Genomic DNA, 288358 nt, shown 5'->3' on the forward strand with positions numbered 1-288358 from the left:
ATGCAGAACTCCATGGCCGATATATGACAATAAGTTATCTATGCGTGACACACCTACAAAACTTTGCCGTGGCGCTGATTTTTGATCGGTATTCAAGCATGCGAAGGCACAGAGACGCAGCGCTTTGGCGTGCCAAGAAAGCTTTTATCATGCCGCGAGACAGGCGAAAGTTGCTTTCGACGAGTTGTGCCTTTACATATGGCTTCACATACATTGCACCCGCAAAACACATCCATACGGTGTCCATTCTTGATCGTTATCCAGCCATGCAAACACACAGAGACGCAGCACTTTGGCGTGCCAAGGAAGCTTTGATCATGCCGCGAGACCGGCGAGACTTGCCTTCGAGGAGTTGTGGCTTTTTCCTGCGGCACTGCGCTTTTGTAAAAATTTGCTTGTGCTCTCAACGGCAAGCCTCACTGCTTACACAGGGTTTTAAAAAAAACTTATTCGGTGAATGACGACGAGCGAGTAAAAACGTGTCTTCAGCACGCTGCCACCGACCTCTGCAACGCTAGCAAAAACACAATTGTGCTGCGAGATGGACGTCCGGTGGCTGCACTCGCGCTGCAGCGACCAAGCGGGGATGCGCGGTACAGCTATTGTCGTAGAGATCAGTGGTTAGGAGCATCTCCATTTTCGTTTCTTACTCTAACAGAAACAAGATTTTTATCATGTGCCAAATGGTTATCAGTAATCAAAAGTGTGTCTCTAATTAGTTTACTTTGCCATTTGGAAGAATAATTAGAAAATTAAAGACCAAATTTGTTTTTGTTTTTTTTCTTTTTTGTAGTGAGCCGCCTTACACTGCCACCACTTAGCGGCGTGAACCAGTAGACCGTATGCGTTAGCACGCGTCCCAGTGATACACACGGGACTAAACAAGCCAAACCGCAGAGGTTCATACATCTGCAGCTCGGAATTAGATTCTTTTTCTAACAAGCCGCCTCAGACTGCCGCCGCAAAGCAACGTGAACAGGTGAACCGAATGGGTTAAAACGTGTCCAGGGTTGTCCCTAATGCAAAAAGCCTTTCCCTAGCGCGGTCCGTTTGGAAGCCACGGGACATGCAGCCATAACTAAAAAGTCGCGACCCGACTTTGCATCGTTTGCTCACCCATCATCAGCTTATGTAATATTGTAACTGCGAGAGAGGTGGAAAAGGAGCAGCAGGGAAACTAGAAGAAAAGGAAGACGAGGGGCACAGGACAAGGACGAAAACGTTAGGGAGACCTGGAATAAACTGTCACAATATAGACCCAGCATCAGCTATTTAGTTACAAACAAGCTTCCTTTAAGTGGGGCAGCTGAAATTTTGCAAGTTTCTTCAGGACCGCCGCTGTGACGTCAAGGTTCCATTCTGATACCAGGAGTGCGAAGTAGAGGCCTCGCATCCCGAGTGTGTTTTTCCCAAATAAATATTTGGGGTGTCCCTCATAAATAAGGCAACTTTTGCATTCCCTCAGGGCAAAGGGTTTTAGCGAATGCCACTGGCATCCAAGGTTTACGGGAGGCCCTTCTTGGAGTTCACCCACCAGATTCGTCCATTTAATAATTTGAGCGAACTTCTGCTTTGTAGCATATTACTTTCGTGGCAAAATGCAGCAGTGTAATTATACACAAAGCCATACTCATGTTTGCTGAGTAGCCACTAAAGAAAAAGATAATAATTGATTTCATACTAATCTGCACCAAAGCATATCGGACACTTGTGGAAAGGATACAGACCAGCAGGTGATGACTAAACGACTTCATTTTCGCGCGGACTTAAATTTCACAATTTCTGCGAATCGCCTACAATTTGCAAATAAGTCCCTTGGACAATTCTGGTAAAATATAAACACACTTGAAGCTACATTGATATCCCACTGCCTCGCGAAAGTTAGAACCCGCGAATAATTTCAAACTTCAGCTTTGACCTAAATCACAAAATATTGAGCCAGTGAAAAATAAGTCGTTTACAGTACTTACCTTCGTCAAATGGTTCAATCAGTACAGGCTTAACTTCTAGAGATGAAACTAGATATGTATGGTTTATTTGGATGCTGGTGCTTGCAGTATGTTTCTGCAATGCATGTCATACTAACAGTTGCAGCATCATTGGCAGAGATGTATATTAGTTGTGTCCACTGCTTAGGAACATCAGTATTACGGACTGCTGCCCCATGGAGCAGTTGACGCGTGCAGAGGTCATTACAAGTTGTCGCTGTTGGAGTTGGATATTATATATGCGATAAGATTTGCGTGCAGATAATACTACCACAGGAATTATATGTAACTAAAGGCAGAATACCTTTAGTTACATATGTAACTAAAGGCAGAATTGGAGGTCTTTATTTCTTGCTTTTTATAAATCTCCATTCCACAGCTCTCTACTCAACACCGCCCACTATGCACTATGCTAGTTTAACAATCGCACTGCACTTCCAAATATGCTGCGTGGAAGCCTCCTGTTCCAAAGGCTGCGGAGGCTGGTACAGGGGCACTCCTATGTGCTGTATGGAGACCCTGCCTACCCTATGGGGCCCCTCCTTCTCAAGCCCTACAGAACGCCGGGAGCCACTGCAGCTCAGCTGCACTCCAACAAAGAAATGAGCACCGTCCGACAAGCTGTCGAATGGGGGTTTGGGAAGGTTGTGGCAGAATTTGCTTTCGTGGACTTAAAAAAAACCAAAAGATCCTTAAGCAGCGAGTGGCTCTCATGTATAAAGCGGCTACACTGCTCACTAATTGCCACACTTGTCTGTACGGCAGCCAGGTCACAAGCTTTCTTGACCTGGACCCTCCTACGCTGCAGGAGTATTTAAAGAATGCTCCAACTGTTTAAGTCGTAGGACTTTGATTGCGCCACAGCTCTGGCACGGTAAATATTTTTTTTTTGATGCGAGGTGTTTCAATGGGGTACCACGAGGGAGGGCTACCTGGTCGTTTCTCCAATCAGTTGTCTGCGTTGCGTGACCTGACCCCACTGTGTCCAATAAATTTCCTGTTTCATCACTTGACTACAAATGAAAAGCCAGTCTTTGTTCTCTGGAGCCCATATATTTCACTTCCAGCTTAAAGGAGCTGTGCAACGATTCCTGGACTTTGCATAAACAATTGTGGGAGTGAATTTCTGACACTTCTTAAGTAAATAACAGAAAACCAATTTCCTCCGTTTGTCCGAGCGTTTAGCCTTTGGCCTTTTTTAGCTCATGCTCCTACTTCCGAGTCACGTGCCCATGATGTAAAAGGACACTCGTACTCTCTCTTGGTTGTCCCTGGTCCTAGCATTGGTCTAACCTAGTTTTGCGTCTAGAAATTGTATACAATGATGTCTTAATACCCCAGCTGTGACGTTTTGTCTTTGTAAAACAACTTTGCAATAGAAAACCTTTTTAGTATTTGGGTGTCCCCCCCAGTACTGCCATCTTTGTGGGGTTGGCAAGTCTAAGAATTATGGCAGTGTAGTGCACTAGGTATTAATAAAATGCTGCGGTACTTTGAGAAATTAGCAGCACAAAACAAAAGATAGAAGAGTGAGACAGGATAGAGCACTACTGACAACTGATACTTAATGCAACACAAAGAGAAAGACAAAAGAGAAGCTAAGGATCTTACCAGAAAAACATAAAATGAAGCCCACACCCCCTCCCCTCAAAAAAAAAAAGTATGCTATACCTACTCGCCCAACTGTCAACATTACTATAGGTTAATCCCATTTTCATATTAAAAAAATTGTATTTCCGCATTTCGTCTCTGTACCTTTGTTTCGTCTTCCTCTTTGCAAAGAGATGATCTTGATGTTGTGGCACTCCTGTTTTATTGCATATACTCAATTCTTGAGTTTCCTTGAAAGCATCTCGAGAAGCAGGCGCTTCCCCTCTACTTGCAAACGCCGTTCCTCTGCCTTGTCTTCTGCCTCCTCTTCGTGCTTTCGCTGCTCTAGCGCAAAGCGGTTCTCATCAAGGGCCATCTTCCTTTCGTCAAGGTTGAGCTGACGCTCTTTCAGTACTCTTTCACTTTGGTCACACCTCTCTAGAAATGCCACCACCTCGGACCGTCGCGTCTTTCCTGCAAAAAAATTCCAAAAAGTCAAAACTAAAAAAAAAGGAAAGAAAATTAGCTTTATTTCATTATTAAATGGAATGTTACCTTAAATAGTTTGTGATGAATAAACAGTGCATCAGAGTAGCTTGGTTATGCGGCCTGCAAGTTTGTGACATCACAGACTGCAGGTTGCAAACTACTGTAAACGCAGTAATTTTCGTGGGATAAATTTTTGCGAATCGGGCCAGTTTCAGAATTGGAATTATTTGCAGGCCAACATCTTTTTTCTTTGAAAAAGAACTAAGATTTTTATCACATATCTTAAAGAGAAAGCACAAATAATGATGTCACTTCTGAATTCGCTGCCCGGCTCCTTCATGAGGCATGGAGGCTGCTGTAGCATTGTGGCTGTTGCACTGCAAACATGTGCTCTCTCACTCGAGCTTTATTGCCCTGCCCGTACGCTCTTTCCCAAACGCAGTTTGATGTATTACTACTCAAGGAAACAGGCACATCTGTAATTCATGTCTCAGATCTGTTCAGCCGTACTGTGGGAGCGAGGAAAACTCTTTCCAAAAGTCCAAGTGTGGGCAACGAATACCTATACGGTTTAGATTAATGTCCAAATGCAAGTTCCTAACACAGATGAAAGGACAGCAAACTTGTAAGCAGCTTACTAAAACTGTCTCTCATTCCTACACAAAAAAGGTCGGGTGATTTAGCAGCAGACTCCTTTCTAACACACAGCACCAGGATCAAGCAGACAATTAAGGAGAGCCAGTTAGCAGGGGTTACTGAGGTACTCACCACTTGCAGCTGGCCGCCTCTTCCTGGGCGGTGACGCAGAGATGTTGGCGTCTCGGGGGGGCGGCGACACTGCATAGGTCGTATCGCGGCTGCCACATGCCCCATCATTTGCAGCATTGCCCAGGGTGGCATCTCTGTCGGATGTAGTTGGTGGTGGTGGTCTGAAATTCATGTTATTGCTATTACAGCTAGTTTGCTACAAAAATATGCAGTTGCAATTAGGAGCACAAAAAAAAATCACAATTATGTGTTACTTTAGAAGACCCCCTAGATATAGACTCGTACATTCATTTTTCCACAAAGCTTACACAGAGCCAATTATTGTGAAGTACTGCGGCAGCCTGGCAAATGACAGCCAAGCAGCAGCTTTGGCCAAAAAGCAGGCGTGTACCATTGATTTGAGCATAGCATGGCACCTGACACGCCATGCTTAGTGTGAAGGCACAGAAATCATTTTCTTTAACTAGGACAGCTTCTGAGCTGTGATTTGCCGAGCCCTCTCAGCAGATCGCAATTGATTTCAGTAGATTGCAATTTACAGTGCAGTATTTAACACCCAGTGCAACGAGGTGAGGGGCTTAGAGTGATAAACTGGTATCCCATTCACCAGGCAAAAGTCCCCCCAATTGGCTGCCGCCAAGTTGTACAATTTTGACCACTAGACACAGGACCGTACCAAATTGTGAGCCTTTTACGCAAAACTAAGCTGAGATTTGTATTGCGATCGCTGCATAAAAACATGATAAACTATTTTTACAATACAGTTGGCCCCAGAGATTTCTGTCTAGCTTCCCGAAGGAAAAATCCATCAATGTAACCCTGTTTGGCAGTCAATGTTTTCTAGTGGACCGCTGACTGTGCCTGACTGTACGTCAAGCATGTCTGATTGGCCAACAAGTTACTCTGACCGACAGTCAAACTCCAGTCAGACCCCGCTTGTCGGCTTTCTGATGGTTTCCTGGTGGCAGTCGGCCGCCGCAAAATGCCATCAGGATGTCTTGGTGGTGATTCTGACTGTACATCGATTGTCTCTTACTGTACGTCAGAAAACTTTGACGTGCAGACAGACGTACGGTCAAAGGACGTGAAGTTCGTTCGGATACCACTATTTCGTCAAATCTATGAATACGAAAGTAATCTGTTCACGAGAAAACGATTTCGGGACGTGAGCCCATAAAACCGCTGACGTTAGAGATATGACACGCAACCGACCGACAACCTTGATGAGAAGCCCGCCGAAGCGCCGAACACGACACTTCGCACTTCGCTTCGCCCATAGAGGCTTCGCCGAGCTTTCATGAACGATCGCTCTCGACTCGTTTTGTTTGCCCGCTTGCTCCAACCTGTCGATCCTGCCCGGGCTCTAGAATGTCTTATGTTTTAGTAGAATTTCTACTCTACAAGACCCAGCCTGTTGGGAGTTCCGACGATGTAAGGCACTTTAGCGGTGTAGTTGAATAAGACAAGGTGTACCAGGTCTACTGGGCAGGTGACGCGCGAAAAAAAGCATCGTTCTACGACGCGAAAGTACTCTACATGGGAGGTGAGTAGAACGGAAGTACGGCGAGTGATGTACGAGTGCTTTGCATAACATGCTGACGGCTTAACTGCATTTGCAGCCGAAGCATCTCGTATAAAACGAATAGTCAAATCCCGTTTCTGTAGTGGTGGCGTAGCATAGGGGTGAAGGTGTCCGATTTGTACGCATGTGGTCGCGACTTCGATACGCGGTGGTCCTGCTTTTTTTCTTCTTTTTTTTTTCTCGAACATTTTGTTTTATCGACGCATTTGGCGATATTTATGAGTGTGTATAGCTTTACCCTTGCATAAATGCTGCACTTGTTGATGAAATTCCCTCGGCAGTGGCAGTCAGACGTCATCTGATAGACCATCAGATGACGTCTGATGGTTCATCACGTTCCACCAAGGCTGCTGACTGGCAGTCAGTGTCCCAAATTACGTATCTTGATGGAATTTTCAATAGGCTTTGATAAAAACTCCGAGGAAAGCACCGTGGCTGACGGCACCTGGCAGAGGCATTGCGAAGCTGAATGAGTTTTTGTTGCAACCCGAAGGAAAAATCCATCAATGTAACCCTGTTTGGCAGTCAATGTTTTCTAGTGGACCGCTGACTGTGCCTGACTGTACGTCAAGCATGTCTGATTGGCCAACAAGTTACTCTGACCGACAGTCAAACTGCAGTCAGACTCCGCTTGTCGGCTTTCTGATGGTTTCCTGGTGGCAGTCGGCCGCCGCGAAATGCCATCAGGATGTCTTGGTGGCGATTCTGATTGTACATCGACTGTCTCTGACTGTACGTCAAAACGCTTTGACGTGCAGACAGACGTACGGTCAAAGGACGTAAAGTTCGTTCGGATACCACTATTTCGTCAAACCTATGAATACGAAAAGTAATCTATGCACGAGAAAACAATTTCGGGACGTGAGCCCATAAAACCGCTGACGTTAGAGATATGACACGCAACCGACCGACAACCTTGATCAGAAGTCCGCCGAAGCGCTGAAGACGACACTTCGCTTTTCCCTTCGCCGAGCTTTCATAATAATTGCTCTCGACTCGTTTTGTTTGCCCGCTTGCTCCAACCTGTTGATCCTGCCCGGACTCTAGAATGTCTTACGTTTTAGTAGAATTTCTACTCGACAAGACCCAGCCTGTTGTGAGTTCCGACGATGTAAGGGACTTTAGTGGTGTAGTTGAAGACGACAAGGTGTACCAGGTCTACTGGGCCGGAGACGCGCGAACAAAAGGATCGTTCTACGACGCGAAAGTACTCTACATGGCAGGTGAGTAGAACTGAAGTACGGCGAGTGATGTACAAGTGCTTGCATAACATGCTGACAGCTTAACTGCATTTGCAGCCGAAGCATCTCGTATAAAGCGAATAGTCAAATCGAGCTTCCCAAGCGGTGGCATGGCATAGGGGTTAAGATGTCCGATTTGTACGCTAGTGGTCGCGCGTTCGATCCGCGGTGGTCCTGCTTTTTTTTTTCTTTTTTTTTTATCGAACATTTTGTTTTATCGAGGCATTTGGCGATATTTAAGAGTGTGTATACCTTTACTCATATATAAATGCTGCCCTTGTTGCTGAAATTCCCTTGGCAGTGGCAGTCAGACGTCACCTGATGGACCATCAGATGACGTCTGATGGTCCATCACGTTCCACCAAGGCTGCTGACTGGCAGTCAGTGTCCCAAATTACGTACCTTGATGGAATTTTCAATAGGGAAAAGCGCATTTTGGGCTTAAAACAAAAGAAATGTAACTTACCTTGTTGGTACTGTTATTAAAAATCAACAAGTAACTATTTCTGCGTGGTACTTCATTAAAATCTAGATGTAAAACTGTAAGGTCACGTGTCTAGTGGTCAGAAATGTGCAACATGGATAGCAGCGGCCTATTGGGGGTCACTTTCAGCTGCGAGTATGTCGCTGTAAGGCCCTCTACCTTGTTCATTCAGTGGTACAGTGCTGGACCTATGAGCCATAGGTACTTCAGTGAACACCGACCAGAGCTGGGGAAATCCTGCATGGGATGCTTCAAAAATTGTCACGCTTTGGGAGCTGGGCTATTGGAACCGGCTGATTTCACGTTATCAAAAGGGGCAGACGCAGGGGTTTTATTGACATTCTAGATTTCAAAAAATGATCCAGCAGCACAGCTGACTGCAACCACGCCTTCGGTTGTCTGTATCAATATCAGAAGGCTGAGTTAAAATGTTTGTTGTATATCTATGAAATGTTTTTTTTTTTTTATCCGGAAAAAAAAGTTATCTATATTTAGAGGTTTACACTAATTCTTCACTCCAGGTTTCTGAGATGCTTCCTTAAAGCCAGATTAGACAATGACAAGCATTGTCCATGGTGTTCACAAGCTGCTGCTACACCTGTTAGGTCGCACAAATCTTTATATGAATGACATTTCCCACAGTTGTGTTCTTGAGAGCCACTCCTCATTTGCCCAGGGGAATGCTTCCATGCATATTAGACAGTTTTAGTATAGCGTTGCTGGCTCTTGCGTACGCAATACGCAATAGTATAGCGTACGCTAAAAATGACCTGCTCGAACCGAATTTAGTTGTGCGTTACGTTTTCGAGTGAACACCGCGCATGATCTTGGTTAGTGCACACCAGCTCGGAGCACGTGGAGCGAAAGCTCGCGCTGCAGAACCCAGGGATCCTGGGTTCAATCCCCACCCCTGCCCGTTTCGATCTGGATGAGCATCGTACCGGCGTGCGGTCGTGTATCACTACTGCGTGGTGCACGTTAAAGACCCCAGGCTAGCGGTTGTACTGCACTGGCTAAATTGCTCATCTACAGCTGGGAGACTCGTCGCCCCTGTGAGGCAGATCAAGTTCTAGGCTGTATAAACATACACACAACCCAATATTTTTTTTTTTTTTTTAGATTTGCTAGAGATGCGGAATTTCGCGTGCTTATAGCCCAACCATGCTCCTGGAAAGAAATATTGAAAATGAAAACGTGTCCAATCATTTTATTTCAAATTAAACCAAGCTGCAGCTGCCTCGTCAAGCGTGCTTTTCTGCGGGGTACAGAGGCTACGAGTAAAGGCCGGTTCAGACACTTGCGTTTGAGTGCGTTTGACTGCGTTGCATTGAGAACCGAAAGCGAGTCACCGGCACATCTGTGCTTCGTATGAAGCGTGCAATCCAATTCAAAGAATCATCTTAGCAGACGATATAAGTAGCAGGGATGTCCTGGGTTCTCGCTGCCGCAACGCAGTCAAACGCAACTGTCTGAACCAGGCTTAAGAGTGCGTAGCCAAATTCGAACACGGAGCCTCCGACAATCGTCCCGTTGAAACGGCACCTTCTATCAATGCTATCGGGGAATGAAATTCATGACCCTGATGTCCAGTGCATAGCGAGATCTTCGGCGATTTCTTTTAGAGTCGCTCGTCCGTCGGCGATGAACTGTGCGAATAGGCTTAGCGTTGAGCAGATCGCAGCGTTGTAGCATATTCTGAGCGGCGAACATTTTCACTGTGCACTCCTTCAGCTGCACGGCGATCTGATTTGACCGCGGTAGGTCCCAGAAAGAATTGCCGAGCTGAACACCACGCAATTTCACGTAACACAGAACTTCGAAAACACCACGTCGCCCTTGCTGCGCCAGTCGAGGTAACCGCCATCTTGAAACTGGCTCTCTCGTTGGGTCCGAGATCTCTCGAGAGCGTCCCGCAAAGCCCGCTAGCCCGCCTCGCAAAATTCCCAGCGTTGCGTGCGTACGCAATACGCTAGCCCTTCTATTGCGTTCTGCGCAAGCGCACTCACGACCCGCAATTTTATTGCGTACGCAAGGCTTTAGCGTACGATCCACTAAAACTGTCTATTATTCAAACATATCGGTTTCGTTCCTTGTGAACAGCTGATTTATTTAAGTCGACGAAAAGTCGCGGAATTACTTTTGTGCAATAGTTTAGGCAGAGCAGGGGCTTGTTTCAAACACCTCGCAAAAGGTTTCCTAGACCATTCTCCCCCACCTACGCAGTCACAATCACCAATGGCTGTCATCCCGCATCTGAAATCAACTCACACGCTGTGACGAGCAACATAGTCGAAGGCTATGAATAATAACCATCGACTCTTTCGAAGATGGTCCCAAAGCAGGAAACATGAATTCGAATAATTCCTATACCCTAGTACTGAATGAATGCACGCTCGTTTACCATCTCCGGGCAGCCTCAGGCTGTAACGGCAGGTGAGGAAGACCCTGACAACACCCCGACACAGTTGACCGCACCAAGACTAACAAGTTGCTGCAAGAGATGCAAAACATGTGCAATACACATTTTAAGAAAAACAATGCAGTGTTTTAGAATAATGCACGCAATTTTAGCCCATGCAAGCGCTAAATTTAGCGCTTCCATTAGCGCACGCAGTGCTAGAGTGTTTTAGAATAGCGTTTCTCCGCCGCAACGGAAAAGCCTAAGCATCTTGTTCTTGCAACATCATAAGGATACATCAACTTTTTTTACTTTGCACACGAAATGCTGTAACTTGAGAAAAAAACAAGTTTCTTGGTTCAGAGTAACATTTTAGATTTGTTTAAATATGAAGATGCAACGGAAGCGGTCAACTGGTAATATTCACTTGCTTCGCCTAGGCAAGAGAGGTCACGTGTACCGACCTCCGCACACCGTACCTTCGCCGAGAAATGTTCGCTCGTCGCAAGCAGCAAGTTGCCGGTAATCGTTGCCCACCTTTCTGGGTCCTCTTAAACGTTTCTGACGTGCGCTTTTGTTGGAAAAATACCGATTCAATCTCTCAACATCCGACGTAGGGATCGCAGCACACCATAAAATACTCGCCGCCGAGCATCGCGTACGTGCTTCAATGTTCATACTTAAATGCGTTTCTCCCTTAGACTTGCGTGTATTGCATGGTGTCAATCAATGGCCGCCAGTGGCGATACCGACGGGCTCCCGATCCGTGATCCAGCCTATACAATAGAGATCAGTGGGGACAACAATGAAAACCGTACAAGTAACTGATTTGGATGATTTGCGAAACAGATCACAGTTAAAAAGTGAGACACCTCCGCAAGATATAAATTTAAAAAAAAGTTTCTTACGCGACTTGAACCGGAACTATCACACCACGACAAGTTCGGGCTCTCTTACCCCTCGACTATAGCAAAAGTTTTTTTTTTCTCGGTATTGCACGACTATAGCAGAAGGCACAGAACTTCGACGCTGGCGCAGGTAAATAAATATACTGCCACTGTTTCATCTCGCGTGATTTTGTTTTATTTTGATTCCTTCTACCTTTCCTGGCCGTAACTCTACCTGGCGCTCCTAAACTATAAAGGGGCCGTTAATTGGACTTTAGTAGATGCTCGCGACTGCCCGAAAGGCCTGAAAAAAGCTGGATTGTCGTCTGCATACATATGGTAACCTCAACTTTTGGGAATTCGTCATATTGAGCGAAAATTTCGCATTTTGTGATTGGTCTTCGCTGGTGTTCGCCGGCGTCGGGTTTTGGGACAGAAAACGAGTCCGAAAACGCTTTGGATTCTTTATGACGGCCCCTCCCATGACGGAAAACCCGTTGGCGCCAGAGCCGGGACTGGGCGAGACGGAGGAAATGCCGGCTGCGTCGATGGCGGCCGATCTCCCGGAGACGGGTGGACGGATGGGCGTATTTTTCAGCTCCCACTTCGTCTGGCGGAGTGTTGACAGCAAAAGGACTCCAGTTTAAAACGGGAGTAAAATCAAAAGATGTCGCCTTTATACCTCGTCCCTTGGCGACCGGAGTAAAGTGGTTGTTAAGTAACGAAGGATTTTGTTAGAAAGAAGTAAGATTTGTTTTAGAAAAGTCTGTCTTTCTACAGTTGCGTCGGCATTGCATTTTTTTGTATCTGTCTATGTTTGTGTCTGCATATTTGGGCGTCTTCCGCCCCCACGCGCGGGGGTCTTCGAGCAGCCGCGGGGCTCGGTGGAGAAGAGTCAGACCCCGGTCGTTAAGAAACGTCTCAGGTTTCGAGAGGCGGTGCGAGGAGAACACGTGCTTGGAGCTGCTTGCGGCTTTTAACCGAGGGTGCCTGTATACAGAGGGCTTCGCCGCCTAGTGTAAAACTGTCGCTTTTGCGCGATCTAATAATTTAGCTGTTGGCGCCAGCCAGACTGAGAAAATTGAAGAGACCGACTCTACAAGGAATTTGGATTTGGCGGTTGGAGCGTCAGGCTGACAGCTCGCTGACCATTGGGCGACAGTGTACCACGTGGAAGTGGTGAAATTTGAAGTGATTGGTCCGTCTTTGGAGGAAAAGGAGGCCCCTACGAGTCTAGAAAAGGGCTGCCGAGAGGATTCTCGGGAATTCGGCTTTTGGGATCAGGCAGATTCGGCTCTTGAGACTGGGCGACTAAAGTATGGGTTTTCATTTTGGGCGTTTTGTAGTGTAAATTACTGTTGACCTGTTGTCGTTTTGTCTTGAAATAAATGTGGCCACACTGGCCATCATAAACCAACCAACGTCGTAATGTGTCCAGCGGGATCGAACAACTTTTAGTTGTTTTCTTCTTCTTATTCGACTTCCCGGGGGACTTGCATCGGGTGAACATCATCATCGGTCGTCACGATGACTGGCCGGACCCCTCTCCCTCGGAAAGTTGACTGTGGAGGTTTCTGGTTTATTTACTACCATGTGCGGGAGTGAATGCTTTAGGCTTAAGAATTTAATCGGCATTTCAGCCTTCCAAACTCCAATCCGGGTAACTTTTGTTTACAGTGTAAGATGATGCAAAAAGCAGCCATGAAAACGCGGACTACAAAAAAAACAATTACGACAGTATTTTCTAGTCTTGTCTAAACCTTTTCGTATTCCGCACTTTTTGAGTGTTTTCCCCGACAAATATAACGTCTACCAATTTCTCAGTTCACCACCTTTTTGTCGCTATTATGTGAATGGTAGCTTGATTTACGCACGGGGCACTCGATATGACGTAATGTAAAATACTCTATTTGTGGGCTTGGCATTTCAGGAATATTAGGATGGCCCGGGGAAAAGGAACAAATGGTACCGGAACATGTAGTCCCGGAATAAATGGTCTCGGAACATATGCCCCTGTTACGAATGGTCCCAAGTAAAGCTATGAAAAAATGGTTCAAAATAAATGTCGCCACTCTGGCTTCTGCATTTTCGGATAAATTCCATAATACCCAATCACCCTCGTCAAATTTCGGAGCCGCCGGTTCCACGAACTCGACCGCATTTGTATATATATATATATATATTTTTTTTTTTGTGGAGCTCAGAAATTATTTGCGCTATAAAAACCTAATGCACCTATAGAGGCATCAAGCTCCGCTCGCTATGTGTGCCACCACTACGCGTCATGACGAGATGACAGTAATTCGAGTTTCATTGCTTACACAGTGTGAGTAGGAGTGCTCAGTTTTCATGTTAAAATAATACAGATATGATAAATATTCTAATATTCTTTATAGGAAAATAACAAGACCTCCTATAATATCGCATAAGGTCATTAAATTAACAGTTAGGAGGTAACTCTTGGACGGTATTCATTTTGAAAATATTCTGATCATATTAAATAAAATTACGTTCAATACCCGACTACAATCTACGAAGTAAGCCGGCTTCAAGATATAGACAGATATTTTATTCCACCTGAAAATCACTGATTGCATAAAAGATGAAGTATATTATATGGCATATCTTAGTTTCAGAACAATCTTCTAGCGGGACCGTTTTCTCCTACCTTGGACTTGGGGCCATTGGTTCCCTGACCATTTGTTCCAACCCCCGATGGCACGAAATTTCGCGATGCGTTGATGGTTTATTTCCCACCCTGAAGGAAGAACTGCGTCTGCCATTTATTTTGCTTTTTCCAGACTACAAAAAAAGAAGTAAATCATTATGGAGTACCTGAATGGATTCAGCTGACAAAAAGAACATTAAAAGAAGATTGAGTCCTGTTTCATTTTTCAAGCAAGCAGAATTTCTAGAATGTCAGTAATAGCTCGCTCTTATTCTGCTTATAAATGTTATTTTGACACTTTTTATATGAAAATTTACATTTATTGCTCTTTGAATAAATACGGAACATCTACAGCCGACCGATAAGCAGAAAAAGCTCACTGAGTGAACACACATAACAACCTACTCAGGACGCTGACTCAGAGCTTTCTTCTTTCGTTTGTTGTTATTCTCTCGAATGCATAAATGTTCGTTTTTCAGTGAAAACAATATTTATGACAGACAAGTCCCTCCCTTCCATCCTCGCTGCCTTTACGACCTTAAAAAAACGATCAGCGGGCCATCAACGAACGCAGTTTTTCACGCTCGGTGTCGCGTGACATCGAAAAAGTCGACTGCGAAAACCCGCGGAAATACGTAGGACGGTAACACCGACAGACCTCCCCCCCGACTCCTCCCCCCCCTTCCTGTCAATCGTAGCACATTCCGAGAAGTCCCCCGGTCACGTCCTCTTGCGGCGCCGGGGAGGGGGGGGGGGGGGGGAGGAGTCATCACTAAATAAATCTGTTCTTCCCTAGTAAAGTATTTCGGGGGTCCTTCTCTCTCTATACTCCAGCCCGTGAAGCATGTAGGTAGAACTCACAGGCACAGTAAAAAGGGACGAGGGAACGTCTCCTCAATCTATAAGGCTCTTTTGGGCCGACCGATAAAAGTTGATTTGTCGGTTTTTGCGACGTAAATATAAGAGATAAGTCTATTTGACTTCAGAAAAACTCTCATACGACCCTGCCAGCTGCAGCGCAGGTACGCTTGTATGCGGGATATGGCTCTAAATATGTTTTCATCCTATGGACACGAAACCCTGAAGGTCACATGATATTTCTTACATATCCGCTAAAACCACTTTGATGGCACAGTACTTTCACGGAGAGCAATGGAAGGGACAGGTCTCTCAGATAACAATGACGGGACTCTTACGAGCGGTAGGAATTGTTGAAGGGTAGGTCTGCGCGCTTCAATTATTGATCCATTGAGCTGTCTTTTGCCGTTTTTTGTTATGACAGGCCACGGGATATCGGTTATAACCTTGGCGTCGAAAAAAAAAAATACACCTCTTTTACAACCTTGGCGTCGGAACAAATTTGGCTTAGGTCGAGCAATAATAGCCATTTTTGTAACCGCTGATTTGTTGTCTTTTAACCTATATTTGACGCGTGTTTTCTTTTATTGCTCCTAGTACTCATAAACGCATGGCAGCCATACGGTAATCTGCGTTGAATTATATTTCAAATATGGCTGTAAAACATTTTTAAAACAAATGGAAAATTACACCTTAGCATTTGGAAACCGTGATTTGTACGATTTGTTGGTATTTTCCAATGCTCCCCTCACGAACGTCATATGCTCGGATTTGTGGTGTTAGGTTTGAAATATGTCCAAGGAAAAGCTCGTTAGAACGGAGGGCTGATCTAAATCGTGTTAGTAGAGTATACTCATATAGGTGAAGGACAGTTATTAGACGTAGCTCTTTAAATAATGGAGGTGTATGTGTATCTAAAGCAACATTGAGTACTGTGCGAACAGCCTTTTTTTTCAAGAAGGTGTAATTTGTTAGCATTTGACGGAGATGTGGTACACCACACTAAATTACAGTAGTTCAGATGGGGTAAAAAAGGGCCCTGTATAGAAGCATTTTTATGTGACGAGGCAATAAATTTCTGAATTGACATAATTTCCCAAGCACCCTTGATAGTTTTTTAACAATGTTATTAACGTGATAATCCCAAGACATCTGTTCATTAAAATAGATTCCGAGCATTTTGACGTCCGGCACAATTTCTATGACAGAGGGGCCCAAGACAATATTAAAAGAGAAAGAAACATTTCTGGCTCTTAGGTTTAAAAAGGACGGCCTCGCTTTTGTTCGTGTTGATTATTAATGAGTTAACTTCACTCCAATCATACAGCTTCTCTAGTGAGGCATTCGTTTCTTTAACAAGGTCTTCTATCTCTGTACCTAAGGAACAAATAGACTGGTATCATCGGCATAATGATGAAGGATCGGGCTTTGCTGATATTAACAATATCGTTTATCTAAAGATTAATAACAACGGACCTAAAATGCTACCTTGCGGTACTCCAGCTCTAATGGGTTGGACAGAAGAACTATGTCCATTTATTACGACAGTTCTGAAGAAATTTAAAGTACGATTGTAAAAGATTTAAAGGTACACCGCGAATTCCATAGCTTTCGAGCTTTTTTATTAAGGTAGTATGCTCAATACGGTCAAACTCCTTCGAAAAATCAATGAAGACGCCAAATGTTAACTGTTTTCCTTCGAACGACTTTAAAATTAACTCCTTCTGCTCAAGCAAGGCGAACTCCGTTGATTGACCTCTGCGAATGCCGTACTGCGAGTCAGAAATTAATGAAAATTTAGTGCAGAAACTTGTTACTGTATTGTGAATAATCTTTTCAAGACATTTCGAAAACACCGGTAATATTGATATTGGCCTATAATTCGAAAATTTGTATTTGCTCGCTCCTTTAAACAACTTTAGTTACAAACTTTGAGCTCTTTCTTAAAGGAGCATTGCGACAATTTTGAGACTTCGGTCAAACTGAGGACCTTGTTCTTTTTAAACGATTTACAAACACATTGAACAATGCTCTGCGTCGGGCAAAACAAACCTACCTTAATGATTTATTCAACGAGTCATGCATGAATAGAGCGGATGCGGAATGGAAACGGCTAAATGAAATATTAAAAGGGTGTCCCTCTAAACCAGCTATACACGTAATACAACGAGATGGGGTAACATTGCAAGAAAAACTTATCGCTGAAGCTTTCAATAGTTATTTGACTAACCTTGTTAGTAGCATACATATACCTTCATCAATGGCCTATATGAAGCCTAGAAACGAACACAGCGCAGTTTTCTTTCCAACTGATCAAAATGAGACAACTTTAATTATGTCATCTCATAAAAATAGCAACTCCTCTGATATATACGATTGCAGATAAAACCAATTAAGCACGTTTTGGACGTTCTATCACCTGTATTAACACACATTATCAACTTATCGTTGTCCATTGGTATTTTTCCTAAAAAGATGAAAACTGCAAAAGTCATTGCTGTGAGAAAACACAGATTCGATGGCTAGGCACACAGCTTTATTGAGTTATCACTTTTTACAGCTGGCGATTGGTACAACATGAGGACATATTTCACAAACCATATTCGCACTAGTCGATCGTGCCAATTCATTTAAGCTGGTAGTCCACTAATCTATGTTATTAAAGACGTAGCAGTAAATTGACGCTCCTTAAGAATGTATTATGTCGGTCGTCATTTCTGGCTGTATATTTAGGGTTCTGTGTTTCCTGAGTTTTTTTTTTTAGAAGTTGGAATATTTTTATCGAGGTTTATCGTTTGCAAGAAGTTGAGCATTTATAACAATATTTTTTTTATCTCGATTTTCTGAACTTCAGATCTTATGCAGTTTTTTTTTTATATGTAATATATATTAATCTGGTGTAAACATGGGTAGATTGAAAAGAACGAGCTTGCCACAATTAATACTTCTAGCCCTATTGAAAAAGGCCAATATGAACTCGGCTTATTGGAAATATTGTATTCCAATGAAGATGATGGAAACCAATAAAAACTTATTGTTATCCGATTAACCCAATACGCACGATGGGAATTCATATCGGAGCACAATATCCCGATATAGTATGCGGTTATTGGTATACAACAAGATATTGGAGCACAATATCCCGATATAACTTGCGGTTATTGGTATACAACACGATATCGGAGCACAATACCCCTATATACTACACGGTTATTGGAATAGAATACGACATCGCGTCCATATTTGTGACCGACATGGACATACTGTATGGCCACACGATATACAAATATTGGTCGTCGATCATGGGACCAAAGGAGAATACAATATGATATCGCGCGCATATATCTCAGAACGCGGGTACCAAGTTACCAACATGCATTACGTTGGCATATCCACACGGCAATACGCGAAAAATATATTGGGTGTGGATACACACATAACATAAACGTTCTGCGTTGCGAACACATTAACATTGATCGACAGTGCAAGTATGTACAGCTGTTAGTACGGCACACAGTACACACAGCCTCTCGCGCTTGAAACTAGACAACCACCAAACCATTCAGAATAACTAGCCGGAACACCCGCCGCGACCTACCTTTTAATGAGAAAGCCCAATAACGACGTGCTCATTGGAGTGATCGTTTTCCAACAAATGTTTATTGCAGTTGTAATGCAACAAAAGTTGATCGCCAAACGATAAACCCAACGTACCGGGATACAATTCGATGTTGCAACACACCATCGCAATACAACAAGAAACTATCGGTGTTGGGACACGACCACCACATCGAATACGATATCAATACGAAGGTACCGACGGTGAGAAATACATCATGACACGATATACTAGTTACCAGTGTTGGGACCGAAATCGAACGCGATACGTGACAATGTCGGTTCGCATGATAAAATAATGAGGGTGAATAGTTTGACAGGTCACGTGCATGTAGTTGCTTCTTACGCGTACATTTATCGATATTGACCCACCTTTCTGGGTAATCCTACGTGGTACACAAAATCCACGACGACATGCGAGCACATTTCACCCACCACTTTTCGTCGCCTGTTTCGCGAGATTCACACACTGTCCAAAAAACGACGTGAAAAATACGTGCACTTGCGCCATCAAACGATACGTTACAGCCTCGTTTCTCGAGAAGACAATTTCCATCGCCAACACGCGCGCGCGCGCGCGCGCAAGCAATTTGGATTACAATTTGGACTTCGAACTGTTCGAACTTCGAAGGGAGCGAGCCCGGCTGGCCCGGCGCGATGCCGGCGTCGCCGGCGTGCTGGCGAGCCGCCAAGACGAGCATGCGCAGTGCGCAGCGCGCAGCGGACGGGCGTCGGTTGCGCCGCTGGCGCCGCTGTCACCACTGTGTCTGTGTCAACGACTGTGTGTTGCGCGACCCGGCCAGCCTGGCCAGCCGGCGTGATTGGCGTTCGCCGCACTCTGTACTCGTGGGCATCGGGCGAAACCTACACACTTTCAATTGCTTCGAAAGGTACGTATACACGACTCTATTACTTGCAGCATTGAGTGCTTTGGCGTACGCGGATCAAAGTAAACACCGAAGGACAGAAAGGAGACGTGAAGTTTTTAAATCGAGGCCTTTTTGAACGCCTGTGTCCCCTGTTGAAAGCACCTAGCTGTGCTCTGTTGCAGGCGTCATTTCGACTGCGTGTGCTCCAATGTAACGTCAGTCACTGTTCACACTCGGCTAGCTTTGACAGTTTGTTATCTCATGTGCGAAATAGACATAGAAACTAGGGATGTCGCGAACCACCCTAGGTTCGATTTCGAAAGGTTTCGATATTTGCGAAGCGAACTGAGGTTCGATTTCGAAAACTTTCGATATTTTCGTACCGACCGAGGTTCGATTTCGAAAAATTCGCAACTTTTGTCCACAGCGGAGTTTCGAATTCGAAAATTTCGAAGCTTTCACGGTTTCTAAAATTTCGAATTCGAATATTTCGAATATTTTTTTACTTCAGGTTCGATAAATTCGAAGATTTCGAAATTCTTTGTAAAAAAAATTCGAAAACTTCGAACGCTTCGAATTTTTATAGACATGAAGTTCGAACAATTCGAAGATTTCGAATTTCTTTTGGCATAAAGTTCGAAAAGTTCGAAAGTTTCGATTCTCTTTTAACGCTAAATTCAAAAAAAAAAAAAAAAAAAAACTTTGAAGATTTTGAATTTTTTTTAATCCAAGTTTTCAAAGTTTGAAGTCCGATTTTCAAGTTTTTCTACAGTTTCAGTTTCAAATAACGTTTTCACGACTCACTTGTTTTTTTAACAAAATCAAGTTTAGAAAAGTTAGGGTGTGATATCTAGATTCTGCGAAGTTGGTAAGGCAATTAAATGAGACGACGAGTGTCCCGGACGTGCTAGAATATTTGCCAGTGAAGAATTGTGACCGCCAGCCCCCGGGGGGGGGGGGGGGGGGGGTCTTTATCACGCAGTAGTGATTGCACGGACACACTGTTTTACGAGACTCATCCAGTTCGAAACGGCCAGGGGCGAGCAGGAGGTTGAGGCTCAGAGAAACCTTGAAGCGACCTGGCAAACTAGCTCGCCACCCCTTGCACGCTGGTAGTAATCCGATCCGGTGAAGTTTATAATTGTACTGGAGGTTTATTTTCTGGGACGGAGGAATCGCCTCGCAAAAAGCACAAAAGCCGACACAACTCGAAGTCGAGGAGCGTTCTAGCATACAAGTGGCGTCGGAAGAGGAAAAACGGGGGGAAAGAGGGTAGCGGGGGGGGGGGGGGGCTTCAGCCTTTTTCTCCCCCTTGCAGGTATTTCGGACTGTTAAAGAAAACAATACGGGGAAAGAGGGCGTGGTCGAGCTTATTTTAATCTGAAATTATTTATGCATATGTATAGCTACTATCGCTCTTCACTGCATAAGAGGTTGCTCAGATGGTCATTGTTAGAAACTCGTTGTCAGAAGGCACTGCTCGTCACATGCTTAGTGGTTCGGAAGTTCAAAGCTGTCTTTTCGACCTAAACACCTGTGCCGATAGTAACAAAAAAAAAAAAAAAAGAATAAATGCAAGAATAAAAAGCAGGAGAAAAAAAAACTATCAAGAATTCGTCGGAAGTGTTCTATTCTTGCATATTCAGAGGTTCAGAACTTCGAAACAAGTTTCTTTTACCAAAATGTGTACAGGCTAAAAGAAACACGTCCCAGGAACGTGAAGCGAAAAAAAAAAAAAAAGTTTTCTTTTAATGACGTGCTGAACTTGAACACTACTAGAAATCTTCTGCCATGAGTTAATTTATTCCTTAACGTGAAAAAACAATAAATATATTATTTTGTATTCTGCAGATGGCAATGATATGTACTGTCTGTGGTGTTAATTTAAATGCGATACCTCAAACAACTTAGACGAAAATAAATATCAAGTTTAGGTCATAATTGCATGCAGATACATGTTTGGACATTTCTTCGAAACTCACGTTGAATAACAATAATCACATGTTAAGACGGCACTTACCTACGCTATACATAGATCATTCTTAAAAAAAAGTATAACATATCTACCATAAATAGCTCCGGCTGCAGCGTGCTTCAAATCTGGCACAAACGATAATCATCAAAAACCCGTCGTCCGTCCTCGCCCCTTCGGGGATTTATTTCTTTAAACCTAAGCATGCCAGAACATTGAATTAAATGACATTGTCTTTCGTAAGAAACGCAGCACCGCGTGTAAAAGTTCGAGAAAAAAAAAATACGAATGTACCCCACTACTTGAAATCAAATGAAACCGTCCGCCGGTCTTTCGAAGTTCGACGAACGTCGAACTTTTACCCTATAAGTTCGAAGTTCGTCGAACTTCTGACTTTTCAGAATTCGAAAGTTCGAAACTTTTCGAATTTTCTTGATAAATAAGTTCGAAAGTTCGAAATCTATCGAATTTTTTGGTCAGTCAAGTTCGAAAGTTCGACAAGCATCGAACCTTGCAGCGCAATAAGTTCAAAAGTTCGAAAAAGATCGAATTTTTTAGCGTAATAAGTTCGACGGTTCGAAAAGCGTCGAACTTTTTAGCTTAACAAGTTCGAAAATTCGACCTCCGTCGAATTTTACGATATAGACAATTCGAAAAATCGAAATCTTTCGAACCTTTCAAACCGCTTGATTCGATCATCGAAACTTCGATTCGAAAAAAGTTCGCGGCATCCCTAATAGAAACCAGCGCCGCGTCTCTTTCGGATACTCAGCCTCCAGCCCCCTTCCTTCCGGCGTGCTTTCTGCCGCGCCCGTTCGGCGCATTGGATTCGCGGGCGCGTCAGGCTCGTTCGAAGAGGCGTCTGAAGCTGACGAGTCGCCGAAGTGTACCGGAGCTTCTCTTTAGGAAAGTCGCAATCGACGCTCGGCGGCTCGGCTCTGAGCTCGTACTTTTCTCCTCCCGGGTATACCATGAGTGCCGATGAACGAATTTGAAAAAGCGCTAGCGAGTGACTTTGTGACGCCGCCCAACTGTCCTTCTATCAACGGCGCAGAGCAAATAATGTACAGAAAAAAAAAAAACAAAAAAAACGCGTTTTTTATATTTTGTTGGCCATGTTTCACCTCAACACAAAGTGAATCGCGGCTGTACGTCGGTTGACTCATTATTGTGCCTAGATTGTAACGGAACCTTTTTGGTGTGATCTTATTCTGATATCGTTATATCTCGCCTTTTCATCTTGGCTGCACACCTCTAGACGACATTCTACACATTGCACTCCTTGTCGACATGTCGCTGGTGCTTGAGACTAATTGGAAGTCACTGTTTGCTCACTCCTTGGTGCACACTTTTTATGTTCAACATCAGTTATCTGAACGAGGCTCCATGAAACCCTGGAATTTGTTTAGAGGTACCTCTACATACTGTGTTAGAGTGCTGTTTTGTGCGTTGTAGGTTCGCACAAAACCAAATTGCACCTTGTAATATACCCTTTGACTGTTTACTGCAATTAAAGTTGCAATGAAACATTGGCCACGAGAGGTGACTCGGCCAAAGTGGCCAACAAATTCCTCACATAGTTTTCTCCATGGGTCATTTTGGATGTTGACAAATTTTCTTGTGAATACTGAGTGTTATGCACATATGTTTCTTCTAGTTTTCAGACAGGTACTTCAGTTAGATAAACCCAGCAAAAGCAGCAAGAGAGTCTCGTAGGGTCACACCAAGGATAATGGCATTCCTGCTCGAGTCCCGGGTCTTCTCACCGAACTTCACTGAGCATAATGGTACATTCCCTTTCCTTAACTTTGTGGGAGCCAAGGGTGAAAGACGACGCAGAGGGCACGTGACAGGCGGTCGGCGGAGAAAGAAGTCACGAGCTGGCGCGAGACAGTGCGTGCTGAGCGAGGCTGGAGCTGGGCAGGAACATCGGAGCCGGGCTGCCTGGCTTGGAGCGGTCCACCAGCGAGGTTCAAACCGGACCGGTAGAAGCGGCGAGTCCTGGCCATCTAGCCTAGGCCACGACGATCCCGGGGTGGTTCCGCAGCAAAAATCGGGCAGTGATAGCCCGGGACAGCCAGCCTACGCAGCGCTGGCATGGGAAGGACGATCCGCAGGCCTGGACACTGACTCTGACTGTGAGCTCTGATCGACGGACGACAACAAGGGTCGGCGTGCCTGGACTGCTGGCTCTGAACGACGGGCAACCGTGAGGTAGTAAACTTATTCGCTGTCTTCTCGGTGCTGTATGTCACTCCCTGGGTGACGGGCGGAGCGCATACCGATTGGGCGGTGATTATTAGTAGCTAAGCGAACTCCATTAAGAAACCAGTATTAAAATGGCACATCCAACGTGAGGCTCATTCGGTATGCCTCTGCTTCTAGTTTTCCCCAGGGAGTCATACGGATTCGTTGAGCGGGTTGTTCACTAACGCTAACAATGCCCGTTGAGACAAATATGTTGGAAGTTTGGCGACTTGTCTCACGGCAGACCTCAGCAGGTGTCTCCTCGAATCAAGCACCTAAAGGGCTCGAAGAACGAGGTTGAACACGCGCTTTCTCGGGTACCCTAGAATGGTGGTTGGCAGGAGACGGGGAGCGCGATTAAGATGTAAGAATGTCGTCTCGAGAGGGAGAGGAGAGTCACGGCATGTTCGCTGGAAGGCAGGATAACGGGTGGCAGGAGGGGAAACAGCCAGGACTCATTGCAGATTTAGGATTTAGGCTTGGGGTGATGCGGTTGGCAAGTAAGCGCTTGTCGAGGCCTGGAGTGCAGATGGGTTTTTGACAGGGGGTGTTGGAAAGATTGCGGAAATGGCAGTTGACACCGGGAACACTGGCAGACGAGATTGTCAGCGGGTGTCGGGTAAACTGGCGGAAATTGCGGTTGGCACCTGGAACGCTGGCAGGCGAGTTAATGAGCACTATGATTTGTAACTGCTGGGCCATGACGGCTAGTTTCTTCGCGTCAGTCCAACAGTCGACAAAAGGCGGAGGGACGACTCTCCCTTGAGGGGGTCGTTCCAAGAAAGCTATGAATTGATTTAGATGATTCTTTCTCGACTTCACTCTGGCCGGTCGTGGCACTGACAGCAAGACTTTTAATAAGTTATGTCGCGTCACGGCCTGGCCGGGGATGCGGCGGTAGACCTTTAGGTGGCTTGTAGCTGTCCAGCTTGCCTTGAGGTGTGAACGGTTGAAGCGGGCTTGCTCGCTGAGCGTGAACGGTGGAAGCAAGCCTAAGGCCCACTTCAGACGGGGCAATTTCCCCCAGCAACTTATTGTCGCAACACCAGCAACACAGGCGGCCTTCGTTCAGACGCTGCAACCAAATTGCTACGACTTGCCATCATCATCATGAAATTTGATTTTTCTTGCACTATATAGACGCACAACTACGTGCTAAAAACATGTTTTTATATCTTTGACTGGCATTAATATTCACTCATGTTTCTGAAAAAGTTTTTTTCCAAAAACGATCCATTTGAAATCAGGACCAAGTCTTCAGCTGTCATCCTCACCACCACAGGGGTGTCACGTGAAAATATTGCGTCCCTGATTGGCTGCTGCCGCTTCAAACTTTTCCAGTTTGTTCGAGTTGCGTGTCTGTTTTAAGCCGAACCTGATCTCAGAAATTCGTGCTGATCTGGGAAAACCTAGGGAATTACCCGCCAGCAACCTCAAAATTGCTAGAAAAGTTGCCCCATCTGAAGCGGGTTTTAGGGAACTGAAATCAAGGGCAGTGGAGCTCTGGGTTCAAACCCACCTGGAGACGTTTCTTTTTTTTTTTTTGCCTTTTTTTTAGTATACAGTATATATATATTTATATTTATAAATAATACTTTTTTTTTTAGTTTTAACGTATAGACGCATAATTTACACACTAATTCACATTCAGAAGTGCTTTTATTCGCACACTGTGGCTCCCTAGTGCTTGCAATAGCTTCTTGCTAAGCTATTGCAAGCTCTGCAAAGGGAGGGGCATCTTCCCACCCTTTGCAGGCTGTAAAGCTGTGGCTTGCACAGCTCTAGCAGGTCGCACCTCGCACACTGGCTCCATCATCAAGCATAGGGGCTGCATGAGTCGCGCCACACCGTAAGGCTATATACGGTCGGGTCACAGCACCTGGGACCATTCGTCGCTGCATTCAGCATGTGGTATGGTGGCATGGCCAGGCCATGAAGCAGGGGTACAACTTGGAAATGCTCATCTTCATCACATTTGAAGCACATTTTTTTATTACTTTTGTGTCGAGTTGTCAGCATTTTAAGGGTGAGGAAGCAAGCAGCAGCGAGAGCAAGAAAAAAAAATTGAAAGCCGCTCTTATTGAGAATTTATTACAAGCACTAGGAAGCCGTGGAGTATTCTTAAAACGCTTCTAAAGCTGAATTAGCGTATAAATTATGTGCTAGTGCCTCAAAAATAAAAAAAAAACAATTTAAGTATAATTAATAACGATAAACATATACACCAGGAGGACTTCAACCAGAACAACACAGTCTGTAAATTTGAAATTTGACACCATAAACCGCTTGGCCACCACCCAATTTTATTTTTAGGTCGTTTATCGAGGTATATGAATTTCGTTTGCAGCTGTGGGCTCCAAGAGAGATAGCCTTATTTTCATTTACTTTACTATTCCCACCAAATATGGCAAGTGACCAAGAATAGAACGTCATTTGTCGGCCGAGGCACTGTGCTTGCATCAAGGCAAACTAGCTTGCTCTTGGTAGGCTTATATTTTGTTTCATCACCCGTTTAGGATTCTGTTGTCGCTCATCAAAAGAAAAAAAAAACTAAGTCTGACTTATTCTGGTGTGCAGGTACCCTTGGCACTAAACTCTGCTAAATGGGGCAAAATATATATTATACATTTTTTTAGCAAATATGCATTGTTTTAGCAAAATGAGCTACACTATTTGACTCAGGTGAAACAGAACGAGCCTTTCCACCTGGGTCTGTTTCCATCTTTCGCAGACACTATTTCCTGGTTTTTGTGGTTTGTATCTGCTTTTGTGCCTCTGACCGGCCAAAGCATCTGTGTTAGACTCAGACTGGTTTCTTTAGGATATGTGCAGGTATTCTTCGCAGCAAATGGCTGCCAATCATGAACACGAGTTTGTTCTCGGCCACCAAGAGCAAGTATTTTCAAGGTGAGCTATTGGCTGCCTATATTTTATTTATTTATTTATTTGGTGATACTGCCAGCATTCTGTGGAATGCCCAGGCAGGAGGTGTACAAAAACAATATTCAAAGACAAGCGGAAGTAGTACAAACAAGCAGACAGCGCCACTACTCGACAAAGTGCGAGAGTAGTGCTTCAATAAAAGCATCTAATGATCTCAAATCAAAACACTTTCAAGAAGCTTATTCCACTCACACGTGGTTCTAGGAAAAAAGGATGCTTTGAACAAAGTGGTTCCACACAATGGTTCGACAAGTGTTAATTGGTGTTTGCCTCTCATGGGCCTTGTTTCGTTAAATGAAGTGTAATCACAGAGACGCGGTCGCAAATTACCTTGTATTATATTATAAAGAAACTTCAGCCGTCCTGTTTTTCTCTGGGTTGCCAAATCACTCAATCCCGATCTTGGGTACAAATCTGAAACTGATGACATAAAACCATAATGGTTGTACACAAACTGCAATGGTTTTCTTTTTTTGCACAGTCTGTAACATATCGATTGACAGCTTTGTATGAGGGTCCCATACAATACATGCATATTCTAGCATTGTTCTTATGATGGTTTTATAAGCAGTCAGTTTAGTTTCAGGTGAACACAGGTTAATATTTCGTCTTAAAAACCAGAGCTTCCACATTGCTCTACGAGCTATAAACTCAATGTGTGCACTCCATGACAAATCAGAGGTAATTAAAGCTCCGAGGTATTGATATTGGTTAACAGTATCGAGTGGTACTCATTTGATAGAATATGTGAAAAAACAAAGGGTTGTTCTTCCGCGTCAAGGCCATTTGAACACACTTTTTACAGTTTAGAATCATATTCCATTTTATGCACAATGCATGAACCAAAGATAGACATTCATTTAATTCTTCTTGATCAGACGGGTTGTTTACCTTAGCAAATAAAACACAATCGTCAGCAAAAAATCGGCTTTGTACATTGGGGTGGTGTATCTTTAAATCGTTAATAAAAATTAAAAACAAAAGTGGCCCAAGGACCGAGCCCAGGGGCTCGCCCGAGAAAACGGGCGACTTGGGGGGAAAAAACAGTCAACACTAACACACTGCGTTTAGTGTTTCATTTCCCTTGGATGCCATTTCCTATGTGTAGTGGTCTTGCATTAGTATTTTTTGTCTCCCTTCTGCAAAAACACCCAAGTTTAATTAAGACCGGGTTCTTTCTTATACATGCAGGTCTTGGTGGCAAGAACCAGCCAATCAAGGCCAGAAGTTTGCTCTTTGCCGCTCATCGCAAGTGTTTTCAAAGTGAGTGATTGATGCCTATCTGAGTTGTGTGTTTTATTCCTCACAAACACTCTATTTCCGGTCTTTATAGTGGTCTTGTGTTTCAAGGTTTTGTGTCTCTGTCTGGCCAAAGCATCTGTATTAGACTAAGACTGGGTTCTTTAGGATATGTGCAGGTATCCTTCGCAGCAAATGGCTGCCAATCAGAAACACGAGTTTGTTCTCGGCCACCAAGAGCAAGTATTTTCAAGGCGAGCTATTGCCCGCCTATATCAGTGATGTGATGGCTGCGCCAATTGCGCCAAACTGCAACAAGGGGCTAACCCTGCTACATTTTGTCAAAATATGGGTAATCTGCGCCGAGCCTGCGCCAAAGGGCCAATTTTGGTCGCCTTTCAAAACCGAAACTAAACTAAGTACCGTAACTGAGCATGCATGAGCTAGGCGGCACAAAAGGCCGCCCGACACAAAATATCCTGCATCAATCGTCCATGGTTTTTTTTAATGGTCTTTTCCCGCCATGCCGTCTCTTCTTTCACGCTCTCGTCGTCTCGTAAACAATAATCTCGTCTCGCGATTTTTTTTTTTAAACGATAGATGTTGGCGTGTGTGTGTGCTGCAACGCTAGCGTGCTGGGTAGCAGCCATGACGAGGCGCTGTGAAACGAAACTATGTTTTGGCGCGGCGGGAGTTGGTTTTTGAGCTGAAGCTCTCGCTCCTGAAATCAACGGCCACACGACATTGCAGATATGGAGCTGCCTAAACTGAAACATAAGGACCGCCGCATGTTCATCAACATTCATGTTCTTGTTTAAAACATACGCTGCTACAAAAATCCCTCTCTAACTCAAAGACTGCTGTGTCGAAGTATTGATTACCTAGGTTTCTCTTGGTGGGCTTTCTTTCGAGAGGGACCCCGGTACGTGCAAAATGTGTTCTGAAGAAAAGTTGAAGTGAGCTAAAGCAAAGAAGGGAATGTCCGCACGCTGGACCCGCAGAGAACGCTTGTTTGTCTCGAGTTCAGTCGTTGCACAAAGCGACCCTGGCTCGCGATGTCTTGCATCAATGCGCTCAGGTTCTTTTTTTCTGTGTTTAGCTCGTACCTCGCCTGCCGGCCTTGCAAGCACGCGGCGCTGGACTCTTTTTTGTCGCATGCTGGGCAGTTACATTTCGCATAGATTTTTGGCAACCAGTTGGGACCGAGCGGAGAGGCATGCTTTCGGTTTCGATTAAACAGCCGTTTCGCAAGCGCGACAAAGCACATGCACCTGCAAGCCTGCCGGAGTTGCCGGCAGGCTTGTTTAGTGTTTTACATTTAGTGTTTTACATTTCATTACTTTTGACGAAAATCTGGCACGTCGGCAATCAGTAAAACGGTGGCAAGCGGTTTTTCGGAATTGCTTGGCAATGCCTACAGCGCTGTACACTTGTGGGATGTCGCAATGTCTCTTTGGAGACATTAAAATTGGACAATCAATACTACCCTAAGCTAAAGCAAAGCTTGCTCCAGCTTTGCAGAATGTTTCGAAAACCAAAAAGAAATGTGTCATGTCATTGGCATTTCAGTTACATCTTGAAAGACTCCCAGGTGGCCAAACTTGACCATAATTGGTTTATTTCGGCGAGCAAGATTCCCTTCGCGTGTCCAGCATTTAAAACAAATATTTTTATTTTTATTTGAATATATGCTTTAAGAGCTACTTTTGCTGCTCCAAAACACTGTTTTGGCTGCTCCGAAAGGTGCTCCAAAACGGCTTAGGCCAATCACATCACTGCTATATGAGTTTCAGCATTTGTCAAGGAGCGCAAAAATCAAAGCCCGGGGGTTGGCCATTGCAAAAATGTTGACTCGGAAGCGCATAGGGAGGAAGCTTTACAAGAGTATCCACCTGCCTCTACAAGTGAAACCGAAACTAAGAATGTGGGTTCCATTTGAAAAAAAAATTGTCAGCCCGAATTAACTCAAGGCGGCACGGAGCAAACAAGCCACGGTACGAGTAGGCTTGGTTCAGGCTTTTGTAGGGGTGGTCGATGACTCGGTGTTTTCTAAAAAGTTATCTTTTTCTAAAAGTGTGGTGGTCAAATATTCGGGGATGGGCATTGAGTCAGGATCTTAAGGTAAAAATTTCATCCACATGCCGGAATTCATGTGCCTTGTCCCCCTAGCGAGGGGGACAAGGCCTTCAAAATTTTAGGTTCGCAAAATTGGTGCGTCAGTATTGACGTCTCATTTTACATCAGGCCTCTCATTTTAAAACTCACTATAAATGACATGTCTAAAATTCGTTTGGGTGTACTTCCTTCCAGCAAGTATATGGTTCTGTCTCAAAAGGTCTAATCTGATGTTGACTGCACCTCAGGTCTCAACCGACAATTCATCAGGACGAGACCCAACCGGGACATTAGGGATGAGTGGCTTAAGCAAGGAAGGCTACATATACGACAGCTTCTTGCGGACAAGAACCGAAAATAGATAGACGGTGGATGTTTCATTTGCTATGCCTTTTGGCATGCACATTCTGTTTGTTATGATTGAAAATTCCTGCAGAGTTCAATTTCAACTATTGTAAAAAACCGAGCATGCGCTCAGATCGCAGAAGCGCCTACCCTCTGATTCGAAACGATTCGCAAATAAGCAAAGGGCATACCAGACACCCATACACCTGTTTTGAGCCATGCTCAAAATATTAAAAGAGCACATAAGCGTCAGGTGCTTTGGCGTCTTTGCCACAATGGCGCCGGTTGCAGAGCTGACGGACCTGTGACTGGCACAAGCCATGGCATGGCCTTTGGGAACCAGGGAATCGAGATTTAAAAAGTAGCGCAGAAATTGGAGGCGGGTGGTGAAGGTGGGCAGAGTTAACAGAAAACAAGGATGAAGGAAGTTCATCGCATGAGGCATCTATGTCCCGTGCATATAATTTTGAGTGTGCTGTAGTTGGCTACTCAAAAAAATTGTTACTTAAACGTAACTAATCGCAAATCTCTTGCAGTTTCCACGGCCCACAAGCCAGCAGGCGCCAGTTCATTCTTGTTCAAAGGTGAGGATTCTAGATTTTCTAGATTGCTCTGAAGCAGCAATACTGAAGCCAGACAAGCGGTACGGCATATTTAATTGACGGAGCCCAAAACGACTGGGGACGCTTTCACTGAAGCTTGTTTTGCTGCAATACACGCTTGTATTGCAGCAAAACAAGCTTCAGTGAAAGCGTCCCCAGTCGTTCTGAGCTCCGTCAATTAAATATGCCGTATCGCTTGTCTGTCTGGCTTCAGTGTTGCTGTAGGCGACAAAACATGTGCCAAGTTTTGTCACAAGAGGCATATTATGTCACGCACATGTAATTTTGATTTTATCCGGCTTGGTGTGCTGTAGGTGGCTGGTCAAAGAAATTGGTACTTGGACGCAACTAATCGCAAATCTTTCTGGCAGTTTCTAAGGCCTAAGAGCCAGCAGGTCCCAGTTTGCTTTTCCTCAGAGGTGAGAATCCCAGATTCCCGAAGCAGGAATACTGAAGCCAGACGACCGGTACAGCATTTTTAATTGACGAAGCTCAGAACGACTGGGGGCTCCTTCATTGAAGGTTATTTTTCTGTAATACACGCGAGCGCAATTGACGTATGCCTAGTTACGTCGCAAGAGGTTATCTATGTCCCGCGCATGTAATTTTTTTAATCTTTCCGACTTAGTGTACTTGAAGGTGACAGCGCAGGAAAAATCGAACTCACACCAGACACTCAGGAAGACAAGCACACGCGCTGAACTTACAACTCTTGTGTATTCGACTGCTTCATTTTTCTCTTCAGCGTCTGGGTTGACTTTTCAGAACGTGATAAGTAGAAGAAGTAGCACGAAATACAAAGGAAAATTCTAAAGACAAGGCAAAAGAACAGTAAAAGAGTAGACAAATAAAGAAACGGAAAAAATATCTATACGAAACACATTTACAAATTGTCCCTCTCCCTCATCGCTATCATTTAGATAGAAATTGCAGCTCTTTGGTCGACAGCGCTATAGAAGGACTACTTACACACTTGTCCTTCAGCTGTGCTATCCTTTTTGCTTCCATTATTTCTCTAGTCAATGCGTCTCTACTCCTACTTATTACAGAACAATTTTCAAAATGTGCTATACAGCCACAATCGCGACAATGGATTCCCAAATGTCCAGCTACGACTCGGTGGGTGTTATAAAAATGCTCTCTCAAACGATCAGTCAAACACGTTCCAGTCTGGCCTACATACTCTCTACCACATGAGAGTGGGTCAGAATATACAACTCCTTCAGTACAATTTACAAAGCTCTTTTGGTGCTTTTTCGAACAACCAACTTCCCGGTGTGCCGATCCGTTTACCTTCCGGCACATGCTTAGAAGCTTATTTGGTGCTGAAAAAGCAACATGTTAATGCAGTTACTTATCTTTCTTAGACCGTGCGAAACTTTATGTATATATGGAACAACGGCCGTCCTTTTCTTTTCTGTATTGCGTTTAGGGCGTTCACCCCATCTTATTCTCTTTAATAAATCCTCTGCCACGGCTGTAAGTAATGCACAAGGATATCCTGTTCACTTTAACCTGGCGATTTGAGCATCAAAGCTAACCTTAATTGAATGAATACATGACTTATTGCTTTTCAGACCGCGTCAGGATTTTTGCAAGGTGGTTTCCTTGAACTGCTCACCGTATATTTTAAATCTATGTTTGCATGTTGGGAGGGTAACACCTTTCTCCATAAAGCAGGGGTATGCATTGGTTCATGCATAGTACCAGTTTTGAGTAACCTTTACCTCGCGCATCGGGGCCGGATCCTTTCACGTAGCTTAGATGCTTCTTCTGTTGTGAAGGTGTTTCGCTTTGTAGATGATTTTTTGATTGTGCTAGATTGTGCAGCTAAGGACTTTCAAATATTAGTCTCTAATGTTCTTTCCTGTTTTAAATCCTGTATAGATCCACCAGAAATCACTCATGAGCTCTCCACAGAAGCTTCCTTACGGTTCTTGGACATCAGATTAATTTTTTCGGAGCATCATGTATGTTGGTCATACAAACCGAGAGGGAAGAAACCTCTTAATTTTCAGTCAGCACACTCCAAGCTTGTTAAGCGAGGCATTGTTAAATTATGTCTCACGAGTGTGCTTAATAAGTCTTGTATTCATTCACTTAAGGTTAGCTTTGATGCTCAAATCGCCAGGTTAAAGTCAACAGGATATCCTAGTGCATTACTTACAGCCGTTGCAGAAGATTTATTAAAGATAATAAGATGGGGTGAACGACCTAAGCGCAATACAGAAAAGAAAAGGATGGCCATTGTTCCATATATACATAAAGTTTCGCACGGTCTAAAAAAGATAGGTAACTGCATTAACATTAATGTTGCTTTTTCAGCACCAAATAAGCTTCTAAGCCTGTGCACGAAGGTAAATGAGGGCACAGCGGGAAGTTGGTTGTTTGAAAAAGCACCAAAAGAGCTTTGTAAATTGTACTGAAGGAGTCGTATATTCTGTCCCACTCTCATGTGGTAGAGAGTATGTACGCTAGACTGGAAGGTGTTTGAATGATCGTTTAAGAGAGCATTTTTATAACACCCACCGAGTCGTAGCTGGACACTTGGGAATCCATTGTCGCGATTGTGGCTGTATAGCACATTTTGAAAATTGTTCTGTAATAGGTAGGAGTAGAGACGCATTGGCTAGAGAAATAATGGAAGCGGAAAGGATAGCACAGCTGAAGGACAAGTCTGTAAGTAGTCCTTCTATAGCGCTGTCGACCAAAGAGCTCCAATTTCTATCTAAATGATAGCGATGAGGGAGAGGGACAATTTGGAAAAGTGTTTCGTTTAGATATTTTTTCGGTTTCTTCATTTGTCTTCTCTTTTACTGTTTTTTTGCCTTCTCTTTAGATTTTTCCTTTGTATTTCGTGCTACTTCTTCTACTTATCACGTTCTGAAAAGTCAACCCAGACGTTGAAGAGAAAAATGAAGCAGTCGAATACAAAAGAATTGTAAGTTCAGCGCGTGTGCTTGTCTTCCTGAGTGTCTGGTGTGAGATTAATTTTGCTGCGCTGTCACCGCCAAGTATGGTTCACCAACTCGCCCAAGCTTCCATCCTATCGACTTAGTGTACTTTACGGGGCTACTCAATGTAATTGCTACTTGAACGCAACTAATCGCAAATCTCTCTCCCAGTTTGTCCCAGTTTCCACGGCCTACAAGCAAGCAAGCACCAGATCGTTTTTCCTCAAAGGTGAGCATTCCGGATACTTTAATTAGGTGCACGGTGTAAGATAATACTCTTCAGGTGAGGACAGCGCGCTCTTGGCCACAACCCGATGAAGTTCGCTCTTCACACTCTCTCACTTTGGTTTCAAGCAACGCCAGCAGGTGACTCATCGACCCGTGGGCACGTTCAAGACGGCTCGTGCCGCCTAATGTACCACATGCGCAGAGCTCCAGCGAGGTTCTCACACAAGCAGAAAGACCATGGTGTACCCGGGTGTCATGACAACGAGATAATGTTTTTTTGCTGTCACACAGTTCCGCCGTTTGGCCGCCGGTGACACTGTCAGTCGCGGGCACGGTGGCAGCCGAATGATGCAGTCTTTCGGATGCCCGTCGAACGAACACTATTTGATTCCTCGCGCCGCGCGTTCAGCCCCGGCGTGTCCTCAGCTAAAGAGTGTATCTTTCACCGTGGTTAGGTGCAAAGCAGGAACTGTAAAGCCAGACGAGCCGATAGGTTTATTTAATTGACGGAGCTCAGAATGATCCGTGGCAGTGGAATGGAAGCTTATTTTTCCACAATCAAACGCAGACATAATTTTGAATCTATCCGGCTTAGTGAAGGATTGCTACTTGTTGCGAACTAATCACAAATTTTTATTTTGCAGTTTCTACATGGCTACAGCTAGCAGGTGCTGCTTTCATTAAAAGGTGAGGATTTCACATTCTGTTTCCAAACAGCAAGTTTTTGAATGAGGGTCCTAAACAATTAACTTTCTTTTGCAGTAAATGCCAGATCCTCCAGTTCAGGAATATGTTAAATATATTTGGTATGGATAAGCCCAGTGTTTTGCTTCTTTATTCATAATTTGACAACAACAACACTTTTTATTTTATCACTCAGAAATACACACAAGAAGAGACTGCGTTGCAAAGAAATGTCGTGCTGAACGTGATATTCCAACTCGCATATAGTTTTATCGGCAGCCGATATAATATATTGGATTCCAATATCCATAATACGCTGAGTATATTGGAATCGTAAACCCTTATTGGATCCCCATACGACACATGGGGATCCAATAAGGGTTTATACGGTATTGGATTCCAATATTTTCAGCGTATTATGGATATTGGAATCCCATAACAAATCCTTATTGTAATACAATACAATAAATGTAATGTTTTCCAATACACTGTCTATATTGTATTGCAATACAATAAGAAGATATTGTTTACCAATATCCATAATACGCTGTTTATATTGGGGTTTTCCAATAGGGACGGCTGGATTTGTCATTGGCGTCATTGCCATTGACAATACTAAATTGTGAAACGACAAAGGTTGAAAACAAGTCGGGGTTCCGCAAACACCGAAACCTCAAAATCAATACACAGCCAGACGTAGTCGGTAGAGGCTGGTATTCATCCCGTCATATCCATCTGCATACCCTGCGGCAGCGTTGCGTGCAATGGTAAGGGGTAAAATATAGAGGCTTCAACTGCCCGCTGCCTTTTCATCTTCTATGAAATCTCTATAATTCACGGCATTCACTCTTACAAACAACACAGCCCCTCTTTACTCTAAGAAGCACAAATAGTAAGGCACAAACTGGAAACCGGAACAGCGGCTTTTGCCGTGTCCCGAACGACCTGTTCGCCTTATGAAACTTTGAGGAGATAAGTGGTAAGATTCCTTGTGCCAATGGTCCAAAATATGAGAAAAAAAACTGGGGTGGCATTGTTTGTCAAGACCATTTACCCTGTACGATGTCGAAGCTTAACAGTAAAATACGGCCGTTAAAACCTGATAAAAGGTTTTAACGGCCGATGTTTTTCGTTCATTTTTTATTAATTTGGAAACATATAACCCCAGGGTGAGTCTGCAAAGTTTTTTAAACATTCCTAAAATAGGGTGCCTGAGAAAGTGTCCTTTTTTTTTAGTGAACTAAATGTCAGAGACGGCGCACGTCAGGGACATAATAGAATTAGCAAATTATATAGATTAAGTTCTATCTTAATAAAATCGGAACTAGTAGAAATAAACGTGCGGTTCTAATTATGAGTTTGCTGAGTTCAATAAAAAAACTAATTATTCATTTTCCATCAACTAGAAGCACGTGCAAAGTACGGGGGTGCGCTAAAATAAATGCACCGCTCGTGCAGCAGGTTCAAAGCCGGCGAAAACGCTAAGAAGACTAAAATCCGCGGTTTCACAGCGCCTTCCTCCCGCCTACTGCACAATGGGTAACTTAAGCGAACCACTGCGCTTAATACGTACATGAAGTCGTCCTAAAATTGAGGGATTTAGATGATGGCCAGAAAATTCATAATTAGAACCATATGCTTTGTTTTTACTGAATACATGTTATTTAGTAAAGCCCAGGTAAATCTTTCTGATGTGTACGCTTTTTCTAATTCCTGACATCAGCCGTGACTGGCAGTTTGTTCCCACAGAAAGTGTCCCTAATTTTATAAATTTGTTATTCTTTTTAGAATAACAAATTTAGTATAACGATACATTAATTGGGTACAAACGTGAATATATTCAAGATTGATGCACACAAAGGAAACGGGTCACAGACAAAAAGGAGCACATACACAAACGTGGGAACAAGGATTGCGTACACATAATGAGCGTATTCAAAATTTAGTCGAAACACAAAAAGATAAGGAAAAATACATTTCTATACTTCAATACGAATCTCTAATCTCATATCAAAAAACAACGTCATCTGAAACTGACATTAGCACTTCTGTATCGAATAAACATACGAGCCTTGAGGTAGCGATTGAAGAAAAAAGGATCAAGTTTAATGGTTGGTCCCTTTAAATAGGCCAGCCGTGACGCTGCCCGTGGTGCAGCAGGTTGCCAGAGTAGCAGCACCGTTACATCTTCCTTTTTTTGTGAGGGATGGCGAGAGCAGTGAAGTTACGGGTGCTGCTGAAAACGGACCGCCATACCACAACCTAGCGGGTGGTTGTCCAACACGTATTTGTTTCGCGGCAGTTCCATGATCTGTGGAAAGCTGCCCTGTCTCCACTGGCGTGTCTACCACAAAGTTGCTCCGCGCAGGCGCTTGAAGATAAGTTTCACCACTGTCTGCCGAGGGGCAGGAAGAGTAAGCACGTTCTGTGGCACGGGCCTCGGGGTGGTCTGCATCTAGGACAAAGTCTTCGTAGGTAGGTTTGAGGTGAACCCTGTTCCTTCTTTATTCTTGTCTATCTTCCATGCTTACTATATATGAACGTGGAGCTACACCTCGTTGTACCTGAGCCTTTCTGTTCCACCCCCGATCGTCCCGGATTCGCACATTTTGACCCACAGCAAGAGGAAGCTGTGTAGATTCCCGATTTCGATGCTGAGAGCGCTTCTGTCCTGGTGATGGGTCCCGTGGCGCAAAGTCGGGAATCGGAGACCGCTATCTCCGTCCCATGAGCAGCTGGCTCGGGTTCCGGCCATCGTCTAGGGGGGTTGATCTGTAATTCAACAGTCCAAGCCAAAAATCTTCGTTGGCGTGAATCTTTTTTTTTTTTCTTTTTTTTTAATTTTTTCAACTTTCTGGACTCCTTTTTTGGCGAGCCCATTTGGTCAAGGAAAACGAGGGCTTTCTGTTGTGTGTACGAAGTCGTACCCGTGAGCGAACTACTGAAACTCGTGTGAGGAAAACTGTGGGCCATTATCCGAGCATTGTTCCAGTGGTATTCTATGTATTGAGAATAAACTGCTCAACTTCTCAACGTCAAGAATTCGCAGCGGTTTCTTGACTTGATTAAATTGTATCGCCAATTCATCCCTTCCTGCGCAGAGATCACTCACTCCCTGACTTTGCTCTTGCGCAAGGGCGATAAATGGCGATGGGGGGGAGGAGCAGCGCGACGCCATTCTTCGCCTCTCGAAAGCAATGTTCCGTCCTCTCTCTGTTTTATACTTTCTGTTATGTAGTCATCACGGACGTCGCCTCTTTGCAGTTGCCGGATCTCAATCGCCCATTTGTTGTTCAAACAGATGCCAGCAAATTCGACCTCGCCGCCGTCCTGCTTCACGAACTCAACAACGTCCTTCGCCCAGTCGCCTTCGCCAGCCGCGCGCTGACAGCGGCCGAGCGGAACCATTGCGTGACGGGAAAGGAATGTCTCGCCATCATCTTCGCCCTCAAGAAGTTTAACATGTATCTCGATGGTGCTCCCTTTCAGATCCAGACTGATCACCAATCGCTCTCCTGGCTGAAGAACCCTGCAAAACCCAGCCGGACGTCTTGCACGATGGGCTTTGACACTACAAGCGTACGACTACTCCATCGCGTACAGGAAAGGAGCGACTAAAGTCGTGGCAGACACATTGTCACCGGCTCCTTTGCAGTTCTCTCCCACTCAGACAGAACCAAAGTTCGTGAGATTAACTCACATCGTGGCCAACACTTCGGGGTCGCGGTGGGGGACGTTGCTGAGCCGAGCAGACCTCCGCAAGGCTCAGCAGGAAGACGGACTTTGCCGACGCGTGTGCGAAGGGCTTGCAGTACAGAGAGCAGGCAGCACCGGACGCGACGGCGAGTACGACTCATACCTGCTCAGCAAGGACGGAGTTCTTCTCCGCTACATCCCGCAGGCAGACGATGACACCGATGGATCGCCTTTCCGGATCGTGATACCTCGTAAGCTGCGCAAGTCATTTATCATGTATTTCCGTGATTCAGCATTAGCGGGTAGTAAGACTTACGATAAGTTATGTCGTGTTGCGACTTGGCCAGGAATCAGGCAGGATGTACTGAAGTATATTCGCAGTTGCCCGGTGTGCCAGAAGGGGCAACCGCGCGGACGCCATCCACCAGGATTATTGCAGCTAGCCGTAAGCCAGTCGCCTTGGCAGATTGTTACTTGTGAAATCATGGGACCGTTTCCGCGTAGTCCTCGCGGAAGTCAGTATCTACTGGTTGTGACCGACCACTTCACCAAGTGGGTCGAACTGTTTCCCTTGCGGAAGCTTCTTTCGCAGCGGATCTGGGAAGATTTCCTGTCCGTCTTCACCAGATTCAGCTTCCTGGCAGAGCTCCTCACGGACGGTGCTTCGTACTTTCGGAGCAAGATCTTCGTCAACACCTGCGCAGCGCTTGGAATGCAGCAGAAGCTAACGTCGCCATATCACTCGCCGGCCATCATCACGGAGAGGGTCAACCACAACCTCAAAATGATGTTGATCTTCCACACACTCCGTCACAAAGACTAGGTTGCCAAACTCGACGAGATGGCACTCGCAACGCGCACAACAATCAACCGGTTTCACACCTGCGCTCCTCAACTTTGGTAAGGAGACGACCTTCCCAATAGAAAACTCATTTTCATACACAGGTTTCACGCAGAATGGACGCCCGTATGCGCAGTTCGCTCAAGATGTCTATCGCCGACTCTCGTCGGCCGTTCACGAAGCACGAGAGAACCTCCACGTCGCTCGTCTTGCCGCCCAGTACAAGAAGGGCCGCCGCGACGTTCAATTTCAGGTTGTAGAGCTGGTACTTCGCCGGACACATCCCCACAGTGACTCGTCAAAAGGCTTCACAGCATCCCTCGCGAACGGCTGGGGGGGGGGGGGGGGGGGGGGAGGGTCCATCTTCTTCCCGCGGGTCTGCCCTTTTTTTTCGCAAAGGGGCAATTTTGTTCGCGAGTGGCTCCGAACCTGTTTGGCATATTGCAACCAGACCCGTTAATTCGCGTTATTTTTTCTATCTGTGTGTGCGTTCCGTATCGTTCTCGCAAGATCGCCACTACCACCAGGACCTGGTCCGCCGCGCCCATCATTTCAGGCGGTTGGCGGCGCGTTACCCGCCACGCCATGAGCAAGCCAGTGTCGCGACCTTGACGGTGTTGGCCCAGGACCGTCCGGTGGTCTGGGCTTCGAGGCTGCGTTGTAGGGAGCAGCCTTGGCCCGAGCGCGGCACGCCCCCGGACACCATCCCCGAGCCCTTCCGGGGCAACACCGTGGAAGCCCGCCACCCACAGGGGCCCGTGGCCGTTTACAACGTGGCGGAGCGCCGCCTGCTGTGCCCCGTTTCGGGTGCCGGAGCTCCACCGCCCCACTCACCTGGCGGATGCCCTGCACCAGGCCCACGTGGCCGCGGACTGGGCGCGCCGTGCTGCGCCACCTCCTGCGGCTCCTCCAGTGGCCCCCCGCCTGTTGGAGGTGGCCGAGGTCGTCCGGGTCCTCCGCCTTGCGCGCCCGGACCTGCTCCGCGATCCGGACAATGAAGAGGCCATCCTGGACCTTGCCCTCTATTGGGGGAAGGGGGGGGGGGGGGCGCTCGGCCCGCCACGCAGCGGCGAATGCCGTTAGCAACGGCGAGAGGCTATTCCCACGCCCGCCTAGAAATTAGACGGCCGAGCCCGGTCAGGGGCGATAGACCATTTACGAAAGTCAGTCAAGCAACTATGAGATACCGAAACCGCCGCCATTACTGCGTCGTCGTTTCGGGAGCCAGCGATGGCAGGTGCTTGTTGCAGTACTCCCGGTACCTTTGGCTACGTTCCTTAGGAACGAGTGACTTTGCCTTCGCCGTGGGGCACTGACCTCACAGCAGTTCCGCGTAGCTTTAACAAGTGTAAGATAGAGGCGTACCGCGCCTCGACACTCGCTTCGAGCCGCCAGGTTGCCCTAAGCAACAAGTTCATCACCGAGGCCTACGTTGACCCGGCGTCGGTTCAAGTGTTGAGGTAAGCACTGTTCTTTCTCGTCACCCGTTCAGACCTAAGCGTGAGCCAACCGAAAGCTACAACCGCCCGCATCACGCGCTTGAACGTGTCTTTTAGTTGCAGGGGGACTTGTGCCGTCTGCCGCAGCGTTGTGCACATGGAAACGCGGAAAGAGGCCTAAGATACTCGCCCATCCTCGACCTCTTTTGCATGATGAAATGAAATGTAATATTTTCTGGCTCGGTGCCTTATCACAGCTTGAGATAATGGTGCGAAGCTCAATGGCGTACGGACTAAAGAGTACGATGCGGGGGGTGAGAGGTAAACAGAATCGTTCTTGCGGCGTGCCGGTGAACTTCGCCTCTGTAGGCCGTGCTTCATAGGTTTTTCTTCTTTTTTTAGCAAAGGCGCTTGTTTTGATTAATTGCTTTCTGTGCTGGTCAGTTTCACGTTCTCGGTTTGATAGGTGTCAACTATCAGCACGAGCATGCTAGCTCAAAAGTTACGACAAACCTGTCCTAACTTTCGGTGCAGTAAAAGCTTCCGGCCTTTAGTAAATGAATAATCGCATATATGACGCGTCCTTTTTCACACATAGTGAGCACTGCTAAGATTATGCCTCTTACTTATTTGAAAAACAATGTGGGTGAACACATAGTATGTTTGTTCACTGTACAATCTATGCAGTAAACATAAGTAAACAAGAACGAAACTTTATTTCAGATCCACCACCGGAGTGTTCATCAAAGCAAGTTGCTTCAGAAGCCAGAGGAAAGCCAAAGTAGGAAACCTGGGAGTATAAATAATAAAAATGTGGTTGTATAACTTAAACGATGCAGACGGAGCTTTCCGATATAAACTTCTATCTGTTGGGCTGTTCGAGTGGTTGTTTTTAAAGAGCCTTCTGTCAAGACTCAGGTGTGTCTCTTTGTCCCTATTTGTTTCGTTACAAGCTCTTCAAACGACCTTAATAAAGTCAACTCTCCTATGCATTCCTTGAGCACGTCTGTTTTACTCTTCAGTGTTATTCTCAACAACAAATTGTTCATTCATTCATTACATACTTTATGTTGTGGCAGACAAATATGCTGTGTGATGTATTCTATGGCATGCTGTGCCTTTTGCGGTTGTGATCGGGTGAGTTCTATTCTCAGAGAGAAAGTTACGAGGTGATGTGGTCGAAGCACTTGAAAAGCAGCTCTAGCAGAACGTTGCGGGGACGAGCAAAGCAAATCGTTCTCGGAGGCCCGATACCGCCCCGGGCGCGCGCATGAAAACATGTTTAGAAGTAGCAGCACGAGCTCCCGATAGAGGAATTAAAGAGACGAAGTACACCTCTCCGTGCTAGCAAGAGCAACCATGCAATGCCGATGTCGTGAACGTAAAACAGTGTTCTATCGAATTCCATGTAATGTTGTGACGTGCGAGCACTCCTTGCGCTCGCACGCAAGGAGTGCTGTTTTTGTTGGTTTTCTTTTTAGCGCGATTGCTTGTGCGGACGAGGTATTATCCGAAGCTGCGTGCCCCTACCTACGTGCCCATACCTACAAGGAAACTTCACACAACTTGTGATCGGACACTAAAACGCAACGTTGTCAGAACTCTGAATACTGGTCAGGAGCCGCTCGCAGCTATGGGATCCATCGCACGATTACTCGTGCAGTTCAGACGCATTTCGAAACGATGTCGCGTGGAAAGGGATTATCCTCTAAAAATTATTTTTATTGGTGCTAACTTTACACTCCGAAGCGGTGAACACGCGCTCGAAGCTTCGAAAAGCGTTGAGGCAGCAGCGAACAGGCCAAATGTGATCGTAGCTCACTCCGCGCGGATCTGCATGACCCGATTTCTTCAAATACTAATGCCTTTAATGTAAAAAAAATACCCACCTTTGTTTTTGCTTTTTTTTGTCTTTTGAACCTCTTTGGGTGCATTGAGGGACGCAGCAATGGGTTGGCATGTCAAGCGCTGTCACCACTGCCGATCGCAGCGGAATGGTTCAGGTTGAACCCCCTCGATGCTTTACGACGCAGTAATGGCGGATTGTGTCAAGTTCGCGCAGCCGACACTAGAGGCGCTGACTTTCGTAAGGGGTCAATTGACTGCTTGGTTTCGACCGGGCTCCTGTCTGAGTTATGGTAATAGACAGTTTTAGTATAGCGTTGCTGGCTCTTACGTACGCAATACGCAATAGTATAGCGTACGCTAAAAATGACCTGCTCGGACCGAATTTAGTTGTGCGTTACGTTTTCAAGTGAACACCGCGTATGATCTTGGTTAAATTTGCTAGAACCGTAGAATTCCGCGTGCTTATAGCGCAACCATGCTCCTGGAAAGAAATATTGAAAATGAAAACGTGTCCAATAATTTTACTTCAAATTAAACCAAGCCGCTGCTGCCTCGTCAAGCGCGCTTTTCTGCGAGGTAGAGAGGCAACGAGTACGAGTGCGTAGCCCAATTCGATCACAGAGCCTCCGTCAGTCGTCCCGTGAAACGGAACCTTTTATCAATGCTATCGCGGAATGAAATTCATGACCCTGATGTCCAGTGCATAGCGAGACCTTCGGCGATTTCTTCTAGAGTCGTTTGTCGGTCCCTGTTGAACTGTGGGAATAGGCTTAGCGTTGAGCAGATCCCAGCTTTGAGGCACATTCCGAGCGGCGAACATTTTAACTGTGCACTCCTTCAGCTGCGCGGCGATCTGACTCGACCGCGGTAGGTCCCAGAAAGAATTGCCGAGCTGAACACCACGCGATTTCACGTAACACAGAACTTCGAAAACACCACGTCGTCCTTGCTACACCAGTCGAGGTAACCGCCGTCTTGAAACTGGCGCTCTCGTTGGGTCTGAGATCTCTCGAGAGCGTCCCACAAAGCCCGCTAGCCCGCCAAGCAAAATCCCCAGTGTTGCGTGCGTACGCAATACGCTATTCCTTCTATTGCGTTCTGCGCATGCGCACTCACGCCCCGCAATTTTCTCGCCTACGCAAAGCTATAGCGTGCGGTCCACTAAAACTGTCCTAATAAACCTTCCCTAAGCCCACGGAACGAGTCGTCTGGTCGATCAACTACGGCGGGCGTCGGAATTCGAACGCCACAAGTTGTGTTCGCTAGCGCTCTGTGTCGCGGTGTGACCAGTGGGATTCGACGACGTTTTGTATACATGCGTCGCCATGGCTTATGGATATTGTGGAGAGGTTTGTCGCAACTCCTTTTGTTGAATTCAAGGTCATAAAGAGGACGCAAACAACATTACAAGCGAAATTGGGGGCTGATTTACCCGACTAGCCATCGATGAAGGGATGTGTCTGCGATTTAATCCTTGAGAAGAGAACTTGAGGGTTATAGACGGCAAATGAGGCGCTCATTATACACGGCAAATGAGGCGCTCAATACGCAACTGCGAGAAACCGCGTCCGTGCTGGAAGAAACAGAAAATCAATCGCACCAAAAACAACCTCCTTATCCACGGGTTGCCAGACGTGGCAACTGAAATCTGGGAGGTGTAAATATCAAAGAATTGTCCTTTTGTTTTCAAATTTCGGCGCACACCTCGAGCCCACCAGCATTGTGCGAGTAAGCAGACTTGGCTGTTTTTCCGTTATCAAACCTCTTAATTTAATTTTTCAAGGCTAAGCAAAACGTATTGTCTAAAGCTTGTAAACTAAAGAGAAGGTTTTTTTTTTTAATTTGGGTGTGCATGATTCACATTTGTTAGAGTTCAGCACACAAAGGTTTTCGTTTACGCCTGGAATCTGATAGAACAAATTATGTATACGCTGTAAAACGTGCCAATAAAACTGGGAATTGACAATGTATTAAAATCTTTCAATGAAATTAAGAGAACTCAAAACTTAGCTGGTCAAAATATTGTCTTTGTAGCTGTCAGCTGCAGGAGCACTCAAAACAAAACAGTTTTTGTTTTAAATTTCTTCTTACTTTATTTATTTATTTATGTATATATGGTACCTCAAAGGCCCAATTACGGGCATTACATGAGGGGAGGGGGGGGGGTACATTCAGGGTAAGTATGAATCAGAACAAGAAAAAAGAAACAAATAAATAAAATAAAATATAAACACACACACACACACACAAACACACGCGCTCCGAAAAAAAAAATCTTGGATTACGGTCAAAGAAAGCAAATGCAAAGGGAAAGTATTTAGATAACAAAAAATTGATGTGAAAAAAAGTTACAATGCTAGCATGCGCAACAAGAACCCAAAAAGCAATGCTCCAAACTAAATGATTACAAATAATATCAATGATGCTACAAAAAATCAGACTTGTACGTAGTTCAAAAACTCTACTCAAGTTGCTGCAGTTTAACTACTTTTCTGAGTAGTTTCTTAACTTTTAATTACATTTGTATTTCGGTAATTAGTAGTTTACATGAATTACTTTTTCTAAGTAACTTCTACTCAAATTAAAAATTACTTTCGAATTTTAGTGTATGCTTTGCCTATCAGCAATCATTCCTGCACAAAAGGGATAACATATTGGAAGATCAGCTGATATTTGCAAAGAGGGGGAAGCATGTGGCGTAGGAAAGGGGGGGGGGGGCAGAGAATGGTTTGCAGAGTCCGAAACCCCCTAAAATTTTGAGAGACTCCCACTGCAACAACACTGCTACGAGGCGTGGGGACGAAACAGACACGACGAAAGAGAGGCCGACTGACTGCGGGATTAGCACCGAAGACTTGCGTTTCTTTGTGTCCCGACACTCAAGGAGACTTGACCCATTTGAGGAAAGGGCTGGTCTTCTCCCGAACGTAGAAACTCTCGCCCACAACAGGAGGTGCACACACTGCATCCTTACTCAAAGCAGGCAACAAAATTCAGCACCTGCTCTGAAGCTCATCTTGTGCTCCCGTAGTTGTTGCTGTACTCGAACAATTGCGTGCTATAGGTCAATGCAGAGGGGACCTTTTTGCGTTGCCTTTCCTCCCAAAACTCAAAATATGCAGATCTTAAAAGATTCGAAGATCGTTCGCGAAACCTTAGAAATTCTCCCGACATTTTTATATGAAAATAAAAAAACAAGCAGTGTTCGGATGTCCACTAAGTACATGGTGCTTAAAGTGCTACTGTTTAGAAAACTAGTACTTTACTTGAAGTGCATTCTCTGCGCATGTACAGGGTGTCACAAAAGAAAATTTACACTGTCTTTTTTACCGCAAAAATAAACTAGGCATCGCCGAACTCTAATTCTCCGCCCAAAGATCGAGCTAGAGGTCACAACCAGATGCCAAAGTTTCAGCCCGATCCGATAACTCAATCAAAAGTTATAGGTGATTTTCTGAAAATTTCAATGGGAAAATGGAGCCCATTTTTGCCCGTTTTCGGTTTCTAGTGCCATAGAGCCCCGTGTGTTTGAAAAGTCCGTCGGCCGCCATTTTCCCATTGAAATTTTCAGAAAATCACTTGTAACTTTTGATTAAGTTATCAGATCGGGATGAAACTTTAGCATCTGGTTGTGACCTCTAGCTCTACCCTTGGGCGGAGAATTAGCGTTCGGCGATGCCTAGTTTATTTTTGCGGTTAAAAAGATTGTGTAAATTTTCTTTTGTGACACCCTGCATTTGTACTTTGCGTGTAAGCTCCCGACTTCAATGTACATTCCCTGAGTTTGAAAGCAAAAAAAAAAAAATAAAAAAAATGGCGTATTGGAGTCTGAAAACGCGCTCTTTCGAGATGTCATCTGGTCATTTCTCCGAGTGAAGTAATGGCGACTATAAGACCGACGCATGTAAGTGCGCTATATCTTGATTGTGTCAAAGAGCTCGTCAGGTAGAGAAGAACAACTACTCTGCGGCGACCTGACTTTCTACAATAGTTGCTCCCATTTCCGTAATCAAGTGATGCACCTCCGATTACCCCTGGAGCAATGCATACCAGTTAAAAGAACACTGTATAGGGAATAAAACGGCACCATGAAAGATTGTGTAAAAGTACGTGTACGTTACCTCCATATATTGTATTTATAGTACGTTACTTTAAGTACATTGCACCCGATGTACCTACTACTTTACTTGAAGTACATAACCTCTCATTTTCTTTGTACTTTACTTCATGTACTTTTTAGATGTACTTTACGCAGCACTGCAGACAAGCAAACGCTATAAAAAAATCATGCTCGGGCGGTGCTAAGCCTCAAATGTAGAAATGACGCATTTGCAGTACATCGTTGACCAAACAAACAAGAAAGTACAAAACAATTAGTCACGCAGAAGCAGAACCAGCTAAGATTGTAAATGGTATAATTGATTCCCCAGAGCCACCCAGTCACATCTACTTGCACGTTCCTCGTAAGTCTTGTAGACCTTATACTTTGATTTACCCTACCGATTTTTACCACGTTGCACCCATGACACGCCTACAACTGACTTAAGCGCCGTTCACACTCTTGCGACCGAGTAAAACCGAGAGAGACCAGACTTCTTAGGACCGGATGCGCTGCAGGGGAGCTGGTCCTAAGAGATCGCAAGAGGCTTGAAAACCGGTATGGTCTCTCTCAGTCTCACTCGGTCGCAAGAGTGGGAACGGGCCTTTATAACCATTTAGAACAGATTTGTGGGAATGCTAGTCTTGATATTTTTTATGAAGAGCGTAAATTTCGAAAGTGTGATGAGGCTACTGTTTTTTCCTAACGTTTCGCTTTTATCCTGTTTACCATTTTGCTAATAATTGACTCATTGATAAGCGCACCACTAGGGAGGCGTTAGGCTGTTGGTGGGTCACTAAAAATAAGAATAAATAAAAACATTTTTGTGAAAACAAAACAACCCGATACATGTTTGGCTAGCACAATTTCGCTAACGGATCAAAAGCTATATAATTTCTTTTTACCATAAAAAAGACATTAAAAAGTAACTTCAAAAAACTTTAAAAGAAATTCACTACTTTTTACGGTAATTAGTAATTTTCTCAATTACTATATTTTGAGTAATTTCTACTCTACTCAAATTACTTTTGAGGTCAATACAGAGTAACTTAACTTAATTACTTTTTTTGAGTAACTTGAACATGTCTGCAAAAAATGCACTTTGACGCAAAAATAACAGAGTAAAAAAGGCAACAGAACAACAAAACACCAAAATTCCGGATGCAGCGGTGGATCATTGGGTTACTGCGGACATGTCAATATAGCAGTTTCTGCGCACATGTCGATATATCTTTAATTGTTCATTGTGATGGGTTTCTTCCACGATTTCATGCGATTCAAGGTTGTTTAAACAAGCTTTGTATTATCCTGTCACTATAGATGATGGCAAGACGTGGGGAAGTGTATTTTTTTATACATTTACCTACCATCGAGATCGTTGGACATCACAAAGGCGAGTTTTGAACAAAACAAAATGTTAAAAAAGACAATTTTGAAGGAACCTTGGTCATGGAAGGTTAAATCTTGGCATAAATATTTACGAAACTCGTGTGACACACACACACACAAAAACACACACAGATATATATATATATATTTATATATTATGGTTTGTGGTAGATGAAGAAAATAATGGCGCGCCGTAAGGTGATCAAGCTCAGAAAGGGGTCGCCAAAGGTCAACTCATATGTTTATTGGATGACGTTTCAAGCAGACCCCGCTCGGAATGTCGTCTAATAAACTTATGAGTCCAACCTAGGCAATCCCTTTCTGATATATATATATATATATAGACATATAGAGAGAGGGGGCATGTTGGCTTGGAGGCCAAAGGCATAGAAGACACAGATGCAGGATAACGGTGGAAACCAAACCAGGAGGATAATATTCGACGTGTCGACCTGAGGCAGGTCTTCGTCAGGCGTAGGGTTACAAGAAAAAGGTTCTATTTATACAGTTATTCAAGGGGACTGAGTTTGCATACAAAGAAACTGCGTAGGGAGAACAGATAAGGGTACACCACCCAGAGTCTCGCACAAAAGATGGGATGAACTCTAAGTCGGGGGAACCGCACACGGAGGTCGCAAATGACATAAATGAGACTTTAAAAAAAAGGGGGAGGGGGAGAGGGCGAGGAGGAGAATAAGTGACGAACCGAATGACGCACTTCGCATAAAAAGAAACTGCGTTCAGAGAACACCAAGTAAGGGATCAGCTCTGAGTCGAGGGAAGCCGCCCACGGAGGTCGCCAAATTCACAGGTGACACATCAAAGGTAGTATAAAGTGCCGAAACACAGGATGTACGGTGACTAAATAAACAACGCAATAAAGGAACGAAAACTCGCTGTCCAGTTCTAGCTCCAAACTCAGTACCAGGAAATTTTAGGTTCAAAAAGTTTATTATTTAAGGTCGTTATCAAACTATTAATCCGATAAGCGCCTCAATCGGGGCAAGTGTTCCCGGGCTTCTGTTTATTCCATATTTTATTGTGTTAAATCGGTATATAAGATATGACTCGCGCTCTTCGCGTTCCCCATTTGGTTTGAATCCAGACTCTAAAAGTGTAACAGACAATTTTTTGAATGTGTGGTTCGGGAAACTGAGATGTTTTGAAATTGGCGGACTGTGCAGGGATTTTCCGTGCGATCTCTGATTGATGAAACGCAGTCTAAACGTGCTCTCAGTCTAATCTATACACTGTTTTTTGCACACCTCACACTGTAGCAGATAAATTACATTTGGAGGGTCGCATAAAGGCTGCCCCTGGATTTTTATTGAGAACTGTGAATGTGTGCTATTGACCGTGTTTGTTTCACGCATATGTTTGCAGACTAGGCATACTGCTTCCATGCACGGTCGGCATCCGTTATTTGGTTGGGACGAATTCAGTCGGGAGTTACTTAGGTCGCGTCTAAGGTTACGTGATCGCCTGTAACTTATCCCGGGAACTGATACGAATGCACGTTTGAGGCGTTCTCTTTGTTCTCAAAGGTTATAATTTCGAATTAATTATTATTTACGTTGGGAATATGCATACTATAGGTTAGACATAAATTCGTGCGCTGCGCGTTGCACTAAGGAGGACGGTCCTCCAAGGGTCAGCGTGGTTTAGTTGGGCGGCGTTTTTAATTGCGTCGTTAATAACTGGCCGAGGATATTTTTGTTTTTCCAGTGCGTTCTTTAGATGATGGGAGCGTGATTCGAAGTCCCCTTGCCGTGATCATACACGTTTGAAGTGGAGGGCATGGCTATAGGGTATACCATTCTTATAATGACATGCACGGTTGCTTTCCTATTGAAGGTATTTCTGCCGATTTGTCGGCTTGCGAAAAAGATTCGTTTTAAGCTTCCTTTTCTTTCTGATATTACAGTGGTATCCAAGAAGTTAATACTGGTCTGAGAATAAGCTTGAGTGAAGCATATGGTTGGATGTACAGTGCTGTACTGAATTATAAACTCTAGCATATTCTTTTCTGTGTGCGGCCAAATAAGAAAAATGTCATCTTGTAGATCAGTGGTTGAAAAAACAGTCAGAGAGGAATTTTGTCTCCCGTTTATTCGTAAATATGTTAACATAACTAGGTGCCATCTTAGTACCCATTGCAGAGGCCTTAACCTTAAGCAACGATTATTATAGGCGGGTTAATGGAAGGTTAATGCAATGTAATGTTCGGATCAAACGTTTCTGGACCACTGGACTGGTGGCCAATATGCTTAGCTGTGCCCTCTGCTGTAGACACCGGTGCTTAACGGATGTGCATCCTTCCATGCTCGCAGATATGACGATTCTTTAGTTTCCGGCAGCCGCGCTGCGATTCTGAATAGCCTGCCATGTGGCACCATTTCGGAAGTATCCGTGCCTAGCTCCGCCAAAGATTCGCGCTAAGAAGCGCTGGCCTGGCAGGCGGCGCCTGTCAATCAGCGGGGCAGGAGGATTAGCCGATCTTGCAAGCTTACAAGCCGGTAACATTCTTCGCCCGACTTCGACCTTAAGATTAATTTCTTCATTCACATTAATCATACATAAGCATTTGCTCCTGCTAGCTGACTTCTCCAAACGAATGGTAAAATTACCGTTCATTGCAATTATTTGTTCCATGCGTCTCTGCATACTCGAAGAGGGATGCCGCCAACTCAAATCATACATGAAGTCTCCACCTTATCTTTTATGCTAAATTTTACACTGGCGTTCAAATCAAAAGCGCAAAGCGGGTACGCTCGTTTTTCTCATCAAGTCCACGTGAACTGCCTCGCAAATACGGTTCAACCACCTATGTGAATGGGGCATTATTGCCACGCTTACAGCTTCAGTCGTACTACCAGTCTTTTGTGCTCTAGACTGCATTTTAACAACCGGCACACCAATTTGTGTTTATTTGGCATAATACCCAACCCTTGCACTTTCGAAAAGGTCAATGTAAAAGATTTTTTTCAGATCTGAATGCTTCAATAACTCGGCTCCTGGTATTTTACAATATTCAGCAATATTTTCGGCGCGACATGCCTTTAATGTGTTTGAGTCTTTTATATTCGAGTGCACCTCATGGTAACATTGTCGCAAGGGCCAAGAGTGTTCTGCGATAATCGGTCATCACATCGTTCGTTCTCGGGTAAAGAAATGTACCACTAAGAGCGGCGTGTGCCTCCGCTTCCGAGACCGGCGAATATTTCTTTCTCCCTACGGCTGCGGCCAGCCAGGCCAGCCGGCGTAGCTTCTTAGCTTGGATTCCGGGCGCAGCTGGGCGTGGATGCTTTCGAAGCGGAAATATGCGGCACACTATGGAGAATCGCGCCGCAGTTGCCGAAAACAAAAGAATCGGCATCCCTGCGAGTATTGAAGGACAAGCATGCGCCAAGCGCCGGTCTCGACAGGTGCCGCGCCATTAGTGGGCGGAGCAGTGCATATCGGCTACAGCTCCCGTGGTTCAGAACATCTTTTCCCCGACTGTACCACGGCCGGACTGGAAGCGCGCGCTCACTTTCTCTTCTTACGGCCTTTGCAATCGCCCGGGAGTCAATCGCATTCTTTCTCCGTATGTAGTTCACTTGTTTGCCGCGAGGGGCGCAACCACCTCACCCCACTTCACTTCAGTCGGAGAGTCCCTTCGAGCTGCTTGGCGCTGGTGTTCGAGCTTCGTAGGTTGTTGTTTCGGCAACGGTTCCTTAGAATACTTCTGATTAACCATGCAAAGACGTTCACGGAAAGAAACAAAAAAAACAGCTGGGAATGTGCACAAGCCCTCGAGGAAGCACTTTAGGCTGTAATATGCACTGTGCGAAAATTGTACAGAGTACTACATCCTCGTCTAGAGCAGCTCACCGACTTCATGTGCGGCCTATGAAATGCCGATGCAGACCACGGCAAAAGATAGGATGGGTTTGTTTACATTTCACGGGAGTGTACGAATTATTTATCATTTAAAGTTCCTCCACGTAGAAGGGGTCCGTCTCCTCCTGTTCTTGAGTTGCAACAGAATTCCTGAAGGTAAAAATGAGTATAGTTTTTCCGCAATTGCGTTCGCTGTCTCTACCTACTACTTTTTACTCCCGAATCTCTCGAAGATGTGCGTCAAATATTCACCGTTTTGCGCTCATCAGAAGCGCTTTAGATAATGGCTAAAGGTTCAAACGTGAGGATCAGGTGTCAAAGGCTATAAAAATATTGGCCGCAAGTTGCGACAGCGCTGAGATACACTGTCAGACGCGCTCTGTCCAAACGGCAAACGGTAGCCCAGGTGCGAGGCGACAGCGCCCCCCGCGAATTGCGGCGGGAGGTGGCGATTGCCCCCACTGCAAAGGCCGTAAGAAGAGAAAGAGAGCGCGCGCTTCCAGTACGGCCGTGACTGTACATAAATGAAGTGTTTACTCTTGAACGGATCATGCTTGCATTCGTGACATTCAACTGATGGGATTGGAATATAACAGGATATAAATGCTTGTTCACCCTGATGTCAAATTATTAGGCTGATTTTTTTTTTTTTTGCGAGAGAAGCAAACTTTGTGCACTACACATTTCAAGCAAAACAATGGGGTGTTTTAGAATAATGCGCGCAATTTTAGCCCACGCAAGGGCTAAATCTAGCGCTTGCATTAGCGCACGCAGTGCTAGAGTGTTTTAGAATAGCGTTTCTCCGCCGCAACGGAAAAGCCTTAGTATCTTGTACTCGAAGCACCACAAAGATAGAGCAACTCTTTTTACTATGCACAGGAAATGCTGTAACTTGAGAAAAAAACTAGTTTCTTGGTTCAGAGTAACATTTGAGATTTGTGTAAATATGAGAATGCAACGGAAGCGGTCAACTGTTAATATTCACTTGCTTCGCCTAGGCAAGAGAGGTCACGTGTACTGACCTTCGCACACCGTACGTTCGCCGAGAAATGGTCGCGCGTCGCAAGCAGCAAGTGGCCGGTAATCGTTGCCCACCTTTCTGGGTCCTCTTAAACGTTTCTGACGCGCATTTTTTTTTGACAAAAAACAGATTCAATCTCCCAACACCCGACATAAGGATCGCAGCACACCATAAAATACTCGCCGCCGAGGATAGCGTACGTGCTTGCATATTCTTACTTACGTGCGTTTCTCCCATAGACTTGCGTGTATTGCCTGGTGTCAATCAATGGCCACCGGTGGCGACACCGACGGGCTCCCGATCCGCGATCCAGCCTATAAAATAGAAATCAGTGGGGACAACAATAAAAAAACGTGCAAGTAAATGATTTGGATGATTTGTGAAACAGATCACAGTTAAAAAGTAAGACAACTCCGCATGATATAAATTAAAAAAAACAAATTCTTGCGCGACTTGAACCGGAACTATCACGCCACAACGACATGTTCCGGCTCTCTTACCCCTCGACTATAGCAGAAGTTTTTTTTTCCTTATCTTGATTGTACGACAATAGCAGAAGGCGCAGAACTGCGGTGCAAGCGTAGGTATGTAAATATTCTGCCACCGTTTTATCTCGCGTGAATTCTTTTATTTTGACTCATTTTACCTTCCCTGGCTGCAACTCTATCAGGCGCTCCTAAAGTATAAAGGGGACGTTAATTGGATTTTAGTAGAAAGCCTCTTCGGTCAGCTTCTGCGGTCGGAATAAGATTTTTGTACTCGAAGCGACACGGATTTCTCTGCCGTTAGGCAGGGATGCTGGGTACTTGCTTGTCCCTAGGGAGCTGGTCACGTGACGTACAGATCCCTCTTGACCGCAGCCGCGGCCGCGGCCTCGAGATGAGCTAACCGCCCCTGGCTACGCCACTGTCTGCTTTACCAGCGCGGCCAGCGCGCCCCGTCGAGCTGCCACTTTGCGCATGCGTGTCTTCGTTCAACCGCGTCGTTTCTACACGTACCGTATGTCGGCTTCCCAGTCGATAACTTTTCGTTCTCGGGGCTTAGTCACGCTTCAAAACAACGATTCAGGGCCATGGTTGTCAGTTCGAAAACAAACAACTCTTTGGAGATGAGTGCAGACCAGCATTTATTTTTTTTTTCAAAATGTCACACAAATGTCGCACTTTATTTTTCAAATTACACTATTCCGTTTATCAAAGCTAGCTGCTTGTCAGATTTTCCTGAGTCATGTTATCCGACTTTGGCGATTCCGTCGGAATGCTTTGATGAAATCTATTTTCCACTGCGACCTCTTTCTAATGGATGGCCGGTCTATTATAATCAAAGCAGACTTTAACGCCGACCCAACGACACCGAAGAGAGTGATGCCAAATAACGCTAATTACGCGTTTGAAATTGTATCGCAATTCACAAAACATTGCAGGACTCAGCCACACTTTTATAGCGTACCGGTACTATCGTTTATCTAGCCGAGACACCTTCGGAGAAAAAACGAGGCCGAAAGCGCTTTGGATCCTTTATGACGGCCTCCCCCATGACGGAAAACCCGTTGGTGCCAGAGCCGGGACTGGGCGGGACGGAGGAAACACCGGCTGCGTTGATGGCGGGCAATCTCCCGCAGAAGGGTGGACGGATGGGCGTATTTTTCAGCTCCCAGTTCGTCTGGCGGAGTGTTGTCCATAGAAGACCTCCAGTTTAAAACTGGAGTAAAATCAGGTGATATCGCCTTTGGCGACCGGAGTAAAGTTTTGGTTTCTGGTTTATTTACTCCCATGGGCGGGATTGAATGCTTTAGGATTAGGAATCTAATCGGGTATCTTAGCCTTTAAAACTGCCATTTGGGTAATTTTTTTTTTACAGTGTAAGATAATGGAACAAACAGCCATGAAAACGCGGACTACGAAAGAGAACAAACACGACAGCATTGTCCTGTCTTTTCTCAACCTTTTCGTAGTCCCCTCTTTCTGAGTCTTTCCCAAACATATATAACGTCTACCAATTGCTCAGTTCACCAGCTTTTTGTCGCTATTCGGTGAATGGTAGCTTGACTAACGTAGAGGCACTTGATAGGACATTATGTAAAATACTGTATTTGTGAGCTTGGCATTTCAGGAATATTGGGATGATTCGAAGAAAAGAAACAAATGGTACCGGAAGAAGTAGTCCCGGAATAAATGGTCTCGGAACATATGGCCCTGGTACAAATGGTCCCAAGCAGAAGCTATGAAAAAATGGTCCAAGATAAATATCGCCAACGTGGCTTTTGCATTTTCGGGTACATCCGACAATATCCGATCACCCTCGCCAAATTTCGAGGCCGCCGGTTCCTTAAACTCAACCGGATTTTTTTTTGTGAAGCTCAGAAATTATTTGTGCTATAAAAACCTAATGTAGCTAGCTATAAACGCATCGAGCTCCGCTCTCCATGTGTCCTACCACTACGCGTCGTGACGAGATGAGAGTAATTTGAGTTTCATTGCTTATACAGTGAGTAGGAGTACTCATTTTTTCATGTTAAAAGAATACTGATACGATAAATATTCTAATATTCCTTATAGCAAAATAACAATACCTCCTATAATATCGCATATGGTCATTAAATTAACAGTTAGGACGTCACTCTTGGACAGTATTCATTTTGAAAATATTCTGACGATATTAAATAAAATTAGGTCCTATTCAGGTCTACATTCTACGAGGTAAGCCGACCTCAATATATAGACCAGATCTTTTATTCCGCCTGTAAATCACTGATTGCATAACGGATGAAGTACATTACATGGCACCATATTAGTTTCAAAACAATCTTCTAACGGGACCATTTTCTCCTACCTTGGGCTTGGGGCCATTCGTTCCGTGACCACTTGTTCCTACCCCCGATGGCACGGAACTTCGCGATGCGTTGATGGTTTATTTCCCACCCTGACGGAAGAACTGTGTCTGCCATTTATTTTGCTTTTTCGAGACCAGAGAAAAAAAAGTAAGTCATTATGCAGTACCTGAATGGATACAGCTGACAAAAAGAACATTATCGGAAGATTGACTTCCGTTTCATTTTTCAAGCAAGCAGCATTTCTGCAGTGTCAGTAATAGCTTGCTCTTATTCTGTTTATAAATGTTATTTTGACAATTTTTACTTGAAAATATATATTTATTTCTCATTGAATAAATGCGGAACATCTACAGCCGACCAATAGCAGAAAAAGCTCACTGAGTGAACACACAACAACCTACTAAAGAAGCTCATTCAAAGCTTTCTTCTTTCGTTTGTTGTTATTCTCAAGAATACATAAACGTTTTTTTTAGTGAAAACAATATTTATGACAGACAAGTCTCCCCCTTCCATCCTCGCTGCTTTCACAACCTCAAAAAAAAAAAAAAAAAAAAAACGATCGCGCCGTCAACGACCGCGGTCCTTTACGCTCGGTGTCGCGCGACATCGAAAAAGTCGACAGCGAAAACCCGCGGAAATTTGTGTGACGGTAACACCGATAGACCTCTTCCCCCCCCCTTGGGGTCAAACGTAGCTCATTCCGAGAAGTCACCCGGTCACGTCCTCTTGTGGCGCCGGGGGGGGGGGGGGGGGGGGAGGGGGGAGTCATCACTAAATAAATCTGTTGTCCCCTAGTAAAGTATTTCGGGGGTCCTTGGACGACGCAAAAACGTCATCTCTCTCTATACTCCAGCCCGTGAAGCATGTAGGTAGAACTCACAGGCACAGTAAAAAGGGACGAGGGAACGTCTCCTCAATCTATAAGGCTCTTTTCGGCCGACCGATAAAAGTTGATTCGTCGGTTTTCGCGACTTAAGTATAAGATAAGTTTATTTGACTTCAGAAAAACAAAAAACAAAACTCTCATACAATCCTGCCAGCTTACGCGCAGGTAGTCTTGTATGCGAGATATGGCTGTAAATATGTTTTCATCATATAGACATGAATCCCTGAAGGTCACATGATATTTCCTACATATCCGCTAAAACCACTTTCATGACGCATTTGAGAGGCATTTCCCTCGAATGGGAGGGAAATGCCTCTCAAATAACAATGACGCGACTCTTACGAGCTTTAGGAATTGTTGAAGGGTAGGTTTGCGCGCTTTAATTATTGATCCATTGAGCTGTCTTTTGCCGCTGTTTGTTATGACAGGCCACGGGATATCAGTTATAACCTTGGCGTCCCAAAAAAAGGTTTCGTCGCTCTTACAACCTTGTCGTCGGAACAAATTTGGCTTAGGTGAAGCAATGATAGCCATTTCAGAGCGCAGCTCTTAGGCGCCCGTTTCCGGCTTCAGCGGCGTCGGCGTCGCCGTCGGCGTAACCGCGCGGTGCATTATGGGTAAATTTTCCCGAAGGAACCCGAGGTCCTCCCGGGAGGACCTCGGGTTCCTTCAGGAGGACCTCGGAAGGACCTCGGGTTCCTTCGGGAGGGCCTCGGGAGCACCTCGGGAGGACCTCGGGTTCCTTTGGTAGGACCTAGGGGGGGGGGGGTCACGTGATGATGACGTCATCAGTGACGATGACGACGGCGATGCGGATGCCAATGACTTCATCGGCATCCGCATCGTCATCGTCATCATCACTGATGACGTCATCGTCACGTGACCCCCCCAGGACCTCGGGTTCCTTTGGGAGGACCTCGGAAGCACCTCGGGTTTCTTCGGGAGGACCTCGGAAGGACCTCGGGTTCCTTCGGGAGGACCTCGGAAGGACCTCGGGTTCCTTCGGGAGGACCTCGGGAGGACCTCGGGTTATTTCGGGAGGACCTAGGGGGGGGGGTTACGTGACCTGGGGGGTCACGTGACGATGACGTCATCAGTGATGATGACGATGACGATGCGGATGCCGATTACGTCATTGGCATCCGCATCGCCATCGTCATTATGACTGATGACGTCACGTGACGTCACGGGGGGTCACGTGACCCCCAGGTCACGTGACCCCCCCCCCCCTAGGTCCTCCCGAAGGAGCCCGAGGTCCTCCCGAGGTCCTCCCGAAGGAACCCGAGGTCCTTCGGAGGTCCTCCCGAAGAAACCCGAGGTCCTCCCGAAGGAACCCGAGGTCCTGGGGGCGTCACGTGACGATGACGATGCGGATGCCGATGAAGTCATTGGCATCCGCATCGCCACCGTCATCTCTGATGACGTCATCGTCACATGACCCCTCCCCCCGAGGTCACGTAATCTCCCAGATCACGTGACCCCCGAGGTCACGTGACCCCCCCCCCTTCCGAGGTCAAGTGATTCCCCCAGTACCCTTCCCTCCTCTTCCTCAAGAGCTGCGCTCAAGTTCGGCGTTACAGGGAGTTGTAAACGGCTTTCATTTTTTAAATAAGACATGATGACTTAGGCAGTCAAATGCTTCCGTGAAATCTAAAAATAACCCTAGCACTATTTTTTTTTGTTTTCAAAATTTTTCAAAATGAATTCTTTTTGGGTAAGTAACGCTTTTTCAGTAGAACAGTGCTTCCGGAAACCAAATTGAGAAGAGGTAATGAGATTATATTTGTTTGAAAAGTTTACTAAACGATGATACATTAATTTCTCTAAAGCTTTAGAAAAGAAGTGAAAGCCGCTTAAAACTCCCTGTAACGCCGAGTTAGAGTGCAGCTCTTTAGGAGGAGGAGGGAAGGGCACTGGGGGGGGTTAAACTAGCCAAGGGGGGGTCACGTGACCATGGGGGGTCACGTGACCCCCAGTGCCGATGATGTCATCACTGACGTCACTGATGACGTCATCAGTGACGATGACGATGCGGGTACCGATGACGTCATAAGTGACGTCACTGATGACTTTACCAGTGATGATGACGATGACGATGCGAATGTCGGTGACGTCATAAGTGACGTCGCTGATGACATCATCAGTGATGATGACGATGACGATGCGGATGCCGGTGACGACATCAGTGACGTCACTGACGACGTCATCAGTGATGATGACGATGACAATGCGGATGTCGGTAACGTCATCAGTGATGATGACGATGACGATGCGGATGCCGGTGACGTCATCAGTGATGATGACGATGACGATGTGGATGCCGGTGACGTCATCAGTGATGATGACGATGTGGATGCCGGTGACGTCATCAGTGATGATGACGATGACGATGTGGATGCCGGTGACGTCATCAGTGATGATGACGATGACGATATGGATGCCGGTGACGACATCAGTGATGACGACGATGACGATGTGGATGCCGGTGACGTCATCAGTGATGATGACGTCATCAGTGATGATGACGATGACAATGCGGATGCCGGTGACGGCATCAGTGACGTCACTGATGACGTCATCAGTGATGATGACGATGACGATGCGGATGTCGGTAACGTCATCAGTGATGATGACGATGACGATGTGGATGCCAGTGACGTCATCAGTGATGATGACGTCATCAGTGATAATGACGATGACAATGCGGATGCCGGTGACGACATCAGTGACGTCACTGATGACGTCATCAGTGATGATGACAATGACGATGCGGATGTCGGTAACGTCATCAGTGATGATGACGATGGCGATGCGGATGCGGGTGACGTCATCAGTGATGATGACGATGACGATGTGGATGCCGGTGACGTCATCAGTGATGATGACGATGACGATGTGGATGCCGGTGACGTCATCAGTGATGATGACGTCATCAGTGATGATGACGATGACGATGTGGATGCCGGTGACGTCATCAGTGACGATGACGTCATCGGGGGGTCACGCGACATCGGCGGGGGGCACGTGACCTCGGGGGGTCACGTGCCCCCCACGAGGTCACGTGACCCCGGTGGGGGGCTCGCGCGGTGCATTATGGGACATTTATCATGATGCACAGCGCGGTTACGCCGACGGCGACGGCGACGGCGACGCCGACGGCGACGCCGCTCAAGCCGGAAACGGGCCCCTAAGAGCTGCGCTCTAAAACGGGCAATATAGAAATGGGCCTATAATTGCCTAGCTCATTTTAGAGCGCAGCTCTTAGGGGCCCGTTCCCGGCTTGAGCGGCGTCGGCGTCGGCGTCGGCGTAGCCAAGGTCATCCCAAGGTCACGTGGCCCCCAAGGTCACCCCAAGGTTACGTGACCCCCAGAGGTCACGTGACCCATCCCCCAGGGTCACGTGACCCCCCGAGATCACGTGACCCCCCCCCCCCCGAGGTCACGTGACCACCCCCAGGGTCACGTGACCCCCCCCGCCGAGGTCACGTGCACTGATGACGTCACCGGCATCCGCATCGTCATCGTCATCATCACTGATGACGTCATCAGTGACGTCACTGATGACCTCACCGGCATCCGCATCGTCATCGTCATCATCACTGATGACGTCATCAGTGACGTCACTGATGACCTCACCTGCATCCGCATCGTCATCATCACTGATGACGTCACCGGCATCCGCATCGTCATCGTCGTCATCACGGATTACGTCATCAGTGACGTCACTGATGACTTCACCGACATCCGCATCGTCATCGTCATCATCGCTGATGAGGTCATCGGAGTCCGCATCGTCATCTTCACTTATGACGTCATCAGTGACGTCACTGATGACCTCACCGCATCCGTATCGTCATCGTCATCATCACTGATGCCGTCATCAGTGACGTCACTGATGACGTCACCGGCGTCCGCATCGTCATCGTCATCATCACGGATGACGTCATCAGTGATGTCACTGATGACATCATCGGCATCGTCACGTGACCCCCCAAGGTCATGTGACCCCCCCCAGGTCACTTCACCCCCCCAGTACCCTTCCCTCCTCCTCCTCAAGAGCTGCGCTCTAATTCGGTGTTACAGGGAGTTGTAAACGGCTTTCACTTTTTAGAGCGCAGCTCTTAGGGGCCCGTTCCCGGCTTGAGCGGCGTACCCGTCGGCGTCGGCGTCGCCGTCGCCGTCGCCGTCGCCGTCGGCGTCGGCGTAACCGCAACCCTCGTAACCCTCGTGAGGGTTACGAGGGTTACGAGGGTTAATCTCATGAGGGTTACCCTCACGAGGATCACGAGGGCCACGAGGGTTACTTACCCTCGTAACCCTCACGAGGGTTACGAGGGTTAGTTACCCTCAAAAGGGTTACCTTCACGAGGGTTACCCTCACGAGGGTTACTTACCCTTGTAACCCTCACGAGGGTTACGAGGGTTAGTAACCCTCGTGAGGGTAACCCTCGTGAAGGTAACCCTTTTGAGGGTTACGAGGGTTAGTAACCCTCGTGAGGGTAACCTTCACGAGGGTTACCCTCACGAGGGTCACGAGGGTTATGAGAGTTACCCTCACGAGGGTTACTCACCCTCGTAACCCTCACGAGGGTTACGAGGGTTAGTTACCCTCACGAGGGTCACGAGGGTTATGAGAGTTACCCTTACGAGGGTCACGAGAGTTACCCTCACGAGGGTCACGAGAGTTGCCCTCACAAGGGTTACTAGGGTTACCCTCACGAGGGTCACGATGGTTACCCTGGTCGTGACCCCCCCTGGGGTCACGTGACCTGGGGATACCCCCCGAGGTCACGTGACCCCCCGTTGACGTCATAGGCACTGATGACGTCGTCAGTGACGTCACTGATGACGTCACCGGCATCCGCATCGTCATCGTCATCATCACTGATGACGTCATTAGTGACGTCACTGATGACGTCACCGGCATCCGCATCGTCATCATCATCACTGATGGCGTCATCAGTGACGCTACTGATGACGTCATCGGTATCGTCACGTGGCCCCAGGTCACGTGACCCCCCGACGTCACGTGACGCCCCAAGGTCACGTGACTTCCACAAGGTCACGTGACCCCCCCCCCGCCCCCCGAGGTCACTTGACCCACCCCCCAGTACCCTTCCCTCCTCCTCCTCAAGAGCTGCGCTCTAATTCGGCGTTACAGGGAGTTGTAAACGGCTTTCATTTTTTATCACCTTATATAAAACAGACTCCTTTGCTATCTGCATTCATGTAGGAAATACACCAGTTTCAAAAGAAAGATTGAATATATACGTTAGCACGAGAGCAATTATATCAAAGACATATTTAATTGGACGAATTTGCATTTCATCAACATCACAACTTGCACTATTTTTAGCTGCATTATCACATTTCTATCTTCTCTGCTGGTAATTGGCTCTAAAAATAGAATTGCAGTTCCTTTGCTGAATATATTTGCAGGAGTCGGAACCATCAACAGTGCTACCTAGATTTACAAAATGATCATTAAATACATTTGCTATGTCTTTACCGGTTACATAAACACCTTTGTACAGTAACGTTTCAATGGTGTTTGACACAGGAGTACCTTTTACCAAAGAACCCAAATGCTTCCACATAACATCGGTGCGACCACTTGATGCTGAAAAAAGGGAAGAGTAATAACGTTTTTTTTTTTTGCATACTTAAGTTCTTATTTAGGTTGTTTTGATAAGTCTTGAAAACATGAAGAGCGTCTGGATCGCGGTTTTTAATAAATCGACTATATAGAGCATCTTTTCTGCGAATCATTTTGAACATGGCGCAGGTTATCCACGGCTTTCGAATCTTTTTGGATTGTCTTATGTATTTAAAAGGAAAGTGATGTCTATACAATTGAAGAACCAGTTCTAGAAATGTGTTATAAGCATCATTAGCAGCACTTTGCTCAAGCACGGCGTCCCAATTTATAGCTGCTACGTCCCGTCTAAAGGCGTCGAGGCTGTGGATTTCTACATTTTGAATAAATATGGACTGTTTTTTTTTATTGTAGATTTTATTGTACCTCTGTAGATTATATTGCACCTGTAAAAATATTGGAAGATGGTCACTCAGGTCACAGCTAATTACTCCACTTTTTACTCTATCTAGGTGATAATTTGTTATAAATAAGTCTAAAACAGTTGTTGAGTGCAAAGTAATTCTGGTGGGATTAGTGATTGTAATAATACACCCGTGGACGCCAACCAGGCTCTCCATCTCCTTTTTCGTGGCACTGTCAGAACACATATTTATATTGAAGTCACCACCACAAATGACGTTATAATGACCCTCGTTTATAAAACTCAAAAATGATTAAAAAAATTTAAAAAATGCCGAAATGCTACCATCTGGTGGGCGGTAAACAACAGCAAAAATGTTCTGGTTTTTTCGCGGACACAATACTTCCACATCCTTTGTGATAAAAGAGTAGTCACTCAGGAGATCACAGTTTATGTCTTCTTTTATTCGGAGAGCTAATCCTCCGCCGTGTTTGAAAGTACGATTTAAAATATAAGTTTTATACGATGGTAAACAAAATATATCAAAGTTATCGGTGTACCAAGTCTCGGTAAACATAATAACATCATATAGACCACTAAACTGATCGAGAAGAAGTTCAAGGTTAGTTTTCTTATTTACTGCTGATTGTATATTTAAATGAAAACAAGTCAAATAGGAACCACTTTCTTGCTCAAGGTGACCTATAAGGTCCTTAGGAAGCAAAGGAGTTTGGTTCGCCATTGAGGAGAAAAAACCTGTTTTGAAACATGAAGGAAAGGATACCCGGTTTACCTACTACAACGAAGCAAGTCATCCTCGCTCCTTACAACAATCGGTCTGTCACCGTCCTTTTTTCTTGCGAAGATACTTCCGCTGCGGTGTTACACGTGCCGAAAACCAGCCCCTGTAGCCCACTCCTTTGCCTTCCACAGTAGTTTCCTGTTTTTCTTAGTCATTTTCTCGACAGTAAATACATCGGGCTTGGTTCCGAACAGCTTTTTTTGTTTTGCAGCCACTGTTCTTTCGTGGTTTGTCTGGTGAAGCGGATGATGATATGCGGCACCTTATCGGGCTTAGCGGGTAATCTGTGCATAGCAACTACATCGTTCGTTGTTAGGGGTGGAAGCTGTAATCTGTACGCTACTTCATTGACTTTATCAAGCAAGTTCTTGTTTTCAGTTTTGATGACACCGTGAACCTCGAGTTTTAGTTTCCTTGATTGCCACTCAAGATCTCTAATCTCGCTCTGCAGGCGCTCGATCTCATTTGCAGGGTTCGCTTTTTCGGCAGCGTCCATGCGTTTTTTCAGCTCTTTAATCTCTTTGTCCTGCCGAACTTGTTTTTTTAGGACATCATCATATTGTTTAGACACCTCTTGAATTTTTTTTTCGATGTTGTCAACGGTCACTTTCAAGGGTTCCAGGCTGTGAAGCTTACGGTTTATATCCGATAGTAAGCGTGCAACATCAAGTTCCGGTTTATTTTTTCCTGCCTGATCCCCCGTACATTTTCCTGGTTTGCAGCTTGGGCATCGCCAAGCCTTTTTGTAACCGTCTTTTTTAGATTTATACGTTGACTCACATACTCCGATACACCAGAGCATTCGCCCAAGTGAAAGGAACGGTCACAATCCGAACATTTCAAGGCATTTACATCGCTCCCGATTAGGAAGCGACATCTTGAACAAACAACATCATCTTCATCCGACGACGACGGCATCAAAACTATGCAAAGCGAGAAACAATTCAAAATAGACAGATGTTTGGCAGCAGCAGCACCAGCAGCAACCAATTATTTTTTCTATAAAATCAGGGGAAAGACTAACCTGGAAGTGGCAAAGGCGAGATATTATCCGACTGTGCACTACTGGCGCCGCTGCTGCTGCCAAAGTGATGGCCCGTGCCTCCCAGCAGCTCCTTTAACCCAGAAGAAGGTGTCGCTGATGTCGCTTCAAACGGTGATTGGCTGGTGGCGCAGGGCGATGACGGTGATTGAGCCGTGCGGATGACTTGCCACGTTCAGTGTCAGGATCAGATCCGAGTCTTGCGGTTTCCCGGTAGCAGCCACCAGCACTCAGCAGAACGGGGAAAAACTGGAAGTGGCAAAGGCGAGATGTTATCCGACTGTGCACTCCTGACGCCGCTGCTGCTGCCAAAGTCAGCAGCAGCGGCGGCTGACTTTGGCACAAGTTCCAGTGGTATTCTATGTCTTGAGAATAAGCTGCTAATCTTCTCCACCACAGCCGCTGGCGTGACCTCTCGAAGTTTTTCGAGTTCCGGAAAGTTAGAGAAAGCGTCATAGGCTTCGAGGTAAAAGGAACCACTATACTCGAAAAGATCAAACCCAATTCGATTCCACGGGGGGTCCGGAACTGACCGCATAAGAAAAGGCTCACTTGGCAACCTATACGCACACTTTTGACAAACCCGACATCTCTGAACAAGAGAATGGATGTCTTCATTGATACCAGGACAGAGAACCAGTTATCTTGCTCTAGCCTTACACTTGGTAATTCCGAGATGTCCAGCGTGAATTCTTTCAAGAATTATTTTTCTCATGCTGTGAGGAATGATAACTTTCGTTTCCGTGAAAATAATTCCATCAACTACTGTTAACTCCCCTTCAAACGCCCTGTATAGTCCTTGAATAGGTCTCTGGTGTTCAAGGCTATTGATTATTTGAGCAAGATTTTCCTCACTAGCTGTCTCAGCTATTAACTGTGTCCTTGTTTTTGGACTGACCATACTGTATTCAATCCCTACAGCATGTAGCTCAAGGTCAGATTCCGATTGTTGTTCCTTCTTACTGTTTAAAAATGCTCTGGAGAGGGCATCAGGAACTACTAGACCTTTTCCACGAATAAACTTTAACTGAAAGTCGTACTTCATTAATCGTAGAAAGAACCTTTGCAATCGTTGGGGCATGTCACCCACAGATTTTTTCTTGCTACGGCGATAAGAGGTTTGTGGTCTGTTTCAACTAAAACCTTCCCCCCGTACACAAAGTCATGAAACCTCTCGAGCCCGTAAGAGACTCCCAGGGTCTCCTTCTCATTCTGGGAGAATATGGTTTCTGTATCCAACGGAGCTCGCGAGGCGTACGCCACTGGCTGCCACCCAGTTTCGTACAGTTGCATTAATGCAGCCCCTAATCCGTATTGTGACGCATCTGTCGATACTCTCACTGGTTTCGCAGGGTCAAAGAGCGCAGGTGACGGAGCGGTCGCTAGGAGTGTCTTCAGGCCCTCCCACTCTGTTTGATGCGCACCAGTCTATTCAAATACAGTTTTATATTTAATAATGTCACGTAATAAGTTTGTTTTGGACGACAAATTAGGTATATATTTATCAAATTGGTTTATAAATCCCAACAAACGCTGCGCATATTTTTTTGTTTTATCTGGCGTCGGAAAGTTGTGAAAACCCTGGAATAGGTTTGCGCTCGGTTTGATTACGTTCTCACTTATCGCGTCTTCTAGGAATGTGACTTCTTTCCGTGATAACTTGAGTTTTCTAAATTGAGTGTGAGACCTTATCGCGTTGCTTGGCTTAAGACTGCCGTAGACGTTCATAATGTTCGGCCTCGGTTGATCCCCAGGCAAGTATGTCCAGAGGTCGGCATTTAGGTCGCCCTGACACACCCTCACCCTCACAGCCACACTCACGTAAGCCCCTCACTCACCGTCACCCTCACTGCTACACTCACCTTTAGCACCTCACTCACCCTCATCCTCACAGTCACAGTCACCTTCAGCCCTTCACTCACCCTCACTGAACCTCACGGCCCTCACGCCCCTCACGCACTCATCCGCCCTGACGGCCTTCACGCACTCAAGGCCCTCACGCCCCTCACCGCCCTCACGGCCCTCAAGCACTCATATCCTCACGCCCCTCACGCACTCATGGCCTTGACGCCACTCACCGCCCTAACGCCCCTCACTCACTCATGGCCCTCACGCCCCTCACGCACTCACCGCCCTCACGCCACTCAGCGCCCTAACGCACTCGTAACCCTCACGCCCCTCACGCACCCGTAGCCCTCACGCCCCTCACACACTCACCGCCCTCACGGCCTTCTCGCACTCATACCCCTCACAACCCTCACGCACTCATGGCCCTCAAGCCACTCAGGTCCGCTTCATTTGGGGCAATTTCGCCCAGGAACTAGACGTCGCAACACAACGCAGCAACACGGGCCGCAAACGTTCACACGCAGCAACCACTTGCTAAATTTTGCCATCATCATGAAATTTTAGTTTTCTTGCACTATTAAGACCAAGGAGGATAGAGGGTTAGGAGAGGGGATGACGCCAGCCGCATAGCCTCCACAAGCCATGCTCCCTTCACGTCTCGCTTCTTTCTCCTTTTCCTCCTTACACTCGTCAATTATCAGCCCAACGTGACCACATCATGTGACCGTAGCTAGCGTTCGTCAAGCTATGGGGTATTAGAATACACCACAGTCTAGCTTTTGATCTGATAAAACCTACCGGAGGGAGCGCGCGCAAGCCTGCAAGGAGTCCTTCTACAATCAACCATCCATCTCACACGTGACATGTCACGCGCACCAAGTGTCAGTGAGACCTACGGTCACGTTGGCCCCAAGATCGTTTAAACTTTTTATGACTAGGTTTTACCAATATTGCAACGTGCTCCCTCGTAGTACTGGTAACCTCCTTGATTTAAATACACAATTACGCGCTCTAAACATGTTTTTACGCATTTAAATCTCGTTGAGAATACTAATGCATCTTTCTGAAACAGTTTCTATCCAAAACCGATCAATTTCAAACCAGACCCTTGTTTTTGTAGTCATTATCATCGGCACGAAGTATCAGGTGAAAATATTGCGTCTCTGATTGGATGCAGCCGCTTCAAACGTCTTCGAATTGCTCCGAGTTGCTCGCTTTTTTCGAGCCGGACCCGATCTCAGAAATTCGTGTTGATCTAGGGAAAGCTAGGGAACAACCCGCCGGCAACACCGAAATTTCTGAGAAAGTTGCTCCGCCTGAAGGGGGCCTCACGTACTCACGCATCTCACGCACTCATGGCCCTCACATCCCTCACGCCCCTCACGCAGTCATGCCACTCACAAACTCACCGCCCTCACGCCTCCCCCCAACCCCCCCCCCCCCATCCCCTCACCCCCCCCCCCCCCCCTGATCCCCCTATGAATTGATGATGATCGATTTCACGAACCGAGTTCAAATGCATGGTGTGTGTGTGTCGATGACCGTGGAATGTAGTGCTTGAGGTGGCTACGATGTGCTGTGAATATTGCATAGGTATGATGGGGACTGCCAGTAAAATCATAAACTCAAAATGTTATGGGACCCAGCTTACGAAGAGCCTCACAGGGACCTCTGTAGCGTGGAAGGAACTTTTCAGCCCGGCCTTTCTCCCGAAGGAGTCATCGTACCGAAACCCAGTCTCCACACCGTAAATAAGGTGTGGGAGGAGGGGCGGGGGATGATGAATCAGTGCGTTACTGAGTGCGTACCTAAGCACGCAACATGGAATTGCGAGCTTTATTTCTCAATGCATGGAAACGGCATTGCGAGCTATTTGTAAATTTCTCTGCTCTTAGCTTCCAAACGGGATTGTCACCGATTTCGCAGGGCAGAGCTGGTGCACGTCCATACTCTACTCGGAAAGGGGCGAACTTGGTTGTTGATTGTTCAGCATTGTTCATTGCAAAGACTGCGTATGACACAAGTTTTTCCCAGTTTTTGTGTTGTTCGTTCACGTAGCTCGTGAGTATGCCACTGATGGTGCGGTTGGCCCGTTCAACAAGACCATTAGTTTGTAGATGGTATGGCGCTGCTTAAGCATGTTTGATACCATGAGCTTCCATTTCTCTCCTGAACGGAATGGAAATAAAAAACGAGGCGCGATCACTCACGCTAACGCGAGGTACACCATGCCGAAGTATAACTTGTTCTCGTAAGAACTTTACATAACAATCAAACGCGTCAAGAAGATACTTGCTGCCGCTTGGAGTATGGGTAAAACGGGCCGAGTTGTTCGATGCCGAGAATTTTGAAAGGTGATTTAGGCAGTGGTACAGGCTGGACGCCTTAGTTGATGGTGGGGTTCGCAATTTTCCGTGACCTATATTTAATGCACGACGCTACGTAATCGGCAACGCTTCTGCGAACACGTGGCCACCAGTAGCGCTCCAAGATCTCCTTTGTAGTTTCGTCTCTTTCTAAATGTCCAGCGGTTAGGTTGTCGTGACAGAGATGGAGCGCGGCGATACGTAACTGCGTGGGGTACAAAGGGCTACCAACCTCGCATTCCGCGGTAGCAGCGGAGCCTATGACAGGCACGAAAGTCGCGGCGCAGGCGTCGTTCTGCTGTATCAGAATAAAATGTCAGTCGGGACATAATATCTTAAACTTTTAGGAACTGAAGTTTGAGATTCAGCAAGGTTAAACACAGAGTTTCAAAGCTGAACCTCTTCTTTGTTCAGTTCTTCAGCTGAGGCTATCGGATTGTTAGAAAGAAAATCTGCGTCCGTGTGATATTTGCAAACTCGATGAAAGATATTCAACTGATACGCTTGAAGTAGTAACCCTGCGAGCAAGCTTCGAAAAAGGACTCGTTTCGAGTGTAGCCAAAGTAACGCAGAGTTCTCAGCAACGGCTGTGAAACGATGACCATACAACTAAGGCCGACAGCGTTAAATAGCCCAGATGAGAGCTAGGCATTCCAGCTGCGATGAATGGTAGTTTTGTTCCGCATTGGTGAGGCGCCGGCTGTCGTAAACGATTACTCGTTGAGAATTTTTGAGGTGTTCTTGGAGTAATACAGCTCCCCAGCTAATTCCACTGGCGTCGGTGGGAACAAAATATGGGGATTCCAAGTAAAACGGGGCTAAAATTGGCACCCGGTGAAGGCTTTCCTTAATGTCGTTCAACGCACGTTTCTCGTGGAAAAACCACGACGACGAGGCGATGTGGAATATGTAGCCCATGTCAAGTTCCCGATTCAAGGTCGAATATTCCCAGTTCGTGCCCGCGGAATCTACAGAAAAGCAGCTGGGAGGAGAGTGGAGATCATCGACAACCTAGAAACTGAAACTTCTGACCCAACAATCACTTTCGGGTGAGCAATCAGCCCTCGATCACTGGCCACACCGGCCCACCAAGCTAAGCCTGGCAGCTGCACAGCTGTACAGCGAGGCCTAACGCCAACAGAGCTTCGCCCGGGACTGCGCAGGGCGCCCCCCGCACACCTATAACAGCCCGCACCGCCGATAGCGCTCACCTATTCATCATGAACATGCAGGATTCTTCAACTTCTCAAACAACGGAGTGGAAACTCGCCACTCCGGCACCAAGACAAATCAAGGCGACGACGGTCGTCCTGAAGCTGACAAACAACGAACACCTCGCCTCGGTAGGCCTCGCCGCACTAATCAACGACCTCAAAATGGCGGCAGCCCTCACCAAACAAGAGTGTGCAGACACCTACTTCAAACTCCGAGCGCCGCAGAATATCCTCATCGTGGACAGTTACAGAGCCACGGTAGTACAAAAAATCCTGACAACGCAACAAATTCAAGTAGTGGGCACTACACACTCCATCTGTGGATACGTGGCGAACGCGGCAGAAAACGCGAGAGGAGTAATTCACGGCATCCCGCTGGACGCAACTGATGACTTCATTAAGAAGAACCTCAGAGTACAAAACCGAACGGTCTTGGGATTCAGGCGACTCGGTACGATGAAAACCATTCTCATCACCGTGGAGGGCCCGTCGCTTCCAAGGTACGCCATATACGACTCGGGAGTGTACCGCATGTACCCACCGCGACAACGAAATAGGCAGTGTGCGCACTGCCTCAGCCTCCAACACAGCTCGGACGTATGTCCGTGCAAACACGAGTACATACACTGCACAGCATGCGGAAAACAATTCCCGCCGCAACAAAATCCAAGCGAGACGCCGCACGATTCCGAGCTGCGATGCGCCAACTGCAAAGGTGATCACGCCGCCAAAAAAACCCGCAATGCCCAGCCAAGCAGGCGGTAGCGGAAGCTGTAGAGGAACGCTTCGAAGCACGTCAAGCACGTCAAGCAAGAGCCCACCAACTAAGCACGAAACCATCACCAGACACAAACCCGAAGCAGAACCCGCAGGAATGGCCGGACCTCCCAATAAGCAACAGGTTTGAGCTACTAGATACCCCATCACGCAGCCTCAGCAGAGGAAGGGGCCGCAGCCGAAGCTACAGCAGGGGTAGGGGATCCAACACTGCCAAGCAAAATGTGACCCTCGACAAACGAGCCCGAAGGCGCAGTAGGGCAAATCAAAGAAGACCCCCAACAGCTACAACACGACCAATAAAAACGGACCAGGTTCCAAGAACCCTTACACAACCCGTGGTTCCAGAAACAGGCATCCAGAACACATGGCCAAGGAGGACAAGCAACAGGAGCCCACCAGGAAAATAACAGTAAAAGTTACCCACGGGTAATCCCGAACATGCAGGGAGTGGCACAACCCATGGACACCCAGTTGAGTGGCACGGCCTCACAACCCTCTCCCTCCTCACTAACGGTTCTAAAACCCGCCACAATACAAGCACCAAGCCCACCGCCCTCGCAAAAGTACCAGCAAACCAATACAAATGACTACACCGAACTACGCCAAAAGGTATCCACTAAAATAGCAGAGTCCATACCCTCCATCTTAACCGCGCTTGCCCCGATGCTCCAACAAATGATCCAACTGGCACTAGCACCAATACAAGCAGACCTAGCGGCCCACCAGGAGCAACTCAGACCACACAAGCGCGCCGCTATGCCCGCACCCGTGAACGCGAATGTGGAACAGCATGACAATGAATAACACAAACGCGGGACAACAATCAAACCCGCCACACAGCTTCACACCAATGACGTACCAAGCAAAAACAAACTCAAGAGACAAAAACGACGAAATAATCATATGGCAATGGAATTGCAGAGGGTTCCGACGAAAGAGGAGCCACCTCTTGCAACAGATGCAAATAATTGGAACACAACCGGACATAATAGTCCTGCAGGAAACAAACGGAGCTCACGCCATACATGGGTACGACATGTACACGCAACCGAGTATCCAATACAATCAACGGGTTACCGGGCAGAACGTGATGAAAACCCCTACTATGGTAGCCACGTACATCAGGAGACGAAATGCCGACCTTCCCTCTATACAGTATGATACAACGGCAATCAACACACCCACAATGGAGCATGTGGCAACCAGCACGCTTCTGGGAGACCAAAGGCTCCATATAATCAACAGCTACTGGCTACCTAACCAACCTACTGCACGCCTCCCACCCCTGGACATGAAACTAGAACCCAATAGTGATAGGGACACGGTGGTAACGCTGGGAAATTTCAATTGTCAACACCCACCTTGGGGATACGCGGTCACGTCGCCACTAGGAAGAAAGTTACAGAACTTCTCCGCCAATCAAGGTATGACCCTCCTAAATGACAGGACGCAGCCAACGAGCACTGCTGGACCGCACAAAACGGACACCTCTCCGGACTTAACGTGGATTCAGGGACAACTCAGGGCGACGTGGGAGAACACAGGAGACGCGCTCGGCAGCGATCACCAAATAATAGAAATGAAAATCACTCCAAGGAAAAGGGGACGGAAAGAACGGCTCAGAACGACGAAGCTGACGGCATGGCACAAGGTCAGTGAGGAACTCCAAGGGGTGGATTGGAAGCACCTCGGATGCAAAGATTGGACAGAAGCGATCCAAGAAACGGTTAACCGTCACACCAAACACATTGCGAACACAGAAGACCACCCAACGGTCGATCAACACCTAATGACTCTATGGACGAAGCGACGAAATCTAACAAAACGCCTCAAAAAGGGAAAGAACAACAGAACCCTCAAGGCGAGAATGCTGGCCTTAACTCAGGAGAGCCAGGAATACGCGGAAAAATTGGCCAGCCAAAACTGGGTGCAACTCTACGATGACGTGAACGGTCAATTACACACGGTCAGAACCTGGCACATATTACGCGCGATCATGGGGCACCGTAAACCCAGGAACACGCTCAAGAAACTCATGCTGAGTACAGGAGCCACCGTGAAGAACCTCATAGGAGAAATCAGGGACACATTCTACGCAGACGAAACGCAGACAATGGCACAGCAAATATCAACGGCAGAAACCCAGCTAGATCGAGAAGTCCAAACCGCGCAAGAAAGCGAAGAGGTCAAAGGGATAGACTCGGACTTCACCAATGCAGAACTACAAACGGCCTTATTCCAGCTGAAGCGCAACACGGCGCCGGAGCCGGACAAAATAACATACGGAATGCTCAGAAACATCCCTGACAACAAGCTCGACGAGCTCCTGCGACACACCAACGAGGTGTGGGCGATGGAAGAGTTACCAGAAGAATGGAAAGAAGCGCACGTAATCATGCTTCCCAAACCAGGCAAACTTCCCAACAAACCAGCAAACCTCCGACCCATATCCAAGACGTCATGCATGGGGAAACTAATGGAAACAATGGCATTAAACAGGCTAGATTGGCACTTGGAAGCCACGAATCAGCTGGCGCACACCCTAGTGGGTTTCAGAAAGCACGTCACTACGCAAGACGTAGCAAAAATTATCAAAGACCAGGTGTACGACAACCCCAACACGGTTCAACAGCGCATCGTAGTTGCAGTTGACCTAAAAAGAGCATTCGATAACGTCACGAACGAGGCTATCCTCAGAAACCTTCGCGAAACGAACCCTGGAATTAGAATGTACAGATACGTAAAGAACTTCCTCAAGGACAGAACGGTGAGAATACTGGACCCTGGGGGTCAACCCTCTCAAACGTATCTCCTATGTAGAGGAACACCACAAGGCTTCATACTATCGCCGATGCTCGTTAATATAACAATGAAGAACCTCCCGACTAAACTCAATGCCGTCCCAAATCTCCACCACGCTATATACGCGGATGACATTTCCATCTGGTGTACGACAGGCAACCCGGGACAACAAGAAGAAACGATACAAACGGGGCTAAACATCATCCACGAACACGCAAACGCCATAGGGCTCCAGTGCTCGCCAGACAAATCGGAATATGTCGTAGTCATAAACCACCCACGACAGAAAATGGCAGAGAAACAGCGTAAACTTATGAGCCTCCACATAGGAGGCACGTTAATACCCCGTCGGCCAGCTATAAAAATACTAGGATTTGTCTGGCAACAGGACGGCAAAAGCACGGAGTGGACCGCAAAGACGGTAATCAACTCAATCAGATCTACAACATGATAGCACGTATCACGCGCTACAATCGCGGAATGAAAGAGCACGAACTCAGGAAAATAGTTGAAGCGACGGCGTACTCCAGAGTCATGTACTCTTATCCATACACACAACTAACCCAAACGCAAAAGAGGAAGATTAAAGCAGTGCTGCGGAAATGTCACCGTCTAGAACTAGGAGCGCCCAAGTACGCAGCAACTGCGCTAGTGAACGCCACAGCTATCCACAACGCCCTTGAAGAAAAATCCGAAATCCAACAAGAGGCGCAGAGGCACAGACTGACCACATCCCAACAAGGGCGGAAAATCTTGAGCAGTCTTGGATACTCAACTTAGCGACTCCCAGAGATCCCCACCCCGCCACCACCGTGGGAGTCCATCCCACATCTTACACTACGCCCCATCCCCAAACATATGCACCCAGAAGAGCAGAGCGACGCATCTAAAAGACCCTTGCCATGACATCTACTCCACGGACGCAAGCTTCACAAACAGTAATGCCACTACCGCATCGGTGGGTCCCAAAGGCCACGTCGTCAGGCGTCTTGCCAACGTCCCATCTGTGACAGCAGCCGAAATACAGGCGATCGACGAAGCCGCAACCCTCCACTCACACACAACGAATGAACTCACGATTAGAACGGACAGCCAGGACGCGCTCAGGGCTTATGCTAAAAACGACTTACCTGAACGCATATTAGGACTCCTCACTCAATACATGATGAATCACCCGCACTTGCGCATCTACCTCGAGTGGGTACCAGGCCACCAGGCAATCGAAGGGAACGAAAGGGCGCACGCCCTGTCTCGAGATAACACAGAACCGAGCGTACCAATCGGATGGCCGCAGGCCCACGACCCAAGAGAAGACAGAGGAGAGCAGAGAAAAAACGAAGGACCGTTCTCAAGGAGATGAGGAAGGAGCAACGCAAAGTCCCCACTCCACTACAGAGTACACCGCGCAGACAAGCCACGTTCATAGGACAAGCACAAACAAACTCACTCCGGTGTGACATGACGCTACACTACATACACAACCTCGCAGGACTGCCCAGATGTCAAGTGTGCGGAGCACAACCTCCCCATAACAGGCATACATACTGGGAATGCCCGAAGGCACAGAACTCGCCATACATTCTTGAAGAAACTCAGCTACCACTCCACATCCCCCACACGTGGGAGAGCTGGGCTGCACCGCCACAGCTACCTTATGGAAACAACCGCAGAACCATGTCGAACATGTCCTCGGATTAACACCATGCAACAACAACGAAAATGCAAGCTAGGACGGACACTTCTCGTAACCTGACTACAAACACCATATAGAAGTGGTAAAACCCAAAAACGTGCCTCGGTCAATGAGCTGCTGTAAATAAAGTATGTTCCTTCCTCGTTTATCGTCTATCGCCAAGGATTGTTTTTACGAAGTAGGAGTGTGAGGGGTGTTGCACGACTGGCGAATTGTGATATAAACCCGCGAAAATAGGATGCAAATCCAAGAAAGCTTGTGACCTCTGAAAGGCGGCTTGGTCTTGGATATTTTGACACAGCTTCCAGCTTTGCAGGGTCGGGATTGTTGCCATTCCTGTTGATAACATGACCAAGATAGAGAAATTCTTCAAAACTAAAACGGCATTTTTGATTTTTTTTTCGTAATTTTGCTCGTTGTAGTACGTTAAGAACAAGCTCCAGTCTTAGTTTGTGCTTTTCGAACATCGTCCCGTATGCAATAATGTCGTCAAGATACACCAGTGCCCTAGTCCACTTGAGGTGGTCTAGAACTCCATCCATAAGGCGTTGAGGGGTAGCTGGCGCGTTACAAAGGACGAATGGTAATCGCGTAAATTGGTAAGGCCCGACAGGAATTATGAACTCGAATTTTTCGGCATCGTACGGTTTCAGAGGAACTTGCTAATATCCTCACACAAATTTAAGGGTTGTGAAGCAGCAGGTGCATCGTAGTCTCTAAAGCGAATTATCAAGGCGAGGTAGTGGGTATTTGTCCTGTTTGGTGATGCTGTTGACCTTCCTGTAAACAACACAAAAACATACACTCCCATCTTCCTTGCGTATCAAGACGCCCGGTGACGACCATGGGCTGTTGGATCCTGTGACAATTCCCCTTTTAAGAATATCGTCAGCCTGTGTTCGGATGACGGTATGCTTTAATGAAGCAAGGCGACGTAAAGGTCGGTGAATGGGGGCATGATCGCCTGTATCAATACTGTGTTCCGCGAGATATGTGTATCCGAGTTCGTTCGGAGTTAGCGCTACACCTGCCTGGAAGGTTTTTATTAGTTTCTTGAAGGATTCATTCTGATGATTGGCGAGGTTTGGATCAAACTGGAACAGAACCCGTGGTATTTGTGCGCACTTTTTTGAGGGGTGTTCTGACTATCCTGGTTGATCGAAAGCCGCTCTTAGACGTTCTGTTGGAGTGAGAGGAAACGACTTGCGGACATAGTGTCCTTGCTGCAGAATGACTGAGTTATGCCCGAGATTCTTCATCAGGATGCTGAAGTGGCCTGCTCCATTTGTAGCCAGCGTTCGCGGTTCTGTCACTTCGTAGCCAGGTTTTGAAATCCGGGAAGCCTCACAGACAATGTCACCGTTAAGATGGGGTGGGTTTAACCGCACTTTGATTTAAACGGCTCTCTCTGGTTGTAGCACCGTTGTAGTCGCAATATGAATGTTCCACGTTTCTTTTTTTTTTAACTGAGGATGATCGAAAAAACTTGTGTAGTAGAGTTTCTAATACACTTGCTCCATAAGGTGCAGACGATGCCAAGAGAAGTTCGAAGTTACACCAAAAGAGTCGAAGCAGGAAGGAAAACGCGTAAGATCCACAGTAACTCGTAATAAACCACCAAATGAGTCAAAGTAGCGCATAATCATTACATGCACTTTCTTCTGATGGCAGAGTTTCTTGACAAAGAGTAGAAGGTTTCGAGGAAAATAAGACCGTATTGGCACACTAGCTGTATCCAAGAATCAAAGGACACACGCAGTTTTGAATTACAACAATGTCTTCAATTGATGTACGACCGAATACTGTGATTTTCATTTCCCCTTTTTTTACTCGTTGGTACAATTTTCCCATGAGGGGCTAGTAGAACTGGGCAGTCAGGGAACACTTTGATGTCCGAGGAAAGAAAGGACATATAAATAGCATTCAAAGCTGCTCCAGTGTCAAAAAGTGCACCCAGAACTCCCACGTTTTCAACCAGTACAGGATGGCGGGGAACCGACGTTAACTTGTCAGTAACTGATACGAGGGGTCTTTGAAGGGTTATACCCAGTTCCGCCTCCAGGGACCGGGAGTAGTGTTTCCCGATGTAGCAGGAGCAGCTGAGCCTTCGGACGCAAATTGACCATGACGGCCACATCGATAGCACGACCCAGCGGTATTGTTCCGTGAACGAGCGGACGCAGGCTGAAACCGCGTGTGCTGTGGAATTGTCGACGGTTGCATTGTAACTCCAGGAGGTGTTGCAGGTTGCATGCCGTTGGCAGCGGAGAGCTGATTTACCGACCAGGCCATCGGTGAAAGTGAGGTGTCGGCGATTCAACACAAAAGAAGATGACTTGAGAAACTAAAGATTGGAAATGAGGAGGTCAAATCGCAACTGCGTGCAACCGCTCCCGGTAATGAAGAAATAAAAAGACAATCACATAAAAAAAAACTCATTATCCACGGTTTAACAGGCGCGGCGAATGAAATCTGGGAGGTATAACATGAAAAGAAATTTCAACTTGCTTTTTTATCTCGCCGTACAATTCGCGCCCACCTTCATTGAGCGAGTACACAGACTGTGCCGTTTTTCTCACAACAAACACCCTCTTAATAATGTGATGTAATTTAGCCATGTCGTTTTATTATGTTCTATTATACTATTTCGCTAAGCCCAGCTGGACGGATTGCAGTAAACCAACCTCTAATTTTTACGTTTTTTAAGGCTAAGGAAAACGTATTGTCTAAAGCTTATAAACTAAAGAGGAGGGGTTTTTCTTTGGGTGTGCATATCTTACCAAAGGTAGAGTTTGGAAGAAAACGGCTTTTGTTTCCGCCAGAGTGCGGAATGTGCATTTTGAACTGCGGTACAACACATTAGTTATACGCGGTAAAACGTACCAGTACAAGTGGGAAATCGAGACTGTGTTAAAACGGCAGGTAACAATAGCAGAACTCAAATGCTAGCTGTCAAAATCTTCTCTTTGTACAAGTCAACTGCAAAAGCATTAAATAAAACAGTTATTTTTTTATTTATTTTTAATTCAGTCAAAACTTATGTGCCTATTGGTACAGGGCCTTGATTCGACTGCCCATCAAATGTTCCGAAATATTTTCATCTAATTTTGAGATCTACTGTAAATATAAAAATTTAAGTGAACGAAGTGTTTTTTATTACTTAATTCTCCGGTTATACCTATGAACCGGTATTTTGCGATATAAAATTGCGAGACGGCAAATTAAAAAAACGGTTTATTTTATAAATTGCAAAGTAATAATGCTATTAATCCCCTTTTGCGCTTCTTTTGTACTTGGACGTCAATAACATCCGACGATATCTTACACTGTTGGGTTTTCACCTTTCGGACATAAAATGGTTTGACAATATGCCACTTTTGCACAATTCAGTATCTTTTTAGAACACATTCGAGAATCCTATAACAAACATTAGTTAAAACAGGCAGTGTCCCTTCCAAGAAGAAATACATCAGGTGAAACTATTCTTAGCTTTGTTTAATGAATCTTCGTTATATTGCTTGTTCGGTGATGATTTGTTTTATCAGTGATTGTGAAGTAGTTGTAGCGCATGTAACATGTAAACACGCTGCAACCGCTAAACCCCGCTCCCCAAAAGTTTGTTTTTAATCAGGGTGACTCTGGCAGCCTATCCTTTTACCTTTTTGGTTTATTTTCCCGATGTTGAATGGTCCTGCACAAATATTTGCCAAAAATTTCAGTTGAAATTGTTTTACGAGTGCACTGTTTCCACTTATCGTATGTTTATTCCATTTAAAATGTGATCAAGTAGGCGTATAAATCACAAAACATGGATGAACAAGAACCTGCGGTTTTTTTCTCCGCAAGAATTGGCGTTTACTTCAAATATTTAAACAAATGTAAAACCCTGTAACAGATATCCAGCTGAGATAACACGATTACGCTTAAAAAAGTTCAAGAATCAAATTTCTTTTATTTTATTTTAGGTTCTAGGTTGGCTAAGAAGCCAAACTAAACATGAAAACTTGCTAAAAATCGTGCCGTTATAAAAAAAGACGTAGGTATACCAGCCATTCTTAACCATGAACTGATTTCAGATAGCCTTAAAAACGAAATTTTCAACAACTAATTTCCGTTTCTTTTCTTCAGTACAGCTGAGGACATTGCCTGCACACTTCGGAGCCTATAATTAATAAAATGCTGGAATTTGATATTGATAATAATAAAGCATCTATTCTCCTCTGTAATTTGAAATGCCATTCAGTCACAAGACTCGATGGAATTCCGAACCATCTGCTTGGGGATTAAACGCTCCCCTAGTTGCTTAATTAAAAAATGAAAGCCGCTTACAACTCCCTGTAACGCCGAATTAGAGCGCAGCTCTTGAGGAGGAGGAGGGAAGGGCACTGGGGGGGGGGGTTAAACTAACCAGGGGGGGGGGGTCACGTTACCTTGGGGGTCACGTGACCCCCAATGCCGATGATGTCATCACTGACGTCACTGATGACGTCATCAGTGATGATGACGATGCGGGTACCGATGACGTCATTAGTGACGTCACTGATGACTTCACCAGTGATGATGACGATGACGATGCGAATGTCGGTGACGTCATCAGTGACGTCGCTGATGACGTCATCAGTGATGATGACGATGACGATGCGGATGCCGGTGACGACATCAGTGACGTCACTGATGACGTCATCAGTGATGATGACGATGACAATGTGGATGTCGGTGACGTCATCAGTGATGATGACGATGACGATGTGGATACCGGTGACGTCATCAGTGATGATGACGATGACGATGTGGATGCCGGTGACGTCATCAGTGATGATGACGATGACGATGCGGATTCCGGTGACGTCATCAGTGATGATGACGATGACGATGTGGATGCCGGTGACGTCATCAGTGATGATGACGATGACGATGTGGATGCCGGTGACGTCATCAGTGAAGATGACGATGACGATGCGGATGCCGGTGACGTCATCAGTGATGACGATGACGATGTGGATGCCGGTGACGTCATCAGTGATGATGACGATGACGATGTGGATGCCGGTGACGTCATCAGTGATGATGACGATGACGATGTGGATGCCGGTGACGTCATCAGTGACGATGACGTCATCGGGGGGGTCACGTGACCTCGAGGAGGGGGCCACGTGACCTCAGGGGAGTCACGTGACTTCGGGGGGGTCACGTGACCCCCCACGAGGTCACGTGACCTTGGTGGGGGGCTCGCGCGGTGCATTATGGGACATTTCCCATGATGCACCGCGCGGTTACGCCGACGCCGACGGCGACGGCGACGGCGACGGCGACGCCGACGGCGACGCCGCTCATGCCGGAAACGGGCCCCTAAGAGCTGCGCTCTAAAAAAAAAAAACTATCCTTAAACTGCCTTTCATCTGAGTACAAGGCAGCCAATGGTGTATCCGGCATATGGAAGGGCTTAACGCGATGTTTCTAACCCCAGGCTAATGTCTCTAAACAGATTTTTAGAGCGCAGCTCTTAGGGGTTCGTTTCCGGCTTGAGCGGCGTCGGCGTCGCCGTCGCCGTCGGCGTCGCTTTCGGCGTCCGCGTCGGCGTAACCGCGCGGTGCATCATGGGAAATGTCCCATAATGCACCGCGCGAGCCCCCCACCGGGGTCACGTGACCTCGTGGGGGGGCACGTGACCCCCCGAGGTCACGTGACCCCGGTGCATCATGGGAAATGTCCCATAATGCACCGCGCGAGCCCCCCACCGGGGTCACGTGACCTCGTGGGGGGCACGTGACCCCCCCCCCCCCCGAGGTCACGTGACCCCCCGAAGTCACGTGACTCCCCTGAGGTCACGTGACCCCCGCCGATGTCCCGTGACCCCCAATGACGTCATCGTCACTGATGACGTCACCGGCATTCACATCGTCATCGTCATCATCACTGATGACGTCACCGGCATCCACATCGTCATCGTCATCATCACTGATGACGTCACCGGCATCCACATCGTCATCGTCATCATCACTGATGACGTCACCGGCATCCACATCGTCATCGTCATCATCACTGATGACGTCACCGGCATCCGCATCGTCATCGTCATCATCACTGATGACGTCATCAGTGACGTCACTGATGTCGTCACCGGCATCCACATCGTCATCGTCACTGATGACGTCACTGGCATCCGCATCGTCATCGTCATCATCACTGATGACGTCACCGGCATCCGCATCGTCATCGTCATTATCACTGATGACGTTACCGACATCCGCATCGACATCGTGATCATCACTGATGACGTCACCGACATTCGCATCGTCATCGTTATCATCACTGGTGAAGTCATCAGTGACGTCACTAATGACGTCATCGGTACCCGCATCGTCATGGTCAATGATGACGTCATCAGTGACCTCAGTGATGACATCATCGGCATTGGGGGTCACGTGACCGTGACCCCCCCTCGTTAGTTTAACCCCCGCCCCCCCCAGTGCCCTTCCCTCCTCCTCCTCAAGAGCTGCGCTCTAATTCGGTGTTACAGGGAGTTGTAAACGGCTTTCACTTTTTTTTTTCGAAATTACTTGAACAGATTTATACATATCTTTGTAATCACATTGAGTTAAATGACATCTAATAACATAACATAGGAGCATGGATGACGTAATGGATCATGACGCAGCAAACTGCCAATAGAGTTTGCTCATGACACTTAGTTTTGATTAAACGCAAACACACAAGCTAACTGTTTTTTTTTTTGTGTTTTCGGAAAGCATTTTAAAAATAACTTAATTCACTCATTACGCTCACACTCGCATGTCCTGCCTTCCCTAACAACCTCGAAGAATAGATAAACTCTTAATTACCTAATCGCCCAATGCTCCGTATTTGGAACCTTTGTCTACTGATATATATTAATATTTTAAGTGAGCACGTAAGATCCATGATCCGTTTATACGCCTATGATTGTGTCATATATTTTACAGCAAACATCGATAATGATCGTTTTTTGAACTTCAGACTGACCTCGAACCATAAGTGGCATTGTGTAACCTACAGAAAATTATCCTTAACGTTGAGAAAATAAATTATATTCTACTGCAAGGTGGGCTAGATGGTTGTACAATCTCAAAGTAAAAGGCCTCATGAGAAGGACAGAAGATAGACACGGGCTTTTGTGGCTACTCTCTCTGATGCCGCCAATATAATACATCGGTTACCGTTTAGTATTTTTCACCATTAGAATTTGGTGTTGGTTTTTCATAATATAGATGTCGGTTTTCGTTGAGTGACTTCTATGAATATTGTCCTATCGGTTTGGGTCCCCGTTCCACGTAATGACCAAAACAACAAAGTATATGAGTCAAGAATGTCTCAAATATACCGGTCACGCAGTCATTGCCAGTTATAAATTGAGTTTTATTTACTTCCTCGCCAAGTGCGTTAAAGGTTTGTTATGACAAGCGGTCACTGCGCACATGTCAATATACCTTGAATTGTTCATTGTGTTGGGTTTATTCCACGATTCGATTCGATTCCAGGTTATTTCAACGAGCTTCGTATTATCTTGTCACTATACGTGATGTCAAGACCTTTGGAAGTTCATTTGTTTGTTTATTTACTTACCATCCATCTCTTTAGACATCACAAAGGCGAGTAGTAAAAAAAAATTAATGGAAAACCAAAAAGAAAAGCAGATTGTTTAGAACCAAACAAAAAGTTAGAAAAGACACTTTGGAAAGCAGCTCTATCACGGAAGGTCGAAATTTGGAATATTTATATTTACGAAGTTTGTGCATTATATACATAGAAAATACTGGTTCGCAGGACGACGAAAAGTGTATAGGAGAGTAAACGTACCTCGAAAATTTTAGTGGAGTTTTATTGCACATTGGTTGACGTTTCGGCTAGAGACAGACATTTTTCAAGACGGGACATGAGATGGAAAATAAAACACGATAGCGTACAATAGAAGAAAGTTTGACTCATGCATGCCTGCATGTCAACAAGTGACCGTGTCGCCTTTTTTTTTTGAGACAGCACTTTAGTTTTTGCGTATAACTTTCGTCTATTGTACGCTATCGTCTATATCGGTCACCCCTGCCGGCCCGGACACAAATTTGTCACCCTGCGCCCCCTCTCAAGAAGCTACAACCTTCATCCCGCCGTCCTTGAAATTTGGCGCCGACCGTCAAGCTTCTTCACCCGGATAAGAACTGCCCTATGCTTCTCTCTCACGAAAGCTCCAACCGTCACCCCCGCCGAAATTTGGACTCGACCGTAGCATTGTATAAATACCACCCGCGTTCATCTGTTAAAGTTCTTCCTGACGAAGGCCGGACTCCGGTTGAAACGTCGAAGATTAAATTGTTCGTTGTTGCTGTTTTCACAAAGGATTCTTTTCGTCTTATATATATATATATATATATATATATATATATATATATATATATATATATATATATATATATATATATATATATATATATATTTGCACTAAGAGAAGATTGACAATTGCAGCCGTAGTAATATTGTGACAGAAGAGGAGAGAAAAGGATTCTTGAATTTATTACATTACTGTGTGAGAGAGGGAAAGAAAGTTCTATTTTCTTTTTCTTAACAATAATGCAGTAAATTCAATAATCACTTTCTCTCCTTCTAGTTACATAGTATGTTCTCGTCCTCGATCCCTGTCCCGAGCACTTCCTTTTGTTCTTCTATTTTTCTTCGCTGTTGCACTCGCCACCCCCCCCCCCCCTCCCCCTATGAATTCATAAGGACCTATATCGTGGACCGAGTTCAGCTGCATGGTGTGTGTGTGTCGATGATCATTGAATGTAGCACTTAAGTGGGCTACCATGTGCCGTTTATGTTGCCTTGGTACGATGGGGACTACCAGTACAATCACGAACACGAAACGCCATGGCACCCAGCTGACGAAGAACCTCACAGGGACCTCTGTAGCGTGGGAGAAACATTTCAGCCCGGCCTTTCTTCCAAATGGGTCAGCGTACCAAAATCCAGTCTCCACAACGTACATGAGGTGGAGGGGATGGTGGAGTCGTGCATTCCTGAAAGCGCACCTGAGCACAAAACTTGTAATCGCGAGCTTTTTTTCTCACGGATTGAAAGCGGCTTTGAGGGCTACTTGGAAAGTTTTCTATTCTTAACTTCCAAACGGCATTGCCACCTCATTCGCAGGCAAAACTATTTGGAAAGGAGCGAACTCAGTTGTTGATTGTTCAGCATTGTTCATTCAAAGGCTGCGTGTAACACAGGTTTGTTCCTGTTGTCGTGTTCTTTGTTCACGTAGCTCGCGAGTATCCCACTGATGGTGCGGTTGGACCGTTTAACAAGACCATTATTTTCGGTCAGTGCTTCGGAATATTCAACTATATCAGAATAACCAAAATTATATATGAGTACTGAGACTGGCGTTTTATTCAAGTTTTAAAAATTGTAATAAAAGAGCATGTTTTAATTTAGAAAGCATTCAGTTTTTTTATATGATGCTCTTCTGAACACACCTGCCAAATATTAGTACATGGTTGACAAATTTATTGATATTGTGAAGGTGTTGAAAGTAATGGTTTAATTAGGCCTGATGATTGATTTCTCTAGTGTCTGAGCGATCAGATGTTTTTCCTTGTTCGAGACATGATATTACGATAGAAAGTGCAGTATAGGCCTAAGAGCAGTATGACCACTAAGATCAGTCTAGACAATAAATGCAGTGTAGCAACTGAAGATAGAACACATAACCAGTTCGCTCTCATTTAGACAGTAGGGCCATTATCGCCAGCATACTCAGGGATAATTATCCGGTTTCAAACCTTTCAATGAGTAGCCATTTGGCTCCTCATAGACTTTTCCATGAGGAGCCAAATCGCTGCAAAACGAAGGCAGAGCGAGCCGGCTGAAGAAAAAAAAACGATGGGGCTTAAAAAGTAGCGGCCAATCAGCTCACAAAAAATAATCAATAAAACACAAACTGATCCGTTTTGCACATTGCTGCAGACAGAGGTTTGCGTGGCTTGTAAAGCCCAGGTTCTCGCGCAGCCTTCGGAATTAAAAACAGCCCGAAAAGACGAGCACTAGACGAAGAATTGACTCGGTCGCAGAGCCGCACAATTCTAATTCTGAAGTCCATTTACCAAACACCACAAATTTCGAATTTGTCGACGATATAAAACGCGATGAAAAACAAAAAGCATGCTACGTACGACAACTTAATTTATATAATAGAGGGTGTCACAAAAAAAATTTACGGAATTGTTTTTCTTAACCGAAAAAATAAATTAGGATTCGCGGAACGCTCATTCTCCGCCCAATTGTAGCGCTAGAGGTTACAATCAAATGCCAATATTTCAGCCCGATTCGATAGCTTATTCAAAAGTTATAAGTGATTTTCTAAAATTTCAAAGGGAAAATGGTAGCCGACGGAGTCTACAAATACATTTGGCTTTATGGCACCAGAAACCAAAAGCGGGCAAAAATGAGCTCCACTCTCCCATTTAAATTTTAAGAAAATCACTTATATCTTTTAAATAAAATATTGGATCTAGATGAAACATTGGCATCTGGTTGTGACATCTAGGGCTACATTTTGGCGGAGACTGAGCGTTCGGCGATGCCTAGTTTACTTTTGCAATAAAAAAAAAACTGTAATTTTTTTTTTTTTTGTGACAGTGACACCCTGTAGTTATGAAAATTTCTATTCAACAGAGCACGTCGTACAAAGTGACAGTCCCTTGGCACCATCGAAACTAAAACTCAAAGAGAAAGCCATGTACAGCGAAGAACACCGTAAATTTCGTACGTCTGCCATTGATGAGAGGTTACTAGATTTTAAGAGCCATTATCAAAGAAAATGTGGATTCTTATTTAGGCCACTGGATTGTACAGAATTTGTGAAAAGATAAAATGCTCGTGAATAACACAGTTCAGGTGTATCGGAAACTCATCTCCTGATGGGATGCTTCAAAGTCAAAACGTTAACACTAGAGTGGAGGCCTTAATCTACAAGGCGGACAAAGCTGCAACAAGCGACTGATACATCTCCACCTGCTGCGATTCGCCAGCGGTGCGAGCTGGCGATTCGGAGCAGGAGGCGATGTATTGGTCTTTTGGTTCCGCTTGGTCCCCCGTGTAGATTAGTGCCCCAGATTTGCAACCAACCATAATAGTTGTGCCATTACTCCTGGAGTGTGTGTGTTTGTTTGCGTTGGTGGGGGGCTTGTCTGGTAGCATGCATGCCGGTGCCGTATACTATTCGTCGCGGCCGCCAGATTCATACCTATAGCCTACAGATAGAATTAATCGCGAGGGTGCGCTTCATCACTGTGTATCTATTAGTGTTGTCATGAATAAAATTTTCTCCTTTACATTCTATTACAAGGCCATTGTTCTTTTGACATATTTTGACAATCATTTATAAACAGCTAAATGATACCTTTGTTCGTAGAGTGTGAGTACTATTTCTAGAAGAATGTTCATTAACTTAATTTTACGAGAAGGAAGTCAATGTCTTCTTGCGAAAAACCAGACTATAACTGGTCTCACCGGTGGCACTATGTTTCAACGGGCCTGGGTTCGAGCAGATTGTTATTGCGAGCAAAGTCGGCAATATAATAATTGCACACGTGATCAACAGCGGAGACGGTCAATTTACCACACGTGGCCCAGCGTTATCGCCAATACACCGAGATCAAGGGTGGTTGGGCCATGCCTACTGTTCAATTTCGTGGGTTCTTCAACAGGGTTATCCTTTTTTAAATATTTTTTTCCCTGCATCGATACTGTCATTGGCGATCACAGCGAGTTGAGATCCCTAAATAGTGTAATCAGTGCAAAGCAAAAAGAAGAATAAACATTCTACTGCTATTCTCAATGATCAAGGAAAATATGCTCTCGCATTCCTGACACGCGAACATCTGAGGCAGAGTAGGGGCGCTCCCAATGCGTGCCTTATGGCGAATCCCACTGGTCGTTTTGGAGCGCCGGGATCGACTTTTCTGGAGCGAGCCTATTTCACTGGGCGATCGGGATCCAGACCGACGTGTTTCACTGGTCGTTTTGGATTAGCTCCCGCTCCAGATCTCGATCTGGATCCGAGAAAAGTCGCTCCAACGATTTCGTTGAATTCAACCGGAAGCCAGCCGGGCCATCCCTCGGCGCACACACATGACTTCCTTTCTCGTGGGGCATCTCGCCTGATCTCGCTCATCTCGCCTCAGAAGAATTCGTAATGGCCGCTTGCTTACCCCTTGGCTCGACAGCCGGTTCGTTTTCCAGGAAAGAGAAGAGAAGGTATTTGCCGCACTACGGGCATTTCGTCAATCTTTGGAAGAAGCGCCTGAGCCATTCCTGCCGCTCGTGCGTCGAACACGTGTTAGCGCCACGATTGCGAAAACGTCTTCGAAACGACCGCGGCGGCCGCGGAAAGGGGATTCCCGGGCAGTTTAATGACGGGAAGGCATCCGCCGGTCTTGGAGCAGTGGTCATGTTCACTGGGATCCGTAGGCGGCGCGACCCCGTTCGGATCGTGTGCTCCAGTTCGGATCAGCTCAGCTGATCCCGGCGCTCTGCGAAACGCCCTGTGGAGTTCGCCATTAGAAATGGCTGCTGTCTGACAACATCCCCCGTGTTAAAATTATGGCGGCCCCTAGGCAATCTCGATCTCGCCCTGATGGTGAGACTGCAGTGCTACTTGCCTTCCTTTCTCCGGCCCGGCAATCGCTGGATAGGGCTAATTTTTCAGTTCCAACCGTTCACCTCATTACTTGTGCTAATACCACAAAAAATAGCAACCATTTTTTTGCGATTTTACAGTTTCTAATTTCCGTAGGCCATGCATCTCTACAATATATTAGCCGATAATGACTACATGTCGATGACAGCTCCTTGATACATGCCTTGGCACTCTCTGAGACCGGATCGAAAATACATCGGTTAGCAATTAGTGTTTTTTTTTTTCGCGTTCTGGTTTTGGTTTCGGTTTTGTCATCAAATATGACAATGTTGTTCAAGTGACCGATTTAGAAAGTTTTATTATCGTCACTTTCGGTTCCGGTTGCACTTCAAGCTCAAAACAACAGACAATGAGTCAACGACGACTGTAAGAATACATTAAAGGTCAAGCTGATATGTTTTTTTGTTTGTTTTTTTAACTGAGGAACATTTATTTTTTTACCAAGTTTGCTTGGGATTTGTTATGACAAACGATTATTGTAAACAAGGCTATCGATCTTCAATTGTTTACTGGTATGGTTTATTCCGGTCTCGACATCTTGTTTAACGTTCGGGCGACATACTCGGCCAACACAAGCACACTTTCCTAACGCATGCACAATACGGCTATGTCAGCATTCGAGTGTGCGTCAAAGCATCAGCCCTGAAATCAGCGGCGCAATAGCGTCATTCAACTCTTCTCCAAAACAGTTTCAAAATGATCTCGACATCTACCCAAGTAATATTGGAGTGCTTCAGATACGTTGCGAGAATGTTCCGAATGCTGTGGGTCTATTGGAAGATTTTGTGCAACGGTCCACAATATGTTTCTTACACAACGGTGATTGACACGAATAACACGCAGCGATATGCTTTGTTTCGAACCCCATGCTGCGTGGGGAACTGTGAACTAAAAATCGAGAGAAGGCTCAATGTACAACGTTTGTTAGGCGACATAACTTAAATGTTGAGCAACCACAGCGCAGAACATGTGTCTTACGCGATGCCGCATCGCTCTAGTAGAGACGCAAAAATCGCGACTTTGTGTACAAAACTGTCTCCAATTTGCTTTTGACGCAACAATGATCTTGATGCTGAAAACATTCATTGCAAAGAATATTTCTTATTCAATGCTGTATCACTCTACAGTCCGTTACAAGTCAAGAAGGTAGTAGAAGTTCCTACCCACAAGCGTGATGCGCCGCTTCAAACACCTCCGCAGTCGGGAAAATAGTTTACTGAAAACGACCCTTCTCTTCAAATTGATAGATATTGGCTACAGACAAACCTTGTGGCGGGCGGCAGCTTGTGCCACCTAGCCAAGGCGAAATATGTGTTTTAGGATTCTACAATACTCGCTCCGCAAGGTTGAATAAAAAGAAGGCTTTAGTGGCAAAGAAAATTTTTCGTTGGTAAGAAAGAGGTAGAGGAGCTTAGAGCGATAAACCGGAAGTTCGAAAGTGGCACCCTTTTCCCCTGGTAGCCGCCATGTTGTACACACAAGTGACTAATCGTCACGTGGTCTCGCGAGAGCCGTGACGTCACCGGTCAGATGATAGCGCCCAGAGCTGGTAGATGCAAGCTTGTTCAGTGTATGGTAGCCGTGATGTGCCACTGCTTGCCGACAATATGGAGCTTCTTTTTGCTTTTTGAAGCACGTATAATGTGAAGATCGGAAGGAATAAGGCTTATACCCTTTTTGCGCAAGATCGCTCTGTATATTAGCACCTGTGAGACATCATCTGTCGTATCACCGTAGTGGTGCTTGGATTCCCGGATCGAAAGAAATTTTTGAGCTTTTAGCAAAAATGTTCGCATTCTCCTTGCTTTGTTTGAATTTCTTGCAATCGATGTGAAATGTATGCGTCGCCCATAAGGCCTAAGAAAAGTAGTTTCGGCCCTGGGTATTCGCATAATCACAGCAACCTTTCGCGAGGAAGCTTCTGAGATCTTTACGTTTTGTACTTGTCAACAATGGTACGACATGACGTTTAGCCTAAACTTTTAGTATTTTTCCAGCTTCGTTTCAATGTCGGAATAACTGAGAAGCGACGCGAAATATATACGTCACGTGTAGGGCTTAGGCGGAGTTGTTTGATCCATGGGTCTCTCAAGATTCACCGCAACATTTAGAAAGGCAGCTCCTGTTGTATTTTTCAGCGATTTTAGAAATTTGCAATTCTCAATATTTTCATATGAGGTACTTGCCTTTGAGTAGCTTCATATTGATCGGAGTCCTTTTTTAAAGCAAAAACTTGGTGTTTGATAAGGTGACTTGCACGCGAACTCTTACAAAAATGTCGAACCAATAATCCAGGAAAACGTTAAATTCTAACCTTTATAAAAAAAAATGTTCGTTTATCCTCTTGTAACTCAAAGCAAAGCTGGAAAGTTTTCACTTTTTTTTTAGTGCAGGAGTTTCTGCATCTGACGTCCCATAGAAATGTGGAGGCTCTTGACCCTGCTGATCTGTATCAAACGTCCGCACTAACCCCCATGTGTATGATCAGACTCCTTTTAAATAGTTGTCAAATCCATCAATCCATCGTTCAAACATCTAGAATCTTGACAAAAAAAAAAAACGCAGCGCCACTTTTTGGTGATCCAGAGATAGCACCACTAATTTCAACAATTCGTTAAATTTAATGCAATTAGTCGGAAATAAAAGATTAACTGCACATTGTTCTTTTTCTAGGTTTTATCGCAGCCATAATTGTTTGCCTCAAGATTCCTCCTATCAGTAGGTCGATTATTTGTTCTAATTACCTAGACAATATAAGTTGTATTTCTGTCTGTCGCTTGCCCGTAGAAGCGGTCTTCTTGCACAATGTTGATTACAATTCCTTTCAGTCTCCTGAGTAGACGTTTTTTTAGAGAATGTATGGTGCCTATCCTTTCAGTCTCTACAGAAGGAGACCACTCTGATACAGTGTTGTCGCGTGCCTCTTTCCAACATGCATATTGGCTCAATGGGAAAAGACTTGGCCGTTTGCCAAGTTGTGATAAAACGAAGTTTATTTGGCAGTATGCTAATTACCCAATGCCTTCATACCATAGCAAATTTTTCGACAAGAATGCTATTTCAGCAATCACTGTGAACTCGGTTCAGCGCCTATTGGATTCGAGTGCCGCATTGGTATTCGACGAGTGTATCGGTCAGCGAGGCATCCGGTTCAGCGGGTAGGAAGCAAGTGCTTCGTCTTTATTGTCGTCTCTCACTCAGTGTGGCGGTGGCGCTAGTATCATGACTGTTACATCTCCCTTTCTTTGGACTATGAAAAACCAACAAGAAATACATACGAAAATAAACAAAATACACAAAACATGAAATATAAAAAGCAATAACTCAAAAGCCCGTTAAGCTTGCTGCTGGAAGTTCTGATCGTAGTTTAGCCTTTGGGGTCGCCGCACAGTTCGGGTTGATGTCCGAGCAACACATGGTCTAAGTTCACTAGCCAGATCATCCTCTGTTCTCGCTGTGGAGTTGACTGCAGCTGGGGAGTTGGTCGGAGTTCTCGTTGAAGTAGCGACTGTGGTTGGGATGGCTGGATCATCATGCTGCACTGTTGGGGTCAATGCAGCCGGTGTAGCTTGAATGCTGGTCAGGGTACAGGCTGGGGAATCTTCCAGGTGCTCCTCAAAGTGATCGGAACTCTGCAGGTCTTCATTCGTTGGTCGCTGGTGTTCTCTGTTGCGTCGATATTCCCGGCCATCCTCCGTGACAACCAGTGAAGAACGAGGCGCCACGTTCCTTAACACTTGGCCCTTTGTGACCCACTGTCCTTTGTCCCTCAGACGTACCACGTAACCTTCCCGTAGTGGCTTCAAAAAACATCCTTTAGTGTTATCCTGTGTGTGTTTTCTGGCTGGTTTTGGAACTGCTGGCGTGAAGTCAGGAAGACGGGACCTAATGCGGCGTCCCATTAGAAGCTCGCTGGGGCACCGGTCATCCTCCAGGGGTGTAGACCTGTAACCAAGCAATCCCAGCCAGAAGTCTTCATTAGCTTCAGCAGTTTTCCGCAGTATTCGTTTCACCACTTGCACACCCTTTTCTGCAAGTCCGTTGGAACGTGGAAAATGCGGACTGGACGTGGTGTGCTTAAAATCATAATTCAAAGCGAAACTCTGGAACTGACGTGACGAGAACTGTGGACCGTGGTCGCTGCACACCTCTGGGGGTATCCCGTGTCTAGCAAACATGCTGCTTAATGTCCAAATAACAGTTTCTGATGTTGCCTCTCTGAGCCTCTCTACCTCTGGGAAGTTGGAAAAGGCATCATAGGCAACTAGGTACGTGTTCCCCGCCTGCTCAAAGAGGTCAACACCAACACGCGTCCATGTTAAGCCCGGAACCTCACGCATCATTAGTGGCTCGTTCGGTTGCTTGTACGCAAACTGTTGACAGATTGAGCACCGGTGAATCATTCTCGTGATATCTTCGTTAATGCCGGGCCAGAAAACTAGCTGTCTTGCTCGTGCTTTACACTTATTGATGCCAAGATGGCCATCGTGTATCCTCTCGAGTATTCGCTGGCGCATGGTCTCTGGGATGACCACCTTTACGCCCTTAAACAAAACTCCAGATACTTCTGTTAATTCCCCGGCGAAAGGTTTGTACTGTCCATGAATAGGGAGGTTTGCTCGGAGACAGTTAATTACGTTCGTGAGGACAGTGTCCCGAGCAGTTTCACGCACGAGCTGAATCTTAGTTGCGTCGCTTACGAGTGTGTGCTGAAGCTCCAATGCATGCACCTCAACCTCGGTTAGTTCTGTGCCGCTTGGCTGCCCAGAGGGAAGTGCTCTCGAAAGGACGTCTGGAACCACCAACTCTCTGCCAGGGACGTACGTCAGCTGGAACTCATACTTCATGAGCCTCAAGAAGAAACGCTGCAGGCGCGGTGGCATATCTCCTACACTTTTTTGTGCGATCGCAATCAGAGGTTTATGGTCAGTTTCCGCTATAACTCGCCGTCCGTACACAAAGTGGTGGAATTTTTCAAGACCATAAGTGACTCCAAGAGCCTCTTTTTCAATTTGAGAATAGCGTGTTTCCGCACTAGACAAGACTCTTGAAGCGTAGGCCACTGGTTTCCATCCCTCAACATGTCGTTTTAAGAGCGCCGCGCCTATCCCATATTTTGAAGCATCCGAAGATACTTTCGTGGGTTTTGAGTGCGAGCACTGGGGTTGTAGATATGAGATTTTTCAAGTGTTCCCATTCCATTTGGTGTGCGTCAAACCACTCGAACACTGACCTGTCTTTAATAACTCCGCGCATTAACGTTGTCCTCAAGGACAAGTTAGGCAAAAATTTACCAAAGTAATTTGTAAATCTTTGTACTTCTTTCTTACTTACTGGTTGTGGAAAATTGTGAATGCTCTTAACGAGAGCTGGGCTTGGGGAGATACCATTTTCATTAATAACGTCCCCCAAGAACTCAATTTCCTTGCGGGGGAGTTTGCACTTGCTCATGTTGAACGTGAGACCCTCTTGACTGGCTCTCTGGAGTACAGCGCGTAATCTGTCATTGTTCTCGGCCTGTGTTCTACCCCACACCAGGATGTCATCGATGTATACTCGAACTCCGGGTAAACCTTCAAGCATTTGAGACATGGTCTTCTGAAATACTTCTGGTGCAGAAGCTATTCCAAACGGTAGCCGGAGGTACTGGTATCTTCCAAATGGAGTAGCAAATGTGCAGATTCTCGTGGTCTCATCATCTAACGGTATTTGGTGAAACCCGGAATTTGCATCAAGGGTTGAAAACCATCGTGCATCAGAGAGCTCTGCTTCAATGTGTTCCCTTTTGGGAAGTTGGTAGTGCTCTCGCTTCACCCACTCGTTTATGTTCCGGGGATCCAGACATACCCTGGGCTGTCCTTCTTTTTTTAGCACAATAACCAAAGGACTCACCCAGTCAGTTGGCTCATCCACTTTCCGAATAACGTTGGCGGCGGTTAAGCGCTGCAGCTCCCTCTCCAGTGGCTGCCGCAAAGCTTGAGGGTCACGCCGGGCTGCTTGCACCGTTGGCCTGACTCCTTCCTTCAGCACCATGTGGTACGCCCGTTTTATACAACCTAACCCCTGGAACACCTCGGGCAATTCGGAGGTCACTGCGCTCAAGTTATCGCAGGAAACTGCCGAAACACGATTCACGAGTCCAAGGAGTTCACTGGCCTGGAGTCCGAGAATGGGAGCCCGCGACTTTTTTACAATGAAGAACTCGATGAGTTCTTTTGTGTTGTTGCACTCCACAGTCAAGGATGCTTTTCCTGCGTGTGCAATTATGCCGCCACTGTAACTGCGCAAAATTGCCGTGCTCCTTCGCAAATCCGCACTCCTGCCTGCTCGTTTCCACTACGAAAGTGGCAACAAGTTTGCTTGGGCTCCAGTATCAATCTTCAGCATGATATTGCCGCGCGCGCAGCTCAGATCGTCCCGTTGACGTCGTGCCATATCGTCGGTGTTCACTGCTCCTAGGAAGCACTCGTTGTCATTGTCGTCGCTGCAGCCGGAAGGGGTTTCGACGGGGGCTCTGGACAGGCAGTCGGCGTCGCTGTGCTTGCGGCCTGACTTATAGACCACTGTCATGTTGAACTCTTGTAGTCGAAGACTCCATCGAGCGAGGCGTCCTGACGGGTCCTTCAGCTTCGCAAGCCAGCAGAGCGAGTGGTGGTCCGTGACTACACGGAACGGGCTCCCGTACAAGTACGGATGAAACTTCGTTATTGCCCAGACGACCGCAAGGCATTCTTTCTCAGTTGTGGAGTAATTTTTCTCCGCCTTGGACAATGTCCGACTTGCGTGGGCGATGACTCGCTCGATGCCTCCTTGCACTTGGACTAGTACTGCGCCCAGTCCCGCGTTACTTGCGTCCGTGTGAATTTCTGTTTCCGCATCCTGGTCGAAATGTCCAAGCACAGGATTAGTCTGGAGTCGTCGTTTCAGTTCGTCGAATGCCTGCTGTTGCTCCTCGGCCCATTCGAACTTCTCGGCGTCCTTCGTGAGATTCGTAAGTGGTGCGGAAATCCTTGCGTAATCCCGAACGAAGCGTCGATAATAGGCACAAAGTCCAAGGAATCTTCGCACGGCCTTTTTATCTGTCGGCGCTGGAAATGCCGCGACGGCGCGAGTCTTCTCGGGGTCTGGGCGGACGCCTTCGTTACTAACCACGTGGCCAAGGAACTTCAGTTCGTCATAGGCGAACCGGCACTTTGACGGCTTGAGTGTGAGTCCGGCGGTCTGAATGGCTTGAAGAACAGCTCGGAGTCGTCTCAAGTGCTCGTCGAAGTCAGCTGAAAATACTACGACGTCGTCAAGGTAGACGAGACAACTCTGCCACTTCAGCCCTGCCAGTACGGTGTCCATGACACGCTGGAAAGTTGCTGGCGCCGTGCATAGTCCGAAGGGCATCACCTTGAACTCGTACAGTCCATCCGGCGTGACAAAGGCTGTCTTCTCTCGGTCCCGTTCGTCGACCTCGATTTGCTAGTAGCCGCTCTTCAGGTCCATCGATGAAAAGTATCGAGAGTGGCTCAGCCGGTCTAGAGTGTCGTCGATGCGGGGGAGTGGGTAGACGTCTTTCTTCGTAACCGTGTTGAGCTGCCGGTAGTCCACGCAAAACCGAAGAGTTCCGTCCTTCTTCTTAACCAGCACGACTGGAGAGGCCCATGGACTGCTTGAAGGTTGGATTATGTCGTCATTCAGTATCTCTTGAACTTGCTGATGGATCACCTCCCTTTCCTTAGCGGAGAATCTGTACGGCGATCGATGCACAGGGCGCGCGTCGTCCTCGGTAACGATGCGGTGCTTGGCAACCGCGGTCTGGCGCACCTTCGACGACGTCGCAAAGCAGTCGCGGTATTCGGCGAGGAGGTTAACCAGCTGACGCCGTTTAGGGTCCGGAAGCTTAGGGTCAATATCAAGCTGCGCTGGCGACGTACGGTCTTGCTGGGGCGGCGAGGATTCGTCAGTAATCGCGGTGATTTCGGCGGGGTTTCGGAGTTTCTCGACGTGGCCCACGGCTGCACCTTTCGTGAGGTGTTGCGTTTCGTTTCGGAAGTTCGTCACGAGGGCCACAGTCCGCCCATCCTGAAGTTCAGCTACTCCCCTTGCGACACCTATGCCTCTTCCCAGGAGCAATTGAAGGCTTCCCTCGAGAAGAACTTCGCCACAGGAAGCTTCATCGATCCCGACAAGTACGAAAACACTCGACCGCGGTGGTAGGTTTACGTGGTTTGCGATGACTCGGACCGTGGGTGACGTCGCTTGGGGTTCCTCCGCTGGTGGAGCAGGTTTTCGTAGCGTCAGCCGGTTTGTTCCGAGGTCGATGACGGCGCCATACTCGCAGAGGAAGTCCATTCCGAGGATAACGTCCCTCAAACAGTCTTGCAGAACGACGAACTTGACAGGGCACGTCTCACCGTGGATCTCGACGCGAGCAGTGCATCTCCCGACTGGTGTGATGAGATGTCCTCCGGCGGTTCGTATTTGGGGTCCTTCCCACAACGTCATGACTTTTCGAAGGCGGCGGGAGAGCCTCCCACTCAATACTGAGTAGTCTGCTCCGGTGTCCACGAGTGCCGATGCGTCGTGGCCGTCGATGACGACGTTTAGGTTGTTGGACACCGTTGCAGCGGCGTCGTAGCGATGCGTGGCGTCGGGAGAGTGGGAGCGCTCCGGCGTTCTTGGAGGCTCTTTACTCGGGTCGTCCTCGGTAACGGCACCTCCAGGCGTTGCCGCACTTAGTTTTCCCGACGGGATAGGGGGGACAGGCTGTCACGGCGCGACCGACGGAAAGGCGACGCGGAACGTCGGGGGGATGGAGAACGGGAACCTCGTGGTGCGGTGGGCGCTGGTGACGGAGGGCGACGGAGGTATTCCTCGATGTCCCTTGGTCGTTCTCCAAAACGAGGTCGACGGTCGTTTGGAGCGAATCCTCGCAGGCCGAGCTGGCTGTACGGGCACCTCCGGTAAACGTGGTCAGCCTCCCCGCAGTGGAAGCACACCGGGCGTCCGTCATCCGTGCGCCACACGTCGGTCTTTCGAAGTCCACGCTGCTCTTGGCGCGGCGCATACTGCGGCGAAGAGACTTCTCGTTGGGGTGCAGATGGGTACTGCCGAGCAATAGGAGGCTGCGGACGACGAACAACGGCAGCATAGGTCACAGCTGGTGGTTCCGGTGCGGCGTCGGCGAGAACGTCTGGTTGGAGCGCTTGCTGGACCTCTTCTCGAACAATCTCGGCGATCGAGAGTGAAGCTGGACGTTCGGTGGCAGGTATCAGCTTCTTCAGTTCTTCACGGACGATGTCCCAGACTATTTCTCGGATCCCTGGAATATTGGGGCTGAGGGCGCAGCTTGACGGCGTGGGTGCAGCGACGGCAGGGGCTCGATGAAAGTGTGCGGCTCGTGCTTGCAGGGCCCGTTCAATGTTGGCCGAAGCTCCCCAAGACCGTCCACCTATACACACGATCATGCCACGAGTGCCAGCGACGCAAGAAACCGCCGACGAGGCCGGCCAGACTTCTGCAGCCCATTTCTCCTCCAACTACACCCTTCCAGCAGATCGGAATGGATCTACTTGGTCCTTTTCCGCCTTCGACGTCGGGGAACCGCTGGATCATCGTCGCCACAGATTATCGCACGCGGTACGCCGAAACGAAAGCTCTTCCTTCAGGGACTGCTTTGGAAGTCGCCAAATTTTTCATCGAGTCCATCGTCCTCCGGCACGGCGCTCCCGAGGTTCTGATTACAGATCGCGGATCTTCGTTCATGGCCCAGCCGACGCAAGAGATCCTTCGTCTCAGCGGCACCGGCCATCGTCGAACCACTGCATACCACCCGCAGACCAACGGGCTGACCGAGCGACTCAACAAGACAATCGCCGATATGATCTCTATGTACGTCGACGTAGAGCACAAGACGTGGGACGAGGTGTAGCCCTACGTCACGTTCGCCTACAGTACGGCGGTTCAGGAGACCACTGGATTCACCCCTTTCCAGCTACTACATGGTCGGAAGGAAACGACCATGCTGGACGCAATGCTGCCCCATGAGCCATCTGACAATGAGAGCGACGACGCCCAGGCCGTTGCTCAACGCGCCGAAGAAGTCCGCCAGCTCGCCCGACTCATGATTCAAGACCAGCAGCGCGTCGACGTGGGTCGCTACAACCTTCGTCGCAGGGACGTTCACTTCCAGCCCGGAGACAGGGTGTGGGTGTGGACGCCCATCCGTCGCCGCGGCCTCAGTGAGAAATTGCTGAAACGGTACTTTGGACCATACAAGGTACTTCGTCGCCTCGGCGAGCTGAACTACGAGGTGATGCCCGACGGAACAAGAACATCATCACGCCGCCCACCACGACCTGAAGTCGTCCACGTCGTGCGCCTGAAGCCGTACTACGCTCGATAGGACTGTGGATCTTATGTGTTTCAAATGACTCTTTAGTTTGCCGTTCTTTTTATGTGCTTTGTTTTGTTTTGGGTTGCATCGGGACGATGCAGTTGTTAAAGGTGGGAGTAATGCCGCGCGCGCAGCTGGACAAGTAGGCAGCGCGCGCGTGGCCTAACGGTTATCGCGCTTGCCTCCCACGCAGAAGGCCAGGGTTCGATTCCTGGCCGCGACTACCCATTTTTGTTGACAGTGTAATTTGATGTTCTAGTGAATTCGAGAACCGTCTTGCTGATTCGAGGTTAGAATGTTCTAGACACCGAACCTTCTATGCCGAACGACCCAGAAACCCACGAGGGTTCATAAGGGATTCCGCCAGGCGAGCGAATGCAGTTTCGCCCCAGCGTTCGACTGTGCTGCTCCGCCGACTTCGACGCCCGCGACGCTCTGTTATTATCGTTGTACCCCTTTTATTTTTTAGGTCACCACCCGTGACAATATCCTTATCAGCTACCTTCGCCGGTATCAGCCACTCTGCTTGATTACTTGCAGAAGTGCGTGCTCCCACCTCCAGAATTTCAAAGTCACTCCCGGCATCCGCGGCTTGATCGTCGTTTTCGTTAGTTATCGCGTTCACCTGTTGCTTCGGACAGCAAAACGCAAAATGACCTCGGCGATGGCATCTCCTGCATTCTTTTCCTGTTGCTGGACAGCCTGTTCCTTTGTGAATTAAGTTACACTTCTGACAGCGGTCAGGTCTAGGTGGTGCTTCCAGTGGCACCGTCGAACGTCTTTTAGTTGTCTGGTGAATACTGAGAACGGACTCTTCTGGCTTGTCCCAAACTTTGTTTTGTTTTTCTGCTATTTCGTTCGCTTTACACATGTCCACTGCTCTGGTAAGCGATAAGTCCTGCTCTCGCAACAGTTTTTGTCGTCGTTTCTTGTTCGATATACCATACACTATCTGATCTCTGATCATCGAGTCTGCCAAACTGCCAAATTCTCAGGTCTTAGCCTTCAACAAAAGGTCTCTGTAGAATTGCTCAAACAGCTCACCTTCTGCCTGCTCTCGCATCCTGAATACGTAATGCTCGTACGTTTCATTCTTCTTGGGAGAACAGTAGTTATGAAACATTTCCACCACGGCCTCGTAGGTTTGCTCGCCCTCGACGTTGAAGGTGTCGTAGATTTCCACGGCCTGCTCCCCAGCAACATGCAGCAACAATGCGATCTTCTGTCCCTCCTTCCTTTTGGCGGGTGGCTCCGTAGCTGTCATGAATATTTCGAACCGTTGCTTGAAACGCCTCCAGTTCTCAGCAACGTTGCCTGAAAACTGGAGCGGCTCTGGCGGTTTCAGTTTTTCCATGGCTGAGGCTACCGCAGGGCTTGTGATGACGTTCGAACTAGTTCTGACACCATGTATCGGTCATCGAGGCATCCGGTTCAGCGGGTAGGAAGCAAGTGCTTCGTTTTTATTGTCGTCTCTCACTCAGTGTGGCGGTGGCGCTAGTATCAAGACTGTTACAGAGGACTAGGGCCAAATCAAACGCTTTACGCAAAAAAATGGTGACAGCCAGTGTGTCTTGATGGGGTTATGCAAAAAGTCTATTGTTTTATACGTATATAAAATGTCCTGCTTTATGACAATTGACCCCGTAAGGGATTACCTCACAATATTGCGCCTGGGTCTAAACAAGCGATTGCTAGGGACGTTCCTATGGACTAATGCATGGAGACTCCACATGAGGCTAGATTTTTTGTTTACAAGTAAGTAATAAATTTCTTGTAAGCAACTTAACGTCTTGATATCAAATTATAAAGATGTTCTTGTCGTCTCAGTGTCGTATTGCAACGATGAAAGCCATTTCTGAAGTATTACACTCCGGCTTGCTTTGGTAGCAGACGACACGATAGATTTGCTGGCCTCTGTTGCTGGCGGCGTGTTCGCTGAATTGTGTCAGTTAACGAGCGACAAAAACAAGTGCATCGCCATACCCGTAAAGGCCTCTGCAATGTGTTTTTTTTTTTTCTGTGAAGAACCCAGCTTTGCTCAGAGCGGTGAAAATGCAGTAAAATCAAACCACGTCATGCAGATCAGTTACGTCGACGACCTGAAGTGCAGTACTGGCGTTGCGCAGGTCAGCGTAAGAAGCAAGTCGTACACCGTCGAGGTAAGTCCTTCGTTATTATTATTATTCAAATTGTAAGGTTATTAAAAAATTGCATGTGTACCACGATTTCACAAAGTTTTGCTTTTGTTTTCCTTGGTATACATCAAATTCCGTGGATGTGCTCTTCTGTTGAAGATCTCCATCGAACCAGAGATGCGACTACAATCTGTAATAAACTTACCTCATGTTTCTATAAAGTCCTTCGCGCTCTGGTGTCTTGCGGAAATCTGAAGAAACTCCCAAAATCGTTCTCCACGCGAGGGTCACAACCACGTGTGACGCACCCTCCCAGAGCGCGATACCGCAAACAAAATTTGAGATCTCAACCGATCGCCTGAAGTGCTTTTCTCACGAGTGCAATTTGAACTTTTAGCAGACGATCATCTCGATCAAAGCCCGGATATTCGGTAAACTACATTTTGCATCGCACCACTTTATGAATCCTTAAAATTGTCTGAAACTCATTATATATCAGACAAATGCCATATCAGAATATCGTTTTGTTCACACGATCCAGACGCCGGTGCCGGCTTGGCCGGCGGGCGTGTGGCAGACGGCATACTACTGCTGCAGGCATCTGGAAGACTGGAATGTGCAATCATAAATATTTCAGAAACAAGTGATTACCCGCACACTTCTGTCGGAACATATATGACATTCAAGCTTTCTCTATAGGTGATTTTTAGAAGTTTAAATCCGATTCCTGATTTTTGAACGGTTGTTTTTTTAGCGAAATCTAGCGGCATGTATTTGTCCATACCAACGACCCTAGCAACGGTTTGTTTGGAGCTATGACGTCACACTTACGGAGTCAGTGCATCAACACGTGCTATTAAACTAGGCGCTCAGAGTTGTGTTTGTCGTTTTAATTAACAATTTAGAAATATTTTACTTTCTTACGAGTGTGATATTTATTTTCAGGAGCTGGACCCGTTTTCTTTTCATTAAAGTCAGTGTGCTATTATGTTATGAGTAGATTTAGGTAATCCTCCATGGAATTAATGCAAAGACCCATGGACGGGATAGATGGATAAATAACGTTTGTGGGAACCCCGAGATGGAAGAAGGTGCGGAAAGGAGGGGGGGGGGGGACACCCCAGGAGCAGCCGTGTAAGCGCTGCCCGTGGCGTCCGCCCCCCCCCCCCCCCCCCCCCCCCCGTGCATATCTAAGCAGTTCGACGACTTTGAGCAAAAGATCAAACGTCATAAAACAGATATCATAGAACATAAAGAAAGAGTGACAGCGCTGGAGGAGAGAGACGAAGTGAACAGAGTAAAGCAGGAGCGGCTCCTTCAGGAGGTGAGCGAACTGTAATTGAGGAGTAGACGACTGAATCTCGAAATCCACAAAGTCTCTTTAGAGCAGGGAGAGCACCTGATGGTCTTGTTAAACAAAGTTGCTAATAAACTCGAGGTCCCCGAAATGACTCAGAACGGTAATGTTTCTGCTCACAAGCTGCCCGCGAGGCAGGGTGAGGTCCCCAGAATTATTGTTCATTTTACCAGGCGACAGGACCAAGACGCGTGGCTAAAGAAAAGAAATACCCTAAAGAACAGTATGCCCCGTATTTTTATACAAGAAAACCTGACAAGGCACAACAGGGAGCTTCTTCAAAAGCGAAAGTTTGGGCAAAAGAAAAAGGATATGCGTTCTCATTGTACACAGGCGGAAAGGTACTTGTACGAAAAACTGAAGTTGCACGAGCGATTCATATCAAAACCAATGTCGACATTGCCGATCTTTAGATAAGCTATACAGGAAGGAAAGCTACTTCCATGACTGGACGCTTTGAGTCTCAGCCCTAAGTTTCTATCGCTTTGCTTGGCTTTGCACGCTATATTGCATCAAGCAACCCGTTTCTTTATCTTTTTTTTTTTTCACTTGAATGTTCGGTCAGCCAAAGAAAGAGATGACAGTCTGCATCTATTGTTTAATCGTCTTGGTCTTTCTTTCTCGGTTATTATGTTTTCGGAAACCTGGTATACTGATGAGCCTTGCATTGTTACTTTGCCGGGATATCAGCATTATTCACTTCGCCGAGATAAAAAAGAGGCCATGGTGTCTCATTGCTGGTACAAAATGACTACACATGCGAACTTGTATTACAATTTACTCAAGTTACGGGTGATATTGAGTTTTTGTGTTTGTGCTCTGGCACATATATATTTGCTATGGTTTATCATCCACCATCTGGAACCGGGGCGAATAATTCATTTAATGTTCATGACGGCTTCCTAAACTTTTAGTACGAAACAAGTACATTCTTTTTCTTGGCGGTAATTTCAACATTAATATGCTTGGAAATGCAACTTATAGGCAAGCACTTGATTCAGTCATTGCCCTTAGTGGTTTTAAAATTAGAGCAACAGGAGCTAGAAGAATGACATGTACTACGTCCACACTCACTGATTGTTTTGTTGGCATCCATGACGCGTCCTTCATCACCATTAACGCTGTTAGTACCGATGTCAGTGGTCATCTGGCGATATTTATGTTGATACACAAGCCTCATAAACCTAAGAAACGTTCAACGCAGCGTGCTTTTCAAATTCAAAGCATAACGAACACTACTCCAGAAAACTTTAAAGCATCGTTAAACAGAACTGACTTGGAACAAGTATATTTGAAAACAGACGCGATCCTCGCGTACGAAATCTTTCTACAGCCATTTCAAAACCTGTACGAGGAGAGTTTATCATACAGAACGGTTAAGCAGCGTAAAAGAATTCGCAAGCCTTGGATGAAAAGGGACCGTTTGAATAAAATAGATGAAAAAAAGAGTCTGTTTCAGCATTTTTTAAAAACAAGAAACCCAGATGATTTAAAGACTTTTAAGACGTATCGAAATAACCTTGTTAAACTACTGATATCTTCAAATAATAGTTATTATATAAACCTCTTCAAAAAAAGATGATAATGAAGAGCCAGGAATACTCTGGAAAAGAATGAATAGCGTAATTAATCCGTATACGAATGAACATAATGTAGGTGAAGTAACCTGCGAAGAGGGTACTCTCTCTGGGTGTTCTCTGCCGAGGGCTTTTAATAATTACTTTGTTAGCAAAGCAGACGACGTTGCGGTGCTGGAAATTGAGCTCTGCCCTTGTGGTTATATAAAACGTTATTTTACAAATACTTCCTCTTTATATCCGGCAGATGTAAATGAGGTCGGTGCTTTGTTCAGGAACTTAAGAAATGGCAAGAGTCACGACGTTAACGGCTTTGACATCAAAGTAATCAAGTATGAAATTGAGATAATCGCGCCTGTATTAACGTATATATTTAACGTGTCACTTTCAACTGGTTGCTTACCAAAGGCTATGCAGGTTGCGAAAGTTCTGCTTATATTCAAAGGCGTCGATAAGAACACATCTAAAAATTATAGACCGATTTCCTTGTTATCAATCTTTTCTAAGGGTATTGAAAAAACAAGGCATCACAGACTTCCTTGTTATCTAGAGAAAAATCACAGTCTCCGATTTTCAACACGGTCTTAGGAAGAAGCGTTCAACTGAAACATCGCTGTTAATGCAAAAGGAAGAAATACTAAAATCTATTGCGGATAAAGATCTTATTCTATGTGTGTATGTTTACTTTTCTTACGCATTTGATTTAAAAAAGTATGACATCCTAATTGAAAAGTTTGAACAATATCGCATCCGAGAAACTGGATTTAAACGGTTTAAATAGTATTTGGAATATCTTACGCAGTTTGTTTTGCATAAATACATAAAATTCAGCAACCAAAGGAATTGTGACTGTAGTCCCCCAGGGGGTGTACTTGGGCCGAACTTGTTTATATTATTTATAAACGTTATCGAACCATGCCCACCAAACGTCATGTTCATTTCATATGCAGATGATACCACTCTTTTTATTAAACGTGAAACAACTTCTGAGATCGAAAGTACGGCGGCAGTTGTTCTTCAAAATCTATACTTATGGACGCAAGTTAATGGACTAAAAATTAACACAGACAAAACTAAATGCGTACTGTCTAAACCACGGAATCGTAAAAAGTCTTTGCCTTTAAATATCACGATGAATTTATCTCCATTAGAAGTCGTAAAATCTGTTAAAATTCTTTGTGGCATTTTTATTGAATCACTCTCTTGTTCTGAACACGTTGAGTATATCCACCGGAAAGTTTGCAAAGCCATAGGAATAATATCTAACACTCGTTTTATGTTTCTCACGCGAGTGAAGTTGCTCTTGTATTGCTCTCTGATCTACACAAATAACGTGTAGTCTCACCTGGTTTGGGAACCACAACCAAACAAAACTTAAGAACACTGCTACTAACACAAAAGAAAGAATTTTTTAGAATTGAAAATGTTTTTTTTTCGCATTCTTCTGAGGAGCTATTTGGTAAACATGAAGATGTGACAATTAATGATTTGTACAACTATCGTTTGATGGGAGTCTGCAATACGGCAGTAAAACAAAATAAACACTTTTTTTCTGTACTGTCGAGCTTGAAGAGAAAAACCCAGACGTATGAAATTAGACATAGCGAGGGCTGGTGTGTTACTACTTCCCGCATAGACTATGAACTAACTTCTTTAAAACATACACTACCGTCGCTTTTAAATGAGCTCGAAGGTGAAAATATTGAAATTACTAAAAAATCAAAGCATATGCTACGCGACATGCTATTGGAAAACAGTGATAACGACTTTTTTGTAGACAATCGATGCAATAAGGTGTAGTACCTCGTTTTTTGCTAGCCCAGTTGGACATGTCTCTGCTGCTTTGCTACGCGGGGTAGGGCCTCGTCAAGCTGCAAACCATCCAGATTTTGCCCTATCTTCCTCCTTTGTAAAAAAAGAAAAATACACATTATTTATTTATTTGAAATGTCATTCAGTCACAATACTTGATGGAATTCCAAACCATGTGCTTCAGGGATTAAACGCTGCCTAGCTATTTTATTTAAAATATTTCTCTTCAAAAGGGCTTCCACCTGAGTAAGGGGCAGCCAATGCTGTACATAGCGATAAGGACGGGATTGACCAGATGTTTCTAACCCGAGGCTAATGTCTCTGAACAGAGCTCTTTTAAATTTCTTGAACGCGTACATACGAATATTTATAGCCACCTTGAGTTAAATAAAATCTATACCCCTTACGAGCATGGATTACGTTGTGGATTCCGGTGCAGCAAACTGCCAGTAAAAATTGCATATGACATTTCGTTTTCATTAAACGCAAATATACGGGCCAACCCTCTTTTTTTATTATCCGAAAGCATTTTAAAATGAACTCAATTAACTTCTATACGCTCACATCGCATGTTTTGCTTTCCCTGACAACCTTGAAGAATAGATCAATTGTTAATCATCTTAGCTCACCGAAGGTGTAGTTGTTAATAGTGTTAATTCACCGTGTGCGGCGGTGCCGTGAGGCGTCCTCCAAGGGTCTGTATATGAATCCTTTGTCTACTTGTTTTATATAAATGATTTAAATCAGCTCACAACATCAAGCATCCTTTTATAAGCGCATGATTGTGTCATATATCGTACAGCAAAAAAAGATAATGAACGTTTTCAACTTCAGGCTGACCGCGAAACTGAAATGTCATTGTGGAATACTTAAAGTTAAGAAATCCATTTATATTCGACTGCAAGTTGGGCTAGATGGTTGTACAATCTCAAAGTAAAAGGCCTGAAGACAGGGAAGAAGATGGACACGGGCATTTGTGGCTACTCCCCCTGGTTCCGCCACTATAATACATCGGTTATTGTTTAGTATTTTTTCAATTACGAATTTGGTGCGTGCATCTCTTTACATACAGATGCCTCTTTTCCTTGAGTGATTGCTAAAATTGTTTTCCTATGGGGTTTGGTTCCGGCTCCACGTCATGACCAAAACAACAAAGTATGTTAGTCAAGAATATCTCAAATAAACAGGTCATGCAGGCATTGCCAGTTATAAATTGTATTTTATTCACCTCCTCTCCAAGTACGCTATAGGTTTGTTACTGTGCACATATCTATATAATATTCTTCATTGTGATGGGTTTATTCAATGATTCGATACCATTCAAGGTTATTTCAACAAGCTTTGTATTATCTTGTCACTTTAGCTGATGTCAAGACGTGTGGAAGTTTGTTTATTTATTTACTTACCATCATGGTCGTTAGACATCCCAAAGGAGAGTGGTAAAAAAGCGAACATAACAAAAAAGCAAGAAAAAACATAAAAAAGTCTACTGTACAGAATTAAACAAAAAGTCAGAAAAGGCAATTTTGAAAGCAGCTAGGTCTCCATGTATATATATATATATATATATATATATATATATATATTTATTCCAAAGGATAATTGCCCTTAAGGAGATGGTCTTCCAAATCGGGGTGAGAGTCGACAAAAAGTTGTGTACGGGCTGAAGAATTGGTTTTCAGTCCGAGAAAGCATACTTCTTTTTCTTTATCTTTCAATCACCGAAAAAACGGCCGCAAAGACGAAGAAGTAATTGGTAAATGCTTACCGTTTAGTGGGTATCTACTAAACTAAATTCTCGCTTAAAAGTTTAATACATCCCGATAAAAATCAGTAAATAGTATTGAACTAATTAAATATAATATTATTAACGCCATTATTATAAAAAAAAACAGTTTTTGGGGCATGTGGTTATGTGGTATACCTGGTGTCATGTGAAGCCAATGAGAGGTTCAAAGTTAAGCGTTTACTTGTGTCACATTAAAGGATCAAGCGAGAAAAAAAAATAAAGAAACAGTGCGGCACCGATTAGACGATCTCAATTAAATCTCCATAATACACGACGGCAATGATTCTTTTGAACTGCTGATGCAATTCGGTTCTAAAGTTTCAAATTTATAAATAAATTCGGATTCCTTATATTTTCAATCTCTGGTGCTTCGAAAGCCACCCTGAAGTATAATAAAATGAAAGTCAGAAAGTTCGTTATATATTGTTTAGTTTAAGCGACGAGAAACTGGTCCGGCAACGTGTCTACGCATATGACTTTTATGTAGGTTCATGTGTTTTCTATGCTTGTTTTAGTTTCTGCTATGTATTAAAATAGGCATTTTTTACATTGAATAAAATAAATAACATTTTTCGAATTACAGTCAAAGGTACCATTTATTTTATAATTAAAGTTTTTTGCTGTGCTACGAATAGAGTTAGCCATTATTACATTGTCACCTAAACTACATTAGTTATTGTTGCATTTTATGCAACCATGCGGGACCAAGCTAGGTTCGATGGAATTTCTGGACTGTTTAAAAAGATCCAATAAATTACGTGGTCTCCTAAAAGCTATACCAGGCGGTCGAGGCATAACAGCCTTTAAAGCAGCGTCCTTCTGTGAAATATTCATGTGTCGTCTAAGAATAATATTTATGTTTGAATATTTTGACTGGTAAGGTAAGATTAGTCGTAATTTATGCCTATTTATTTTTGGTCGCTCTACTAAACACGCGTTCCGAGAGATCGCTGGACTTTTATATTTAATTATTCATTAGCTTAAGGGGTATCCACAATTAAGGAAATCCTCTTCTAGTGCTCTAGCATTTATATAAAAACCCGTATCTTCTAAACATAGGCGTCGTAATCGTAGCATTTGGCTGTATGGTATACCTTTTTTGTTTTGTATTGAATGGCAACTTTTATAATGTAGAAATTGTCGTCCATCTGTATGTTTTCGATATAAAGTTGTTTTCAACCCATTTTCAGTAAGTCTTATCTTAATATCTAAAAACTATGTTTCTGTACTGGAGTACTTATGCGTAAATTTAATATGTGGATTAAAATTACTTGCAAAGTGTTAGATAGTCCAGAAACTCCATCGAACGTAGCTTGGTCCCTTTGGTTGCATAAAATGCAACAATAACTAATGCAGTCTATGTGATGATATAATAATGGCTAACTCTATTCGTGGCACCGCAAATAACTTTAATTGGAAAATAAATGGTACCTTTGACTGTTATTCGGAAAATTTTATTTATTTCATTCAATGTAAAAATGCCTAATTTAATTCATAGGAGAAAATAAAACAAGCATAAGGAAAACGCATGCATCTACATAAAATTAATATATGTAGACACGTTGCCGGACCAGTTTCTTGTCTCTTAAACTCCAAAGGACGTAACGGACTTTCTGGCTTTAATTTTATTATACTTAATTAACGTTAATAACGTTAATAATATTAACGTTATTAACGTTAATAATATTGTACCTGATTATTTCAATACCATGTACTGCTTTTTTATCGGGATGTATTAAACTTTCAGGCGAGAATTCAGTTTAGTAGATACCCGCTAAACGCTAAGCATTTTTTCCAATTACTTCTTCTTTGCGGCCGTTCTTTCGGTGATTGAAAGAAAAAGAGAAAGAAGTGTTCTTTCTCGGAATGAATAAGAGCCTAACAGGCTAGAAACGTTTCCGTACACCACTTTTTGGCGACTCTCCCCTCAATTCGGAAGACCATTTCTATAAGGACAAATATCTTTTGGAATATATAAATGTATATATATATATATATATACTACACTAATTTGGTAAGTATTCTATACCAAATTTCGACCTTCCATGACCTAGCTCCTTTCAAAAATGCCTTTTCTGACATTTTGTTTATCCTGTACAAAGAATTGTTTTAATGTTTGTTCTTGCTTTTTTTATTATGTTCGCTATTTTTTCCGCTCGCCTTTGGGATGTCTAACGACCGTGATGGTAAGTAAATAAATAAACAAATAAGCTCCACACGTCTTCACATCACATTGACAAGATAATACATATCTTGTTGAAATAACCTTGAATGGTATGGAATTATGGAATGAACCCATCACAATGAAGAATATAAGATATACCCTATTGGAAAAACGTACAAGAAACAAACCTGCTGCTTGTACAGTTCTGGTATGACACCACCGTAATTTCTTTGTGTTATGCATGCAGCTAGTTTGGTTTGGCGTTCTGCATAACTGGAGATACCGGCACCGCTATGGCTCCGGGTCTGTCTATACTGGCAGCCACTTTGCTTGCCAATATGATTCGGTGTGGCTGGTATGATTTTGCGTCCGATGACGTAGGCGACTGCCGTCGTTCCAACAAAAACGCTTATACCACGGGACCACCGGTATAACCAAATCATACATGCAGAAAGACGACCGCCATCTTCCAACAAAAACGTCCATCGTTCACCACCGCTATCGTTACATACACCATACATGTCGAAAAAGAACATAAGCCACGTTTACACGAATGCGACTTAGTCGTATTGAATCCAGTTGCCGCATTCAATATGCGGTCATGTAAACGGCATAATCCGCAAAGCGCATCGCATTTTGGAACGGGGAGGATTATCGGAAGGCGCTCGCTGCGGGAGCGAGTGAACAGCTGAGAACATGGCGGCGGCCAACCTCGTCGGCGGCGCGGAGAGCGGTCCGGCAATTTTTTTCCCGAGAACGCAAGCTTTTATTGCGATCATAAGTAAGCGGAATATAGCGGAGCTGCTCGGTGAGGGCGGCCCCGTCCAAACCTTTGCGAAGTACGACTTACGCGTCCGAAGGGGTCACAAAGGCTTCGGTCCAAGCACGAATGACACCGAGAGCTCCGAGCACTGTAGAGCACTGCATGGTAGCACAGAACGAGCAGCTCCTACCTCGGTGCAGTTCCTGGCTCCGCAAGAGCCTCTCGGACTCGGGGTCCGGTTGGTCTGGTCGCGATCGGCGAGGTCTAGCGCGGCGAAACGCGGAGGCTTCCTCAAAGCGTGCACACACACGTCGCCTCTCGTTCAGAGTGAACCGGCGGCCCGGCCTGGAGTCCTAAACGCCTTCCGTCTCCCAACTTCATTCACAGCACCGAAGACAGCGGGCACGATCTTTACGTTCACTGAATGCGTCGAAAGGCCTCCACGTGCGATGCACCGGAAAACGTGGTGCGGCTGGTGCCGGAACGGAACTGCATAACTTCGAGCTTTGAGTCAACGTGCACGGCAACAAACCGATCGTGACACCAAGCCGCGGAGACCTCATCGCCGGTCGACAGCGGCAAACGGCCCGTTGCTCGTATCGTGGGCCGTGACTCGTACTCGGCCAACTTGGCGTCTTTTCGTGGCCCCTCGCGTCGTCGCAGCCAGCCACAAACCCAACAAACCCACCAGCCCGAAACCGTAGCGACCGTAGCCTGCGTTGGAGAAAAGCGAAACCGAAACTTAAAGCTTCCGCCCAGTGGCTTCCGCTGCCGCGGGTTTTCTAGCTTCGCGGCTTCCACTTCCGGTCGTCGCGGAGATGGCGAAGATAGAGCGGTGTGGGGGTTCGTTGGCTCGTTTACGGTTACGGGACAGATGTTTTGCGGTCCGTTTCTACTGCGTCTCTGGCTCTCAACTGGACGGCACCTCTCATAGTTCAACCAGGCGTGGTCAGCCTGCGTCAGGCCGGCTCGACTCGTCCGATCGCCGGACCGCAGGCGACTTCCAAGTACGGCCGTTAGGCCTAGGATCCGTGAAACGGTAAGCGAATCTCGTCCCGTTTTCGTTCTACTTTTAAATTACGTTAGGTGCGCTACAGTATAAGCATGCGTGCCAAGTGTTCGTGACAATTTTGAACTAGAATAATTGTGCTTCATTGCGGTCATTTGCCGAAAATGTAAATCGAGCAATGAACGAGGAGCCATGCTTGAAAACGGTGTATGTACGATGTTAACTTCTACCTTTGCGGCTAAAAAAAAAAAAAAAAAAGTCAAGACTGGTTACGGTGTGAAGCGAGGCTGGTCCCAATGCAACGGTAAGCACTTAGAGCGCCTTTTTGAACGGCATGTTAGCAATATAGCGATCAACGAGACGAGCGACGGCGACAAGCTACGAAAGCCGGCGCCGAGCGCCGAAGATTTCTCACTCTCGCTGCTTGCGCCGCTCGGTTCTTGGGCTTCTAGAAAACGTCGCTCATCGCCTCGGTCGCTCGCACCAATCGCTTTCATAATGTGTGTCTCGTCGCGCGGCTGACTGCCGTGTTTATTCAATATAAATTTTTTTCTTCTTCTTTTTTTTTTCGGAAATTGTGACTAAAGAATTTCGACACCTACATTCGCGACCAAATTTTGCGACCCTACCGGAGGCATGAAGCTATCGAGTCACCGAGCCGGCGTTGCCGTAGAGCCGCGCCGCTTCTTGTTTCAAAAAGCTTTTGGTTGCCGAAATGGCTCGCCGCCCGCGGTGGCCGGTCGGGCGTCGGATTTCGACATCGCGCCTCTAGCGTTCCCCTTGCTGGGCAACGGGTAAGGAGAGGAACGCGATGCGCCATGCACTTTACCCTCCATCCTCAGAAACGCGCACAAAAAAAAAAAAAAAGTTATTTTTGTTAGTTGCTTGAGGCGGTTCGGCTCGCGTGTTGCTCATGGCGACACGGCGGCTTTGCTTGCGTCTTTGTAGTTTGTCTTCCGTCGCTTCGCACCTTTTTTCGTTTCTTGTCGTCATTTTACAACGGTGTCAGTGAAGTATTGCTGCGAATTTGCGAGGATGTCTACCCAGCTGACAAAGCTTGGGACGATGATAACACGTCCAGAAGTTCTGACGGTGATGAAGTTTTTGGCATCGCCCCGTGATTTAGCTGAGAGTGATGCAAATAAAGGTTTTTTTCTTTCTTTTGCCCAAAATTTCCCCTGTTCTTAAAAATAAAAAAAAAGATCGACCTATATTTCAATTCTTTTTTTTTTTTTTTTTGTTCTGGGTGGATCCAATAAATAGGGTTCGACCTACTTTCGAGTAAATACGGTAACTTTAATTCTTATTTTGGGTTACGTCGGACGCAACTCGAATGCTTGACAGTTACGTTGGGCGTAACTTTAATTTTTATTTCGGGTTCCGTCGGACGTAACGTTAGACACTCCGTTACACTTAAGTAAAATAGGGGCTGCTGGTTCATCATATAAAGTTATAAACCAACCATTTGTGTTTAATTAAAATGCATCACTGACCTCAAAAAAAAATACTGCTATCCTAGAGTTTATGCTATAGGAATGTAGCGCTTCAGATAAATTTGTTAATTTTTACTTTTAGTCCCTGCCCCCTCCAGATACCACATCTGGCCTAAAGCAGTGTTCCGGATCTCCTTCCAAGACCTCAGGCGGGTCGTCATTCAATCCATGAGTCGCCGGCGTCTCATGGGCGTGTTGCGGGTGCTTACTGGATGGTGCTACCGAGGGAAAAGTGGTCGTGCTTGGGCAAGGCAAGTATGGCCGCCGTAATTATAGATATTGTTTTTACCTTTGCTCGAATCCACTTTTAAGAAATGCACAGTTCGCATGTGTGCATCTCTCAGTGTTTCCACAGTCGGCTGTTTTTTTTTGTTTTTTTTTTAGTGCTCTAACTCTGTCAGCGCTAGTTTCTCTAGATCATGCAAATGGGATGCAACACTAAACCACATATGCTCTCGCAACAAACAGTGCTGTGCAGAAGCACAGTGGAATTTACTCTAGCTTTATAATGCAGCACAAAATGGTTGACTCCAAGTATAGCTACTTTTGTGACTCCGTTTAACCAAAAGCTCTGCCGAAACAAACTTGCCGCCTTATAGGTAGTGCAAAAGAACCTCGCGTGCCTAACCTGGAGAATGGCATTTTTTTTCATAGGTCAATTTTTCCTTAAACTAATACCTTCAGCCTCCTTCAAATGTTAACATTATGTGACACACGGAAGAACAGTAAACTCTTTAATGTTGGCGAACCTTTAATTTGCGCGGCCTTTAATTTTGCAGAATTCAGTGGCTGCGATTATGTCCTCTGTGACCGATTCGAGAAGAAATAGGGGCCACGAAGATAAGGGGGTTTTACTGTACATCGGAGGAAAGAGGAAGTCACTTATGTTTGTATGCAGGAGTAAAACCAACAACAACAATCATGGTGTCGACACTTTGTAAGCCTATCTGTGTCTATTGAATGATATCAATTTTGTTTTAGTTCGTTAAACATTGTTGCCTGTACATTGTGGGATGTCGTCTTCAACACGAGCAGTGGTTTTCTTCTCAAGCAGGCAGCATGGACGCGTGCCGCAGCACAACATAGTTCATTTGCAGGTGGTACCGCAGGTTGAAGGATGGTTGGCACAATATGGGGGAATCACAATTCAATGTTCTACCTCGGGCGTAGACAAGATTTGCTTATTCTAAATCATTTTGTCTAAAAATCTGGGATTTGCGATGAATGTACCCGCATGGTTGGAAGGGCCAGACAAGCCTTGTGAGCGCTTCATTTTCTAGCGTCTCAGTCCTCAACCCACTCACGCACCACATGTGTAGATGTTCCGATAGGTGGGAGCACTTATTTGGAAAATGGTGAATGGCAACTGTTATCTTTATCAGACTTCTGTATTATGGTCAAAGTTGGACTGCATATTTGCAATACTTTTTCTCACTTAAAAATATGTCATACTAAAATATGTAGAATAGCCGATGACAAAAAGAGAATGGCTGGGCGTCCTCCAGCACGTGCTTGTGCTTTTCACCCCACTTTGGACAGATGTGCTTGCTCCAGGCTCATGAGGCGCTGAAACGTCATCGAAGGTAGCAGACAGGCTGGTGGTGGAACAACGGAGACTTCTCCCTGCCTTTCTCATGCTGTCAGTGAGCGTGTACCTCTATACTCTAACTTAGCTTAACCTGCACAGATCTGAGGAGAATAGGCTTGGCGAGTGCCCTTACTGCATATGCTGAGGTAGAATAGCCGAGGTACAGCTGGGGCACTTTCTGAATCAAGAACATTGTGTATCTTACCTTCAAAAACACATCATTTTGGGGGTGCAAAAGGAATTGTAAGGCATATCTTTGTATTGTCCTATTACGCATCGCAGGCACGTAGCCAGGGGGAAGCTTATGAGGCCCCCCCCCCCCCCCCCCCGATGTCTTCCATTTTGCATGGGTCCTCCTCTCCCCCCTCCCCCTCATACAGCGTTTTGTCATGAGGGGGCCCCCCCTGAAACAAAATCCTGGCTACGTGCCTGACGCATCGACTCCAACTTAATGCGGAGTCAACCCACCCTGTTGATAAATTTAATGCCTGCCAGGTAATTTGTTTTGCATTCAGTTAATATATCAGTATTCAGTTAGGTATCCCAAGTCATTAGTCGTTGAGATGCAGTCTCTCTGCAAGTCAGTCATGTTTAACATTCATAAAACTGCTTGTCAAATAATGGCACTGTCGAGGACATGTACTCGGCTCGAGCGATCGCTGTGCACAAGCTGGTCGTGTGGTTACAGGCAGCAAACATCCCGGTTGGAACATCCTACCTCGCAATGTAGCTGAAGACTAGGTCAGGGCCCCACTCACAAACGTCTATACTTTGCATCTCTTTTAAGCTGGACCACTTTTGACACTACAAGCCATTGCAGAAAAAACAGTGTGAGACATGATTATAAGCTCGACGTACCATGGCATCCAACTAGAAGGTCACATGGCTTGCAGCTTCTGCCGTGGTTAACTTTAAACTGAGATAGTTTGGAATAATGCTCCCGTTTTTTAGTGTTGCCCGGCACGGTTAACAATTTGGTGATATAGTGCTGCATTGAAAAATCTGCATTCGTGACTGTATCACCTTATGAATGCATACTAGCTATTAAACTGTCCATTCTGCAGAGAAATGAAATGCACTTTGCTTCCAAGTGCAGCTACTTCTGAAACTTCATGGTATGAAGCACCTTATGGCTGCAAGCTCTGACCGATCTTGTTCTCTGGTCTTCGCAGGCCCATTGCAGGGAGTCACTCCGAGAGCCTCACCAGAGGTTCCTGCCCGTGGTCGTTCTAAATTTTTTTGTTGTAGGTATGCATCCTTTCTGTCTTTCCCTTAATTGTACTCGGGCGTTTTATTTTCATTGTCGCAGATTTGCCTCAAAATTGGTTCAGCACAAAAATGGATGCTGTACAACTGTATCCCGCATATTTTGTTCAAGATAACTTTTCTTTGCGAAAGTTAGATTTTTTTTATGAAGGTTAGTCTTTTTTTGTTTTTATTCACAAATTTATTTGAGTTTCCATGGGCAACAACGTTATGCCAAGGGCAAGGACAAGTTCACTGCTCTAACTTGTTCTCAACTGATTGAAAGAAATTTTGTGTTAATGTCGTGAAACCTCTTTCCAGCACTTGCTTTGCAGCATGGAAACAAATTATACATGGGACATACTTTTCTTTAGACTGCTTGTTCATTCTGCAGGTCTGCCTTCTATAGATGTCGTGCTACTGGAGAGCAGGCGAATTCGACTGTTGGTTTTGCCATTGCTTTTTTTTTAGCCGTTGTCTGTTTTGACTAGTTAGCTGAAAATAATGATCTAGTACCCTTTAGTCAGTAAAATAGATAGTGTGTGCTGCTGTTAGTGTCAAGTAGAGATGCACGCTTTTTAGGCATTTTGCGGAGAGTGGTACCCATTTTTATTGGTTAGCCTCTTGGTGCGCCAACTAAACTCTTTCTATCCAGACACCTGCCCTTTGCTTTTATTTGGCAGGCTTTGGCAATAAAATAATACAGTGTTATTCCTCGGTGGCTTAAAAACCTAAAGAAAGAAGTTTCTTCATGTTTAAACGCAAAGTTTTATAAAGGCAAAAATCAATTAAGCCAGTAGCAGACGACACATAGCCTCAGCAGTGCTTCGCGCCAACAGCGTTGCGTCAAAATAGCGGTCGTCTCCTTTTAGCTACCTTCTCTCTCCCTCCTTCGGCGCTCTCCTCCTTTTCCTCCTCTCCGTTACGTTTGTCACCACACCCACTGGTTAAACTCTCCCACTATACTGCTCTGCATTGAAGTAGTAGTTTTTTTATAGTCTTTAGAGTTAAATGTGAATATTTGAACGAAATCTCCCTGGTTGGGGTGAAAGAGGGTTAAATGAATGCATTTGATCATTCGCCTTAATTCGGTACCCATCATTTCAAGGCCTGCGTGGCCTTGTCCTGGGGTGTGTCTATGACTGTGGCTGTGAAGGAGCAGTTTTTTAATAGGTGCACATACAAAGTATAAAAACAAAAGGATCTATGTGCTGATCACGAAAGAATATGCTAGCCATTCTAATGTAGCTCTGCCAAGTACTTGATTGTGATTTGTTTTTATTTCCAGCTACTTGGTTGCCTCAAGATCTGGAGATCCTAGTGGCCACAAGCTTGGACTCAATCTTCTTCTGTGGTCCGGCCAGGACCATGGGGGAGGTAATCCCAGCAACAAGAGCATCACAGTATCTCCCTGCCTGTGACTTTCGATTAGCATCACGACAAGGGAGTCCTCATGCCACCAAGTGTTAGGTATGCTGCTCGAAATAAGCATTCTTACCTCTTCTTGAAGTGAAACAGCAAAAGCACTACTAAGCCGAAAATGCAAAAAACATTCAAATCTCGGGTTGGATGGAGTTCCAATTACAAAAAGGCGTCTGCAGACATGATTCACATATGAACTTAAAGCCCACGGATGTAGGTTCGACAGAGTCACAGAAATAACTTCCCGCAGATGGCTTCGCTAGTGCTATACACAAACAAATTCTTAAAATAATCATTGTGTTACGTTGGTGTCATCAATCTTATGTACCTACCCCACCCAGCAGTCGGGAGATGTGAAATATAAAAAAATGGGAACTTGCACATTGTCAGCTCTGCAAAGATAATATATTGAACCGAGCATAGCACGTTCAACTTAAGAAAGCAATTCAGTGCAGGCCTAGTTTTAAGCTTCACATATTTGTTATTGCCCTTCATAATGAAGTAAAAACTGCTTAAGTTGTGGCCCACTACAGGCTTTCTATTAGTGTTAAAAAGTGTTAAGTCAGTTTAAACAGCTCGCTCCAAATATTTTCTTGAAATGCATAGGTTTATGGAAATTATTATGTGGATGTTTGCAGACAGTCATGGTGAGACCAATCTTTAGTGCCAAGTGTTCCACTTATTCAGAGTTGGTCGAGTCTGTAAATATTGTAGGTCGCAGATTAAATTTTTATACATAGTATGCAATGGGCACAATCATCCGTAATGACTAGCTCTACCTAGGGGAACTTCATACGTTTACTACGGCAAGATGGTTTCGCAAAACTAAGTATTTAGTTTATTCAACTCCTGCACTAACCTTATCTCTAGAAACTTTTTATATTCTTTACGATGCTGAGTTAGGATTCTGGAAGTAGTTTTTCTAGAACTACGCTAGACATTTCCAGTTGATAATTTTTCTCGCAAAGCATTCGAGAGAGCCAAACCCTGTAATATACGGATGGAATTCCAGAATGATGCGACTGGCAGTTTGAAACATTCGGCACTGTAACAGTAACAATGACATGTCACTTGCCTATGTAATGCTCATTGTCGCAGATCAAACTGCTTTTTCCGTCTGCACTCATTTTCAGTGGACTCATTCAGCGAACTCGCACCCGAGAGTGCAGCGCTGGGTTCTGCGAAGTAATTTGCATGAATATAGATGCAACAGGTTTCTTTGAGCGTGCGTCTAACACGTATTCTTCATATTGAATCTGCTACTGTATTCATGACCATGTCCTTAATTGTATCCACACTCCAGCTTATTTTTATTTTGACATTTGAGTTTTCTTCAGTACTTTTCTCAACATCTGTGCTTGTTGGGCCGTACTCAAGACCATACATCTTGTCTTTCACTAATGCATCAATATATAAAACTGTTGATGCCGAGTGAGAATTCAAGGTACCGAATCTGTCGTGCGAGTTAAATAAGAACCAATAAAAAGCTCTACAAAGAAAATTTTGTTAAAGGAGGCTGTATAAGCACTAGAATAGCACATGCCATACTAAAAAAAAAAACACAAATTTTTGTTAGGTATGCAAGGATGACACTGCTGTGCTGTTTCTGATGTGTCACAACAAAAATCTGTGCCATACAGTGTTCCTTATGGAAGTACAAACTGTCGAATTCAAAGCCCAGAAGTTTTATTCAAGAATGTTCCTCAATACAAATGTATTTAGAGATCTGAGCCACTGACTCATACATGGCTATGTGGCGAACATTCATTTTCATGTGCATTATAGTTTACAAGGTCTAGTCTGCATTGATTTATTGCATTCATGCTGAAACTGGGAGGGGTTCTCTGGGTATGAATAAAGATATAAACATTTCTTAAAATCAAAACATTTGAGAACAGACTATACGGCTCTGCATTGCAGTAGTAGTTTTATTTGTAGTCTTTACAGTTGAATGTGAATATTTGACAGAAGTCTCTCAGGTTGGGGCGAAAGAGGGTTAAATAAATGCATTTCATCATTCGCCTTAATTCGGTACCCATCATTTTAACGCCTATGTGGCCTTGTCCTGGGGGGTGACTATGACTAAAATAAGAGGATCTATGTGCTGATCACGAAAGAATATGCTAGCCATTCTAATGTAGCTCTGCCAAGTACGTGATTGTGATTTGTTTTTATTTTCAGCTACTTGGGTGCCTCAAGATCTGGAGATCCTAGTGGCCACAAGCTTGGACTCAATCTTTTTCTGTGGTCTGGCCAGGACCATGGGGGAGATAATCCCAGCAACAAGAGCATCGCAGTATCTCCCTGCCTATGGCTTTCGATCAGCGTCACGACAGGGGAGTCCTCGTGCCACCAGGTGTTAGGTATGCCACTTGAAATAAGCATTTTTCTTACCTATTACTAGAACAGCAAAAGCACTACTAAGCCTAAAATGCAAAAAAAATATTTAAATCTTAGGTTGGATGGAGTTCCAATTACAAAAAGGAGTCTGCAGACATGTTTAACATGTGAACTTAAAGCCCGCGGATGTAGGTTCGACGGTGTCAGAGAAAAATATTCCCGCAGATCGCTTTGCTCGTGCTATACCCAAACAAATTCTTAAAAAAATTATTGTGTTTCGTTGGTGTCATCAATCTTATGTCCCTACCACACCCAGCGGTCGGGACATGTGAAATATAAAAAAACAGGAACTTGCACATTGTCAGCTCTGCAAAGATTTATACAGTAAACAGAGCATAGCACGTTCAGCTTAAGAAAAAAATTCAGTGCAGGCCTATATTCATGGTTCACATATGTGTAATTGCTCTTCATAATGAAGGGAAAACTGCTTAAGTTGTGGCCCACTACAGGCTTTCGATTAGTGTTAAAAAGTGTGGTAGAAAACAAGATTGCGCTTGGAAGACGGGGACATAGGAAGGACAGACACCACCGAGTGCTAACTTTCAACTGATTTAATTCAAGAACCTCAGCGTAGAAACGGACTTTGTCACCGCACCACATCTCAACCAATCCGTTCTGCCACGGACCGCAAGTACGCCAACTCCTTATCCGCCAAGTCAATTGACGCCATACTGACACAACTTGTGCCGGAACTATTTATAGTGTCAGCCTCCATAATCTCGCTAACAGTCCTATCTTTGTGCCTCTCAAGAACAGTAGACGAAGGAAATAATTGTTTGCACCCGCAGTCATGACTGTGACACGACAGATCATCACTGCGAGTGCAAACCATTATTTGCTGTGTCTACTGTTCTTGCTAGGCACAAAGATATGACTTAGAGAGATTATGGAGGTTGATGCTATAAATAGTTCTGGCACGTGTTGTGTCAGTGTGGCGTCAATTGACTTGGCGGATAAGGAGTTGGCGTACTTGCGGTCTGTGGCAGGGCCACGGATTGGTTGAGACGTGGTGCGGTGACGCGGTGTGTTTTTACGCTGAGGTTCTTGAATTAAATCAGTTGAAAGTTAGCACTCGGTGGTGTCTGTCCTTTCTATGTCCCCGTCTTTAAAGCGCAATTATGTTTTCTAACGTACCGTACGAACTTGCCCAACAATCAGCACTTGTTAAAAAGTGCTATTGTGTTTTAAGCAGCTCGCACCAAATATTTTCTTGAAATACATAGGTTCATGAAAATTATTATGTAAATGTTGGCAGACAGTCATGGTGAGGCCAATCTTTAATGCCAAGTGGTCCACTTATTCAGAGTTAATTGAGTTTGTAAATATTGTAGGTTGCAAATTAAATTTTTATGGTATGCAATGGGCACAATTATCCGTAATGACTAGCTCTACCTAGAGGAACTTCATACGTTTACTACGGCAAGATGGTTTCGAAAAACAAAGTATTTAGTTTATTCAACTCCTGCACTAACCTTGTCTTTAGAAACTTTTTATATTCTTTGCGATGCTGAGATAAGATTCTGGAAATAGTTTTTCTAGAACTACTCTAGATATTTCCAGTTCATCATTTTTCTCGCAAAGCATTCGAAAGAGCCAAACCCTGTAATGTACGGAGGGAATTCACAGAATGATGCGACTGACAGTTTGGAACATTCGGCACTGTAACAGTAATAATGACATGTCACTTATGTAATGCTCATTATCGCAGATCAAACTGCTTTTTCCGTCTACACTCATTTTCAGTAGACTCATCCAGCGAACTCCCACCTGAGACTGCAGCGCTGGGTTCTGCAAAGTAATTTGAATGAATAATGATGCAACAGGTTTCTTTGAGCGTGCGTCTAACACATATTCTTTATATTGAATCTGCTAAGTGTATTCATGACCATGTCCATAATTGTATCCACATTCCAGCTTATTTTTATTTTGACATTTGAGTTTTCCTCAGTACTTTTCTCAACATCTGTGCTTGTTGAACCATACTCAAGTCCATACATCTTGTCTTTCGCTATTACATTAATATATAAAACTGTTGATGCCGAGTGAGAATTCAAGGTACCGAATCTGTCGTGCGAGCTAAATAAGAACCAATAAAAAGCTATACAAAGGAAATTTTGTTAAAGGAGGCTGTATGGGCATTAGAATAGCACATGCCATGCTAAAAAAAAAATACAAATTCTTGTTAGGTATGCAAGGATGACAGTGTTGTGCTGTTTCTGATGTGTCACAAAAAACAAAAAAAAATTAGTGAGATACAGTGTTCCTTATGGAAGTACAAACTGTTGAATTCGAAGCCCAGAAGTTTTATTCAAGAATGTTCCTCAATACAAATGTATTTTGAGATCTGAGCCACTGACTGATACATGACTATATGGCAAACATTCATTTTCATGTGCATTATAGTTTACTAGGTCTAGTCTGCATTGATTTATTGCATTCATGCTGAAACTGGGAGGAATTCTCTGGGTATGAATAAAGAGATAAACATTTCTTGATATCAAAACATTTGAGAACGGACAAAAGGAAGGATCTGAGAACGGTATCTTAGATTCTCCTTTTTCTTACAGTATATCTAATGTTCACTTTATTTCACCTGATGCATTTAGTTTTTAGCGCAGCTGTTAGCACCCGTTTCCGCGGTTCGCGGCGTCGCTGTCGGCGTAACCGCCCAACTAAACTTGGCAGGAAATTGAATTAATGTTGTGGTCATGTGACGTTAATATTTCCGCTAAGTCTAGCTGAGAAACTGAGTGTTTTTATGGATGACGTGACACGGTCATGCGACGTCATTTTCCCCGCTACTTTTAGCGGAAAAACTGCATTTGTGTAGAGGTCATGTGACATCAATTTCCGCGCTAAATTTATTGGGAAACTTTACCCGCTAAATTTAGTGGGGAAATTTCCCCCTAAATGGGAGGGAGCAGAAGAGGAGGAGGGGAGGGGAAGGAGGGGCATACCCTCCCATCTTCCTCTTCGAGAGCTGTACTGTATTTTCTCATTACAGAGAATTGTAAACGTCTCATATTTCATCTCATGTTTTTTCAACTTTTATATTGCAGGTGCGCTTGCAGCACAAATCTGGGTTGTGCTGATCCTCTACGCACAAGTTAGGAACTCCTGAGTGACAAGAGTGGGAGTTTGGTCTGACAGCTCAAGGGACACCATTGTTCAGTATTGAATTTTTAATTATCTTCTTTTGAGCAAAGTTAAGCTTTGCTGCATGCAGTTCTTCTAAAAATAAATACCTGCAACCAAATTTACCAGGTCACGACATTTTGCCTCTGCTCTTAGTGCTCCTGGTGAGCCTCGGATGAGAGCTTACTGGGGTGCAAACATCATAATTGTTTGAAACCACTCACTGATGTAGAGACTTATTGACATCCAGCATTCCAATGAAACGCTGGATATCCACAAGTCTTTCTTGAACAATGCAAGCGGGAAAGGAACCATACAATCATATTGTATTGGGGGACATTCTACAGAGTGTTTTTTTGTATATTTTACAGATTTTTTAAAAAAAAGCCGTAAAAGCTACATTTACGCAGTCTGTACACGTGAATTATATGGCCAGGGCGGCATAGTATAAAAGGCTAATTTGTAATGATCAGTCGGCTTATTACAGAGATGTGCCAGACTTCTTTCAGAAAACTAGATGGAGGTTCATTCTCGCGTGGTTTTATCCCGCGAATCTGAATATCCCGTTTGTTTTCCACAGAGATATAACTAAACGTGAGAAAACACAAAAAAAACATCCTACCAATAGTGACATCGTAAGAAGACCTTTCAGCCGCCAAGTGTATGTCGCTTGAGGGCCGCGCGTCGAGTCGCAAGTTTTCTAGGTATATTCTCCCGCATTGGCACCAGTCGTGACACATTTTTCTGCCCCTTTAAAAAATAGCATGTGCGTGCATAGCTTTCATAGGCACTGAAGATGCGTGAACAAAGATTTTGAAAGCTGCTCTTGTGACGTCCCTCTCTAGGAAAGTGCTTTCAAAGCACTTTAAAAATGACTCTATGCAGCCTCGATTAATTAAATTAGCAAATAATTTTGATATTTGAGATTCTGGAGGTCAAATGAAGAAGATTTAAAAGTGTTTTCTCAAATACAAAACCGCTTCAGCCTCTCTCTAAGTATAGTATGTTCCTAAAATTTTTAATCAGTGAAAATAGACCCATGGTTCCAATTAGAAACTTCTAAGCATCATCAAAACACACTAAATCAATTTTCTTTGTGAAGATATAAGACAAGAGCAGCATTTTATGGTGTTCTAAAAGTATGGTCAATTTGGACGCGTTTCCAGACTTCGGTTTCTTACCAGAGCGCATCTTTGCACCTACGGTCCTGCTGCCCGGTGGCCGCAGTGCGAAGCCGCCCCCTCGCCTCCCTCGTAGGATGGAGGGAAGCAAGGCGCACGTGTGTTGCGCATCTAAGCCCCTGGGGAACAGGACCGTGGGCGCAAAGATGAGCTCTGATAAGAAACTGAAACCTAGAAACTCGTCCAAATAAAGCATTTTTACAGAACGCGTAAAATGCTACCCCTGCATTATATCCTTCTAAAAAGAGTTGAGTTTGTGGTTTTCAGTGACTCAGAAAGTTTTCAATAAAAAACAATAGTTTAATTTTCACTAATTAAAAAGTTAATTAACAATTTGTATTTAATTATCTGACTGATCGTTACGACTAGGTCCCTATACTACGTACGCCTGGCCATATAACTCTCCTGCACAAATCGCATTAATTTAGCTTTCACGGCCTTTCTAAACATATATGTAAAGCTTAAAACTAAATTGCCGTGTACAACAGTGAAAAGGCGAAACCACCATGTTGGAGCCATATGGCTCCAACATGCCGGTATCGCCTTTTCGCTGGTATAGGATGTCCCATATTACGTTATCCATGTATGGTTCCGTCCGCCTACGTGGTTCCGCCATAATCCACTACGCCGGTATGGGATGTCCCATAATACGACACGCTTGTATGGTTCCGCCTACCTGTATCGTTCCGCCGTAATCCACTATACTGGAGCTGCCTTTTCGCTTGTATACCCAGGTAGCACACCACACTGGGCCAATATTGGGCCAAGCCAGGCATGCTTGGTCCAATGTTGGACCAGGTTTGCCATTTTATGTCCAATATTGGCAAATGTTGGGTGAAACTTGGTTAGCTCGGCCGTTATTGACAATTTTAACCATTATTCTGCCAATATTGGCTCAATATCGGGTTATATCGGCTAAATCGGGCCGTTATTGCCTATTTTAACCATTATTCTACCAATATTGGCTCAATATCGGGTCATATCGGCTAAATCGGGCCGTTATTGCCAATTTTCACCATTGTTCTTCCAATATTGGCTCAATGTCGGGTTATATTGGCTAAATCGGGCCGTTATTGCCAATGTTAACCATTATTCTGCCAATACCCTATTGGAAAAACGTACAAGAAACAAACCTGCTGCTTGTACAGTTCTGGTATGACACCACCATAATTTCTTTGTGTTACGCATGCAGCTAGTTTGGTTTGGCGTTCTGCATAACTGGAGATACCGGCACCGCTATGGTTCGGGTCTGTCTATACTGGCAGCCACTTTGCTTGCCGATATGATTCGGTGTGGCTGGTATGATTTTGCGTCCGATGACGTAGGCGACTGCCGTCTTTCCAACAAAAACGCTTATACCACAGGACCACCGGTATAACCAAATCATACATGCAGAAAGACGACCGCCATCTTCCAACAAAAACGTCCATCGTTCACCACCGCTATTGTTACATACACCATACATGTCGAAAAAGAACATAAGCCACGTTTACACGAATGCGACTTAGTCGTATTGAATCCAGTTGCCGCATTCAATATGCGTTCATGTAAACGGCATAATGCGCAAAGCGCATCGCATTTTGGAACGGGGAGGATTATCGGAAGGCGCTCGCTGCGGGAGCGAGTGAACAGCTGAGAACATGGCGGCGGCCAACCTCGTCGGCGGCGCGGAGAGCGGTCCCGCAATTTTTTTCCCGAGAACGCAAGCTTTTATTGCGATCATAAGTAAGCGGAATATAGCGGAGCTGCTCGGTGAGGGCGGCCCCGTCCAAACCTTTGCGAAGTACGACTTGCGCGTCCGAAGGGGTCACAAAGGCTTCGGTGCAAGCACGAATGACACCGAGAGCTCCGAGCACTGTAGAGCACTGCATGGTAGCGCAGAACGAGCAGCTCCTACCTCGGTGCAGTTCCTGGCTCCGCAAGAGCCTCTCGGACTCGGGGTCCGGTTGGTCTGGTCGCGATCGGCGAGGTCTAGCGCGGCGAAACGCGGAGGCTTCCTCAAAGCGTGCACACACACGTCGCCTCTCGTACAGAGTGAACCGGCGGCCCGGCCTGGAGTCCTAAACGCCTTCCGTCTCCCAACTTCTTCCACAGCACCGAAGACAGCGGGCACGATCTTTACGTTCACTGAATGCGTCGAAAGGCCTCCACGTGCGATGCACCGGAAAACGTGGTGCGGCTGGTGCCGGAACGGAACTGCATAACTTCGAGCTTTGAGTCAACGTGCACGGCAACAAACCGATCGTGACACCAAGCCGCGGATACCTCATCGCCGGTCGACAGCGGCAAACGGCCCGTTGCTCGTATCGTGGGCCGTGACTCGTACTCGGCCAACTTGGCGTCTTTTCGTGGCCCCTCGCGTCGTCGCAACCAGCCACAAACCCGACAAACCCACCAGCCCGAAACCGTAGCGACCGTAGCCTGCGTTGGAGAAAAGCGAAACCGAAACTTAAAGCTTCCGCCCAGTGGCTTCCGCTGCCGCGGGTTTTCTAATAACTTCGCGGCTTCCACTTCCGGTCGTCGCGGAGATGGCGAAGATAGAGCGGTGTGGGGGTTCGTTGGCTCGTTTACGGTTACGGGACAGATGTGTTGCGGTCCGTTTCTACTGCGTCTCTGGCTCTCAACTGGACGGCACCTCTCATAGTTCAACCAGGCGTGGTCAGCCTGCGTCAGGCCGGCTCGACTCGTCCGATCGCCGGACCGCAGGCGACTTCCAAGTACGGCCGTTAGGCCTAGGATCCGTGAAACGGTAAGCGAATCTCGTCCCGTTTTCGTTCTACTTTTAAATTACGTTAGGTGCGCTACAGTATAAGCATGCGTGCCAAGTGTTCGTGACAATTTTGAACTAGAATAATTGTGCTTCATTGCGGTCATTTGCCGAAAATGTAAATCGAGCAATGAACGAGGAGCCATGCTTGAAAACGGTGTATGTATGTACGATGTTAACTTCTACCTGGGCGGCTGAAAAAAAAAAAGACTGGTTACGGTTGGATGCGAGGCTGGTCCCAATGCAATGGTAAGCACTTAGAGCGCCTTTCTGAACGGCATGTAAGCAATATAGCGATCAACGAGACGAGCGACGGCGAGAAGCTACGAGAGCTGGCGCCGAGCGCCGAAGATTTCTCACTCTCGCTGCTTGCGCCGCTCGGTTCTTGGGCTTCTAGAAAACGTCGCTCATCGCCTCGGTCGCTCGCACCAATCACTTTCATATTGTGTGTCTCGGCGCGCGGCTGACTACCGTGTGTATTCGACTTAAGTCGACCTTTTCTTTTTTTTTTTTTTCGGAAATCGTGATTAAAGAATTTCGACACCTACATTCGCGACCAAATTTTAAGACCCTACCGGAGGCATGAAGCTATCGAGTCACCGAGCCGGCGTTGCCGTAGAGCCGCGCCGCTTCTTGTTTCGAAAAGCTTTCGGTTGCCGAAATGGCTCGCCGCCCGCGGTGGCCGGTCGGGCGTCGGATTTCGTCATCGCGCCTCTAGCGTTCCCCTTGCTGGGCAACGGGTAAGGAGAGGAACGCGATGCGCCATGCACTTTACCCTCCATCGTCGCAAACGCGCACAAAAAAAAAGAATGTTATTTTTGTTAGTTGCTTGAGGCGGCTCGGCTCGCGTGTTGCTCATGGCGACACGGCGGCTTTGCTTGCGTCTTTGTAGTTTGTCTTCCGTCGCTTCGCACCTTTTTTCGTTTCCTGTCGTCATTTTACAAAGGTGTCAGTGAAGTATTGCTGCGAATTTGCGAGGATGTCTACCCAGCTGACGAAGCTTGGGACGACGATGACATGTCCGGAAGTTCTGACGGTGATGAAGTTTTTGGCATCGCCCCGTGATTTAGCTGAGAGTGATGCAAATAAAAGTTTTTTTCTTTCTTTTGCCCAAAATTTCCCCTGTTCTTAAAAATAAAAAAAAAAGATCGACCTAAATTTCAATTCCTTTTTTTCTTGTTGGTGGATCCAATAAATATGGTTCGACCTATTTTCGAGTAAATACGGTAACTTTAATTTTTATTTTGGGTTACGTCGGACGCAACTCGAATGCTTGACAGTTACGTTGGGCGTAACTTTAATTTTTATTTCGGGTTCCGTCGGACGTAACGTTAGACACTCCGTTACACTTAAGGAAAATAGGGGCTGCTGGTTCATCATATAAAGTTATAAACCAACCATTTGTGTTTAATTAAAATGCATCACTGACCTCACAAAAAAAAATACTGCTATCTTAGAGTTTATGCTATAGGAATGTAGCGCTTCAGATAAATTTGTTAATTTTTACTTTTAGTCCCTGCCCCCTCCAGATACAACATCTGGCCTAAAGCAGTGTTCCGGATCTCCTTCCAAGACCTCAGGCGGGTCGTCATTCAATCCAGGAGTCGGCGGCGTCTCATGGGCGTGTTGCTGGTGCTTACTGGATGATGCTACCAAGGGAAAAGTGGTCATGCTTGGGAAAGGCAAGTATGGCCGCCGTAAGTATATATATTGTCTTTGCCTTTGCTCGAGTCCATTTTTAAGAAATGCACAGTTCGCATGTGTGCATCTCTCAATGTTTCCACAGTCGGCTGTTTTTTTGTTTTTTTTTTAGTGCTCTAACTCTGTCAGCGCTAGTTTCTCTAGATCATGCAAATGGGATGCAACACTAAACCACATATGCTCTCGCAACAAACAGTGCTGTGCAGAAGCACAGTGGAATTTACTCTAGCTTTATAATGCAGCACAAAATGGTTGACTCCAAGTATAGCTACTTTTGTGACTCCGTTTAACCAAAAGCTCTGCCGAAACAAACTTGCCGCCTTATAGGTAGTGCAAAAGAACCTCGTGTGCCTAACCTGGAGAAGGGCATTTTTTTTCATAGGTCAATTTTTCCTTAAACCAATACCTTCAGCCTCCTTGAAATGTTAACATTATGTGACACACGGAAGAACAGTAAACTCTTTAATGTTGGCGAACCTTTAATTTTCGCGGCCTTTAATTTTGCAGAATTCAGTGGCTGCGATTATGTCCTCTGTGACCGATTCGAGAAGAAATAGGGGCCACGAAGATAAGGGGGTTTTACTGTACATCGGAGGAAAGAGGAAGTCACTTATGTTTGTATGCAGGAGTAAAACCAACAACAACAATCATGGTGTCGACACTTTGTAAGCCTATCTGTGTCTATTGAATGATATCAATTTTGTTTTAGTTCGTTAAACATTGTTGCCTGTACATTGTGGGATGTCGTCTTCAACACGAGCAGTGGTTTTCTTCTCAAGCAGGCAGCATGGACGCGTGCCGCAGCACAACATAGTTCATTTGCAGGTGGTACCGCAGGTTGAAGGATGGTTGGCACAATATGGGGGAATCACAATTCAATGTTCTACCTCGGGCGTAGACAAGATTTGCTTATTCTAAGTCATTTTGTCTAAAAATCTGGGATTTGCGATGATTGTACTCGCATGGTTGGAAGGGCCAGACAAGCCTTGTGAGCGCTTCGTTTTCTAGCGTCTCAGTCCTGAACCCACTCACGCACCACATGTGTAGATGTTCCGATAGGTGGGAGCACTTATTTGGAAAATGGTGAATGGCAACTGTTATCTTTATCAGACTTCTGTATTATGGTCAAAGTTGGACTGCATATTTGCAATACTTTTTCTCACTTAAAAATATGTCATGCTAAAATATGTAGAATAGCCGATGGCAAAAAGAGAATGGCTGGGCGTCCTCCAGCACGTGGTTGTGCTTTTCACCCCGCTTTGGACAGATGTGCTTGCTCCAGGCTCATGAGGCGCTGAAACGTCATCGAAGGTAGCAGACAGGCTAGTGGTGGAACAACGGAGACTTCTCCCTGCCTTTCTCATGCTGTCAGTGAGCGTGTACCTCTATACTCTAACTTAGCTTAACCTGCACAGAGCTGAGGAGAATAGGCTTGGCGAGTACCCTTACTGCATATGCTGAGGTAGAATAGCCGAGGTACAGCTGGGGCACTTTCTGAATCAAGAACATTGTGTATCTTACCTTCAAAAACACATCATTTTGGGGGTGCAAAAGGAATTGTAAGGCATATCTTTGTTTGTATTGTCCTATTACGCATCGCAGGCACGTAGCCAGGGGGAAGCTTATGAGGCCCGCCCCCCCCCCCCCGATATCTTCCATTTTGCATGGGTCCTCCTCTCCCCCCTCCCCCTCTTACAGCGTTTTGTTATGAGGGGGCCCCCCCTGAAACAAAATCCTGGCTACGTGCCTAACGCATCGACTCCAACTTAATGCGGAGTCGACCCACCCTGTTGATAAATTTAATGCCTGCCAGGTAGTTTGTTTTGCATTCAGTTAATATATCAGTATTCAGTTAGGTATCCCAAGTCATTCGTCGTTGAGATGCAGTCTCTCTGCAAGTCAGTCATGTTTAACATTCATAAAACTGCTTGTCAAATAATGGCACTGTCGAGGACATGTACTCGGCTCGAGCAATCGCTGTGCACAAGCTGGTCGTGTGGTTACAGGCAGCAAACATCCCGGTTGGAACGTCCTACCTCGCAATGTAGCTGAAGACTAGGTCAGGGCCCCACTCACAAACGTCTATACTTTGCATCTCTTTTAAGCTGGACCACTTTTGACACTACAAGCCATTGCAGCAAAAACAGTGTGAGACATGATTATAAGCTCGACGTACCATGGCATCCAACTAGAAGGTCACATGGCTTGCAGCTTCTGCCGTCGTTAACTTTAAACTGAGATAGTTTGGAATAATGCTCCCGGTTTTTAGTGTTGCCCGGCACGGTTAACAATTTGGTGATATAGTGCTGCATTGAAAAATCTGCATTCGTGACTGTATCACCTTATGAATGCATACTAGCTATTAAACTCTCCATTCTGCAGAGAAATGAAATGCACTTTGCTTCCAAGTGCAGCTACTTCTGAAACTTCATGGTATGAAGCACCTTATGGCTGCAAGCTCTGACCGATCTTGTTCCCTGGTCTGCGCAGGCCCATTGCAGGGAGTCACTCCGAGAGCCTCACCAGAGGTTCCTGCCCGTGGTCGTTCTAAATTTTTTTGTTGTAGGTATGCATCCTTTCTGTCTTTCCCTTAATTGTACTCGGGCGTTTTCTTTTCATTGTCGCAGATTTGCCTCAAAATTGGTTCAGCACAAAAATGGATGCTGTACAACTGTATCCCGCATATTTTGTTCAAGATAACTTTTCTTTGCGAAAGTTTGATTTTTTTATATGAAGGTTAGTCTTTTTTTGTTTTTATTCACAAATTTATTTGAGTTTCCATGGGCAACAACGTTATGCCAAGGGCAAGGACAAGTTCACTGCTCTAACTTGTTCTCAACTGATTGCAAGAAATTTTGTTAATGTCGTGAAACCTCTTTCCAGCACTTGCTTTGCAGCATGGAAACAAATTATACATGGGACATACTCTTCTTTAGACTGCTTGTTCATTCTGCAGGTCTGCCTTCTTTAGATGTCGTGCTACTGGAGAGCAGGCGAATTCGTTTGTTGGTTTTGCCATTCCTTTTTTTTTAGCCGTTGTCTATTTTGACTAGTTAGCTGAAAATAATGATCTAGTACCCTTTAGTCAGTAAAATAGATAGTGTGTGCCGCTGTTAGTGTCAAGTAGAGATTCACGCTTTTTAGGCATTTTGCGCAGAGTGGTACCCATTTTTATTGGTTAGCCTCCAACTAAACTCTTTCTATCCAAACACCTGCCCTTTGCTTTTATTTGGCAGGCTCTGGCAATAAAATAATATAGTGTTATTCCTCGGTGGCTTAAATACCTAAAGAAAGAAGTTTCTCCATGTTTAAACGCAAACTTTTATAAAGGCAAAAATGAATTAAGCCAGTAGCAGACGACACATAGCCTCAGCAGTGCTCCGCGGCAACAGGGTTGCGTCAAAATAGCGGTCGTCTCCTTTTTTCTGCCTTCTCTCTCTTTCCTTCGGCGCTCTCCTCCCTTTCCTCCTCTCCGGCACCTTTGTCACCACACCCACTGGCTAAACTCTCCCACTATACGGCTCTGCATTGCAGTAGTAGGTTTTTTTTATAGTCTCTAGAGTTAAATGTGAATATTTGACAGAAATCTCCCAGGTTGGGGTGAAAGAGGGTTAAATGAATGCATTTGATCACTCGCCTTAATTCGGTACCCATCATTTCAAGGCCTGTGTGGCCTTGTCCTGGGGTGTGTCTATGACTGTGGCTGTGAAGGAGCAGTTTTTTAATAGGTACAAGTACAAAGTATAAAAACAAAAGGATCTACGTGCTGATCATGAAAGAATATGCTAGCCATTCTAATGTAGCTCTGCCAAGTACTTGATTGTGATTTGTTTTTATTTCCAGCTACTTGGTTGCCTCAATATCTGGAGATCCTAGTGGCCACAAGCTTGGACTCAATCTTCTTCTGTGGTCCGGCGAGGACCATGGGGGAGGTAATCCCAGCAACAAGAGCATCACAGTATCTCCCTGCCTGTGACTTTCGATTAGCATCACGACAAGGGAGTCCTCATGCCACCAAGTGTTAGGTATGCTACTCGAAATAAGCATTCTTACCTATTCTTGAAGTGAAACAGCAAAAGCACTACAAAGCCTAAAATGCAAAAAACATTCAAATCTCGGGTTGGATGAAGTTCCAATTACAAAAAAGGCGTCTGCAGACATGATTCACATGTGAACTTAAAGCCCACGAATGTAGGTTCGACGAAGTCACAGAAATAACTTCCCGCAGATGGCTTCGCTAGTGCCATACCCAAACAAATTCTTAAAATAATCATTGTGTTACGTTGGTGTCATTAATCTTATGTACCTACCCCACCCAGCAGTCGGGAGATGTGAAATATAAAAAAAATGGGAACTTGCACATTGTCAGCTCTGCAAAGATAATATATTGAACCGAGCATAGCACGTTCAACTTAAGAAAGCAATTCAGTGCAGGCCTCGTTTTAAGCTTCACATATTTGTTATTGCCCTTCATAATGAAGTAAAAACTGCTTAAGTTGTGGCCCACTACAGGCTTTCTATTAGTTTAAAAAGTGTTATGGCAGTTTAAACAGCTCGCTCCAAATATTTTCTTGAAATGCATAGGTTTATTATTATGTGGATGTTTGCAGACAGTCATGGTGAGACCAATCTTTAGTGCCAAGTGTTCCACTTATTCAGAGTTGGTTGAGTCTGTAAATATTGTAGGTCGCAAATTAAGTTTTTATGGTATGCAATGGGCACAATCATCCGTAATGACTAGCTCTACCTAGGGGAACTTCATACGTTTACTACGGCAAGATGGTTTCGAAAAACAACGTATTTAGTTTATTCAACTCCTGCACTAACCTTATCTCTAGAAACTTTTTATATTCTTTACGATGCTGAGTTAGGATTCTGGAAGTGGTTTTATAGAACTACGCTAGACATTTCCAGTTCATAATTTTTCTCGCAAAGCATTCGAGAGAGCCAAACCCTGTAATATACGGATGGAATTCCAGAATGATGCTACTGGCAGTTTGAAACATTCGGCACTGTAACAGTAACAATGACATGTCACTTGCCTATGTAATGCTCATTGTCGCAGATCAAACTGCTTTTTCCGTCTGCACTCATTTTCAGTGGACTCATTCAGCGAACTCGCACCCGAGACTGCAGCGCTGGGTTCTGCGAAGTAATTTGCATGAATATAGATGCAACAGGTTTCTTTGAGTGTGCGTCTAACACGTATTCTTCATATTGAATCTGCTACTGTATTCATGACCATGTCCTTAATTGTATCCACATTCCAGCTTATTTTTATTTTGACATTTGTGTTTTCTTCAGTACTTTTCTCAACATCTGTGCTTGTTGGGCCGTACTCAAGACCATACATGTTGTCTTTCACTATTACATCAATATATAAAACTGTTGATGCCGAGTGAGAATTCAAGATTCCGAATCTGTCGTGCGAGTTAAATAAGAACCAATAAAAAGCTCTACAAAGGAAATTTTGTTAAAGGAGGCTGTATAAGCATTAGAATAGCACATGCCATGCTAAAAAAAAATACAAATTCTTGTTAGGTATGCAAGCATGACACTGCTGTGCTGTTTCTGATGTGTCACAAAAAAATCAGTGCCATACAGTGTTCCTTAGGGAAGTACAAACTGTCGAATTCAAAGCCCAGAAGTTTTATTCAAGAATGTTCCTCAATACAAATGTATTTAGAGATCTGAGCCACTGACTCATACATGACTATGTGGCGAACATTCATTTTCATATGCGTTATAGTTTACAAGGTCTAGTCTGCATTGATTTATTGCATTCATGCTGAAACTGGGAGGGGTTCTCTGAGTATGAATAAAGATATAAACATTTCTTAAAATCAAAACATTTGAGAACAGACTATACGGCTCTGCATTGCAGTAGTAGTTTTATTTGTAGTCTTTACAGTTGAATGTGAATATTTGACAGAAGTCTCTCAGGTTGGGGCGAAAGAGGGTTAAATGAATGCATTTGATCATTCGCCTTAATTCGGTACCCATCATTTTAACGCCTACGTGGCCTTGTCCTGGGGGGTGACTGACTAAAATAAGAGGATCTATGTGCTGATCACGAAAGAATATGCTAGCCATTCTAATGTAGCTCTGCCAAGTACTTGATTGTGATTTGTTTTTATTTTCAGCTACTTGGGTGCCTCAAGATCTGGAGATCCTAGTGGCCACAAGCTTGGACTCAATCTTTTTCTGTGGTCTGGCCAGGACCATGGGGGAGATAATCCCAGCGACAAGAGCATCGCAGTATCTCCCTGCCTATGACTTTCGATCAGCGTCACGACAGGGGAGTCCTCGTGCCACCAGGTATTAGGTATGCCACTTGAAATAAGCATTTTTCTTACCTATTACTAGAACAGCAAAAGCACTACTAAGCCTGAAATGCAAAAAAAATATATTCAAATCTTGGGTTGGATGGAGTTCCAATTACAAAAAGGAGTCTGCAGACATGATTAACATGTGAACTTAAAGCCCGCGGATGTAGGTTCGACGGTGTCACAGAAATAACTTCCCGCAGATCGCCTTGTTCGTGCTTTACCCAAACAAATTCTTAAAATAATCATTGTGTTTTGTTGGTGTCGTCAATCTTATGTCCCTACCACACCCAGCAGTCGGGACATGTGAAATATAAAAAACAGGAACTTGCACATTGTCAGCTCTGCAAAGATAATATATTGAACCGAGCATAGCACGTTCAACTTAAGAAAGCAATTCAGTGCAGGCCTAGTTTTAAGCTTCACATATTTGTTATTGCCCTTCATAATGAAGTAAAAACTGCTTAAGTTGTGGCCCACTACAGGCTTTCTATTAGTGTTAAAAAGTGTGGTAGAAAACATGATTGCGCTTGGAAGACGGGGACATAGGAAGGACAGACGCAACAGAGCGCCAACATTCAACTGATTTAATTCAAGAACCTCAGCGTAGAAACGGACTTTGTCACCGCACCACATCTCAACCAATCCGTTCTGCCACGGACCGCAAGTACGCCAACTCCTTATCCGCCAAGTCAATTGACGCCATACTGACACAACTTGTGCCGGAACTATTTATAGTGTCAGCCTCCATAATCTCGCTAACAGTCCTATCTTTGTGCCTCTCAAGAACAGTAGACGAAGCAAATAATTGTTTGCACCCGCAGTCATGACAGTGACACGACAGATCATCACTGCGAGTGCAAACCATTATTTGCTTTGTCTACTGTTCTTGCTAGGCACAAAGATGTGACTGTTAGAGAGATTATGGAGGCTGATGCTATAAATAGTTCTGGCACGTGTTGTGTCAGTGTGGCGTCAATTGACTTGGCGGATAAGGAGTTGGCGTACTTGCGGTCTGTGGCAGGGCCACGGATTGGTTGAGATGTGGTGCGGTGACGCAGTGTGTTTTTACGCTGAGGTTCTTGAATTAAATCAGTTGAAAGTTAGCACTCGGTGGTGGCTGTCCTTCCTATGTCCCCGTCTTCAAAGCGCAATTATGTTTTCTAACGTACCGTACCAACTTGCCCAACAATCAGCACTTGTTAAAAAGTGCTATTGTGTTTTAAGCAGCTCACACCAAATATTTTCTTGAAATACATAGGTTCATGAAAATTATTATGTAGATGTTGGCAGACAGTCATGGTGAGGCCAATCTTTAATGCCAAGTGGTCCACTTATTCAGAGTTAAAGGGCCCCTGAAAAGAAGAAAAAAGTTTTTCAAAAACAGTCTGGTTGAGACACGCGTGTCAAAAAATGAATTTTACGCGAAAAAAAAATTTTTTTAGAGCAATATTGACCGCGCCAGACGCAATTTAGTCGGCAGTCACCTCCTTTCCACTTTTCTCTCTCTCGGCATCTCGGGCGCGTGGAGGAGAGGTAGTCCCCGCCTCTTCGTAGTGGATCGGCTTGGCTGCTTTCCTGGCTTGGCTGCGCCCCGCACGAGAGCCATTGCTACTTCCTGGCCGTGTTCCAAAATTGACTCGATCTTACCCCGGGGTGAGGGTTTTGTACTCTTGGCGTTCTAAAACCTACCCGCGTACCACGTTTTTCAATCTGTGCTGTCACGTGATACGATCCGCCGGAGAAACTCGGATCCATTTGGAGATTTCGAACACAGCCCCTGGCCGGCTGTCTGCCGGTCGAACGACATACCGCGTCGTATCGTGCACGTACCGTGGTCACCGTGGTCGTACACACAGTACATAGTCGTCGCGGTGGACCCCGACCTGAAGCGTCGGTTGCTTCAACGCTGCCAGCAGCTGGGCCTTCGCCCGTACGAGGACACGCCTCGCCAGCCGGAAGGCGTCCGCTCCGATCGCCGCGAGGCACCCGCTTCGCCGCGGCGAAGCGGGTGCCTCGACGAGTTTGTTCGAGCCGCACGATCCTTCAAGCCGCCGCGAGGACACGCAGTGGTAACTGATTTTTTTTTTTATTAAACGTTGAGTGCGGTGCCGCGTGCCTCACTAAACTTTTTACGGGAACCACGGGAACCGACATCTAAAAAAACATTGACACTGGCGCGCGCACAGAAAACAAACAAAAGATGAGGTAAACGGGACACACGAATCGCGCAAAGAAGAGCAGAAAAACAAAAATCTGTCACCCCGCGCCACTTCCTAAGTACTTACTATGACTGACTAACTAACACAAGCAACAAGCCCTCTTCAGAACGCGAAACGCGAAGACGGCGACCACGAAAGAAAACAAAATGGCGAAGCTTTTGTTTGTTGTTTTGTTGTGGTATCCGAACGGAAGTTACGATTTTGTAAAACGTTTGTAAACAATTGCGACATTCATTCGATGGATTGTTTCTTAAACCTAAAAATATGTAATTCAAAAGGCGTTTTAAAAAAATCACGAAGATTTTAAAACCAACATTTAAGCTGTCACTCATTCTATTGGCCAATGAGAAGCTGAGTTGAATGACCATCGCTACCAATGAGAAGTCGAGCTGAATGACCATGGAATTTGCGCGCAAAACTTCAAATAAATCTCTCGCCGTCAATATTGCTCTAAAAAAATTTTTTTTTCGCGTAAAATTCATTTTTTGACACGCGTGTTCCGACCAGACTGTTTAAAAAAAACTTTTTTTTTCTTTTCAGGGGCCCTTTAATTGAGTTTGTAAATATTGTAGGTCGTAAATTAAATTTTTATGGTATGCAATGGGCACAATCATCCGTAATGACTAGCTCTACCTAGGGGAACTTCATACGTTTACTACGGCAAGATGGTTTCGAAAAACAAAGTATTTAGTTTATTCAACTCCTGCACTAACCTTGTCTTTAGAAACTTTTTATATTCTTTGCGATGCTGAGATAAGATTCTGGAAATAGTTTTTCTAGAACTACTCTAGATATTTCCAGTTCATCATTTTTCTCGCAAAGCATTCGAAAGAGCCAAACCCTGTAATGTACGGAGGGAATTCACAGAATGATGCGACTGACAGTTTGGAACATTCGGCACTGTAACAGTAATAATGACATGTCACTTATGTAATGCTCATTATCGCAGATCAAACTGCTTTTTCCGTCTACACTCATTTTCAGTAGACTCATCCAGCGAACTCCCACCTGAGACTGCAGCGCTGGGTTCTGCAAAGTAATTTGAATGAATAATGATGCAACAGGTTTCTTTGAGCGTGCGTCTAACACATATTCTTTATATTGAATCTGCTAACTGTATTCATGACCATGTCCATAATTGTATCCACATTCCAGCTTATTTTTATTTTGACATTTGAGTTTTCCTCAGTACTTTTCTCAACATCTGTGCTTGTTGAACCGTACTCAAGTCCATACATCTTGTCTTTCGCTATTACATTAATATATAAAACTGTTGATGCCGAGTGAGAATTCAAGGTATCGAATCTGTCGTGCGAGCTAAATAAGAACCAATAAAAAGCTATACAAAGGAAATTTTGTTAAAGGAGGCTGTATGGGCATTAGAATAGCACATGCCATGCTAAAAAAAAAAAGATACAAATTCTTGTTAGGTATGCAAGGATGACAGTGTTGTGCTGTTTCTGATGTGTCACAAAAAACAAAAAAAAATCAGTGCCATACAGTGTTCCTTATGGAAGTACAAACTGTTGAATTCGAAGCCCAGAAGTTTTATTCAAGAATGTTCCTCAATACAAATGTATTTTGAGATCTGAGCCACTGACTGATACATGACTATGTGGCAAACATTCATTTTCATGTGCATTATAGTTTACTAGGTCTAGTCTGCATTGATTTATTGCATTCATGCTGAAACTGGGAGGGGTTCTCTGGGTATGAATAAAGAGATAAACATTTCTTGATATCAAAACATTTGAGAACGGACAAAAGGAAGGATCTGAGAACGGTATCTTAGATTCTCTTCTTTTTCTTACAGTATATCTAATGTTCACTTTATTTCACCTGATGCATTTAGTTTTTAGCGCAGCTCTTAGCACCCGTTTCCGCGTTTCGCGGCGTCGCTGTCGGCGTAACCGCCCAACTAAACTTGGCAGGAAATTGAATTAATGTTGTGGTCATGTGACGTTAATATTTCCGCTAAGTCTAGCTGAGAAACTGAATTTTTTTATGGATGACGTGACACGGTCATGCGACGTCATTTTCCCCGCTACTTTTAGCGGAAAAACTGCATTTGTGTTGAGGTCATGTGACATCAATTTCCGCGCTAAATTTATTGGGAAACTTTACCCGCTAAATTTAGTGGGGAAATTTCCCCCTAAATGGGAGGGAGCAGAAGAGGAGGAGGGGAGGGGAAGGAGGGGCATACCCTCCCATCTTCCTCTTCGAGAGCTGTACTGTATTTTCTCATTACAGAGAATTGTAAACGTCTCATATTTCATCTCATGTTTTTTCAACTTTTATATTGCAGGTGCGCTTGCAGCACAAATCTGGGTTATGCTGATCCTCTACGCACAAGTTAGGAACTCCTGAGTGACAAGAGTGGGAGTTTGGTCTGACAGCTCAAGGGACACCATTGTTCAGTATTGAATTTTTAATTATCTTCTTTTCAGCAAAGTTAAGCTTTGCTGCATGCAGTTCTTCTAAAAATAAATACCTGCAACCAAATTTACCAGCTCACGACATTTTGCCTCTGCTCTTAGTGCTCCTGGTGAGCCTCGGATAAGAGCTTACTGGTGTGCAAACATCATAATTGTTTGAAACCACTCACTGATGTAGACTCATTGACATCCAGCATTCCAATGAAACGCTGGATATCCACAAGTCTTTCTTGAACAATGCAAGCGGGAAAGGAACCATACAATCATATTGTATTGGGGGACATTCTACAGAGTGTTTTTTTGTATATTTTACAGATTTTTTAAAAAAAAAGTCGTAAAAGCTACATTTACGCAGTCTGTACACGTGAGTTATATGGCCAGGGCGGCATAGTATAAAAGGCTAATTTGTAATGATCAGTCGGCTTATTACAGAGATGTGCCAGACTTCTTTCAGAAAACTAGATGGAGGTTCATTCTCGCGTGGTTTTATCCCGCGAATCTGAATATCCCGTTCGTTTTCCACAAAGATATAACTAAACGTGAGAAAACACAAAAAAACATCCTACCAATAGTGACATCGTAAGAAGACCTTTCAGCCGCCAAGTGTGTGTCGCTTAAGGGCCGCGCGTCCAGTCGCAAGTTTTCTAGGTATATTCTCCCGCATTGGCACCAGTCGTGACACATTTTTCTGCCCCTTTAAAAAATAGCATGTGCGTGCATAGCTTTCATAGGCGCTGAAGATGTGTGAACAAAGATTTTGAAAGCTGCTCTTGTGACGTCGCTCTCTAGGGAAGTGCTTTCAAAGCGCTTTAAGATGACTCTATGCAGCCTCGATTAATTAAATTAGCAAATAATTTTGATATTTGAGATTCTGGAGGTCAAATTAAGAAGATTTAAAAGTGTTTTCTCAAATACAAAACCGCTTCAGCCTCTCTCTAAGTATAGTATGTTCCTGAAATTTTCAATCAGTGAAAATAGACCCATGGTTCCAATTAGAAACTTCTAAGCATCATCAAAACACACTAAATCAATTTTCTTTGTGAAGATATAAGACAAGAGCAGCATTTTATGGTGTTCTAAAAAAATGGTCAATTCGGACGCGTTTCCAGACTTCGGTTTCTTACCAGAGCGCATCTTTGCACCTACGGTCCTGCTGCCCGGTGGCCGCAGTGCGAAGCCGCCCCCTCGCCTCCCTCGTAGGATGGAGGGAAGCAAGGCGCACGTGTGTTGCGCGTCTAAGCCCCTGGGGAACAGGACTGTGGGCGCAAAGATGAGCTCTGATAAGAAACTGAAACCTAGAAACTCGTCCAAATAAAGCATTTTTACAGAACGTGTAAAATGCTACCCCTGCATTATATCCTTCTAAAAAGAGTTGATTTTGTGGTTTTCAGTGACTCAGCAAGTTTCCAATAGAAACCATAGTTTCATTTTCACTAATTAAAAAGTTAATTAACAAATTGTATTTAATTATCTGACTGATCGTTACGACTAGGTCCCTATACTACGTACGCCTGGCCATACAACTTGCCTGCACAAATCGCATTAATTTAGCTTTCACGACCTTTCTAAACATATATGTAAAGCTTAAAACTAAATTGCCGTGTACAACAGTGAAAAGGCGAAACCACCATGTTGGAGCCATATGGCTCCAACATGCCGGTATCGCCTTTTCGCTGGTATAGGATGTCCCATATTACGTTATCCATGTATGGTTCCGTCCGCCTACATGGTTCCGCCATAATCCACTACGCCGGTATAGGATGTCCCATAATACGACACGCTTGTATGGTTCCGCCTACCTGTATCGTTCCGCCGTAATCCACTATACTGGAGCTGCCTTTTCGCTTGTATAGGATGTCCCATATTACGGTTACGCTTGTATGAGCCTTTTCCATCTTCTTTCCATCATCGAGATTTTCCAACAGGGTATTGGCTCAATATCGGGTCATATCGGCTAAAACGGGCCGTTATTGCCGCTTTTCACCACTATTCTTCCAATATTGGCTCAATATCGGCTAAATCGGGCCATTATTGCCGATTTTAACCATTATTATGCCAATATTGGCTCAATATCGGGTCATATCGGCTAAATTGGGCCGTTATTTCCAATTTTAGCCATTATTCTGCCAATATTGTCTCAATTTCGGGTCATATCGATTTGGATTGTTGACTAAAGTGGGTACTGGAACGTGACACAACCGTTGCCAGACTAAACTGTCCAAAACTCTGGTATTACCGATAATCGCAACTCCTTCGTGGACACAGTTCAACCACTGGTGGGATAGGACCATTAAAAAGGTTAACGACAACCATTCAAAAAATTAATTCTGTGCATGGTTCGTACAAGTGGTACGCGTGGTACGCCCTTAATTCGCACTTCACGCAGCGTCAATTTTTGGCACCTGCCGAAATTCGGAGCGCACAGCATTGTAGGTGGCGCCACAGCGTGTCATCTGCTTGGGCCTAATCCTCGGGGTGCTGTCGCGACTTCCACGTATACTTGCCGCTTCCTTTTGATCTGATTCGACAAAAGCAGCTGGCACACGTGCTAAACACGACCATGGGAACATCGTCCCTAGCGGGCTGTCCTTTGCTTGCTAATCTGTGCCACAATTGTTTTTGTTGCTCGGGCAGTCTCTTTACATGACAGTACAAGCTACTGAAGAAAATCAGCCTAGCTCCTGTTGCCTGACGAAGTCTAGAGTATGAGAATACAGTCAAACGTGGACATAGCAAGTTCAATGCTATAAAATTTTCAATCTAACGAAACTACTATTGCGTTGTCCACAACTCCTTGCTTACGCGGCGAGCAAGCTTGTCTGCTAGGCGCGCACAGCAAACGACAGCCGCCGTGGCGTCACGCCAATGTGGTATGCTTGATTTTCTGTCGTCTGGTCTGTGGCAGGTCGTAGCAATGGCCAGCCCTTTTCGGCGCCTGTCGGCAATTTACTGCCGTTTTAGGGATGAGGACAAAGTGTATCAAAAAGAGCAGAAATACGTCGAAAAGTAGGTTATTTACCCTGACGTGAAGCAGTTAACTGTGAGAGGACATGCACAAGTCTCGGCCGCCATGAGTTTCGCCGAGAGACGCGGAACCCGAAGACACTATGAAGCTCCTGTCTCGCCTCCACATTTCCTCGCTCAACTGCAGCAGACCAAAATGGGCCCACTTGCTGCACGTATAGGCATTATGCATTTTGGCCTCAATATACCAGGCTGAGTTCTGTCGCAATTTCAGTTTAACCAAGTGAGTGTGGCTCAGAAGAGAGAGAGAGAGAAAAATAAAAGCTCTGAGGCAGCACTATCAAAGTTCAGTCTTCAGAAGGAGTTTTGCTGCACAGAAGCGCTGGCAGGGTTACTTTACGGTAACAGGTCTCACAAAATAGCATGACCAGTTGCACCGGCGGGGCTTATTACATAGCGAGTCTGTCTGCTCCGTGGAACTGTGCAAGTGGCTATACAAAACTCCACATGCTTTATATAAATGCAGTTTTAGGCTATATAACCATTTTACACAGAAGTTCAAAGAATGTGAAAGAATTCATACTTGTTAGAGATCCATGTAAGGTCCACATTTTTCCAATGCTAAACGATTGTGATATCCATCCCCGAGATATCTATCCACCAGTCACCCACCTGCAGTACACTCCGACACATTTTCTCATGAGATCTCTGGACGTAAGCTAGTGTTGTCCCAAATAAAGGCTAGTTTCGAAGAGCATATGCGGGAAGTGAGCTTGTCTGCTAGTTATGCAGAGCAGACAGTCGTGTGACGTCAGGCCGAGCTCCTGGGAGGATAGGGCAAACAATGTCCGCTCTCCAGCAGGTCTTTTATTACAGCTTCTTTGCCTTTTCTGCGGTTGTTGGAAGTTTACTGCCACCTCAGGGGCGAGGTGATGTTGGGTGAGGATGCGGCATACAGAAAAGAGAAGCGGAAATACCCAGAAGGGTACATTCTTTCACTTGATGGGAAGGTATTCACCTTGAGATAACACATCCAAGCCTCGGCCACCATGATCCATGGCCAGAGACGACGGACCCTGTGGTAGGCCAGAGACGATATATAGGTGCCATGAAGCTCATCTTTCTCCTCCACGCATGTTCTCTCATTATTATTATTTTAGTTTTATTATCTAATGCCCCACACAACCATTAGGTCTTGGTGTAGAGGCACAAAGAAAAAATTGAAAAACACAATCAAAACTACCTGTCCACTTGCACAGAGTATGTCCACACCTGAGCATCGTACCGGCTGCGCTCGTGTAATCACATACTGGTGATGCACGTTAAAGACCCCAGGATCGCAATTGTACCGCACTGGTCAAATTGCCCATCTACAGCATGAGACATGTATTAAGATGGCTGACCAACATAACGCTGTTGGTCAGCCATGCCCTCAACAGAGGGCCCTTAAGGATTAATAAAGTAATGAAAAGATCCAGGTCCATTCCACGTTTGATTACAATGAAACGTGATCAAACAGGCGTGACGGACAATGACGAAGGACAGAACACAAACATGCCTCGCCCTTGTCCGTCACACCTGTTTAATCATGCTTCACTTGTACGAACTAGCATAGCGCACCACTTTGCATGAATATAACGAGATCAGAAAGCACATCAGTAGCAGGGGATAATCTGTTAACACAAATTTGCATTTGAACAACCGGAGACAATTTCACATGAGTAGAAAGTAAAACACATAACGGCCCCTAAAATCAGAAGGCAATGCATGAAAATTAAGAAATTATGCAAAATCACCATCAAGAAGGCCATGAATGGTTCTACATAAAAATAATGCATTGTAAGCAATTCTTTTTTATAGGTTCTGCAGGGAAAGTATTTTAAGGATGTATTTATACTCGTAAGTACATAGGCTTCCAAAGTACTCATCATAAATAATATGAATAGGTCGCTTTTGTGCCTTTTTCTATGTGTCATGTCAAATCTAATCGAATTCCAAGCCACAGTACAAGACTTAAGTTGAACTTAAACTAAGGAACAAACTAGCCTAACAGCACATGCAGGATTAGCACCATCCAACGGGCTTGTGATTGGCCCCCTTGGCCTGTAGCTTCACCGCTTAGTCCAGCTTAGGGCGAGACGGAGTATAGAAGTTCACACAGGGCACAAAATACACCTGGAGATGCTCCAAGAGTCGACTGATGCCTGACAGTGCCGCTGCACATGACACTTCACCGTCAGCTCAAACACTGGCAACCACTCGCAGGTCGCCTGCTTGATGCCCTGTACAATGGGCTTGGCAGGCTTCATGAACAGCTTGAAAGGACCTTGAGTGACGATTGGTAGCACTGCTGCACACAACACTCCACTGTCAGTTCAAATGCTCGCAGAAACGCACAGTTTGAAGGGTTGGCACCTTGCATGCTGCACTTGGAAGATTCCTTGCACAGTTCAGAAGAGCTCTGACGGACGCCTGGCAGCATTGTTGCACACAACACCGCACTGTCAGCTCGAATGCCAGCAGCAATGCACAGCTCATCTGCTTGAGGCCTTCCACACAGCATTTGGGAAAGCTCTCAGTCAGCTCAAAAGAGTCCTGATCAACATCCGGCAATTTTGTTGCCCACAAAACATAACTGTCAGCTTAACTGCTGACACTAGCGCACAGTTCAATTGCCAGAGGCCTTTCAGAATGCAGCCTGCAGAGGTTGGAAATCATACGAGGGCCTCAAAGAAGCTACAAAAGCTATGTTAAAGGCCTACAGCAGATGTAGAAGTGGAAGGATGACATGTCTGCTTTTGTAGTCCAGTCTGAGGTATTGAACAGCAGTGTCAAGTTCGGAAAGGTTGTACATTTTAGTCACGTGCGTGAGGGAATCGCACTGCCAGATGCCGATGGCGGACGACTTGATCGGCAGTTCAAAAAAATCTGTCATGTTTGGCAGAATGCTTGCCTTGAACCTGTCTTCAAGGAGCTTCAAGACGACAACTGCAGACTCGTTCAGCATGAAGCACTGACCTGCTTTGACAATGCGTTTCGGTTCCGAAATCTCAGGTTGATACAAATGTCTGACTTCAGACATTCGTCTGCTGATCTGCGCTAAAGGCTTGCTTGTTGAACGTAGCATTTTCTTAACCTTACCCAGGAAACTTTCAAAAGGAAACGCACTAAAACTGTCAAGAGGGCCATGGTCCAAACACTGCTCAGCCAGATGGCTGAGCGTGTGCACGTTGTAAACGAGCTGCTTGGCCCCATACAAGGTGCCAAACTCCTGCACAAAGTACCTAAGAAGGTCCCTGGCAAATCCGTTATAAACCTCGTAATGTGCAGGAGATACAAGAATTCTCACTGCCACATGCAGCATTAAAAAGTGACGGTACTGATCGTTTGGCAACACATGCTTCAAAACCACAGGTCCCACATACAAGAGGAAGCTTCGAAACTCTGTGGCCTTCCACCGGTCAAGTTCCTCAGTGCCTCTTGGCTTCCTTTGAAAGTTGCTGGGGAAACGCTTACTGCAACTTCGAAGTAAATCATTCAAATTTTCACGCTGCTGTCGACTTAGGCGTCTCCCGAACCCTTGGCTAACCCAGTTTCTCAGAAGGCGCCGCATAACGCCAAGACAGACGAGATGCATGTACTCCGTAGGAAACCATGACACCATGTCGACATCTAAAGATTCAAATGGCGACGTTCCCGTGTGATGGTGCTCGTCTTCCTGAGACCGGAACGACTCGTTGGTGCGTTGTGGTGAGTGCAAATCAGGAAATGTCATTCGACCCTCGAGATGCAGGCCCCTCTGACTGCACCGTTCGCAGGCGTGATAGCCAGTGTGCCCAACTATTTGCTTGATAAAGCTTCTTGCGGGTGCGTCGCACACCATGGCCGTGATGCTGACAGTGATGTGGCTCCCCTTGAAGACCATGCCATGCACTGTGAGCTTGCGGGCTTCTTCAAGGAATGCGTACAGGTACTGCTCCAGATTTGGGGGCTTTCCTGTGCCGCAGTATAAACTGACCATAAAAGGTGACGGCAGAGGGGTCAAATTCGTTATCCGGCATAATAAGGGCCAGAAGCTCACCTGTGAGCTTTTGAACAGGGGCAGACCGCCAATGTTCCCTTGGAGCTTAATCTCCTTAGGAATGGGGCAGCCTTGCAATGACTGACGGATGCCTTCTTCTAAGCCGAAATGCACAAACTTGTCACATTGCTCTAGTCGGGACTTCCGTTCTGTGCACAACACAGTCCGCGCGTCTTTGGGTAGTCCGGCAATGCCTCGACGCCGACAAAGGCAAGAACATCGTTCAGACATACGTGGCTCATGTTGTGCTTCCCAGCAATACTTGCGAGCTCGTCGCATGCCGAGAGTTCATGCGGCTGGGATGACGACGTAGTGACAGCGTTCGGATTCGCGCTGCCGTTTGGTGGCTCCGAGTTATGGTCAGCGCTTTCCTCTGACTGGTACTCATCGCTCGTATCGTCTTCCGACGAATCGTCTTCCGACGAATCATTTTCTGAAGAACTCGCCAGCACGTCAGATCTCGAGACTTCAAAGCTCGCCGACTGCACCTGGACTTCCAAGTCACCCGAACAGCCAGCTTCACTCGACTGGAAAACGCCTCCGGCTGCAGGTTTATCAGAGCGCGCAACATCGCTGGAAACGGCATTGCCCGTCAAACCGCCTTCCGTTCTCGGCTTCTTGCAGCTTGCAGCTTGAAGATCCGCCATGAGCTGCTCATGGTCCTTCTTGAGCTTCCGGTACTTACGCCACTTGTTCATTATCAGGAAGTAGCGCACCAAATGCAGTCTTTAACACGGCGAAATACGAGCCACAACAGAACAGAGGCGCAGACCACTGTGGTGCAGACGCAAGTTGTTGCCAGATGGTCTCAACAAAAAACCGCCAAACGCCTGGGTGGTATAGCCCAAATATAGCCAAAACTAAAAACAATGGTTTTTAAGCCTTTTTTGACAATTTTTCACACACATACAAGACACGTTACATTATCTTTTTCAAGCCCCAGATGCGCCACAGTTTGTGCACATTATGTCACTTGCAAATTAAAAAAAGAGTAAAGCTATACGCACTCCGGAGTGCGCCCCTCCGAGAGATCATGCCGCTCGGGCCACCCTTTTCGAACGGCGCGTGAATCACTGGGGCGCTCGTTAACACAGCCCCCCGCCTGCGTTCAGGCCGCTTCGCGGCGACAGTATCGGCTGCTAATTACAAAACGTAACCAGTGCACCGTAGCCGGCAATCCAAGCCCCGCTGTCCCCGATCGCACCTCCGGAAAGGGAGTCCGCTACCATTTAGTTCTGCAAAGTTTCTCGACAACATTCGATTTTTTTTTTTTTACTGTTCATCGCAAAATAGGAAATGTCGTAAATATCGCCAAATGCCTCGACAAAACAAAATGTTTGAGAAAAAAAAAAAAAAAAAAAAAGTTGGCCCACCGCGGTTCGAACCCGCGTCCACTTGCGTATGAAACGGACATCCTAACCCCTACGCCATGGCACCTTTTTTTTTTTTTTTTTTTTTTCAAAGCAGTTGTTTATTTACATGTTAAAAACATAAGTAGCAAGAATGAAGGAAATGAGGTATATACATATGTTAGAGCAGAAAAAGAACGTTACATATGTTAGACATTGCATTAAATAACCCAGGTGCAAAGTAAATCAGTTAAAGGTTACAACATTGTTAAAGAGTATAGTAAACTCGCCTCTGGATGTATATTACACTCAACGATGTTAAAAGTGTATTAGAGTGAGGCACATGCGAAGGCGACGGATAGTCTTCCTGAGGCATGAAAATTTAGTGCTACCTTCTGACCTTTCACCAGAGTGTCTCTCAGATCTTTTTCTATTTCTACTGGTTCTAAAATTCTAATAGTCCACTCCAATTTGCTAGCAAAGTGTCGCCACGCAGGTTTAGGGTTCAGTGTGCACTCTGTCATGTCTACTCTTGACCGCCATAGCGAATGTAGGCCTAAAACCATGATTATCTCAGTGAGGTCAGTCAGCGTCCTTTGGTCGTGCCGCCGTAGGAATTTCAAGGTACACCAACTAATCTGCAAGTCCAGATCAAAGAAAGACTGTAGTTCGGCCCAAAATATTTCTGCATTGGAACAAAAAATAAACACATGCTCGAGTGTTTCTTCTTTACCACATAAATCACAATTGTGTGACCATGGCACGAAGAAACCCTTGGCCTGCTGCCACACTTTGACGGGAAGCACTTCCGTGTGGAACTTGAAAAAGAAGTCTTTCGATGATGTGGCGACGGGCAAACGTTTTAGACGATTAAATACGTCATTGTCGGTTGGCTGGTTCTTCAAGGGTCTGTAAAGCGGAGGAGGAATCAGCGCGGAGACTGTAGCCCAATACAGTTGCTTACGGTTGCTTTTCAGAAGAAAGTCCCACGAAAAAGTGTTTTGCAGCAGGCGGACTGACTGGGCGATTTCTTTGTAAAAGAAAAGCACTCGAGAAAAGGGTGTAGGGGTAGCAGTGGTGACTTGCCATGCCATAAGTTGCGACGCACCGAGGTGGTGAAATGCAGACAGTATGAAGGGGTCTTGCTGATCTCGGAAGAAGAGGAAACGATGAATGACGAGCTTTAGGCCGACATTGATGAGACCTAAGCCTCCTTTTGCAAGACTTAGAAAGAGGTTTTGACGTCGCATTCGTTCCATGGACGATTTCCATATAAAAGCAGCCCAGGAACGCTGAACTTTGTCTGCCGTGGCAGTAGAGAAGGGCATCACTTGCGCAGAATAGAGGATGGCTGGATATGATATGGTGTTGCACAGGTAGCTTCTTGTAAAAAAAGAAATGTGCCGGGATTTCCATGGAAATAGCTTCGCTCCTTGTGCTCCGATGCGTTTCTTCCATAAGGACGCCGCACCTCCACGAAGGTCTAAGTTGGTCCCCAAGTAGGTCGTCACTGATTCTGACCACTGAATACCCATAAACTTAGAAGGTTTGGTTCCCCAGTCTCCGAGCCAGGCACCGCAAGACTTTTTTCGATTCAAAGAAGAACCGGAGTATTTGCTATAGCTCTCTACAAGCTCAAGAGCAATCTGCACTTCTTTCTTAGATGAGCATACAAAGGTAATGTCATCGGCATATGCCAGAAACTTCAGGACGTGTTCGGAAAATTGGAATCCAGCGATCGAAGTATTGTGAAGTACAGTGCGGCAGAGTGGTTCTAAATATAACGAAAACAGAAGGGGCGAAAGCGGGCAGCCCTGTCGTACTGATCTGCGCACAAAAATAGAGGTTCCTACATTCCCATTGATGACGAGTTTCATTGTGATGTCCGTGTAAATTATCGAAATCCATTTCTCAATGTAATCTCCCAGTTCACAGTGTCGTATAAGGGAAAATAGAAACTTCCGGTCGACTCTGTCGAATGCTTTACTTAGGTCTAGCTGAAGCGCAGCTAGGTGTGCATAACCTTGTTCAGCAGCTTCGCACATGATGCGCATCCGGTGAAGGTTGTGTGTGATGGAACGACCTTTGAAGCCGTAGCTCTGGTGGTCTCCAACGATATGACGAAGTCCTATCTCAAGTCGTCGTGCCAGTATTCTTGTAAGAATTTTATAATCCGTACAAAGTAAGCTGATGGGACGAAAATCGGATACTTCAGGTGCTCCCTCATTAGGGGCTTTTTTGGGTATTAATACTACGTGACTTTTCCTCATTGACGGTGGCAGGAGCTCTCGTTTCCTGATGTCTTCAAATACGTGCACGAGAGAAGCGCCAACAATATCCGCAAATGTTTTATAAAATTCAGCACCAATGCCATCAGGACCAGGACTCTTGTTTGTAGGGAGCTCTTTTATCACTCGCTGTATCTCTCTCGGTGTTATGGGAGAGTTTATTATTTCTCTCGCTTCTTCTGGAACCTTAGGGAGTAAGGAGAGCACCTTCTCTGGAATATCCGACAAGGTTTCCGTCCTTGCAAATAGGTCTCCATAAAAGCTTTCAAACGCAGCGCATATATCTGATTGTGTAGATGCTATTGAGTCTTTATGATGAACCGCGGTGATAGCATTACGCTTGCGTCGTAGTCTTTCGAATGCGTGAAAAACTTTAGATGGCTGTTCCTCGTGTTCTAGTGTCAGCTCTCGACTTCGAATGAGCGCTCCCCAGTGTCGCTGTTCAATAAGCTGTTGCAATTGTTTTTTTATGTTCTTAATATCTTCAATAAATACGCCTGGGCGTCGTTCTTCTTCAGTGACGAGGGATCGTAAAGCATTTACGAGAGCTAGTTCTTTGGCCTTTTTTCGTGCACTCTCTACAGAGCTTCGGATGACCGCTTGCACTTTCACATAAGATTTGAACGCTTCCCATTTGCAAGCGTCGATTGGCTCACTTTCGGCTAGAACGGTTAGCTCCTTACGAATTTGTTCGCGAAATACTTCATCTTCCAAAATTGTGTTGTTCATCTTCCAAGATTCAATTCCTGAACTACGTGTGGAGCGATCTGTCTGTCTTTTAAACGAGATGGACACTAGCGCATGGTCTGAGAGGTGAGTGGGATTCGCAGTATATTGAATCTTGTCACTGAGGATTTCACCTGAGATGTAAATTCTATCAAGCCGCGCATGAGAAGCACCTTGCCAATGGGTGAATTTGGGATCAAAACATTTTATGTCTTCTGTCGCGTCCTTGAGGTCGAAGTCATGAAGAATGTTTTTCAACTCCACTATGCTTCCATCACTTTTCCATCCAGAAGTTGTGCAATCGTTCCGCGACAGTACGCAATTAAAGTCACCCGCTAAGATAACTTTACTTGGGGTGTCTAAAGTTAAACGTAAGCTTTTGAAAAACGTTAAACGATCCGAAGAGTTGTTTGGTGCGTAGATGGAAACTATTCTGATTAATTCTTCGCCAACCAAAACGTCTATGACGGCTGTGCGACCATCTGCTGCTAGCTCACTGTCAACAAAACTGCAGTGGCGTGAGGCTTTTCGCAGAAAGATAGCGGTCCCAGCACTTAGGCCAGAGGATGGAGCGTGATAACAATAATATGTATCCTGGAAGTAGGTGACAAGATCAATTTCTTGCTCCCTAGTTGAGATTTTGGTTTCCTGTAGACATATTATATCAATTTTGTGTTGATAAAGAATCTCTTTTAGCCATACCTTACGGCGTTGACTTATAAGGCTGGCTACGTTAAAAGTCCCGATTGTAAAAGCACCATAAGGATCGTCGTTCATTGAACGTATTAGGTGATGGAGCAAAGTGAAGCGTCTCTTACTGACTCTTCGGGTCCTCGTGGCCGGACAGGATCGAATCCTGATCGGTGATGGGAGATTTGGGAGATAGAGATTTTGTTCTCCTCTTCCTTCTCCTCTTTGACTCTGCCCGCTCCCATTGAGATGTTGAGGCAGGATCTGTGGTGCACAGAATTTCGTCTCCCTTTCTTTTCCCGAGCATTTCTTTGTCGCTGGTTTCGTCCATTTCGGATGCCTCTTCCTCTGGTTGCATTGACTCTTCAGCTTGGTCTTCAGGAACGAGAGCACTGAAAGAGTTGGTGATACAATATTGCTCACTGTCTCCTTCGTTGCAGAGCATGACGACGCCGACCTGTCTACGCACTTCTCAGTCCGTGAGGCTGCCTCGACGTAGGCTGTCCTGTGAGCGGTGCTGACTTCTGCCGAAACCTCTGTTTGTGCTGTTTCTTCTGCGTCCATCAAGTAGTCTGCAGGAATCTGGAGAGATGCAGTCGTTCGGTTGGCGTACGTTGGGACACAGTCTTCGAGATCATGGCCGAATTTTCGACATGCGCTACACCAGGGAGCACGGCACTGGCCTCGGACGTGTCCGACTTGCCTGCATCGCAGACATTGCGGTGCTCTGCCAGGCACGGAGACAAGGACGGTTGTTCCTAAAATCCTGAGCTGATGCGGCAAGCTGTCCGCAGTCACACCTTCGTTCAATTCAATTGATAGTATTCTTGTGGTCGTCTCCACATCCTCGAAGCCGGAGTAGTGCCACTTGTCTCGAACGATGCTTTTTATTTTTCCAAACGTAGAGAACGCGCTGGCCACGTTTGCATCTGGGACGGTAGTTGGAACCCAGTGCACCTTCATGGACAGCGCAGTCTTGCTCCCGTCTATTATCAAACATGTTTTGTTCTTTACATGGATCTCTCGGAGCTGCAGCAGTCTTTCTTTTTCCTTGGCAGAACGCACTGTGAGCAGCCACACATGATTGTACTGGTAGGCCCCAAGCGAAGCTAGCTCATTTGGGTTGATGATTTTCTTCAAAGCAGGACCGAAATCGTCGATGCGGTATGGCCGGGCTGATGGGTCCCCATGAAGAATCAGTGAATTTTCGAGCAGCTTACCGTTGGGAAGGGGTGGCAGTAAAATCTTGTATTCCGTTGTACTTGGTGCAGAGGGGGCAGAAGCAGAAATAGTTTCAGAATATTCCCGGCTAGGCTTAGCCGTTGAGATTTCCTTTACGGAGCCCATTTCCAACGCGGCCATTCAGCTCGTCGTCTTCTTCGAACTCCTCCTACGCCATGGCACCGCTTAGGAAACTGGTTGTGTCCACTCTTTTTATACGAGAAGAGCGGAGTGCGTATAGCCATTTCCGTCCGAAGCGCACTCCGGGGTGCGCTTCGGACGGAAATGGCTTGAAAAAAAAAAAAAAAACACTTCGGAAGGAAGAAAACAAAACTGTCACCTCCTTCGCAGGTCTTCAGAAGTACAAAACACACAAAGACAGTTTTATCGTGAAGCCCGGGATATGATCATTACAGTAAACGAACAGAATACAGAAGCAGAACGGTAACACTTGGTGTTTCAAACAGGGATCACAATATCTAAGGTCCTTACCAATATCCTACCCGTCTCTTTTTCTTTGTGTAGAATATGAGTGTTCCCCATTTCGGTTCACGCTATTTCTGATTGTGTTGTCCTTTCTTGGGGTGGGCGAAGACTGGAAGGTAGTCAATTGTTCAGCGGTGAAACTGCGGACTTTATATTTACGAACTTGGGTGCCTAAGGATTCTCTCAATGGGCACCAAAGCACGCTTGAACTTTGCAGAGTTTAGTCTAGGTCCGGGTAGAGGACGCCCTACCACTGTTTGGTTTGCTTCACCGCGCACTGTGGAGACCGCTTGAACTGTGCAAGCATTGCTTCTGTGCGCATTGTCAAAACGACGAAGTTTGTAGAAGTTAAAAGCCGTTCTCTTTCCTCTCTCTTCTATCGAATGGCCAAAAGAGATACAATTTTTTTCGAAGCTGATAAGAAGTTCAAAAATTAACTAGTCAAACCTCAAAGTTCCACGTCGAAACTGAGGTTTCGACAAAAGTTCGCCGCATCCTTAGAAGTAGCCCAAAAATAGCCATATAGAACAGTCACCGCAGCCGCCGCAGCTAGAGCACTATATAGCTCCTACGGAGCAGAGTAGCGCAATCCTTTGAACCCCGTGTTTTGCCGACAACATGGCCGACAGAGCGGCTCGGCGCGAGTCACGTGGTACTCGGGGTTCCAGGAGGCGGCCCGCCCTATGGGAGAATACATGGAGATCGACATAACACGGCTGATTAAAAAAGTAATGGCGAGTTCACATTTTTCAAAACTAGCCTGTCGTGAAGTTAGTAAAGCGCTAAACACTTTAGCAAAGTTTTAATAATATCGGACGCGTGTGCAAATTTTGAGAAGGCAATTTCCAAGGCAATGGCGTTTGAAGCAGACGATTTTTGCTCGCAGCGGAGATGGGCTTTTCGGGTTGGCCGGAGCGGGTCACGTGAATGTTGTGACGTCGCCGTGTCGTCTGCTGCATGATGCCGCTCAGGCAATTTTTTAAAAAAAGTTACGTCATTGTATGGCACAAAACTTATCGGATATTATTCTAAAATGTTTTATTATTATGTCAAAAATGATTTCCATTCCGCACATCCCCACAAAACTGAAGAAACAACGATTTTCTCACGTTCTCCCTGCATTTCTGACCGCAGTTGGAACCTCCGGGCGTTCGCCACTAGTCGCCGAGAGACGGCGTTCTAGATTGCGCTACTCTGCTCTATAGCGCTACATTGGTCGGCCATCTTTGTGTGGCGTGTGCTGGCGTGGTGCACCCATAAAGGACTACAACTTCCAGGATGCACCGCGGCCGTCGTGGGATCGGTCCATTGTGACATCTCGATGATAGCGTCACTTGCATCTGTTAGTATGTTTTGCCGATACTTTTTAACCAACCGCCAGGATCGGGCTTTCCGACAGCATGACAAACGTGACGTGGTCGGGTTTCCGCATCGCGAGCAACTTGATACATGGGAACTATAGGACAGTAAACGCGCCAGTAGAAGACGCGTTTCAGGCATCACAGTTCCCACCACGCAAAGGCCTTGTCCTTTGTCCCTCTTGTTCCCCTTCTTTAGGGATTATTTTCGTCATTCTTGTCCAGCTCGCTTGCACCTTTGCATTTAATAGCAATTTAATCGTAAGTCTGAAGAAGAGGTCTCTTAGCGGAACGTCGGCCACATTGTGAGGCTTCCAGGAGACTCATTTAAGTACGCAGAGGTTCGGCCATCAAATTTGAGTCTACAACAAAGGTGTGCTACGAACATAATAACGTATTTCGTGCACCATGCCGTAGAAGGACCAGGCGACAGAGCCCCACAGTGCCATGGCCACAAGTTTATTTTGAGTAAAAAGAACAGGAAGCATCTGTGGGCAGAAAAGCACATACAGGAGAGCGCTCTTTTCATATGCGGGATTACCGCGCATGGGGCAGAAAGAGCAAGGTAATCCCACGAACTACCCGAAGGCGAACGACGTGACGCATTGAGGCAAGTTGCAGCCCAACGAAAAGACATGCAGGATGCGGCCAATGTCCATGTGACCGAGGTGGGCCCATTTATGCTCATTGCTGCCCCTATGTTCGAAGAATTACTCGCTCCATCAGAGGTCACGAGGAGCGGTACGGAAGGGAGCTGATATTTTTGAATGCAACAAGTTACTGAAAATGTCGTAACCCCTGCCCTCGCCCTCCCAGAAGAAGACCGCTTCTTCCTGAAGAAGGAATTGTAAGTACCGTAGCCAAGCCGGATTTCGACACCCAGCCGGCCCCTCCAAAATTTGTTCCCCATAACGCGGATCCCAAAAGGCCCAAAAACTGATTGGCGTTCACTCTGTTAGACATATGCCTAAATGTAGTCCATGCGGCATTGTAAGCGGGTCCCATGTCAACCACCGTTATTAGATCTAATAACGGTGATGTCAACGAGCCCCTCTACCTCGTTGGCCCATATATGTAAAAAAAGTACATTTGGAAGCACGTAATTTTGCGTGATTTAGCGGTCTCGCTTCACAAGAAATACATGTTAAAAATTTCGGTTACTCGTACAACAACTAGCGCACTGCTTGTTTTAGAACTTCCATCTTAAACCGGAGACACGGCAAAATAAAAAAAAAACGGACAACACAACAACAGTTGTTGTGTTGTCCGTTTTTTTTATTTTGCCGTGTCTCCGGTTTAAGATGGAAGTACTTCACCAGCTCGCCTGTGCGTTTACCCTTTCTTCGTTGTTTTAGAATACTAACTAAAGAGTGTAAAATACTGTATAAACAGTTCATAGAGGGCGCGCTAAAACTTTTAGATTACGTTAGGCTTGATGACTTCATAGAACTACGTCTATTCATGCCTTGTTCTTTGCTTCTCCCAGCCACCTTCCCAGTATATCCGGTCACAGAGCATCCGGTCTCGGCCTCGTGGCTCGTTTCATTAGGGCTAGTTTCATTGTGTCGTGTTGTGCTGGAAGCTAGTCGGCCGATCATCGGTGTGCGTTTCCTCTCGACCTGTGACCTGTGTCGAAGTCTTCTGGAACATTTGGCTGCGAAGAGACGGCTTCTTTGCGTAAGTATAATGTCCTCTAATGTCCTAATAGCGGTGTACAACGTTGATATCGGAGATGCTGTTCCGGACACGACGGCGCTCGTCCGATAGGACTTTTGCTTTTAATGGATCATCACCGATTACCAATCTCTAATCTTCGCGTTTGCATTACAACACACTTCTGTTTTCATCAGTGCTGTCCCGGGTGAGATGGACTGCGGCCGAGACATGTTTCGAGGAACAAGTAGTATTGACCTCGAATCGTCGGTCCGAGCAATGGACGGGGTTAGAGGACCGCCCTATTGGAAAAACCAGCATGAAAATCAAACTGGTCAAGCTGGTAATTAAGGTGGTCAAGCTGGTAATCAGGGTGGTCAAACTGGTCAATGTGGTAATTAAACTGGTTTAGCTGGCAATCAAGCTGGTTTAAGCTGGGCAAGCTGGAATTTAAGCTGGTCAGTCTGGTCTAAGTAAAAACCAGCATGGTCTCACTCGAATCTGGTTTTAGATTCAATCTGGTGTAGCTGGGAGCCAGTCTGGTCTTAACTGGTCAAACTGGTTTTCCATGGAGCCAATGTGGTCAAGCTGGGAGACGAGCTGGTCATGCTGGGAGACAAGCTGGTGAATCTGGTCGAAATAATAATCGTGGTGGTCAAGCTGGTCATGCTGGGAGCGCGCACGCCAAGGTCGGCTAGAGATAGCCGAACTGGCATTGCTGGGAGCGCGCGCGACAAGGTCGGCTGCTGGAACGAGGCCACGTCCTGTTCTTTGTCCTCTCGTTTTTGGTAGACCACCGGGCGCGTCAGGCGCGCTGCAAGCTACCTTTGTGTGCGAGAAAAGAGAGAGAGAGAGAGAGAGTGGTAGAAACGGAGAATCGAAGACGCGTTTGGATAGCTTGGGCAGAGGGCAGATCGAAGGGACGGCTGTGTGCGCGTTGTTTGGAGACTAGTTGAACGACGGTGCAAGCGAAGCGGGTTTTGAGAAGACAGCGAGCGGCAGTCCGTTCAGTGCGGGAAGATGTCAGACGTCCCGACTGCGGCGTCGCTTCGTGTCTTCGAACGTGTGTGTGCCCAAGAATGACGGCGGTGCCGAGGAGTATCGCCAATGCCATCCAAGCCACACGGATTTCCTCGCCTCTGCCGACCACGCAAGTTGCCGCTTCGCCCCCATCGCTGGCGGGACCCAGGTTCGCTTCTCTCGTCCGTGTAGTATTTTCGTCTGCTATTGCCTGTTTTTGGCCTGTGTCTAGTATTTTTTTCGTGTTGATCGAGAGATAAGCAATCTGGTTTTATTAACATTGTAGACAATTTGCACCGAGAATCTGTGCGTCGGTTAGTACTGTGTCAGCGCCGAGGATGTGTAGCATTTGAGTTCATGTGAGGCTGCCGCAAGTACGAAAATAATAAATTGGATGCCGAGTTGGCTTTTCTGACGAGCTTGGCTTTTTTATTCTGTGTATTAATTTAAACAGGTTAAACTGGTTGGGAAGTTCACCAGCATGACCAGTTTAACAGCATGACCAGCATGCCAAACTGGGCATGCTGGGGCAATAACCCAGCTTGAAGCTGGGACCAGATCAACCATCATGACCAGTATGACCAGATCAACCAGCATGACCAGCATGCCAAGCTGGGCATGCTGGGGCAATAACCCAGCTTGAAGCTGGGACCAGCTTAAGCTGGTTTTTTCAATAGGGCGGTTTTGTTCGATTTGGTTCAACTAATTCTAGCAGGTACAAAACGAGCTTCCTTTAGGAACCTTGACGGGCTCCGGTTAGTTCATATCGGAGAACCCCCCCCCCCCCTAGCCCCTAGCCCCTAGCCCCGCGGCATCTCCAGTAATCTCGGGGGCGGCCTGGCAACCAGCGTGGAGGCGGTGGATGTCGGATTTGTAGCGTCTGCTTATCATTCTTTTGCCTTGTATTGCCTCAGCCACTACGGATACAGCTTGAAATGTGGAATTTCAGAACTAAAGCACTTCTTTGCGGTGCACATACATTGTTGGTAAATCTCCAGGAGGCTAAGCTAAAACACGGGCCGGCTCACTCGAAGCAGCGTCTCATTAAATACTGTTAAGAAAGCGCTGTCAAAGGTAGCGCTCAAAAAATAAATCGCGCATCACGCGCTCCAACCTTGACAGTGCTTTTTTAAGTCTGTCTCAGCTGAGACTGTATTCGATCAAGTCGGCCCTGGGCAGCGGTCTTTCCGCGCGCTTTAGTTTACTCTATCAAGCTGTTTCCACAACAAAGGAGGACCTTTATTCTGCGAAAGCACACTGGAGCAGCAGACATTGTCATTATGATGCCTTCGACAACGAGAACTGACTTAAGCGCTGTGAGGCGTCCGGCCGAAAATTCGGAAGATCCAACAGGAATGAAAACGCACTCGTGGGGTATCAATCAACTTACCTTGCGGAGGCGGCTTCATTTTGTCACCACGAGTAAGGCCTAGTTCCACTTGTCTCGAAGTGCTTTAATTCACGTGTTTTATTTACATGACAAACGCTCCGAAAAATAAAACGATATATGCGACACAACAGTGCCTCGACCCATCGGTTGCGACACACGACGTCTATCGGGAAATGGGAGCATATTCGGAAGCGACATATATCAACTTTGAAGTTTCATCAGCAAAGGGTGTACGCACTCACCGAGGAAACGAAACACCAGTGGGCGAATGTCTGCTCGGACCGATTATTGCAATTTCCTACACTACACACTCCGGTCGTGGTTAGGAAATTCCAGAGACAATGCGTCCACAAAATCAAGCGCGACCGCCGCGATCGCGAACACTCTGCCAGGTTATTCTTCGATAGAGACTACACCTTTAATGTCGTTCTCCGTCGTCAAAACTGTTGCTCAAGCGGTGTTCTGCGTTATCACGCGGATTTCACGCTTTGGTGGTTCGCAGACTCTGCATGTCGACGATCTCGGGCATCGCCGCGCATCTCCTCCGTCGGTTTCGTCCGTCATGCTTAAAGCAGCTTAAAGTTAAACGCCAAAACAACAGGGACATGAGGATAGATGCAAACGGGACGAGGCGCCTCGTCCTGTCTGCATCTATCCTTGTACCCCTGTTGTTTTGGCACAAACAACCAACTAGCCTAACTCGCCGTCTAAATTCCGCCAATCAGTTCGTAAATTCTACCGAACGAGGTATAATTTTATAGTATACCGCCAACCGCACCACTTCCGGGCCGACTTTTTTTTATGACTAGGCTTCAAAAAAATCACGTGGTGCCATCCCCCTGCGAATATCGGTACGCCCGACGAAGGAATACCAAGTGTGGTACGAGGTGTTTTGACGCGAACTATTCGCGTAGTGCATGCGAGCAGAAATCGTTGTTAACTCCGGAGGTTGTTTCGTTCCACTGATCGGTTTTTACTCATAAATAGCGCTTCCTTGCCTAGCCCAACGAGGTGAGGGGCTTAAAGTGCTTAACCGGAAGTCCAAAAATGACCCCCCCGTAGGCGCTACCACCTTGACCATGTCCGCCGCCAGTCACGTGACTTTTTAGCAAAAGTGACGATACAGAAAGAATATCTGCTGTCCGAGTTACCCAAAGCGTCGGTTTTAGGCAAAGAAAGGTTTACTAGGGGGCTACTGAGGAACAGACGCCTAAATCACTTAATCAAAAGTGACTACAGCACCCTCTACTTTGAAGGCAGTACATCGTTATTTAACTTTCGGCGAATCGACTTGGGCACTTTCGCCTCAATTTCTTTCAGCTGAAGTTCTCCTTGCTAAAAAAGACGCTTTGAATAGTTCAAAGCGCAGCAGTCTCGTGCGTCTTCGTCTTTTTAGCAGAAAAAGTCACTTGACTGACGATGGAAATGGCCAAGATGGCAGCGCCCGAGGGGGGGTCATTTCTGGGTGCGCAATGCAATGCCTGTTGAGCTCTCTAAGCCCCTCTACCTCGTTGGCCTAGCCCTTAATTGAAAGACTACAGCCGATTGCAAGCTTCCATTTACAAATTTGGTACTGGAAGTGCTTATATACGTCCGGCGCGATGGCCGCGCCGTCTTCCGCATAGTTTCGAATTTGAATCAGCAGTGTTCGCCACGGCGTCTGGCGAGGCTTTCGGAACTGAACCGCCGTGGGATTGCAATATTCGGCGTCCATAGTTGCCCGCCGACCGTCGACACTGCAATTGCTTACAGCACGGTTATACGCTCACAACTTGCCTACGGTGAAACAAAAGCGGTGGCTCGGACAAGTAGGTAATGGCGCTGAACCCCGAATGCCGCGGTAGTGTGATGGGCATACAGTGGTCGCCCTCTCGCTATCGCAGGTCGAGCTTGGGGCCCCGATGCCAGCATAGGCTAAACTGACTGCAGCAGCATTCAGTCTGCTGCGCGTATACCCACCTCACCGAGGCCCCCCCCCCCCCCCCCCCCCCCTACCCCCCGTCTCAGTAGGGAAAACTCACTATCGCACTAGTCTTGCACTAGTCGCTAGTGCAGTCGTTCCAACTTGCATCTCCTGTTACTCCGAGAGAGTTAAGATATGATAGAAAGGTTCCATAGATTTCACGGAAAGTGCTGCATCAGCTAAAACAATTGCTCACACAGCCTAGAAAGAAAAGGATAGCTAGTTGTGTTCTTACTCTTCGATCCACAGTTTGCGTGAAAGAAAACATTGAGACACGTTCTGTAATTTGGAAACTTCCATGAAGATTTTGGACACTGAGAGTGCTTCTGTTAGTAATAATATGTGTCACCAATATTTTTTCCCATTTTCTGTGATACTAATGGTTAGAGCTTGAACAAAATGACGATTTTGTTGTCCCTGCAGAATGGCAAAGCAGTATGCGGTGGTGAATTTCACCGAGGAAGACCATGTGTCCGCTGTGCCAATTTCTTGGTTGGTGGTTGACGAGTGGAGTTGCCTGTGGCCAAAAGATTTCGCCGGATCCCGCCTCCTGGATGCAATTAGGGACAAGATTGATCCTGGCGCAAACTGGAATCGATACCCGGTTAGGGTACTGACACGATGCAGTAAGCTTGCGCTCTCCTTCTCTGTATGCACTTCTGACTGAAACACTGAGAAAACAGAAAACACTTGGAAAAAAATATTGTGGAAGAGACCATAAGAATGGAAAGCATGACCTCTTTAGTGAGAGATTTATGCGAGTTCAATTTCTGTTGTCCGGTTGTAAAGCTGGGTGGCACCTTTGCCTGACAATTTTGATATTTGCATATATGAAACCTTTCTTCTACTTTCTCCTGTTTGTAATGAAGCCCATAGTAGTTCTTTCTGTTTTTTAATTGGAATAAAGTATTCCTAATAGCTTGACACGTTCCATAAATGTTCATTGTTACGTAGGTCTACTAATCAGATTACAGTTCAAAATGATTAATATTAGAAGTTTTTGCTCCACATAACAGTGCAGCATATTGTGTCAGTCTGTTTGCAGGGGTGGAACGGCTGCGCCATTTGCGCCATTTTGCGCCAGACGCATTTGTCTGCGCCATCCTGCGCCATGTTTCGGAAACTGCGCCACAGTCAATACCTCGCGCCATTATGCACCAAATTGGAAAGCGTGCGCCAAAAAAATTGTATTTTGTCTTGGTTTCGGTTTCTATCGACTCGATTGGCAACAATGATCGCGTTTAGCGTGGTCGGCCTTGCAATCCTTTTTTTCTCTTTATTCTCCCTGTGTATCCCGAGTAGGAAGTGTGCGAAAAAAACTCGGGGTTCGGATTCCAAGCGCTACACCACCTGCCTCTGGATTGTTATTCTTCAACCATAAGCGGTTAAACAAGTCGGTCGAGGTAAGGTCGAGTCGTTAAGCGTCAGATTGCCTGAGGCTCCGAAGCCCGGGATCCGGACGTCAGTCAGTTGAAAACAAAAGAGCAAAAGATTCCTTTGAGCACTTCATCGTTAGAAGTTGGAACCGCATTCCTGCAAGATAAATCGTGATTTGATAGATCTGAAACGCAGTCCGATCCGAAACCTTGCCGGCCAGCAGCTCTCGCGCGAGCGGTAGATCTGCTCGGCATACGTTAACCTTGCTCCTGCTTATCGCTTCGAATACGATAACTCCGTTAATCGTAGTCTGCTGCTTCGATATTGAGTTGAACAATAGGATAAACTCGAATTTTGTTGCGATATTGAGTTGCGCAATATGAGAAACTCGAAATTTGTTTCCCTGTTCTTCCGCGCAACTGCACGTTCGTTGCTTACGCACGTCACGTGGTTCGCACATAAAATCACTCTGTCGAGGACGTGCGGACTGTGCGATAAGCGGTGCTGGTTTGCATTTTGAGCAGCTGAAAGCCACTCAGAAATTACCAAGGCTCACAAAGTTCCAAGTTTTCGCATCTGTTACACTGTTATCCCATCTGCCTAGGTCCCTAACCGCTCATGTTTATCTGGGCTGCTAAGCACAACTGAAATTGCCCCCGTGCTTGTCTAAGACAGAAGCTGGAGTGCAATGAAAACTGATCTGAGCTGCTCCTAGCCTGCTCCAGAGTGTAGTTTTAGCTGCTCCCAACTTGCTCCAAAACAGCTGTTTTAGCTGCTCCCGTGGCTGCTCCCAAGCACATTTCATGAGTTCCACCCCTGGTTTGGCTTAGCACGCTAGCCTAATATTCATTCTGAGAAAGAAGAAACATGAGGCATACCTTACTTAGCATCGTCTGTTTCATGTAAAAAAGCTAATGTCATTGTCATGTAGCTTTAGTTCCTTTTGCAATTAGCACCTGTTTACAAGAGGTTACAAATTTATATTAACATGAGCTAGCTGAAACTTAAGGATCATGCGAAATGTTGGAGACATAGTTGTACAACTAATTTTTGTTTTAGGTGTATGGTCTAATTCATGCCTAAAGGGAACAGCACGTCTGTGGCTCGTGGTATGCGCAGCGCTGCCTGCGGGAGGCAGGGAAGTTTTGGCACAGGCACAGACAATGCGCAGAGGTGCTGGTGTCTCTGTATCATTTCCCACTGCACTGCGCACTGCTGCGACGGTTATGACTGATGTTGCTGCCAAAGGGGAGAGAGGGACACCGTAAAACAGTGTTTAAGGCCTTCTTCCTTCTCTCTTTTTTCGGAAAAGGACACTTGAAAAATTTTTAACCTTCAGGAACCCGCAGGGCAAGCAGCACTCTGTGTCATGGCAGGCATTGCGATGCCAGAAGTGCTCCCCCGCATTGCCTGTGCCTGTGCTGAAGGTTGGCTGGCTCCCATTGGTGGCGCTCTGCAAAGAGCGCGCCACTGGCACATTGTTCCCTTTAAGCCTGAAGCAGACTGTACTATCTTGATTCGAGTCAGCGGGAACACGGGAGTGCGTGGCATGATACTACCAGATCAGCCTAGCGGCGCGGAGCGGAAGTTTCAGTGCACGCGCATCGCGCCCGCTGAGGCAATATGGTCTCATCGTGCGCATCGCATCATTGGAGCGCTCGTGCGTCGTCTGCTACGCACAGTGCGTGCTACGCGCGTTGTCTGCTGTGGGTAGCGTGTCGTGTGAAGGCATTGGAGATAACTGCGTGTAGTTGAAATTGTCAGCCCATAACCATGCGATAAGCTTGCAAATATTTTGATGCGTAATACAGTGTCACACCCTTTTTAGTTTTCTCAACATTATTGAGAACATGTGGGCCGAATGAGGGCGGCCTAGGCCACGGGTTTCTATTTATTCGGCCATGGAAGACTAGCTTTGGAACACATTCCTAGCAGAATGGGAACGCTTGAGAGTGGACGCGTTTTTGGGTCTAGTCTCTAAGACTGCCTGCCATCAAAGATGGCAGCTGTTGTCCACAAAATGGAAATAGAAGCAGTTCATGAGGCTGCTTCAATTGATGTGAGCTTTTTCAACGGCAGGTAGCAGCTTATAAATGTTAAGATTAAGTTTTGATTGAGCAATAAAGCTTGCTGCTGCTGACCTCTGACAGGCACACTCCTGACGGAACCTCGTCATTACTGCAATCGGCTGCAGCAAGCACTTCTGTCGTCTTATGGGCAAATAACTAAGGCGTCTGAACTCAACAGTCAGCGGCGCAGATCGAACTATAATGGACCAAAAAGGCAATAACGGTAAGGAAAACAACAACGCGGAGCTATGAGCGTTGTTACCAAAGTCAGGGTTACATTAATAGGCAGACACACTAGCCGACAATTAGTCTACGATCCCGGCCCTCGTCACAGAGATTTCACAGGAAGCGGGTTCAGCAAATCTGGCGTGATTGATATAAGAAAAACCCACAATTTTTATTTGTTTTAACAAATATTTAGGAACAGATGAGCACATTGGCGGAGCTTGTAATGTAGGGTTCGCCACCTGTTGGATAGACTGAATTTCTTGCTATCACCAGTAGCGTGCGCGTAGCGGGCGACACGTGTGTCAGACGACACACATAGCAGACTACGCGCGTAGCAGACGACAGACGAGCGCCGCGATGACATGATGCGCGCGATGAGGAGGTAATCTCACCGCCCGCGTAACACGCATGCCCAGCAGTTGCGCGCTTGACCGGTAGAGCGCTCTGATAGGGTACGATGCCATGCGCTCCCGTGTTCCCGCTAACTCGGATCAAGATAGTACATAGTTTTTTCTTCCCCTCCAAAAATGTAATTCTTTGCCTTAAATTTTTGTGGAATAACTATAACAAGAATGCTAGATATAAATTTACAAAATGAGTGCATGAGCTTCCATTGCATTGTTGTGAATAAGCTGAAAATTTGTAAAAGCTTGATTTTAGTTCTGCGGAACAAGAGTTCTCACAATCAAATATTTCTATGAATGAGCTTGGGGAAAACATGTGCTAATTTGCTTAATCGCTAACAATACAGGCCTTTTCTGTAGGGCATGCCTTTATTGTGTTCTAAAAGTATTTCTGGTGAGGTTCTTTGAATTCATTTACTAGAAACCTACAAGAAGGCCCTCAAGAAATCTCGGCTAGCCGAAGAAACATCAACACTTGAAACGTCGGAGTTTTCAGGTGTGTATTAATTTGCAAATGTCTTGGAAAATTGTTTTGAAGCAGAGAAACATATATTTAATGCAAGGGCATCTTTGCTTGTTGAAATTCCAGCCCCGGAGGCCGAAACTCCTGAGGATGTCTTCACAACCTATGACGATGCGCCATCGCACCGTCTGGCCTTGCCCTCTCCACGTAAGTTGAATAAATATTGGTAATGTAGGCACATACACTAACTTCGGTCTCCTTTAAGGTATCTAAACTTATCTAAACATCATTGCATTTCTGAGCTAGCCTTGTAGACAGCCAGCCATATGGCTAGGAATTGCTGGAATAAAGCAAGCCAGCCAGTGAGGGTCTTAATGCATTGACTTCAGATGCAGTTAAACACTTGAGCTGTGGTTGACGTGGGTGACTTGTTGCAAACTGCAAGCCAATGTTAAAGTGCAGCAAATTTCATGGCTCACCAACATCTAAGGCTCTTATGTGCAAGACATAATTCTTATATGTGCCATGCAGGTGCTGTGGAATTACTTATTAAACGCTATGATATAACTGAAAGCAATTTGCAGTTGAAAACTTGCTTAGGGTGAATTTCTGCATATGTATATATGCTTCAGGAAATAGAAAAATTTAAAACCATTTGAAATGTGGGCATATGCACAGGTGTGTGATATATTTGGTAGATTACATGTCACCATAGAAATATTAGTTTCATTTCATGTGCATATGTTTTTATCTATTGCTTCACATTCTCATGCTTCTCTGTGGATCTCGTCTTTCGGTTACAAATAAGGCAGTCACCGGGTTTAGTTGCAACGGTTTGGTGACTTTGCCTTCAGGCCTCACCCCGAGCCACTTGTTTCAGCCAAGTCTGAAACAAAGACTAACTAGACCTGCTGTTGGACTAGCTGGTTAGAGTCACCTGAACAGATCACAGCACTAGAAAGGACAGATACAGAGACACACCACAACAGGATGAGTGCTACACAGTCATCTGGTTTATTTGCCATGAGAATTCGGCAAACAGTGTAAGCAGTGTAAGTGCAACATGCAACAAGAGAAATACAGAATCATACGTCAGAGTGCCAACAACATAGACAAAAGAATAGAAGGAGGCCATCCCAATTTGACATGAGTCAATGAAAAAGGCTCCACCATGTGGCATACATTTACTTCTTATATAATCTGCTTCCAAAAGTTTGTGTCGTGGTACCTTTGCTTGTTCCAAGGATCCTAACCTTCTGTTGGAGTGGCTCATGTGTGCAAGTGAGACAGTAAAAAGGCAGGTGCGTGCTTTTATTTGTAATAGATGGCTTAGGTCTCCACGCTCATTGACATGATGGCCTGTATGACCCTTACAGGCCTCCCCCCAAAGAGGGCCTGGCATATTTTTTCTGGCAGCCAGAGCTCCTGTCAGAGGCACGATGTGTAGAGGAACAGATGCCCGCAAGTTTTCGTAGCACAGAAAGCTCCTTGAGCACCCTATACCTTCTTAACGTTGTGCACACCCTCGTGAAAGCACGGCACAGCTTCGGGCATCTGTCTCTTATGTTCAGTGTTAATTCAACCTCTTGAAGTGCCCTTAGATTTTTTTAATTTTTAGAGATGCCATTGTGTCAATGTGCGAGGAAACCTAAGCTGTCTATTACAAATAAAGGAAGCACGCACATATCTTTTTACTTTCTCACTTGTGCATGTGAGCCGCTCCTACACAAGCTCAGAATCTTTGGCACAAGCAAAGGTACCATGACACAAACTTTTGGAAGCACATTATATAAAAAGTAAAGATACTGCATGTGCTAGTGGCTATTCCATTGTCTCGTATCAAAATGAGGTAGCCTTCTTTGATTCTTTTGTTTACAGTGTTGGCACTCAAACATACAGGTATGTATTTTTCTTGTTGCATATTTGCTGTGCTTATGCCGGTCCTCATTATTTGTTTAAGATCGAAAACTGCGCAAAAAAGACGGGACACAAGAAAGGAACGAGCAACACAACACAGGTGCAGACTTACAACTGAATTTTTAATCTTTCACTTCCTTTAACGAAGGAATGCAATGTGCACGTGGGCCGCTGAGATGCGCTATCACTGGCTCGAATGGGCACGCTGAGGGCAGAAAACCTAAGGACGGTGGCAAGCGCAAGCGGGATAGGGATAGCGAGGAAACTGAGGACGATGGCGAGCGAGCGACTCGTCGAAGCCCTACAAGAAGGCCTGTGTGGTGTGAATGGTGGATTCGCCGTAGATATTGAGAGCTGTTTTATTTGATACCCCATGATGAACTCTTTGTCGCGGTGAGGAACTGCATCGAAACCTCCGGAACGGTTCAGTTCCAGAATGCCTGTGGTGTGTCAGTAGATGGATTCTTAGAACTTTTGTCTATTTATCTAACATCCACCATTGTGGGCTTCGAAGTAAAGTTTGTAGTTCAGAGGCAAGGCATCTGCATAGGTTTGAGTGTGGCACCAGTGTTATGCAAAATCTTTTTGGCTGCTTTTGACCGTTTGTTAGTGCAAGCACTCGCTGACGACAAACGGGTCCGAGTCTTCAGATATGTGGATGACTTTTTAGTCCTTTTAATTAAAAGTTAACTCCTGGCGTTCTTCTTGAAGATGCCACCAACGGGATTTTAGAAACTTCGTGCCACCTCCACAACCTTAACATTTACAACCGAGCTTCCACTGCGGGAATCTTTGTAATTCCTTGACATAACATTGTCATTCCAGCTAGACCACCTCTGCTGGGAGTACGCACCCCGCTCAAAAAAAGCCCTCCTGCCTTTTGATTCAAGCCATCCCTTAGCGAAAACTAGGTTACTTTAAGTATACTTTACGGTCTTTTAAGATACTCATTCTCAAGAAGTATGCTAAAATTGTCCTTAAAGGATGCTAGCCAGAAGTAGGCTTGTACTATTAGTGTCCTTTCTTAGTATGCTTGAAGTAAGTACTGTAATAGTATACTTTTAGTAAACTAGCTAAGACCTAAGTAGCTTCTAAGTTCATGCGAAGCGTCTTACTAGTAGCCTGCCCTGGGTATCTTTTAGTGCACTAGAAGAACGTTATGGAAGTAAACTGGAAAGATCTTGTAAGTATTCGTGCAGTGACTTATCAGTTGCCTCTCTAAGGTTTCTTTTAGTGAACGAAAAGTTTACTATGGAAGTGCGCTGAAAGGATAATCGGAGCATGCACCGAGTATGCTTAGCTGCGCTCACCATGAAATGAGGACAACATTGGGCTTCGTCGCTGTGTCTGTGTCTCTGTGTCATGAAATGGCGTCAGCAGCTCGCGTTGTTTCGAGCGCTGTGGCGTTTCAGTGCTGTACGTGAGCCCCCCGATCAAGTTCTCAGCGTTCCGGTGGCAGGCGGGACCGACTACGTCTGCGATTGCACCGTCCCAGAATGAGTGTAGTGACCATTATAAGTTGTGCACACGCTGTGGACGCGTAGCTTCCCGGCGTGGCGATCAAGAAATGAGCCGCCTGGAAACGACAACAATAGTTGCGTTGACGCAGTGGTTACCCCTCACAAGAGCGCAAGAAAAACTGTGAAAGGTACGTTCAGTTGATATCTTCAGGAATATGAAAGGTAGCCGCTGCAGTCTCAGCGTAGTTGTTGTCGTTTCCAGTCCGTTCTGGTTACACGGACGCGGTGAGCAGCCTGCAACAGCGAGTGAGATATGCTATTACCGTTTGATCCACCAGCTTCGGGAGGCTGATATCACATCGCAACCCGCAAAAGTCAGGAGCTTGGCGGATGAATCCGAACACCGCGTACAAAGAAAGTGATTGCTTGGTGACAATCAACAAATATGCGAGCATGACCGACTACGTCTGTGATTCCATCGTTTAATCATCAGTGCTACGTGTTATTTGCCCCACCAACATCGACGAGCAATCTTCTGTCGTCGATAGTTCTCAGTCGGATTATAAAGCAGTGCAGTTTGTGTAGTGGTGCACCGGGTCGCGAAATCGATGCTCCTGAGTTTCGTCGACGCAGAAAAAACAAGCGTCATCGTGTCTGCGTCTGAGAGCTCCGCGTGGTTTCATTGCAGTGTTAAAATTCGAATGATTTGGGGTCTGTTTCTGTCGTGACACGTTTGAGTTCTTGGTATTTCTATCAGTCATGAGCGTGACCGACCACGTTTGCAAATTCGTCGCTTTTTAGACTTAAGCTAGGTGGCGCAAGCTACCGCCCGTTACAAAGTGCGTTGCAAGGTGCCGCAGTAGTATCCATACCCATACAATCATCCAGATGGTGCCGGATTGATCAGCCGTCAGTTTTGTTGTCTTTAAATAAACCAGTTTTTTTTATGAACGTTCGATGATGTTACTTCGAAAACTTTAGCATTCAGAAGTGGGATTACCGCTGAGCCTTCCCGGAACTGGTGGCTGCGACAGCCACGTTCACGCCGACGAACGTGAGTCTTCTTCGCGGGCGGTGGTGCGCGTCCATTGTTTCCGCCACCGAGGAGAGGCCGTTCAGTGTTCCCGTTGACTCGACGAGAAAGCACAGCCATGGCCGCGGACCGTGAGCTCGTACGGACCCTAGCGTCGCAACCGGGCTTCGCATCGGTGACCGCGATGCCAGACTTGACGGCGTCCATTCCCGCCTTCTCTGACTCGTCGTCGGCAGCGAGCGCCATGAAGTGCGCGGGACTGGGAGGCGCATATCAACACGGTGGCGGCGCAGCGCAGTCCGGGTGGAGCGATGAAATAACGCTCGCTGTTGCTTCATCGAAGGTGAGCGGGACGGCTTGAGTGGCATCCAACGACCGGGAAGCGACTGGAAACTTGGTCGAAATGGGCTGAAGAACTACAGGTGGTGTTCCCCGATGATGACGATTCGCGCTCTACGAGATGATGCTCCGGCGGACACAGACCGGGTGAGTCCGTCGCTGATTATTTTTTCGACAAGAGCTTCTTCTGCTCGAAGTGTGACGTCAAGGAAATGAGTTTACAATGGCGCAGCTTATAATTGCGGAACTTCGGAACATGAACCACGCTGTGATCCTGCGGTTTCAACAGCGACCTTCGCAACGTCTTTCGAAATTTTGCAAAAACTTGCTGATTTTTTTTCTTGAAATCACTCGTTGCAGAACAAGCAGCCCACAAGAAAAAAAAAAAGACACTGTGGAGGACAAGCTTCTCAAAAAGCTTCGCCAGGAGCTGAGAGGTCACAGGGTATGTATAACAACATTTTTGTTAGAAAGTGTTAGCTTTATGGAGAGCACATCAGATTTATATAATGTTGCCATTTTGGTGCATGGTTAGATATATTATAATCAATGTCATTATTTTTTTTCAAGTGTACTTATCAATTATTCATTCATGCAAACTGCAAGCTGTTCAGAATGCTGAAGTAATTGGAGACTAGATATACTGTTTCAGTAACCTTTGCACTGTGAGGGCAGATGACATATGATGTTATTTTCCTCAGCATTAGAAAAAGTTGGTGGGCAACGGGAATGCAACTTTGCGGGTCAGTCAGAGGTCACTTCTGGGAAGCAGTTGCTTAGGACTTCCAATGTTATACTTTGTTGTACAACTCTGATAATCTATCATTACTGCTTATATTTTCTGTTTATAGCTCCGTGCATCTTCTGGGGATCCTGAGGACGTTGCATCACAAGCTCGAGGACCTGTCTTCGCTGTACCTGCCCTGGCCTGTGCTGAAGAGGCCTCTGCTAGGTCCAAGGAGGCCCGGATAAAGGAGGGCGAGACCTGGGCCAACAATGTCGAGACCAGGGCCAGTGAGCCTCAGACCGGGGCCGAAGCCAGGGCTAATAAGGTCAAAGCCTGGGCCAACGAGGCCGAAACCAGGGCAGGGCCACCGAGGCTGAAGCCAGCATGGAGCAGGTTGAGACCAGGACCGACCTGACTGGGGGACGCTGAGGCTAGGGCGGCCGAGGCCAGAGCACAGGAGGTCGAGGTTGTAACGTAGCGTCCTCTGCATCCGGATATAAGGTGAAACAGTATAACCTATTTGTCCAGGCCTAACTGCTCGATGTCGCAAATTTGCAACCTAAAAGATTTTTTGCTTAGAAGTTCATTTACACCAAAAATAACTTTAGTGATCGATTACATATACACATTTGCAGGTACGTCCCCTGGGCGCCGCCATCTTCCTAGCTGGAGAGCGCGTGAGCTGCGCCATAACCTAATTACGATGCCTTGAGAAGAAGACGTAGTCAGATTATGACGCGGCCCACAGTGTACCTAAGTACCCCCCAGTAAGCAAGATGGCGGCGCCCATAGGCCATACTTATAAAGATGTATACAAAGCAAAAAAATAATGTTTAAAACATTTTTCTTATCTACACTTTGCTTTAATTCCCTGCGTTAAATGGTCAACAAGCTTCTTCATATCCCAAAATGAGTACTACTGCTGCTAGCATTCTTTGTGATTCCGTAACTTTTTTAGTTAAACTGAATGCTGATACAGGAGAGACTTTTTCAAAATCAGGGTAGGCAATATCTGTGATGGTAAAGCACTGAATCGTGATGAGAAAGCTGACCCTGCTTGGGTTTGGAGTTTGACTGTCTCTATGTTTTCACACAGTGTCAATTTTCATGCCTCAATTTGCTGTTCTCCTTACAGGAATAGCTTGTGCATTTCTCTTTAAAGTTGCAGCTGTACATAGGTAAAATGGGGCCACTCATAGTATGATATAGAGTGGCAGCAGCATTCTTACTCGATTTGGGAGCGGTTTGTGAAGCGGCGTGTTGACAGTGAGTGCCCGTGTCGAAAGCAGTGAAATATGCTCAAAAATACTGAATGTGCACTAGGAGAGAAATTTTGAAAATAAATGTGACAGCCACTGAACTGAGCTGACTAAGATCAGGGAATGAGATTTGAGGGGTATTGGGGTGGCGAAGCAGTCTGAAGGGAGAGCAATATTTCTAGTGCAAGTTAAAGGGCTCGGATAATTTCACGAATGGTTTCTTTATGGTGAGTATACACATGTCCAGCATGGAATTTCAGGCTTGGATTTCACAGCTTCATGCTTTCCCACCATTCATATTAAAAGTTTGAAGTCTAGGAGCAAGTTTGGTGCAGTGTTTGCTTTAATCGTGTGCACTTTTAATTTTCCTTAATGTTAAACCAGGTGTCACATGTGTGTAACTTCAAAGCGCCTGTGATTTCAGTGTTGACTGTTGAACCAGTAATTTTCTTATAATTTGATGCTTCCTACCGGCAGGTGTGCCACCCCTTGCTGCGGCTATGGAGACTCGTGGAGTGGCAGGCCCTGTGGTTCAAGAGGATATTGTGTAGAATATGGTATGTAACAATTTTTTTTCTTCACATCGCAGTTAAAGGTGTGAATCTTTTATCTTGTCTTTTTCCTAACCGTAATGGCTCATTCACACGAAATTTTGACGCTGGGCGTCAAAATTTGATCAGATTATTTTGATGCTGGGTGTCAGAACTCTGTGGAATATCCTGTGGCAAGCGGATCGATCAAAGACCTTTTTTTTCTTTTTTGCTGGAGAAAACTTTTTAATTAGAACAAAAGGCAGGAATTGTATTGCCATATGTCACACCAGGGAATGTCAGCTTATGTGCAGCAAGAAAATGAATTTTGGCGACGCGAGGATGTCTCGTGCAAGGCTCTGTCACATGCCTCCTCAGCTTGCAATTGCCTTGCCGCTTGCCTTCCTTGTCTTGCTCGGCCTTTTCTGTCCTCAGCTACAGTTGGTTTGCGACAGCACACTGCCTTTTGGTGCCAGGGTAGGTAGATGCAGCTTTTAAAAAAGGTCTATTGCATCCTTTGTGATACACCAGACGTTCACAAATCATTCTAAATCTCGTTTAGCAGACGATACATCAATGTCTTTTTTGTTGTGTTTTTGTCGGTGATTGACACTTCATGGCAGGCGAAACCAACACAATTTAGACGAACTTGAGGTTTTAGCACCGATTTTCCATGTCACCTAAAAGGAGTCAGTGTGAAGCGCGGATTGAACACGAGTGTCATGTCAGCCTTGACTACCCATTCGGTGAGAACACGAGTTGCACCTGATTGATGATGCTTCACTAATTATTAATCTTAAATCTGTGCTCTGCTCGGTCCCCCTTTTGGTCACAGAAAATCCAGTGCGTTGACTTCCCAAACTCTTCTTTTTCTCGCACTGACAGGCAACATATTTGCAAACAGTCTTTTAGCTCCTTCACTCTCGCCAAGACAAAAATCAGACCCCGTGCTGTGGACAGCTTTCGTTCGGTGCTCGCATATTTCTTGGTTGTCACTGAACAATGAGCATAGGTAACCTACTCAAAGTAATGCATGGTGTTTGTCAAAAGTTGACCTCCTAACTTCCTCCGCCGACGCACACTGGCACGGCAGGGTTGTACTAAGGAAACTGATTTCCCAGATACATCATATGGGAACGGCAGGGAGTAGTAAGCCTCAACATTATAACTTACAGTGCGACTAGGACAAAGACAGACAGAGGAGAAAACACAGGACAAGCGCTGAACTAGCAACTGATTCTATTGAAAAGAAAATACATATGATCCTGCTGCTGCTCAGGCAGGCATGCCCCTCCGTGGCCCTGGCGCTTCTTCTTTTACTCAACACGATACCAGCCGAGTTATCCGAGATCCGAAAAGCCGATCTCGCTCTTCATCAAAGTCACTGTGGGCTGGCTCACACACAGAGATCCATTTTGTGTTATGTAGTATGTCTCCATCATTTCTCGGGGTAGTTTTTGGTTTTGTCGGAACATCACTGTCGTGTTGTTAAAAAAGGGTTGGCATCCGCAATCCCGGCAATGCATCGCGAGATGTGTGTGAGCGGTTCCTTTCGTAGAACTGTGGTGTTCTTGTAGTCTTATCTTGAGGCAACGCCCAGTTTGTCCTATGTAGGCACGCCCGCAGGAAAACGGGATCTTATAGACCACACCTTTTATGCAGGCGACAAACTGCATTCCGTGTTTGATGCTGCTGCGGCTGAGATGTAGGATCGTCATTTCTCGCACGTTTGTTGACTGTGGAGCACACAGAGCCGAGATTGTGGCAGGCGGAAAAATCAACATTCACATTGTATCTCGAGGCAGCTTTCTTGAGTCCGTGGGAAAGGCGGTGGATGTATGGTATGACTGAAGTTTTCCTTTTCTCTTTCTGCTCGAGGTCACATTGCTCGACCTCTGTATCTGTTTTAAGGTATTTCACGATTTTTTCCCAAGTTGAAGTAATGACCGAATTAAGATACCCCAATCCTTGAGCCGTTGAATTTCGGAAATGAAGCGGGAGCTCCATTTGCGGATGCATGTGCTTGTTAAAGCTGTCCTCAGACAGGGAAATGCGATGCCTTGTTTGACGAGTTTAGAGTGGGCTGACTGAAAGTTTAGAAGAGCCTTTGCTGTTCTGGGACTGTAACACCAGCAAACATGATCATCCCCCTCTTTGATGCGGAGATCCAGGAACTCAATAAGGTTCTTTTTTGGGGCTTCATAGGTGAATCGAAGTCCTTGCCTTTTTTTCTTGAAGATCTTCAGCACATCGTCAAGCTTCTGATGGAAATTAGCCCTCTCAACGAACACCAAATAATCGTCTACGTACCTAAACACTTTTTTGGTGTTTTTCTCCAAGCAAGGTTCCAGATCCCGATGGATCTTGCCTAGGAAGATGTTACTGAGCACAGAGGCTACCCTCGACCCTATGCATACTCCGGACTTCTGTATGTACACCTTGTCCTGCCATCCGATGAATGTGGACTTCAGCCCACTCCAAACTCGTCACACAAGGCATCGCATTTTCCTGTCTGAGGACAGCTTTAACAAGCACATGCATCCACAAATTGAGTTCCAGCTTCATGTCCCAAATTCAACGGTTCAAGGATTCGGGGTATCCTAATTCGGTCATTACTTCAGCTTGCGAAAAAATCGTGAAATACCTTAAAACAGATCCAGAGATCGAGCAATGTGACCTCGAGCAGAAAGAGAAAAGGAAAACTTCAGTCATATCGTATATCCACCGTCTTTCCCACGGACTCAAGAAAGCTGCCACGAGATACAATGTGAATGTTGTTTTTTCCGCCCGCCACAAGCTTAGATCTGTGTGCTCCACAGTCAACAAACGTGCGAGAAATGACGATCCTACATCTCACAGCCGCTGCAGCATCAAACACGGAATGCAGTTTGTCGCCTGCATAAAAGGTGTGGTCTACAAGATCCCGTTTTCCTGCGGGCGTGCCTACATAGGACAAAATGGGAGTTGCCTCAACATAAGACTACGAAAACACCACAGTTCTATGAAAGGAACCGCTCACACACACCTCACAATGCATTGCCGGGATTGCGGATGCCAACCCCTTTTGAACAACACGACAGTGATGTTCCGACACAACCAGAAACTACCCCGAGAAATGATGCAGACGTACTGCATAACACAAAACGGATCCTTGTGTGTCAGCCAGCCCAGAGTGACTTTGATGAAGAGCGAGATCGGCTTTTTGTATCTCGGATAATTCGGCTGGTATCGTGTTGAGTGAAAGAAAAAGCGCCAGGACCACGGAGGGGCATGCCTGGACGAGCAGCAGCATCATCATATGTATTTCCTTTTCAATCGAATCAGTTGCTCGTTAAGCGCTTGGCCTGTGTTTTCTCCTCTGTCTCTCTTTGTCCTAGTCGCACTGTAAGTTATAATGATCTCTACCGTAAACTCGCCCAATTGTCCATTCTGCTAAGCCTGAACAGTTCGGTCTTTTTTTGGTGACCAAATTTGGTCGGCAGCAAGACTGCTTTTTAAAAGTGTGAACGAACCATATGTTCTAGCAAAAAATGTGCCTATTAGAGAGGTTCAAATATTAGAACCATAGCTATACTTACTGACCTTATAATGTGAGGCCTAAGTTTCCACATTCCACCAGGATGTGCGAAGAGGTAAGCATTGGAATCTATGGAAGAAGCTTAGCAATGTTGAGGCATAGAAAGGTAATGGTTCTTCAAACAGCGCTAACCGTATTGTTGGCTTCATTTCTGAATTGTTTTGTGTTGTCTCTGTTTCTGTCTTGTCCTTAAATCTCAGTGATTTGCTTTGTTTGTGGTTTGCAAGGTTTCAGCAGACCCGTCCTCTTTTTTAAAAGGTTCTTTTTTTTAATTAGATGCTGTATATGGGGTGTCTGTTCATGCAGGCTTAGGCCATCCCAACAATATCAGGACTTCTTTCTGCTGATCATTTTCATAACCTAAATATAATTCTGTTAGAACCCAGGGAACAATTTTTGCAACAGATATATCCCTCATTGCCTCTACGCACGCCTTCTAAATTCTGGGAACTGGATGGAAATAGTGTATTAGGTTCACCACTATCTTTCGATGATTTTCCGAGTGATGCTGCCACACTCCACGAATGCGGCCAGTGGAAGTTCTCATTCAGCCACTGTAGGGCGCGCAGCATTCAATCGGTTGAGGCGTTTTCAAAGCTGAAGGATATAGTGGTGCCTCGATTATGTGACTTTCAGGAAACTGCGCGACAGCATTGGATAATCCAAAAAACAACAGTTACGGGACAAAGACATGCAGAACTTCCAAACAGCCTTTAAGCTGATAATCTGCTGGAATCTGAAGAAGCTAGAACCCTCATGCAACTATGAATGTAACCTAGAAATTGTGTAATAGAGGTGCCAATCAATCTTTATTATCACATTGGAACTTCAAAAGAAATCAGTGAGTTTCTGCTGACTCGTCCAGTTGTGCATAAACCGGGGATGCATAATTGGGGTTTTACTGTATCCACTGTGGGACACATTTCATTCTCGATCGCATAATGTGTAGAAGTTTCTTAAAAATTTCTGGGCGTTGCCTTTAAGGACTAGCATTTTCAAAATAAAAACAAACAAACAGGAAACTGCTTTAATAAACGACGCAGATCAAGCCTGGAATGTGCTCGACAGCGGATGTTTTCTTCAGCTTCGATAATACTTCCCCAGTCGACTGCTGCATGCTGCAAGATTGCCAATTTTGAACTTCCGGAGGCTGCAATCACAGAGTGAAGCGTAATTATAGTTGGAGGCACCTACTACAGTCCATGTGCATGTTCTCTTAAAGGGACACTCGCATGGCTGTTAGGGATATAGCTAATAGTAATCAATAATATTGATTACTATTAGCCTTGGCACACTCGCAACTGTTGTTTATTTGGAAAGACAATTTACTATATAGGCCCCTTCGGCCAGCCTAGTCATCATCACTTCGTGCGAAGCATTTTTGTTTAATAGTGCGATTGATGCCTCACTTACACACTCTTTTCCTTTTTCCTAAATATCATATTCCTCATGCATTTCTCTGCTTGTTTTGTCATTGTATCTGGCAAGAATCTTAACATCGTGCAACACCAAGGAACAGGGGCATCTACTGCAGTGAATGGCGAGGTGGCCAGACAGGCTAGCTCACGTGGCAGCCACGTGCTCATGGGCACGTTCATTCATGCATCTACAAATTTATTCTTGTGTTTTATGCTGCAAGGCTCAGACGGCTGCTCTATGATGTTGATTCTGTGGCAGAGCCGAGCCATCTTATTGGATGCCAAGGACACCACAGGAATGCGGTGGCGCTGACCGACTTCTCTTAATTGTGTGAAACTGAGGGTATGGTATCACAGCTGGTCTTACATTGGACCTCTCAGGAGTGGGTTTGTTTATCCAGAAGCAGCTACCTGCAGATGTGTATAATTCAGGTCGCCAAAAGCTTGTTAAATAAAGTTGAGGCATAAACAAACCTGCTCGTGAGAGGCCCAATGTGAGACCAGATGTGGTACCATACTTACACTCATACCTGCCAACTCTTCCGAATTTTTCGTAAAATGTACAAATTGGGACTAATTTTACGATTTTACAAATCTTGCTTCAAATCTTATAAAAAAAAATTTTTATTTTTTTTTTGTTGTTGTTTTTGTTACTCCGTTGTTGGTGGTATCTTGTATTGCCACAAGAGGGCGATAGGTACCGTCCACAGCAGCGTCGTGGTTTTTACTATCCGTCTATCCGGTGGCCACGAATCGAAAACCAATCCAAAGCTCAAAGCCTTTGTTCGTGTGTTCGGCGGTGCACAGGTGCAAGTTGGTTCGACGTGTTCAGACGTTTTGGGGCCTCGTTGTTTCGGCCAGTTTCGAGGCAAAAAGTATGGCGTCTGTGTTTGTTGCACGTGTAACTGTAGCATTCGCCTGGTCACTGTGGCTTCGCGGCGCAATGCCGAACTCGAAACCTCAAAAGAGGTACTTTCAGGTGTTCCTGAAGTCCTACACGTTGAAATTTCCGTGCTTCATGCCGCCCAAAAAGCAAGAGAAGTTTGGATTGTGTAGCACGTACACGTGTGATGTAAGCGTTTCGCACGCTGGCCAGGCTGACATTAAGCTGCACATCGCTTCGCGTAACCCCCCCCCCCCCCCCCCCCCCCCCCGGCCGCAGCCGCGCGACTTTTACGAATTTGAAATTCCACAGGTTGGCAGGTATGTACACTCAGTGTCACACAATTCAAGGAAGTCGGTCAGCGGTACCGCACTACTGTGATGTCTTCGGCACACAATAGGATGGCTTGGCTCTGCCACAGAATCAACAGGCCCAAGCCCCGCCGTCTTAGCCTTGCAGCATAAAACACAAGGATAAAATTGCTGGGTGTGTTTTGGGCGTTGTGTATCAGATACCAATATTGTGAGGGGCAGTGTATATGGGCCAGATGTGGAAATGACCCTGCCCGTGAGCATGTGGCTGCCACGCCAGCCAGCCTGTCTGGCCACCTCGCCATTCACTGCAGCAGATGCCTCTGTTCCCCGGTATTGCATTATGTTAAGATTCTCGCAAATACAATGGCAGAACAAGCAGAGAACTGCATGAAGCATATGAAATTTGGGAAAAAGGAAAAAAGCGTGTGAGTGAGGCATCAATCGCCCTATTAAACAAAAATGCTTTGCGCCAATGTGATGGTGACTAGCCTGACCAGTGGACTTTATATAGTAAATGTTCAAACTAGCCTTATTACCCTCTTTACTATTAGCTAGCTCTCTTCATCAAACACTTCCTTACCAGCAGCATGTCACGGCCATTCGTGCACATGCGCTCATCTAAAAGGCATTCATATGGATGTAATGACCGTATTTGGTTCTATTTTTATGTTTCAGATAACCTTTGGAGACATTGCGCTTCCTGAAGCGCAGTTGAAGCATGTCGACACGAAGCAGCCATTCATTTACGTTCAGGAACTCGCGGTCATGGTATTTGGAACTGAGGCCCTGACAAACTGCTGCCTTACGGGGTCGGCAATGAAGGGAAAGCTTCCTAAAAAGGGAGTTAAGGACTTGATAGGTGAGTAAATTGCCGTAAAGAGGAAATGGCAAGGCACTATAGCAATCAAACTTAACAGGAAGAAATACTAAGTTTACTCTTGACATATATTGGACTTAAATCTTGGACAAAAGCTCACCAGACAGAAGCTCACCGGTCAAAAGCTCACCACGTGAAAATTTCATGTTGGTCTTAACACGAGTGCAGACAACTTAGGTGCATGCGTGCGACACTAAAACACAACAATGAATTAAATCTGATAGGCACATGGTTTGTTGATTAGACTGGAAACAAGTTTATCGATTGGTTAGAAGGAAATGCGGTCCCGTACAGGCTGTTTCCAGCAGTCTTGGTAGATCTCGGTGTACCTGGAGCCCCTTGCAAATACCTTGAGTCAACCCAGATTGATCTTATCAGCTTCAGCTCCACTCATTTTGGTGACCTAAATTTTTGTCCCAAATCGTTGCTTCTGTGCCTGTTATGGCTTACCTGTCGACACCGTTGCATGAGATGGGGTACCACTTCTTCTAAAAATAGTGCAATGTCCATTGCGTCCGCACTTTGGCCCAGCTCGTGACTCACCGGGTAGCCAAAAAAAAGGGGGTGAGCTATTGTGTGGGTCTACGAAAAAAACGGGTGAGCTTCTGTCCTGTGAGCTTTTGTCTGGTCACCGTTGGACTTGTGTCTCGGTACTCATGGATGGTTGTTTCTTTTTGGCTTATGTTGGGGGAGGTATTTGTCTTTTTGTGTCATTACGTCTTGCGCTACACCTCTGGTTTGCAATAATGGGCCCCAGTTCTAGCATACTTTAATTTTTGCCTGGATTATAATTAGGGTGTGTACTTTCCGGTGTTTATTTGTAAGAAAAATCGGCGGATGTTTTTCGGTGTTTATTTATTTTCAAAACACCGGCGTATTTCGGTGGAAAGTCTCACTACAAGGCTAAAATCGGTGATTATCGGTGGAAAAAAATGCGATTGATCACAGACAGAGAGTTCCAGTTTTATTCACATATTTCATACACTTCTTTTTTAGGAAGCATCTATTTCTCATACTTGGTTATTATAGTAGATGGAAGCCTACTTTGAGAGGCTTGCATCCGTCATGGCAGCAGGTTCCTTGCGGTTCACAACCCACAATTATGAAAACGCACGCTCCTGTATGACACGGACGTTGGCAGTGTCTTCCAGGAACCACAGCGACCTCTGAATACGTGGCTTGCACCGACATCACTTGGCCAGACACAATGGGGAAAGGGCACGAGAGAGCCTACCCTCCACCGCGTTAATTTTTCCACAAAAGGGTGCCATGGGAGACACAATAGGGGAAAGGCGTGTGAGAGCTTAGCTTCCACCGCGTTCACTAGATGCTTTTGACCCCCAGAAAGGAGGGCGGACTGACGCCATGTGCAAGCCATGTATAAACACTGGAAGGATGCAGGATCCACGAGATAACACGTTTGACGAACCTCTACGGGGAAAAGGTTTCGCTAGGTCGGAATCATGCCACGACCGGTGTTTTTTCGGTTTTAACCAGAACGAAAAAATCCAACCACCGGTGTTTTTCGGATTTAACCGATTTTATATTTTCGTCACCGACGGATGTTTATCGGTGTTTTTCGGTTAAAACCGGAAAATACACACCCTAATTATAATTCACTCTGATGTTCCTTCTGCTTAATTTTGATCGTCGATTTATATCAGCGATTAAACTTAACGAAACTTCAGTATAGTTTACTTTTGTGTACAATTTTCTGAAGATAGCTGACTGTTTACCCCAGCTTTAGGCTGCTGAATCTTTCAAAAACTTTCAGCTTGTTCAGTTGTTTTTAAAGTAATTGTTTGGTGCAGTATGGCCTCAGTTGGTTTTATATCAGTAAACCCTGAATTATAATATAAAATAGATGTCAGAATCAAAATTAAAAAAATGTGGTCATCTGTGTGTTCAAAATTATTGTCTAGCTACGCTATCTCCGACTTTCTAGCCAAATATCCTGAGGCACTGGTTCTCAAACAGGGTTCCTAGTACAGTATACTGAGGGTTCTTTCAGCACCTGAACTTCCTCAATCGTTCCTACACCATTGTCATACACTCAATTGCAACAATGCCAAGAGTGGAAGGGGCTCCTCGGCTAACAATAACATTAGTAAATTTTTGTTCGCTGATGTCAGAAAGTTTGAGAGTCCCTGTCACAAAGAATGTTATGTTTGCAGGCTTTTAAAGGGGTTATGAAATAGTCTTCAGACTTCGGCCAAGTAAGTGTGGCAGTATCTCACCATCGCATGTGCAGTGAAGACCAGAAAACAATTTTTTCCAAGGTGCACTAGTTTTATTAAAAAAATTAAATAGACTTAAGCTTGGGGGGCCCCTCAACCTTTAGAGTCCTTTCCAGGTCACGTGCGTGTGACATGAATTGGGGGCCAAATGAGTGAATGACAACTTTTAGAAAAACCTTAGCTTCAAATTGGGCAGATACCTGCTCAACCTGCAAACTCGACCACTATTGGCGCCAAGCCAGTAGTTCCTGTGGCCACCATAAGCTGCATGATGAAAAATGGACCCTTTTTTCCTTTCTGATTACGCAGTGCACTCGCGACATTTTGAGGGATCACGGTGTGTTTTCTCGTACTTGTGATAAGGTAAAAGAAATAAAAGTAACGAGCTCCAGACTGTTTCCACAGTAAACTTGTTTCATGATCCCTTTAATGCATTGCAAATTGACGAAATGAATACGTGGCTGATGTTTTGGCAACTGTGAAATAATTTACATTATTTCACAGTTGCCAATAAACATAGTCATTGGTCCCCGTGCTCAATATACTTAGATGATTAACTTTTTGTTGTTGGTTTCTTTTTGTGAAATTTTCTAAAATTATGTGGACCTGAAGTATAATTTTAAGTAGTATTAAGTAAATATGGAGTCTTAAGGCAAGTTCCTTAATTGTCTATTGTCTTCTCTTTTCAGCTTTTGTTACTGCCAATTCCCTGGAGAAACTCGGAAGTCCGTGAAAGAATACCTGTAAAGGAAGTGCAGCAATGCTTCCTACACTCAAAACAAAGCCTCCAACGCACAGAAGAAAACTGCAGAATGAAAAAAAAAAAAAAAATTAGCTTTCATTTTTATTCATTTTGCGCATTAGCTTTTTTTCTCTTAAATCTGATTAGCGATTAATTTAGATTTTATTTAACAAGTGCATTAACTTTTTTCATTCATTTTACTTCAGTCATGTAGGTGATGTTACTTCAGTCATGGTAGATGATAAATATTGTAGGTTTTATATTAACAGGTGCAATACTATTTTTGCTCGTTTTTCTTCAGCATGATAGTTTGTAATTATTTTTTTCTTCTAATAAGAGCTTGTTTATAAAGCTTTAAGTGCATCCGTGATATTTGTAAGCCACTAAAAGTATTACGTTTTTTGTTCCATCGTAAGTGTTTGTTGTAGGCAACATGTGTTCATTCTATTGAAAAAAATATTTGTTTAATAAAAAGTTCTTACTTTAATTTGTCATCACTTTGAACTCGTCTACATTAAAGCCTGTAACATAATGCATTTCAGTTTCGATACGTGCAAACAACTGCAATTGCTAAATCAATATAATTTTCTACTTTTCTTATCTGGAATTGGTCAGGAATAAATTGGTGAAATGCTTTAAAAGTTCTATTAAGTGTACCCCCGATTATATTTGAAAGCCTGCTTCCAAGTTTAATCCGGGGTACAATTTATAGTACTAAAGGCCTGCATAAAAGCATACTAAAATTCTGCTCAGAAGTGTACTAGAAGAAGTATCCTAAAAGGATGGCGAAATGTTACTTCTGAAGTGCGTAAGAAGTGTACTAAAATGCCTCTTACAGGCATACTTAGAAGTATCCTAAAAGTATAGCGAAATGTTACTTTTGAAGTGCGTAAGAAGTATACTAAAATGCCTCTTACAGGTATGCTTAGAAGTATACTAAAAGTATGGCGAAATGCTACTTTGAAGTGCGTCAGAAGTATACTAAAAACCGGCCAATTTAGAGCATCAAGCATACTTCTGGAAGTGCAAATAAAGTATACTCTAAGAGCCCCGGTTTTTCGCTAAGGGATTCCAAAATAGTTAAGAGAGGCATAGTGAGGACATGCCTGAAATCATCACTTGAGAAATCTTGTGCTCACACAGTTCAGAGTAGCTTTGATTCACAGGCCCAACGTTTGTTGAGAGCAGGATTTCCACCTTCCATCATAAGGGCGGTAGCAGAGTCTATGTTGAAGGCTTGCGTATGCGGGCTAAGGAAACAATGGGTCACTTGGAGGGACCAAAAAAATTTGAGGTCATGCCATATATACACGGGGTTTCTCACAATTTAAAAAGAGTCGCTACTAAGTTCCAAGTAGACGTGGTTTTTTCAGCCCTGTGTAAGCTCTCCCGGGTATGCGCCTTAACCTCAGAGCGGATCGCTCACAAGGATGGTTGCAACACCATGCATTACAACCAGTTCGTGCCTTGATCAACGGGGGTGGTTTTCCACGTCCCGTTATCTTGCGGGAAAGTATATATCGGACAGACGGGTAGATGTCTAAATGATAGACTGAGGGAACACGGAGCCTTTTTGAATTCAGCAAGCGGAGCGCACCTTGCCCTACACTGTAAAGAATGTGGGTGTAAACCAAATTTTGGTGCCACTGAGATAAAAGGTCGCAACAAAGACAAACTCACTAGGGAAATTTCTGAGGCGGCCCAGATTTCCTACAGTGGAAGTGACAAGTGTGTTAGCGCACCATCTATTTCATTATTAGACAGAGAATTAGGTTTTTTGTTTACTTCCCAGTTCCATCGCTCTTCTCTCGCTCGCGCTCGCCATCGTCCTCGGTTTCCTCGCTATCCCGCTCGCGTTCACCACCGTCCTTAGGTTTTCTGCCCTCAGCGTGCCCATTCGAGCCAGTGATAGCGCATCTCAGCGGCCCACATGTACATTGCATTCCTTCGTTAAAGGAAGTGAAAGATTAAAAATTCAGTTGTAAGTCTGCGCCTGTGTTGTGTTGCTCGCTCCTTTCAATTGTGTCCCGTCTTTTTTGCGGTTTTCCATCTTAACCCTTTCAGTACCGTAATAATTTTTCATGTAACATCCTCAAAATCCGGAATTATTTTATTCATGCAACCTGTTCAGCCTAGTCCGTAGAGCACAATCATATAAAAAATTTTATCAAAAGCACAGCATAAATGGACAAACAATATTTTTATAAATGTTAAGAAGGGGGCTTCACTGCACGTAAGTGGAAAAAGTGGGCTTCACTGCACATACTCACTTTATTTTATTCATGAATTTACAAAGCAATTCTGTCAACATCAGTACCTAGTGTCTCTGTTCACGAGACTACGGGCTTAGTCAGTCCCAGGACATCCCGTTCAAAAGTTTGCCTTTGTGTGATATGTGCGAAAACACTGTATCGCACACAGAGCGACACCACAGTCTGGGCACCACGTCCTTGTTTCCTTGCGAGCTTTTTTTTCTTGTGCAGACAATGCATCTTCTTGTTGGGCTCTCTTTCTTCTCAGTTGGAGGTAGGTAGTCTGGGAAGTGTCGCTGAGTCAGTCGTGAGAGAGTGTTGTCAGAGAGCCTCCCTTTCTTGGGAGGCTCTCTGACAGGCTCACTAACTTGAGCCTGAACTCAAGATGTGTGGTGGTGTTGCCACTCTTCTGGTAGATAATGAACGCATTGTAGATGGCCATGTCTAGCAGATGACGGAACACCTTTTTGTAGTATATTTTCTGTCCATTTCTTGCACAGGGGTAATATGAAAGATTTTGGTCACTCTTGTCAACACCACCCATGGTGTTGTTTTAATTCATCACTATCTGTGGCTTGGACGCAACTTCACCTCTCTGGTTTGTTACATCCACCATTGCCACAGAGTGCACCGTGCTGAGGAAGGTTACCACCTTCTTGTCCTTCCACTGAAGTGAGAGGCACTTGCCTTTTTGGTAAGCTTCAGTTTGACCTTTCTCAAGTTGTCTTGTATCGAAGCTCGGCATTCCCTTGCGTCCAGATCGTGCTGTCCCGTAGACATCTGTCTTGCGCTCCAGAAGTGCTTCAACTAGTTCGGGTGAGTTGTAATAGTTATCCACGGTTACACAGTAGCCCTTATCGAGAAGGGGACTCATCAGGGACAATACCACACGTGTACCCATGGCCACATCTGCGTCACCAACAACAGCACCTTTCCCATGTACATAAGCATGTTCCAGATGTAACCACTGGAGGACTCGCACAGCACGAAAAACTTGACGCCAAAACGGGCACGTTTCAGTGGCATGTACTGTTTCCAAGACAGCCTGCCTTTGAAACGAAGAAGGCTCTCGTCAACTGACACATCTCGCTCTGGTGTGTAGAGAGTTTGAAACATCTCGGTCATTCTTGTGAGCACGGACCACAGTTTTCTAAGCTTTGGGTTAGGGTGCTTGTCGACTGGCGCCTCGTTGTCAGTGAAGTGTAGAAATTTCATTATCAGCATGAAGCGGTCGCGGCTCATCACGTCTCCGAATGCAGGCGTGCAGAGAACCTCTCTTGTTGACCAGTAAGATTTCACGTCTGGTTTCTCAATGACCCCTGCAGAATGATGAGCGCGAAGAAGGTCATCAGTTCTTTTTTGTCGATCTGTCTCCATGTTTTGAGGTGGGAAGCGTGGTGCGACCGAAGAAACTGGGTTGCGTAGCGGTTGGTCTCTGCGACAATCAGGTCGACCAGCTCTTCATCGAAGAACTGTTCAAAATATTCGACAACGCCGTCACCTTCTTCCAGGTGGCCCTTGAATCCCGGTGATCCCACAAAAGGGAAACGAGGTGGCGCACGAGGAATATCGCCCACGTCGATCTTCGTCCACACACGTGCGGTGTCGAAATCATCATCAATCTCTGTGTCGCTCTCATCTGAAGTCAAATAATCAATCAACGACTCACCAGAATCACTTTCCAATTCGTAGTCGCTTTCACTCGAAGAAGTTTCAGAAACTGCGCGCTGTTTCCTTTTTTTTTTCCTTGTTTCGCAACGCGTGGACACACATCGTGCGGCCGCCCGGACGACGCCATTTCTAAAGTTCAGTGTAGCCAGCAGCCTCACGAAAAAACGTCTAAATTCAGCTAATTTCACCGGTTTTGACTTCTCCTGCCATCTGTCGGTCGTTCTAAGAAGCTCCGTGATACAGACGAGCTGAATTCGTCCTCAGGATCGTTGTATTGATAATGCGGACTCTGGACGAGCTGTACTCGTCTTCAGGATTATTTGTGCGTAAATGGTGGACGAGCTCAGCTCGTCTTCCGTACTGAAAGGGTTAAACATGTATAACCAACTAGGCCAACAGAGTACTCTACTCCTCATTATTTGCGTGGCACTTATCCCCTTTTGGTCCTTCTATATCTGTGTACTGTGGTATTACGCAATCAGAAAACAATGACTGTTTGGTTCACCCTTGAACCTACACGACAGCAGACTAGTACCTGGATGAATTGCGATGTGACCAGTGGAACTGGTAGTTTTTAATACAAGTTGTGTCACCTGACATAAGCAGCATGAACTCCCATGTGCAAGAGGTCATATTCTGTTGTTTGCGTTTCTGTTTATCCCGGTAATACAAATGTGCTCGCTGTTGGTGGTTCCATCGCGGCGCCACATGTTTTAAAACCAGCAGCGTGCTTTGGGCAGCTGTGAGTGGAAATCAGGGAGCATTTGTGGTAGAGCCATATCGATATGATATGGCTCTACCACGTAAATGGTGGACGAGCTCATATGCTCGTGACCATGGGGTCTGGCATCTTTAATGCCTTTGCGTTTTAAGTCAGGTTACATGTCTTCCTTGACAGTACCGTTTTATTTCACGTTTTCCTCTTCAATGTGTCCAGAGTGTTCCACTGTAGTTGCCTTCACATGTGCTTTCTTCTCTTCTAAGCAGTTTGTTCCAATTTAGAATGTACACCGACTGCTTTTAGCCTTACTCCAGTAAATAAATATTTACTAGACTGATCTAATCAAAACAGGAGGAGGGTGACCAATTGTAAACTTTTCCTTTTTAGCGAGTGGTCTCACTGGGACCAGCTCGTCGGAGCAAGGTAAGCCACATTTTCGTATTCTTGTAGAAGTCATACTTTGCTTATTGCTTGGTTGCATTGAAGTCCAAATCAGCAAATGATAAAAGTCGCAATGTTTCAGTTGAGAGGTCTTCGTGCTGGGCAGCAGCTCTCAAAGTGATTACTTCGAAACTCCTTGGTCGAGCAGATCATTCTTTGGTTCCATCAGCACCCACATCGATCACCCTCTCACCCTAACGTTTTAAGATTGAGAAAGACCAATTTCGCAGCTCATTCTAATATCTGTACTTTTTCAGTTCTGCTATCATTGCAATAGAGCTCACGCAGGTTGGTTTTTAAACTCTTCTATTCTTACTGGTATAATGCCCGGTGGTCAGCATTATGGTTCACGGAGACAGGGGAGTTCGCAAACCCTAGCAACAAACTTTGTTGCTGGTTGCTAGGGCTTGTGAGATGACAAATTGTGAGAGCCTCTGGTCTGGGGGTTACTAGCAACTTGCCAAAATATCCCCCTCCTCTTTTCCCCGATCTTTAAGTGGCAACAACTTTTGGTAAAATTGTTGCCAGCTTGCATTGTACTTGGAGTAGAAGAGCTGAAAAGTCAGCCTGGAAGAAGTCTGTTGCAGTGGTAGAATGAAGAAAACAGTAAGCATATTACTCCAAAGGTGAACATATTTGACAGAATTCTGTCTGGTTGGGTAGAAAATCGGGAAAAAAAGAATTTGCCTACCAAATGTGGAAAAGATCTGGAAAAAGATAGTCCCAACATTTCGAAACTATTTGTTTTTTCTTCAGGGGATGAATAATAATAATAATACTTTTATTGAATGAAAAAATAGCATGTACAGATTGAGGCCTACCGAAGCCTCATCGGGCTTGAAAGGTAGTGCCTGGCAGACAGTGACAAAGTAAAGCAATGACAGTAAAACACAAAAACCCCACATAGATAAATCAAGCTATGACACACACAGAAAAGAAATCTTTATACAATTCTATTTCTGAGCGCTTTTTTCAGTTTGTATTTTGTACTAGCACAAAAAATACTCATAGGAAGCTTGTTAAAATACGAGGGAACATAGTAACGGCGCATGCGTTCGCCATATCTTGTGCTGCACCGAGGTATACAGTAACGTTTTTTTGGCCTTAGGCAACGGGCTGGGGCATAAGGTACTTTAAAAGAACTATTCCAGAAATGACGAAAAAGTACAGTTTCTATCAACAGAGAGTTGAAATCCGGAAAGCATAATGCTCTAAATACGTCAGTATCTTTATCAAGACTTAAATCATAAGAAATAACTTTTAACAAAGAACGCAAAATTGAATTGATTCTTATTTTCCATCAAAGGGCACAGTGGCCGTACACAGTTATTCCATAACGAAGCACACTATAGCCCAGGGCATGAATGATAACCTTACGAACGGATAATGGCATAACGTATCTAACACTGTACATCAAACAAGACACCGCGCGAAGCTTCTTACAGATATGAGCGAGCTGTGAATTCCAGGCAAGATCGCTATCAAAAATCAAACCAAGGTATTTAACTGTAGATGTGTAATTCACAGGGGTACACGCGCAATTAAGACAATTAGACGTGTGCAAAAAAAGCGGAGAAGTGAGACTGACTCGTTTTAATGGGCTATGAAAACAAATTAGTTGAGTTTTTGTCGTATTAATAGAAATTAAATTTGCATCAAACCAGTCCATTTCCCTATTTGCCGCATTTTGAAGCAAAGAGATTGCGTGCAAATACTTAGAAGCGCAGGCTACAATTACAGTATCGTCCGCATATTGAAATATTGAAGTGGGCACGGTACTAGAAAGATCGTTCACATAAATATTAAATAATAAAGGACTAAGTACTGAACCCTGCGGAACACCAGCTTTAATTATCGAGAAGTTACTTCGAAATTGTTCAATCGAAACACATTGGCGCCTATCCTGAAGAAAATTTTGTAACAGCAATAAAAAGGAACCGCGAAATCCCACCATTGACAGCTTATTTAGCAACAGACGGTGACATACACTATCGAATGCCTTCCTGACGTCTAGAAATAACGCGCACGCGACTTGATTCCGCTCAAACGACGAGTTCAGCAAATCAGAAAAATCTTCAAGTAACATTTGAGTGCCTCGACCTTGCACGAAACCGTACTGAGAGGGCGACATAATACGATGCTTATCCAAAAAGCGTGTCCTGACCAAGCACAAGTGTTTTTCTAACAGCTGAGCAATACCTGGTAAAATTGAAATCGGACGATAATTTTCAATATTATTTCGCGCTCCAGCTTTGAAAAGCGGGATAACGATTGCCGTTAAGGATAAAGGATGTCAGTCTCTTCATCTTTTAGGTGTTACATCACTTTGTCTTTGTCGGTGTTGTTGGGTTAGCTTCGTCGTGCCCTATCCGTTATCCCATTGTGGAGGCCGTTCACATATAACGTAGGAAGTGTCCCTAGTGACCTATTGATGATGTTTGAAGTGTGTTGAATATGCCATGATTCAATGAGCCGCCTCCTACGTAGATTTGGTGCCGTGTCCAGGATGCTTGCGTTCTCAAATGCGGTGGTCGAGGTTATCACAGTGTTCAGCGAAAGCACTGCGCTCTTTGTCAAAGTTTCTCACATCGTTCTTATGTTGGTGAAGCTGGTCGTGAAAGTTCTTTGTTTCGCCGATGTAAGAGGCAGGGCACTGGGAGCATGGGATCTTATAAATGACACCTTAATTGGGCCTTCGCCTTCGGTGGTCTGTTCTTAGGGCGAGGTAGAAAGCATCCGACACTGGTTTGTGAGCAACCAGGACGTGTTCTTTTGCAAACAGTCGGGATAGCATCTCGCTTATCCCTTTCTTGTAAGGGATGCTAATCCGTGCTATCGGTTTGGAAACTATCTAAGGTTGTTTCATCCAATTACGGTTCTGACGACGGATGACGTGGTGAATGAAGTTACCGGGGGAGCCGTTCTTCCTTAGGTCGTCCATGATAATCCGTTCCTCCTTTCTTTTGTCGTCCTCAGATGAGCACAAGGTGTTGGTTCTGTTAAAAAGAGCAGAAACGACACATACCTTATGGCCGACAGGGTGGTTGGAGTCCTCCAACCATTACCTCCAGTTCGACTCCACCCACCGTCGGCCATAAGGTATCTGTCGTTTCTACTCTTTTTAACAGAACCAACACCTTGTGCTCATCTGAGGACGACAAAAGAAAGGAGGAACGGATTATCATGGACGACCTAAAGAAGAACGGCTCTCCCGGTAACTTCATTCACCACGTCATCCGTCGTCAGAACCGTAATTGGATGAAACAACCTTCGACAGTTTCCAAACCGATAGCACGGATTAGCATCCCTTACAAGAAAGGGATAAGCGAGATGCTATCCCGACTGTTTGCAAAAGAACACGTCCTGGTTGCTCACAAACCAGTGTCGGATGCTTTCTACCTCGCCCTAAGAACAGACCACCGAAGGCGAAGGCCCAATTAAGGTGTCATTTATAAGGTCCCATGCTCCCAGTGCCATGCCTCTTACATCGGCGAAACAAAGAACTTTCACGACCAGCTTCGCCAACATAAGAACGATGTGAGAAACTTTGACAAAGAGCGCAGTGCTTTCGCTGAACACTGTGATAACCTCGACCACCGTATTGCATTTGAAAACGCAAGCATCCTGGACACGGCACCAAATCTACGTAGGAGGCGGCTCATTGAATCATGGCATATTCAACACACTTCAAACATCATCAATAGGTCACTAGGGACACTTCCTACGTTATATGTGAACGGCCTCCACAATGGGATAACGGATAGGGCACGACGAAGCTAACCCAACAACACCGACAAAGACAAAGTGATGTAACACCTAAAAGATGAAGAGACTGACATCCTTTATTCATCCCCTGAAGAAGAAACAAATAGTTTCGAAATGTTGGGACTATCTTTTTCCAGATCTTTTCCACATTTGGTTGGCAAATTCCTTTTTTCCTGATATTACTTCAAAGTGTGGAACTGCTTTGCTCATGACTGCAAGTTATCAGATTGTTTGGTCACACAGGACGGGAGAGAGACTTCAAAACTAATTTTAATTGCACTCCAGTTCGTAGAAAGAATAACACACAGAAGGACGAGACACAAACACAAACACTCACATACACAGGGACAGGACACGAACACAGGCACGCATACAATCTTTCTGATTTTATCTGTGTCTGTTTGTGTGTCTGTGTTTGTGTCCTGTCCCTGTGTATGTGAGTGTTTGTGTCTTGTCCTTCTGTGTGTTATTCTTTCTACGAACCGCAGCGCCTTTCACCAACATGCTCCCTTTGCTTCTAATTTTAATTGTCAGAGAGAGGCTAACAAAATTTGCACCATGTGTCTACTATGTTAGCCAACTGTTCTGGGCCGAAATAATTTTTGTCATTACATTGTGGTTCAGCCTCATCGACATCATCTGGGCAAAGCCTGACCAGAGTGGACGGTGCCCTGGAGGCGCCTTCAGGTTCCATTGAGGAACTCCCGGCAGGAGCTGGGATGACGTTGGGGGCCTCAAATTGTAAGTCCTCCAATTTTTACTGTATGCAACCAAGCACAACACCAGTCAGTGGTCCTTGTGTTAGCCTTTTTAATGTTTTATTTCCTAACACCGGCCTAACCAAAGGAGCTTTGACATGTGGTTTTTTTTATATATATATATATATATTTATATATATATATCCCTTGACGTCAGCCATCTTGATAGTGTCAAAATGAAAGTGTGAAGTATTAATGCTCAAGGTCTGAATATTTGGTGAGTAACAACTGGCCACAAGGTGGTGGGCACTCCAGCTTTTCTCCGGGTATTTTATACTCAGAAACCTGTAATCTAACTTGCGAAAGCAAGGGCCTGCCGGCCTGTTTAACCACTGTTATAGTAGACTTGTTTGCACTGGCTGTCCTAGTTTAAGTGTGCCGGGCTGGCATTTTGAACCTGTCGGCTGCAGTGCTGGGATATGGTTTCCAAATTAAGCTTAAGAGTTTAAGAATGTTGGAACATTCATATCTTTTATTCAGCATGATTCTACTAGGAGCCAAATGTGGGAATTACTAGCTAGTAATTAGCTTGTCAGCTTTGGACCTTATAGCGTAACCATCATTTATCTTTTTTTAATGCTTCAGCTGAATAGTGCATGAATAAGAGGTAATTGCTGTAATGTGTTTCCCACTGGCAGTGACACAGCTACCTTTTTTTTTACAGCTAATTTGTATAGTGTTTCCTAGTATAGCAGCCGTTGAGTTGTACTGTCAAAATAGCTGAAATAACTTTGCTGACTATGATTGCACCTCCTATGTTAGTTATGGTGCAACAAGGTTGCTGATCAGCTTATGAGACCAGCTCTACCCAATGCTATCTCCTTCACTCTGGGGACTTCTCAACATATTCCTTGCATTGGTGGAAAACTGATGTAATTTTTTGTCTACCATTTGTTGCATTGACATGATTGATGCACAGCTGATACAACCTGGCTGGTTTATGACGGCTTAATGCAGCCCTTTTTCATACAGCCATGTGCTTTCTTTTATGGTTCAAATATGAGATAATAAAGATCAAGGTTAAATATAATTGTTTGTTTTTTTGTATTTGCAGGCTCCTGCTATGCACACTGCAAAATATATATTTTATTTATGAATTTTTTCACACCATTTATACAATGGGCAAAGTGTGTGCAACCACGGTGTGTGAGTTGTGTACTCCAAAACTACCATCTGCAGGCAGCCTCAAATTTAGCACACACATAACAGTGCTTGTCTCTTAGCGAGTGCAGTCATAAACATATATATTTTTAGGTTCACGGCTCCTGATGATTTCTTTTATCAGTCAAGCCATTTTAATCTTTTGCTTTTAAAGAAGGGAAAGACTGGTGTCCGCTAGTGCTGCACAGCTTACTTTCCATAGGACCCAGGGCCAGAGCTTGATAATGCATTACTCACCCTAATTAATCTTCCATTTCAGGTCCAGAGCAGTCTCCAATAGTTAAGCTGGTGCTTGAGCTTCGGCTACAGAATGGGGAGATTTTGCGGCAGTTGGGGGCGATGCAGCAGGACATTAGAAACTTAAGTTTTAATTTATCGCAAATGAAGGCCTCAATGTCTGCTGCACCGCCTTCGCCGGAAATGGCTCCAGAGCCGTCGCGGGCGCCCCTTCCGAAGCTGCCCGCGGCGACTATGGAAGAATTCAGGGAATTGGAAAATGCCCTGAAGGATAAAGCTACAGCCACAGCCCTGGTATGTTGCACTTTCCTCCTTTCATATCATGATTTTTCCAACATGCACTGCAGTGCTTGTCGCTGGCTCATAATGTCGACTATCATACTCGGCCACTAAACGGGTGGACACTGCATTTGCTTTACTCAATGTTAATAAATGATAGCTTTCCAGTATGAAGAAAAATGAAAACTGGTTGTGTCGTCATAGCCGTGTTTCTGTGTTTGATTTGGTATTTGGTCATGCTTCTACATTTCCGTTGTCCCTTGTCTTTCACAGCAGCTGGAGGTGGCTACGTGGGTCAGGGCAACTGACACGGTTGCCGAGGCCTGCCGAAGCCTTCTGGAAAGGGCCCTCAAGAAGGAGGTCCAAATAAAATTTAGCCTCCTGGGCCGGAAAGGCAAGCTACCTTTCCGGGGGACCCTCCTCTGCCACATTGTGACAGGTATGATTATATTTGCTTAATTGATCAACACATTGATAGATCCTTGTTATTCGAGTTTGCTGAAGTGCATGCAACTGCTTGACTGTTATAGCATGTCACTTTCAAATCAAATCCTTTATTTGTGCCTGTGATGTAGCATATAGTACAGGCACTGGGAGGCAGACAAAAACCCAGCAGTTGTTGGCTTGACAAGGTTTGCACACTTGTTCACTCAGCAAGCAGCAAGGTGACAAATGTGATACAAAGAAAAATATAAGAGAAAAAGAATTGCACCAATAAACGTTAGTAAACACTATAAACTATTTGGGGATTAGTTTACAGAGCTTGAAACATGATTTGTCTCATCGAAGGGTGGTCACAGGTTCTATTTGTACTTTTTGTCATAATAATTGGTTTGGTGATGATGGGAGATGATGCTTTAATATTTGTGTGCAGTGGTTATAGTTCAATTATGAGGAACAGTCTATAGGCTACCATCACGTAGGTTACAGGCAGTAGTGATCTCAGTCAGGTGAGGTATGGAGGGTAATCTCAGTGTGTTAAATTTATTATACTTTAATTATGTACCATATGGTGCTAGAGAATATTCACATTGGCTAGTATTTGGAAGAAGGTTCATTGTATGAAAAAGATTTTTAGTCTTGAGTGTTATATTTTACATTTACAAAAATACACACAGCCTTTTTCTAAAGTAAGTTCGTTTTCAACAATGCTTCTAATCTGTTATAGCGTAACATATTTAGTTCAAAAGGCCTATTATAGTGCCTGAAAATTCTAGCTATGCCTGAATGCAGCATATACTCTATCTCACAAGTTGCATGCAGTGTAGTGCAACTGTAGCCCTTGTCAGCCAATCAAGAACATAAATGCACCAGTGTACATGTGTTCTTACACAGCGTATCAGTCTTCGCCTGCATTGTCTGGTCTCTGTAGAAGCCATTACAGGCAATTAAGTTATTCCTTACAGTCTGCCGAGTCATTCCATATGCCTGAATAGTTCATACTCTATAAATACAGCATAATCTCGATGATAGGGATTACCCGGGAACACGAAAAAATATTCATATAATCCTGAATTTGTTTAATCCAAGACAAGCTAACTTGTGTGTATACTTTGTCTGTGATGTTTGTTTGCACTCTTCTGCCCTTGTAGTTGCTCATAAGCCCCATCCAAAATGCATAAAGCTGCGCAGCGCTTTCTCGGCTCATTTTGCTGGCACTTATGGTGCAGCATGGAACATCAAGAGCGTTAAAGGCCGACTTACGAAACCATTTTCCGCAGGGTAGGAAAGTGCTCCCCAACGACCTTCGCTCCCTCCCCTCTCGCACTCCTTCCTCCTCCTCCCCCGAAAAGGGCGGGTCCGAAAGCTAGTCTCCGTGGAAAGGAAAGGGGTTTCCTCCTTTTTTGGGTGGCAAGGAGGAAACCCCTTCTCCCGCGGAAAATGGTTTTGTAGGTCGGCCTTTCAGTGTTTCTACCATCGACGACACAGCTTTGTTGGGCATGTGAGTTAACCTTGGCTCGTTGGGCTGTGAGCCAGGCATGCTGCCGCTTGGCCAGCATAGACTGGAGGTGGAGAGGGGGCCAGCGGCAACTGTGCGTACTCTCTTCCCCTCTATGACCAGCTGCGCCCACCCACTCGTTTCGCATGCACCGATGGTTCACGTGCTCATATCACCCGGGACGACTTGAGTACTGTTTGTATCATCCTGAATGGCAATATATTCAATATTGCCCGGACCATCTTTAAATTCACGTGACCCTGAAATTCCGGTCAATCGTTATTGTATCATCGACATTTGACTCTGTGCAATCTGAGCCGTACCGGAACTTGTAACCGCATTGGGTACTCCTCCACCTCGTCGCACCTTGCAGCTCCACACTGCACACAACTACTGAGACAGAGTATAGCTGTGCAGTGCTGATGGGAACCTCTTCTTAGAATAGAAGTGTGGTCATTAGTATAGTAATCAGTAAAAGAGAGGAGCATGTTGCTTCTCTGTACCTAGCTCTTGACCTGACATCTGTATTTTAATTACTACTGCTCTGGATAGAGATTTAACCCTGGTTGGATCCAATTTCCTGATCCTAAGACTATTCTAAGTATCAGCGGCAACCATTATGCCTTGATGTTTAATGCAGAACGTTTAAAATTTCCACTTTCAGAGACCATCAAGAGTGCGAAGGCTGCCAATGTGCCAGATGTCGAAAAGGCCATTGGCAAGTACCTGGCCGGTGCTGTGGACCGGGAGGGGGGCAGGCGCCAGAGGTTTTGCCGCCAAACAGAGGCCAGTCAACTGCCAACTGGCGATGTGTGAAGTGCAAAAAAAAATAGCACAGAAAGTTGTTTTCAAAATAAATTTTTAGCAAAGAAATTATTTTGTTCATTTGCATGGCAAACTAAAATGCACGCAATATTTTCTGATGGTAAAATTATATATTTTTAGCCTGCATGTTGCAAAGAAAATCTTCAGTGTTATCAATACAAGAGAGCTAAAACTATTATCTGTTGTTGCAGTTGTACATTATATTGCCAAATATCGGGAAGAGCCTGGCGGCAAAGGGTTACCAGTGCAAGTGTGGTAAACTGCTCAACCATGGTGCCAGGAGAAAGGCACGCCCAATATTTGTAGTAGCTTGGCGAAAAAGGCCTTCGGACATTTGGCTGCCGTTCCGACAGAGATTGGCAGCCAATTTTAACGTGGTTGGCAAAACCTATCTAGGCTAAAAGGGCAGTGCCGTTATGCCCAATATTGGCTGAAAATGGGCGAGCGGAGTGGTCCAATATTGGCTGAAAATGGGCAAATAGAGTGGTCCAATATTGGCTGAAAATGGGCAAACAGAATGGTCCAATATTGGCTGAAAATGGGGAAATAGAGTGGTCCAATATTGGCTGAAAAGTGGCAAACAGAATGGTCCAATATTGGCTGAAAATTGGCAAACAGAGTGGCCCAATATTGGCAGGCTAGCTGGCCCAATATAGCGCCTGGTAGCGTTTGCCAATATTGCCCAATATTGGTGCCAGCGTGAGCCGATATAGGACCGTCATTGGACCAATATTGGGGTGCCACTTGGGTAGGATGTCCCATATTACGGTTACGCTTGTATGAGCCTTTTCCATCATCTTTCCATCATCGATATTTTCAATAGGGTATAGATATGTGCGCCGTAACAAACCTTTAGCGTACTTGCCGTGGAGGTAAATAAAACTCAATTTATAACTGGAATGCCTGCTTGACATGTTTATTTGAGATATTCTTGACTCACATACTTTTCTGTTTTGGTCCTGACGTGGAACCGAAACCAAACCTCATAGCGAAACATTTTTTCCAGTCACTCAAGAAAAACAGACATCTACATTTAAAGAGATGCACTCGCCAAATTCTTAATTGGAAAGATATTTAACGATAACCGATGTATTATAGGGGGGGCATCAGGGAGAGTAGCCCCAAATACCGGTGTCCATCTTCTTCCCTGTCTTCAGGCCTTTTACTTTGAGATTGTACAACCATCTAGCCCAACTTGCAGTCGAATATAAATGGATTTCTTAACTTTAAGTATTCCACAATGACATTTCAGTTTCGCGGTCAGCCTGAAGTTGAAAACGTTCATTATCTTTTTTTTGCTGTACGATATATGACACAATCATGCGCTTATAAAAGGATGCTTGATGTTGTGAGCTGAGTTAAATCATTTATATAAAACAAGTAGACAAAGGATTCATATACAGACCCTTGGAGGACGCCTCACGGCACCGCCGCACACGGTGAATTAACACTATTAACAACTACACCTTCGGTGAGCTAAGATGATTAACAATTGATCTATTCTTCAAGGTTGTCAGGGAAAGCAAAACATGCGATGTGAGCGTATAGAAGTTAATTGAGTTCATTTTAAAATGCTTTCGGATAATAAAAAAAGAGGGTTGGCCCGTATATTTGCGTTTAATGAAAACGAAATGTCATATGCAATTTTTACTGGCAGTTTGCTGCACCGGAATCCACAACGTAATCCATGCTTGTAAGGGGTATAGATTTTATTTAACTCAAGGTGGCTATAAATATTCGTATGTACGCGTTCAAGAAATTTAAAAGAGCTCTGTTCAGAGACATTAGCCTCGGGTTAGAAACATCTGGTCAATCCCGTCCTTATCGCTATGTACAGCATTGGCTGCCCCTTACTCAGGTGGAAGCCCTTTTGAAGAGAAATATTTTAAATAAAATAGCTAGGCAGCGTTTAATCCCTGAAGCACATGGTTTGGAATTCCATCAAGTATTGTGACTGAATGACATTTCAAATAAATAAATAATGTGTATTTTTCTTTTTTTACAAAGAAGGAAGATAGGGCAAAATCTGGATGGTTTGCAGCTTGACGAGGCCCTACCCCGCGTAGCAAAGCAGCAGAGACATGTCCAACTGGGCTAGCAAAAAACGAGGTACTACACCTTATTGCATCGATTGTCTACAAAAAAGTCGTTATCACTGTTTTCCAATAGCATGTCACGTAGCATATGCTTTGATTTTTTAGTAATTTCAAAATTTTCACCTTCGAGCTCATTTAAAAGCGACGATAGTGTATGTTTTAAAGAAGGTAGTTCATAGTTCGTGCGGGAAGTAGTAACACGCCAGGGCCCTAGCTGTGTCTAGTTTCATACGTCTGGGTTTTAGAGCGCAGCTCTTAGGGGCCCGTTCCCGGCTTGAGCGGCGTCGGCGTCGGCGTCGCCGTTGGCGTAACCAAGGTCACCCTATGGTCACGCGACCCACAAGGTCATCCCAAGGTCACGTGAGCCCCAAGGTCACCCCAAGGTCACGTGACCCCCAAGGTCACGTAACACCCAAAGTCACGCGACCCCCCGAGGTCACGTGACCCCCCAGGTCGCGTGACCCCCCGAAGTCACGTGACACCCCCCCCCCGAGGTCACGTGACCTCCCCGATGACGTCATCGTCACTGATGACGTCACCGACATCCGCATCGTCATCGTCATCATCGCTGTAGACGTCATCGGAGTCCGCATCGTCATCGTCACTGATGACGTCATTAGTGACGTCACTGATGACATCATCGTCATCGTCACGTGACCCCCCAAGGTCACGTGACCCCCCCCAGGTGACTTCACCCCCCAGTACCCTTCGCTCCTCCTCCTCAAGAGCTGCGCTCTAATTCGGTGTTACAGGGAGTTGCAAACGGCTTCCACTTTTTTCTCTCCAAGCCCGACAGTACAGAAAAAAAGTGTTTATTTTGTTTTACTGCCGTATCGTAGACTCCCATCAAACGATAGTTGTACAAATGATTAATTGTCACATCTTCATGTTTACCAAACAGCTCCTCAGAAGAATGCAAAAAAAAACATTTTCAATTATGCAAAATTCTTTCTTTTGTGTTAGTAGCAGTGTTCTTAAGTTTTGTTTGGTTGTGGTTCCCCAAACCAGGTGAGAGTACACGTTATTTGTGTAGATCAGAGAGCAATACAAGAGCAACTTCACTCGCGTGAGAAACATAAAACGAGTGTTAGATATTATTCCTATGGCTTTGCAAACTTTCCGGTGGATATACTCAACGTGTTCAGAACAAGAGAGTGATTCAATAAAAATGCCACAAAGAATTTTAACAGATTTTGCGACTTCTAATGGAGATAAATTCATCGTGATATTTAAAGGCAAAGACTTTTTACGATTCCGTGGTTTAGACAGTACGCATTTAGTTTTGTCTGTGTTAATTTTTAGTCCATTAACTTGCGTCCATAAGTATAGATTTTGAAGAACAACTGCCGCCGTACTTTCGATCTCAGAAGTTGTTTCACGTTTAATAAAAAGAGTGGTATCATCTGCATATGAAATGAACATGACGTTTGGTGGGCATGGTTCGATAACGTTTATAAATAATATAAACAAGTTCGGCCCAAGTACACCCCCTGGGGGACTACAGTCACAATTCCTTTGGTTGCTGAATTTTACGTATTTATGCAAAACAAACTGCGTACGATATTCCAAATATTATTTAAACCGTTTAAATCCAGTTTCTCGGATGCGATATTGTTCTAACTTTTCAATTAGGATGTCATACTTTTTTAAATCAAATACGTAAGAAAAGTAAACATACACACATAGAATAAGATCTTTATCCGCAATAGATTTTAGTATTTCTTCCTTTTGCATTAACAGCGATGTTTCAGGTGAACGCTTCTTCCTAAGACCGTGTTGAAAATCGGAGACTGTGATTTTTCTCTAGATAACAAGGAAGTCTGTGATGCCTTGTTTTTTCAATACCCTTAGAAAAGATTGGTAACAAGGAAATCGGTCTATAATTTTTAGATGTGTTCTTATCGACGCCTTTGAATATAAGCAGAACTTTCGCAACCTGCATAGCCTTTGGTAAGCAACCAGTTGAAAGTGACACGTTAAATATATACGTTAATACAGGCGCGATTATCTCAATTTCATACTTGATTACTTTGATGTCAAAGTCGTTAACGTCGTGACTCTTGCCATTTCTTAAGTTGCTGAACAAAGCACCGACCTCATTTACATCTGCCGGATATAAAGTGGAAGTATTTGTAAAATAACGTTTTATATAACCACAAGGGCAGAGCTCAATTTCCAGCACCGCAACGTTGTCTGCTTTGCTAACAAAGTAATTATTAAAAGCACTCGGCAGAGAACACCCAGAGAGAGTACCCTCTTCGCAGGTTACTTCACCTACATTATGTTCATTCGTATACGGATTAATTGCGCTATTCATTCTTTTCCAGAGTATTCCTGGCTCTTCATTATCATCTTTTTTTGAAGAGGTTTATATAATAACTATTATTTGAAGGTATCAGTAGTTTAACAAGTTTATTTCGATACGTCTTAAAGCCTTTAAATCATCAGGGTTTTTTGTTTTCAAGAAATGCTGAAACAGAATCTTTTTTTCATCTATATTATTCAAAAGCTCCCTTGCCATTTAAGGCTTGCGAATTCTTTTACGCTGCTTAACTGTCCTTTATGGGAAACTCTCCTTGTACAGATTTTGAAATGTCGGTAGAAAGGTTTCGTACACGAGGTTTGCGTTTGTTTTCAAATATACTTGTTCCAAGTCAGTTCTGTTTAACGATGCTTTAAAGTTTTCTGGAGTAGTGTTCGTTATGTTTTGAATTTGAAAATTACGCTGCGCTCAACGTTTCTTAGGTTTATGAGGTTCGTGTATCAACATAAATATCGCCAGATGATCACTGATATCGGTACTAACAGCGTTAGTGGTGATGAAGGACGCGTCATGGATGCCAGTAAAAAAATCAGTGAGTGTGGACGTAGTACATGTAATTCTTCTTGCTCCTGTTGCTCTAATTTTAAAACCACTAAGGGCAATGACTGAATCAAGTGCTTGCCTATAAGTTGCATTTTCAAGCATGTTAATGTTGAAATCTCCGCCAAGAGAAAGTGTGTACTTTTTTAATACTACAAAGTTTAGGAAGCCGTCAAGAACATTAAATGAATTATTCGCCCCGGTTCCAGATGGTAAACGATATACCACAGCAAATTTATATGTGCCAGAGCACAAACACAAAAACTCAACATCACCCGTAACTTGAGTAAATTGTGATACAAGTTCTCATTTGTAGTCATTTTGTACAAGCAATGAAACACCACCACCTCTTTTTTTTATCTCAGCGAAGTGAATAAGGCTGATATCCCGGCAAAGTAAAAATGTAAGGCTCATCAGTATACCAGGTTTCCGAAAAAGTAATAAGCGAGAAAGAAAGATCAGGACGAGCAAACAATACATTCAGATTGTGACCTTTTTCTTTGGCTGACCGAACATTCAAGTGAAAAAAGATAAAGAAACGGGTTGCTTGATGCAATATAGCGTGCAAAGTCAAGCGGAGCGATAGCAACTTAAAGCTGAGACTCAAGGCGTCCAGTCATGGAAGTAGCTTTCCTTCCTGTATAGCTTATCTAAAGATGGGCAATGTCGCCTTCGTGTTTGATATGAATCGCTCGAGCCCCACTAATTTTTCACACAAGTACTTTTCCGCCTGTGTAAAATGCGAACGCATATCCTTTTTCTTTTGCCCAAACTTTCGCTTTTGAAGAGGCTCCCTGTTGGGCCTTGTCAGGTTTTCTTGTATAAAAATACGGCGCATAGTGTTCTTTAGGGTATTTCTTTTCTTTAGCCACGCGTCTCGGTCCTGTTGCCTGGTAAAATGAACAATAATTGCGGGGACGTTACCCTGCCTCGCGGGCAGCCTGTGAGCAGAAACATTATCGTTCTGTGTTATATTGGGGACCTCGAGTTTATTAGCAACTTTGTTTAAAGGGACCAATAAGGCAATTTAATTTTTTTTAAAAAGGAAGTGTTTTTGGAAGTATTGGGTTCCTGGCATGCCACACAATTTTTTCTAGAACGTTGTGGCTCTTATTTCTGTACCTCCAAATAAATTTGCGAAACCGAAACAAACATTCAGATTTCTTCCCTTTTTCGCCTCTGGAAAGAGAAGTGACATCAGGGAGCACTGTCGGCATCGATAGGATTTAGTGCACACTCAGTGTGGTTCCCGTGGTTTGCTCTAGTGCACGGCGGTCTGTGAAGAAAACCTGGAAGAAATGGACGACAACGCCGCTCTCGCAAACGAGTTTGAGCTCCCGTTCAGCGACCTCACGCCGACTGAACGGGAGATGCTGCTAATGACGCAGAACTCTGGATGGGCGCTTTACGAGGGCGATGCAGCAATGCGCAGCATTGCTGCATCGGTCGGCAGTTCATGCAAACTAACGTCGCCCGATTGACCGCACGTCTTTAGCCGACCTTTCGCGCAACCTACTACAGCACATAAACGCGGCATGATTGGCGAGACAACAGTTCGCAAAGCGAACACGAGACGACGCACGAAACCAAAAACCAAAAGTCCGCCGCCCCCGGCGCTCTTTCCTTTTTTTTTTTTTTTTTGTCCATGGTTGTTGCATGCTTTTTACGTGCCCGGGGTAGCAGTGCGGGATGCGTTCAACCCAATGAGGTAGAGGGGCTTAGAGTGATAAACCGGAAGTTCGGAAGTGGCACCCCCACGGTTGCCGCCATGTTTTACGCAAATGTGACCACTCGTCACATGACCTCACAAGAGCCGTGACGTCGCAGGTAAGATGGCAGCGCCCAGAGTTGGTGGATGCGAGTTTGTTCGGTGCGCGGCAGCCGTGATGTGCAGCTCCTTTCCGACGATTTCGTGCTTATTCGTGCTCGCTGACGCAGGTATAATGTGAAAATATGAAGGAATGAGACTTTGTACCGTTTTTGCGCAAGATCGCTCTGAATCATCTGGATATTAACACCTGTGAGACAGCATCAGCCGTATCGCCAAACCAATGCTCTGATTCGGGATCTGTTCGAGGATCGATAAAACTTTCAGTGGTTTTAGCATAATATTTTCGCATTCTCTTAGCTTTGTTTGAACGTTGGAATGTCTGAGAATCGATGCGAAAGGTATACGTCGCGTTAGGACCTAGGAGAAGTTGTTTCAGCCCTGCGTCACCGAATAACCATAGCAACTTTTAGCGAGGAAGCTCCTGCGATCTTTAACCCTTTGTGCTAATCGACGATTCTACATTCAATCGCTTTTCTTCCTTTATTTGGTGAGTGCGAAGTGCACACTTATTTTCAGCTACGAGGATGACGTTTTATTGAGTGTGGGGTTGAATAAATCGTTGCACGCACCTGCTTCAAAGCTATTTGACTTGCAATAAGAACAACTGTTTTGGTGTATGCATAGATTAACTGCAGCTTTTTCTCTTTCGTAGGATTTATTTCAGCAATACTTTTTTCGTCAAGAGTGCATTGTATTAGTCGGTCAATTATTTACTTGTTCTAATTACCTGGGTAAGATGATTCATATTTGTGTTGACCCCTTGCCTGAAGAGCAGTCTTGTTGAAAAATGTTGACCATCCCTTTCGGTCTCTTCAATAGACTTTTTTGAAAAGTGTGGGTTGCCTATACTTCGTATCATTGTAACCTGGAAGAGGGCAACCACCACAGCCCCCTCGAACCAATCAGAGAGACAGAGCGAAGGTGTGTGACAAATCTGTGCAGACGAGCACTCTGAATGACATGTCATGTTCCTCTCTCCAATGTGCATATTGGATCACCGAGAGTGTAACCTTTGCTGTTTGCCAAATTGGGATGAAACAAATTACAGTAGCTACTACTCTAATTACCCCAGGCTTTCATACTTTGGCCGTTTGTTCGACAAGAATGTTATGTCCGCCATCACTGAACTCGGCTCGGCACCTATTGGATTCGAATGCTGCATTAGCATTCGACATGAACTGGGGCCCATTTGTGTGCTCTACGCCGAAAAAAATAGTAACAGTTGTGTGTCTTGATGGGGTTCTGCAAAGGGTCTATAGTGTCATACATATAGAAAGTGTCCTGCTATATAACGATGCATCAACACATGCTATTAAAGTATATGCTCAGAGGTGTGTTTGTTTTTGCAATTAAGAAGTTACAGCAGTGTGCTTTAACGTTATTATCATGTGTGTAGTTCGAAGTATCCTCTCTGCAATGTCTACGAAGGCTCCTGGAGGGAATAAATAAATACCATTTTCACATCACTGGAGCTGGTTTTAGGATGTGCCACATGTTCAGGAGAAGTGGAATGAGTGCAGCCCAATGCAACAAGTCTGCCAGTCTGGTATGTCCCATTAATTATTATTGAAGGGTCAGAGATGCGAGTGCCCTCAAAAGGACCTGCGCGTGCGGTGAACACAGTTCTTGGTGTATAAACTCTCGAGGTGTAAAGTCAATCGGAAATATCTTTATCTGGTTAGTGTATCAAATATGTTTATTTCCACTGGATTACATAATTATTGATTCTTAGTTAATGGTCCCAGAACGAGTTCTTTCTGCGACAGTCTCCTGTCAGGCGTTGAGTCGTAATACTTGGGGACCTTGTTGTGGGATGACGCTCCTGGCACGTCGGTGTTCAGTTTGGTCGAGTAGCAACTTTGACCGACTGATGCCGTCTTGTAATCATACGTCATGTGCGGCCACTGACATCTGATGCACTGAAGCTGCAGGGCTGGCTTCTAATCCGCAAAATTTTCCTGGTAGTTTTCTGCATCAATGCAGCAAGCTCGGGCACGTGTTGGTTATGTGGCTGTGCCTTTTGCTGCACCGTTGACTTGATAGCTGGCAACAATGTTTGTTTGCTATCCAAGCCACTTCACTTCCATTTCGTAATGGAGATTTATTCTGCATCCCGCGACCACTGCAACTTGTGTAAGTCGCCTGTGGCAAAGTGAAGTCTGGTGATGCTTGCAGTCCACTTTTGAGAGCAACCAACCATTCTATTTGTTTATGTCACTGAGCAGCATTCTCCTTCAAAGTTGGAAATCGTGTTCTTCGTGGCGTGGACACAGACAATTAGTGTCAGCAAATTATTAGGTATTGTCCTTGGACGACAACCGACACCAGATCAACTCTCCTTGCATTGCCGCTCACCTGCTTTGTCGTGCTTACCTCCCGTCCAGATGAAGTAGATCACGAGCTTCGGGGTAATGTCAACACCAGGGACAAAGACCGCCGACGATAATCCTCAATCTTCCGCGGACGCTCATCGAGACGTGGTCGAGGGTCATTCGGCACGAATCTTTGCAGGCCAATTCATTGGTACGGGCACCTCCAGTAGACATGGTCGGCCTCGTGCAGTGGTAGCAGAGTGGTTTTCGGTCGGCCATTCGCAATACCTCCGGTTTCCTCGGTGTATTTTGTTTAGCGTGGATCTACACTGGTTCTTCCCGATATCGGGAATGCGTCGGCGTTGGGTGTCTCGTTGAATTGGCATTCAATAGTAACAGGTAGCCGGTGGTGGTCGTTGTGACTTAGTGGCATAAGTCACCCTCAGTTCGTCAGATGCCGCTTCACTCAAAGAAGTCTCCAGTTGAAACGCCGGTCGAACTGCTTCTGAAACAATATCGGCGATCAAAATAAAACCCGGGCAACTGATGGCAGGAACTAGCTTCCTTATCTCCTCCCGGACACCGTTGTGGATGATGTCACGGATGCCTGGCGTCGAAGTTGCAGCTGGACAACTCGAGTGTCGAGACGCTGGGGAGTTGTTGATAGGGATAGGCTCGGGCCTGCAGTGTACATTCAATGTTAGAAGCCTCATTTATATGAACCCTTTGACTGTTGTCGTGGGGTTGTGCACAAGGCTGCTGAAGGTGTTGTCCCTCACATGAGGGACATGGGATTCTTAGCTTCTTGTCTTCTGTAGCATCAGGGTTGGCGTGGGTGCTCGATCAGAAACAAAACATCCTCCATGAAGGTGGTGACGCTCTCGTTGGGGCTGTGTCCTGGACAGAATCAGGAATTCGGCTCTCTCGTCAATGTTGACTGATGAACGTGCACTTCAGCTCAATCTTGCAAACTTCCCACGACGTTAAGGAGGATTCGTGGTTCTCAAACCAGTGCCTCGCAGTTTCTTCCACGAGAAGTATAGATTCTGCAGGAGCTGGTTGTCCATCTACCCACTGTGGCGGGCGACACGGACATATTGTTCAATCCAGCCCTCGGGCGGCGCCTACATGGCCGTCCGTGGCGTGTCCCCCCTCCCCTGTTCCGCACCTTCTTCCACCTCGGGGTTCCCACAAAACGTTATTTATTCATTTATCCCGTCCATGGGTCTTTTCAAAAATTCCATGGAGGATTACCTAAATCTATTCACGACATAATAGCACACTGACTTTAATGAAAAGAAAACGGGCCCAGCTCCTGAAAATAAATATCACGCTCGTAACAAAGTAATATTTTTATAAATTGTTAATTAAAACGACAAACACAACTCTCAGCCCCTAGTTTAATAGCACGTGTTGATGCTTTGACTCTGTAAGTGTGTCGTCATGGCTCGAAACTAACCGTTGCCATGGTCGTTGTTATGAAAAAACACTTGCGGCTAGATTTCGCTACAAAAAAGAACCGTTCAAAAATAAGGAATAGGATATAAACTTCTAAAATCACCGATATAGAAAGCTTGAATGTCATATATGTTCCTACAGAACTGTACGGATATATTTACGATTGCATCTTCCAATCTTCAAGATGCCTGCAGCAGATAACGCAGGCAACTAGTATGCCGTCTACCACACGCCCGCCGGCCAAGCCGGCGTTGGCATCTGGATCGTGTGAATAATGACGATATTCTGATATGGCATTTGTCTGAAATATAATGAGTTTCAGACAATTTTAAGAATTCGTAGTGTGGTCCGATGCAAAATATAGTTCATCGAATGTCCGGGCGCCGATCGAGATGATCGTCTGCTAAAAGTTCGCAATGCACTCGTGAGAAAAGCACTTCAGGCGATCGGTTGAGATCTCAAATTTTGTTTGCGGACTCCCGCTCTGGGAGGCTGCTTCACACCTGGTTGTAACCCTCGGGTGGAGAACGATTTTTCCAGTTTCTTCAGATTTCCGCAAGACCCCAACGCGCGAAGGACTTTATAAAAAACAGGAGGTAGGTTTATTTCAGATTGCACTCGCATCGCGGGTTCGATGGAGATCTTCACCAAAAGAGCACATCCACGGAATTTGATGTATACCAAGACAAAAAAAAAAAAAAAAAAGAAACATTCTGCGAAATCGCGATACACATGCAATTTTTTAATTACCTTACAACTTGAATAATAATAAAAAGAAAGGACTTACCTCGACGGTAAGTCCCTGACCTGTGCAATGCCGGTAATGCACTTCAGGTCGTCGACGTAACTGATATGCATAACGTGGTTTGATATTACGGCATTTTCACCGCTCTGAGCAAAGCTGGGTTCTTCACAGAAAAAAAAAACACATTGCGGAGGCCTTTCCGGTTATGGCGATGGACTTGTTTTTGTCGCTCGTTTACCGACGTAATTCAGCGAATGCGCCTCCAGCAACAGAGGCGAGCAAATCTATCGTGTCGTCTGCTACCAAAGCAAGGCGGAGTATAATACTTCAGAAATGGCTTTCATCGTTCCAATACGACACTGAGCCGACAAGAACATCTTCATAATTAGATAAAAAGACGTTAGGTTGCTTACAAGAAATTTATTACTTACCTGTAAGCAAAAATCTAGCCTCATGAGGAGTCTCCGTGCATTAGTTCATAGCAACGTCCCTAGCAAAGGTTGTTTAGACCCAAACGCCATGTTGTGACATAATCACTTACGGGGTCAATTGTCATACAGCAGGACATTTCATATACGTATAACACAATAGACTTTTTGCAAAACCCCATCAAGCAACATTGGCTGTCGCCATTTCTTGCGTAAAGCATTTGATTTGGCCCTAGTTCTCGCCGAATACCAATGATGCACTCAAATCCAATAGGCGCTGAGCCGCGTTCACAGTGATTGCTGACATAGCATTCTCGTCGAAAAATTTGCTATGGTATGAAGGCATTGGGTAATTAGCATAGTGCCTAATAAACTTCGTTTCATCACAACTTGGCAAGCGGCCAACTCTAGTCTCCTTGAGTCAATATGCATGTTGGAAAGAGGCACGCGACAAAACAGTATCAGAGTGGTCTCCTTCTGTAGAGATTTGCCACATACCTTCATTCTATCGTTCCGAATGACGCGAGGGGGCTGTGGGAATTATCCTTTGCCAAGTTGTAGGGTAACGGAGGACAGGCACCGCAGATTCTCTAAAAAACATCTTCTCAGGAGACTGAAAGGAAGTGTAGTCAACATTTTGCAAGAAGACTGCTTCTTCGGGCAAGCGGCAGGCAGAAATACAACTTATCTTGTCTAGGTATTTAGAACAAGTAAATATTCGACGGACTCTTAGAAGGACTCTTGAGGCAAACAATTATGGCTGCGTTAAATCCTAAAAAAAAACAATGTAAAGTTCATCTTCTACTTCCGAGTACTTGCATTAAATTTAACGAATTGCTGAAATTAGTGGTGCTATACCTAGATCACCAAAAACTGGCGCTCTGTTTTTTTTTAAGATTATAGATGTTTGAACGATGGTTTGATGAATTTGACAACACTTTAATTGGAGTCTGATCATACACATAGATGTTAGTGCGGACTATTGATACCGATCGGCAGGGTCAAGAGCCTCCACATTTCTATAAGACGCCGGATGCAATAATTCCTGCACTGATAAAAAAAGGTGAAAATGTGCGAACTCTGTTTTTAATTACAAAAGGTTAAATGAAATTTTTTTTATAAACGCTAGCATTGAACTTCTTTCCGGATGATTGGCTCGAATTGTTCGTAAGAGTTCGCGTGCGAGTTACTTAATCAAGCACCAAGTTTTCGCGTTAAAAAAAGGACTGCGATCAATATCAAGCTACTCAAATGTAAGTACCTCATATAAAAATATGGAGAATTGCAAATTTCTAAAATCTTTGAAAAATACAACAGGAGCTTCCTTTCTAAATGTGTCTGGGGATCTTCAGAGACCCATGGATAAAACAACTCTGCCTAGGCCCTACACTTACCGCATATATCTCGCGTCGCTTCTCAGACATTACGACGTTGAAACGAAGCTGGAAAAATACTAAAAGATTAGGCTAAGCGTTATGTCGTAGCATTGTTGACAAGTAGAAAACGTAAAGGTTTCAGAAGCTTCCTCGCGAAAGGTTGCTGTGATAATGCGAATACCCAGGGCTGAAACAACTTCCCCTAGGCACTATGTGCGACGCATACATTTCACATCGATTGCAAGAAATTCAAACAAAGCAAGGAGAATGCGAACATTTTTGCTAAAAGCTCTAAAATTTCTTTCGATCCGGGAATCCGAGCACCACTACGGTGATACGACAGATGATGTCTCACAGGTGCTAATATACAGAGCGATCTTGCGCAAAAAGGATATAAGTCCTATTCCTTCCAATCTTCACATTATACGTGCTTCAGAGAGCAAAAAGAAGCTCGAGATCGTCGGCAAGCAGCGGCGCATCACGGCTGCTATACACTGAACAAGCTCACATCTACCAGCTCTGGGCGCTGCCATCTTACCGGTGACGTCACGGCACTCTTGAGATCACGTGACGATTAGTCACTTATGCGTACAGCATGGCGGCTACCAGGGGAAGAGGGTGCCACTTTCGAACTTCTGGTTTATCCCTCTAAGATCCTCTACCTCTTTCTTACCGACAAAAAATTTTCTTTGCCACTAAATCTTTTTTTTTTATTTAATTTTGCGGAGAGAGTAATGTAGAAGCCTAAATTCATATTTCGCCTCGGCTAGGTGGCACAAGTTGCCGCCCGCCACAAGGTTTGTCTGTAGCCAATATGTATCAATTGGGAAAGAAGGGGCGTTTCCAGTAAACTATTTTCTCGACTGCGGAAGTGTTTGAAGCGGGCGCATCACGCTTGTGGGGAGGAACTTCTACTACCTTCTTGACTTGTAACGGACTGTAGAGGGATTCAGCTTTGAATAAGAAATATTCTTTGCGATGAAGAGAAAAATAACTCTGTTAAAGGACCCACGAAATTGATAAGTAGGAATGGCCCAACCATTCTCGACCTCGGTGTATTCGCGATAACGCTGGCCACGCGTGGTAAATTGACCGTCTCGGCTGTTGATCACGTGTGCCATTATTATATTGCCGATTTGCATGCATTAACAATGTGCTCGGACCCAGACCTTTTGAAACATAGTGCCATCGGTGAGACCAGTTATAGTCTGGTTCCTCGCAAGAAGTCATTGACTTCCTTTTTGTAAAATTAAGTCAATGTACATTCTTCTAGAAATAGTACTCACTTACACTGTACGAACAAAGAGATAATTTACAAATCTATAAATTATTGTCAAAATATGTAAAAGAACAATGGTTGCGATAGAATGTAAAGGAGAAAATTTCATGCATGACAAAACTAATAGATACACACTGGTGAAGCGCAGAATCGCGATGCATTCTATCGGTAGGCTATAGGTCTGCATCTGGCGGCCGCGACGAATAGTATACGGCCCCGGCATGCATGCTACCAGACAAGCCCCCACCATCACACACAAACACACACACTCCAGGAATAATGACACAACTATTCTGATTTCTGCAAATCTGGGGCACTAATATACACGGGGGACCAAGCGGAACCAAAAGACCACGACATCGGCTCCTGCTCCGATTCGCCAGCTCGCACCGCTGGCGAATCGCAGCAGGTGGAGATGTATCAGTCCTTTCTTCCAGCTCTGTCCGCCTTGTAGATTAAGGCCTCCACTCTAGTGTTACCGTTTCGATTTTGAAGCATCCCATCAGGAGATAAGCTTCCCATACACCTGCAATGTTTTATTCATGAGCATTTTATCTTTTCACAAGTTCTGTACAATCTAGTGGCCTAAATAAGAATCCACATTTTCCTTTATAATGGCTCTTAAAATCTAGTAACCTCTCATCAACGGCAGACCTACGAAATTTACGATGTTCTTCGCTGTACATAATTTTCTCTTTGAGTTTTATATTTGATGGTGCCAAGAGCCTCTCACTTTGTACGACGTGCTCTGTTTAATAAAACTTTTCATCACTACAGGGTGTCACTGTAACAAAACAAATTGCAGGTTGTTTTTTTTATTGCAAAAGTAACACCTTCACAATATCAATAAATTTGTCAACCATGTACTAATATTTTGCGGGTGAGTTCAGAAGTGCATCAAATAAAAAAACTGAATGTTTCCTAATTTAAAACATGCTCTTTTATTACAATTTTTAAAACTTGAATGAAACGCCAGTCTCAGTACTCATATATAATTTTGGTTAATCTAATATATTTGAATTTTCCGAAGTATTGACTGAAAAGATTATTCAACATTACAGTTAAATATTTAATAGTGTATTGTAATGTAGGCATCGCAAGCAGCTCGCCTGCAAATGCACGAGATATCAAACCACTCCTGCCTAAATGTTTATTTATTTTTGATAATTCTCCAAACTTTCTAATTGCATCTTGTAATGTATCGCTTGTTCCTGCTCAGAGTGTTCTGAACTCTGCAGTCTGCATAAAGAAGCCGAGACTGGCATCATCGAGACAGTCGCTTTTTCGTCGGCGCCACTCAAAGCATAGTTTTGTCTTACTTTAAGATTTTGGGCGGAAATTCTCCCCGTTAAAGATTTATATTTACATTCAGTTTTACATTCTTTTTTATCAGTTTTCATTCGTGACACTCTGATGGGGGTGGAAGTTTTATTTATCGTAATGTTTCCGGAAACACCATAAGTACGACTGTCGTTAGAGCTGGGAACACATACGGACCATGACTCCAGTCCACAATATACTACAACAACATCCTGCATCGATAACAACAAACAACTACCAACTGCGACAACTGAAGCGACGGCTAATGCCGACTACCATCACTGACGGTTATTGCAATGAACAATTATAGACAATGACCAACGAACATTAATGTCGACAACTGGCAACACTGGCGACAAATAATGACGTCCTACGACGACGACCTATGGCGACGCCCTACAGAGACGAAATGCTGTCCCGAATGACGAGGTGACGAAACAAAAAATAACTGAGGAAACTGAAACGCTGAATAGGTCAAACTTGTTCGCAAAACAAAGTATGAACGGAAGATAACATCACAGCGTCGCGGGCGTCGATGCTGGCGTAACAGCAGGATCGAGCGCTAGTGCGAGACTGACTCGACAAGGTGGCGGGCAGCTGCTTATTTGCTTTGCATCCCTATTTCGAAAGTTCAACAAAGAAGGTTCGAGTGTCGGTCGCTCAGAGCGAGAATGAACTGGCACTTCAGAGAACAAGAAAGCAGGAATGAATGACAAAGGATACGTTCGGAGCAAGAATAAACTCGTATCTTCTAGAAGCCCATCATCGAGCGTTTCTTTTTCTGCCCTGCAGGAGGCATTACCCCGCCCCCCTCCCCCCCTCGGTATGGTGACTGGTCAATAGGGGGTGCGTCATCGTCAGTAACAATTTGTTAATAGAGAGTTTTAGGGAACCGGAACAAAATACGATCGATAAACAAAAACGATCGATACCTTGGATCGGGCGTGTGGACCGATCGTGTGCCCTGAAACGGCTTTGGGGAAACGTATTTGCAGACAATAGCAGACGATCGGTACAGATCGCGCCCCCTGGAAACGGAAACCTGCATCTGCCTCATCGAGAAAAGACAAATTTGTGTGTGTTTGTACAAATCGCAGAAACTCAAGTAAATAAATTTCGCACCCTAATTATATAGAGAACCAAAAATATAGTATACCTACTTATAGTTCGTCTCGTTTTTTTTACTGGAATGAATGCGCTTCCAAAATACGATACCTGGCGCACCACGGCGTGTCGCCCCCATAGAGTTATTACAATAATCGCTAGAGGCTCAGCTGGCGCTAGTGTCTACGGGACTTCCGGTTGCAAATTGAAGCAGACAGCATGCAGTCTTCTTTTCCAGTCTTCCTGTGTATTCCTATGGGAAAATGCGCGTGAAATTTGTCTCGTCGCCGGCAAATAACCTTAATAACTTTTGTTATTTCGGTTGTACCGGATAGTATGTACCTTTATTAATATTGTGAAAGTGTAATTGCTTTAGTTACAGCCTTTTTACTTTACCACTGAACGATGTTAAACTTCGCTAAATTTCAGGCCCAAACCTCTGTTTCATGGCAGGTATGCAGAAACGAGCGACGATTCCAAGCAAAATAACGATCGAAAGGAATGTGGAGTGTGTTAAAAGTTCGCCAGCATTCCGTTGGTGCTTATATATTGCTAATATGCCTGTCCTAGCTCAATATATGAAAATGCCCCCGTCGTGCATCTTTACGAGTGGTGAAAAAAAACGTTCGAAACGTAAGGAATGAAGTAGGTGGGCTACGAAAGGAGTATTTTCTTATTATTTTCTATAAAAGGCAGTTTTTATCGCTCATCTGTTCTTTGACTTCCCCCTATTTGCAAAGATTTGGAGCGTGCGGGTGATGATTTGAACACAGAACAAGCATCTTCGCATGTATTCATGAGCAGAAGGAATAGAGCAGTACTTATTTATTGCAAATCGGACTATATTATGTGACTTTCAATTTATTTTGATCGTCTGCAATTACAAGGAGTTACTTCTCCAGTGTTACTGCGTAATTCTTGCCGTCTCTCTTGGTTTTCCACATGTCCTTCGTTCGTTTGGCACATAAACCCCCATGCTGGAAAGCGCCGGGGCCGTGTTCGCGCTAACAGTGTCCGACAGTGCACATAAATACATGTACGAAGCGGTTTTAGCACCGTTTTTCATGCCACGATTTTAACCCTTTCAAACGCTATGCACACAATTGTGTACACCAAGAAAACTGGCTTTTTTCAGCAAGCGGGTTCCATTCTGAGACATTTTGATGATTTTAACCGAATTATATACACTCGCTCTGGCAACTCTGTGTTTTGTGGCTCCATCTGCCGAATGCGGTGAGAAACATTGAAGAAAAAAGACGACATGGCAGCGAACGCATCTGCGACGGCAGGTAGGGATATTTTCATTTTTTTATTGCTAGTTCTCCCTTTCTTGGAGCCTAAATAAAATAACTACTCAATAACTCATTCTTTCAAAAGTACATTCTCTAAATTTAGACATCCGGAAGCTTCAAAACATTTCTCAGCGCCACAAATTGGGAATGGCCACAAACGTGTGCAAAGCGTCATGCTGGGACTGCATGCAGTTCGAGACTGAACCGCCGTGTTTTACCGTCCTTTTTCAGATATTCTTGCCGTGCCATGTACAATTTTCTACAAAAAGAAGTGTCATGAAACAACAAAACACTCTGCAGAGCAACTCCTGCAGATTATTGCTGCAGGGGAAGTTTCTGACGTCGGGGAAAGTGATGACGACGACGACGACGCTCTTGAAGAAGAAGGTGCCCGCGCAGAGCTTGCCCGTGATGTGCCTATTGATGCATCGGATGATGAAAACGTGCCGCAAAAGGATCCAGCTGAATATGACAGCGCTGCAGAGAACGTGAAAAAGAACATTTCGTGGAAGAAACAAAGTTTTCTTCCTCCATCTGACCTCCAGTTTACTGGGCCCACTGACGACCTTCCGGAGCTAGACGAGGCATACACGCCCTACACATACTTTTCTAGGTATGTGCCGGAATCAATTTTCGCATGCATTGCGAAATCCACGAACCTCTACAGTGTGCACACATCGCATGTCAACGTCAACACGACGCCCGACGAGATGAGGAAACTTTTCGGGATGCACATATTGTTTGGAGTGGTGTCTCTGCCTCGTGTACGACTCTACTGGGACCGTCTGATGCGAGTACCAATGATCAGCGAAACAATGAGCGAGAAGAGATTCTTCAAACTAAGGAACAACCTTCATGCTACAGTTGATGAACCCAGCGACTGCCAAGACCGACTTTGGAAAGTGCGGCCTCTTTTGGACCAGATCAGAGCCCGCTGCTTGGAGCTGCAGCTGGAAGAAGAATGCTCAATCGACGAGCAAATGATACCATTCAAAGGTAACTTATCGATCAAGCAGTACGTGAAAGGGAAGCCGACACCATGGGGCATCAAGGTATTTGCACTGTGTGGAAGGAGTGGCATGCTCTACGATTTCATTGTTTACCAGGGAGAAAATACCATTCCAAACAGTCTCGAAAAGGACTATGGCCTTTGCTCAGGTGTGGTGCTCCATCTTGCAAAGCGAATCCCAACCGGCTGCAACTATCAGCTGTATTTTGACAATTACTTCACATCACTTCCCCTGCTACGTCAACTAAAAAGAGAAGATCTTAGCTGCAGGAACTGCAAGAACCAACAGGCTCTGCAAGTGCCCACTTGCACCTGCGCAGATCACAAAGAAAAAACCCAGAGGATACTCTGAAGAGTTCGTCACGCAAGACAATATTGTTGTCGTGTGTTGGAAAGACAACAACACAGTTACAGTGGCGTCAAACTTCGTTGGTGTGGGGACGACAAGTCAGGTGGAGAGATGGGACAAGAAGACCCGTGAGCATGTTTCTGTCACCCAGCCTGAAGTCATTGCCAGATATAACAAGAGCATGGGTGGTGTTGATAAGCTGGATTTCCTTCTCAGCTTGTACCGAACCAAGATCAGGTAAAAAAAATGGACACTGAGAGTTATCTTTCATTTCGTTGACGTGGCAGTGTGTAATTCATGGATTGAGTATCTCCGGGACCATGCTGCCACACCAAGGTCCAAGCTGCTTGACCTGATGCACTTTCGGCTAGCCGTTGCGGAGGCCCTCATTACATCGGTGCCTAACAAACGAAAGCGCGGAAGACCATCGCTTGAAGAACAGATGACACCTGAAGCTCCCCAACAGAAGAAGCCGCGAATTCATCGCCCTTGTGCAGATGCCCGCTACGACGGCGTAGACCACTGGCCAGAAGCCCGCGACCAGGTGGAGCCATCACGATGCAAACTGGAGAAGTGCAAAGGACGGTCAAGGGTGTTTTGCAGAAAGTGTCATCTGCCTCTTTGCCTAACGAAAGACCGCAATTGCTTCTATGCGTTCCACAACTGAGATGACCATCTCAGAAGATGACCACAATGACGCTTTGTACACAATTGTGTACATACCTCTGACTTTTTTACTTTTTCTTTTTTACTCTCGAAAACAGGTATGTTTGCTTTATGTAGGTGTCCTAAAACATTTTTTGAGAAAATAAATTTTTTTCTTTAAAAAATAGCGAGCGGCGTTTGAAAGGGTTAAAATAAAAACGCCGTAACTGACCAATTATTTCATCTGCGTGTCTGGGAAACGTTCCAATGTGCCTAGTACATACAAATTATTCGTGATATTTGCTCTTATAATCGAGCGCAGGGAGAAAATGCGCTCGCTTTTTTCCGTAGAAATGCATTACCGGAAGTCCATTTCGGACTGCTTGCTGTCTGCTTCAATTTTCAACAGCACACTAGCGCCAGCTGAACCTATAGCGTTTATTGTAATAACTCTATGGTCGCCCCTGGCACAGCGAAGTTCTAAAATGTTCATCTGCTAAGAAGCAGACGAGCTTTCCGACAACACTGGCGCTCGATCTTTCTGACCATGACTTGGAGTTGGCTCTATTCAGCGAAAGAAATTTAGAAAAAGTGATTTTGTACGACTGTCTGCGCACTAAGTGTGGCGTGAGTCTCTTTTGAACTTCCCGCTTTCTATAAACGAGGCACGCACGCGCGTGCCGTGGGGCCCGTGACTTGTGCAGGGGCACGAGGGAGTAAACATTCTTTTTGTTTTGCCGTGACACGGAGTCAGTCGCATTTCTTTCGGGTGCCACCGAGCACCGATACACTAAGAGAAGCCGCTTGTTGGCGGCGAGGCATAGGACGTTCAACTTGGCGTAGCTTTTGAGTAAACAAAAAAGTTGGGATACCAGGAATGATGTGCGGATACCACGAATGATGTGCCAGCGCATTTTGGGTTTTTTTTTCTTTCAGTTTACCAGATTGATATACTTGGGGAATAAAATAATGCCTCGATCGTACATGGTAACTTGTCGTCTAATAAATCATGCGTTCTCAGCGGGCAAGCTTCGGTGTTTTACATCAACCAAATATGATGTTTACACCAAACACGTCCTGATGTGCTGAAACGTTGCCGAAAGCAATCTCGATTTGGCACAAGAACACGCTCGCGCGCGCTTATCATCAACATTCGAAGTCGTCTGCTAGCGATCCTGTCTCTTTCCCTCGAGGCCCAATGCAGGATCGAGTATTAAGAAAGCCATGGTCAAATAAAACTAGAAATATTAAATCTCGAAGAAAATATAAAAGTAACCAAAATATACTCACTTTCTCAAGTTGATGCGGCCATTTTTCTTGTACAAAGCTAATTCAATTCAATTTTCAATTTAATTCAATTTTTATTTTAAGATCAAGTCATACAAAATAAAGAGCTGGCCCACAAAAGCAGCATTCTGCTTGTATGTTGGGTCAGGCGACCAACTACAATACATGTTGTTACAAAAAAAAACAAAAAACACTCCGCAGCACAAAAAAAATGAAACGAACACAAAATTAGAAGCACAAATAAATACAAAAAAGAACACTTTAGAGCATGAAATATAGGTGTTTATAGCCAAGTCTACGCACGCAACCATGGAATAAAAGTACGAAACAGCTCCATCGGTTAGGCTACGATATCTACAGCTGAAATGCATGACACCAATTCCTTAGTTTCCTTTTTAGTACCCTAGTGGATTCTATATTCATAAGGGACTCTGGGAGTTCGTTAAATAAGTAAGGAATGTAATGATTTCTGTTTTTCTTTCCATACAGTGTGAATATTTTTGGAATGACGTATGTTTCAGTACGTCTCAAATCTCTATTTTTATTTACGAGGAGATCAATCCGTTCCTTCGCTCCTCGCAACGAGAAGTTCTTTTTCAACGCTGCGTCATTCCAAAGGGCTGGAGTGAAAAAGGAGTAGCGCCTAGCACCTCCCGAAATAGAAAGATGTTGTCTACTGCTGTAAACCGCTTGCGAGGAGGAGGCGGAGGGACGGTGGTAGATGCGGCGCTCATGCTGCTCTCTTACGGTACAGGTAGCAGACGATCACGGTCGTACGCCCGAGTACCGATCGTTGCGCCGTGCACGGTACGACCACGAAGAAAATATAAAGGAAAATCTGTAACTTTACTGCTGTGCACTTATTAAAACTATCACCCAATATTCAAAGGGCTCGTTTTATAGGATATATGTGATTAGCATTTGTACAGAAATTTTTAATTCATGCAACGTTTTTAAACTAAAAAGTTTCCAGAGCCTTGATGCAGAAGGCTGTTGCTCACTCTGTTGCCACTGCAAATAATCCTCAGTCATAACAGCAGCTCTAAAAAACGGGTGATAAGTGCTCAAAATGCACATCCAATGTTTGTATAAAAAGAACAAAAAAAAATTATAATATGTAAAAAAAAAAAAGGTGTATGCGCCAGCGGGTTTCGAACGTCCACTACTGGTCCTCTACGAGCTCAAGAAATCGGTGCTCCAATCCACTGAGCTACCGAGCAGACGTTTCTGAGTATGCTAAACGCCAATTTATTTCTATTGAAAAAGTCCTATTGCGTTTTGTTCTTTATTCTTTGTCTTATTTGCTGACTCAAACTTTATGGACTTGCTGTCAAACATGGCGCTCCTGCCAGGCACTGCCACGATTTATTTTCTTCATGTTTGGAGCCCCGGCACGCTCTGTCCGCCAGCGAAATAGCCGTTTTGCCAACCAAGCGAGACTGTCCATGTCGGCCATTGGCCGTGCCGGTCGTGCCTTACGGTTCCACCAGCGCATTACGGTAAGATCGCCGAACACAGCCGCATGCGCAGTTCGTACCGGAGGGCCCATCGTACTGTATCGGATGTGCAAAAACGGTTCCCTAAAACTCTCTAATGGCGACGACGTGCCCCCTATTGATGCAACGATGTAGGTGAAACATTGACAACTGACAATTACGCTCAGTGTGCCCAGCCCACTGCCGAAAAACGGGGCAGGGTCACGAGAGCTTGCCAGAATGTATGGTGTGCAGTTGGCATCCTCGTCATATTGTGATACATGCTTCCTGCCTGCGTTTCTTTCATTTTTACATACTTTCTGTAGCGTGTATATTCTGTACATTTATCTGTCTATTTTGTTTTTCATATGCGGTGGCGGGATGGCAGGAGACATGTACAAGCTACTAAAAAAGTAATTAAGTTAAGTTACTGAGTATTAGCCTCAAGAGTAATTTGAGTAGAGTAGAAATTACTCAGAAGGAAAGTAATTCAGTAAATTATTAATTACCTTAAAAAAGTAGCGAATTACTTCTGAAGTTACTTTTACTTTTTTTTCTGCTAACAAGGAAGTACTTACACAGGTTTTGATGCCTTAGCGAAATTCTGCTTGCCGAATATAAAGCGGCTTGTGTTTCCACAGTAATGCTTTAACAGCTGGTTCTGCTTCTGCATGCCTAATTATTGTGTACTTCTTTTTGGTCAAGGATGTACTGCGGATGTATCATTTCACCATTGAGGTTTAGCACTGGGTGATCTTGATTTTGCAGACAGTGCTTGATTGCTTACAGTGTTGCGTAAAGTACGTCTAAAAACTATTTGGAGTTCAAAGTAAATGAGAGGTTATGTACTTTAAGTAAAGTAGTAAGTACACCAGGTGCAATGTACTTTAAGGCACATACAACAAATACAATAAACTTCCAAAGGAAAGTAAAAGTACTTTTAACACACTCTTTCAGAATGCCCTTTCATTCGCTATACAGCGTTTTTTTTTTTTTTGACACATATGCCTTGCTTTATGGGAAATCTGTGGTGCATCAGTATTTTTTTTGGAAGCGGCGGCAACTAATACGCCATGGAGTAATTGCTTTATTCTCGCTGACAAACCATTTAACACAATCAATTTATAAGGCACTTATTTGTATCGGTCGTATAGCCGCCATTTCTTCACTCAGAGAAATGACCAGATGATGTTTCAAAAGACACCACAAGCTATACAGGAGCACCAGATGAACTTCATGTACTTGTACTTGATGTCGACATGATTTCTTTAGACTTGCTGTAAGAGCTGAGATGGCCACACCTTGTTTTACGTTCTTAGAATGTTCCGATTCATAAAGAAGAAATGCCTTCCCCGATTGTGCTTGATATTTCCCACATACATATCATGTTTTGAATGCCAAAGCTAACTCCAGAAACCGAATGGAATCGTCCACAGGAGTCTCGTAGGTGAAGGTTAGGCCCAAACAGCTTTGTTGGAATAGTGTCATGGTGGTGTTGAGGCATCCGTCTTCTTTTTCGTTAATTTTTGTGGTGGATAGAATAAGAAAATCGTCCACATACCTAAAAATACCCGCTATGCGTGTATCTTATAGTACCTTCTCGATGGCTCGTCCACACATGGCAAGAAAAAATATCACATAAAAGAGAAGCCACTTGTGAGCCGATGCACACTCCACTTTTTTGCACGTACTGGTGTTCTTGATGAGCTACTACAGTCGCTGACAGGTAACATTGTACGATTTGTAAGAAATGACCTACGCTCATCCCTGCATTATTTTGGGAATACAATTTTTGCCCGCTTTTGGTTTCTGGTGCCATAAAGCCAAATGTATTTGTAGACTCCGTCGGCCACCATTTTGCCACTGAAATTTTCAGAAAATCACTGATAACTTTTGAATAAGCTATCGAATCGGGCTGAAATTTTCGCATCTGATTGTAACCTCTAGCGCTACAATTGGACGGAAAATGAGCGTTCGGCGATGCCTAATTTATTTTTTCGGTTAAGAAAAACAACCCTGTAAATGTTTTTTTGTGACACCCTCTATTATGTAAATTAAGTCGTCGTACATAGCGTGCTTTTTGTTTTTCATCGCGTTTCATATCATCGACAAATTCGCAATTTGTGGTGTATGGTAAATGGACTTCAGAATTAGAATTGTGCGGCTCTGCGACCGTGTCAATTTTTCGTCTAGTGCTCGTCTTTTTGGGCTGTTTTTAATTCCGAAGGCTGCGCGAGAATCTGGGCTTTACAAGCCACGCAAACCTCTGTCTGCAACAATGTGCAAAACGGATCAGTTTGCGTTCTATTGTGTTTCTTTTTTTTTTTGTTAGCTGATTCGCCGCCACTTTTCTAGCCCCGTCGTTTTTTTATTCAGCCGGCTCGCTCCGCCTTCGCTTTGCAGCGATTTGACTCCTCTTTAAAAAGTCTAGAATACTTAGCGGTTTGAAACCGGATAATTATCCTAGAGTATGCTGGCGATAATGGCCCTACTGTCTAAATGAGAGCGAACTGGTTATGTGTACTATCTTCAGTTGCTATACTGCATTTAATGTCTAGACTGATCTTAGTGGTCATACTGCTCTTACGCCTATACTGCTCTTTCTATCGTAATATCATGTCTCGAACAACGAAAAACATCTGGTTGCTCAGACACTAGGGAAATAAATCATCAGGCCTAATTAAACCATTACTTTCAACACCTTCACAACATAAATAAATTTGTCAACCATGTACTGATATTTGGCAGGTGTGTTCAGAAGAGCATCACATAAAAAAACTGAATGCTTTCCAAATTAAAACATGCTCTTTTATTACAATTTTTAAAACTTGAATGAAACGCCAGTCTCAGTACTCATATATAATTTTGGTTATTCTGATAGAGTTGAATATTCCGAAGTATTGACTTAAAGAATGGTCTTGTTGAACGGTTCAACCGCACTATCAGTGTCAACTCGCGAGCTACGTGAACAAAGAACACAACAGGGACAAACCTGTGTTATACGCAGCCTTTGAATGAACAATGCTGAACAATCAACAACCGAGTTCGCCCCTTTCCAAATAGTGTATGGACGTGCACCAGTTTTGCCTGCGAAAGAGGTGGCAATGCCGTTTGGAAGTTAAGAGCAGAAAACTTTCCAAGTAGCCCTCAACGCCGCTTCCAATCCGTGAGAAAAAAAGCTCGCGATTACAAGTTTTGTGCTCAGGTGCGCTTTCAGGAACGCACGGCTCCACCATCTCCTCCACCTCATGTACGTTGTGGAGACTGGATTTTGGTACGCTGACCCATTTGGAAGAAAGGCCGGGCTGAAAGGTTTCTGCCACGCTACAGAGGTCCCTGCGAGGTTCTTCGTCAGCTGGGTCCCATGGCGTTTCGTGTTCGTGATTGTACTGGTAGTCCCCATCATAGCAAGGCAACAATAACGGCACATGGTAGCCTACTTAAATGCTACGTTCCATGATCATCGGCACACACGCACCATGCAGCTGAACTCGGTCCACGATATAGATCCTTATGAATTCCTAGGGGGGAGGGGGGGGGGGGGGCGAGTGCAACAGCAAAGAAAAATAGAAGAACAAGAGGAAGTGCTCAGGACAGGGATCGAGGACGAGAATATATTATGTGAACTAGAAGGGGAGGAAGTGATTATTGAATTTAACGCATTATTGTTAAGGAAAAGAAAATAGAGCTTTCTTTCCCTCTCTCACGCATTAATGTAACAAATTCAAGAATCCTTTTCTCTCCTCTTCTGTCACAATATTACTACGGCTGCAATTGTCAATCTTCTCTCAGTGCAAATGTATACATGTATATATATATATATATATATATATAAGTCAGAGATCCGCACTTGTGGAGTTGCTATGCTAGGTGTTTATTGTATGTACATAGATAAAATAATCTCCTAGCATAGCAACTCTGCAAGTACGGATCTCTGACTTCTTACATTTTCCCGGTCCATCGTTCTCAAACTACTTGCCTCACCTATATATATATGTATATATATATATATACACCACGGGCACTTCACACCATCGTACGTGGTCTCCGTGGAAGATATAAACGAAATTCATCTGCACAATTGCGTTTATATATATATATATATATATATATAAATATATATATATATATATATATATATATATATATATATATATATATATATATATATATATATATATATATATATATATATATATATATATATATATATATATATATATATATATATATATATATCAGAATGGGATTGCCTGAGGTTTTTCCACTGGACGACGTTCCGAATAAGATGCCGGCTGTACTCGTGGCTGCTCCCCCCCCCCCTCCCCAGTTTTGTTTGTTAGTTTTTCCGGCGTTGTGCGTGTTGCTTCTCTTTCTCCCCCGCCATGTTTACGCTGGGGGCTTATTTTTCGACTACATTGTGCGCTCTCGTAAGAGCCCAGCCCTTTTGATCTGTCTCTTTACGTCATATGCCACGAAATTTAGCCAGGGTGTGTTGATTTCCCATCTCATGTCCTGTCTTGAAAAATGTCTGTCTCTAGCCGAAACGTCAACCTATATGCAATAAAACTATAACTAAAATCTTCGAGGTACGTTTACTCTCCTATACACTTTTCGTCGTCCTGCGAACCAGTATTTTCTATATATATAATGCACGAATTTCGTAAATATAAATATACCAAATTTCGACCTTCCTTGATAGAGCTGCTTTCAAAAGTGTCTTTTCTAACTTTTTGTTTGGTTCTAAACAATCTTCTTTTCTTTTTGGTTTTCCATTACTTTTTTTATACTACTCGCCTTTGTGATGTCTAAAGAGATGGATGGTAAGTAAATAAACAAACAAATAAACTTCCAAAGGTCTTGACATCACCTATAGTGACAAGATAATACGAAGCTCGTTGAAATATCCTTGAATCGAATCGAATCGTGGAATAAACCCAACACAATGAACAATTCAAGATATATTCACATGTGCGCAGTGACTGCTTGTCATAACAAACCTTTAACGCACTTGGCGAGGAAGTAAATAAAACTCAATTTATAACTGGCAATGACTGCGTGACCGGTATATTTGAGACATTCTTGACTCATATACTTTGTTGTTTTGGTCATTACGTGGAACGGGGACCCAAACCGATAGGACAATATTCATAGAAGTCACTCAACGAAAACCGACATCTATATTAGGAAAAACCAACACCAAATTCTAATGGTGAAAAATACTAAACGGTAACCGATGTATTATATTGGCGGCATCAGAGAGAGTAGCCACAAAAGCCCGTGTCTATCTTCTGTCCTTCTCATGAGGCCTTTTACTTTGAGATTGTACAACCATCTAGCCCACCTTGCAGTAGAATATAATTTCTTTTCTCAATGTTAAGGATAATTTTCTGTAGGTTACACAATGCCACTTATGGTTCGAGGTCAGTCTGAAGTTCAAAAAACGATCATTATCGATGTTTGCTGTAAAATATATGACACAATCATAGGCGTATAAACGGATCATGGATCTTACGTGCTCAGTTAAAACATTAGTATATATCAGTAGACAAAGCTTCCAAATACGGAGCCTGGGCGATTAGGTAATCAAGATTTTATCTTTTCTTCAAGGTTGTTAGGGAAGGCAAGGCATCCGATTGTGAGCGTAAGGAGTGAATTAAGTTATTTTTAAAATGCTTTCCGAAAACATATAAAAACAGTTAGCCTGTGTGTATGCGTTTAATCAAAACGAAATGTCATGAGCAAATTCTATTGGGAGTTTGCTGCATCATGATTCATTACGTAATCCATGCTTCTATGTTATGTTATTAGATGTTATTTAACTCAAGGTGATTACAAATATCTGTATAGATATGTTCAAGTAATTTTGAAAAAAAAATCTGTTTAGAGACATTAGCCATGGGTTAGAAACATCGCGTTAAGCCATTCCTTATGCTGGATACACCAATGGTTGCCTTGTACTCAGACGGAAGGCAGTTTGAGGAGAGTTTATTTTTTTAATTAAGCAACTAGGGAGCGTTTAATCCCCAAGCACATGGTTTGGAATTCCATCAAGTCTTGTGACTGAATGACATTTCAAATTACGGAGGAGAATAGATGCCCTATTATTATCAATATCAAATTCCAGCATTTTATTAATTATAGGCTCCGAAGTGTGCAGGCAATGTCCTCAGCTGTACTGAGGAAAAGAAACACAAGTTAGTTGGTTGAAAATTTCGTTTCTAAGGCCATCTGAAGTCAGTTCATGGTTAAGAATGGCTGTATACCTACGTGTTTTTTTTTTTAGTCGCACGATTTTTAGCAAGATTTCATGTTTAGTTGGGGTTGTTAGCCAACCTAGAACCTAAAGTAAAATTAAAAAAAAATTTGATACTTGAATTTTTGTTAAGCGTAATCGTGTTATCTCAGCTGGATATCTGTTACCAGGTTTTGCATGTGTTTAAATATTGTAAGTAAACTCCAATTCTTGCGGAGAAAAAACCGCAGATTGTTGTTCATCCATATTTTGTCATTTATACGCCTACCTGATCACATTTTAAATGGAATAAACATGCCAAAGTGGAAACAGTGCACTTGTAAAACAATTTCAACTGAAAGTTTTGGCAAATATTTGTGAAGGACCATTCAACATCGAGAAAATAAACCAAAAAGGTAAAAATATAGGCTGTTAGAGTCAACCTGATTAAAACAAACTTTCGGGGAGCGGGGTTTAGCGGTTGCAGCGTGTTTACATGTTACATGCGCTACAACTACTTCACAATCACTGATAAACCAAATCATCACCGAACAAACAATATAACGAAGATTCATTAAACAACGCTAAGAATAGTTTCACGTGATGTATTTCTTCTTGGAAGGGACACTGCGTGTTTTAACTAATGTTTGTTATAGGATTCTCGAACGTGCTCTAAAAAGATATTGAATTGCACAAAAGTGGTATATTGTGAAACCATTCTATGTCCGAAAGGTAAAAATCCCAACAGTAAGATATCGTCGGATGTTATTGACGTCCATGTAAAAGAGAAGCGCAAAAGTGGATTAATAGCATTATTACTTTGCAATTTATAAAATAAACCTTTTTTTTTCAATTTTCCGTTTCGAATTTCTTTATAGCACAATACCGGTTCGTAGGTATAGCCGGAGAATTAAAATGCTGAGCTTGTTACGTTTCTGAAGACAAGTAATAAAAAAACACTCCGTTCACTTGAATTTTTATATTTACAGTAGATCTCAAAATTAGATGAAAATATTTCGGAACTTTTGATGGGCAGTCGAATCAAGACCCTGTACCAATAGGCACATAAGTTTTGACTGAATTAAAAATAAATAAAAATAACTGTTTTATTTTAATGCTTTTGCAGTTGACTTGTACAAAGAGACGATTTTGACAGCTAGGATTTCAGTTCTGCTAATGTTACCTGCAGTTTTAACACAGTCTCGATTTACCAGTTCTACTGGTACGTTTTACCGCGTATAATTTGTTGTACCGCAGATCAAAATGCACATTCCGCACTCTGGCGTAAACAAAAACCGTTGTCTTCCAAACTCTACCTTTGGTAAAACATGCACGCCCAAAGAAAAACCCCTTCTCTTTGGTTTATAAGCTTTAGACAATACGTTTTCCTTAGCCTTAAAAAACGTAAAAATTAGAGGGTGGTTTACTGCAATCCGTCCAGCTGGGCTTAGCAATATAGAATATTAGAATATTATAAAAACGACATGCTAAATTACACCACTTTATTAAAGGGGCAGTCAAGTGGTTTTTGAGTTCGTGTTTTGATAATGACAGCTGAATTTAGACGCCTTAAGTATCCCTAAAAACCAAAAAGTATAGTCATACGGTGATTATTTATTTAATAAAAATGTATTTGAAGGCCGCCAAACCTCGGATCCATCCGAAAACGAAACCACTCTCATTGGTCGTCGCACGCTTATCAAAAGGATCTCGAGCCAATGGCGTTGGACGACGTTCCGTCGCGCAGTGACCCCGAGGTAGCCGCATCGGCCGAACCTCTTTGTCATTCGAGCTTCGATCATGGCGGAGTTCTCTACGCTCGAGGACCTGACGCCGTTAGAGGTTGAAGTTCTTCGGCGGACCGCCGACCTGGGGATGATTTCCTATGACGCCACTCCGACGTGCGATGTGGACGATAGCAGCGCTTCGGAGTCATGTTCGGGTTCCGAGGACGACGAAACGCAGACCTTTTCGGGCGTTCTTCGATTTGCGGTTGGGGCAAGTCGTAACCAAACCAACGTTCGACATCGCAGCGTTACCTCTGGTACGTGATGTCAAACGATGTCGCCACGTTGACTTTCGCCTCGAGAGAACGGGGGGAAGGCTGGTTCAGACATGTGCAACGAGCGCGTACCTACGACTGCGTCCGTTGCAACCGGAACAATCGCACTGCGCCGCGCGTACACACACCTGTAACCACTACAACAAGCGCAGCGGGTCGTCAGCACGGCGACCGCTTCTGTACGCCGCCGTCAGCTGTGTCAGCGGCCCCTTTAAAAAAGGGGACGCACTGCTACTCAATGCCGTAACAGAATATAGACAGACAGTTTTCTAGTCTAAAGCTTTATTATTTTTTCTTTATAGGCTTGCAGGGTACAGCGAATGAAAAAAATAAAATAAAAATATGCAGCGCCGTCTTGGACAATCACGACCCTAATACACGACATTGCAATAGTACAAATATCGCCACACGCCTTTTCTACGATTATAAAAGACAATGTAATCTTAGCAGCGATATAGCAACGTAGAAATATGATTTCGTTATCAGATAGACGTCGCGAGCGTTCAGGATTGCTAACACTGATCACTTTTCTCCGGTGATGAAAACGCGTGAAAATTCGTATCCTTTATACGGTACGCGCCAGTAATACCTTGAACTTGAGCACACGCATGAAATGCGCCAAATCAGAAATCCGGGCGATGTTCGAGGACACAAATGCTTAGAAAGCACCACTGTAGTCGAAGTAAACAAACACGACGGCACGGGCGTTTCTGCTATCTTGAGAGTGCCGCCACGACATCGCCGCACGAGTAGGTGGATGTTCCCTTCTAGTACGTGCTGGGTTATCATAGCGAAACACGACGAAAATTCACAGTCAAGGAGAGCGCTTTTACGCGGAACGATGAGCTTTCACCAGGCCGTCCATTCCGACGATCACCACCGACGCCACGTTTGCGGATAGAAGGAGCCGGCCGGCCCGCGACCGGCACGACCGGCCTGCAACGCACGGAGATACGTGCGCTTCCGCGCATCCCTGGGGAACGGGAAATTCACCCCCCGCGGAGGAAGGCAAATAGAAAACGTAGTCCCTTGTTTGTGAAACGATAATTGCGCTATCGCGTATTCTAAACTAGAAATATTTTACGTCTTGTGAAATTATCATGCACAACGTATTTAAATGAACTGAAAATTGTTTTTTTAGCGAAACTTTAAAAAGACCGCAAAATTTTCAAACATACGATAATTTCATTGGTCCTCGCAAGTACAGAAAAGAGTCCGCACGTATTCCTGCGTGATTAATAAGCGTTTCTGCCTTCTAAAACTGAAGATACTCATTCACTGACACTTCCTTAACACCATCGCACCAAAAAGTAGCTTCTCCAAAAAACGCTTGAGTGTCCCTGTAAGAGGGTGTTTGTTTTGAGAAAAACGGCCAAGTCTGTGTACTCGCTCAATGGAGGTGGGCGCGAATTGTATGGCGAGATAAAAAAGCAAGTTGAAAATACTTTTCATATTATACCTCCCAGATTTCAGTCGCCGCGCGTGTCAAACCGTGAATTATGTTTTTTTTTTTTGACGTGATTGACTTTTTATTTCTTCATGACCGGGAGCGGTGTCACGCAGTTAGGTATTGACCTTATTTGCCATCTTCAGCTCCTCAAGTCCTTTTTTAGTATTGAATCGCCGGCACCTCACTTTCATTGATGGCTAGTCGGTTAAATCAGCTCTCCGCTGCCAACGGCATGCAACCTGCAACACCTCCTGGAGTCGCAGTACAACCGACGACGTTTCCACAGCACACGCGGTCTCAGCCTGCGTCCGCTCGTTCACGGAACAATACCTCTGGGTCGTGCTATCGATGTGGTCGTCATGGTCATTTTGCGTCCGAAGGCTCAGCTGCTCCTGCTACATCAGGAAACACTACTCCCGGTCCCTGGAGGCGGAACCGGGTATAACCCCTCAAAGGCCCCTCGTATCAGTTACAGACAAGTTAACGTCAATTCCCCGCCATCCTGTACCGGTTGAAAACGTGGGAGTTCTGGGTGCACATTTTTACACTGGAGCAGCTTTGAATGCAATTGATATGTCCTTTCTTTCTTCGGACATTAAAGTGTTCCCTGACTACCCAGTTCTACTAGCCCCTCATGGAAAAATTGTACCAACGAGAAAAAAAAAAGTCAAAATGAAAATTACAGTATTCGGTCGTACATCAATTGAAGATATAGCTGTAATTCAAAACTGTGTGTGTCCTTTAATTCTTGGGGACAACTAGTGCGCAAAAACGGTGTTATTTTCTTCGAAACCTTCTACTGTTTGTCAAGAAACTCGGCCATTAGAAGAAAGTACATGTAATGATTATGCGCTACTTCGACTCATTTGGTGGTTTATTACAAGTTACTGTGTATCTTACGCATTTCCTTCCTGCTTCGACTCTTTTGGAGTAACATCGTACTTCTCTTGGCATCGTCTGCATCTTATGGAGCAAGTGTATTAGAAACTCTACTACACAAATTTTTTCGATCATCCTCAGTTAAAAAAAAAAAAAAAACGCGGAACATTCATATTGTGACTACAACAGTGCTACAACCAGAGAGCCGTTTGGATCAAAGTGCGGTCAAACCCACCCCACCTTAACGGTGACATTGTCTGTGAGGCTTTCCGGATTTCAAAACCTGGCTACGAAGTGACAGAACTCCGAACGCTGGCTACAAATAGAGCAGGCCAGTTCAGCATCCTGATGAAGAATCTCGGACATAACTCAGTCACTCTGCAGCAAGGACACTATGTCGGCAAGTCGTTTCCTCTCACTCCCACAGAACATCTAAGAGCGGCTTTCGATCAACCAGGATGGTCAGAACACCCCTCGAAAAATGCGCACAAACACGATGGGATTTGTTCCAGTTTGGTCTATACCTTCGCCAATCATCAGCATGAATCCTTCAAGGAACTAATAACAACCTACCGGGCACGTGTTGCGCTAACTCCGAACGAACTCGGATACACACATCTCGCGAAACACAACATTGATGCAGGCGATCATGTCCCCATTGACCGACCTTTACGTCGCCTTGCTCCATTAATGCATGCCGTCTCCAAACACAGGTTGACGATATTCTTAAAAGGGGTATTGTCACATCATCCAACAGGCCATGGTCGTCACCGGGTGTCTTGATACGCAAGGAAGATGGGGGTGTATGTTTTTGTGTTGTTTACAGGAAGGTCAACAGCATCACTAAACAGGACAAATGCCCACTACCTTTCCTTGATAATTCGCTTTAGAGACTACGATGCACCAGTTGCTTCACAACCCTTAACCTTGTGTGAGGATATTAGCAGGTTCCCCTGAACCTTACGATGCCGAAAAATTCGAGTTCATAATTCCTGTCGGGCATTACCAATTTACGCGATTACCATTCGTCCGTTTTAACGCGCCAGCTACCCTTCAACGCCTTATGGATAGAGTTCAAGACCACCTCAAGTGGACTAGGGCACTGGTGTATCTTGACGACATTATTGTATAAGGGACGACGTTTGAAAAGCACAAAAAAAGACTCGAGCTTGTTCTTAACGTACTACAACGAGCAAACTTACGAATCAAACCTCAAAAATGCCTTTTTAGTTTTGAAGAATTTCTCTATCTTGGTCATGTTATCATCAAGAATGGCAACAATCCCGACCCTGCAAAGCTGGAAGCTGTGTCAAAATATCCAAGACCAAGCCGCCTTTCAGAGGTCACAAGATTTCTGGGATTTGCATCCTATTTTCGCGGGTCTATATCACAATTCGCCAGTCGTGCAACAGCCCTCACACTCTTACTTCGTAAAAACAATCCTTGGCGATAGACGATAAGCGAGGAAGGAACATAGTTTCTTTAAAGCAGCTCATTGTCCGAGCCACGTTTTTTGGTTTTACCACTTCTATATGGTGTTTGTAGTCAGGTTACGAGAAGTGTCCGTCCTAGCTTGCATGTTCGTTGATGTTGCATGGTGTTAATCCGAGGACATGTTCGACATGGTTCTGCAGTTGTTTCCATAAGGTAGCTTGCAGGTCTTGTGGTGGTGCTGCCCAGCTCTCCCACGTGTGGGGGATGTGGAGTGCTAGCTGAGTTTCTTCAAGAATGTATGGCGAGTTCTGTGCCCTCGGGCATTCCCAGTATGTATGCCTGTTATCGGGAGGTTGTGCTCCGCACACTTGACATCTGGCAGTCCTCCGAGGTTGTGTATGTAGTGTAGCGTCATGTCACACGGGAGTGAGTTTGTTTGTGCTTGTCGTATGAACGTGGCTTGTCTGCGCGGTGTACTGTGTAGTGGAGTGGGGAATTTGCGTTGCTCCTTTCTCATCTCCTTGAAGAAGGTTATTCGTTTTTTTTTTCTCTGCTCTGCTCTGTCTTCTCTTGGGTCTTAGGCCTGCGGCCAACCGGTTGGTACGCTCGGTTTTGGGTTATCTCGAGGCAGGGCGTGCGCCCTTTCGTTCCCTTCGATTGCCTGGTGGCCTGGTACCCACTCGAGGTAGATGCGTAAGTGGGGGTGATTATTCATGTATTGGGTGAGGAGTCGTAATATGTGCTCAGGTAAGTCGTTTTTAGCGTAAGCCCTGAGCGCGTCCTGGCTGTCCGTTCTAATCGTGAGTTCATTCGTTGTGTGTGAGTGGAGGGTTGCGGCTTCGGCGATCACCTGTATTTCGGCTGCTGTCACCGATGGGACGTTGGCATGACGCCTCAGGACGTGGCCTTTGGGACCCACCGATGCGGTAGTGGCATTACTGTTTGTGAAGCTTGCGTCCTTGGAGTAGATGTCATGGCAAGGGTCTTTTAGATGCGTCGCTCTGCTCTTTCTTCTTTCTGAGTCTACTTCTGGGTGCATATGTTTGAGGATAGGGCGTACTGTAAGATGTGGGATGGACTCCCAAAGTGGTGGCGGGGTGGGGATCTCTGGGAGTCGCTCAGTTGAGTATTCAAGACTGCTCAAGATTTTCCGCCCTTGTTGGGATGTGGTCAGTCTGTGTCTCTGTGCCTCTTGTTGGATTTCGGATTTTTTCTCAAGGGTGTTGTGGATAGCTGTGGCATTCACTAGCGCAGTTGCTGCGTACTTGGCCGTTCCTAGTTCTAGACGGTGACATTTCCGCAGCACTGCTTTTATCTTCCTCTTTTTCGTTTGGGTTAGTTATGTGTATAGATAAGAGTACATGACTCTGAAGTACGCCGTCGCTTCAACTATTTTCCTGAGTTCGTGCTCTTTCCCTCCGCGATTGTAGCGCGTGATACGTGCTATCATGTTGTAGATCTGATTGAGTTGTTTTCCTGTCTTTTCGGTCCACTTCATGCTTTTGCCGTCCTGTTGCCAGAAAAATCATAGTATTTTTATAGCTGGCCGACGGGGTATTAACGTGCCTCCTATGTGGAGGCTCATAATTTTACGCTGTTCCTCTGCCATTTTCTGTCGTGGGTGGATTATGACTTCGACATATTCCGATTTGTCTGGTGAGCACTGGAGCCCTATGGCGTTTGTGTGTTCGTGGATGATGTTTAGCCCCGTTTGTATCGTTTCTTCTTGTTGTCCCGGGTTGCCTGTCGTACACCAGACGGAAATATCATCCGCGTCTATAGCGTGGTGGAGATTTGGGACCGCATTGAGTTTAGTCGGGAGGTTCTTCATTGTTATATTAACGACCATCGGCGATAGTATGGAGCCTTGTGGTGTTCCTCTACATAGGGGATATGGTTGAGAGGGTTGACCCTCAGGGTCCAATATTCTCACCGTTCTGTCCTTGAGGAAGTTCTTTACGTATCTGCACATTCTAATTCCAGGGTTCGTTTCGCGAAGGTTTCTGAGGATAGCCTCGTGCGTGACGTTATCGAATGCTCTTTTTAGGTCCACCGCAACTATGGTGCGCTGTTGAACCCTGCTGGGGTTGTCGTACACCTGTTCTTTGATCATTTTTGCTACGTCTTGCGTACTGACGTGCTTTCTGAAACCCACCAGGGTGTGCGCCAGCTGATTCGTGGCTTCCAAGTGCCATTCTAGCCTGTTTAATGCCATCTTTCCCATTAGTTTTCCCATGAATGACGTCTTGGATATGGGTCGGAGGTTTGCTGGTGTGTTGGGAAGTTTGCCAGGTTTAGGAAGCATGATTACGTGCGCTTCTTTCCATTCTTTTGGTAACTCTCCCGTCGCCCACACCTCGTTGATGCGTCGTAGGAGCTCGTCGAGCTTGTTGTCAGGGATGTTTCAGAGCATTCCGTCTGTTATTTTGTCCGGCCCCGGCGCCGTGTTGCGCTTCAGCTGGAATAAGACCGTTTGTAGTTCTGCATCGGTGATCTCTTCGCTTCCTTGCGCGGTTTGGACTTCTCTATCTAAGCGGGTTTCTGCCGTTGGTATTTGCTGTGCCTTTGTCTGCGTTTCGTCTGGGTAGAATGTGTCCCTGATTTCTCCTATGAGGTCCTTCACGGTGGCTCCTGTGGTCAGCATGAGTTTCTTGAGCTTGTTCCTGGGTTTACGGTGCCCCATGATCGCGCGTAATATGGGGCAGGCTCTGACCGTGTGTAATTGACCGTTCATGTCATCGCAGAGTTGCATCCAGTTTTGGCTGGCCAATTTTTCCGCGTATTCCTGGCTCTCCTGAGTTAAGGCCAGTATTCTCGCCTTGAGGGTTCTGCTGTTCTTTCTATTTTTGAGGCGTTTTGTTAGGTTTCGTCGCTTGGTCCATAGAGTCATTAGGTGTTGATCGACCGTTGGGTGGTCTTTTGTGTTCGCAATGTGTTTGGTGTGACGGTTAACCATTCCTGCGATCGCTTCTGTCCAATCTTTGCATCCAAGGTGCTTCCAATCCACCCCTTGGAGTTCCTCTCTGACCTTGTGCCATGCCGTCAGCTTCGTCGTTCTGAGGCGTTCCTTCCGTCCCCTTTTCCTTGGAGTGATTTTTATTTCTATTATTTGGTGATCGCTGCCGAGCGCGTCTCCTGTGTTCTCCCACGTCGCCCTGAGTGGGCCCTGAATCCACGTTAAGTCCGGAGAGGTGTCCGTTTGGTGCGGTTCAATAGTGCGCGTTGGCTGCGTCCTGTCATTTAGGAGGGTCATACCTTGATTGGCGGAGAAGTTCTGTAACTTTCTTCCTAGTGGCGACGTGACCGCGTATCCCCAAGATGGGTGTTGACAATTGAAATCTCCCAGCGTTACCACCGTGTCCCTATCTCTGTTGGGTCCTAGTTTCATGTCCAGGGGCGGGAGGCGTGCAGTAGGTTGGTTAGGTAGCCAGTAACTGTTGATTATATGGAGCCTTTGGTCTCCCAGAAGTGTGCTGGTCGCCACATGCTCCATTGTGGGTGTGTTGATTGCCGTTGTATCATAATGTATAGAGGGAATGTCGGCATCTCATCTCCTGATGTACGTGGCTACCATAGTAGCCGTTTTCATCACGTTCTGCCCGGTAACCAGTGTATTGTGTTGGATACTCGGTTGCGTGTACATGTCGTACCCCTGTATGGCGTGAGCTCCGTTTGTTTCCTGCAGGACTATTATGTCCGGTTGTGTTCCAATTATTTGCATCTGTTGCAAGAGGTGGCTCCTCTTTCGTCGGAACCCTCTGCAATTCCATTGCCATATGATTATTTCGTCGTTTTTGTCTCTTGAGGTTGTTTTTGCTTGGTACGTCGTTGGTGTGCTGCTGTGTGGCGGGTTTGATTGTTGTCCCGCGTTTGTGTTATTCATTGTCATGCTGTTCCACGTTCGCGTTCACGGTTGCGGGCATAGCGGCGCGCTTGTGTGGTCTGAGTTGCTCCTGGTGGGCCGCTAGGTCTGCTTGTATTGGTGCTAATGCCAGTTGGATCATTTGTTGGAGCATCGGGGCAAGTGCGGTTAAGATGGTGGGTATGGACTCTGCTATTATAGTGGATATCTTTTGGCGTAGTTCGGTGTAGTCATTTGTATTGGTTTGCTGGTATTCTTGCGAGGGCGGTGGGCTTGGTGCTTGTATTGTGGCGGGTTTTAGAACCGTTAGTGAGGAGGGAGAGGGTTGTGAGGCCGTGCCACTCAACTGGGTGTCCATAAGTTGTGCCAGTCCCTGCATGTTCGCGATTACTCGTGGGTAACTGCTACTGTTATTTTCCTGGTGGGCTCCTGTTGCTTGTCCTCCTTGGCCATGTATTCTGGATGCCTGTTTCTGGAACCACGGGTTGTGTAAGGGTTCTTGGAACCTGGTCCGTTTTCGTTGGTCGTGTTGTAGCTGTTGGGGTTTTCTTTGATTTGCCCTACTGCGGCTTCGGGCTTGTTTGTCGAGGGTCACATTTTGCTTGGCAGTGTTGGATCCCCTACCCCTGCTGTAGCTTCGGCTGCGGCTCCTTCCTCTGCTGAGGGTGCGCTCAAACCTGTTGCTTATTGGGAGGTTCGGCCATTCCTGCGGGTTCTGCTTCGGGTTTGTGTCTGGTGATGGTTTCGTGTTCAGTTGGTGGGCTCTTGCTTGACGTGCTTGACGTGCTTCGAAGCGTTCCTTTATAGCTTCCGCTACCGCCTGCTTGGCTGGGCATTGCGGGTCCGTGGCGGCGTGATCACCTTTGCAGTTGGCGCATCGCAGCTCGCAATCGTGCGGCGTCTCGCTTGGATTTTGTTGCGGCGGGAATTGTTTTCCGCATGCTGTGCAGCGTATGTACTCGTTTTTGCACGGACATACGTCCAAGTTGTGTTGGAGGCTGAGGCAGTGCGCGCACTGCGTATTCCGTTGTCGCGGTGGGTACATGCGGTACACTCCCGAGTCGTATATGGCGTACCTTGGAAGCGACGGGCCCTCCACGGTGATGAAAATGGTTTTCGTCGTACCGAGTAGCCTGAATCCCAAGACCGTTCGGTTCTGTACTTTGAGGTTCTCCTTAATGAAGTCACCAGTTGCGTCCAGCGGGATGCCGTTAATTACTCTCGCGTTTTCTGCCGCCTTCGCCACCTATGCACAGATGGAGTGTGTAGTACCAAAATGAGTTGCTGGGCGAGTTGGATAGACATCTTGACGTAAACAGCGCAAATAAGTTACGTAAGGAAGAGACAACAGGAAGGAAAGAGCACTGACTCGCAACTGAGGTTTTAATAATGATGTGGTGAAAGAGAATTAAAATGTCAAGTGCGGTAATATTATTAAATTAAAAAAGGTTTCAATTATTAACCTCTTTCTAAGGGCCATATAAACGGAATGACAATTTACATTTTTAAGTAACCCAAGTGAATATATCTACGTACTAATATTCTGATGTGATCTACAAAGTTGACGGTGACCCAACGGTTACTGGTTGTCACAGCCAGAAAAAAAGAAGAAGGACCACGATGTCGACGGTGATCCCAAGGGGGTTTGGCTTCCACAGAAATGAAAATTGAGAAAAAAATAATTTTGGGGATAAAATTCAAATATTGGAGCTCTTTCGCCGTCAGAGCAATCGGAGGCGTACTTATGCAGGCTAGACCATTATTGGCGATCTTGCACGCCTCGTACACCTCTCTAGTCTTTTGTTCCTTAAGATGTTTAAGCACCTTAGTCTCAGAAAACCTTGGTGTGCACCCGCAATCTCTCACATGCGCAGCAAGATGCCCGCTGGCGTTGAGTTTAGAGAAAGTGCATGTTCCCTGAGTCTTACATTGATGCACCTTTCAGATTGTCCCAGATACACCTTCCCAGATGACAACGGTATCTCGTATATGATGCCGCTGTGACATTCCACGAACTTGCTTGCATGGTTAATTTTACATATGTCGTGTGTATCCTGCTGTTCGTTGATTTTTGGACATGATTTTTTAAGTTTGTCGGGCGCCGTGAGGAGGGTAGGAACCTCAAACTTTGCGGCTACTCTTTTTAGGTTATGGGAGAGTCGGTAAAGGTAAGGCATTACCACTGGTCGGATCTTTGTTCGGTTTAGACTTCCTCTTTGACGTTATTTTAACATGCAGTGGATTCCTTCCTTGAGCTTCTACGGTTTTACTTGAACTCAACTGTGGTAACGTTCAATGGAGAACACTACATACAGAAGAGAGGAATCTGTATAGGATCCTGTGTAGCTGCTGCTTTGACTGATGTTTACCTCTCGAAATGTAATTGAGCCATTGATGACAACCTTGGCATTCCCCAGGTTAGTCGTATATTCAGATACGTAGACGACTATCTTATCCTCCTTAATGCCCGACCCTAATGTGAGAAACAGTTTATGGATTCCGTTCAAACGACATTCGAAGAACACGCCGGGGGACTTAAGTTCACACATGAATGGCCGGAAAACCAGTCACTCCGATTCTTAGATCTCAAAATAACATTCCACGACGACAGTGTATGCTGGATGTACGCCCCACGAACAAAGAAAAGTCTTCTGCAATTTGACTCCACACACACTAAGCTGGTCAAGAGAGGAATTGTTGCCGGTACGTTGCGGGCAGCTCTGAGGAAGTCTTGCGACCACACAGCAGGAGAGCGCTTCAACATCCAGCTACAGAGACTTCGCGCATCAGGGTACCCGACTTCAGTTATAACCACCATCGTGGAGAGCATGTTAAAACAACGTCAAAGAGGAAGTCCAAACTGAACAAAGACCCGACCAGTGGTAATGCCTTACCTTCACCGTCTCTCCGATAACCTAAAAAGAGTAGTCGCAACGTTTGAGGTTCCTATCCTCCTCACGGCGCCCGACAAACTTAAAAGATTATGTCCAAAAATCAACGAACAGCAGGATACACACGACATATGTAAAATCAACCATGCAAGCAAGTTCGTGGAATGTCACAGCGGCATCATATACGAGATACCGTTGTCATGTGGGAAGGTGTATCTGGGACAATCTGGAAGGTGCATCAATGTAAGACTCAGGGAACATACACTTTCTCTAAACTCAACGCCAGCGGGCAATCTTGCTGTGCATGTGAGAGATTGCGGGTGCACACCAAGGTTTTCTGAGACTAAAGGGGTATTCACACGAGGGAGAAATCCCGGCGATTTCTCCCCGGCACGCGCGCATCACGAGATGAAAACGCGAGGCTTTTGCACATCGCAAAGCCTGACGTTTTCGTCGTAGAATGCGCGTGCCGGGGAGAAATCCCGGGGATTTCTCCCCGGCACGCGCGCATCACGAGATGAAAACGCGAGGCTTTTGCACATCGGAAAGCCTGACGTTTTCGTCGTGGGATGCGCGTGCCGGGGAGAAATCCCCGGGATTTCTCCCTCGTGTGAATACCCCTTAAGGTGCTTAAACATTTTCAGGAACAAAAGACTAGAGAGGTGTACGAGGCGTGCAAGATCGCCTATAAGGGCCTAGCCTGCATAAGTACGCCTTCGATTGCTCTGACGGCGAAAGAGCTCCAATTTTTAATTTTAGCCCCTAATTTATTTTTTTCTCAATTTTTATTTCTGTGGAAGCCAACCCCCCTTGGGATCACCGTCGACATCGTAGTTCTCTTCTTTTTTTCTGGCTGTGACAACCAGTAACCGCTGGGTCACCGTCAACTTTGTAGATCACATCAGAATATTAGTATGTAGATATATTCACTTGGGTTACTTAAAAATGTAAATTGTCATTCCGTTAATATGGCCCTTAGAAAGAGGTTAATAATTGAAACCTTCTTTAATTTAATAATATTACCGCACTTGACACCTTCCTTCTCTTTCACTACATCATTATTAAAACCTCAGCTGTGAGTCAGCGCTCTTTCCTTCCTGTTGTCTCTTCCTTACGTAACTTATTTGCGCTGTTTACGTCAAGAGGAGTGCGTAGTGCCCACCACTTGAATTTGTTGCATTGTCAAGATTTTTTGTACTGCCGTGGCTCTGTAACCCCCCATTCACACTGGAAGCGGATCCGCGTTCGCGAAGCGGTTGCGAAAGCGGTTGTATAAAGATCCAGTGCAATTGCACGCCCATTTGATGTCATCGTGTGCGCGTGCAATTGTACTGAATCCTTATACAACCGCGTTCGCAACCGCTTTGCGAACGCGGATCCGCTTCCAGTGGGAATGAGCCCTAACTGTCCACGATGAGGATATTCTGCGGCGCTCGGAGTTTGAAGTAGGTATCTGCACACTCTTGTTTGGTGAGGGCTGCCGCCATTTTGAGGGCGTTGGTTAGTGCGGCGAGGCCTATCGAGGCGAGGTGTTCCTTGTTCGTCAGCTTCAGCACGACCATCGTCGCCTTGACCTGTCTTGGTGCCGGAGTGGCGAGTTTCCACTCCGTTGTTCGAGAAGTTGAAGAATCCTGCACGTCCATGATGAATAGGTGAGCGCTATCGGCGGTGCGGGCTGTTATAGGTGTGCGGGGGGCGCCCTGGGCCGTCCCGGGCGAAGCTCCGTTGGCGTTAGGCCTCGCTGTACAGCTGTGCAGCTGCCAGGCTTAGGTTGGTGGGCCGGTGTAGCCAGTGATCGAGGGGTGATTGCTCACCCGAAAGTGATCGTTGGGTCGGAAGTTTCAGTTTCTAGGTTGTCGATGATCTCCACTCTCCTCCCAGTTGCTTTTCTGTAGATTCCGCGGGCACGAACTGGGAATATTCGACCTTGAATCGGGAACTTGACATGGGCTACATGTTCCACATCGCCTCGTCGTCGTCGTTTTTCCACGAGAAACGTGCGTTGAACGACATTAAGGAAAGCCTTCACCGGGCGCCAATTTTAGCCCCGTTTTACCTGAAATTCCCATATTTTGTTCCCACCGACGCCAGTGGAATTAGCTTGGGAGCTGTATTACTCCAAGAACACCTCAAAAATGCTCAACGAGTAATCGTTTACGCCAGTCGGCGCCTCACCAATGCGGAACAACACTACCATTCATCGCAGCTTGAATGCCTAGCTCTCATCTGGGCTATTCAACGCTGTCGGCCTTAGTTGTATGGCAATCGTTTCACAGCCGTTCCTGAGAACTCTGCGTTACTTTGGCTACACTCGAAACAAGTCCTTATTCCAAGCTTGCTCGCAGGGTTACTACTTCAAGAGTATCAGTTGAATATCTTTCATCGAGTTTGCGAATATCACACGGACGCAGATTTTCTTTCTAGCAAACCGATAGCCCCAGCTGAAGAACTGAACAAAGAAGAGGTTCAGCTTCGAAACTCTGTGTATAACCTTGATGAATCTCAAACTTCAGTCCCTAAAAGTTTAAGATATTATGTCCCGAATGACATTTTCTTCTGATACAGCCGAATGACGCCTGCGCCGCGCCTTTCGTGCCTGTCATGGGCTCCGCTGCTACCGCGGAACGCGAGGTTGGTAGCCCTTTGTACCCCACGCAGTTACGTATCGCCGCGCTCCATCTCTGTCACGACAACCTAACCGCTGGACATTTAGGAAGAGACAAAACTACAAAGGAGATCTTGGAGCGCTACTGGTTGCCACGTGTTCGCAGAAACGTTGCCGATTACGTAGCGTCGTGCATTAAATATAGGTCACGGAAAATTGCGAACCCCACCATCAACTAAGGCGTCCAGCCTGTACCACTGCCTAAATCACCCTTCAAAATTCTCGGCATCGAACATCTTGGCCCGTTTTACCCATACTCCAAGCGGGAGCAAGTATGTTCTTGAGGCGTTTGATTTTTATGTAAAGTTCTTTCGAGAACAACTTATACTTCGGCAGGGTGTACCTCGCGTTAGCGTGAGTGATCGCGCCTCGTTTTTTATTTCCATTCCGTTTAGGAGAGAAATGGAAGCTCATGGTATCAAACATGCTTAAGCAGCGCCATACCATCTACAAACGAATGGTCTTGTTGAACGGGCCAACCTCACCATCAGTGGCATACTCGCGAGCTACGTGAACGAACAACACAAAACCTGGGGAAAACTTGTGTCATACGCAGTCTTTGCAATGAACAATGCTGAACAATCAACAACCGAGTTCGCCCCTTTCCAAATAGTGTATGGACGTGCACCACTTCTGCCCTGCGAAATCGGTGACAATCCCGTTTGGAAGCTAAGAGCAGAGAAATTTACAAATAGCTCGCAATGCCGTTTCCATGCATTGAGAAATAAACCTCGCAATTCCATGTTGCGTGCTTAGGTACGCACTCAGTGACGCACTGATTCATCATCCCCCGCCCCTCCTCCCACACCTTATTTACGGTGTGGAGACTGGGTTTCGGTACGATGACTCCTTCGGGAGAAAGGCCGGGCTGAAAAGTTCCTTCCACGCTACAGAGGTCCCTGTGAGGCTCTTCGTAAGCTGGGTCCCATAACATTTTGAGTTCATGATTTTACTGGCAGTCCCCATCATACCTATGCAATATTCACAGCACATCGTAGCCACCTCAAGCACTACATTCCACGGTCATCGACACACACACACACCATGCATTTGAACTCGGTTCATGAAATCGACCCTCATCAATTCATAGGGGGGGTGAGGGGAGGGGGGGGGGGGGGGTTGGGGGAGGCGTGAGGGTGGTGAGTTTGTGAGTGGCATGACTGCGTAAGGGGCGTGAGGGGTGTGAGGGCCATGAGTGCGTGAGAGGCGTGAGTACGTGAGGCCCCCTTCAGGCGGAGCAACTTTCTCAGCAATTTCGGTGTTGCCGGCGGGTTGTTCCCTAGCCTTCCCTAGATCAACACGAATTTCTGAGTTCGGGTCCGGCTCGAAAAAAGCGAGCAACTCGGAGCAATTTGAAGACGTTTGAAGCGGCTGCATCCAATCAGAGACGCAATATTTTCACCTGATACTTCGTGCCGATGATAATGACTACAAAAACTAGGGTCTGGTTCGAAATTGATCGTATTTGGATATAAACTGTTTCAGAAAGAGGTATTAGTATTCTCAACAAGATTTAAATGCATAAAAACATGTTTAGAGCGAGTAATTGTGTATTTAAATCAAGGAGGTTGCCAGTACTAGGAGAGAGAACGTTGCAATATTGGTAAAACCTAGTCATAAAAAGTTTAAACGATCTTGGGGCCAACGTGACCGTAATTCTCACTGACACTTGGTGCGCGTGACATGTCACGTGTGAGATGGATGGTTGATTGTAGAAGGACTCCTTGCAGGCTTGCGCGTGCTCCGCCGAGTAGGTTTTATCAGATCGAAGGCTAGACTGTGGTGTATTCTAATACCCCATAGCTTGACGAAGGCTAGCTACGGTCACAAGATGTGGTCACGTTGGCCTGATAATTGACGAGAGCACGGAGAAAAAGGAGAAAGACGCGAGACGTCAAGGAAGCATGGCTTGTGGAGGCTATGCGGCTGGCGTCATCCCCTCTCCTAACCCTCTATCCTCCTTGGTCGAAATAGTGCAAGAAAAGTAAAATTTCATGATGATGGCAAATTTTAGCAAGTCGTTGCTGCGTGTGAACGTGGGCGGCCCGTGTTGCTGCGTGGTGTTGCGACGTCCAGTTCCTGGGCGAAATTGCCCCAAATGAAGCGAGCCTGAGTGGCTTGAGGGCCGTAAGTGCGTGAGGGTTGTGAGGGGTATGAGTGCGTGAAGGCCGTGAGGGCGGTGAATGTGTGAGGGGCGTGAGGGCTACGAGTGCGTGAGGCCTGTGGGGCGGTGAGTGCGTGAGGGGCGTGAGGGCTACGAGTGCGTGAGGGCGCTGAGCGGCGTGAGGGCGGTGAGCGGCGTGAAGGCCATGAGGGCGTGAGGGGCGTGAGGATATGAGTGCTTGAGGTCCGTGAGGGAGGTGAGGGGCGTGAGGGCCATGAGTGCATGAGGGCCGTCAGGGCGGATGAGTGCGTGAGGGGCGTGAGGGCCGTGAGGTTCAGTGAGGGTGAGTGAAGGGCTGAAGGTGACTTTGACTGTGAGGATGAGGGTGAGTGAGGGGCTAAAGGTGAGTGTAGCAGTGAGGGTGACGGTGAGTGAGGGCTTACTTGAGTGTGGCTGTGAGAGTGAGGGTGTGTCAGGGCGACCTAAATGCCGACCTCTGGACATACTTGCCTGGGGAAGAACCGAGGCCGAACATGATGAACGTCAATGGCAGTCTTAAGACAAGCAATGCGATAAGGTCTCACACTAAATTTAGAAAACTCAAGTTATCATGCAAAGAAGTCACTTTCCTAGGAGACACGATAAGTGAGAACGTAATCAAACCGAGCGGAAACCTATTCCAGGGTGTTCACGACTTTCCGACGCCAGATAAAACAAAAAAATATGCGCAGCGTGTGTTGGGATTTATAAACAAATTTGACAAGTATATACCTAATCTGTCGTCCAAAACAAACTTATTACGTGACGTCATTAAATATAGAACTGTATTTGAGTAGACTGGTGCGCATCAAACAGAGTGGGAGGGCCTGAAGACACTCCTAGTGACCGCTCCGTCACCTGCGCTCTTTGACCCTGCGAAACCAGTGAGAGCATCGACAGATGGGTCACAATACGGATTAGGGGCTGCATTAATGCAACTGTACGAAACTGGGTGGCGGCCAGTGGCGTACGCCTCGCGAGCTCCGTTGGATACAGAAACCATATTCTCCCAGAATGAGAAGGAGACCCTGGGAGTCACTTGCGGGCTCGAGAGGTTGCATGACTTTGTGTACGGGGGGAAGGTTTTAGTTGAAACGGACCACAAACCTCTTATCGCCGTAGCAAAAAAATCTGTGGGTGACATGCCCCAACGATTGCAAAGGTTGTTTCTACGATTAATGAAGTACGACTTTCAGTTGAAGTTTATTCCTGGAAAAGGTCTAGTCGTTCCTGATGCCCTCTCCAGAGCATTTTTAAACAGTAAGAAGGAACAACAATCGGAATCTGACGTTGAGCTACATGCTTAGGGATTGAATACAGTATGGTCAATCCAAAAGCACGGACACAGTTAATAGCTGAGACAGCTAGTGATGAAACTCTTGCTCAAATGATCAATAGCCTTGAACATCAGATACCTATTCAAGGACTATACAGGGCCTTCGAAGGGGAGTTAACAGTAGTTGATGGAATTCTTTTCCCGGGAACGAAAGTTATCATTCCTCACAGCATGAGAAAAATAATTCTTGAAAGAATTCATGCTGGACAACTCGGCATTACCAAGTGTAAGGCCAGAGAACTATAACTGGTTGTCTGTCCTGGTATCAATGAAGACATCCATTCTCTTGTTCAGAGATGTGGGGTTTGTCAGCAGTCTGCGTATAGGTTGCCAAGTGAGCCTTTTTTATGCGGTCAGTTCCGGACCTCCCGTGGAATCGAATTGGCGTTGATCTTTTCGAGTATAGTGGTTCCTTTTACCGCAAAGCCCATGACGCTTTCTCTAACTTTCCGGAACTCGAAAAACTTCGAGAGGTCACGCCAGTGGCTGTGGTGGAGAAGATTAGCAGCTTATTCTCAAGGCATAGAATACCACTGGAACTATGCTCGGATAATGGCCCACAGTTTCCCTCATACGAGTTTCAGCAGTTCGCTTACAGTTACGATTTCGTACACACAACATAAAGCCCACGATTTCCTCGCTCAAATGGGCTTGCCAAAAAAGGACTTCAGATAGTTAAAAGAATTTTGAAAAAAAAAAAAACAATTTACGCTAACGAAGATTTTTGGCTTGACTGTTAAATTACAGATACACCCCTAGACGATGGCCGGAGCCCCAGCCAGCTGCTCACGGGACGGAGATTGCGGTCTCCCACTCCCGACGTTGCGCCACGGGCCCCATCACCTGGACAGAAGCGCTCTCAGTGCCGCAATCGGGGATCTACACAGGTTCCTCTTGCTGAGGGTCAAATCGTGCGAATCCGGGACGATCGGGGGTTGAACAGAAAGGCTCAGGTACAACGAAGTGCAGCTCCACGTTCATATATAGTAAGCAGGGAAGATGCACAAGAATTGAGAAGGAAAAGGGTACACCTCCATCCTACCTACGAAGACTTTGTGCTGGATGCAGACCGACCCGAGGCCCGTGCCACAGAAAATGCTCACTCTTCCTGCCCTTCAGCAGAAAGTGGAGAAACTTATCTTCAAGTGCCTGCGCGGAGCAACTTTGTGGCAGACACGCCAGTGGAGACACGGCAGCTTTCCACAGATCATGGAACTTCCGCGAAACGAACACGTGCGCGACAACCAACCGCAAGGTTGTGGTATGACGGTCCCGTTTTCAGCAGCACCCGTAACTTCACTGCTATCGTCATCCCTCACAAATAAAGGGAGGTGTAACGGTGCTGCTACTCTGGCAACCTGCTTCACTGCGGGCAGGGCCACTGCTGGCCTATTTAAGGGACGCACCCTTAAAATTCATCCTGGTTTCTTCAATCGCTTCCTCAAGGCTCGTGTGTTTATTCGATACAGGAGGGCTAATCTCAGTTTCAGATGACGTTGCTTTTTTTTATAAGAGATTAGAGATTTGTATTGAAGTATAGAAATGTATTCTTCCTTACCTTTTTGTGTTTTGCATAAATTTTGAATACGTTCATTATGTGTACGCAATCCTTGTTCCCACGATTGTTTATGTGCTCGTTTTCTGAGTGACCCATTTCGTGAGCGTGCATAAATCTTGAATATATTAATTGTGTGTACGCAATTAATATATTATTACACTAAATTTGTTAGTCTAAAAAGAATAACAAATTAATAAAATTAGGGACACTTTCTGGGGGAACAAACTGCCAGTCACGGCTGATGTCAGGGATTGGAAAAAGCGTACACATCAGAAAGATTTACCTGAACTTTACTAAATAACTTTTATTCAGTAAAAAAAAAAAGTATATGGTTCTAATTATGAATTTTCTGGGCATCATTTAAATACCTCAATTTTAGGACGACTTGAAGTACGTATTAAAACCTTAACCGCTTCTTTTTTCTTCAGTTTATGATCCTAAGTTTTTTTTTTTTTCTATTTTCATTGCAGGTACGGCCCAAGCCGCACATGTCTCCAAAATCGGTCGCCATCCTTAAAAACGTCTACAAAAAAAAAAAAAAAAAATGAAAAAAAAAAGTGTGCTGCCATTTTGAGCAGCACCGCAAACTGTGCTCGGAGCAAGCCTGGGATGTCCAAAAAGAGCTAAGGGACGAGGCATAGTGCGTGGATGGTGGCTCCGACGCGAGAGCGCCGGCCTAAGGATCCCCAGGTGGCGGGTTCCAATCCCAACCGAGGTGCCCGCAATCTGACCGAGGCTTATTGCGGAGAAGGCGCCGTGTGGCCGAGCTTTCGGTTGCACGTCAAAAGATCCCCAGGTGGTCGAAATTAATCCTCAGTCCTCCGCTGCGGCGTGCCAGATGCCCGTCGATGGTCTGGCACGTAAAACCCCCAAATTTGACTTTGATAGTGCGTGGATGATCTACACTCATCCTAAATGGTTTAGGAACGGCCCTAGGTGGACCAGCTAGGCTCGTCCGAAATGGTTAAGGGGTTAAGTGCAGGGGTCCACTTAAGTTACCCATTGTGCAATATACGGGAGGAAGGAGCTGCGAAAATGGCGGATTGCAGTCTTCTTAGCGTTTTCGCCGGCTTTGCATCTTCTGCACGAGCGGAACGTTTATTTTAGCGCACCCCTGTACTTCGCACGTGCTTCTAGTTCATGAAATATGAGTGGTTAGTTTTTTTTTTATTAAACTCAGCAAACTCATAATTAGAACCGCATGTGTTTGTACTAGTTCCGATTTGATCAAGATCGAACTTAATTTATATGATTTGTTAATTTTTTATGTCTCTGATGTCTGCCGTCTCTGGCATTTAGTTCACTAAAAAAAAAAGATACTTTCTCAAGCACTCTATTTTAGGAATGTCCAAAAAACTTTGCAGACGCACCCTGGGGTTTCATGTTTCCAAATTAATAAAAAAAAAACGAAAAACATTGGCCGTTAAATTTTTTATCAAGTTCATTATAACATCTGAATTTAGATCCACCATCGAAAAAAAAATACTTTACAGTTAAGTTTCAATATCGTAGAGGGTAAATGGTCTTGACAAACAATGCCACCCCAGTTTTTTTGTTTTTTTTTTATATTACGGATCATTGGCACAAGGAATCTTACCGCTTATCTCCTGAAAGGCTCATAAGGTGAACAGGTCGTTCGGGACACGGCAAAAGCAGCTGTTCCGGTTTCCAGTTTGTGCCTTACTATTTGTGCCTCTTAGAGTAAAGAAGGGTTGTGTTGTTTGTAAGAGTGAATGCCGTGAATTATAGAGATTCCATAGAAGATGAAAAGGCAGCGGGCAGTTGAAGCCTTTATATTTTACCCCTTATCATTGCACGCAACGCTGCCGCGGGGTATGCAGATGGATATGTTTGGATGAATACCAGCCTCTACCGACTACGTCTGGCTGTGAATTGATTTTGAGGTTTCGGTGTTTGTGGAACCCCGACTTGTTTTCAACCTTTGTCGTTTCACAATTTAGTATTGGCAATGGCAATGGCGCCAATGACAAATCCAGCCGTAGAAGTATTAATTGTGGCAAGCTCGTCCTTTTCAATCTACCGATATTTACACCAGATTAATATATATTTCATATAAAAAAGTGCATAAGATCCGAATTTCAGAAAATCAAGATAAAAAAAGAAAATATTGTTATAAATACTCAACTTCTTGCAAACGATAAACCTCGATAAAAATATTCCAAATTCGGAGAAAAAAAAACTCTCGAAACACGGAACCCTAAATGTACAGCCAGAAATGACGACCGACATAATACATTCTTAAGGAGCGTCAATTTACTGCTACGTCGTTTATAATATAGATTACCAGCTTAAATAAATTGGCACGATCGACTAGTGCCAATATGGTTTGTGAAACATGTCCTCATGGTGTACCAATCGCCAGCTCTAAGAAGTGATAACTCAATAAAGCTGTGTACCTAGCCATCGAATCTGTGTTTTCTTTAAGGAACTTTACTTACAAACTTTGAGCTCTTTCTTAAAGGAGCGTTGCGACGATTTTGAGACTTCGGTCAACCTGAGGACCTTGCTCTTTTTGAAGAATTTAGAAACACATTGAACGATGCTCTGCGTCAGGCAAAACAAACCTACCCTAATACTTTGTTCAACGAGTCATGGATGGATAGAACAGATCTGGAACGGAAACGGCTAAATGAAGTACTAGAACAGTGCCCCTCTTAACCAGCTATACACGTAATGCAACGACACGGGGTAATATTGCAAGGAAAAGTTCTCGCTGAAGCTTTCAATAGTTATTTGACTATAATTGTAAGTAGCATACATATACCTTCATCAGCGGCATATGTGAAGCCTAGAAACGAAGAGAGAGCGCAGTTCTCTTTCCAACTGATCAGAATGAGGCAACTTTAATTATGTCATCTCTTAAAAATAGAAACTCCTATGATATAGACGATTTGCAGATAAAACCAATTAAGCACGTTTTGGACGTTCTATCACCTGTATTAACACACATTATGAACTTCTCCTTGTCCATTGGTATTTTACCTAAAAAGATGAAAACTGCAAAAGTCATTGTTTTGTTTAAAGGAGCGAACAAATATGAATTTTCGAATTATAGGCCAATATCAATATTACCGGTGTTTTCGAAATGTCTTGAAAGGATTATTCACAATACAGTAACAAGTTTCTGCACTAAATTTTCATTAATTTCTGACTCGCAGTACGGCTTTCGCAGAGGTCGATCAACGGAGTTCGCCTTGCTAGAGCAGAAGGAGTTAATTTTAAAGTCGTTTGAAGAAAAACAGTTAACATTTGGCGTCTTCATTAATTTTTCGAAGGCGTTCGACCGTATTGACCATACTACCTTAATAAAAAAGCTCGAATGCTGTGGAATTCCTGGTGTACCTTTAAATCTTTTACAATCGTACTTTAACTTTCGCCAGCAATATGTCGTAATAAATGGACAGAGTTGTTTTGTCCTACCCATTAGAGCTGGAGTACCGCAAGGTAGCATTTTAGGTCCTTTGTTAATTAATCTATACATAAACAATATTGTTAATATCAGCAAAACCCGATCCTTCATCATTTATGCCGATGATACCAGTCTATGTTTTTCAGGTACAGAGATAGGAGACCTTGTTAAAGAAACGAATGCCTCACTAGAGAAGCTGTATGATTGGAGTGAAATTAACTCACTAATAATCAACACGAGCAAAAGCACGGCTGTCCTGTTTTAATCCGAAGAATAGACATGTCCCTTTTTTTAAATATTATCTTGGGCCCCTCTGGCATAGAAATTGTGCCGAACGTCAAAACGCTCGGAGTCTATTTTAATGAACAGATGTCTTGGGATTATCACGTTAATAACATTGTTAAAAAACTATCAAGGGTGCTTGGGAAATTCTGTCAATTCAGAAATTTATTGCCTCGTCACATCAAAATGCTTATATAAACGGCTTTTTTTTTTACCCCATCTGAACTACCGTAATTTAGTGTGGCGTACCACATCTCTGTCAAATGCTAACAAATTACACGTTCTTGAACAAAAGGCTGTCCGCACAGTACTCATTGTTGTTTTAGATACGCATACACCTCCATTATATAAAGAGCTACGTCTAATAACTGTCCCTAACCTGTATGATTATACTCTATATACTAACACGAGATAGAGCAGCCCTCCGTTCTAATGAGCCTTTCCTTGAACATATTTGAAACCTAACACCACAAATCCGAGCATATGACGTTCGTGACGGGGAGAATTGGAAAATACCAAGAAATCGTACAAATCACGTTCCCAAACGCTAAGGTGTAATCTTCCATTTGTTCTAAAAAAGTATTACAGTCATATTGGAAATTAAATTAAACGCAGATTACCGTTTGCCTTCCATGCGTTTATGAGTGCTAGGAGCAATAAAAGAAAACCCGCGTCAAATATAGGTTAAAATACAACAAATCAGCTGTTACAAAAATTACGATTATTGCTTCACCTAACCCAAATTTGTTCCGACGCCAAGGCTGTAAGAGAGATGTAACTTTTTTTTCGACGCCAAGGTTATAACAGATATCCCGTGGACTGTCAAAACAAAAAGCGGGAAAAGACAGCTCAGTGGATTAATAATTGAAGCGCGGAGACCTACCCTTCAACAATTCCTACCACTCGTAAGAGTCCCGTCATTGTTATTTGCGAGGCCTGCCCATTCCATTGCTCTCCGTGAAAGTACTGCGCCATGAAAGTTGTTTTAGCGGATATGTAGGAAATATCATGTGACCTTCAGCGTTTCCTGTCTATAAGATGAAAACATATTTAGAGCCATATCCCGCATACAAGCGTACCTGCGCTTAAGGTGCAACCCCACCGTGCATGACGTTTTTGTGCTTTTCCGACGGCTTATAACTTTCTTTTTATGCATCTTACAATTATAAAGTTAGTGTCAAATTAAAGAGCAGTTTTTCAACAATGCTTTAATGTCTTGATATCACGATTATTTTTAGTTGTTAGTTAATTATTTGGCTTTTAATAGACCACAGTCTCTAATATTGAAAAAAATATTTCTCGAGTTATAACGTCCCATCGTCCACGATATTTTACGTGAGCGTTCGGTTGGATGTAATAAAATGAAAAAGTAGGCAACAAATTGTGCAGATAATGTATATTTTAAAATAAAAAATAAAGTTTAAAATTGTAATATTTTATGGGGCTATAAAAAGGATTCACGTCAACTAATCAAAATAACGACACATTAAATTATGAAGCATCCTTCGATATTACATTTTCCAGAACATCCATGTCGATATATTACACGTTAAGAATGTTATAAGACCTCAAACGTTTCCCATTCAGTTACGGCGAATTGTAGTTTCTTGATATAAAGTACAGATGGCGACACGTGTTCAAGAACAGCTTGATGAGCATTTTCCGTCGTGTGCCGCTTGGAACGCCACGTGAAAGACAGAAAAAAGCGCCAGATGTCAGGGTGTCAGATGCCTGCATGCCCGCAGTGAGCGAGCCAGAGATGTGAGAACAACAAGCGCGAGGCTGCGGGTGCACCACAGCTACTTTTGCGCGCGTTCTACTGTGCATCGGTACACAAGCCCGACGCGATCCAAACGAAATGGGCGCCATGAAATGCATTCTGCCATTTCAGATTCCGCCACGTATGCGAAAACATTTTGTTTTTATCACTTGCATAAATCATTTCCGATATCAAACTATGCTTGTCGGAATGGTTCGACTATATTTTGTTTCAAAAACCACCTCGGTGGCTCTTAAGTGGCAATGACATTAAAACGGCTCAGTTCCTCTCAGCCAACGCGCTGGCCCATTAATCTATATTTGCCGGGTTTAAATATCGGCCGAGGTGCCCGCAATCCGACGGAGGCCAATCTGAGATTTCGGTTGCACGTCGAAAGATCTACGGTTAGCCAAAATAAACCCGCAATAATTTTTTTTCTTTTTTTTTTTTAATTTGGGCGTGTTAAGTTCTTTTTGTTGGTTTGGCTTGTAAAACCCTAAGATCTGAATATTTGCTTTGCTTTACTTTAGTTCGGAGCGCAACCAACGCAACGGGCTGATGAAGCCACTGAAGCAGCGCCAAGAGCGCGAAGTTAAGTTGTTCGTTCTCTTTCTGTGCCTATGCGGTCGGGCTAAACTAGACCCACTAAATAAGCTACGCTTCATTCAGATATGGATGCTTAAAATGATGGTTGTCAGTTATCTGAAGCTTTATCTGAAATCACAGGAAACGCTTTTCCGTCCTCCACAAATGTTTAAACAGTTGGCGACAAAGCAAAGCAATATTACGTGAGCTTCCTGTCACCGAAACTATTGCTGAGGAAGTCGCACTTTTGAATCATGACGACCGGCAGTTGCATTTGATTTGTTAGTAACCCCCAACATGGCGGCGCCCAAACAATATCGGGGAAAAATTGCCGATACTCTAAGTGTAGCTCATTTGGTCTAGCTCGCAGGATAAATCAAGTGCCGTGGGGGATCTTTGGCCGAGTGTGTTGTGGTACCGCAGATCAAAGCACGTGGAGAAATGTACTAGCGCGAGCTCCGTTCAAAGCACAGAGTTGCCGCTGCAGAGCGTGTAGGGACTAAATGCCCTCGATGTATTTGCGTTGGTCTTTCAAATAACCTCAAAGGTGCCAGTGCACGAGGCCCGTGTCTCGACCGGCCCTTGAACACAAATTGCGACGCAGCACTAATACATTCGAGTTGTCCGTGTGGCACGCGTGCCACACGGGCAATTCGAATGTCATTTACAGCGAATGACATTCATGTGATCAACAAATCGGCTCGCGATCTGTCGCGCGTGGAACGCCCCACGCTCGGAGTGTCGCGCGCTGATTGTCCGATCCTTCCAATGTCATTCGTTGTCAATGGAGTTCAAGTTGCCCGTGTGTCACGGGTATATAATGACTGGCCCTTGAAAGCGAATGGCGGCGGAGCGCCCGCTCGTGACACGTGTCTGGCACGTTTGCACAATAATGGTTGGCGGTACTTGTAAAAAACGCCCTTATCAAGGGGCTTTAGCAGGGACCCTGGGTTCAATCGCCCATCTGCATCCTACCGTCGTGCGATCGCGTATCACATATACTGCGTAATGCACGTTAAAGACCCCAAGCTAACAGTTGCACTGCACTTTTTATAACCTTCATCGGGTAACAATGTCGTCCTACGAAATTGCTGCTCTCTAAGAAACTAGGGACTAATTTTGAATGCGCCGTTACATCAGATTTTTAATGTGTGTTCGCGTTCTTTTTTATTTTAATTTTTTTGTCTACATCTTTGTTTATGCGGTTCTTACTTAGAATGAAAGAGACTATAGTTGTCAGACTTCTGAAAAAATATTATTTAACTAAGAAAATGGCAGGTGGACGTAAAAGTAAAAAAAAAATAAGAAAAAAATAAAAACGCTTATAAAAATATTTGAAATAATAGAATTGATTACAATTGTGTTTTCAAATGTTTGAGCGCCCCGAACGCTATAAAAGCGAGCTCGGTGCTTTGGATGGTGCGCTTGTTCACTGGAAATGTAGTTCAGGACAGTATGCTCGCACTTGTATGTTCCGCTTCGCTCGCAGGATAAAATTAAATACTTTATTTGTAATGTATTTAGTGAAACAAAGCTAACCTTATGTATATGTGCAATGCCCTCAGTTTTCGCGTGATTATACGCTCGTTTATCATCATTGTTTTCGTTTCCCACAGCGATTCAGTTCGTGCTCTCTTGTGTGCTACATGAATTATTAGAGACCAAGGTAACCAAAGAGCAATCCTTTTCGTGGATTCTAAAAAAAAAAAAATCCTATGCAACTTGTCACGTGTGCCACAACCAATAGAAAATATTCTAAGCTTCACATATGACCGCTTGCCTGACTAAACATTGTTGTTTGTCAAGAAAAATTGCGATCGTATGAAATCACGTGGGAAAAACTCGTTCTAAGTACGCGACCGTTGGCATGCAGTGAATACTCATAATCGGCGCCGAGATTATTGGTGGCCGTCAGCAGGTGGAGTTTCTCTACCAACCCAGAGTTAGAATGTTTCCTTCTTTCTGTTGTAAGCAATCAGGAGAAAACTTACACCAAATCTGAGGGCAATAAATTACTAGGAGCATTCAAACAAAAGGGCCTGAGCAGTATATGTGTACAAGCTTTAGCTTTTGATGCAGCCTTAACTTTTGACACGCTCAACGCTAGTGTAAAACGTAGGGCTGTTTCATTCTTAATCAGCGTACCATGTGCGTGCTTACACTATATTTTACACAACGTCAAACTCTACCCGTTTGCATCGTTTTTATTTTTGCACACCACTACTTGCGCGCATGAATCACCAAATTAAGACTGGGACGGGATGTCACAAAAACAATTTACAGGTTTTTTTTTTTACCGCAAAAATAAACTACGCATTGCCTAACGCTCATTCTCCGCCCAAAGGTAGCGCAAGGTCACAACCAGATGCCAAAGTTTCATCCCGAACGGACACCTTATTCAAAAGTATGTGATTTTTTGAAAATTACAATGGGAAAAATGGAGCCCAGTTTTGGCCTGTTTTTCGTTGTTTCTGGTGCCCATAGAGCCCCATGTATTCGAAAACTCCGTCGGCCGCTATTTTCCCATTGAACTTTTCAGAAAATCACTTATAATTTTTTGAAGAAGGTATCGTATTGGGCTGAAACTTTGACATCTGGTTGTACCTCTAGCGCTACCTATGGGCGTAAAATGAGCGTTCGGCGATGCCTAGATTATTCTTGCGGTAAAAAGAAACCCTTATTTTTTTCTTTTGTGACACCCTGCAAGTTGCTTAAAGTATGTGCAAAAGCTATCAACAGACCCAGAATCTTTGCCTGGTCAGTCATTGCATTTATCACCGAATTCGTATTAAAATTAATAATTATTCTTTATTGCTGTGAGTTTATTTTTAACCTCGGCATTTTTTATTATGACCCCCGCACCAGTCCTACTATGTTTTTACCAAACTCAACATCTAAACCTGAGTGTCTTTTTTTTCTTGTTTTCTAGTCTCGTGGTTTGGGGCAAAATGCACACCCAGCTACCTAAATGGGACACCTGATCTCCCAAAAAAATAGTCTTTTCTTTTAGGTAGTTAATTCCTCAAGCTAGAATTTTGGAAACCAGACTGTGACGTCATCGCGTTTTGCTGGAAATCCACAAAGATCCCAACACATGCACGATAAAAGGGCCGGCCCGTCATATTGCCGCCCGCAGAGCCGAGAAAGCAACGCTCGGTCACGAACTTCTGGAAGATTCGCGTTCATTCTTGCACCAGACGAAACTTTCGCCCTGTTTTCTTGTCCCCAAAAGTGCCAGTTCATCCTCGCCCCGAACGCGCGACGCTCAAACCTTTTTTGCCGAACTTTCGAGATTGTGACGTGACGCACTCTAGATAAGCAACTTGCAGCGACCTTGTCAAGTCAGTCTCGCTCTCGCTCTTTGTTACGCTGCCGAATCGCCGCCTGCTTTCCTGCTGCCTCAACGCTCTTTGTTTACTTTCTTTTTTTTGTTTGGAACAAGTTCGCCGATTAAACCTTTATTTTTCAGTTCACTGTTCGTCTTCTCGTCACCTTCATTCGTATCAGTATAAATCTGATCACATTGTAATAAGTGTCATTGGCCTCTAAAATCTCCGATAACGGCGCACAGGGAATTTTATATTTTTCAACGCGTCGGTAGTTTTCTTGTGCATGTGATTCGCCATTTGGCTCAGGACGATTTTCGCGTTTTGTTCTGCCTACATTTGCTGGAGACGTGAGCTCGGAGCGTGGCAACTGGCCCCCTTGCACGAGAACTGGCGAAGCTGTGCGCGTTCCAAAGAAAGCTCGGGCAGAGGAAAACAAGCAAGGGTCCAGGGATGTCAAATTCAGGACATAGAAATAAATACCCCACTGTATCGAAGCTACACCACAAACGATTTCTCGCATTGATGTACAGGCCTGGAAGGCGATCCCACCGCCATACGTTGGTTCAGAATCACACTAACCAGGGGTGGGGTTGCACCTTAAGCTGGCAGGATTGTATGAGAGTTTTTTTGTTTTTTTCTGGAAGTCAAATAAACTTATCTCTTATATTTACGTCGGGAAAAACCGACAAATCAAAAAACAGTTAGGGCGCAGGCGAGCTGGCGTAAGTTTATCATTTTTTACCACCTGAGACTGGGTGGAAGGAACACGATGACGTCTCAAAAAGTTGAGACGTCGCCGTGTTCCTTCCTCCCAGTCACAGGTGGTAAAAAACGACAAATCAACTTTTATCGGTCGGTCCAAAAGAGCCTTATAGATTGAGGAGACTTTCCCCCGTTCGTTTTTACTGTGCATGTGAGTTCTATGTACCTGCTTCACGGGAGAGATGACGTTTTCCCGTCGTCGAAGGATCCCTGAAATATTTTACTAGGGGACAACAGATTTATTTGGTAACCAATCCCCCGCCCCTCCCCCCCCCCCCCCCCCCCCCCCCGCGGCCGCAAGAGGACGCTACGAGTGACTTCTCGGAATGTGCTACGATTAACCCCAAGGGTGGGGGGGGGGGGGAAGTTGCGGGGGAGGTCTATCGGTGTTACCGTCACACGTATTTCCGCGGGTTTTCGCTCTCGACTTTTTTCGATGTCACGCGACACCGAGCTTAAAGGACCGCGTTCGTTGACGGCCCGATCGTTTTTTTTTTTTTGAGGTCGTCAAAGCAGCGAGGATGGAAGGGGGGGGGGGCTTGTCTGCACCTTTTACCCCTGAGGAACTGATGATCGCCCTTGGCAAGGGAAAGAGTTCGTCCCCTGGTCCAGCCCTTATTCATTACAGTATGCTTCAGCATTTACATCCTGCAACAATTGATACCATCTTATCATTTTTTAAGTGTGCATAGAGCAGTGGAGCTTATCCCACTCTCTGGAAAAGGGCACTTGTGATTCCTTTGCTAAAGCCTAGAAAGGATCCTTCATCACCTTTTAGCTTCAGACCCATTGCACTAACCAGTTCCCTTGGAAAAACGTTTGAACGAATGGTAACCTCTAGATTGGTGTATTTCTTAGAGCAGAAAAACTTCTTCGACAAATTTCAATCTGGATATCGGACGAGGCGATCAACTGCTAATCACCTTGTTCGCCTAGAAAAAACAGTCAGGGATGCCTTTGTTAACAGACAACATTGTTTATCTTTGTTTTTCGATATTGAGAAGACATATGATACCACATGGTGGTACGGAATTTTAAGTGATTTAGTTTCAGCTGGAGTTCGTGGGAAAAAGCTAGCTGTTATCAAGAGCTTCCTCGATGAGCGCTCGTTCCAAGTGAGGTTCGGCACTACACTTTCTGAAACGTTTGTCCAGGAGAATGGTGTTCCCCAAGGGTCGGTGCTGAGTGTTATTTTGTTTCTGATCAAAATGAACTCTCTTAGACAGGTTCTTCCCCGATATCTCTCCTATGCACTTTATGTTGGTGATGTACAAATTTCCTGCTCTTCGTGTAATTCAGCTATCTGTGAACGCCAAGTTCAACTAGGTATTAATGGAATGACTCGTTGGCCAGATGAGAATGGTTTCCGTTTTTCAGCAGAGAAAATAGTCTGTGTTCTGTTTTCTCTTCGAAGGAGTATCATTACAGAACCCACTCAAACTTTGGGAGGTCAGACCCTAAACGTACAATTTGAGCATAATTTTTTAGGGGTTATTTTTGATAAGAAACTTAGCTTCCGTAGTCATATCTTGCAGCTAAAAAAGAAATGCCTGCTAGCATTGAATATTTTGAAAGTTCCTTCTCACAAGTCCTGGGGTAGTGACAGAAGGTGCCTGCTGCGTTTGTATCAGTGCCCTGTTCGATCGAAATTAGATAACGGTTGCATAGCGTACGGTTCGGCACGGCCGTCTCTTCGGATCTTGGATTCTGTCCACCACCTGAGACTACGACTTGCAGGGGGGCTTTCCGGACCTCTCCAGTTCCCAGTCTCTACGCTGAATCTAATGAATACTCTCTTGGAAAAAGACGTCTGTTCTTAGGACTTTAATATCACTTAAGAGTTCGCTCCATGCCTCGATATCCTGCACTCGAAGTGTTTCTGGACACGCGGTACGAAAGGACGTACCAGAACAAACCTTCTGTTTTTCCTCCTTTTCCTCTGCGCATTAAATCCGAGGCCAAGAATTTTGCAATAGACTTTTTGAGTCCGGTAGCAGCGTTGCCCAGCCCAGTTGCACCCTGGAACATCACACCTATTCCGATTAATTTTTATCGTTCCAAGTATGACAAGAAGAATGTACCAGCGAAAGATCTTAGGCAAGAGTTCTTCCAAATTTCCGAAAACTACAAAAACTTTGTACAGTTTTACATGGATGGAAGGAAGGGGAGCAGCAGTGTTGGATGCCTGTAGTCGGGCCGTCATGCAGTATTGTAAAGCGGCTCAGCAACCAAGCCACCATCTTTTCTGTAGAGTCATATGCCCTACTGGTAGCTGTGGATACTATCATCAAAAGGAATATCACGGCCGGCATAATTTTCTCAGATTCTCTCAGTGCACTCCGTGCACTTGCATTCCTAGGTCAACCAAAAGATGCTTTTATTCTGCTAATACGTAACAAGATTGTAGCTGCCACAAACTCCAACATCACCATTAATTTCTGTTGGGTCCCTAGCCACGTCGGTACAGTCGGAAATGAGGAAGCCGATAAGGCTGCTAGAACATGTCAGGACATGGACACAGAGGTTACCTGCGTCACATACCTAAATTTCAGGTCATCATTGAAAAAGTCGATTAAAAAGAAATGGAAGGAGGAATGGGACACTGAAGTCCATAATAAACTCCATTGCGTGAAACCTGTTCTTTCTGAGTGAGCCAGTTGCCGACATAACGAGCTTTTTTATGAAGTTGTTCTCTGTCGCCTGAGAATTGGTCACACTCAACTCACACATGGCTTCCTTCTGCGAGCAGGGGATGCTCCAATGTGTGAAGAATGTGGTGAAATACTCTCCGTCTTGCACATTCTCATTGAATGTCCGAAATATCATGAGGAGCGTCGCACCAACTTTTCACGGTTTTTTAGAGAACAGATCCCATTCCACCCAGCCCTTTTGCTGGGAGAGGAGCCTCTTGTTCCTCATAACCAAATATTTAGCTTCCTAAACAGCATTGGCCTATTACAGCACATTTAAGTTAGTGGATTTTCTTTGTATTGTATACATTTCATGATATATTTTAAACTCTCATATTATGCCTCACCTTTAACTAAATAGCACCGCAGTTTTTTCCTCTACCATTGTTCTGGCGCACTATGGCCTTAGCAGCCGCTGCGCCATTAAAACCCAAAATCAATCAAATAAAATCTAGACTTTCAAATGAAATGTATTAGAAATTATACTCCTAGCTTGGGTTTCTAGATAGAGAGCTCTAAGAGGGAAGACGGCATTAGGTTGAATGACATGTGGTCCGAACGTAACCGCTGTTTTGAGGGAAGTGGAAAGCGAGTGCAAGTATCACTTATATGTTGGCCTATATACGCATGCAGGGTTCAGAAAATGCCTGCGTAAAACCGTGGGAAGGAGTAATAACTGGTTTCTTAAAAATGCGAAATTCAAGTATATGGTACTCTGCCTTCGTGTCCATGGGGGACCTTGTACTGCCTTTCTGTACACGGGAGACCTTGTACTGCCTTCGCGTCCACGGGAATACAGGTAACCTATAAAAAAGATGCACAGTTACACATTGATTTGCTTATCAAACTTCAATGTCCGAGCAAGGTATCCTGCTCCCAGTTCAGCACTACCTCAGCGCTGGATCAGTATTACAAACCGGGACATCAGTCCTTTGCATGAAAGGAGGCAACTCAGAACGCACGATACAAGCCATGAAAGTAGCAGTGACTCGTTGCCTTAAGAGGGCTGAGTTAGCACTGCACTGTATGTGCGAACCAGCCTTAAATGCAAAAAGTCACATTTAAATTTTCTACATTTTTCTCGCCCAGGCACTTAATTTACACACTACCTTCATAGTTTAATGAGTGGCACTAACTACATTGTCAGGGGCACCATGGTGCAAAAGTACACTTTGTCCTCGAGTTGCGAGAATCAATCTCTCACAGTTTTTGCCACCGCATTGCCGTCTTTTATTTTGGCTTTTGACAAGGTCCACCAAAGGTAAGCGAGCAGATGTTGTAGCTTATGAAGTTGACCAAATTTGAACATAGAGAAGCTATAACTTATATGTATCTCTAAGAATTAATATGGCCATTCGGGCCAATTGGTTCATAATCGTAGACAAGCGCCCCAAAAAACACATGGACAATAAGGGGTGGTAAACACTGGCGCCAGTGTTTTATGTCCACTTCTTGTCCCTGTGTATTTTGTTTTGTTTACTATCTTGAAGAAGTATTTTTACTCACAACGGACAGGAAGGAAACGGTAATAGGTTTCTATGCGGATCATAAAGCCATGCTCCGAATGGGCGTGTGTCAACTGCAGCTTTCACCAATCGATGCCATACACAAAGTTTGAATTATTTGGAGGATCGAAACATCAAAAACCGAATTAAAAAAAAAAAAAAAAACCTTACGATAAAAACATTTGTATGACTAAACCCGAGAAGCAATCCGTTTAATGAAACATAAATGTCGCAACTTTTGTGTGACTTACAACAAAATATTACGATATCATCCAAAGTGTCTTACAAAGTCCTTAGGGCAAACATGGCCGCACGTCACTTGGCTATTTCGCCACGACCAGCAGTGAAGTTAGAAGCGTGGGCAAGAGGCACGTGTTTCGCGCACTGTTCGCATGCATTCCTACTTGAAGCAGCATAAGGACAATGCCTAACAACAGACGAAGTATTCAGCCGACGAGTCTGCCGAGCTGTCCATCCTGCCGGTTAGAGCTCACGAGGTGCAGGACTGCGATCAACGGCGAGACACGCCAATGAACCAACAAAAGAAAATGCCACACAAATCTTCACTGCACCCAAATGGATCCTTTACCTATAAATGGTGTGAACCTGATTTGATGATCACTAGTGCCCCCTCGTACTTCAGTTGTGATTTTCGAAGTGGTGGGCAGCTGTGCGACTCTACCACACGAAAAGGCACATTCCTGACTGGATGTGCCTTCTTAATGCGAAAGCATTACATGCCCATGGAGCGGAAAATCCGGCGTCCGGTGGCGTTAACCGAGTGTTAACAAATGCCAACAGAAGAATAAAAGAAAGAATAAAATATGCTTCTACGGCTGAGAATCGAACCCGGTGCTGCTGTGTGAGAGCCAGGCATGCTAGCTGCTGTGCAATCTCAGCCGCTTCAGAAACGGCATTACTCTCCCCTCAAAAAGAAGCTTGTCCCATTACGGCAAAAGACGTCATCGGCGTTGATGTGCCCGCAAAATGGTCACAAAAATATGTCCTCGGTTCGATGACATCACACTTCTCGTGAAGACATGACGTACCATGATATGCGACGCCATATGATGCGTAAAAAAATATTACAGGGGCACTTAGGTATTCCTACGTGGATTGAATGCGAAAGCATTGCCATTCCTAACAATAGAGGAAAAAAAAAGAAGTGCCATTAGGAATGCCAACGCTTTTGCATTCAATCCACAAAGGAATGCCTAAGTGCCCCCGTAATTTTTTGTGTGAAGTAGAGCTCAAATAAACGCAGTACGGTGCAGTATATCCACGATTACGTTGCTGCTAGTTGTGAGGCTTAATGTTTTGCACCAACAATACCTACCGTAGAGTCTTTTCTCGGTTGCAACGAAGCGCCACTGCGCTACGAACTTGCTGGAAATGTCTGCATATGCAACCGCTTTTCATCTGGAAACCTATGGCGACCTGCCACTCACTTTTGGCCAAAGAACAGTGAAAATACCAGATGTGAAAACAGCCATAACAAGCATTAAAGAGACCAAGGTGGGGGTCATAGCATTAGCTTCCCAACGTGGCGAGACTAGCACAGGATTTCTGTGACTCGCCGTTTATAAGACAGGAGTAAACTTTTTCCTATCTGATCTTGAAAACAAAGTTTGGTCCGGTTAATTTTTTAGCAGAAGGCCCGTGCTTTCCCGTTCGTGCGGTCATTATCTCGGTTCAAAATATGATGCATAGTCCTTCCCATAAAAATGCATGGGTGCCCACTAGGACTCTTCGAAATGATTTAATTAACCGAGGTCGCGCTATACTCCGTTGCAACTCTAGAATAGCAGAAGCCCCTCCCACAAAGCCCTTCACTCTTTTTAATGAGCAAGCAGGAGAGCCGAGAGGACGCCGCCGATCATGGCGAGCAAAGCGAATTGTGGGAGGGGCTCCTGCTATTCTATAGTTGCAACGGACAATAACAAAAGTTTACAGTACCATGAAAACAAAAAGACCAAGCATGCAGAGATATTCGCAGGAAGTGTAGCAGGGACAGAATAGAAAAAAAACTGCAGCTGCAATATTTACTCTTTAAATTTCCCTCGACAGCACAGCAGAGACGACATGCTAGTCGTCAGCGCCTGGAGGGCCACCCCCTTGTATTGGTAGCATATCTAGTCTGAAACAAACAACAAACAAAAAATTAGATGGACGGACAACCCACACATGCTGTTATTTCGCTTCATTGGCCGCTTCAGAGAAAGCAAGCATGCACACCGTTGTCCCTCCATGTCAACTGCTAGCCGAAACTTTCTGCCGCCAAGATTAAGATATTGCTTGCGTTATAAAAACACAACAGACCTTTTGCAAAATCCCCCAAGCGCCCTGGCCCGCACGCGAGGAATTGTGGGAGAGACTGTCCCTCACCTGGCCGCTGCGCCATCAGATCGCATTGCCTTGTCGCTCGTCACCTCTTAATCCTCTGTTTTTCGATTCCATTACATATTGTTACCTATTCCAGTGTAATTTGTATTGCATCTAAGTGTTTCTATTCTTTTCTGCGCGCAATATTTCTTATATATATGAAGTATTTGTGTCTTTACTTTGCCTTTTTCGACGGGAGTGCAGACGGACAACACGCCTCTTCGCGCGTCGTTCCCCGGGTGAGTACTACCTTTGCTGCCGATTGCTATCGCGCTGTTAGCTGTTCATTTTGGTTCATTTGACCCGCGTTCAGTCGAGAAGAGCCGTTTATGAACACCCGCGCACATGTCATCGGGGTAGGCAGAGCTCTGAATCAACAATCGCAACGCGAGAGCCGAGTGCGCTGTAATTTGGCCGCCCGCGCTCGATCCATTGACTCGCACTGTAGCGTATGTCTTCGAGTTCTGCTTACTTAACCAAGACACATCACACCGCTTTGTCGCCGCAAAACATTCGTCCCAATGTTTGCGAAGCTGAGGCATATGCAGTGCTGCCGCGTCTGACAACTGCGCTCTGCGACGCGATCCCTTCGCAAACGCCGACGGCTCAATGTCGCGGCTTGAATGCGCCTATGGCATGCCTTCGTAATCTAGCCGCTAAGCTGTTGTAAGTTGCCAACGCCCTTTTTCAAGTGCAGAGATGTGTTGCCGCGAATCATTTGTCCGAATGTTGCAAAGCCGTATGACCGTTCGTCATATCGTCATATCCAACGTGCGGTGCCTGACAAACTGCGCGCAGCGGCGCGAGCCCTTTGCAAGCGCCGGTGGCCCAACGTCGGGGCTTGTATGCGCTTATGGTATGCCTTTTTAATCTATCTGCTCAGCGGTTGTCAGTTGCAAACACCCTTTTTCAAGTGCAGAAATGTGCTGTCACTCAGGCAGTTATTTTGAAACTCGTAGTTCTTTCGATAATTTTATTTCTCTAGTCAAGATGTAAACTCAAAGTATTTGATTTCTTTAGGTCACCTTCCACAGGAACATGCCCGGTGGTACAGTTTGCTGTGTGCCAGGCTGTGCAAACAGTACTGCCAGCGCACAAAGTGTTTCCTGGCACCGCTTTCCAAAAGACAGCGTCCTGCGAAGCGTTTGGGTGAAGACAATTGCCTGCAGTTGTCAGTCGCCGCAGCGTCGGATATGTCGAACGGTGTTACGACTTCGCAGTGAACGGTGTTACGGCCCCTGCTCGTGAGCTCACGAGCAGGAGCTCACGTGCTCCTGCTCGTGAGTTCAGCAGCGAGAGCAAGAATAAAATGAAAAAAAAACGTCCGGCGTGCCCCTGCTGGTGAGTTCAGCAACGGGAGCAAGAAAAAAAATTAAAAAAAAAAATAGAAAAAGAAAAAGAAGAAAAAAAAGGGGGCTTTCAGATGCCATCCAATGTCTTCTTAAAGGGGCGGTGCAACGATTTTATGATTAAAAGAATTTGCATCTCGTCATTTTTACGTTGTTTGTCGTGTCCCAGAGGATAGAGAAAACACTTCTTTCATTAAAAATGTCGCGATTCCGCTGCATAATCGCAAAGCAAAAGTCGAGCTTTTTCCCCCACCTGCAGCCCCAAGTGGCAGCCGAAGGAACTACCGCGGAAAGATTACGTGACCTCGCTCGGCTCTAAGCTGCAGCATAGCGCCCGCTAATATACGCAGAGAGAGGGAGGGGAAGCGTTCTCCGAGATAGCACACGGGAAGCTACACGGCACTCCGAATGACGTCACTGGGAGTGCGACCAGGTGTGACCCTGAAGACTGGGAGTGAGTTGAGGGGTGCCCGAAATACCAATCTTTATCTTTTTTTTACGCAAAAACTAGGACACGCAGGCGAAATCGGTTTTCTGTTCTCTACTTCAGAAGTGTCAGGGGGCAACTTCCAGAAATCTTTGACCGAAGTCCGAAAATCGTTGCACCGCCCCTTTAAAAAAATAAAAAGAAGAAAACCACATGTTCTTCTACTGACATGAATGAAAACGGCACCATGAGCATTACCCATGGCCGAAATCAGTATCAAGAAAAAGAAGAAAAAAAGAGTAGGGGGTTCTGAGTTGCCATCCCATCTGTCTTCTTAAAAAAAAAAGAAAGAGAAGAAAACCACACATTGTCCTACTGACATGAATAGAAACGGCACCATCAGCACTACCTATGACCAAAATCAGTATCATCAGCACCACCCGAGCTTCGCCCCAATCAACATCATTCACCACGTGGAGATGCAGTATTTTTTTTGTTTTTCTCTTTCCTCACTGCTCATCTCTCGAAAGTGTCCTCGTCGCATGACTTCGCCAGCACCCCCATTCCACAATATGCGACCCCTCAAGTTTGCCGCCCTCAATTGTGTAAGTCTTGTGGCGAGAAGAAGAAACCAATGGGTGCTGGACACTATGGTGCACGAGCGGGTTGATGTCGCTTTTTTGCAAGAGATCAAGATTGCCACAGACGGTCAAGTGGAGGAGTTGACGTGCTTTTTTGATTGTCCCTTCGTCATCTTCCTGTCGAGGGCATTTGGACAGAGCGGAGGAACGGCGATAATGATTCCCAAGAAGAGAAACATCGCAATCTGCTCCGAGTGGAAGGGAGACAGGAATGAACGGGTGTGCGCTGTAGAAATGCTGCACTGCGGATAGCTTCACAAGCTTGTATCTGTGTATGCACCTAATGACGCGGCTGAGCGACAGGACTTTTTCAAAAATCTTCGCCAGTATCTCGACACACCTTGTCGAACGATTATCGCTGGCGATTTTAATTGTGTGCTGGCCGAGAGGGATTGCTCGAAGCGGCTGAAAGCGGACGTCAGCCGGCGGAACTGCGAAAACTGCTCCGCGACCTTGACCTGGTGGATGCTAAGGACAACGAGAAAACAGTCGACCGAACGTACACACATTTGCGAGGAAATTGCCATGCTCGACTAGATCGTATCTACCTCTCGGGAGACTTTTCAGCAATGACACCTGTGTTACAAGTCCTACCCTTGCCGTTTTCGGACCACGCTCTGGTCACGGTAACGCTGGGCAGACTCGTGCCGCCAACCCGGAAGTCCTCTTGGTGGAGCGGCTGGAAGCTAAACGAAAGCCTCATCGAGGACGAACAACTGTGTACGCAGATAAAGGACCTCCTCGAGGACAAAACGGGAGGGGCGCCCATGAACGCGGTAACCTGGGAGGAGCTGAAAGAGGACGTCAAGCTCAAAGCGTTCCGGCACAGCCAGGAAAAAGCGGCGAGCGAAAGGGCGGATAAGCGCCGCTTGACGAAGACCCTGGAAATCCTCATCGCAGAGGAAAATCGTTCCCCGGGACTCTTCATTCAAGATATCCGCGATTGCAAGGGTAGTATTCTGGAGGTTCTCAAGAAGGAGTACCGCGGTGCCATGGTCCGTAGCAGAACGCTGTTCCTCGAGAGAGATGAAGAACCGAGCAAAATATTCAAGACGAAGAACGCCAGCACGCTTCACGCAACAAGATCGGGAAGCTCCAAGTAGGTGACGTCGAGGTTACCCGGCAAGAAAAAATCGAAGACGCGTTTTTGCAGGCCTACACCGACCTGTTCACGAGAGTGGAGGACGACGGCGTTCTCCAAACGACTGGAGTGGCGCTGCCCAAGATATCTCCAAAGGTCCGAAAACAAATGAACCGGAAAAGAATGGCATCAGAGGTCGAGGAAGCCATCACGGAATTAGCTCCGCGCAAATCGCCAGGACTGGACAGGCTCGGCAGCCAGTTCTACAAGACGTTCTCAGGCTAGTTGTGTCCTATCCTACGAGACGTGTACGCCGACGTACTGAAGCGAGGACTGCTGCCGCCATCCATGCGACAGGTGGTAACGGTGCTCATCCAGAAGAAAAACTCAAAGGGTACCCCGAACGTCGACCATTTCCGGCCCATCAGTCTCCTAACAAGCGACAATAAAATCCTAGCCAAGATTCTGGTCAAGCGGCTGGAATGGGATCTACGGAACATCGTCGGAGAGCACCAGGCCTATGGCATCAAGGGACGGACCATCAGCACCAACCTGCACGCGATGCGAATCCTGTGCGAGACAGCGCATCGGGGCGCGACTGCTACACACTAAAAATTTCAACACCCATGTTCGTGTTAAAAGGGTGTTTTTCCGAGCTCACACCCTTCCTACAGCATTTTTACATGATTTTTGAATATTCAAGGGTGTACGGAAAGGCCTACACCGTTCGTACATCCTTTTTACACCCTACGGCTACCGAAATCGTGTTAGGAGGGTGTTGCGGTGGTACACCCATGATTTCCGAGTCGTCGAACTCGGAAACCGCCGAATTGCAGACATACGCGCCTACAGCAGAAGTCAAGAAGCAGCCTGCTCAATTTAGAGGATTTCGTGAAGTTCAAGTAAGCACAATGGGCAGCTGACATCCAAGCCAAGCCAACGCTCAAGTTGTTTTCAAGCCAGATGAATGCCGGCGTTGTGTACAAGCTCCTTGGTTGTTTACGTGCAAGCGACCACGAAAATAGCATCGGTTACTCACGCACTTCTGCTGAGAATGGTGAGACCACATCGGTTCTATTATGATACATTCCGTCTCATCCTGAGATGTACTAAAGCGAAGGCTAGACGTTCGAGACGGTTCGGGCTCACAGCTTTACTGTGAGCCTGTACCGTAAAGGTCGGTTCCGACACTTGCGTTTGAGTGTGTTTGTCTGCGTTGCGTTAAGAACCGAAATCAAGTCACCGGCACATCTCTGCTTCGTATGAAGCGTGGACTCCAATTCAAAGAATCATCTTGGCACGCGATATAAGCAGCAGGGATGTCCTGGTTTCTAGCAGCCGCAACGCGGTCAAACGCAACTGTTTGAACCAGGCTTTACGTGGTTGTCCTGTGCTTGTCCCTCGCGCTTTATTTTTTCGATTTTAAGTATTCATTTTCAACTCGCTCGCTTTTACCAGTACTAGTAGATACTCAAGCTGCATGAGGGTTCGTGCAGTGCGACCATCTAGCGATGCTATGAGCTTGTGCTCGAGCCTTGGCTTTAATGCTTCTTAGTGGGGAAGGCAATCATCGGGGATATATGACACACGATGATGCCAAGTCTGTTCACGGCGGACTCTCGTGCTGTTCTGATTGGAGGAGAAGGGGCGTGTAAAAAATTGGCAAATGGAACATGGTTAGCGACAGCGCAAATATATTTTGGAAAAAGTTCAGAATATTGAAGTGCAGCAGCCTGAAACTTTGGAGTTAAGCAATTAGAGAATCATTTGAAAACATCTTTAGAGGTTCAGCCTTCTCTCGCCCCACACCAATATCGAAGGCTGCTAGGATATTGGTTCAGGCTAAGCCCTCTGTCTTTCAGTCAGCGAACTCGAGCCGCTCCACCTGACCTTGTTATTCCATAACAGATATGTTAGAAAATGGAATGCAGATTTTCTTTACACGGCCAAAACATAAAGTGTTATCAAATAATACCTGCCATATTCATATTCTACATTTACAGACCGGGGCTGCCCCGCCTCTGGAGGGTGAGGATGCGAGCAGCCTCGAAGCCCACCAGCAGTGGCTGTGTGCTGAGAGCGAAAGCTGGTGCCTGACGAAGGCCAGATTGATCTTCGAATGGATGCGACTGCCTGCAAATGGCTACATGCGTTGATATTGATGGGCATATAGACTGCACAGAATGCTTATCCCTACCTGATGGATGCTAGGAGGGTATGCATTCCATATTTTTTTACTGATCTCTACGACAATTGCTAAATTGCGCTTCCCTGCTCCGTGATTGCGGCTGCCGGACGACCATCTTGGGACACGGAAAATTAACCTTTTGGAGCGTTGCAGAGGCTGGCCGGCAGCGTGCTGAAGACATGTTTTTTGCTCGTTTGTCGTCATTGGGAGCGTTAAAGTGGCCCTGCAATAACTTTTTGACTGATTTTTAATTTGGACCGAACCTAAACGCACTGAACGTAGTAATTTAAAGAAACTTTTCTTTTCTCAAATTTCGCTTTATTTTAAAAGTTATAGGCAAATTAGACTTACAAAAGCAAGCAAAAAATAACATCCTTCATGACGTCGTAGGTCCTGGCTTGAGTGGCCGTGAAGTAGTGAGCTCATCGAGCGCTCACGGCTGCCGCACTCAGTGTCGACGGCTCGAGAGGGTGCCACTAAAGCACGTGTTGACTAGGCTGTATGAAGCGGGCGGCCAGAGCAGCTCGCATTGCATTTGCCGCGCGATTAAAGACTAATTCGGCATAACACTTCATTGGCCACAAACGACGGCAAACACGGGGTAAAGATCAGTTCAGAACGGGAGCCACTTCGCGCTGCCGTACCGCCAAAGGGTCAAATCGCCAGTCAAGGCCGCGCCGAAAGCCTTGGGAACGCTCGGAACCGGTCGGATCCTCGAGCCGGTATACGACCGCAGCGCCACGGCGTACATCCGGGACCTTTCTAAGCCCATTGTTCGTCAAAGCCTCATCCCACTACGCCTTTCTAGTACAGTATGCGCCGTTTTTTTCACCGCTTGGTGGCGGGTTTGTCGACGGGTCTTTTCTTGTTTCCGTACTTTATAAACTGCATTTGTTTCTTTTCTGATCTAAAATACTGAACAAAAACTACTTTCATACATAATTGAAATGGTGCGCGACACTTATATTTTGTATCGACTAAAAAAAAAAGCTTTTAGCGGCTCTGACCAGTAGTAAGCCCAGGACCAAAGACGTCACATATTCCGCGCTTTCGGCAACGCGGGTCGCCCTCGTAGGTGGAGGAGGTTTTCGCGTCGTCCGGTTAAAATATGACTAACTGATATTTAGTTATTCTCTTCGTGCCTGCTGGCTTGCCCGAACCCAAAGAGACGTGGAAACCGCAAAAGAGGTAGATGCTTAAGTATGATTGCAGCTCCCCTTTAAGTCCACACTCCTTTACTCCTACTCTGACACTCCGAGTTTCATACTCCAGGCACAGCAACTAAACCGCGCATGGCGTACAGGAGCGCGACACACCGAATCTATTCACGAGCCGCACAAGCTCCTTCCCACCGCACGGTTATCACGAACCTGGCATCCTGTGGATACGGGTGGGAGAAGCCAAGATTATTTTGGTGGTAAATTAATTAAAGCCAGTGTAGAGCGGCAGGGTACAAAGTAAAAGAGATGGCGACGTTATGAAGTTTCTACGAACGTTTAAGTATTTCTGAGAGGTTTGGAGACTCGCTTCGAGCACGTGCGGGGAAAGGCACCTTGGCTGATCTATTTATTGACCGTGCAAGCTGTTTATATTTGAATTAAAGACAACATTCTTGAACCCGTTTGTCGACGCACGAAACCCTCACACTTGCCAGATATTTCGTGGTTCCGTATTGCAGCGAGACGGAATGCGATGGAAGCCGTTGATGTGCTATGCTGATACCGGAACACTGTCGTTCAATAGATAGCACGTCAATTCGTTTCAGGCGAGACATGAACATGATGTTTCGGCTTTCCATTCGAATTATCTTGATTCTCTGGGCAAAGCATCCTAGAAAGGGCAGCGCTCCGACTGTCTTCTCATCTCAACAACTTTTCTGTCGCTGTGCTGTCGGTAACCTTCCGTTCAATAGATGAATTCGTTTTCAGCCGAGACGCACGAACAAACCTTTCCCGCAATGCTAACTGATGCTTCGGCTTTCCAATCTAAGTATCTTTATTCGCTACAGCTGGACTAAGCAGTTTAAAAAGGGCAGCCGTCCCACTGTCTTCTCGGCAACTTTTCTGTCGCCGAGCTATCAGCACGCTCGTTCGATAGATCACTTTGTTCTCAGGCAAGGCACATGAACAAACCTTTTCCGGAATGCTAATTGCTGTCTTGGCTTTCAAATCAATTTGTTTTTACCTGCTGGATTAACCACTAATGGACTGAAAAGGAGCAGCTGTCCGGCTGCGCCTTTTGTTTCAACAATCTCAACAATAGCACAGCCATCTTGTTCGTGGACGTGACATCACGGAGCGCAAGGAAGTCACTTGTGCTCCAAGAAATGCTCGGAGCACGAAGAGCACGCTCGAGTGTCAGTCTCCGGCGGCGCTCCCCTCTGTGTAGTGAAAGGAGCGCCAAACGCTCGCAATGTGTAAAAAATGAGAATTTCCTTTGAAAACGCATGAAATGTTTTTTGCAACAGCGCGTCACCGCAAGAAAAAGGCACAACTTGTCGAACGTCCAGTCTCGCCGGTCTTGCGGTGTGATCAAAGCTTCCTTGGCCTGCCAAACTGCTGCGTCTCTGTGCCTTTTCACGCTTGGATACTTATCAAGAATCGATGCCATGGCAGAGCTTTGAAGGTATGTCGCACATAGGCGTCTTCTCTATCACCCAGCTGTTCCAGCGAGTTGCTATCAATAGGAAACGAAATCGGTGGTTGCTATTATGTATTAACCATGGCTGTGTTCCAAATCTACTCAAATGGATCACATGACAGCACAAATAGAGCAATGCTGTGGAAGAAGGTAGGTTTTCGAAGGCAAAAGTATGAAGCGGCGATATCTGAAGTTTGTCAAACGTGGCCCGTCCATATGGTTGTGTGCAATCTGTCGCCGTCGCCATAGCCTCCTACCCCTCCTTTGTCGCCACTGGATCATGCCCGTTTCTGGACTGCAAGTTCCGCAAGTTACAAATACAGTCGTAAGAGTAAAGTAAAAAGCTGCTCCAGAGGCACATGCATCTTCATGCACTTTGCACTCACGAAACAAATCCACACGGCGTTAATTCTTGATCGGTATTCAAGCGTGCGAAGACAAAGATGCAGCACTTTGGCATGCCAAGGAAGCTTTGATCATGCCGCCAGAACGGTAAGACTTGCGTTAGACGAGTTGCCCCTCTTTCTTGCGGCGCTGAGCTTTCGTAAAAATTCCCACGTGTTCTCAAACGCAATTCTCACCGTTCGGGGTTTTAACAAACTTCTTCGGTAAATTACAACGAACGAGCAGAAAACATGTCTTCAGCTTAGTGCCGCCCAGCCTCCGCAACGCTCCAAAAGGTTGACTGATAATCTTTGTCCCAAGGTGGCCATCCGGTGGCCGCACCTGAGCTGCAACGACCAAGCGGAGACACGCGATCCAGCAAATTGTTGTGGAGATCAATGGTATTGCTTGCACGGCGTACTATTAGTCTTCAGAGCAAACACAAGTGTCGCTGCGGTCGCCACGTCTTGATTGGGTGGGGTGTACCGTGACGTCTGGTGACGGACTCCGCTTCGCGTTCTGGCATCTGGCTATCTTCCCTGCGCCCGTTTCCTCACGATCGGAGGTTTGTGATCATGCTGACCTACTGTTCAGCGCTGCAATGCAATTTCCAAAAAGAAGCTGGTATCATATTCTACCACCCGAAAACTTCGAGATTAAAGAGAGCATGGACAGTCAGACTAAGGATGGGAAAGGCACCGTCAACATCGGCCGTTGTGGGCTGTAAGCACGTTGAGAAGCGGGGCTTCGTTTATCCAGTGTACAAGGCGCTGAGTGAGAATTATGCCGACAGAATTTTCATAACTTTTCCAACCGTTTTTGTCACGTTTACCTTTATAATTGGGTTATAAGTATGGAAAGCTATCGGTGGAGGCAACTCCGTCGATGAACACCCCCCGCCCCCTCCACACGATATAAGGCGGTTGTGCAAGGGGTTGTGGAAGCGGCGGTGTAAGTGTTTCAGACACTGAAATTCTGTTCTTTGCAGATTCATGAGTTAAGCGCGAGACACATGCGCGAAAAATCCATCCGATCCGACGTCCGATCCGACAGTACTACTGCCTGTTCCGAAAAATTTGGTCGCTTCAGGCGTCAGATCGGCGATCCGACATGCGTCAAACTCGCCAGATAGTTTCGCACGGCGGACGAATTGTCGGATGCGTCCAGCCAATGACAGCACAGCTAGCACGAACGTCATGATGACGTACTTGGTCTGTCGGGACGAATAAGAAAACGCGACGGGAAGCCGGACGCGTGGATCCCGCTGATCCATTCGAGAAAGATGGCCCCGGCAAAGAATGCACGCGCTAACAAGAACGAGCTCCTAGCTTCGCTCGTGCGAGCTAAACCATCAATCTGGGACCAGAGATCTATGAACGCGGACCTCCGCTGGAGTGCTTGGAAGTTGGATCTCCTGGGCGGAGCCGAACGAATCGTTGTGTCGCTTGCAAGGTCGGAAGCGTGTGCGTGTGTCTCAATTCGGAGCGGCGTTCGGACTGTCGGATCGTACAATTCTGCCGTCCATTTGTCTCGCGCTTTAGGAGAACATCAGACCCCGCTTTGCGGGCATACAAATGGCATTTAAGTCAAAGGCCTTTGGGCGGTCTCACTTGTAATTTTCTCCCCATGGCCCAGAATATATTTAACATGTTGCTCGAGCAGAGTGCAGCTTTTTCGCTGAGACGTTTTTGTTTAGAAACAAAGTTGAAAAAACCTCTTAATTTATTCAAATCATCAGCAGCGTTGATTGTGCGAGATGTAAATATATTGCAATGCTCCTGCAAGTGTGGTGGCATTTCTTCCTTTTCATATACCAGCTGTGATTCATGCACTGTCTGCCCTGGAAACCATGCTCGGAATGTTGGTTGAAGTTTCGCCTGCAGCTACAGACCATACCTCAATAAGGCCGCATATAATAATTCACATTTCCTACGTAAAATGCGCACAAAAAAAACCGAAAGTAATATGCCGACAGCTAACGCCGTCTCGGCCTTTGTAGGGCGAGTGAGGGGGTAAATTTTGTCCTCAGCATGATGTCACCCCGGCTCGCTGTGAAAGGTCGCCACCCAAACTTCTCGGTGCTAATACTCTCACCATACAACGCACCTGTTATTTGTTTGGCCCCTGGTCATGAAATCATTCTCAGTTTGACATTCCATCTCACCGAGAGCCCGATTTTGGTCATTGAGGTCTCAACCGGCTTGCACTAAAGAAGTTTTAGCGAGTTCGTTTCACGGCACTCGTGCCCACGCGTGTCCACTCGCAGCGTGGAGCGGGTTCGTTTCAGCCGGCACTCCACGAGTGGTTGCACTCTCCGAGTTCGTTTCATTGCTGACACCCCACGCGTGCATGCACTCGCTGCACTGAGAAAATCGAGATTGCGCCAAAAAGCTATCCCGTGGTGCCTCGCTCCGGCTAGGCCGGCAAGGTGCTGGAGCAGATGACGAAAGTTTGTCTGCTACGATGTGTCGCGGAACTGAAAGGAAAAAAAAGTAGATTTTCTGATAGAAATTGTGTCCCGCGGGCAACGGAATCAAACGCGAGCTTGAACTGTGAGCGTCTCCTATTTCATGAAGAAAGCAGTGGACAAACCGTGCTTTATTTGGAGGTTTTAAGTCGCTCTGTTGCCGTAAAAATGCTGAAATATACCAGTGTGTAAAGAAATGCTCAGAACAAATGCATCAGCGGCCCCCGAGATGTTTATCACCAACGCGTGCGGGTAAAAAATTGAACATTTGTCGACAAAACTGCCCCAGCAGAAACTTTGACTGCCCAATAAGCATCAGAGAAAGCTAAATTTAGTGATTTTACCCGAGGCTTGGGCAACATCATCATGTTTAACATTTACCTACTTCAGCTAACTTGCCCCGTCATATTTTGTTCGAGAAAGCTCTCGTTCTTGACGCCCTCACCAAAGCTAATATCTGATCCACCTGTAATGACGATCGAAATCAAAAAGTTTTGCTGGGTATTCCAGCAGACTAGTTTTAAGGCGTACCCTTTCAGTGGTCCACGCATAATGCCATACTCAAATGGATCAAGCTTCTGCTCGGACAGCATCATCCATTTTCTTCAGTGTAAACGGTTATGAGAATTGAAAGATCGCAACCAGCTGCTTTGTAGACAGCTGGTTGCGGAAATTTACGCCGTCTGTAACTATCCCTATGACAGCCGAGTTGCTTGAAGTCATCGCAACTATGAACTACAGGCTGCAGCGGCCAACGTTTGTAGATAAACGTTGGTAGCGACTTACTCTCGCATTCCCACCCAACACTCCGAACAGCAAGGCGCCAGTTTCGGTTTGAGGTCTGTATTCTTTCTACAACATAGATGGCGGCAGCATCAGTCTTCCGCACTTGGTGCATTTGGCGAATTCGTTTGAGTCCAGCTCTACGTGCAACACTCTGCGAGTGCGATGCATCCTGGGCAAGAATTCGAACGGTGCCAGTGCGTGTGAAACGAACTCGCTATAAAATACCGCTACCAGACGCATTGTCTGCTAACATGAGGGAATAATAATGAGTTTGTTTGCTACTAGGTAGGTATCTTTCTCTGACAGAAACAAAACGATGAACAGACTGGCAAGTCATCTGCGAACAGAGCCAAAAAGGGACAATCGCCTGCTATGAATTGTGTGCTGCGCAGAGTGAGATCAAAAACTAATTGAAATATGGAACATCGGCTATTTTACGGATGCGATTGTCCTGTGCTTCGTTTGGCTATGCTGATTTGTTTTCTGGCTGTGTGTAACTTGACACCCACTGGTGCTAAAACAAGAGCTTGGTACAAGCACCCACCTTACCACGATACCAATCTCACTATCCGAAAGAGTATTGGATGTAATTACTGAGTGCCTTTTCCATTGACAAGAAGGCCCCAACATTTTCTAAGAACTCCAGTAGGGTTTTGTTGTTGCATCTTTATACTCGCAACTCATCCACTTTGCCAATTTCGTGTTTCTAGCCTGGCTCAGCTGGCAAGTTGAGCGGCGAGTCTGAAACTGTACCAATATTGTTTCCGGTCAGACTGTCCATTATTATTTATTGTTCTTCCCTGCTATTGTGATATGTCTGCACTGTAGTCATGACAGGGGCTTGAATGGTGGCTGCTACTTTCTACACGTGGGTCCTAGGAAACATTTTGTAAGTGATGAGGTGCCCACAATCATGGGCGTGGGCAAAGTGGCGGAAAAGGGGGGGGGGGATTATTCTGAAGGGGTGTAGCTTTCAAACCTATAACTTTGAAAGAAAACGAGGTCTGCCCCCCTCCCACTCTTTTTCCTGCAAAACGTACTGCAGATGCCCATGCCCGCAATCTAGGCCAACAGTTCTGGAAAGAGGGTTTGTGGAACCTCTCCGTAAAGGCATTTTAGGAGTCCGCAAAACTCTGCCGGCAATAATTTTTTAAAAAAATATGATTTGGGGCATTGAGTTGAGCCCAGTCCGGCCATGGCACATTCACAGCTCCGGGAGAAAAAGGGATCTACAGAAGAATACCTCTTTTCACTCTTCCCCTTTTTTATTCTTGGTAAACACGTTTGCAGTCCACCCCCCCCCCCTTCCCCTTTTTTTACACTGCCTGGCGTCTCCCATCACTTCTGCCAGTCCAAAAAGGGTTTGCTTGCCACGATTGGCGGTTTCCTTCTTCTCTCTATAGCATCCTTTCTGCTAAAGTGGAAAAAGTGTAGACGGAGCTTCTTCCCCTCACCGTACCGTCTTAACCTGCAACATACTATACTCTCGGGAACAAGATAATAGCCTTGTATCTTTTCTGCCGCCACAAATGCTGTGCTTAGCATGTTTTTGGCAGAGGCTTTTGCTGCCACCACATGCCGCGCTATGAAGTGGAGTGCCACGGTATGTGCGTGCCACATGTCGCATAAAGTAGTGCACTTTCAAGCTGCGTGGATGCAATGACGGCAGAAAAAACACCAGCAGAGCGGACAATACAGAGCATGTTATTAACAGCACTCGTTAATTCCCAATAAATCACAATCTGAATAATTACTGTAGAACCATTTATTTTTGCAAATCGGTCACAGAGGACATAATCGCGGCCAATAAATTTTGCGAATTCCAGACGCATGCATTCAAACTCTTAAAAAGATTATAAAAGCGATTTCGAAATTTTATTTGACGTCTAAAATGGGCGTCGGGCTCATCTCAGACACTGTTGACCAAGTTCCAGCCCGAACAGAAGTTTGTGTGCCGCACCAATCAATTAAACAGTTGTGGTAATATTTGCGCGGGGACGATGCCTGAGACGCCCCCCCCCCCCCCCCCCCCCCCCCAAGACGGCGGCAGAAAGGTGAACTAAAGTGCGCCGTCAAAGCGTGACGACAACGGGCTCCTCGTCAGGCGATTGCTTCAAACGGTTTTAACGAATGATGCGCTCTTGGTTTAGAATTCGGTAGTGAGATGGCATACAAAAAAGTAATTTGAATGTTGGATAATTTTTTGAAAGCTGTAGTTCGGAATTGATAGTTTTCATAGCGTATGTAGGACTAGGTTCCATAGCATGTGTAGCGTGTGGGATAACAAGGAAGAAGACTTGTGGAAATAAATGTCAGCTGTATGCTGTGCTGGTTTTGAGACGGTGGTGTGTATGTTCCTTTTTGTTTCCTTGTCTCAAGGAAACAATATTTTGACAGCAAATTTTGAACCCTGCTAGTGCACACCTTTCTGATCCAAAACTGACTTCGAGACCCAGTAGGTTTCAAAGCCGGTTTCAAATAAGAAAACCAAAGCAAAAGTCAACTTTGAAACCTGGGATGTTTTGAAGTGATTTTTGGCGTTAGTTCCCGAAAAGATATGTTATCAGTTTGGTGGCCGGGAGCTAAAAGCATTTCATGCTTAAAATCATACTCATCAGTGCGGCCTTTATTATTCTCTGACTGAATCAATTCTGCTTTTATATGCAGGAGGGAACCATTTGGCTTTTCGAAGGCTTTACTGTGGTCATGGCGGCCTACTGGCTTTTCGGCTTCGCCCATGGCCAGAAGACGTACAATACGAGCTGCCTTTTTGAGAGGCTTTGTCTTATCCTAATCTACTCACAGCTACGGCCAGGTGCAATCAAGGTGATTAATACCATCAAGAAAACACCTGTAGCCTGATTGCTCATCACATAGTGCAATCGCCAGTCTGTGAAACTCCTGCCAGGATTGTTCCGATTTTCGAAATCATTAAAGGCTTTGTTTGTTTTTCTTGAGATGGCAGCTGCAAGTTGTGTGGCTCACATACCTAAGTATGCTTCAATTCATGACCAGCTTTATTCGTTTATATTCATCACATTTCTCTAGTCCTCCGTGTTGTTTCCTAGTCATCAAACTATTAGACACCTGTATGGAGTAGTTACATTTTGTTTTTACGTTTTTATCAAAACGGTTTGTGTCACCCTGTCTGGAATTCATCACCCTTACTACGAAATGTCAAATTAATCTCACGTTGAGATACTTTTTAAAAGTGGAGATGACCGGCATTAAATGTTGTGTTTCTTTATCACTCCTGTTCATACTTTGTATATTACTTCAGTCGAAAGACACCACCAGTGTTCAATACGCCCCGTCCGAGCACAAGCTTTTCAGCCTGGATAAGGTGAGCGTGAGTGAGCACGTACTAAGCAGTACCGAAGGTAATGAGCGTGCACTGCTGCATTTTCAAAGTTTCAGAAATGCTCTTTTTTAGAAAAAAAATAAAAGCCAGGCATTGTTGTGGTATATTCATAACATTGTGGCTTGCTTGAAGAATGCGGGCATTCTGAAGGAGTTGCCGAAGGCTTGCCAGGGTGACAGCGCGGTCGAAGGCGACAAGTGCGAGCTAGTACACGCTCTATTGCAAGCTCTTGTTCTGCGAAAGCGCTTCGCAAAGTCGCTCTTGCATGCCTGTAGCCTTTGCTGCCCTACAGTGGTAATGATAGGCAACTCCGGCTGACACAAGAAATCATCCCATCGCTGCCACACTCCGTTTCCTTTAAAGGGCTGGTGAACCGAAATTTGGATTTCATAAAACGATGCAGAAGCCGTAGGCGGGACGCTACAATCCCTAAAACACTACTCGTAGTCACAAGGCGATATCTCGAATGGACGGCCGTATTTTTGGAGAAAAAGGTTGAGATTGAACGAGGCCGATGAGGCGCGTGACGTCGAGATATCTCGTTTTCTCCTCTCTCTGCTTCGCCCCCTCAAGGCGGCGAGGCGGAGAAGACGCGAGGTCGTTCCCTCTCCTTCTCGGAGAAACAAGACAAACAAATCTGTCAAATGCGCCTCCTTTTTTTTTTGAAAATAAGGTCATCCATTCGAAATATCGCTGTATGAGTGATGTTTTAGTGTTTGTAGCATCTTGTTACACGCTTTTGCCGCCGTGTTTTATGGAATCCAGATTTCGGTTCAACATCTCTTTAAGTGCAAGTGAAACTGAAATGCCAAGAATGAGCACGTTGTCCTGAACGACAGTCGCACTGCACAAGCGCGCATGCTTAGCAACATTCAAAGCATGGAGCTTGCTCTTAAAGCCTCTACATCAGGCTTCCTGTTGCAGCTCAATGTACCGAAGCAAGCTTTTGGGCAGACACTTTTTTATAAGCAGAAACTTCACCTGGCATCGCAGAGCTCCGACCGGTACTCGGAGTACTTAGTTGCGGTACTTTAGATAAAACAGAAGGGCAACAGGTGAAGTAGAAACTTCACCTGCACCGCAGTACTCCGACCGGTACTCGGAGTACTTACTTGCGGTATTTTAGATGAAACAGAAGGGCATTGAGCAGTGCAAACTCTGATTATTGTCAGGTAAGAAGTATTCAGTTGCAGTAATTGTTTTGCTTTACATACAAAAAGGCTGGAGTATGCTTAATTGCTGGGCTAGCAACCAATTACTACCAAGGGCCCTATGCTACACGACGGGACTAAGCGGAATCAAGCGACCGGGAGCCATCCAGCGACCTGGATGCAAAGGTGGGTTCAGCTTCCACGGGATTGGTGCCACCTGGATCTTGTCCCAAAGGGCCAGCAGCAGCTGGATAGCCTCGCATTGCGATGCGGGAATGGGGATGCCGAGCGAGCTCAGGGCATGCCGCCCACTCAGTGTGAGGGCCAGGTGCTCCCACTGACTGGCTAGGTGCATGTAGATGAGTTCCTGGAAGGTGTTGTTTACACTTAGCCGCCGGAGCTTGGCGTTCGACCCGTACGGCGGCACCCCCAGTGCCAGCTAGTACCCCTTGCGAATAATCACGTCCATCTTGCCCTTACCTCTCGACAGCAGGTTGAGATACGGATTTGCGCAGGCGATGTGGCTCACGACGAGTGGTTGGGTCAGCCGGATCAGGTCCGACTCCTCGAGCCCGTGTCTGTGACCCGTTATTTTTCTCACCATGAGCATGACTTGCGTGGTTGTCTTGACGAGTCGGTCGACCGTGCACTTGGCTCCGCCGTCCCGCTGGAGGTGAAAGCCCCAGGATCCGAACCCGCTTCACCACCGGCACGGGGGTACCATCCTTTAACGTGAGGCGGATGTCCGCCTTCTTCTTCTTCGGGAATTGGCTTGCCCGCACGGAGGAGCAACAGCTGAGACTTATCGGGGGCGCGGTGGAGGTTGCCGGCCTCGACGTAGTTCTGCACCGTCTCGATGACTTCTTCGAGGAAGTCTTGCCTCCCGCTGTCCGATCCCGACGTAGCCCAAATCGTCAGGTCGTCCACGTAGAGTGGCATAGAGTGTATGCTTCATCCGGGGAATCCGTTCCAGTAGAGGAGGCGGCTTGCACATCGCCAGGTAACAAGGTGGGTGACAGGACCGAGCCTTGCCGGTTGCCCTTGCTCGGTATCGGGATGGTGCTTGTGCGGATGGACTCGATTCCGATGGTGGCCATCCAGTTGCTCAGGAAGTCCCGCACATAATCATACATCCGGGACCCCCACCCAGTTGAGGCCAAGTTCTCGAACACCAGCGTGTGACTGACGTTGTCAAAGGCGCCCTTTATATCCAGGGCCAGGACCGCCCGTGTTGTCGTACAGGAGATTCTGTCAAGGATATCCTCCTTGATCTGAAGCAGGACATCCTGCGTGGAGGTGTGACCAGAACCCGAAAAAATGGTGTTCATGGTGGCATTGAGTTCATACAGGATAGTCCCCTCAAATATCGCTGTAAACAGCTCATCAGGGCATGAGCATTTAAAAAACAAATGGAGTGTCCAGGTCTGTGACGCACGGCGGTATACCTGATAACCTCTATTCCTTTTGGATCCTTTTCAAGAGAGTATATTTTCCACTTCGGGGCACTTTTCTTGTTTCTGGCACTTACTACTGCAGGAACTGTTTCACCCTCACTTTCTTCTTTGCTTTCACAGCACTCATTTGATGTTAATGTGGAAGGGAATTGGCCGGATTCCACTCTTTGTTCCTACGTAAAATGTGCTGGCGTCCAATACCTGCCACAAAAAGGGTACTTAAGATTCCAAAAATGAATAAGAGTGTGTAAACATATGATGCCAGCATTTATTTATTTATTTTTTTTTATTTCCAATGAGCAACATTATATTATGCCAAAACTCTCCCTACGTGCACACTGCATTTCACAGCGCGCTAAACTCTGCCGGAAAAATCGGCACCTGCACGCAAAGGGGCGTCGTTTCCTCAGCAGTGTATTTTACCTTGTGAAATTTTAAGGCGCTCCTTCCTTGTGCAGCTAGAACATCCTTAAAAATACTAAAAATGCGTTCGCCACGGACGACCGAGTCTTCCGCCGGCAAACGCTGTCGTTTGCATAAGATACGCCTTGAAATTTTCACCCCATGGTCGATCAGGCGCCGATTTTTCCAGTTGCTTTCCCATACCTTGAGCCACCCAGAAACACCGCGCGCGCCCGTAAATTAAAAAAAAAGAAAAGAATGGAACGGCATTGAGTGTTTTGTTTACTTACCGACTTTGTGCGTGGACCGCGCCACGTTGCGCTGCCTGATGCACCCGCGTTTTGGATCTAATTCAGTTGACAGTTCCCTCCGAAGATGAAGCCACTGAAGCCACGGCGGTAATCGGACTGGTAGGCTGTTCCCTTTCGAACGGGCGGAAGAAGACTACCAAGAATTCGGCAGCGAACGGGCGGAAACTCGATTACGTACAGCTTCAGTAGTCGACGCTTTGTTTTCTCGATTGCGTTCGCGGCGTTCACCGTGGACTCGCGCACTCGGCCGTAGCCGAACGGCCGAACCAGCTGGACGGCTGTCGGCGCGCGTACCGACAGCGTCGCCATAGCAACCACGCCGCGAGTGTGGTTGCCAGACAGAATTCACGCGATTTTTTTTTCTCGTCACTTACGTTGAGTTACTAGATGTTAGACGCGTATCATTATAATACATTATGCTGTAAGAAGTTATTAAGGGATATGTGTACCTACCTAAGACAAATGCAGAAAAAATATTATTGAAAAATAAAATTGGCGTGATCTTTTCATATCTTGATTAAGACTAGCGTGGTCACTGGGCTAACCGATGCGCGAAATAGGAGAGCATATATACCGCTCGCGGCACTTGTTGCTTTGTATAAGTAGGATGTATATACGATGTGTTGTGTGTTGTGCAATTGATCGGTGCTTGTATCCCCGTGTGTATGTACAGAGTTGTGCGAATGTCCATGTCGTGACTAGAGGTAACCGCGCGGCGGTTACATCTTGTTTTCGCTTTCAAATGTTTATCACTTTTTTTTTGTCGCTAGATGGGGGTTGTCGCCGCCGAATTTGAAAATTGTGGCGGTTGGTGATCTATAACTATTAGAGGGCTGGATGCCATTAGTCCATCCGTCGTGTTGATCGCTCCGAGTTGTTCGGTTCCGCTGGTAGCTGTGTCGCCGTGTTATGCTGCCTGATTGCAACAAAAGGAGGTTAGGCGGCTTCCCCAGCGCGTGTTCTAGGTTCTGAATGCCGCTGTTCACGCACAAACGTTCATGAGTGGATAACGCACGTAACAGAGGTGAGCACAGGCAATAGTTAATCGAGAGCCACACGGAGCGCGAGTGCGATACCTCCTAGCCGCTGTCGACAGAGGGTGTCGGAGCGATTCGTTGTCAACTTGTCGTCCACGGCAAGTGGGCGTTTTGTTCAATAAAGCCAGCCTGTCAGTGTTTTGTAAAGCTATCCCTTCTTTATAAGCGCTTCTGATGCGATGAAAATGCGACCGGCATTGAGCAGGCTGAGCGAGACTTCGGCGACAGTCTCGGCTGTTCAGTCTCCAGCGGTTTCGGCCTTACTCGTATTATTTGCGGTGTTGGCGCTTGGACATAGAGATGTTAGGAAAGTTTTTTGCGCCTACAGATGACACCAAACGAGCGTGCGAGCCGTATGCTCTTGCTCCGGCGAGAAGCCGCGTACGGCTCGCCAGGCTCGTATCGCCTGTCGCATACTGGCCGCCATATTGTTTTTAGGGTGTTACCAGTTAACACGATTTTCACCACCTCCGGCGGCTAACACCCTTACACGAATAAAGGCGTTAGCCAGAGGACGAGCCATTTACACGAATAAGGGTGTAAAAATTTTAAGTGTGTACGGTATGTGCAGCTGTGCTACCATGACATCACAACGACGCGGCTCCTGGTCAACGGCAACAGGACGGCTCCAATTGCAGCTACCCGATCCGTGCGACAGGGCTGCCCGATGTCGCCTGTTCTGTTCCCATTGTACCTGGAACCGTTGTGCAAGGCCATTATCGGTGACGCGAGCATTCGTGGGCTGTCCCTAGAGTCGGGTACGCTTAAAGTGCTCGTCTACGAGGATCACGTCACGGTGTTGTGCTTGTCAAGGACGCAAGTGCGCGCTGTAACCTAACACATCACAGACTTTTGCAGTGTCTCGGGTGCGTCGATGAACACAGACAAATCCTTCGGAGCCTGGCTTGGAGACTGGGTCTTGACACCGGAGTAGTTCCTCGGTGTCACCTGGACGACGAGCGTTTCGAACTCTCTAGGGCTCAGTTTGACCGCAAATCAACCGAGTAGCCGATGCGGTGGTTTGGACATTAATCGCCTCAGAAGCAAGGTGCTTGAATGCCATGCCAGGGAACTCTCTTTGTTCAATCGCGCATTTATTTGTAACTCTGTTGTTTTTTTTTCCCCGACCATTTTGTACGCGGCACAAGCGTTGCCGTGCTCTCAAAGTGACGTGGCGAAGGTTCATCGATTTTTCGCAACGTTTATCTGCGACTCGTGGTTTGAACGTATCAGGTGTGACAACCTATTTGTAAGCCAGAAGAAAGGAGGGTTGGGTCTTGTAAACGTAGAACTTAGGTTGAAAGTACAGCGTTTCCTATTTTTCCGCGATCAAGGCAATTATCTCGTGATTTCTGCGTTTAAGAAGCTGGGAGGAAGCTCTTTGGGGGGCCGTGGCTCGAGGGAGACACTGGGGTCTTCCGGGCAAGTGCTCTGAAGTTCTATCAGGAAATAGAAGCGGCGAAGGAAGTTTTCCGAGCCCGCTTTTCCGACTAGTACCTGCAGAAAGTTTAAAAAGAAATCTCTTTACTGGGACACTGTAGATTTGCTCATACCACCCCTACTCTATCGCAGCTTTCCGGGAAGTGCGGGTAAATCGGATGTATTTCGCCACTTACGTAGATACCCTGTCAGAACGGCAGTCAAGAATTTTTTTTTTTTTTTACGCTTTTATTTTGAAGTAGTGCCGGTCAAGACGTGGCTGGTTAAAAAACATTTCTTTGAACCGTGGTCAACAAATTGTGCGTTGTGGCCGTTTCCCGCCCCGCAGGGGGCACCTGTGAAAGCAGGTGTTTGGAGAGTGGCGTCTCCACGGACCTCGAGCCATGCGGGTTCGCCCGCCCACGTCTGGCTGTGCGTGGCTTTCCGTGTCCGGGGAAAAGGGCATCCTGGTGATTGAGCCGAGCCCGGGGTAGATTTGGACCCTTCGGGGCCCCCCGGGCGAGGCAATACACCACTTCGGCCCCCGCTTCCCGTAGACGGGAGTCCTGGCTTGGCCCGACCAGGATGATTCAGCCTAGTCTCCACTTCTACTATCCCCTCCTTTCTTTCACCCTTGTCTTCTTCTTCTTTTCACTCTTCTCATTTCCCTTCTTTCCTTTTTCAACTCCTTTGGCGGCAAGGGCTAACCTTGGGTGGTGACAGATACTCTCGTCCAGATCCACACTTGGTTATAGTTTCTGGGTAGCGCTAATAGAGTAATGCTTCCAGCAAAGCCATATTTGTTATGGGGTGTTACCTATTCCCTCGTTGGGCTCCGTGGTGGGTGGCGCGCCACAGATTCCGAACACTCCTTGCCCTCTTATGGCGCCCCTCTCTTCCAAACCCCGTTCGGGGCAAGCCGTTAAAAGGCGCTGCCCTGAACACAGGACTATTGAAAAAGAACCAGAGGTAGAAAACTTCACGAAGTTTTTCGTTGTTCATTCTCTCGATGAACAGAAACCTGTTTCAAAGCTTTCACCATTTGTCGTCGCCAAAGTACTTGAACACCTTGTAGGGTTTTCCTACAAGGCTAAAAAACTCCACTCAGGAGACCTCCTTGTTGAGATAAATAATAAAAAGCAAAGTGAAGCGCTTCTCAAGCTGAACACCATACTTGATGTGAAAGTGTCGGTGAGCCCTCACCGCACACTGAACACCATCCGTGGAGTCCTCTCTGAAGACGACTTCCTTCACACTAGTGAGGAAGAACTCCTCGAGGGACTCCAAGGTGCCGGCGTTGTCGCCGTAAAACGTATTATGTTCAAAAAAGATGGTGAAGAAATCCCTTCAAAACACGTCATCCTTACATTTGAACGACACACACTGCCACAAACAATCAAGGCTGGATACCTGAACTGCCACATCCGCCCTTTCGTCCCCAACCCCCAGCGGTGTTTCCGTTGCCAGCGTTTTGGTCACGGAACACGCAGCTGTCGAGGGAAGGTGACTTGTGCAAAGTGTGGCAGTCAGGATCACATCTCTGACAATTGCGAGAATGTGGCCCACTGCGTTAATTGCGATGGACCGCACCCTACCTACTATCGTGGCTGTCCCATATGGAAGCAAGAGAAGGAAATCATTGCCATTAAAGCCAAAGAAAATATCAGCTATAGCGAAGCGAAGAAAAGGTATTCCTTCATGTCGAAGGGATCGTACGCCGACGTGGCACGGAGGGGTCTTGTGCCACGCTCGGAGTCTAGGGCTACCCAGGTCTCACCTGAGGTTCTGGAGGCAGCCCTCAGGGCCCCAACCCCCCAGCCGGGGCAGCAGTGCCCCCCTCTTCATGGAGGGAGTGCACATGCTGGTTCGCTGGTTCTAGACAGGCCGGCAAATGCCGCACCTGTCCGCACTTCGCGGTCTTCTCCCGGGGAGAGGGGGCGAAACTCCCGCCCGACCTCCTCAGAGAGGACCTCCTCTTCGAAAGAGCGGCACAACCCTCGTGCCGCTCCCCCAGTACCCAAGGGGCCGGAGGAGGCAGAGTTGAAAGACACTCTGCCCAGCACCTCCGGTGCCTCTTCGGCTGGTCGTGGCCGGGGCAAGCCACCCCGCACAACGAACCAGCCAAAACCTTCAGGTAAGGGCTCGCCTCCAGAAATAGAGGCGATGGATGATACCGCTGAGTCATTCACTCCTGCATCCGACGAGGGTGACATGGAGTGGCAGACTTTGAAGTCTAAAAGGAAAAAACCCGTGGTCCCTCCCAAATAACCATTAATTTTATACTCTAAATTTCTTCATTGCCTCTCTCTTTTTAATTTTACACTTCACCTTTTTAGATAAATGAAGAATTTGCATTTTATGCAGTGGAACTGGGGTGGTCTTTTACCCAATATTGATGACGTTAACTATTTTATGGATGATCTTCGCCCTATTGCCCTCTCTTTACAAGAAACTCGTCTTCAAACACATCATACACAGATTTTACGACGTTATCAAGTGTTCCGCAAAGATCGTCTGAGTTCCAGTTCTGGTGGCGTAGCAGTGGTCGTGCAGAGCGGGGTTGCCTGCTCTGAGGTCCCTCTCTGCACACCGCTTGAAGCTGTAGCGGTACGCCTTCTTTCAGACCGCCTCATTACAATTGTGTCCATTTATTTGCCACCAAACGTTCCATTGCAACTTCACGAACTTCAGGGTCTTGTAGGACAGCTTCCTCAACCCTTCTTAATTTTAGGAGATTTTAATGCCCATCACCCCATGTGGGGCAGTACTCGCCTCGATTCTCGAGGCCGAGTAATTGAGCGGTTTTTATTATCATCTAACTTGTGTATTTTTAACGGGAGAGAGCCTACTTTTTTTAGTTCTGCTCACAACTCATTTACATCTATTGACCTTTCTATTACTTCACCTTCATTACTTCCATGCTTTTCATGGAAGGTTTTTAATAATCCCTTTGGGAGCGATCACTTCCCGATTGTTTTAGAGAGTACTGTCTCTCTTCCGACTCTGTTAACACGAATGCCCCGATAAGGCAGATTGGTCCATTTTTCAATTAGAGGCACTGATTGATTCTTCTATAATCTCAAACATGAATCCAGATGAAGCAACGCTGTATGTCACAGAGGTTATAATACATGCTGCCACACGGAGTATCCCTCAAATGTCTGGTCGTCTTCCTAAGAGATGCAAGCCATGGTGAAATGATGACTGTAAAACAACACGAAAGTCCCAGAACAAAGCTTGGTGCATCTTTCGTAGATATCTAACTTCTAGCAACTTACTTGAGTTTAAGAAAACGAGAGCTAAAGCTCGCTGGACAAGACGCCAGGCGAAGGGAAGCTCCTGGAGAAAGTATTTGACGTCCTTGAGTAGTTTCGTATCTACAAAAGAAGCGTGGGATCGGCTTAGAAAGGTTAGGGGCGACTACTTACCTTTCAGAACTCCTCTCTTCCCTGCATCATCTTCAACATCTCTGAAAGATCAAGCGAATGTTCTTGGGAAACATTTTCAGGATGTTTCTAGTTTACGCAACTGCAGTGAAGCCTTTAAAAAGTTCCGTTCGACAGCAGAGAAACAACCAATCAATTTGTCTGGTGCTCGTGACGCTCCGTACAACAGGCCTTTTACACTCTCTGAGCTCAAAGTGGCTCTTAGTGTAAAGAAACAGTCTGCTCCTGGACCAGATAATGTTCATTATGAGATGTTAAGGCACCTGTCACCTGATTCTCTAGGCAGTTTGTTGACCTTTTATAACTCATTGTGGCATCGCTCTGCATTCCCCGAGGTTTGGAAAAGAGCTCATGTAATCGCTCTTCTGAAGCCTGGCAAATATGCTTCTCAACCAACTAGCTACCGACCCATTGCTCTCACAAGTTGCTTGGGAAAAACCTACGAAAGAATGATTAACCGACGTCTCATTCATTTCTTGGAGAGTGAGAATGTGCTTGACATTAATCAGTGTGGTTTTAGAGCTGGACGTTCCACCCTGGACCACTTAGTCCGCCTCGAAATCTCTATTCGTGAGGCGTTTGTACACAGCCAGGTCTGTCTCTCTGTTTTTTTTTATCTGCAAAAGGCGTACGATACAACGTGGCGCTATGGGATCCTGCGGGATCTTTATGCTTACGGTGTTCGGGGTCGCATGTTGCGATGCATACAAAGCTTCTTAATGGGACGTACTTTCCAAGTCCGTCTGGGCTCCACCTTATCAGATGTGTTTTCTCAAGAAAGTGGCGTCCCTCAGGGAGGGGTACTTAGTGTCACACTTTTTGCAGTTAAAATCAATAGCCTGGCTCAGGTGATACCACCGACAGTATCTTATTCTTTGTATGTGGATAATGTGCAAATTTCAGTTTCTTCTTGCAATCTGCATAGTTGTGAACGTCAACTGCAACTGACAATCAACAGGATGAGCAAGTGGGCAGCCGAAAATGGGTTTCGCTTCTCCCCCGACAAAACCGCATGTGTTCTTTTTTCGCTCCGTCGAGGGTTGTCACCGGATCCTACCTTGCATCTGAATAACGTTACCATTACTGTTAAGGAGGCGCACAAGTTTCTAGGCGTGATATTCGGCAAGAAGCTCACATTCGTACCCCATTTGAAAGAACTAAAACGAAAATGCCTACGATCTTCCAATATTCTTAAAGTGCTGTCGCACACAACTTGGGGGTCTGACAGACGATGTCTGCTGTGAATTTATAACTCTCTAGTGCGGTCCCGGTTGGATTATGGTGCACCGGTATATGCGTCGGCACGACCATCTGCTTTGAAGATGTTAGACCCAATCCATCACCTTGGCCTGCGTCTAGCCACAGGTGCTTTTCGCACGTCGCCCGTGCCGAGTCTGTATGCTGAAACACATCAGATGTCCCTTGAGCGACGCAGACAATATCTTAGTCTCTGCTATGCCTACAAAGTTTATAGTGATCCACACCACCCTGCATTCTCTGCTCTGCAGACCTCTGCATCATTGCGCCTTTTTGAGAATAAGCCCAGTGTTGTTCGGCCCTTGAGCCTTCGGGCTGTGAGCATGGCAAGGTCGCTGCACCTTTGTTTTGATGAGCCTCCTTTGTTGAGACAGGTCTATAGCGTTGCTCCTTGGGATTTGGTGCCAATCTCTTGTGATTGGTCACTTTCGAAGTACAGCAAAAAGGTCGTTCCTCGTCTTGTTCTCTTGCGGGAG

General features: G+C 45.4%; 5 protein-coding genes across 6 annotated transcripts; 2 read left to right on the plus strand and 3 right to left on the minus strand.

Annotated features, from left to right (window-relative positions):
* Nucleotides 1-3779: 3779 nt before the first annotated feature.
* Nucleotides 3780-40319, minus strand: LOC120846850. The gene is made up of 3 exons (XM_040218745.1): nt 40141-40319; nt 4836-4996; nt 3780-4052 (listed from the first exon to the last, which is right to left on the minus strand). Exons 1-3 carry the CDS (start codon nt 40311-40313, stop codon nt 3814-3816), a joined length of 573 nt encoding a protein of 190 aa, XP_040074679.1. The 5' UTR covers nt 40314-40319; the 3' UTR covers nt 3780-3813.
* A 50857-nt stretch (nt 40320-91176) lies between these two features.
* On the minus strand, nt 91177-142077 carry LOC120847513. Its single transcript, XM_042287599.1, has 2 exons — nt 142052-142077; nt 91177-91921 (listed from the first exon to the last, which is right to left on the minus strand). The coding sequence occupies exons 1-2, from the start codon at nt 142075-142077 to the stop codon at nt 91312-91314; spliced, it is 636 nt and encodes a 211-aa protein (XP_042143533.1). The 3' UTR covers nt 91177-91311.
* Nucleotides 142078-144157: 2080 nt separating this feature from the next.
* LOC121048350 lies at nt 144158-145725 on the minus strand. Its single transcript, XM_040504573.2, has one exon. The coding sequence runs from the start codon at nt 145618-145620 to the stop codon at nt 144604-144606; it is 1017 nt and encodes a 338-aa protein (XP_040360507.2). The 5' UTR covers nt 145621-145725; the 3' UTR covers nt 144158-144603.
* Nucleotides 145726-154797: 9072 nt separating this feature from the next.
* Nucleotides 154798-195973, plus strand: LOC115321900. 2 transcript variants are annotated; one of them, XM_040220395.3, is made up of 10 exons: nt 154798-154891; nt 155531-155721; nt 160494-160696; nt 164570-164644; nt 164738-164818; nt 186956-186991; nt 191399-191515; nt 192953-193224; nt 193483-193648; nt 195813-195973. In XM_040220395.3, exons 3-10 carry the CDS (start codon nt 160495-160497, stop codon nt 195962-195964), a joined length of 1101 nt encoding a protein of 366 aa, XP_040076329.1. In that variant the 5' UTR covers nt 154798-154891; nt 155531-155721; nt 160494; the 3' UTR covers nt 195965-195973. The 2 variants fall into 2 exon arrangements, with proteins under 2 accessions (XP_040076329.1, XP_040076332.1); XM_040220398.3 differs by lacking the exons at nt 154798-154891; nt 155531-155721 and adding an exon at nt 159788-159915.
* Nucleotides 195974-214030: 18057 nt separating this feature from the next.
* Nucleotides 214031-216284, plus strand: LOC115321902 (piggyBac transposable element-derived protein 3-like). The gene is made up of 2 exons (XM_029982188.4): nt 214031-214074; nt 214309-216284. The coding sequence occupies exons 1-2, from the start codon at nt 214047-214049 to the stop codon at nt 215436-215438; spliced, it is 1158 nt and encodes a 385-aa protein (XP_029838048.2). The 5' UTR covers nt 214031-214046; the 3' UTR covers nt 215439-216284.
* Nucleotides 216285-288358: the final 72074 nt, after the last annotated feature.

The sequence above is a fragment of the Ixodes scapularis genome, unplaced genomic scaffold, assembly GCF_016920785.2.
Source record: "Ixodes scapularis isolate PalLabHiFi unplaced genomic scaffold, ASM1692078v2 ptg000005l_1___fragment_3__unscaffolded, whole genome shotgun sequence".
NCBI lineage: Eukaryota > Metazoa > Arthropoda > Arachnida > Ixodida > Ixodidae > Ixodes > Ixodes scapularis.

Coding starts and splice junctions, on each gene's coding strand:
- LOC115321900 (XM_040220395.3), top strand. CDS start 160,495: ATGGCAAAGCAGTATGCGGTGGTGAATTTCACCGAGGAAGACCATGTG. Junction 160,697..164,569: donor TAGGGTACTGACACGATGCA/GTAAGCTTGCGC, acceptor TTCATTTACTAG/AAACCTACAAGAAGGCCCTC. Junction 164,645..164,737: donor TGAAACGTCGGAGTTTTCAG/GTGTGTATTAAT, acceptor TTGAAATTCCAG/CCCCGGAGGCCGAAACTCCT.
- LOC115321902 (XM_029982188.4), top strand. CDS start 214,047: ATGGCAGCGAACGCATCTGCGACGGCAG. Junction 214,075..214,308: donor GAACGCATCTGCGACGGCAG/GTAGGGATATTT, acceptor GTCCTTTTTCAG/ATATTCTTGCCGTGCCATGT.
- LOC120847513 (XM_042287599.1), bottom strand. CDS start 142,077: ATGCATAATGCCTATACGTGCAGCAA. Junction 91,922..142,051: donor AATGCCTATACGTGCAGCAA/GTGGGCCCATTT, acceptor GCTTGGTTACAG/GTCTACACCCCTGGAGGATG.
- LOC120846850 (XM_040218745.1), bottom strand. CDS start 40,313: ATGGCCTCTTCATTGTCCGGATCGCGGAGCAGGTCCGGGCGCGCAAGG. Junction 4,997..40,140: donor TGGTGCAGGGCATCCGCCAG/GTGAGTGGGGCG, acceptor CATGAATTTCAG/ACCACCACCACCAACTACAT. Junction 4,053..4,835: donor GAGGCGGCCAGCTGCAAGTG/GTGAGTACCTCA, acceptor ATTTTTTTGCAG/GAAAGACGCGACGGTCCGAG.
- LOC121048350 (XM_040504573.2), bottom strand. CDS start 145,620: ATGACATTTCCTGATTTGCACTCACCACAACGCACCAACGAGTCGTTC.